The 232,656-nt window shown below is 37.9% G+C and overlaps 3 protein-coding genes and 1 long non-coding RNA gene across 10 annotated transcripts; 2 read left to right on the plus strand and 2 right to left on the minus strand.

Annotated features, from left to right (window-relative positions):
- Nucleotides 1–2,348: 2,348 nt before the first annotated feature.
- On the minus strand, nt 2,349–15,511 carry ANKRD34B (ankyrin repeat domain 34B). Of its 5 annotated transcripts, none has more exons than XM_033111109.1 (6): nt 15,341–15,511; nt 14,277–14,417; nt 12,387–12,469; nt 11,929–12,084; nt 11,186–11,366; nt 2,349–5,544 (listed from the first exon to the last, which is right to left on the minus strand). In XM_033111109.1, the coding sequence occupies exon 6, from the start codon at nt 5,519–5,521 to the stop codon at nt 3,986–3,988; it is 1,536 nt and encodes a 511-aa protein (XP_032967000.1). In that variant the 5' UTR covers nt 5,522–5,544; nt 11,186–11,366; nt 11,929–12,084; nt 12,387–12,469; nt 14,277–14,417; nt 15,341–15,511; the 3' UTR covers nt 2,349–3,985. The 5 variants fall into 5 exon arrangements, with proteins under 5 accessions (XP_032967000.1, XP_032966997.1, XP_032966995.1 ...); XM_033111106.1 differs by having other exon boundaries at nt 2,349–5,547; nt 11,186–11,362; nt 15,341–15,510; XM_033111104.1 differs by having other exon boundaries at nt 2,349–5,547; nt 15,341–15,510.
- On the plus strand, nt 15,036–37,910 carry LOC117025266 (uncharacterized). Its single transcript, XR_004423571.1, has 3 exons — nt 15,036–15,475; nt 22,812–22,918; nt 37,331–37,910. It is a non-coding gene; the product is annotated as an uncharacterized LOC117025266 (long non-coding RNA).
- A 4,850-nt stretch (nt 37,911–42,760) lies between these two features.
- On the minus strand, nt 42,761–64,638 carry DHFR (dihydrofolate reductase). Of its 2 annotated transcripts, none has more exons than XM_033110827.1 (7): nt 64,566–64,638; nt 63,688–63,737; nt 61,994–62,099; nt 54,875–55,001; nt 52,543–52,658; nt 45,197–45,307; nt 42,761–42,916 (listed from the first exon to the last, which is right to left on the minus strand). In XM_033110827.1, exons 2-6 carry the CDS (start codon nt 63,710–63,712, stop codon nt 45,229–45,231), a joined length of 453 nt encoding a protein of 150 aa, XP_032966718.1. In that variant the 5' UTR covers nt 63,713–63,737; nt 64,566–64,638; the 3' UTR covers nt 42,761–42,916; nt 45,197–45,228. The 2 variants fall into 2 exon arrangements, with proteins under 2 accessions (XP_032966718.1, XP_032966717.1); XM_033110826.1 differs by lacking the exon at nt 64,566–64,638 and adding an exon at nt 64,086–64,267.
- MSH3 (mutS homolog 3) lies at nt 64,338–205,456 on the plus strand. Of its 2 annotated transcripts, none has more exons than XM_033110824.1 (24): nt 64,338–64,631; nt 66,094–66,214; nt 68,848–69,068; nt 71,674–71,889; nt 73,526–73,642; nt 73,914–74,031; nt 75,651–75,796; nt 78,965–79,131; nt 102,963–103,075; nt 105,778–105,892; nt 112,926–113,010; nt 115,441–115,550; nt 126,324–126,456; nt 133,827–134,014; nt 135,020–135,188; nt 139,212–139,276; nt 141,734–141,850; nt 147,034–147,141; nt 156,654–156,765; nt 177,129–177,286; nt 187,366–187,552; nt 190,922–191,051; nt 197,258–197,423; nt 200,030–205,456. In XM_033110824.1, exons 1-24 carry the CDS (start codon nt 64,422–64,424, stop codon nt 200,136–200,138), a joined length of 3,381 nt encoding a protein of 1,126 aa, XP_032966715.1. In that variant the 5' UTR covers nt 64,338–64,421; the 3' UTR covers nt 200,139–205,456. The 2 variants fall into 2 exon arrangements, with proteins under 2 accessions (XP_032966715.1, XP_032966716.1); XM_033110825.1 differs by having other exon boundaries at nt 64,338–64,628.
- The last annotated feature ends 27,200 nt before the right edge of the window (nt 205,457–232,656 follow it).

The raw sequence follows: 232,656 nt of genomic DNA on the forward strand, positions 1-232,656 counted from the left end.
AGTCAAAAAGAAAGTAAAAGGTTAAGTACTACCTACTTTTCTCCTCTAGGTTCTTGGGGCTACTGTGTTGGTGTTGAGATCCCAGAGCATTTGAGGGTGATTTCCCAAGTCTGGCCGAGCAATCCTAGCCCTACAAGAGACTTTGGTACGAGATCCAATTGTTCAAAAAATCAGATCTTTTAAAAGTACAGTAGTAGAGTATGGCTCTGTGAGAGTGATGTTATTGCTACTTAGCCAGATGTGTATTCATTTATCCAGTGGGAAATTGTTAAAAGTTATTCAGAACAGGTGGTTTATTTGTTTGTTGGAGCTAGGGTCTTGAATTTTTTTTCCCTTGTAATTAAAAAAATTAAGTACCTAGTGAGTACATAGAAAATTGCTCTCTTTCACCTTGAAATTTAAGATGTGAACCTATCTCATTGGAACCTACAATGTGTTTATAATCATAAATTCATGAATCAAATGCAAGGAAAATAGTTGGATGTTAGAAAGGAAGATGAGGGTAGTAGTGCTGAAGATTTTATCTAGAAGACGGGAGTAGAGTGGAGAGGTGAAACCGAGAGGAGCTGATAAGCAGGTCTGAGAAGGAGCAGGGCGGATCCAGGATCCTCTGCTCTAGTGCCCTCCACGACACTCCTCCTCATCACTGTGATAGCTTCTCTTTCTTTGTACCCACCATTCTTTGGTCCAAAGGCCATCATTTGTCCAGTCACTTGTGTCTTTCATGAGGGAGACACATGACAGGACTTCAGGGCCCAGTTGGGAACTCTGTGGCGAGGGAGGTGGGCAGGCATCTAAGTGATGTCTTTTGTGCTGAGGCCGAGCCAGTAATTCAGAAATGATTCCTACCTCAAGGATCTTACAATCCAGTAGAGAGAGACCTGTAAACAGTAAGTTGGCTGTTCGCTATAATTCCTGTGATGGAACCATACATCAGGTTGTGGTAAGAGACAGCAGTCTGTTCTGAGAGAGAAGACTTAAGTTGTGTCTTGAATGATGAGTGAGATTCACCAGGTAGACTTAGAGGGAAGGGCCTTCCAGGCAGAGGCACACGAGCGGAGGAACTCTTAAGTGGGTAAGAGCCTGACGTGACCTGTTCAAGTAAGGTTGTGGAGGCCTCGTGCTGTGAGGCAAGGGCCAGATTCATTTTCCATGTTCAGCAGTTTGCTCCTTTTCTGTAGGCTGTCGGAGTCACTGCACCATTGTAAGCAGGGAAAGCTTTATCCTTTCTGAGTGTGAGAAAGGTGATTACAGTGGCAGGAGGAGATTTAGAATTCTTGTAGTGAAAGGAGATGAAGCTCTGAATTAAGGTGGTAGCAAAAGGGGATGGAAAGTCTCAAGAAATAGAGGAAAATTTAAGAAGGAAGAACTTGTAAGAGTTTTTAAACTAGTTAAATGGGGATGATAAGGAAAAGAGAAGAGTCTAGCGTTATGTATTTTTGGCTTCAGTAATAGGGTCAGGTGGTGCCACTGACCCAAACGGGATAGGACAGAGGCCAGGTGTAGCTGTATTTCTCGTGATTAGTTGATACTGTTACTTTATACCAACTCAAAAGAAAAATGAAAACCCCATCTGCCTATCCCGGAACTCACCTCTCCACTCTAACTTTAGAAAGGATGCTCTTTATTTAATTCAACCAGTTTCTTAAGGAACCCTCTCAAGTAATTGCTACTTTTCTTTGTATTTTAAATTATTTAATAATTTTAAACAATAAAACTACCCCACATTCCCTCCATCAGAGCAGAGAAAAAACAGGACTTGAAAAAAGCTTACCCAGCCTCCCGGTCTCTAAGGAGACTCTTTTGTTTCTGTTTCTGTCTTTCATTTCGATGCTTCTGCTCTGGAAAAGGAACAGCCTGGCTAAATCTGGCAGCTGAGCTGTTCTGGATTTGAGTGTTGCCGCAAAATCTTCATTAAGGCTGATTATTGCCCTTTTCTTCTTTATCCCTTCCTTGGGGTGAAAGAATGTAATAACAGTTCTAAAAAAGTAATTAAAATATCGGCTGAGAGAGTCTATTGCTACTTTGTGAATTCAAGAGCTAATTGAAAAAACTCGGAACATACATACATATCTGATTCCTTTTGCAAACATCTGTGACTTATCATTGGGATGCCAGTGATATAGTCCACTTAAGACTGAACAGTCCTATGCAGTCCCTAAGTGTTCTTAGGATTAATAGATGACTAAAAACACTTCCAAATATGGCCAACAACGTTTTAATCCCATTAAATATTTTTTCCCATGTTGGGACGAGAATAAGAAACAAAAGTTATTTTTTCTTTATTTTCTGTTTACTCAAAGTCACACAGGTAGCACAATTTCTTTATCATTAGTATGCAAGATAAATAAAAACCAGTGATAGTCAAAATGACATTTTAAATCTTTATTGATAGCATTTTGTGTATGAACTAATCTGTTTACATATTCTTCCAAACTGCACTTTACAACTTAACATCAAACTCTTTTCTCAATAACAAAACTTTCAAAAAGGGTTTAGCTACCTATAAACATCACCTATAATTCTATGTTCTGAATCAAAAAATATTTCTAATATTACTGTTCTTCAAAACATTAAATGGAACACTTCTGATTTTTTTCTAATAAAAGCCACAAGAAATTAATTACTATCTACATTACAACTTGCTTATATCAAATTACTAAGAAAAGCATCATGCCAATTGTTACGTCTCCTGTATACTGATAGAAGGCAAAGAAATAAATCATCAAATTAATACACTCAGATATTGTAGTTTGATTTATTCTTTCTTGTAAACTTCTAGATTGAAGTAAGGGTTTTTTTGTATAAACACCATATTTTGTAATGATATAAATAATATAGTCATTTTATGATAGCCTGGTATTCATTTATTTTGTTAGATATTATTGACAGGCCCTAAAATACTACATGATCGGAGTGTCACACTAAGGAAATTATCCTTGTAAAGCCTGATTATAGAATTGTCTAATAATTATATATCTGAAATAAAAAGATATTGTTTAACATTGACTGAATATTTAGTACACTTTATAATTTTCTACTGGCTTTCTTAATTTTAGCTCGCCTAAGCTAATCTAATCATATTTTTCTTTTCTAAAATGAAGCAGGTATTTAGTTTCTATTTGTGATAAATCCCAAACTTTTAGATTTTTTTGGTTGTTCTGAGAAAGACAAGAATAATTTGATATAAGTAAAAAGCAATGCTTTTTAACTTTTATATTATCTTATTGGGAACCTATGAATAGGCTTCAAAAAATAATAATAGGAATTAAAGGATATGGAGAAAGAAGAATACCGTAAGACAACATTTTCATTTAAATGTGTAATAAAATAAAACAAAAAGCAGCACACAAACACTTGGCGTAGATTATTACTAGCACGTAAAACTCTGATCTGCCATTCAGCAATATGAATATTAGCTGCCTCTACTATAATGGTTGACCATTAAACTTTTAATTAGATTTCCACCTACCTGCAGTCAACATTTTTGAACAGTTAGTTCATTCTTTCTTTGTAATTTAAACTACATTTTATAGCTGTCAGTGTTTTCATTTATGCTTTTGGCATCATAGAAAACAACAATCTTATTTATTTACTTGAAATGTTAAAAAAAAAATTACTGACTTGAAAGCAATTTCCTAATAAAATATTTGGCAAATCTGAAAAAAAATTTAAAGTTATCTCCAACACATAGGACCTTTCTTTGCTGACTTTTGTTTAAATTAAAAACTTGTACCACATGGTTGTTAAATATTGGAAGTTTTGAGAAAAATAGCTTTAATTTTGAGAGAATTCCCTTACCAGAAACTATATACTCTCTGTGTCTCCACAGTGCCTAGTACGATACACAGTTCATGTGGATCCCCTGAACCATTATGGACCAACCAATTACAAGATTGAAAAGGATGGACATTGGAGATTTCTTCTCTAGTTCTATATTTCTCTGATACAGACATTTGAACAAAATGTGTTTTTCAGCCGTCTCTTAAAAATTTACTAACTGCTTAATTTGTTCCGTTTGCAATGATTGTCTCCTTAACAACATTTTTTTACTTTTGAATTCTTTAGGGAAAATAGGAACTGTTGGCATAAACACTTTTTGACCACAAGAAAGAAGGCTGGAAATCTTGTTGACACTGACATCTGAGATGGGATGGTGAGGAGTCACATTTAAGGGCGGCAGAAACCCTGGTCTGATTGGGGTAATACTGTGATCTAAAGGGAAAGCTCCTGAACCACGTCTTTCTAAAATGGCATGATTCCTCCTGCCCAGGGGGCCTGGGGGGACATTCTCCAACAATTCTTTGGACCCTGACAACAAAGAAGGAGATGGTGAGAGTATCTTTTTCTTCCCTGTAAGTGCTTTGCCATCTTCTAAAGTTGTAGGGATTAGACTAGCTGAGAGCTGGGAATCAGAGCTGTAGTGATTTGCCCCTGAATTTCTTTTCTGAACTATACTTCTTAAGGTGGAAGCAAATAGGGTCTGGTTAGGGTCTGGGTCCTCGTCAACAGGGATTTCCGTACATTGCTGATTTCCTTCTGAAAAAAATGATTGATAATTTATTTCATCATATGACATCTTTCTTGAGCTGGCCTGATCAAAGGCTCTTAGCAAATGTGCCGTGTCTTTTACATCAATACTTTGGTGCCTAGTGATGAATCGCTTGGAAAGGGCCAGCCCATTGGTTTTGTAGGATAATTCTTCCTCTGGAGTAATATCCTGGAGCTCCTCTTGCAAAGAGGCTACTCTGTTCAGGTGCATTAATGAAGGGGGGCTCTTGATCCAGGCTGGAACCTGGGGTAGCTTGGGCCCAGTAAGGGCCACAGCAGGCTTCCTAACAGGGGAGCCTGGGTCCCAGGTATCATCACTGCTTCCTGAGAGCTCCAGATCTTTAAAGCCAAAAAGTGACATTTCAGTTTCAGAAGAACGTGAAAGTGGCGATGAGGCTGTTTTTATGTCTATTTCTGAAGGAGTGGCACAGGCGGCTGGGGAAGGACACCCATCTATGTCAGGCATATTTAAGTACTGTTGGGTAGTGTGCCTGCCAGAGGGCGATTTTGCTGTCGTTATGATAATGACCTCTTTCCCCTTTGCCTTGCAAGCACTAAGCAGAACTTTCAGGGTTTCTTTATCTTCTGAATTTATAGCATACACGAGGGCCGAGTAACTAGAATGGTCTTGCAAGCTGAGATCCGCCCCACTCTTTAGGAGCAAGGAAACAACTTCAGGACCAGCTTTTTCTAAGCAAGCATGCATCAAAGCGGTTTTCCCAGATTTGTCCTGTATGTTGGGATCAGCATTGTTTTCTAACAGGTATTTAACCATTTTGGCTTTACTGACACTCTGGGGATCAACATGTTTGGTCTTACAAGCGATCATTAAAGGTGTTTCCCCACGGTCATTACTCTCATTGATGTAGGCACCACCTTCTAGCAAGAGTCTTGTGAGGCGAAGCCGGCTCTGATGGACTGCTTTAATCAGGGAGTTTCCCTCACTTGAAATTTCTGCACCTTCATCCATCTTCAAAAGTCAGAAATCAATGCCTGCTACCAAAGAGATAAAGATCAAAAGATTAGTCAGAATCGATGTCCCCATTTATATTCCTATTGTTATAATTTCTGAAATATATATAGAAAGAGGACATAAATGAGATTGTGTTATTAATACATACAGGGCAAAATAGTGAATTGCAAAATAAATTTTAGACTAGTAACAAATTTTAGGAAATTACAAACTAACATTTACTTTCTAAATCTTCATTGAATATTTATAATATAACACCAACCTAGTTCATCCCTAAATCCCAATTAATATAATAATAGTATACTTATTTTCTACTTGTGAAAAATATATTTAAAATAATACTAAAATGCAAATTTAAGCAAAAAAGATTCTGTGAACTTTCAACTGAATCAATGAAAATGCAGCATGTTTATTGTGGTAGCTTAATGTAAAAATGCCTTAGTTTTAAATTATTACTTAAACATGCTCTTTAGTTAAATAATACAACCATTTCTAGATTTTTTCCATTTGAGGGGCATTTATGTTTCTTTTAAAGGATGAAAAATTATTTAGACTTATAAGACGTTAAAATAACTGACACAATGTCTGGCATTCACACTGAGATAGGAATGGTGAGCATGTGATTATGTATTTTTCTTGATTCCATTATTGAAATCATACGCTGACCAGATTATGGGGTTAGCAACATACTGTTGGGGTTAAGTTTTGACAGCAGTACGCTTACTCTGAAAAGAGAGCATTCTAAGCTAGAAACATGAATGAAGGCATGTAGACTTTAGAAACATTTCATTTTTTTACCATTAAACTGAAAATTATTTCTGTTTATTTAAATAATTTAGATTCAGATTTCTTCAACAGATAATTCTATTAGGCGATCAGAATTGGGTCTTTATTTAGAACTGAAGAAATGTTTGTCTTTTAACAGTCCTTAGAGCTGGGGAGAAAAATCAAATGTAGTTTATATAATCTTTAAATATAATTAATTAAGTAGTTTTTAAAAATTGAGAAGTACTGTTTATTTCATTCATCTACTTTTAAAATTAAGAATATGGGACATGAATTTCTACTGGATGATGGAATAGATAATAAATACAATGTCCTCTTTACTAACAGAAGAAAAGATGTAGAGAGCAGGAAGTAAAAGGGGGGAAGACAGACATGCACACAGAAATTAATTCAATTGTTGAACAGCTATAAACTCCTAATACGTGCTGGGCACTGAGCTACAAAGGTACAAGCCCTAGAGCCCTGAGGAACTTACACCGTTGTTTGGAAGAGATACTGTATACGCAGTGGTTTATGAGTTAGTTGTGAGAACACACAGGTTTTCATGGCTTGGGGACTCACGGGGGCTTCACAGAGGCTAACCATTTGAGCTGGGTCTTGAGGACTGCGTAAGAGTTTCCCAGACAAAGGAAGAAAAAAGAAGAAGAGAATACTCCTTGTGCAAAGGCCTAGAGACTTAATATAGCACAGTTATTTATCATAAAAATCGGGCTTCATTTATGCTGATGTAACCAAACTTTAGGAAAATATTTTAGCAGGTGGTTACAGTTCGAGTGACTGTGGCAAAACACGCACGTCTAATTTTGCCCCTTCCCGAAACCCCCTGAAACTGATGAATTTTTAAAAAGACATAGACTCACAAGGGCAGCAGGAAAAGGAGAGAAGATGCAGAGGGACCAGTGGTAACTGACTCAGCCAGCCTGGCAAGGCTGTGCCTCCAGTTGGTGGTCGTAAAGCCGTGAACTAAGCCCAGGTACCCTGTAGAACCCTAGAGTGAGGCAGCAGCAGGAAGCTCTAGAACTGGGATGTGGAGAGTACAGCTAAAATAAGATGGACTATGAAACCCTTGGAAAAAAGTAGAAATTATCTTCAGCTGAGAAGTGGTTACTAACTACCCATTAAAGCTCTAGTGGTTCTGAATGCAAAATAAATAAATAAATAAAATAAGAAAGACTAGGTGCAAAGCTGCTGGAGAAGCAGTTGGATCCCTAGCTCCTTGCTCCTCGAAGTGAGACCCTACTTTGGACCTGTAGCAGCAGCATTACCTGATACTTGTTAGATCTGCAGCATCTCGGGGTCCACCCCAGACCTACTGAGTGAGAGCCTACATTGTAACTGGACCCCCAAGTGATTTGTATGTACACGAAAGTTTGGGAAGTTCTGCCTCAGGTCATTCCTTCATCCCATCCTTTAGGAGATAAGGAGACTGCCTCTCCACCCAAGAAGATGTCCAGAGGTTAATTCTCCAGAAAGGTGAAACGGAGGGTTTCTGGACTGGGAGACACCGGGCGTGTTTGATGACAAGAAAACGGGAATACGTGATTTTATACCTACTGACCACAGAAGGAAGGCAATCACAGCTTTCTCCCTCACCTTGGCTGCAAGAAGGCTGGCAGCCATACCCTTATCATTTAGGCAAAAATTGCTATCCTCTTATTTCAAGAATCTGATCTGCCTATGAGAAAATACCTAAAAGTACTGACCACAGGGAATCCCCAACATGCCACCCAGATCATCCTACAGTGAGGCTCAAAGGATACAAGCCTCACGCACGTATTCCAGGCTTCTCATGAGCTTTTTCATCCAAGCCCTTTGATCATGAGCAGATAGTCAAAACAAAAAATGAACAAAAGAGCCTCTTACATTAGAACCAGAATAGAAAAAAAAAAAAGAAAAAAAACCAACTTGGAGGAAACAGATATAACTCAAGAAAATGAAAACTGCAAAAGCTTCAAAGGGATAAGATGTTGTAACCACGAAACAAGATTCTGTGAAAAAAGAATATTCAGAGACCATAAAAAGCTCTTCAAAGGTCAAAACATGATGCAAACTGCAAAACTCTGTGGAAGGGTTGGATAGTAACATTGATAAAATCTGTAACACAGTTAAGCAAAATGAACAGAGGATAAAAAATAAGAAAATTCGAGGCCTAGACCAGGATATCCAACATCCAACTAACAGAAGTTCCAGTCAGAGGAAATAGTGGGGGTGGGGCAGAGGAGAGCGTGAGATAAAATGATCAATGAGATCAAGAAAATTTTCTAGGCCTGAGGGATATGAGTTACTAAATTGAAAAGGCCCAATTAGAACCCAGCACAGTGAATGAAAGCAGACCCTGACGATGGCACGTGGTTATAACTTTCCAGAACACTGAGAGCAGAGAAGACTGTGGACTTGGGGGCCTGAGGTGGGGAGTGGGGTGGATAAGTCACATACTGAAGGATCAAGAATCAGAATGGGTTCAGATGCAACACCAGCAATGGAAGACAATGGAAGACTGTTTTTTAAAAAATCTGAAGGAAAAATGATTCCCTGCTTAGAATTCTATTAGGTTGGTGCAAAAGTAATTGCAGTTTTTGCAATTATTTTTAACCTTTTAAACCACACTTACTTTTGCACCAACCTAATATATCTAGCCAAATCATCAGTCAAGAAGTGGAATACACTCTCAAGAATCGACTGGAAGATGTCATTTACCAAGATGAAATGGTAGAACAAGAAAGAAGAAATGAGATAAACAGAGGCTGGACATCCTTAGAGAGAAGAGGCACCAAAAATTCCCAGGACGGTGGTGAGAGGAAATGCCATGATAGTGGATGTATACAAACATCATCTCTGAGATCATACTGCCATTTTACCATCTTGTCCTCCATTGAGGACCAAATGCTCAGGTGAGCCTGCCCTCAGTTGCTTAATCTACTTGCTTTGTCCTGACCAATGCTCTGCTCTCTCCTCCACGCCCTGCTTTCTGGGGCAGCCAGTGGAACTCATTGTAGCCCTATGCTCAGTTGTTCTGCTTTGATCTGCTCTGAGATCTGGGGCTAAGTCATGGTGAGCTTAGGAGGAGAAAGAATGCGCACCCATTCCCTTTGGATATCTACCGGTCGTACCTGGTCTACACTACAGCTCTGCCAGAAGCCCTGCAATGGTGAGCCCATTGTGAGTTTCCCAGCGCTCTCTCATGACCTCGCCCAGAAGGGGCTCCTGTAAACACTTTTCAAGACGCTGAGGTGAACAGTCCAGAGACTGGTCAACAGTCCAGAGACTGAAGCTCTCCTGAGAGCTTTCATCATATATTGGCAATATTGACCTTTCTTTATTCATCTAATTTTGTGCTTGCTACCCAGTTTTTCAGAAATAAATACTTTATTTATTTAAGAATCAGGCACAAATGGGAAACTGAAGAGAAAAAAGCAGAGGGAATGTTTAATGCAAAAATCAAGAGAAAGTTATTCTTGGTGGAGTAAGGGGAGCGATACAATTTGAGAGGGACACAGGACCTTGTAAGGTGCAGGGAATGTTGTTTCTCAGCCTGGATGGCATGTATATGGGTGTCCATATTGTTACCATTTTTAAACAGGACATATTTCACATACTCTTGTATGGTATTACTTTTATCTGTTTCTTTAAAATGGAATGTGTATACAGAAAAGAGCATAGCATTTCTGTAGGACATAATTAAAAGTTATAGAGCTACAGTATCAATAACATAAACACACCTTTGACCAAAAGTAGCATTTGAGAAACAGATACTCAATGAGAACAAGTTGTCAGATGCCACATTGCAATATTATACTCTCATACAATAAAGTCTTTTTTTTTTTGCCTGTCTCACATTCTAGTCTATAATTCTTTCTTCCTTTCTTTTCTTTCCTCTTTTCCTCCTTCCTTCCTTCCTCCCTCCCTCCTCCCCTCCCTCCCTCTTTTCTTTCAGTCTTTCAAAAAAGTGTTACAAGAAATTTTTGGAAAGATTTTCAAACCTTTTCATCTATCCTCATGTAAAAGCCTTTCCCCACAGCACTAAACCTGACCACTTTCTGTCAAAACTTTCTCTCACCAAAGTTGGTGTCAGGAGGTTCCGGGAGAAGGGGCCTGGCAATGCACTGCCCACTGGGATGCCTGCGGGCAGCAGTGCCAGACCACAGTCCTATGGAAACGGAGGGCACTGTGGGCTCCCTGGCCTCAGAGAAGCTGGGCAGTGGCACCACTAGCTCATGGCTGCCAGCGAATCTACCTGCTATGGGGTGGACATAGGCAGAGCCCCTCCCCTAAGAGCTGGAGGACTGTTAGCAAAAACAACTCCACAAGGCTTACTCTTTGTTGGTTATAAAATCCACTGGTTTGCTCACTTTTTAAATTGTTCACATTTAGTAGAGCAATTTTGAAATTGTTTAAACATTAAATTTTTCAGAGAAAAAAGTCACATAACTTTATTTTCCACGTGTATACATGTTTGGTTTCCTAGTGTCTCATTTGTAATCAGTACCTTATCGGAATAATCCCCTTGTCTTTATGTCCTCATCCTCTTTCAGTTGCCTCTTTTATCTTGCTTCAGCCACTTACTTGCACATCAAAAATGCTGACACTGAAGTTTGACTTAAATTTACTCTTCACAGAGATAAGTTCTACCTCTGATGAAACCACTTCTCTCGCCTACAGTTATCCTAGTTCAGAAAAGTCCTGGCCTCCTGTCTCCTGTGAAACACCTTCACTAGGCACCCCATGCTGATACTGTCTCCACATTCAGTCAGACCTTTTGTTACAATCTAGCTTATAAATGATCCCCATGTTCCAAATAGATCACAGTTCAGCTGGAGGAAGTTCGGAGGTCAGAGAAATCGAGATTTCCATCCCGAATCCCCTACCAGTACTTACTAGCTGAATGCCCTGCTGCTCAAGTCTCTCAGCCTCTCAGAATCTTGGATTCCTCATCTGTGGAAAGACAATCAGCTAATATGCATCCCCCCCGGGGGTGGTGGTGGTGGTCTTGGTGATGAAATCAGACATGTCTAGAAAAAGCCTTCCTTGTTGTGCCTTCCTGTTCACTGCATTCTTCCTTTGAAAAAAAATTATATCAGAATTTAGCCTTTTATTTTTATCATGTCTCTAATCCACAGCCTATTTAAGTAACATAAAATACTTAAAATGTTTTTCTGTAGGATCTGCAAATAACGTTTTGTAAACATAAATGGAATCTACTAAGTGAAATATGGAAAGAAGACATCCTTTAAAGTGCAATTTCCTTATAATTTCCAAGTACAATAATTTCAACATTATTATAACATTAATTATTAAACAGCTGGATAAATTGCTTTTATTTTAAAATGAGAATGTCTTTAACATCACTTGCAGTTCATCATGGTATATTTACCACACTCTTGGTTACTCTCTCTACTCCCAAGACACCACTAAAATTACAATTTAGTTATTAAAAAAATGAAAAAGATATATATTCTAAAGAACAGAGAAAATTGGAGAGGTATCATCAGATTAGCAATTTCAAACAACCTCTGGAAACAGAGTGGGGTGGGGGTGGCACGGTACACTGCCTTAGCACAGCAGAGGCTGTAGCCGAAAGCACCAGGAAGCACCAGGGAGATGGAAGGGAGCCAGCTTACCAGCAAGACCCATGATGTTTAGGATGTGGAGGCCCCAAGATACACAGCAAGTGGCGATGAAGCACAAGGCTGAAGAGAAGAGGATGGCTCAAATCTGTGGACATAACAACTGTACTCCCAGGTACGTGACTCCACTGCAAGCAGCAGACATCCGCTCTTTTAGGCAAGAAAACAAAAGATTTATTCTCGGAACAGATTGAGCAGAAAGGCTCCAAACTTGGAGGCAGCCTACTGAAAATGGGGATAAAGTGAGAGTCTACAAGCTGAACGGTGGACCCCCCCCCCCCAGCTCTCTGCCCTACTACCAGGAGACTGGAAACCAGGCAAAAGAAGTGAAAAGCACTGGATCTTAAGAGTTATGAGCCCTATTAAAAATATCTGTCCATAAATGAAGCAATTCAAATCATAACTACATGTGCCCCTCTAGACACCCACTCTAAATGGAAATAGAAAGTTACCTGAAAACATTATTCAAAATTTCACACGCCACTTATGTCTTTTCTCTCCCTGCGTGAGTTTTCTGTCAGCCAGCTGTCAGTTTCTATGAAGGAAAAAATCAAAGCTATTCAGAGTTACATAAATACCAATAATGTGTTGCACGCACCTCTCCCATTTGGAGTCTAGATTTTTTCATTCCTTGTTAAGACATGCTTCCAGTGTTTTTTCAGTTAATCATATTTCATTGATTGTGAGTCTGTAGAAGTGTCTGGCATGGGTCCTCTGTGTCTGGCATGACCACCCTGTGTGTGTCTGCAGGACGCATCCCACCCTGCAAGCACTGCTGCCATTGGAAGGGTCTCTGCACTCAGCGGGTCAGGCCCCGGCTCTGTGCAGATGAAGAGGCTGAGAAAGGAAAGGTGCGAGAACTCTCCCAAAGTTACTTCTCTTCCTCACCTGCTTGCCAGGGCTTATTTAGGTGTTCCTGTATCCTTTATCTTATGTCTCCTTGCTTCTTGGATGACCAACTTCCGACAGAGTAGGATTCTGTTGTGAGTACCTGTTTCATGTGGTACCTAACCGGAGTGCTACATGGGCTGAGGTGCTTTAAAAGGCATCTCAGAGACGGTAGGCTTGGCCTTTCCTGTGGCTTTTTGTCCCCGTGCCACCTCCAGTTTTCCTTTCATTTGGAGGGAAGTGTTATTTTCCTTTGAGCCTCTTACTCCATCTCCAAATAGGATTGGTGCTCCCTCCCAAAAGTCGGCTGTCTGGCCATGGTGGGGGAGGGCAGCAAAGGATGGAGATTAACAAAGGGGTTTCAAGCTCCAGATTCAACCCCACACCCTTGCCCCGTGCCTGCCTTGTGCTGCCCACAAGGGGGCAAAGTGGTCAGAGGAGGCAGCAGGCTGTGTGTCAGAGACCTGTGGACTGGTCGGGCTCTTCCCAAGTTCCCAACTCTTGGGAAGCCATTCTGAGCCTGTTTCCTCATCCCTAAACTGGAAATAAAATCTACTTTACAGTAGATGATTGTGAACATTTCAAAGATCCTAATACACTTGCCACTTAATTCAATAAGTGTCCATTTCTAAACATGCCTCACTAAATGAGAAGCAGCCAGGCTGGTGGAGCCTGACAATGGGAGGCCAAGGTCCCTATACCAATGGGCTCTTCCCCTTCTATGGGCATAAGAATCACATGAAGAATTTGTTAAAAATAAGATCCCAGGCTCCACTCCCAGATATTCAATAGGGGGTTCCTGCTATGTACATTTGGAGAAAAATCTGTGGCAAACTCTTCATTCCTCATTCCATCCCCATTTTCCTATTTGCTATCAACCCCTGCCTCAGGCTCCCTGCAGGCTCTCTGTCGTCAACTCCAGGTAGTCTGGTGCTCAACTCCCAGAGGGAGCAGGGGAGCCCACAGGCCCAGAGAAGAGTACAGCCTTGAGTTGGAATGGACCAAGGACTGGAGGAGTGCTGCCCTGCCCTTCCCAGACAGAGCTGCAAAAATCCAGAGTCCCAGAGGGCAGCCCAAGGCCAGCTACCCTTGAAATGTGAGGCAAGCCTGCCTGCCGCAAGCAAAGTATGTCTCCTCCCCAAGCAAGGTAAGGGACACTGCCAGAACAAAAGATGTATCAGAGGTTGTCCCAGGAAATGTAATGACTTGCCAGGAAAAATGTTACCCCCTGGCATCAGCTTGTAAGGAATATTTAGAAACTGCCCAAGGAGAGGAGTAGCTGGTAAGGTTTGCTGTGTTTCCCATACACACCCCAAAAGAGCTAGTGTCTTGATTCAGTTCCTTCTGCTGCCTCCAGGCTCTGGGTCTGCGGGGCCCTGGGTCAGCCACACCCCCACCTCTTTCAGCAGACCCCCCTCCCAGAACATATGCCTGACAGGCACGCAAACCTATACCTCCAAGTCTCAGGGAACCAAGGTGATGGATTTCCAAGCTGTTGAGGATTCTGGCAGTGTCTCCACGGTCCCCGCCGGCTCTGGGAACAGAGCTCGTTTCCTCAGTTTTTCACGAGCGCGGGAGGGAGAAAGCCCGAGGTGCTGTTGGAGAAGGGCAAAGGAAGGTGACTGGGGCGACCGCACCGGGGCACCGATGGGGGCAGGGTATGCGTTTCGCCACCTCATCTCTGAGCCAAGCTGGCGGGCTGAGGCGATCGCCATCCACTCTGGCTCAGCCCAGAGTCCCTGTGGAGCGGTCCCCGCGCCGCCCACCGGGAGGACGCGGCCTTCCCTTGGGAAATGGCACGCCCGAGGGGAGCAGTCATTGCCCCCATCCTGGGGCAGGCACATCTCTGGACTCCGGCTCTCGGGTAAGGAGATCCGGGGTCTTGGTGCCAAAGCGGTGCGCGCCCGAGAGGCGCCAGGACCCGGCTGCCAGCCCCTGTGTGGTTCCCATTTGTCGAGCTAGTGGCTGCGAAAGGCTCCGCAGCCCCCAGCCCGCCCTCTGCGCTCACCCTGCATCTCCTACAGCCTGGCCGCCCGAGGCACCTTCGGAGACATGTCCAAGTCTGAGGCTCCGACACGCGCGACCCAATAGCCGAGCGCGCGCCGCTCGCGCTGCGGCGCCGACCCGCGCCCGCGAGGCCCCTGCCCGGATCCTCCCAGACATCCCGCGGCTGCGGGTAGCCTCATCCATCCTCATCCATCCCCCAGTGCGGCGAGGGAGAGAACAAGGGGAAACCCGCATTCCGGTGGGGTCCAAGCCCGAGCCGCCGCAAAGCCCGGGATGGCGGGGCAGAGTCTGGACAGGCCCCTGCAGCCCGGGGACCCTCGACTGACTCCGGGTCTCGCTCGCCGCTCGGGGCACTGCAGTGTCAGGGTGCCTTAGAGGTGCGGGCTCCCAGGGCTTAAACGCACCAGGCGCGGTGCATAGAGGCCGCCCTCGGTGCCCTCCTCCAGGCAGGCAGCACGGCAAACCAAAGTTTCCCCAAGTGCAGCCTGCAGAGACCGCGGGGCACACTGACCTGGGACGCGCTGTCGAGTCGGCGGCGGCGCCTCCCGCCTCCCTCGCTCTGTCGTCTCCGTCCCTCCGAGCCAGTGGCCCCAGGGCGTCGTCCGGACTGGACTGTGGTCTTCGGCGGCTCGAGTCGCAGATCCGGGTAGGTGCCACCTTGTCCCCGCCCCTGTTTTGTCTGAGAGAGGGGGGCGGCGGGCTGCGAGCTGCGAAGCGTTGGAGTGGGGACCCGGAGGCGAGCACCTCGCCAGACGCCCCGGAGGCACAGCGCTTCCGCTGGGAGTGACACGCTGGCCTTGGGCAGCGCTGCAGTTGGGGGCGGCAGGGCCAAAGTATGTTCGGGCCCCGGGGGCCAAAGCCTAGCCTCCCAGGTTCCACCTTCTGTTCCCACAAGTAGACCCCTCCCCACCCCAGTCCGGTCCTTGCCCCCCCCCCCCCCCCCCCCCCCCCCGCCCCGCACGCTTTGGCTGGAGCGACTTGGCCCAGAGTAGGGACCACAGGGTCTTCCCCACTGCGGGGAGATGGCCACCCCTGCATCCCTTACCTCCAGGTCCCTGATTCTCCCTGTTCATATTTGCGTCCTTCTCGTGCCCCCCACCCCCACCCCTTCATATTCACCTGGCTGATCCATGTGTTTGCCCCGCTGCGGGCCCCTCTCCTGCCTTCTGGGCCCTGTACTCCCTATAGGTAAAGACAGGGCCTCACTTCAGGTTGGGGTGTTGGTGGGAGCAACCATTCTTGTCTGTATGAGTTTATAACTTTATTACTCTGTTATTAAAATAGTAATATAACACTTTAACGAAGTGCATTTCATGTGCTAAACTTCACTGAGGGATAAACAGAGACGAAATTAAGTAGAAGCAATGCTTTTGACTCCATTCATGGTATCAGGGATCATCTGGTGGAGAGAAGACCATGACCATTTTTTGTTGTTCAGATAACGTCAATCATAAGTAGTTTGTAGTTTTTCATTTTTTAATTTTTATTGTGGAACAGAGTGTTTCTCCAGGGCCCATCAGCTGCAAGTCGTTGTCTTTCAATCTAGTTGTGGAGGGTGCAGCTCACTGGTCCATGTGGGAATCGAACCCTCACCCTGTTGTTCAGAGCTCCTGCTCTAACCAACTGAGCCATCCGGCTGCCATAAGTAGTTTGTAGTTTTGAGCCTTCAGAACCCGAAAGTAGACTTAACTCTGGGCAGTCTTCCTATATTTAGGAAAATACCTGCTGAAAGGGGGCTCTTTGGTGAATATATGTAAAGCAAGTTCACAGGATACTTTAACTGAGAGCTGGACTCTAGGGAGTGGGGAATTCTGGATCTGTGCCCTGAGCTCACATGTATTTGTTTGGGGAGATTGGAGGTTCCCAGGGAGGGACTGGGGAAATCTGCATAAAGGCAGAGGTCTCCTTTCTCCCATAAAAAAAAAAAAAGTTTCTCTTAATGTATAGTACATATTAAGACGTGCACATTTTGCTAGTTCAATGATTTTGCACAAACTGAAATATCATTAAGATCAAGAGACAGAACATTACCCACTCCCCTGAAGACTCCCTCCTACCCCTCCTTTGGGGGGTGCAGAGTAGTGGCTTCAACCAGCATAAATTAATTTTCCTTGCATTTTCACTTTATAGCAATTGGGTCATACGAAATATATTGTGTTGTGTGGCTTCTTTCACTCAAAATTATGTTCAAGAGATGCATACTGACTATGGTCACAGTTGGTTCTTCCTTTTTTTTTTTTTTTGCTAAATGGTATTCCACTGTGTGAATATACCTCAGTTTATTCATTTTATTACTGATAGACATTTGGTAAAATTCTGAGATTTGGGACATGACAAGTAATGCTGCTAGGGACATTATAGTAGACTTCTTTGGTGAACATATATAATAGTTCCGTTGGGTACTTACTTAGGAATGGAATTTGTAAGTCAGGAAGAAGGCATATGTTCAGCTTCTGTAAATGTTGCCAGTTTTTCAAAGTAGATGATCTAATTTTTACTTCTATTTCATTAGTTTTTATTGCTGATTATAACAAATTACCACAAATTTAGTGGCTTAAAACAATGTAAGTTTATTCTCTTACAGTTCTGGAGGTCAGATGTCCAAATTGGATTATACATGATTAAAATTGAAGTGTTGGCAAGGCTGTATTCCTTCTGGAGTCTCGAGAGAACCATCAATTCCCTTGCCTTTTCCAATTTCTAGAGGCTGGCTGCATTCCTTGGCTGGTTGCGCCTTAATCCATCTTCAAGTCTCAATTTCTCTCAACTCTGCTCTGTTGTCACCTATCTTTCTTTCCCTCTGACCCTCTTGCCTCCCTCTTATAATGACCTTTGTGATTATACTGGGCCCACTCAGATAATCCAGAATAATCTCCCATCTCAAAATCCTTAGTTTGATTACACCTGCAAAGTTTCTTTTAGCATGTAAGGTACCATATTTATCAATACCAGGGATTAGAACACGAACCTCTTTGAGGGGGGCATTGTCAGCCTCCTACACCTATCAGCAGGGTATTGGAACATGTTGGCTGGATGGAGAGAGGCTGGATTGAAAAAAAAAAAAGAAATGATGCTCTGAGAAACGATTCACCTGGAGGATGGGGGCTGTTGAGCTTGGCGTTGTGTCAGGGCTGGTAGGCAGGAGAGGGAGGCTGGTGCCTTTGCTGATCACCTCTGGCCACCACCATCCTGGCACCACGACATGTCTGGGGTTAAGGGGCTTTCATAAAGAGGATGACGGGGACGAGGGAGTTGGAGGGCAGGAGGCTCTGCAGCTGGTGCATGGGCCCCGTGCAGACTTCTCTCCTTCTTGCCTTGACTGTTCATGGCCCTGATCTTCTCATCCTTACAGGCAAGTATTTAGTTTCAGCTCTTGAGATGCAAATACATTTTTTCAAGGCCTTTTTCACTTGAAAGAAAGATTCAAAAACAGTGAATATTTTCTTTTGGAAGAGGTTCTCTTCAGGATAGGAAAAGCTGTAGGAAAACATTAAACACCAAGCTTCTTGTCACACCGAGCAAAACAGTGTGTTTTGCTTCCTATCTTCATAGTTTTCTTCCCCCTGGTTCCTTTCCATTCATTTCTTCATGTCTCCCTCTTTCACCATGCTGTCCTACTAAGGGGAAACCCCCTGGCTGGCCCCAACATTTTCTAAACCTCAACAGCTAGTTGGGCTGCTGTTTCCAAGCTGCCAGCTGTTTTCTGATTGATCTTTGGGAGATGATTGCTTTCCTGTTTTGGGAAGAAAAAAAAAATGCTTCTGAGGTGCTAAAAAGATCGGAAGTGAGGGCTAACACCTCCATTTAAGAGTCCACTCTTAAAATCCATGAGCCTTAGACTTGGATGTGCCCAGTCTCCCCCAAACCCCAGCTCTCCACAGACATACCCACACTGTGCCCTTCCTGATAGGAGGAAAGAAAAGATGCCATAAAAGAAGACCTCCATAATAATAGTCTTTGAAGGTTACCAGATGGCAATGAAATATATTTTACGCCCAACCCTTGGTCCTTAGGTCACAACCCTTGGGCTAAGCCATCACTTCCCTGGGGTAGGAGCTGGGCCTCTGTTTCTACTCTATATCTGAGTAGGTGAATGGTTCTTTTGGATTGGAGACTGACTCTTTCAGAGTTGAGAGGCCCATTTCGTTTGTTCCTCTGTACATTGGCCTTTGTGACTGTAAAATGGATGAGGTTTCCCAAAATTTAGAAGATGTCTATGATTCTTTTCTTGGACTTTTTTTGGTAAATGGCTTAGCAAATATAACCACATGGGCAGCAGTGAAATGGGGTTACCCAGTTTCAGTAGTACTTCTTCAGAACCTAAGTGGGTAGATCCAAAATCCTGTTCTGGAATCCACAAATTCAAGACCATGAGGAGCTAGACTGCTGTGTATTATGGCAGGAAAGGGTGACCTCACTGGGGGTAGAGTTGGCATTGGGACCTGATGCAAAGAGAATGAGTGTTGGAGTCTGAGAAGAGGACAGAGGGCCTAAGGAAAGAGAGGCCAGTAGGGGTACCCTAAAAAGGATAATTGACTTGAGGACATTGGGGAAGTTAGGACCAGGATCTACATTTAAATATCAGTGAAGATAGCTTTGGGATGAGAATGAATACACACATGCACACACATTTATATATATATATATATTTTTTTTTTTTTTTTTTTTTCCCCCTCCACATACAAAACGTCTAGGGCCGGTACAGCTGGGTCCTTCTCTCTTCTGGTTCAACCATCTCAGTTTTTTCATCTCATGGTCACAAAATGGGTCAAAGGGCAAAAGATATATGCAATCTGTACTTCTCTTCTTTTATTTTGTCTTTCAGTAAAACAATAGTTTTCCTGACCCATTGATTTCCACTTATATTCATTGGCCAGAACTGGGTCACATGGTTACCTCTACCTATAAGGGAAGCAAAATTTTTTTTACTGAGTTCAGTAAATTAAAATATAATCAGGGTTCTTTTGGTAAAATAGGAATGCTAGTATAGATTTCTGGCTGTGACCCTGAACAATTACTTAACCTCTCTGTGTCCCAGTTTCCTCATCTGTAAACTGGGCACTGGACCATAACTGCCTATCTCACAGGGTTATTATGATAGATTGAATGAGTTAAGTTTTATAAAGCACACAGAGCATAGCATTATAAAAGTGTTTGTTAACTACATTAAGAAAGGGGAGAGTAGTCACTGGCTTGGCAGTGAGTAGGCCCTACCATTAAGCGTGGCTATTCCGCCTAGTAGTTTTCTTTTGTAATAACAGTCTGTTGAACATTACAACCGATCTTAGCTGTACTTCGGGCATTAACTGAAGGGCTGCTGCCCTCACTTAGCAAGGGCTCTTGGCAGCAACCTGGAAAAGCATTGTAAGGGAATCTGTAGAGAGTGGGGCTAAGCTCCGTACAATAAAAGGCATAACCACAAGAGTGGTAACAGAGCTGGCATATAGCTACATTTCCCAGCTTCCCTTGCTGCTAGTATGGCCATGGGACTAAGATTCTGCCACTAGAGAGTGAGCAGAAGTGAAGTGTGCATAAGGGAAAACCCCTAGCCTTTTGCTGTCTTCTCATTCCCCACCTCATGGCAGGAATAACTGACTGGAGCTACTTTGTATAGATGGCAGAGCTTCCAGGAAGCCTGGATCCCTGAATGACTGAATGGTGCAGAGTCACCCACTGACCTAGAATGCTACCCTGGACTTGTTATATGAGAAAGAAAGAAATTTCTATTTTGTCTGAGCCATTGCATTTTAGGACTTCCTTATTCCTGCCTTTTACCTCAACTGATACAATTACTTTTATAATTTAAAATAATATCTTTTAAAAACATACTTTCTTATACATAAAATATTTTTGGAAGGATATTTAGGAAATTATGATAACATAGGCTACCTAGAGAGGGGGACTGAGAGGTTGGGGGAAGAGTGGTGAGAGGGAGTTATGTTTTGTTTTTACTCCATATCTCTTTACAAATTTTCAAATTTGTATCGATTTGAAAATACCTATTTTCAAATTTGTTGAGCTTTGAACTACATATGTGTAATACTCAAAAAATTAAAATAGTTCATTAGAAATGTTAATGTTGCACCCCTGTAGTTTGTACAAATTCATCACTGATTGCCACTCAACCTGCCCTTGAGTCACTTACCCACTAATCTGATGACCAGGGAAAGGAGAAAGGTGATGGATAAAGCTGGTAGAAAGAGGCAGCAGGTGGATTCCGGAAAGGAAGGAGAGCTGCAGTTCTCTGCCTGGCTCTGCGCAAGGTCCTCTGAGCTCCCCCTATTGAACCCCTCAGCTCCCAGCAGACTGTGCGTCAGCCTGAGGCAGCTGCTCACCTCATGCAGATTAATGTTACTTCCATTCCCGAGGATCCTATGTCTCAAGATGGTACCTTTTAATAGGAGGCACTCCAAGAGACTTGTCCTGAGTTTGAGGTTGGCTGAGCACCATGGCATTTTACAGCCAGAGCTTCCATTGGCTATAATTCAGTTTCCATCTTTGTAACTTGAGTTGATTTTTCTTGCCTCCTGTATTTTACGTTGATATGAAGGGGTAATTTATTATTTTCCTATTCATGATTTCCAACGAGACTCCCATTTCAACGCCAAAAGGAAAGGGGCAGTTGAGTGATTTAATCCTCAGGGACAAAGTGGGGGTTTCTTGTTTAATATAGAGCAAGGGAGGGCATTGTGGGATTGACAGTTCAGAGTTTTCCCCAAATCTAATGAACATTTGAAATTATCATCTTATTCTTGCTTTATGTTTTGTTGTACCACCCACTGACTCCTTTTATAAACTCTGCCCCTGGGAAAACATTAACCCTCTTTGCTGAAGTACGTTGATGGCATTTTCCCCTCCATGGCTTCGTTGAACTCAGTGCATCTCCCAGGAAAGTTTGTCAGGTAAATTAGTAACAGAAAAAGGATTCAAATAGCTTCAGAAAGCACCTTTTTTTTTTCTTCCCAAGTCAAGTTGTTGTCCTTTCAATCTTAGTTCAGCTTCAAGTTGTTGTCCTTTCAGTCTTAGTTGTGGAGGGTGCAGCTCAGCTCCAGGTCCAATTGCCGTTGCTAGTTGCAGGGGGCACAGCCCACCATCCCTTGCGGGACTCGAGGAATTGAACTGGCAACCTTGTGGTTGAGAGCCCACTGGCCCATGTGGAAATCGAACTGGCAGCCTTCGGAGTTAGGAGCACGGAGCTCTAACTGCCTGAGCTACCCGGACGGCCCCAGAAAGCACTTTTTAATAATGAGAAAGAACATTAAAAAACTGACACATTGTTGGTACCAGTTTAATCCTCTCCATTGGTTCTTGGAGACTGAGCTTGATGCTGGCTCCTGAGGGTCCATTGCGTACCCTCATGCCGCCCTCCAGCCTTACTGCCCAGGATTCCCTATGGGATTCATCCGGGGCCCCTGCCAGACTGAGGGCTACTGGTTCCTGGGTACACGTGTCCCGTGACTTACCTCTCACATGTCACCTTGTCATGACGTTCTCCGCCCCCTCACCCAAAGGCTGCAACAACAGTTTGTAGATTTCTAGGACAGTTAATACCACCAGCCTGATGGTACAGTTATTTGGCTCCATGTCGAATGGCCTTTGAGACAGACAGCAGGTCATAACCGTTTTTGCCTCTTGGCAGCCTCTTGGCCCAGTGCTGGGCACATAGTAGGTACTTCTGAATGTGTATTCTACTGAAGGTATAGAGGGGCTAGAGAAATGAACCAAAGCTGGAGATTCTTCTTTGTCAAAAATGTCTCTCTGACAGTGGTTGGTAGACTATAGCCTGTCAGCCAAGTGCAGGCACTGCTTGTTTTGGCAAGGCTCATGAGCTGAAAATACTTTTTTAAATGATTGAAAACAATCAAAAGAAGAATATTTCATGACATATAAAAATGATGTGAAATTTAAATTTCAGCATTCACAAAGTTTTATTGGAGCCCGGCCACACCCATTCATTTACATATTGTGTGTACATGTTGAAGCTTCCCCACTCCCACAGCAGAGCTGAGTGGTTCCAACAGTGACCATGTGGCCCTCATCTCTGCGCTGACACTTTGCAGAAGACGTTTGCTGACTCCTGCTCTACAAGGTAAGGTCTTTTGAATGGAAATATTTGTTCTTGCTCTCTTCCAAATGTGCAGTTGTGCTAGGGGCAAACATGGTTACTGTTTTGTTTTTTGCACTCTTTACTATTTTGAAAACGTCTGAGCAACCGCCCTATGTATGATAAACCAGAAGTATTACTAAGTACCTGAGAGGTGCAGGTGGGAGGAGGCTCTTTGGAGATAGGGAGATGAGCAAGATCCACACAGCCCCTACCCTTGTGTTGGTAATGCTAATGTGTGATAATTGTTTTGATCGAGAAGTGAGGAGGTGCTCAGAGAATAGTGGGAATACCTTAGCTTGTCTAGGTGGCATCAGGGAAGGCTTCTCAGAAGAGGTGACATTTCCAGTGAAACCTGAAGGACAAGTAGGTATCAAATCAGCGAAGAGTAGGGGAACTTTCACATGGAGAGAAACAAAGTTCGGTCTTATTGAAGCTGTTCTTATTTGAAGGTCTCTGTTACATCCATCAAAACGTATATCCTAATGAATACGTTCTTTGTACCAGGATAACGCTTCCTTAAACACTTCTGTGGACTGGGAGTCAGAGACTGGTTGACCGATGTAGGGAGGAGCTCTGAGTTCCTGGATAGAGGACTCTGGGTTGCTGGCTGCTTATTTCTCTTTAACGAGGTTTTCTTTGGTTGGCCCTGAATATCTTAAGAGCATTTCAAAAACTAAAGGCCTGTTCCATGCCCATAGCCCTGCTGTTCGTCAGACACGTTCCTCTCTGTGAGCTTACCATTTATTTTGGAAGACTGTCTCAGTCTTTGAGCTCCTTGACAAAAAGCTCTCTTGCAGTACTTTGGCTTTAGGAGGGGTTCCGCCTAATGGCAGCAATCTGGTGGGGGCCTTCTTGCCACTTTTGTTTTCAGGGCGGGAGAATTATTCTTGAGGCTTAGTGGGTTCTGGAAAAAGGCTGAGAGGACTTAGCTCTAGTGTCTCTTCTGGCATCTGTCACCTAAATTCTAGGTACCTCAGCCATCCCAGCTGATCTATAAAACCAGGACATGGCACGTCTTAGGAAAATTTGCATCAGCTCTTTGAAGAATTTAGACCAGGACTAAGAAGCAGATACTATTTTTACTTTAAAAATCAATGACAGCCTGTGCTCAGGATGAAGATGTGTGTTTTCTTCCGGTGATTCATTGTTCATTCCAAATACTCATTTTTTCATGCAAAGGAACGATGTAAATACGAAAAACCAGCCCAGTAAATTAGTCAGTATACTCATGAGTATGTTTTCATTAACTGGACCAACTACTGATTCATGTAAATCAAGGAAGAGATGAAGTAATGCTGCAATAATTGATTGGACATAAACCTCTCCATAACATGACTAACCTCTTACACATGTCTCCAGGATTTGTTAAATTTGCAATTGTAAGTGAGAAAACTGTGTAGTAGTGAATAGTTATCATGAATTGTTTTCATTTTTGGTTGTCCAGCATCCAAACGCTCTATCTATTTTGGCGAATCTAACATGAGTGGAAGCTGAGATCTGGCTTCCCCCTCTGGAAGCTGGAGAGGATTAGATAAGTCCCCTCTTCTTGGACCTGCCTATGGACATGTGACCAGGGCTCAGCCAATCAGACTGCATTCTCAGGGCGTGACAACAAGGTCAGAGACAGTCCGAGATCATTCGGTGGAATCGAGACTTCAGTAGATGGTAACAAGTGTCCAGGGCTGACGATGGCAGGCCCAGCACCTACCCTGGCTGAACCGCTGCTGGGATCTTGACTGTGTCATACACCCCTGAGTTCCTGTTTCCAAGGCTAACTTTCCAGTTTCTCTAAAATTCTTTAAGACAATAGGTATCCTTCCAGTAAATTTCTTTTCAGTATAACTTAGCTGCTGTTGGTTTTATTACTTGCAAAAACACTGACTGTTTCATAGTCTATGTGAGAAGGCGATATATGGTGTTATTCTGTACTTGGTCCAATTCTAGACCATGAAGAATTAATTTAAAAACTATATTTACTTTAAGGGTCCAACTGACAGGAAAGCGTGTACTCTACAAAGAATATTGCACCGCACCATGTTTGTTCAGTGCACTTACATGCCACTCACCCTTTCAATGGACTAACGACTAATCAGGGACAGACCACACCCTCCAAGAGCCTGATAGAAAGGCACGTAGTTTAGAATTCAAAGAGACCTTTGAAACCATCTCATCCAAACCCCTCATTTTACAAACAAGAACACTGAAGTTCAGGCGAGCTAAATGGTTTACCTAGATTGCACAGCCAGTTGTGGAAGAGCGGATTATATTCATCGCTCCGGGAGAATTGTATTATTTGGCAGGAAAGACAGGTGCGGTCGGGAAGGGAGTGGCACAGACAGGTATCTAGTTTGCAGAACTGAGATCACAGAGAGTCTGGTTGTGAGGCCAGGGCAGTCGCACACTCAAGTCATGAGGTCAGAGCAATGCCACAAAGAAAGGTTGATGAGGTATTGAGATGCTGCTGGAATGCAGGGCTGGCTAAGAATACGTCTCAGAGCCACGGCCAAACCTGAATTTCTCCTTTTGTCCCCAAGTTCTGCCGACAAGGAGTCTAAGTTTAAACATTAAAAAACAAACAAACCTGTACTTACTTGTCACCTGTCTGAAATGCTCCCGAATCCAGTTTACACTTGGGGAACATTGGTCCCGTCCCTCTTCCTTTGGTCTGGATATTGACGCGCATGGTAGAATCTCATTGCAATTGGGCTTCTCACCAGTTGGTGACACTCTCTGGTTGTTAGGTGGAATTATTCCTTGAGATTGAGGTGTTGGCTTTACACTTTGGGCAGATATTAGTTATATGTCCCCCCCCCACCCCGAGAACTAATAAACCATTTGGAAGGATGGAATTTGACTTATTGAGGCTTGAAAATAGATGTTTAAAGTAAAACTGCTTTCTCAGGCATCACTACCATGCCGCATGCTTTCATGTTACGTTATTGACAGATGGGATGTGTCAAAAGCACTGATGAGCTTTAGGAGAACTCATCTCTGCTGCATGCTATTGCCTTTTCAAGTTGCTTTTTGTTTATCATTTGATTTATGCCCAATATAGATCTTCTTACTGTTTTTTAAAGTTACAATGCTAGATGAACAAAGGCTCTGCAGTGAAAAAAAAAAGAAAAAAATACTGTCTTCAAACCAGGTTAGTGGCAATGTAGGGAGTGGGATGTCTCAGCAGAGAAGACTAGAGAATGCAGGCAAGACCGGGACAAACTTTAGTGGGCAAAGTCCAGCATATGTTATTCCTGGGAAAGGAGCGTTCAGCAAGAACGGTTCCTGCTAGGCTGAGGTTGTAGCTCCTGCTTAACAAATGTGCAGAAGGAAGAAAGGAAAGTAAGAAGTGGTCACCTGCTTAAGTTGTAATATTACAAAAATATTTTTAATACCTTGGCAATATTTGGTGAGTGTTTTCACTTAGTATGATGAAAATAACTAATTCATATATTCTGTTTAGGTGATGATGACTAATCATTGTGTAATTGGATAATTTGATGGTGTATAGAGTTAGTCGAGGATGTTCTATTTCTTAAAGAATGGGGAGGTTAAGAATTGGAATATTAAGAATTAAAGTCACTTTCAGTTTTGTTTCCAATTCAAAGGAAATAATTTAAAGCATAAATGTTAAAATGGGTTATGAAGCTTTTTTACTAATGTAATAAAATCCGTATCTCCGAATTCTTTGGCAAAATACCTGTGTCCAGGCTTCTTGGAAAAGAAAACCACCTATTTTTGGTTTAGAACCCCTTTGTTGTGGCCACATTTTAAGCGTTTCTTGATCCTGGCTAAGAGTAGTGATGCTTGTGACTACATAAGAAGAGTTCACCTAAGATATTGCCAAAGCCATAGTCTGTGCAGACAGTTTTCAAAATCTTATGCAAGGCAACAGCTGAAATGTAGTTTGAAAAGAACAGGCAGATGCTTCCAACATTCTACTGGAGTCTGGTTTACCATCCTGACCAGTATTCAGTAGGGGGTTAATCATTGTGAGTGGAATCACTGTCCTCACCGTGGGCCAGGTAATCTCTTGGAGGTGGACTGGTTACATTCCTTCCTGTAATCCCTTGCCTGCTTATAACGTCCTTTCCTGCCCCATCTTCTCCTCTCTGCTTTTCTGAATCTTACACTTCCTTGGAAACCCAGCTCACCTCTTCCATAGAGCCTCTGCTGACCGTCCCAACCACTGTGGCATAGCCCTGTTATGCATCCCTATAATGCTTAGATGGGAACAATCATTTGGTCTTTAGTTTATATGTAGACTTCTCTTTATGCTGGTATGCCTTGCCTTCTTAACAACATTCTATGTTCATTAAGGTCCAGGGACATGTCTCTGATCTCTGAATCGCTGACAGTACCCCCTCAGTATAGGCGATGAACACTGTCTGGCTGATCGCAGCCCCACTCAGCATGATGGTTCATTTTAAACTCTGCAGAGAGAAGAAGCCAGCATGCAGAGGAGAGGGCCGCCTTCAGGTTTCCAAGTCCAGAGTTCGCCTGAGGCTCATGTTGGGGTTCCTGAGATAACCCCGTAGCCTCATAATAAATGCCCCTTAGCTTAAGCTAACATGAGAAGGCTTCTGTTACTTGCTACAAAGACACATGGACTTGACAGGATGAACTGAGATCCTGGAATGTAGTCGTAAAGGAAACGTGCAACTTCTCAGATAATCTTTGACAATGTCAACTAATTGGAGCAGGAAGCCTTAGGGGCCACCAAAATGAATTAAATGACTCCATGCTTTTATTGAGAGTTTTTGTTTGTAGGGGAAGATTCTAGGTACGTGAATATAGCAGGTGCTCTTGCTGTTCCATGTCCCATGCCCTTGGACCACCTCTAATTTCATCCAGGCCTCCATTACCTAAGTGTCCTTGAGAACACACTCTTTAAAGACTTTTTCTCCTTTCCCGCTTTATTCTCTAATTTCTGCTTCCTAGGATTGCTTCCCCAATAAATAAAATACCTGCTTTCAGACCTTGTCTATCTTCTGCTTTAGGGGGATCTTGAAGTAAGACAGAGATATGTGGGATATGATATTTTCCTATGGGGTCTTATAAGTTTAGATGGAGTATTTGGTCTTGGAAAACAATAAAATGAAAATAAAAGGCAAATTTTAATTAAGTGACACACAATTAGTATAGATTCAAGTCCATTATGGTTACTATATATTTTATTATATTTTAGTAATTATTCTTCTAGCTCTGATATCTCTAACTATGAAGATTTGTTTTTTCCAGAGTTATGTCTTTTGATATTTTATTAATCTCATATCTCACTGAAGCACTCTGTTCTCATCTAAGTATGAACAGGTGAGATTGGGTACATTTTGTACCATATTCTTAGTGATCTGTAATTATATCCTGTCATTTAAATGCTACTTTATTCAACTTTACAGAGCTGAAACATCCCTTAACATTTTACTTCTTGTAATACTTAAATGGAACACTTAGGTCTTCACAAAATTATCTTGGAACGTGGTATGAGAGTAAACAAAATGAGTTAAAGTTATTTTGTACTTGGGACCAATTATTTTAAAGGAAAAAGAAAAGGAACTTAATATTTTAATTGCAAAAGTAATATAATAATATTAAGAAAAATGGGTGAATAAAAACACTGATAGAAACATACTATCATAACTTGTTTTAATTTTGCAAATTTTTATGATTGGCCACATTATCGATATAGTTTTTACACAATTGTAACGTTCGTAAAATTTTGTATTCAGTCCTTTATTGAGAACATTTTGGAGCTTTAAGAAGTCGTCTTGAGAAATTAGCTAGTCACGTGTAGTATTCTGAGATTATAAGCAGGAGGACTTTACCATCCACTACTGGACAGTTTTAAAGGAAGGCTGTTTTCCTGGTTCCCTTTCTCGAGTCACCTACTTTGTCTTCTGGCCTCGTTCAGATCAGGAAATCTTGGTTGCCATATTTATGAAAGAAGTCACTATAGAATTCCTTAAAATATCAAGTTTGAAAAATGTTTTCATGAATTTATTTTAGCTTTTGTGCAATATGTATTATGAAACCAGGGCATTGTTTAGATTTGCATTTCAGAATCTGGGCAAGAGCCTTCTTCAATGCTACATTTTGATTTTAACTTTCTTCCAAGCCCTGTGATAGTAAGAATTTGTCTTCAGAGACAATGATTATGTGCCTCACTGTGGGTCTCTTAAATTTATTTTTGCTGTGCCTTCAGGGGTAGGACCTTTTCCTGTGAACACTCCTGTTCTTCAGTTCTAGGAATTTTTCTTTCATTATTTCTTTGATAATTTATTTGTTTCCATTTTCTCTCCTGTTTTTCTGGGTCTTCTATTTTTAGCATGTTTATCTTCTTGGATTAAGTATACATATGTATGTGTGTGTATATATATATATATATATATGTATGTATATATATTTCTCTCCTATTTTTCATCTCTATGTCTTTTTGTTTTACTTTTGGTAAGATTTCCTCAAATTTATCTTTCAACTTCATAAGTGATTTTTTTCATTACTAATATCATCTTTTAATTAATCAATTTTTAACAGCTGAGATTTATGGAAAATATCAAAAGGAAGTACTTCATATGCACCGTTGTCAGCAGAATCCAGGCAGCTTAGTAGAATGATAAAGGTAGTTTATCAGGCAGTCCATTGAATGGACTGTGCTGCTAAGGACACTTGACGACAGGCACTCTACCCTGATCATTGATTTTTTGGGGCGTATTTTTTGGTGAGAAATAGCATCATATTTTTTAATTTCTAAGAACTCTTTCTTGGTATCTGAATATTCTTTTTGTATAGCATCATCCTCTCATTGCACAGATATATTATCTTCTCTAATCTCTCTAAGGTTATTAATAAGATCGTTTTGAAATGTTCTTCTCCTTTTCATTATCTCTGAATTCATATTTTCCACATCACATTCTCACAGTTTTAAATAGTGGAAGAGTGTCTTCAGAAATGTGAGCAAAATTCCAGAGTTTAATCTCCTTGGCTCCGATAGGCTTGCTGTGGGTTATTTGTTCATTCTTGAACCAGTCACTGTGTAGGGAGACCACAGTTTTCCAGTTGGGAGTGGATCGGTGTTCCTCCCCTAGAGCAAAACAAAGAATCAGTTCCATCAGAACTAAGAGTGGGAGAAATGTGGGCCTTCAAAAAAACTAGGAGGATGTTACTTCGAAAAGAACAAAGATATATTGGACGGCCAGAAAAATAACAAATGCTTAATATAGCACCTGGTACAGGGGTTTCGTTTGAAACAACCTGGCCTCCAGGTCAAAATGCCAATGTCTGAATTTCTGCAGTGACCAGGCATTCATAATTTCAAGGCAATCCAATCTAACCCCGACAACCTAGTTTTTAAGGAAGTCATCTAGTATGCCAAAACCTGCCTTCCCTTAGCTGCTGTCCATGACCCTCGCTCTGCACTTAAGTGTGCCTTTGAGTTGTGAGAAGGCAGCTGTCATGTTACCAGGTCTTTCTTTTCAGACTCAGCATTACCTGTCACTATGGCTAGTTCTAATCTGACAGCATTTTGAATCCTTTCTCCATTTAGACCCTCTTGGTTTGTGCATTTTGGTATAGCACGAACAGCCTAGATTATAGAGTACCATTATTTAACACATTACACATGTATCTGTGTAACGAGAGGAGGGTGCTATAGAAAAAGAATAGTCAGATACCAAGAAAGAGTTCATGGAAATAAAAAAAAATTAGTTTCTGAATGTAATCTAAGAACATATGAAAAGTTCATTATTCACTCAGTATGGTGCACATTAGAATCACTAGGGAAACTTAAAAATCCTGGTGCCTAGGCCACACCCCAGACCAAAAGTGGACTCTGAAACAAGGGGATGGGAACTCTGGCACCAGTATTGTTTTAAGCTCCCAAGGTGCTTCTAATGTGCAGTCAAAGTGGAGAACCACTGCTCTGCTATGTGACAGGTCTCCTTAAAATATATGATCTCGGTGGTGATAGGTTTCCTCAAGGTATGTTTTTCAGAAAATGAATTTGAGGCATATCTTCACTGTTTGCTTCTGGCTAACCTTGTTCACTTTCCGTATGGGATAATTCATCAAGTCACATAAGAGAAAGCAACACAGCTATTTGGCTATGTGCAATTATTGAGGTTTCTGATAAAAGTGGTTATGTTAATTCTAGGTAAAACCTTACTTTTATGTAACGGTCTCAGTTTGGTCGATAACTCCTGGAGGACAGTGTCTGAGTTTATTTAACTGACCTCATGCAGCATCAAGAGCAGCGTTATGTTCTGGTGGGAACTTAAGAAGAGCTTTTGAAATTATTTTCAACCAAAAAAAAAATGTAGTCATATCTTTTATGACTATGAATTAAAGGCCATCTGTGAAGCTGCTGAGTTTTATGGAAAAGCCTTCATTTAGACTGACATTTATCTTGTAATGTGGCAGTAGAAAAAATTCTGAAACATTTGCAGAACAAAGGTTAAGGCCAAACATTCTCAGTGTAATGTTTATAGAGCATAAATCTGCACAAAAGAGAGGTGGATTTATTATTTATGTTTAACCACAGTGTCTATTGTGAATTATCAAGTCTCATGTTAAATAAAGCAGATTCACTGAGGAAAAAGGGAAAGGAGGGAGGCTGAGAAGAAGGGAGTGAGAGAGTCTAATAACAGTTCGTAGGAGCCTTCTGTGGACGGTCTCTTGACAATTCTGACTTCACAATATTTTCCCCAATTTTTATTTTGAGTATTTTGAAACATGTCGAAAAGTTGAAAGACTATTGCATTGACATCTGTATATCCTTTTGTATCCCGAAGGTCCGAGAACCAGGAGAGCTGATGCTGTAGTTCTTATTCAGAGGCTGGCAGGCTTGAGACCCAGGAAGAACCGAAGTTTCAGTTCGAGTCTGAAGGCAGGAAGAAAAGCTGATGTCCCAATTTGAAGGCAGGCAGGAAGAATTTTCTCTTACTTGAGGAAAAGTCAGCCTTTTTGTTCTACTCAGGCCTTTAACTGATTGGATGTGGCCCACCCACATAAGGAAGGGCAATCTGCTTTACTCTGTCCACCTATTTAAATGTTAATCTCATCCAGAAACACCCTGACTGAAACATGGAGAATAATGTTTGACCAGATATCTGGGCACCCTGTGGCCCAATTAAGTTGACACATAAAATTAACCATTACACCTTGTATTAGTTTCCTATTGATGCACAAAAATATGATCACAAATTTAGCAGCTTAAAATGACACATATTTATTATCTCACCGTCTCTGAGAGTCAGGATCTTGACCATGGCTTAGCTGGGTCCTGTTCCTTGTGCCTGGATGGCACAGGGTGTCATCCAGGACTTGGTCTCATCTGAAGCATGACTGGGGAGAGAGCCGCTTCTAAGCTCACTCAGGTTGTTGGCAGAACAACCTGATGGCTGGAAGCCATCCTCAGCTCCTAGAGGCTACCGCAGTTCCTTGCCACATACTTGGCTTGCCTAAACCTCAACCCTTGTGGTTTTTCTCTTAGTATTCTCTATGAATTATTCTGGATTTATCAAAGGAATGTGATGACTTTCTCTGGTCCTTTTCTACTGAAAACCTGGAATATATGAGATGACTACTTCCATCTCCAAATATACCTGTCCTTGACAGATACTGTGTACACTTGATTGTAAACATGCGTTGGCTTCTTCTTTATATATCTGTGGTCCCTCACCAGGTCCATCTTGCCTCGCTGACTGTTCTGGAGCCCACATTGCATAAACACATGCTCCCTCTTCTCTGAAAGCCTTGCTCCAATCTCTCCATACTCACAGGGATTTAAGCCCCAAATGTGAAGTACCTCCACTTCAATATGTGACTTCCTTTCCCTTCCTCCACCCAGTGAGCTGGGCCCCCTCCTGACTCCTTGCTTCTTGTCACCTTCTCTCCAAGGCTAGCCCCTTCCTCTCTGCTCTGGAGCCCTCAGGGGCCTTCTCCATCTCCATCACTTACCTCTCTCGCTCTGTCAGTCTTCTGGCTCTGCTTCATTAACGGTTTTCCTTTTAGCTAGCCTAGAGATACATGTTTTCCCATCTTAAATCCTTCTCTAGAACAAATGTTTCCCAGTGCAGTTTTATGTATCCACAAAGAGGATGGCCTCATATATTAGTAGGAGGAGCAATGGGAGTTCTGGATTGGGCCAGGGCCTCATGGAGCGTAAGAAAGACAGCTCATTACTGAGCCTTTCAGAGAACATCTTCCCCTAAGGCGCCACGTGTGCACAAGCACACACACGCATGCACACACATACTCACACACGCACGAAACTTCAGTTTGTCCTTATCCTGGGTCAGTTCAAATTCTTAGCTAAGGCAAACACCACTAATCTTTGTGAGGGAATAGTGATTTATTCTGTGTCAATCCAGGGCGTACTCCTAAGTGGCAGGATGGGAGGGAACAGCTAGTTGTAGGCATGGTGGGTTTTTCTTCCAATGACAGTGAGTCTCCTTTCACTTGCAGACAGGTGTCCGCCCACGCTCCCGTCATGGATCCTTTCACTCGCACGCTGCACTTCTCTTGACCCACTAGTCTCAGATGCTTCCCCGATTTGATGCCTCCACGTGTAGACCTTCATCCCAGCTTCCTATGTTGACCAGCAGCCCTGCAAACCCATCTGAAGAGTCGCTCAACATCTCTGCATGTTCCCGAGACACTTCCAACTCCACCTGTCCACACGGGAGTTAGCAGCTCCCACCTGCTTCCTTCCTGAACCTCTGGGGTCCTGCGTCCCTCTCCTCCCTAGTCTCTCAGGCTAGAAACCTGAGAGTCAGCTTATCTTTTTAATTCTCTACTTCCAAAATACTCACCAAGTTCAGTCAGTTACACCTTCTAAAGCTCTCTGCAGATGCTCGCCTCCTCTCCTACCCACTGTTGCCTCATCAGTTCAGGTCCTCATCATGTCTCCTTGAGACTGTAACCACTGGCTCTTCATCTCTGCTCTGCCTCTGGTCTTACCCTTCTCCAATCCAGCCTTGCTCTGTCACCCAGGGGTCTCATTGTACAAAACGTAATGAGCTGAATCCACTGAGATTAATTCACTAATCTGAATTCTTTCATGACTCCCCATGGGACATGGGATACAACTTAAACTACTTAACAAGACATTCAAGGTTCTAAGTGATAGTTTGTCCTCTACTACTTTTGTAAAGTCTTTTTTTTTTCTTTGGCCATAGTGCTTAAATTGTATGTTCCAGCAATCCTAGAGTGTTTCTGTATCTTGGACTCTCCGTACGTAATCTCTGCAAATTCTGTACTTTGCATGTTATTTTCTTTGCTTGGAATGTCTATAGTTCTTCCTCACCCTACCTCCTCCACTGCTTGAACACATGACAAATTCCTCCCCATCCTTTAAATCTCAGCTCAGGTGTCGCCTTCTCTGGGAAGCCTCCTTTGACTTGCACAGCCAAGCTGAGGTTCCCTTTCCATACCTCATATTTTACCTGCTAATGTGTGCTTTTGCACCATCACTGTTTGCTTGTGTGGTTGTTTCCAAAATAGACCCTGAGCTCCTTGAGATCAGAAATCATGTCTTCTTTACCTTAGTGCTGACGTGACATACGATTGATGCTTAAGAAGTCCTTGATGAATGACAGAATGAATGAAGGAATCTTAACATCCGGTCTACAGTGGTGCTGCAGGGGGGAGGGTGGGGCTCTGTTTCCACAGATATAAGTCAACTTCATGAGGGAAGATATGCATCAGTTTCGCTCACCCCTGCCTCCCCGTTGCTGAGCACAGTTCCCGGAGAGGACTCCATAGAAGTGCTTTGTGTAGAAGCTAAAGAAATGACTTTTGAATGCATGAGTGCTAACTCTGTGGGCTGGGCAGGTGCCACCATCGTAATACAGTGGAGGAAATGGGGTCTGGGAAAGATGAATAACCTGCCCACGTGTTTTGGACAAGCCAAGCCTCAGAGTGCCCGGTCGGCCACACTTGTTTGCAAGAAGGGAGTAGGCTGCTCAAGGCTTCTCTGCCCAGGCCGTTGAATCTTCTTGTCCCACCATCATCCAGTCCTTATTGGGCTGTTATAAGGTCTGACTTTAAAAGATGAGCTGGGACAGTCATATTATAGCTTGAGAATTGGAATTAAGAAACAGAGAAAAGAAATTAGTAGAGGGATTCAAAACAAGAGCCTTTGGGGGAAGTGAGCTGGAGTTACAAGGGGCACACAGAAAGCATCAGACACCGTAGGAAAGAAACCACAACTGACAGCCAGCCAAGCCCTCTGGTTCCCGATGGCTTCACATTCTGGTTTCAATGTGTGTGTGTGTGTGTGTGTACATCTTTACAGCCAACACCCTGTCGCACCCTGTCGTTCACTGTGAGGTGATTCTAGTGAGGGTTTTGTTCTTTGCAACTAAGGTTTTTCACGAACATTCCCAGGTGGACCCAAGGTTGAAACCCAGGTCTTCTCTCTCAATGTCTAGTGCTCTTTCCACTATTTTAGGGCCTTGGGACAGTGTCTTTGTGCAGATTTTGGCAGAGGGCTGTGCAAAAATGGTGCATATTAAATGTATTTTAATGACAATGAACAAGGCTGTAATTGTGATATGAGTAGGAGGAAACAGCCAGTGAGGCAAACCAAATCCCCTTTCAATTTAAGCTAGACCAGTCGGAAGGTCCCAAGAAACCGAAAATAGACCCTTAATGGAGTGCTTATTTGCACAAGGCATCCACCTTCTCCGCTCTTTTTCAACCCAAATCCTGGGGCGTTTCAGCTGCCCCCTCCCACCACCTCCACCTACCGCCCCAGCTTGCCAGGTGGGTGGAGCAGGGAGAGGGAGACAGGTTGGTAACCTGGGCATGTGGGCTTGTGCTTTTCAAATCTCAAGGCTGCAGAGTGCATAGAGTGCCAAGATCATGGTTTCTATCCACATGTGGCCTTTTGATGCACAAGCTAATGAATATACTTCAGGTATAAATCATTCTTTCCCACGAGCTGCTTCTGCAAGTCTCCAACGAGACAATTACCCAGTTCCACTTAACAGAGTGACTCAAGGACGGATCTGAGGGCTGGCTGTGTTCCTGCCTTCTTCCCTGGCTTTAGAAATTGTGTTGCAAAATTAAAATACACAATGCTGAGGCTCCCCCCATCGCACCCCACGCACCTGCCTGTGGGGGCAGACGGCTTCTGCAGTGTCCCTGGCAGGTGCTCAGCACTGTTTTTCCAGCATTGAACCTGCAGGTTCACGACTCCTGGCAGCGACAATGGGTGGGCCCAGAGGGATTTGCTCAACCCCTCATTTCTCTGAATAGATGCCTCTACTTGAAAATTACCTTGGGGGGGAGTGAGGGAGTGTCACCTTTTGAAACCTACTGAAAAGAGCTTAATCTTATAATCAACATTTCCCAGAAATGGCTTGCAAGCCACCAGCTATGAAAAGAAAACACATTTTAACAAACTAAATTCAATATACATTATTGTCAAAAGTTTGCAGAGCTGAAGGCCAGCCCTTTGAATGTATTCAGATTTGATTTTCCAAATGAATGCTTTTTGAAGCTTCACATACCTGGAAGCACTGATAAAAAGCAAGAGTGAGATGGCCCATCGGAACTGGATTTTCAGGAGTATGGGGGAGAAAATTTTAGAAGGTAGAGTTTCACTTTTCATTTTGAATCTAAGTTTGAAACATCATTGAACTATGAAGATGGAATGACGACTACCATCCAATCATAAATCAAAAACCTCCAAGGTGGTTGATATTCTGGTTAGATCGAACCACAAACTCTTTAAAAAAAAGAAAAGCATTCTGATGGACCAACAAATGTGACATTAGTGTGTAAGAGAGTGTTGTCTTTTTTTTCAAAAAGCTTTCTGAAATGACTCCAAGGAAGCATATTGCACAATCACATTTCTGATTACTTTGGTTATTGTGATGGTTAGTTTTCTGTGGTGGCCAGGCTATATGACTTGGTGATTTAATCAAACACAAACCTAGGTGTTGCTGTGAAAGTTTTTTGTAGATATAGTTAACACCTTTCATCAATTAACCTTAGGAGAATTACCCCCAACACATGAGTGGGCCTAGGCTAGTAAGTTGAAGGCCTTAAGAGCAAAACCAGGTTTTCCAGACAAGAAAGTCTATCTCAAGGTTGCAACCTCAACTCCTGGCTGAATTTTCAGCCTGCTGTTCTGCCCTGCAGATTTCAGGCTTGCCAGTCTTCACAATTGCCTGAGTCGATTCCTTAACATGAATGTATCTCTATCTCTATATTCTTATCTCCTATAGGTTGTATTTCTACGGAAAACCCTGACCGAGAAATCACATTTATGTATCCAAGTATTAGCTCACGTTCTTGAGATCGAAGTTTAGAACCATTCAGTCTGGGTACGCCTGCTTTCTGCCCCTCTGTGAGTTTGTACTAAGTGAATTGACAACATTCTTCATTTCAACCTAGATGCCACACGGTGCTATAGAGATGGGCAGTGAGCAAGACGTTTGGGTGTCAGGCTGCCTGCGGACGTTTACAGAGAACTCGGGGCGATAGGAGGACGAGCGTTCGCTGATTGAGGGTCTGCAGGGTCCAGAGCCTCTTCCCGCTCACAACCTGAAACAAAGACCACCCACGAGGAAGCAAGGGCAGAAGTCTGTGTGTACGAATGGCATACTGGGGAAGGACAGGCTTCCTGGGCCAGAGGGAAAAGCCGAAGGAGAGTATATCCCACAACACAACACTTTTGACCAAATATAATGACCTAGGCAATGAGAACATAGGTAATTCAGAACTACAATCCAAGCCTGATGTGTAATGTGAAGAAAAGACTGTAAATGATACAATTATTTCCAAAGAATGCTATTATTCGTTCTGGTCTCTGCCCATGAATGAACGAGTCACTTTCCTAAAACATGGAGTTCTTGGCTGAGAAGACCTGAACTCTGCTTCCATTTCTCACAGCCATTAACAATTAGCATAAATTCCTTTTAGTCTTTGGTTTCCAACACCTCAAGAACCCCCACTAGAAACAAAATGTATTTACAAACCACTCAAATCTCTTAATCCCATAACAAAGATTAAAAAAAAAAAGAATTGGGAGGAAGCAGAAGTTGTGAGCCTGTATCTGTCTCTTTCCCTGGATGGGTGTGGCAGGGCCAGCCTCACTGTTGACCGTGTTTCCTCTTCCTTCCAGCCCACAGCCAGACTACGTTTACCAGCCTCCTGCCATTTGGGTGTAGTTCTGTGACAAAGTTTTGGCCAGTGGAATGTGGGGGAAAGTGGTGTATGCCCCTCCCCCACCCGCCCTCCCCCCACCGCCCCTCCCCACCCCCCAACTCCTACATGTGATCACCCACTCTCTTTTCTTTTTGGCAACAATGTTGGAAACTCCTGGTTGAAGATAGAAGCCACAAGAGGGAAAGAGCCTGGACCACTGAATCACCACCTGCAGTGCTGCCTGCTGATCAGAAAGACCTGGATGGGACTTCCTTTGAGCAAGAAATAAACTTCTGTTCAGTCATTGAGATTGGAGTTTCACTGCTAAGGCTGTGAATCTTCAACCAACACAGTGGGTGAACAGCATTGCTTTTCATTTTCAATGGACTGCAGGGAAAGTTCACATCAAGTTTGTTTTAACCTATTGATTGGGAATGTAATTTATGGCCATGTGGCGAATATAATGAAATGCCAGATCAACCCCAAATGAGAATGCCACATGGAATTTATTATAATGAGATTGAATACATGATAGAAATTAAATATGACATTGCAACTGCAGATTGCGGGATTTCCCACCTGCCCCCCACAGGCCCAAGCTCTGTGTTGCTATGTTATGAACCCCCAGGGGTCACATGCTCTGAAAATTTTTATCAGCTGTAGAGAGTGGGGTCACTAGTAACCTGGGAGGAAAGGGGATAAAGGGGATAAAGTGGACCATGAGAAGCTGATTATTTCCTCTAGGGCTTCTGCCTACCTAGGTTTTCACTTCAGACACGCAGTCACCAGGCATACAGTGAAGAAGAGATAAGTTAGCATGGTTTCTACTCAGTTTTCATTGAATAACTCATCGAACAACTCATTAGAACAGTTGAGTATTGATAATCTCCTACTTATAATTTTTTTTACAAGTGGTTCATTTGCAAATTGCTTGTATTATTATCTATTTATCATCTATCATCAAAATTTTTGAGATTCTAGACGTCTTAAGGGGAGGCAAGGTGAATAAGATCTAGTTTTTGCCTTGAAAGAGCTGGCATTCTGGCAGCATTGACGTGGCAAACACTGTCAATTGTATTTTCGTGTCCATCCTCCTTTCTTCCTTGCCAAGAGACCTCTGATTTTTGTTGGGGGGAGGGGGATATACTAGCCCCAGATGATAGATCAAGATTAGTTTTAAGCCAGTGATCCTAAATTCTGATGTGCGTTAATTAGAATTAGACTCGAACGCTAGGAGGATTTGGGACAAGTTTTATTTTCCTAATGAAAGGGAAACGTGTTCGGGGCATTGCTTCCTTTCTGTCTTCTTCCTGCTGTGAACATGGACTTAATATCTGAAGCAGTAGTAGCCCACTTGCAACCTGAGAGAAAAACCAGGAGAATCAGAGTCGGCAAACCCCAATTTGTTTAAACCACCCTCACTTGGATTTTCTGGTACTTGCAGCTGAAAACATTCCTTTGAATAACAATGGCTGTAAGGCAAACTGCATTTAAGGGCTGTAAGAGGGGTGGGGAGTGCTCAGTGATTCAGAGGAGAGTGAGAAGGAAGGCTTCGTGAGAGGTAACATTTCAAATTTGGGCAGGGCTCTGAGGAACGGTATGGTTTAGATTGTAAGATACAGGGAGGGAGGGAGGAATTAAGAGCAGAGAGAACTGCATAAAAAGGGGCATGTGTGGGGCAAAGCTTGGATTAGATCCTTTGGGGTGTTTGTGAGGAGCTGAGAGTGGCTTATGTACAACATTGTAGAGTGGAAACTAGATAATAACTCCGGAGAGGATGGGATGGATGGCCGGTTAGCTCAGTTGGTTAGAGTGTGGTGCTGATAACACTAAGGTTGCCAGTTCGATCCCCACATGGGCCACTGTGAGCTGCGCACCACTTCAAAAAAACACCCAATAAATTAAAAAACAAACAAAAAAATCAAACTCCAGAGAGGGTAATCAGTGCCACCTGTAGAGGACCCTAAAGGCCCAGGTGGAATTTGGCCTTAGCTGGGTGAGCATTAAGGAGGTGACAGTGGCATAATTAGAGGTGCAGTTCAGAAAGATTGTCTTGGTGATGGATTGTTGGGGAGGTGGATTGCTGGGGAGGGAGATCAGAGATGGAAAAACTACCAATTTAGGTTCCTGCAACAGCCCAAGTGAGAGCAAATAAAGACCTGAACTAGAAGTGGTTATGAAAGAGAGAGAACAAATTGAGAGACGCCTCAAAAGTGGAGTAGGCATTTGGCACTTGATGGAAGTGGGGCCTGAAAACACCTTAGCAGGCCTTGCCCTGCATTATAGAATCTGGAGATGAAGTTCCTTCATGGCTTTTCCTCTGCCAGCAGCATATATCCGCCTTCCTCTGGACCCTCAGTCACCTCCTCTCTAGATCCTTCAACACCAAGCTCAAATCCCACTTTAGAAAGAACCCATATGTCCATCAATAGGAGAACGAATAAACTGTGGTGTAGCCGTAAAATAGAATACTAGTTATGAAAAGGAACAAACCAGTGATGCATGCAACAACATGGCTGAATCTCAAGTAAATTATGCTAAGTGACATAAGCCAGACCAAAGGAGTACATCCGGTATGACTTTATTCATATGACGCTCAGGAATAGGCAAAAATAATCTGAGGAAAAAACCCAGAACAGCGGTTGCCTTTGAAGGTGGAGGATTGACTGGGTAAAGGTTTAAGGGAGTATTCTGGAGTGACTGACAGAGGTTTGGGTGACACAAGTATACGCTTTTGTCAAAACCTGTAGAATGCTGCACTTTAGATCTGCGTTTCACTATGTCAGTTTTACCCAAAACAATGTAAACGGATATTGAACCATAGTTAATGATATACAAGCTTAAGAACTTAGGGATGAAGCATACTGATATTTATAACTTACTTGGAAATTCTTCAAAATGTAAGATGGTTAAATATGTGGTAAAGCAGAGATAGACGTGTGAAGGAAGTGTTAATAATGATAGAATCTAGGTGATGGGTAGATGGGTGTTTCACATGTAACTCAACTTTACTGTGTGTTTGAACTAGTTCATAATAAAATGCTGGGGAGCGGGGGGAAATCTGAGTATAAGTTTTGCCAATTCACCCATCAGAGAACTGGCAGTGAGAAACCAACCTGCAGGCAAACTTGGGCCCTTTGAGGGGGCTATGACCAGGAGTTGAAAAGGGGGCAGTTTCATTCAGGGTCGCTTTCCTAAATGACTTTGGCTGGTAGGTGTACCAGGGAAATCTCTCGTTTTCTTGAGTCCTATCATCATGGTGTCCTCCTCCTGGCAGACTAACCTCTGTTCCTTCAGGGTTTGGCTTGTGTGTGTCCTGTGGCCCTGTGGTGAAGAAGTATAGACCACCTAAAATTTGTCTTCCAATAAGTAAGTTTCACATTTACTTTTGTTACCGACTGCAAAGTTATTTGAAATACCATACAATGGGACTTGTTCCTTTTGTTCCAAGAATAAAAAGGTGTAACAGAAATGCCAACATGACAGAAACCCTTTCTGGTCCACCTGAGATCTCCTGGGGAACAGATAATTAGGAATGGTCACTAATGCAACCTCACCTTTGTCACCAGAATAGCACAACTTCGTGTTGATTTTTTAGGGCTTCTTTCCAGTGTTTGGCTAGAGGTTCCATCATCTTTATCAGCATCTTTTCTTTAAGAGTCTCTAATTCTATTCCTGGTGCTCATTTAATTATGTAGTTTTGTTTTTCCTCCCAGCTGGAAAATCCTTGATCACAAGGTTCAATCTGCCAAAGCTCATCATTTTTCTGAACCTTTTCAGCAGCTGGCCAGCCAACCTTTCCCTCAGTCACGTTGCGTAATTGGGTCATTTGCTGTAGTTTTTAGTGTATATTAACTATAAAAGAAAAAATCTTGTTACTGGACCCCTATTAGCGAGCTTGCATACTGTCTCTCTCTGAGCTATTGATATTACTTTCATCTGTATTTATAGTACATATTTAATAAATGAAAGTCTTTAGTTCTTAAACTAGAGCAGCAACCATAGATCTAGTCTTTATTTTACTTTCTCCAATCTCATGTATGTTGACTTCTCATAATCTGCTTTGCTTCATTTCGATATCCTAGATAGGAAATAAGCACTGCCCAGTGACTTACAAACCTTGGGTAGGCTTCCGGGTCACTTGGGGCACTTGACTAAAATGTAGACCCTAGGACCCGTCCCTTGTACAGGGGATGACATTTTGAGAAACATGCCCGTTAGGACGTGGTTATGTTACAAAATTTCAATCTTACAGAACATAAAATGTGCTAAGCTGAATATTGGGAACATGTGTGTTATTATTTATTTTCCCCTCAACTTATCACCACTTTATAGTGCTGTTTCATAAATTAATTTGGGAAAAGTGAGACCTTGATTATCTGTCTTAATAGATGAACAAACCAGGCAACATGCCAGAAAGGCTGACGGTTTTCTAACAGTTAGTCTTCGGAATTTTGTGTGACCCTCGGCTAATTGTGTTCCTTTCTCCATTTTTAAGCTGACTGTGGAGATAAATTGCCACGTCTTTGAAATTTTATGAGAGGTGTTCAAAAAGTAACAGGAGGGCAGCACTTACAAACTAGTGCAACTTAAGAATTGTTTTTATTAAAGAAATACAAGCAAGTGGTTAAATAAAATTAAATGGTTCCAAGTCTTAGTGAAAACAAGTCGCCCTGCCCTCTCCCCCGATCTCAATTGTCCTTGATTATTGGTTGAGTATACATTTATCAGTTGAAAATAACTTTCTTCTCAGAATTTTGAAGGCATGATTCCGTTGTTTTGTTTCTTTTCCTTTTACTCCTTTTCTCCTTCCAAGTATCTCAAAATTGGTAGCTGCAAAATCAAAATCAAACTCCATCAGAAAATCCCATTACCTCCAACTTCAAAATATATCCCGTATCACAATTTTTTCACTATACCCAACTCTTTGGTCCAAGTTACCATCATCCCTCTACTGAATTTCTAATTGGTCTTCCTGCTTCTGTTATTTTTTTAAATTGTAAAATATTTCAAACAAACCATGTGTGACTTTATATTTTTTATTACATAAAAAGTATGAAATTCTTACATAATCATAAACATATGGAATTGCTTTAGGTGTTTAGCATTCATTGTTCTTGTGCATGCCAGCAGCTTGCTAATGCAAACACCCGGGGCTCTATTTAGCAACTGAAGTATGTTAAGAGGTACACAGGGCAGAGAATTGACAACCCTGGGACCAGCTCCCAACCAGTGATGAGGAGGGGATAAATACTTGTTTTCTTCCCCTCCATTTCCCAGCTATTTCAGTAGTAAGTACTGAACTTGTCATCCAATGAGAACCTGCTCACTGACTTTGAACTGGCTTTATTATCTTCCCAGTTTCACTTATCCACATGCCAGTTGTGCTTTCTGGTTATCACCTATCAAATAAACTGCTTTCATTTAAATTCTAGTGTCGGGGTCTGCTTTGGGGAGAAACCCAATCTAAGACAGTAATGTATTCATTTTCCTGTCACTGGACTTCAGGTTTAGTTTTTACTATTACAAACAAGGCTGCAACATATTTCTACAAATCCCTCTCTCTCTCTACATATATGTATATATATCTGGAGGTTTTCTTTTGGTTTTTATCTGAGTGGAACTGCTGGATCAAAGGGTATGTGCATCTTCATCCTTAATAAATACTAGAGAGTGCCACTGTTTTCTTGTAGTTTGTTGGTCTTATGCAGTATTGATTTCTATTCTGTGTGATCTGTTTCTCCTTCCCCCCATAAAAGATTTTTAGGAAATTTTACTCCTGATGTTCTGTATCCTAATTTTACTTCTGAACGTAAAGGGAGCAATTTATTATCTTAAGTAATTTTTCATGAAAATAAGCATATTTCCAAAAAAAATCTAATCACAACAGACATACCTAGTGCATAAAATAACACACCCAACCCTGATACTGTCAACAGTTTACAGCATATTTTTTCCTACATATAGTTACACTTATTAAAAATTTTGGAAACTACACAATTTGATTCTTTCACTTAGCACTCTCTGGCATTTTGTTTGTTCAGTGCTTCATTCTTTTTAACTGCTGAAGGATATTCAATTTTACAGACATTGGTTAGTTACTTCTTTATTGTTCAACATTTGGGCTGTTTCCAAGTTTTAAAAAGTGGTGCACAAATACTCTTGGGTCCATCTCTTTGTTCAGGATTAATTTTTAGAAGTGGAAGTTCAGGGTCCAAACCCAGGATATTTTGAATATTGATACTGCTAACTTACAATCCAAAAAAATTGTACCAATTTACAAAGCAGAAAATGCTATTTCTTTGGATACCTAAACATGTAAATGTTTGCTAACATGATGAGTAAAACATGTTTTAATTTTCATTTTTTAATTATGTGAAGTTTATTTTCTAATGTACTAATTTTGGTTTCTAGCAATATCCATTCTCTTTGAATTTTTAATTTTAGCCATATGCTTGTTATTAGATTACTCATTTTTGTAAAGAGCAGCCTGTTCCTGTTCTATCATTGTAACATCCCATGGAATCTCACCCAAAATCAGAAGCAGAGTTTTTAAAGGTCTCAGACCTTCTCTTTTAATCATCAAAAAGGTAGTCTCCTACCTGCCTGCCTCTTTACCATCCCTGTGGAATATACTGAAGTTCTCAACTTACTGATTCCTTGTCTGAGTGAACAGAAATTTTTTCAGAAGTGTGATGTCATAGAGTAATTCATGGTCCCCATTTTGATCTAATTTTCTTTTACTATCTGAGTTCTAACTCTTCTGTTTATAATTCATTTCAGACATTTGGACAAATCTCTCTAGCTCCTGTCTTTATAGGCCCTGGTTTCAACTTATGCTCTCAGGGTGTCTTGGTAGGAATGCTACCCTGGGCATGTGCTCGGGACCTGATCCTGGCCCCTGATGGACACTCAGACAGTCACAGCAAGGAATGTTTCACAAATGGTATTTCAGGTATCATAGGGAAGATTAATCTTAACCAAATCTATTTAAGATTAATTAGTTAATAAAAACACATTGCTTAGAAATAGTTGGTCATAGATGTAAAGTCCAAAGAAGTCTCTTTTTCTAATGTTTAAATACATAAGTGTTTAGAGGGGCTGGGGAATAACCTGAAATAAAGCAGAAAACACCTTTATGTTAATCATTCTTTTTTTTCATATACTTCAAATTTGTACTTAATGCCTTTCTCCTCCTGGACATCAGAAGGAATACCCGGGTATCTGTAAAAGAAATACATATATAATTAAATAATGTATCAATAAAGAAGATAGCTTCCCTGACTCAACCAAATGGCATCAATAATGCATAAGGTAAATAAAAGGTTTCCTTTTTTTCTTCACAGTGGTAAGCCACCATTAAACAGGTACTATGCAAATATACTATATATGCAAACAGAAAGAAAAAATTTCAAACTGTATAGGAAGTTAGAAAATGAAAAGTGTAATTTTTCTCCTTCCTTTCTTGACTCCCAATTCTTCTCTCCAGAACTAACTGCTGTTAGCAGTTTCTTTTCTCTTTCCGCTCTATCACCCAGCAAATACGAAATTTTTGAAGAACATTTTGCAAGTCTTACACTTGGTATTGAATTTCTTGTGTGAGCAAAAAAACAACAACAAAATACAACCTTTAGCTGTTTAGAACAGAACTGAAGTTATGTGCCCTGCATGGTGACAGAGTCTTGACTGCTGTTTAATCAATGGACTCCATAGGGCTCTAATCCCCCAATGCGTGGCTTATTGCAATTCCTTTACTAGAATCACTGTTTATCTTTTCTATTCCCTCTCACTTAGGTCTGTGTTCCCTCCAGATTCCAATTCAAAACCCAGGCCCTCCTTTGGTTATATACCCAGAAGTGGGATTGCTAGATCAAACGGTAGTTCTATTTTTAATTTTTTTTGAGGAACCATCACACTGTTTTCCATAGCGGCTATACTATTAGGTTGGTGCAAAAACTGCAATTACTTTTGCACCAACCGAATATTTTACATGCCCACCAACAGTGTTCCAATTTTTTCACATCCTCACCACTGATTCTTCTCTTTTTTTGATAACTGAAATCAGTTAGTGACAGTAGCCAAGGTGTGGAAATAACCTAAATGTCCATCGATAGGTGAATGGATAAAGAAACTATGGTATATACCCACAGTGGAATATTATTCAGCCTTAAAAGAGGAGGAATTCCTATACTATGCAACAACGTGGATGAACTTGGAGACATTATGCTAAGTGAAGTAAGCCAGTCACAGAAGGCCAAGTGCTGCATGGTTCTAATTATTAATATGTGAGGTGTCTAAAATAGTTAAACTCATAGAAACAGAGAGAAGGATGGTTGACAGGGCTAGAGGGAAGGGGGAAATAGAGTTGCTGTGCAAAGGGTATAAAGTTTCAGTTATGCAAGATGACTAACTGCTAGAGATCTGCTATCCAACATTGGACCTATATTTAATAATACTGTATTGAACACATAAAAATTTGTTGAGTAGATCAGATGTTGTGTTCTTACCACAATGAAAAAAGTTATTTTTACAACGGAAAAAAAGCCACTACCAACAGAAAAACAAAACGCAGGTCCTCTCCTGAAGACTGTTCTGACTGCTCTGGTCTCCAGCCCAAATCCAGCCGCACCACTTCCTCTGTGTTGCAGGCTGCAGCCCACTATGCTCCAGGTGGCTTACCACGGCGAAGGAAAAAAGGAAGGGAAACCTTTTATTTACCTTATGCTTCGTTGATGCCATTTGGCTGAGTCAGGGAAGCTTTCATCAGACTTGTGTGTTTGACTCTGGCTCTGCTGTGTACACTTGGCTATCAATAAGTCTTCATCCTTATGAAGAATTTACCATTGTGAGCACATTAAGTGCTCTGCGAATGTTACCCATTCATATTATTAGTTTGTTTGGTTCCCCTGTTTTCTAAACTCATTGTAGGCAGGGATAATACAGAAATAAATTTAAATCTCTTATGATAGCCAACACAATATTGAGTATTAATGGGCATTAAACTTGTCTAATTAGATTATGACATTTGGATAAAAAATATAATTAGACACAGGAAGTAACAATAGTATTAATAATATGTAAGGAAAAAAAGTGTTTTCTCTTGAATAATTTATATGTCTCTTGAACAATTTGTTTCTATTTACCACCCATTTTCTAAGCTGTTTAGTAGCAGTATAGCTGTTTTTCTTAAAGAAATGACTTTACTAGGCCAACTTTTAACCACAATTTTAATATATTTGGAATAAGTCATCAAAAGCAACATGTACATTTGTGTGTGTGTGTGTGTGTGTGTGTGTAAAATTCTCAAGACTATCGAGATCATCAGTTAATAAGATAAAAGCAAAGTATTAAAATTATTTCTAAAACTATGAATTATAACTTAGAAATAACTGTGCTTCTGGCTGGATATGATCACTAGCCATGGTACTCATGTTAATCTTCTCTGTGAAACTAAAATTTAATTGTGCTTAAGATTAATTTTACTTTCCACAATATTCACATATTCAGTCTGTTTTCATAAAGATTAAACTACCTCATAATCATAATTCCAAACTTTTCTGAAGAACAAACTGGTTAAGAAGCACACCTGAACTCTGAGTTTAAAGTCTAACAGGATTTGGAAAAAGCTTCTATTTGTTATGAACCGGCCGAGATAGATAGAGACTCCCCTCTAGAATAGTCAAGCATTTAAGAAGCCAATGAATAAAAGAAACATGAGATCTGAACTGACAAAGCATCACAAGAACACAGAGATGATTTGATAGAAAGTCTGAGATAGAGGTAAAGAGAGTTCTTGAAACAGTTATTTATAAGAAACAAACCACAACTAAAATACAATGAAGACTCTATAGGAGTCTATAGGCTCAGGAGGAGAGGAATTTACAAATAATGTGGACAGATGTGCTAGGATCCTTTGGACAGCCAGGAAGTAATGCAACAGCAGTCAGCCCGTGGAAAACCCACTTTAAGTTGTCCACTGATAGGGGGCATCTGTCCCAGCTCTGGAGCCAATTACTTCCTCAAAGGCCTCTTCCTGGTCTTTCTCCTCTTTGACTGCATCTCACATGGAAGGTGAGTAACTAGAAGGAGAAGCCTGTTGGGGGCTCATTAAGCAGAAAACTGCTGGTATAAAATATTTGGGCCTGCTGGTTTAGTTGGAGCCTAGTGTGAAATAGTCTGGGATAGAAAGATTTCTTCCAGGCAAGATGAGGGCAGAGGCTTAGAGGACAGGCTGGCCTGTTGCTGTCACAAGAATAATTACACAGACAATCACCTGAGGGGTGTTGTGTGGGCAGACAAAAAGCAAAACCATATTACTTTGTTAAAATTGCCTTCTGCTTTTAGGTTTCCACCACGTGTGGCTTCACCTACACTCTAATTTTATTCTCGTCATGCTTCATGATAGTTCTGTCGTTTTTATTTCATTATACCAATACTTTTATTACCAGGAAGCATGGTGTTAATAACAGTGTGTTTGGACTGAAACCTACTTAACCACAAAAAGCCTACTGATAGGGATAATGGGGCTCTAAACTAAGTGGTAGCTGTGGGGAAAGAAGAAGAAGGTGAGAACGATCAGCGTTCGTTTCTGGACAATGGGAGCAATTCTAAGTTCCCCATGTACAGAGATTTGGAGAGAAAGCAGCTCGAGAATTGAGCAATGTTTCAGACTTCCAGGGACAAAGTATATTCGTTTTATCTTCAGAGGTTTTCTTTTTCTTTACCTCATGAAGGATGGCCTACTCCAGATCTCTCCATAGGGGATTCTCTCCAACCACGTTAAAGAAGCTGTTATTATCATGTTGGTAGAGGCCTGAAAGTAAGATGACTATCAAATGGAAAAAAGGATTTTCCATGTTCGTCCATAGCTTTGTTTAGAAGGTCCCTTTTGGAGCAATTTCCTTGGATTTTGGCTTTGGAAAACAATTTCCTATCTGAAGCTAATCACCATTAAAATTTTCTAAGACATTTAAAGAAGAATTCATACTAATTCTTCACACATTCTTCCAAAAATAGAAGAGGAGAGAGAGCATTTCCCCACTAATTCTGTGAGGCTAGTGTTATCCTGACACCAAAACCAGGTGAAGACATTACAAAAAAGCAACCTATAGCCCAATATCCCTCATGAATATAAATGCAAAAATCCTCAACAAAATATTAGCAAACTGAATCCAGTTATATAGAAAAAGGATTTTCCCAAGTAGATTTATCCCATAATACAAGATTAGTCTAATACAAAACTCAAGCAATGTAATACACCATATTAAAGGTGTATTAAATATTAGTGTATTTTTTCTTATTTAAGACAAAAACCATGTGATCATTTCAATAGACTCAAAAGCATTTGACAAAATCCAATGCCCCTTCATGATCAAAACACACAATGAAGTAGAAATAGAAGAGGTCTTCAATGTAATAAAGGGCATGTGTGGAAAACCCACAGCTGATACCATACTTAATGGTAAAAGACTGAATACTTTCCCTCTAAGATCAGGAACAAGACAATGAGGTGTTGTCCTTGCCATTTCTAATCAACATTGTACTGGAAGTTCCAGCCAGGGCAATTTTGCAAGAAAAAGAAATTAAAAAAAAAAATCCAGATTAGAATGGAAGAAGTAAAACTATCTCTATTTGCAAATGATATAGCCTAAATACAGAAAATCCTATCCACCAACAGAACTAATGAGTTCAGCAAGGTTGCAGGATACAACATCAATAAACAAGTCAATTGTATTTCTATGCATTACCAATGAACAGTCTGAAAATAAAATTAAGAAAAGTTCCTTTTATAATAGTATCAAAAATAATAAAATAATTAAGAACATACATAACACTTGAGTACAAGACGATATACTGAAAGCTACAAAACATTGCTGAAGGAAATCAAAGACCTAAATAAGTAGAAAGACTGACATGTTCATGATTTGAAAGACAAATATCACTAAGATAATAATACTCTCCAAAGTAATCTACAGATACAATACAATTCCTATCAAAATCCTAGCTTGGTTTTTGGCAGAAACTGACAAGCTGATCATAAAATTTACATGGAAATGCAAGGGACCCAGAATGCCCAAAACAACTTGAAAAAGAACAAAGCTGGAGGACTCGTACTTCATGATTGCAAAAGTTATTACACAGCTGCATTAATCAAGACAGTATGGTCCTGGCATAAAGACAGACATAGATCAATGGAATAGAACTGAGAGGCCAGAAATAAACTCTCACATTTATGGTCCACTCATTTTTGACAAGGGTGTCAAGACAATTCAATGGGAGAAAGAATAGTCCTTTCAACAAATAGTGATAGGACAACTGGATAGTCACTTACCAAAGAATGACCTTGGACCCTTCCTTACACCATACATAAATTAACTATAATGGATCATATACTTAAAGAGTTAAAACTCTAAAACTCTTAGTAGAAAACGTAGGAGTAAATCTCTGTGAGCTTGGATTAGGCAATGGTTTCTTAGTTATGACATCATAAGAACAAGTTGCAAAAGGAAAAATTGGACATCAAAATTAAAAACCTTTGTGCTGAAAATGGTATCATTAAGAAAGTGAAAAGGCAATTCAGATAATGGGAAAAAATTTGTGAAGCAAGTACTGATATATGATAAACTTGAAAACAGTATGCTAAGCGTGAGAAGCTAATTCCAAGAAAGATCATATTATATGATTCTGCTTACATGAAATGTCCAGAAAAGGCAATATCTACAGAGACAGAAAAATAGGTTAATGGTTCCTAGGGCTAGGAGGGCAGGGGGAGTTGTGAATGACTGCTAATGGGTACAGGGTTTTTGCGGGGGTGATGAAAATGTTCTAAGCATAGATTGTGGTGATGGTTGCACAACTCTGTGAATATACGAAAATCATTGAATTACATATTTTCAATGGGTGAATGTTGTCATGTGTGAATCATCTCTCAGTAAAGATGTTAAAATTTTCATTTCTAGAGAGAAGCAGAATGGTATTTGTTTTAGTTGTCAACGATCCTGAAGCGTCATAGCTTTGGAAAGAGGTCTGATCGAGAATGATAGGATTTGGAAAGGTATTTAACACGGAGCTGATTCACACAGTAATCTATTCTTTTTGTTAGTAGCAAAGAGAAAGATAAGAAATAATGGACAACAGAGATCAATATTCACATACTGTGACAATCAGCAACCTAAGCCGTACAAGAGAAAACACATAAGGTGCGACAAACAAACCCAACTGATTTTTACATAAATATATATGAGATCACTAAGTGGGACTTTTCTAAGTTAGTCACCTTTGGAAACTAGAAGCAAAAGCCTGACCTTTAGGTGTTTAGAAAATTTTTAGAGTTCTTATAATTTTTCAGATTTAGTTAAGAGCCCAAGAAAATCCGTCACACATTTCATCTGATTCAAGACTAATCCCTATTACTCTACAGAGTGGTAGACTATTATTCTAAAGCTTAGCCATCCATTTATTCAGACTTGGCTCTGAATGTTCTTTTGTGAGGTATTTACAAGAACATACACTCAAAGAATAATGACTGAATTAAATAGAGAAGATTTGAAAGAATGTGTTAAAAGCTAGTCAATAAGTGCTGATATAATTAATCTTAAAGCTGAAAAGTGCTTTGAAACTAAAATGCTATGAATGTTCAAAATCAGGCAGTTTCATGCTAACATCACAACTACATAATAAAGCCAGTGTAACCTCTTCTTTCCATCGCCACCACTGCCATCTAAGTCCGTTCCTCTGTCACCTGAACTGCTACAACTCACCGGTCTCCCAGCCTCATTCTTGTTCTCTCTGCTCCATTCTCCACAAACAGCCAGAACAACATCACTCTATTCAGAACCCCCTGAATCTGCACTTGGTCTGATCCCTTTGGGTCTCCCCCTTGCTCACAATTCCCACAGTGGCTTTCAGGACTCAGGGAACATGCCAAGTTTGTTCCTGCCCCGAGGTCTCTGCAGTGGCTATTCCCATTTCCTGGCATGGTCTTCCCTGCTGTTTGCATGGCTGGCTTCTTGCCATTTGGAGTTCAGTGTAATGCCACTTTTCAGAGAGGACTGCTCAGACTGTAACTATATTTATCACATCACAACATTTCAATTCTCCACACAGCAACTCTTTTGATGTTTATCTACTGTTTGCCACCCTCCCTCTCAACTACAGAGTGTAATCTGCAGAGTAGTGACGGCATGTGTCTTGGTAAACACTCTTTCCCCAATGCTGGACAGTGTCTGATGCTAAACACAAATCTCAGAATGGACTAATGACTACTCTATAGATTTCAGTAAAATCATTGTAACTTGAACATTCCCAAGTCTGTTAAAGCAGATTTCCAAAAATTTCTATAGTATTTGTCTATAAAACATTATTACCCCAAACCGATCTGAACAGACATATTCTTTCCTATTAATTCTTAAGCTGGAAATCCAAAAGTGCTTCAGACTAATTAATAACATTTTACTTACTCTGGGAGAAGTTTATATTTCTCCAAATCAATTTCTGGAAAAAATGCGTCACTTTCAAATTCTTGCATGATCCTTGTCACAAATAGTCTAACATGGCCTGGCTTGTTCATGGCTTCCTTTGAAACAAAGCAAAAGGTATCAATTTCCTTATTTGTCTGTGTCAAAAGGAATAAAAACTGAGATTTTTGTTTGTTTTAACATTATAGTCAAGTTTGTACTGGGTATTAAATACATGCTACATCACATGTTACCTGCAAAGAATGATTTTTAAATATCCTATTCTTTACTTCGGTGCCCTGCAAAATATGCCTTAGTTGAGAATGGCACTAATCATTCTCAATAATTATGAGAGTGAGTTAAAATATATATTCTGGTCTCTAGTTTGCTTACATGAATTTTTTTTCATTAAGCATTCAGTTTTGTCTTTTTTCTTTGATGGTTGTTTAGGAATTAAGAACCCCAAATTATCTAGTGACTCCACAGAAAAATTTACATATGTAGATATGGATAAGATAGTATAATTTCGTGAGACCTTGACTACTGAAAAATCCCAAGGGCATACTTAGCACATTTACATAAAATTTAATAATGCTTCCATTTCCCAGGAGATAGCTACAATGCTAGTAGGTGATTTATTCTACCTCTTGTTGCTAATGATTGTATTTGGCCTCATACTGTTAATGACTTTTCTATCTGCTGCCTAGAGTACTGTTGATAGTTTCTACAGAAAAAGCTGCCCTGGAAGGAATATCTTAAAACTCTAATAAAAAGTTAAGAGTCCTAATTGCAGCTCCAAGAAAGCTGTAACTCTTGATTTTCAAACAGCTTATTGGGGAGAAAAAAAAGAAAAAATATACATACATATATAACTATCCTTAAAATTCCAAATAAGGTCATAGAAAACATTTTACTTTTTATTTTTGATACTGCAGCTTATACTATTACATCATTTATTCTGTTGTCACAACCAAATAAATATTCTACCAGTTTTTGCTATACTAAAAATTAGAAAAATTGAATGGGAGTAACCACAGCAATGTTTGAAAGTCTCTATCAAAGTCAATGATACAGGACAAACCTTGTCTGTACAGGGTCCAATGATAAGTATTTCAGGCTTTGTGGGCAATATGGTTTCTTACCTTTGTAGGCAAAAGCAGCCACAGCCAATACTACACCAATAGGTGTGGCTGTGTTCCAATGAAACTTTATTTATAAAAACAAGCTACTGTTGGCCCGATTTGGTCCATGGGAATATAAGCCTAAATGTTCTACAAACTATTGTGACATGAGGTAGGTGGATAATGCAAAATTATAACCTGGAGGTTCTAATTCCTTATTATTTACATACATATACATATGTATATATCTATACGCATATAGATGTATCAAATAATATAAATGAATTTAATTTTAAAGTACTTATATTTTTTAAAGAATATACTTTCAAGTGAATATGTTATTGAATCATTGAAAATGAATACTGAACAAAATGAAGAAATGGCTTGTTTCCTTAGAAAGTCACACTCGGCTGAAAGATCAAAGGAAAATGTCTATTTCACCCCTATTATAAATGGAGAAAGTGTAGAAACAGGAACCCAAGAAATAGAGTTTTTATAATGCCATCTAGGATGCTGGTATACCTCTTCTTTCTCAAATAATTTCGGGGTACAGGTTACCACAAGCCACCAAAGTATAGGAGCTGATTTTCTTCCTCTCCACAAATGTTAATATTTCATTAGTGTTTTCCAAGAGCAAAAAAATTCCATTTATTATCCTCAAAATTTTTGAAAGCTGGAAGTCATTTGGTATCCAGAAAAAGGAATATTTTCCCTTTTATCTACTGTTTTCCCTTATGATAATAAAATCATGTAATATTTTTTTCAATGTCCTCACATTATATGAAAGTTTTATGCTTTTAACAAATTCAAATACATTTGGTCAATGTATGTCAACTGAGCGCCCCATCCCTTTCTCAGTAAGAGACATATTTATCCTTGAAAAGGGTGTAACTCAGTGTATCAGGGCACATCCCAGGAGTAGAAAACCACACAGTCCAAGTATGAATCTAAGGGAAGGATTTAGAATGTTTTTTAAATTGGAAACATCAACTATTTTGAATTGCAAATAAAGTCCTAAAGACTTAAAAACTTACTTTTACACTTTTACTTAGTTTGCATGATAGTATCAGAAAAAGAATAACTCTTATTGACAATATGTCCAACTTACAGTAGCGATAATGTGCTTCCTTTGCTCATAGATTAATTTGAAAGTTCAGATGGCAGGGAAGCTGAAAGAGTAGAAAACTTCTTTATCTACAGTCAACTTTACTTACCTTATAAACAGCACTGCCTCCCACTATCCAAATCATGTCCACTTTATTTGTTAATTCTGGTTGCTCAATAAGTTTTAAGGCATCACCCAGACTTTTGGCAAGAAAGTGAGCTCCTTGTGGAGGTTCCCTGAGGTTGAGAAAGAATTATATATAATTTCCATAAAACCCCTTCATACTGGTCAACAATCTATACAGAAAGCACTAATTATAAAACTAAAGTCATCACATTAATCCTTTCAACAAAAACCAGTTAATGTCAATATGGCCTATGACCAATATTTTAACCCACATTTGTGTATATATGGCCCACAATGAGTTAAAAAATAACAGCACTTCTGGTATCTTGTGATATTTATGGTGGAAAAAAAAATCAGAACAGTAGTTGTCTCTGGAGGGATGGGGTCAAGATTCACAGGGAAGGAGCATAAGGAAACTTTCTAGGGGTTATGGTAATATTCTGTATCTTTGGTATAGGGTTGGTTCTATAGGTGCATACATTTATCACGACTTAGCAAATGGACACAATATTGAATTCTAGTTAAAGATGTGTATGCTGAAGTATTTAGGGGAAAACACACTAATGTCTGCAATTTACTTTGAAGTGCATAAAAAGAACAAAACCAATTGATGGACGGATGATAAAATATAATAAAATGTTAACGACAGAATCCATGTGGTAGGTATACAAGTGTTTAGTGTAAAGTTTTATATGTTTGAAAGTTTCATGATAAAATATTGGAAAAAGAGTAATATGTTTGAATGACTGTTATGATAGTCAAACTGTTAATATGTGTTAAGCAGGGAAGGAATTTCATGTTTTAAACAATATAGAAATGGATAAAATATAAAAAAATGATCATGTTATTACCTTTATAATTAAAAATCCCAAAAGGGAAAAGTTAATTAATTTCAGGGTTTACAATGACTAGCTCAATCTCTCCTAACCTCCACAACTGATTTTTTTTTTTTTCGGGGGAGCGGGAGACTTGGAGGGAGGGTTGCAATTCCCATTATAAACAAGAAGTGCAAAATTAGGCTTTCATAGTAACCAGAAAGAAAACAAATTATAATTCAGTCTCAAGATTTTAGACTGATGCTTTTAAAAAGATTATATTAATTTCCTTTGAATGAACTAGTTGTTATAACAATGATTCATCAAGAGCTAATGGGGACTATTAATTCTTTTGGCTGCCTCTTGCCTTACCTTCTTAATACATATTTTACTTACTTCACTCTTTGTCATCCCTAAAGCAGTTAAAATAGCACAAAGAATGTATTTTGACTAAAGGCTGGAAAAGACGTGGAGGCCAGGGTTAGGTTAAATGAACCAAAGGATCCTCTATGGTGTCAGGTGGTTGTGGTGACTGGTTTGGAGTAGGCTGTTCAGGGGAAGAGTTCAGTGTGGAAGAAACAGATTTGGAGTTGGGGGAGAAGATAGTCTAGTTAACAGACAAAGTGTAGAATGATTGAAACAGAATCAAGGTGGTTTTAGTAACAGCATGTTGAAGCCAGGACTGATGACAGTATGTTGGGTAGAATGAAAAATGGTGATTTGGAACTGGCATATGTGGAAAACTGGAAGAGGTATCCTAGAAGTTGGTGGATTACAGCAAAATGATTTACAAGGTGGCGTAAAAGGTTGGTGTGGATTTCAAAGAACGGGGGCAATCATTTTGTGGAACAATGGCTTGAAAATGGTTCAAGGGATTAAGGTGAAGACTGCTTTTTCGCTCTTTAGTAGTGAGCCTTGGAAAAGGAAAACAAAGGCATGTAAGAAACGGTTCCCCAAAATGTGGCTATTTAGCAGTTTAGAAGTACGTTTCACAGGAAACATTGGACCCCCAGATGGATAAAAAAGTAAAAGCAAAAAGCTGAGCTAACGTTTGAGTTCATCAGCCCCTTTATAGCACAAATTCTAGACATGAACACAGTAAATGGCATATTGTAAGCCCTCAATATCGTGACTTGTTTCATTGCTAAAATTTCCTTCCTATAATTATCTCAAACCAATAGATTAGATTCCCTGACAATGGAGAGTTGGTATGTGGTAGCATACAAATTCTGTCAGTAAGTCTGTAGACATGCTTGGTATCTTGTTTTGAGAGTGAAAATTAAGAGATAATGCACATAGTAGGTATTCCCATCCCTTTGCTTAAAAGCCCTATTCCAGGGAGGCTGCTTTCTGCCTGATAGTTATATTAGAAAGAAAATATCTAACATTTCTTGAGTGCCTACTTGCTCTCCCAAGTAGTGGGATCAGGTACTGCTTTACATGCATCATACCATTTCATGTCACCAGCAGTACCAGCAGGTACACAGGACACAGGTACATTTTTACAGATGATGACAGTGAGGCTGAGGGGTTAAGTAACCAATGATCACACAGCTAGGAGATGGTGGTCCTGGGATTGGAACTCTAGCAGCCTGATGCTGTTGGAGCCTGAGCTGCAACTTCTTACATACATACTATGTTCTCAGATGGTGGCCCTGGGCTACTAGGTGTCAGATAGGATGGTGTGGCCTACTGTAGGCAGAGCCCTCAGACCAGCTTAAGGCCTCGGGCAGCCTCATTTGGTTACGTAAGGGTACCATATAAACAGCCTTTTCCACCGTGCCCGAGGTGAAAGATAAAACGGCAGATGGAATCCTGGCCCAAATTCCCTGGCAACCGTTGGGCAAGCATTTAAAAACAAAAAGCCTTAGGTTACCATCACATTTAACCAGAATTCACAAATACGTTCAATTTAAGACATTTCATACTCGGTCTTTAAAAATGTGATTTTCAGTTATTTAAAATTGGTTCAAGTATGCTCTAGCCTTATAATTGAATACTATGCAGCCACTAAAAATACTTACAGAAATTAATCTTTTAATATGTCAAATGAAGAAAAAAGGTAGGTTACAAAGCAATATTATATGGGATGATCCTATTTTTATAAAATTAGATGTAATGTACCATCCATTCCATGAAAATTTCTGAACCTCGAGTTTGCTAGGGGTCATGCTAGATGCTGGGAAAAGAGATTAAAAAAAAAAATCACTCTGTATCAAAAAGGTGGTAATGGCTGTCACAGAAATATCTCAGCAGTGTCAATAAAGTGAAGAGGACATGAAATGGAAGTGTGTGGAGGACGCTAGATGGGCAGAGGTGGTGCATTACCTGCGTGGGTGATGAGGGAGAATACTCCTGGGAGTACGATCCCTTAGCTGAGTCGCCAAGGAAATAAAAACATGTGCAAAACACAGAAGTGACAGACCTCCATGGATATTATTGAGGCTTACACTAAAGTTACAGAAGTTATTTAACCTAAGAAAGCTCCAAGAAAGTTGAGGGTAGAAGAAAAATAATCTGTGGTGAGATTTAAAATATGAAAGGGTAAGGACAACAGAGCAAGATCCTGAGGATGGAAGAAAAATGGAGTCTAGAATAATGCAGTGAGGGGTTGGAGGGGGAAGGGGATTGATTTCGATAGGACAGGGGTTTTTGTCTGCAGATTGAGGGAAAGGAGAGTCAAGTGATATGTTAAGGTGAAAATGATGAGCTCGTGAACCTGTTCATTGTGCTCTCATTAACTTTGATCTTTTCTATAAGCTATAAAGTAAGGTAATTTTGCTGAAGTAGCAAGGGTTGGGGGAGTAGGACCTGCTACCTGCAGGGTGCCTTCTGTGTGCCAGAAATCTGTAAGATACAAAATTTCAATTAATTCTCAAAAATCACTCTAAGAAGTTGTCATTATTAATCCCATTTAGTAGACTGGGAAATTGAGGTTCAGCAAAACTCACAGTTAATAAAGCTGAAAGCCTCAAGGTTAATAGGTGCCAGAGCAGGTATCAGAAGCCAGGTTGGTAAGTCTTTGCTGTACCAAGTGTGTGAGTGGTGGGCAGGGAACTGCAGCTTTGAGAAAAGGAGAAAGTTTTAATCACTGTAGAGAAGATGATAGTGAAACCATAAAAAATTATTAAACCATGAATTGTTAGTTTTTTGGATTGAAGACAATTTACATCTTCTATCATGGAGGTAATTTCGGATTTTCTAATGATGCTATCAAAGCTACAGCACTGCAGTATAACATTCTTTACTTACTTTTTGGTTCCAAAGACTTTAATAAATGCTTTTAGATATAAATCACATACCATGCAATGTATCCTTGTAATGTGTACAATTCAGTTCACTTTTTAGAATGTTCATGGAGTTGTGCAACCATCTACTTTCAGAACATTTCCATCACCTCCCCCCAAAACCCTGTACCTATTATCAGTTATTCTCCATTTCTACCCTCTCTGTCTTTATAGATTTGCCTACCCTGGACACTTCATATAAATGGAATCACGTGGTCTGTTGTGTCTGGCTTTTTTCAGTCAGCATACTGTTTTCAAAGTTCATCCATGTTGTAGCATGTATCAGTACTTCATTCCTTTTTACTGTGGAATAATAATTATTCCAGTGTATGGATATAGCACATTTTGTTTATTGTTCATTAGTTGATGAACATTTGGGATGTTTCCAATGTTTGGATGTTATGAATGATGCTGCTATGAATATTTGTGTACAAGTTTTTGTGTGGTAATGTTTTCATTTCTCTTGGGTGTATACCAAGGAGAAGAATTGCTGGGTCGTATAACTCTGTTTAATCTTTTGAGAAAGTGGCAATGTGTTTTCCAAAGGTGGCTGTATAACATTTCTTTTAAAGCCATAATTTGATTGTCTACTGGAAAGCCAAGGAAAAACATTTTTTTCCTTATATGTAACTTATTAAGGAAATAGTTACCCAAAATAACTCTTGTGGGGCAGCAAATTTTGAGATTGTCTTGAGGATTCAGTTTCTTTTTACATGGGGAAGGGGGTGGTGGTGAAAAATGGAGTGTCCTCAAAAACTTGCATGAGCAATAGTGATTTATCACTCCTCTTTTCTTTAGGACCTAACAGTGCCCGGCACACAGCAGGTGCTCAGGATATGTGTGGAATTGACCAGCAATTGATCAGGGAAGCAGGAGAAAAGACAAAAAATAAGCTCTAAATGTTTTTCCTAATTGGTGTCCCTATTTCCTTGGCATGCTTGATAACAAAAACTTTAAATTTTCTCTCTGTCTTAAAGAAAAAGCAAAGTAATACCAACAAATATTATATAAAAATATGTAAGAAACAGCCAAACCCAATTACACACACCACAGAGGGGTCATAAAGAAGAAATGAGATTTGTCATTTGAGATTTCCTGGCTCAACTGAACATCTCTCCCACTGAGATTTCTTTGTTTGTTGTAGCTCAAGCTAGCCATAAATAAACTTGAGTAGTATTCCAGAGTAAGTTATTCAAGGGTATCTGGAAATGGCAATACAATCTGTGACTTTGGATTCCACCAAGTAAAGAGATAAAGCAGAATATCCCAGCAACCAGGGGAAAGAGAACGGTATGAAGACTGAGGCAGATGGCAAGATGCACATCAACATCTCCCCCGTCACCCGAAGGCAGTCAATGAAAATATTCTGGTACACTTTCTTCAGGATCTTTCCTATGCCGTTCTTGGAGGGATCTGGGAGAAAATCCACAGAAGCCTGAACCCCCTTAGCCGGTTGTTGTGTAATGTTTTTCCTTGATGTATGGTCCTTGATGTGTACACGTGGTTAGCCTCAGTTATTCAGACACTAGGTGTTGCTGTGAAGGTATTTTTTAGATGTGATTCAAGTTGGTAATTGGATGACTTCAATCTGGGTGGGCCTGATTCAATCAGTTGAAAAGCCTTACAAACAGATGCGAAGCTACCCTGAAGAAGAAATTTCACTTGCAGACATCAGCTTCAGCCCCTACTGGAGAGTTCCAGCCTCCCCTTCCTGATGGCGTGCCCCACAGATTTTGGACTTGCCTTGCTAGCGCCCACACCTGTGTAACCAATTCCTTGTAAGATATATTAATACATATATATGTACTGTTGGTTCTGCAAGCAAGTAGTGCCCTAGGATACTGCATTCTTTTGCATGATTACATTAGTCGTTTAAGAAATAACGATTAAAAAAAAAGAAACAATTGTCGTGGCAATCCCAAATTTTCCCTGAAGGTCTAATTCAGGCCAAACCCCCTCCCTCCAAACAAATGAAACAACCCTTGAGGTTCAAGAAGTTATGTAGTGGGTTAGGCCCAATGTAAACAACAAAAACAGAAATCAGGAGACCTCTCATGTGGAGGAATGACATGAAGTCATGGTGACGGTGAAAGCGCAGAGTTGAGGGCATGGGTAGTCTTAATGCTATTAACTCCCCCCCGCCCCCAAATTTCCATGGCATTTCCAGGCATCAGAAACTGTGTACTCCACTGTTACTTTGGAGGACAGAAAAATTCCTAGCAGAGGCCAACTGGACATACTCCCTTCTCCTTATGATCCCTACGGCATTTCAACACTTTGAAATTTTTATCTGCAGACATAGGATAAAGAACACAAGGACAGGGGGTGGCTGGTTTGCTCAGTGGTTAGAGTGCAGTGCTCATCATACCAAGGTCGCCAGTTCGATTCCCACATGGGCAAGTGAGCTGCGCCCCCCCACAACTAATTGAAAATAACGGCTTGACTTGCAGCTAATGGGTCCTGGGAAAACACACTGTTCCCCAATAAAAAAAAAAAAAAAAGCGAAAACAAGAACACAAGGACAAAATACTATTTAGATATTGTGGTAAATAGGGCACAAGATTATGACCAGATTTTTGCCCATCTTAAAATTTACATCTTACGGAATTTAGGCTTGGGTCCAGAGGGGATAACCAGTTAATTTTGGCAAGTCCTAAAACATATATTTTGATTTTATGTGAAAATGAAAAAGATAATTTACATTATATAACCGATATTTGACCCTACTGAATTGAATTGAATGATGGTTCAAGGAAGCTTGCAATTGTTACCATAGTGAGATTTAGTGTGCCTTTTCAAGGTGATGAAATCAATTGCTTAACTATAATAGCAGAAGTCATTGTCATGTGGCATAAATAAGTGCTTACTCATTTTCTGTAATCACCTTTGTGATATTAAGCAGCTTTATCAATCGCTACATATGTAGTATTTTGTCACCCACTGACCTCCACCGTAAGAAACGGGATATATTTTCTTGTGAATTTATGTTATAGTGCTTACTTGAGTTCTTTACTGAGAACTAAATTAATCCTGTTCTTTAAAGGTCGATTCTTCTCAGGAATGGAGAACCAGGTCTTCCTACCCATAATCACCAAATTCTGCTTACCTATAAAATCACATAGAAAGAACAGGTGTATTTTGGGAATATCCATCTATATTTTCATATATTTGCATGTATGCATATATCCAATGGTCATATTGACCTCTAGTGGATCTGCTTTAAAAAATTAAACTTTAAAACAGCTTTACCCAAACTTACCATTTATCACCCATTATTTAAATACAGTAACTTTTCCCCTTTGGATTTATCTAATTTATATTCAATATATATAGTTTTAATCAATCGCAGTCATGTATAATATAGTAACGAAGAGCAAAGATTCTGAGTCAAAGCGCTCAAGTTGAATGTGTTCTTGTACTAAGCAAGTCATGTTAACCTGTGCCTTACTATTCCTTATCTGTAGAACTGAGATAACATAGTTCCTACTTCTTAAGTTGTTGTGGGGATGGAAGAGTTAGAATAATGTTTTGACATCTAAAGAGTACTGCCTAACTGTTTGATATAATAATGTTATTCATGTTTGTATACTTTGTAGATTTACATTACTAGTTGTGCTTTTAAAGATAGCTGCTTCCATTCAATTAGCTTAAAATACTTTCAATTTGTGCCTTTTTCCTTAAAAACTTTATAAACATAGCTTCCATTTTTGGTTTAATTATTTAGGAGAATAAATTTTGAGATTCAGATATCTGTATTAAAGGAACAAACACATTTCTGATTCTCGGTATGTTCTTGAGAGACTACCATGTGTCTTTTCTTAAAAAATCATCATTAATTTGATTTTATTTAAACAAAACACTAATATTTACAAACTATAAGTAATAAGACTAAGCATTTTTCCATATTTTGCTTAGGATTCTAGAATGTTTCATGTCAATTCTTTAACTTCAAGTTCTTACCATCGTGTCTGTCAGTAACCTAAGTGCCAAGTCCAAGGACCTACCTTGTATCTTATCTGTCCTGTTCAAATTATGCTGCACCGGCTCTTTTCTGACTTACTGTTCCCCTGTTGACTCTGCTGTTCCTCCTCCTATGACCAAATATGTATCGTAGGTTTTAAATGGGTATCCCCCATATTCTTTTTCTTGGTTATATCCTCTTCTCTCCAATGTCTCAATTCACCTAGTACGCTATGCCTTAATATCCTACAGGCACCTCAAAATCGTTACAATTGCACACTATTCTCCACTCCTTTATTCTCGATTTCACTCAGACTGTTAAACTGAAAACCCGAGAGTTCAACCTTTGATGACTTCCTGCGTGTATCACCTTTAACCTCTGGTTCTCCATCCACATGGAGTATCACCTACCAGTTCTTTGGACTTTTATCCTTTCCACTTACCATCTCTTCCCGCAGCTGTTCCAGCGGCCTCCTACGGTCATCCTTCTGAGCCTACCTCTCTACCTTGCTGCCCAATACCTCAATTGTACACGCGACCACATAAAATTTCAAGTAACATTTTTTCCCCAAAATGAAACGTTTAATAAGCCTTAGGAACTGCATACAGATCAAGGTTAAGACAAAACGTCCCAGATTCACATGAATAACTTTTTATTAAGTAAAATTTGCACTGGTAAGCTTACTCAAGCAAGATGTTTTGCGAACCTCAATCACTTAAAAATCCCACATTACCTTCTGCTGAAGAGGTTGTGGTCATTCTTTGGAAATGCTTGAATTCATTCCTACAAGTTAGATAAACAGTGTTACTCAGAACGTTATCGCCTGGACTCACGCTCTAACACACCAAACGGTGTGCTATGGGGGAGAGACTCCAAGGCTAGGACTTTGCTCTGGAGCAGGGCACCGAGAGAAAAATGCCTCGCGGGGCAGCAGGAGCTGGATGGAAATCAGTAACTTGGCCTCTCGGATCAGGACGAGGCGGGAGCCCACGCCCAGCTCCTGCTAGCTTAGGTCGCAAGTCCAACTGCATTCTCCCGCCCAGCGCGGCCCGGTCCATCTGCCCTGATCAAGAGCAGCTTGCGCCAAGCTCTGTCCACTCACACCCAACCCACCCCTGGCCCAGCAGGTACCTGAGCGGGGGCCAGGGCAAGTCTCCGTTCTTGCCGATCCCCATGTTCTGGGACACAGCAGCGATGCAGTTTAGCAGACGAACCATGAGGGCGGCAGTAAAACCCCCTGAGCTCGCTCGCGACACCAGAACTCCCAGCTAAACTTGGCGCGAAATTGTGGCCACCCCGCCTCCTCGGTCCCATTTGTGCAGGCGAGACTCCGCCCCCGCCCCGCCCCCCCGCCCCGGCGCACGGCTGGGTCGCGACGTACTCGCCCCTGCAGACGCCTGGCAACTGCGGCTGCGGGCTCGCGTTCTCAGCTCGGCCCTGCCCCCCGCTGTCACTCCCTGCCCTACGATGTCGCACAGAAAGCTGGGCTCTGGCAGCGCCGCTGCCGCTGAGCCAGCCCCTGCAAGGCAAGCGGTGTTGAGCAGATTCTTCCAGTCTACAGGAAGCCTGAAATCCACCTCCTCCCCAACGGGTGCGGCGGCGAAGGCGGACCTTCATTCTGACTCCGCAGCGCCCCCAGCGTCGTCCACTTTCTCGTCTCCGCTGCCGCCCCACGTGGTGGGTTTGGTCCAGGGTGGGGCGGGGTCTTCGGGGGAGGGGGCGGGGCAAGATGGGCGGGGATGGTGCTTCTGGGTGGAGCGGGAGGGGGCGGGGCCCGTGCGAGGATCGGCGAGTTGATGCTGCCAGAGGAGAAAGGGGCGGGATTCCGGAAGGTGAAGGGCACAGCCAAGCCGTTCTCCATCCTGTGTGGTTCAAAGATTCTCCTTTCCCCTCCGGGTAATAGACTTGAGGCCAAGATCACACAGGTTCTTAATGACAGACCAGAGATAGGAACTCAGGTCTCATGACTCTCATTCTGATAAGGGTAGGCGCTTGTGCGCAAAGGATACATCTTTTAACCTCCATCCTCCGTCCCTTTTTTTTTTTTTAACCTTCCCTGGATTGAAATTTGAAGACGAGCTTAATTTATTTTATTGATAAGGGTTTTGTTTGTAGGTGACTGGACGAAAACTGCCATTAAATCTCTAGTTTTTAAGGCTGCAACAACATTGCTGGGTATTTCAAGCCACAGTGCAGTTCCCAGTGACTACATCCCTTGTAAAGTCTCTTGTACAATTTGGGTGGATAAAGTTTCCTAAGATGGTGCAGATGTGATGGTTAGTCATTAGATTCTTCCTGTTGCTTATCACCCTTCCACTGAATAAATGAGTAGTTGTGTTTTTGTGTGTTTCTTTAAACCAGGGACACTGCCATAGGGAAAAGCCCAAGGGTGAGCCTTCGCTTTGGTCCCTGGTACAGTACTACCCAAACTGAGGATGTTTAAGGGTATTGCAGACTGGAGTTTAGCCACCCTCCAAGTTTTAATGTGTGTGACAGCTTGGCTGCTTCAAAATCTTGTTCCCTTAATTTATATTCCATAGAGTGATTGCTCCTCTCTTGTTTTTTTGACCATAGTGTACATTTTCAGGAATTGACGAAGATTTTATTTTGTACCCACTACTTAGAGGTTATTTGGTGAAGGACTTAAGTTTTTGACAGGCTTCCTGCCAACCCATGTTGGTAATCTTGTGGCATCTTCAGTGGTGAACGTAAAACCTAAATTACAATTAACATCTCAAACTTGATACTGTTCTTTTATTGTCTGATTTCATCTTTTAGAAGTAAATACTAGATTTTTCCCTTAAAGGTATTTTATTTAACATACGTAAGTAGGGTAATTCAAGTTACATAATTTGAAATAGGTGAAGACTGATTGTAAAGAAAAGTGGCAGCCTTGGTTTTAATTAACCTCAGTAGGGCTTGGGACGCTGAGGCTCATGACCTGCCAAGTCTCCACCTTGACTTAAATGATAGTAAAAACCTTCACCCATAGGTCGTTTCAGAGCTCAAAGTAGGTGATTCTAGGAAGGGTGGATGTCAAGGACTTTGCTGTCCTTCAGAAGGAAGGTTTAAATTATTTCACATTTATCACGTTTTGGGAGCAGAGGTAACACATCATTTTCTGACCTTCCTGATATAGATTGCAGAAATTGACAGAAGTAAGAAGAGACCACTAGAGAATGATGGGCCTGTTAAAAAGAAAGCAAAGAAAGTCCAAAAAGAGGAAGATCGAAGTGATTCACTAAAGTCTGGGAAGCCTGGTGAGTTCTGTGGCAGTGATTTTTCATTCCCACTAGTTATGGCTCTGATATTCTTGGATTATCCAGAGGGCAGAGCAGGCTGTTTGTGAGTTCTGCCGTTTTTCCCCTTAGTTGAGAAAGGTCTTGGATTTGAGTAGAGCGGCCCCTCCGTAAGAGGTGGTGGTGTGTGTAGGCGTTTGGGGGGGGAGGGTAAGAGCTGGAGTTCTGCGATTTGGCTGTAGTTCTCCTAGTTTTCTCTTTTCTTCTCTCTAGTAATTTTTGTCCTGATTATAAAAGTAAAACACGTTTGTTGTAAAAATTTCAAGCAGTACAGACAGTGAAAGAACCCATAATCTCCCTTTCAGTGAGGCCTGCTGCTAATTTGGAGGGTACTATATATTTCAGGTTTTGCTATTTATAGACCGTTTATATAGAACTAGACCCGCAAATAAGTTAATAATAATATGTCATAAGTTGTATTATACCGTATATACTAATTTGCAACTATCTTATTCCACTTAGCAGAACATTTTGAACAGTTTTCAGTATCAGGACATGTAGGTAGATCTGCCCGTTATTTTTATTTTATTTTTTTAGCATGGAGCTGCTTTTATTGTATGCTGAAAGGTTTTGGATAAAACCATGATTCCTGCGCTCCTAGACTTCTAGATGTGGTTTTGGATATATAGATGGTTGAACAGATTTTTCTCTAGTTTTCGGCTTCAGTGAATTTGTCATAAAAAATAAAAATGCTTCTTTCTTCATTATTCCCACACCTGAACTGAAGGAAGCCTTTCTGAACTTGGCAGTAGCTCAGGAATTAAGCTTTGCAGTGGAATCATCCTTGCAGTGGTGGGAGTAGGGTAGTAGGGTAGTGAAGGAAGGTGAGGAGGAGGGCAGGAAAGGAAGCCGTCAGCGGGTCTCACCACACACACTGAGTCCTTGGCCCGAGGTCCCCATTACTTCAGATCCGGCCACATGAACTCTGAAGTTTGTGGAAATGAGGCCAGAAACATGGAAGTTTTTGAAATAATGAACTTTACAGCTTATTTTAAAGAAACGAATGGGAAGAAAAGAGAGGAGTTTCTACCAGCCAGAAGAGTCCCTGACCCCTTCACCTCCGTTTTTAAAATGTCCATTTTAGATAGTCTTTCTTTTGCATAAGTACAACCCCAAGATGTGTACCCCACCCCCATCCTGGGAAAGTTTTTCTGTATCCATAGGGGGGAAATCCTTGTATAATATACAAACTTATAAAATACTTTGGAAGAGTGATTCAAATACACATTTTGAAAGGGGGAGAGTAATAGTAAATAGGGTGAACATACACATTTGAAGAGATTCACATATACAATTTTTCTAGCTACGAGATTAGCAGGAGACAAGATACAGTATACATCTGAAAAGAGGTTTAAGTATTAATATAAAAAGTTTTAAGCTTTTAGAAATGAACAAAACACAACTCTTGCCCTCAGTGTTTTTGCTTTAAAAGGGAAGGTAAGAGATGATAAATACAGTCACACTCTCCTTTTATCTAATAGCAGCTTAATGATAGTATTGCTCTAAAGGGTAAACTAGTGTATTCTGGCTGATAGTAGATATCCAGTACATGACAGTTTCCTTTCTTTTATGGATTGCTTGCTTATGAATACCTGCTAATTAGCAGACTCTGATAAGCAGGGAGAGACGATCTTGTTACAGGAACACAGAGAAAGAAAAGTTGGGGAATTAGCAGCGAGTTTCATGGTAAAGGTAGCTTTGAGATGGGTCTTGATGAGGGAATACAATTTTGACATGGAAATTGGGGGCAAGGGCATTCCAGGTAAAAGAATAGCATGAGCACAGCTGTGGGGGCAGGAAAGCAGCTGAGTTTGGGATGGTGACCTGGTTTCCTTGGTGCATGCGTGGTGTCAGTATCTTTAGGTCTTTCCCGTGGAGTTGGTCAGATTTCCCAGTCCAGGGTCTCGGGTCTACCCAGCTATTGCCTAGAGGGGAGAGCTGTGTTCTGAGAGCTGGTGAGAAGAGGCTGGCTCTCTCAGCATATGGTAAGCCTGTATTCCCATTAGTATTCTTCTGGTTTACGCACAGTACTTCATCTCAACTGTTCATGTTCTGCCTTTTCCAGAGAAATCGCCAGACCTCTGCCGATGTGGTGAAAGAACAGCTGCCCTTAAGCTTAGAGTGGGATAGAAGTCTAGGGATCAAATTGCTTGGAAACAATCCTTTTTGTTTTAGAACCTCCCTTTAGTCCATTTTCAGAGCTACTGGTGCCCTAATTCCTGAGCCTTTTAAGCATTTCGTGTTATAGATAGGATTGGTTCTTGGTTTTCTTCGCTACTGACTTAGGATTTAGCTTTCAGGTATGTTAAATTGGTATCGCTCCTTCATTTTTCCTTTTAGCTTCAGATATTTCATTTGCAAGTGTTACCTCTTCTTTGAAAAAGAAGGCAGGGGGTTTTAGGACCAAGCAAAATTAAATGTGTGTTCCAATATACCATCTGTACCTTCCAACCAATGTTTCTTTATTTCCGTGTCACATTATAGTTAGATTAATTGCTTTAGTGAAAAGCTTCCTGTTTAAAAATTCTGTGCTGGTTATGAATTGACATAATTAGACAAAATACTATTATTATATTTTCTTCTTCTTTGCTAAGAGCCAAAGAAATGTCTGAAGACCAGGATGGTTTTAAAATCTCTGGAAAAATTGAAAGAATTCTGCTGTGATTCCGCTCTTCCTCAAAACAGAGTCCAGAGAGAGCCTCTTCAGGAGAGATTTGCAGTTCTGCCAAAATGTACTGATTTTGATGATATCAGTCTTCTGCGTGCAAAGAATGCGGTTTCTTCTGAAGATTCCAAATCTCACTCTAGTCAGAAGGTAGGTATGTAGCAGATACATAGGTTACATATCCAGAATAGTAGGTTTTGAAGTGTCCTTAAGGTTCTGTGGGTCCACTCAGGGCACGGTTCCCAAATTTGGCTGATCATCTGAATTAGGTGAGGGAGCTTTTGCTTTTTATTTTATTTTGAAGTCCCTGGAGATTCTGATTTACTGTGTGTTAAGGAGGGATGACTTGGTTTGTATTAAAACCAAACAAAGCAAGAGCCTCAGGTGATTCTGATGTACAGCCTTGATCAGGAGCCATTGACTTGAGGGGATTCTTTGTTGATGATTAATAATAAGCACAGACTTTTATAGTCCTTCTTATAGTTTCTGTGATTAACCTGGATAGTCACGATGGGCAACGTATATAGATGTTTTGAGGTTTTCAGTTGAAAGTGTGGCTAATAGTAAATTCAAAGGTAAACCAAATGAATATGGGCTCTTCTACTGTTTTGTGATTTAGTAATGTTTTTCATCATTGCAAAAGCAGGAAATTTAACTCTCTCTTGCTCCATCACTGAAATCTATAATTCAGAATAGTGGTTTTCAGCCCAGCTTTAAATCAGAATCACAGGAGAACTTAACAAAAATACTGATAGCAAGAAATTTTCCTTAGAATAATATTTAATTGGTTTTCAGTGGGAATTGGACATGGATATTGTTTAAAAGCTCTCATTTTAGTGGACAGTCATGGTTGAGAACCATTGAATTAGAGAAATAGTCTTCTTTTTTTTTTTTTGAGTGATTTAAATCTAATGAAAACTATAGATTCTTTCCTCAGAAAAATACCAAACTAAGATCCATTGTTTTATTTCAGATCATCAGGAGAAAAGGTGTTTTTGGTTCTTATTTTAATCTCTTTTAATACTTAGAAGCAGTTCACTGATGTAGTGGTCATAAAGTATAGAGGTCAAAAAGTTTGTCTATCTAAGCTCACAATTTTTTAACTGGAGAATTTAGGGCGTTGTAAGAGCCTGTTAACTGTTGCTTTATGCATAGAATGACCAAGTTAGCATTTCTAGTTCATAGAAAACTAGAAGTAACCAGTTAGAAGGGATGCCTAGAAGTAGTACATGGATATTATTGCAATTGATAGCTGCCTGTTTGATGGCATGGAAGGATGCAGACTAAGGGTGAAAAGCTACTGAATAAACTTAAATGCCCAGTGGTCTGGGACCATTAGTGTGGGCGCAACAACCCCGTAAGTCTTGATAGGTCCTGAAATTCCCATGTTACTCTTTTGATTACCCTGTGTTGTCAAGACAAAGAGATATTGAGCTCAGGATGCTGTCTCTGGGAATATGAAATAGTATAATATGTCCGAGAAGTATTTTCACCTAAATGGTGAAAAAAATTGTTGCTTGATACTCAAGTATTCAGATTGACGTATATATGCATAAAACTTTCTGTTTGCCTATTCTCATTCCATATGTGAATAAAATACAAAGTAAATACTGTTTCCCCCCAAGAAATATATTTTTTGAAGTACTAAGTTTTTCAATATGTAGTATTCCGGGATTTTACATTAAACATCATAGAAAAGAAGTAGAAAATCCCCATCAAAATTAAAAGCAAATACTTTGTTCAATCTGATATATTGACCCACTTTTCTCTTGCCATACCTCTCCATATTTTACTTTCATGTTATTGCTGATCTTCAGAGGTTTGCTGGGCTATACTTTCAGATAAATTGATCTCTCCCTGCTGTCCTAGCTAAGCTGAATTTTTTAAACATTTAGCAACTGTAAGATACAAGTTTATGGGTTTTCTTGTGGAATGGAGTTCCCCTCGCTGGGCCATATAGACATTTCTCTTTCTTTTCTTCCCATGTTGGTCACTAATTTTTTAGGCCATATTTTTAATTCCAGGGGTAGCTGGTAAATTTTTTTAGTTGTTGGCAGTGACATAGTGACGATTAGTTAGAAGGATTTATCCTACCAGTTTGTCTTATTTTACCTTTTGTATCAGTAAGTCTCTTAAGCAAGGAATTTGCTCTAAGCGGCGAATTGGATTAATTATGGTTTTCATACAGGAAAGTAGGGATAGCAGGAATGCCAATGTTGAAAATGTAACCTTGTGCTTTATACTTTTCAAAAGCTCTAATTGTGGTTCTTTCTTGGAATAAAGATTTATGAAATATGTGATCTTTTAGACTGTGCTTGGAAATGTAAAATATTGCAACTTTAGCTGCTAGCATGCTTATCGAAAGGGGTTCTGTTCTTACTGCTGGAGAGACACAGATTTTATGCCTGCTGACTTTTTGTGCCTCACCCACCTGGGAATAAATGAGAAGAAAAATGTTAATTACAGTATGTTTAATGAAATTAAATGGAAAAAGAAGTATAAAATATTAAAATGTTTCGGCTTGCAATATTTTCTTTAATAATTATATAGTAGTTTAGTTTGGCTCACATTTTTTCTTTTACTTTGAAAAAATTTCAAACATTCAAAAAATTTTGCCTTAATATACTATGTACTCCTGTATACCTTTCACTTAAATTCACCTGTTGTTACTTCATGGCAAATTTATATTCTGTCTCTCTGGGAACTATTATTATGATTAGTACTTTGTAAACTATAAAAATTTCTTGGTTGACAGGACAAGACACTTTCTGATTTCAGTCAGTTTGGATCATCACACGGGAGTTATGAAAACTTACAGAAAATTTCTGATTCTAAACCATCTAACAAAAGGACCAAAAGCATCTACACGCCATTAGAATTACAATATATAGAAATGAAGCAGAAGCAAAAAGATGCAATTTTGTGTGTGGAATGTGGATATAAGTATAGGTTCTTTGGGGAAGATGCAGAGGTAAGTTATTTTTTCAAACATTGTTTCTGGCTTTTCTTGTCCAGCCTTAAATATTTTCCAGTGTTTTTGTTTCACTTTCTAACCTTGTGGAAAAGCAAATGTAATCAATTACCCTTTAATAAAAATGCTGTCATTTAAAGTAAAAACTAAAATAAACACAAACAAACTTGGTAGGTGCTAGATTTTTGGGGAAAAAAGGTGAGGGTCCCTATTGGAATGTCAGTGCTTATTCTCCATGGTGTTAGCTCAGTACCTTTCTTCCATCAAAAGTTGGATGAATCAGTTAGTGAGTGAACCATAATCATGTGAGTATCTGTGTTTCCTGATGAAGACTCAAGCAAGAAGAAAATTTTGAGATGTAAGTAAGTTCCTCTGTTTACTCTTAATTTATGAATTTTCATAGCCGGGAACATTCTTAAGTGAATGGAAGAGCACATTAACTGTGGCAGCCACCAAAAGAAGACATTTGAAGTCTTACAGATCTCTTTGTATTTCAGTCATCTTGCTATCTTGGGTTTGTGTTTAATTTTGGGTATTTGATGCAAGCCTAAGTTAAGGTTAGAAGTGAATTTAAACATTTATGACAAGCTTAGGGAGAGTGAGGACGCTTTGTTGGGGTCCTGGATGATTGTGATGATTCCAGTTTTAGGCCTGGTTGGATTGTACATTATCAGAGTGATGAGTGACGTATCTGCTGCCTCATGGATGGGAAGTGAAGACTTGGTCTACTTGTTTTCTTCCAGTTTCCTAAATCCTGTTGTGGCAAGAAAGTGGTGTTCTCTAGTTCAGATGGCATTATGCTGTGTTCTGTGTTATGCAGTTAGGCTTTGAAACAGAGTCCACATGGTTTATGAGGATAAGAACAACTGCGATTTGGCATCCTATAGGTGACATGGTGAAAAGAAATGCTGCTCTCTCCTCTTCTCTCCAGGTCAAATGATCAAGTTAGCCTTGACCACAGTAAAGGCTGATGTTTTCCTGCTCTGCCCTGCAGTGATGAACTAAAACAGTTCACAGATGGCTGGGGTAGGGGAGGGAGAGTCCTGGAATGAGAATTCCACAGCTCTCGTGGGTAATCTCTGAGCCATGGTGCTTTCTAGAAGAAAGCAGGGAGTCAGGTGGTGCTGCCAGTTCTGCATTCCTATCACTCGTTAATCAAGAATTAGCCAACCAGACCAGGGGGTTCTCTTCTCACTTCCTCAAGGATGCCATCTGTCCAAGTAAGTTCATAACTTACGTATACATGCTGTGTAGTGTCTCCTAATTTTCAGTTATTTGCATGTGCTTTGTAGCACATTATAACAGTTTCGTGCTCTCTGCATTGAATAGCCCTTGTTCAGGGAAAGCTACAGCACTTTAAAGTTTTGATAGAGCTAAGGACATAGAAGTCCCTGTCATATTTTCCCGAGTCGTTTATAGATACAGATGTTGGCTCTGAGGTTAGGCCCAAAATAGAGTAAACCTTAGGCTTTTACACAGGGATGTCTTTTAAACTTTTTATTGATACACCACACAGATAGACAAGGGCACAAATCCTAAGTTTATACCTTCATGGATTTTTTAACAAAGTGAACAAATACCACACAGGAATCCTGAAATAGAAATTTATTGATATTCTTTTTTTCAATTTTTTTAGATTGCAGCCCGGGAGCTCAATATTTATTGCCATTTAGATCACAACTTTATGACAGCAAGTATACCTACTCACAGACTATTTGTTCACGTACGCCGGCTTGTGTCAAAGGGATACAAGGTCAGCCGTGGCTTCTCTTCCAGGGAGGGAAAACATGTTTTGTAAGGTGGTGGGCTCTAATTGGTTTTGGAATTTGGCATTTTGATGAAATGAAAATGTGTCATAATTATTAGAATTATATCTTCATGAGTTTTAACATTTTAGATATTTAGGGTCAATGTTTAAAAAACTGTGGTAAATGTTTCAGAATTAACCTTTCAAAATCTCAAAACATGTTTTTAAAAAAATTTCGGTTATGTTTGATATTTAATATTTCTTATTTTTGTTGAAGGTAGGCGTTGTGAAGCAAACGGAAACAGCAGCATTAAAGGCCATTGGGGACAACAAAAGTTCACTCTTTTCCCGGAAATTGACTGCTCTTTATACGAAATCTACGCTTATTGGAGAAGATATCCTTTTTGAATATGATTTTTTCCTTAAATCTTACAAATATTTGTTTTCAATAACTTTTTAAAAACTATTATTTGATGGGGTACCTTTTGAATGAGATTAGGTGGCATGCGTACTTTGACCTTTGATTAGTACACTATTGAAGAGAGAAGGGTTGATAACGGTGGAAAGAAGCATTTTTCAAATACCACGGTAGAAGGAGAGTTCATCATATTTTCTGATCAAGGAAAAAAAAGAGAACCTGATAAAAGATGATGACAGGCTAGCAACTGATCTGAAATCGCATCTTCCTTTCACCTGTGTGGGCAGTGGTTAGGTACTTAGGGCCTATCAGTTACTACGGATCTTCCTAAGACAAGACCTAAAAAATAACTTACTAACTTTAAAATGAGAAAACTATAAAGTTAACACACAATTACCTGCTAATAAAACATAATTGAGGATATCTTCATTAATTGTTAGCTTCATAAAAATTTTATTATCTTTGAAAACGGATTATAGGTGAAGCTTTCTCACTTTGCAAGAATCTTCAGTGTGCACAAGGATGGCCCCCAAATGTATGGTCATTCATGAATTCACTGAGTTACTTGAAGTACAATTAATAGCAAGGTCTTAAAATTCTGTTGATTTATTAGAACCAAATAATTACATGTAAAATGAGATAAGAGTATATTTTAAAATGTGTACTGTGGTATGGTATAGGAACAGGTCTCAGGATAATAGATTTTAAGAATAAGTTCTTAAATGATACTCTATGAAAGTAATATTTCTGTTACAGTTTATTACAAATCTACTTTTTTAGAGACCTGCTTAGCTTTAACCCAAATTATGAAGACTGTTTTGTTCCATTAATGTCCTGAATAGAGTATGGCTATCTCTCAAGATGGATCCTGAATCATTAGCAGCTCTGTGTTATTCTAAGCTGATCAGGCTGTAAGAATCTGGTAATTTTTATTGTTTCTATTGCCTGAACTTGAGTTTCTTATTCAAAGACCCGTCCTAAAATAGTACCCCTCCCGCTTCTCTTTTGCTGCTGCTATAGCTCTTGTCTGTTGGTGCCCAAATTGGATGTTCCCATATTGACTTTGTCTAAAATCAGCATCGATCCCTGAGAATTTAATTAATGGACTCACTACACACATGCGTGCACACATACAGATACATGTAAATATGTTTCTGTTTTCTGATTTTCTTTTCTCATGTCTTCTTTCAAACATACTTTTGCTATTTCTGAGAGCTATTAGGTACTTTAAAAGAGGAAAGTATTTATACTATTTTAGTGTATTCATGCTTTGACTTGTGGAATTAAACATTAGGGGATTGTTAAGGATTCAAGTCTCAGCATCATTCAGATAAGGAAGAGGGCTAACATTTGTGCTTGCGTAAAGTCTGAGGTACTCTCCTGGGCCCTTTAGAAGTGAGAAGATGTATTTGTCTATCTGCATGAGCCTTATACCTTAGGGAAGCTAAGGCATGTAACTGTGATCAGAGTAAAACAGATGAATGAATGCTGTGTGGAAGATTTTTGTACGGCTGGAAAAATGAACCATGAATTTAAAGGAGAAAATGGTTATTACTAATGGGGATGTAGCATATATTTTTCTTTAACACTTACTACATGTGAATCCTTTAGTCAAGCTGGATGATGCTATAAATGTTGATGAGATAATGACTGATACTTCTTCCAGCTATCTTCTGTGTATCTGTGAAAATAAGGAGAATGTTAAAGACAAAAAAAAGGGGAACGTTTTCATTGGAATCATGGTAAGTACTTTGTAGTTGAAGAACAAATGACAGATGTTCATAGTATCTCAAAACATGAGCAATCATGTATGGTTTATAATGAGAATATCTGATGAAATGTGCCCTCAACTAATTGTACTAGAAAAACATTTTTCTCATAATTTTATATGTTAAATCACTAGTTGCAATTTTCTCAGATGGCTAGCTGGCACTCTGCTGCCATGGAGAGATCCAGGTAATCTCTGTCCGTGTGCTCTAGCAGTTTAGGGTGGAAGATAATAGACGCAATGACAGCATGTGTATGGACAATACACAGCAGAACAAAACACTAAACCAACACGCGTGGATAGCAAGGGGTTTCACGTATTTCCTCCAGGGGTTTGAAATTAAACACAAATGATTATGGGGGTATCATGTATAGATTGGGAGGAAAGGATAGTTGAGGGGAAATGATAGTTGGCATCTTTAATTAATATTTAATTAATATTATGAATATTATCAGTGTTTCAGACATATGTAATTTGTGAATCATAGTTTTATTGATCTTGCCTTCTGGCAGTTTGTAAGTAAGTGTGCCCGCTTACAGACTACCTGGACTCTGTTCAAAATCTTAGACTGTTTAGGGCCTTTCAAAACTGTTAAATTCCCTTGTTTGGTTGTAGGTTAAGCAAAAGTAGGATTCCTTGCCTAATTAATAACAAATTCTCTTTGTTTTTTCCAACTTTGCAATCTGAAGCCACAATATCAAAAATTCTTATAACCCAGATGTCTCCAAAGTACCTTTTAATACGTTGTTGTAGCTGCATAACTCTGTGCTAACTTGACATTTGCTTAACCAATAAACCTTTCTCTCAGGGAGTTAGCATTACTGTTGGGTGGCTCTAAATGATACTTTTATCCTTGAGGAGCATTTTTTTTTAATCTAGCCACAGGCGCTTCGATCTATTTACATATAGTAATGTTATTTGCTTTTAAGCTTTAACATATGTAATGTGCTATTTTATATTTACCTGAAACTCAGTGTAAAGGACAGTTGATAGTCGACAAGTCCTACTTAGTGCTTTTAGAAATACCCTCCAACCTACTGCCAAAGTTAACCATAGTGTAGGAACTGGGACGTGAGAAAAATGAGAAATGATAGTTTGCCTTTCAGGCATTTACTTGGGTCTGTCCTTGACCTCAGTGACCACTTTTGGGTTGATGACAGCCAGAGGTCTGGGTCCAGGCTGTACCTCTCTTCTGAGCTCCAGGCTCCTGCTTCCAACTTTTTACTGGATAAGGCACTCAGAACTTTCCCTGACTTCTCAAACTCAGTGTGGCTGCAATGGATCTCTTCTTCCTTTACCCTCAGTACTGTTCTTGCTGGATTTTTCCCGATTGTGATGAGTGCCACACGTTCCTCACACACTCCGTAGGAGTTATCTTTCTGTACTGATAGTCTAAAATTAAAAGCTTTACTGTTGTAGTACCACTGCGCTCAGAGACCTCTACCTTCAGTCTGGGCAATGCAGTTCTACGCAGACTGACTGGGTTTCTTAGTGTCACATCATACAGAGTAATAGATGTTGCAGGTATTACAATATAGACCATTTCTCTGATTTAAAAAAGCAAAGGGGAGTTTGTCTGGCTGATAAATTTGTTACTTGGACTTCCAGAAATAGCTTTTGTAAATGTTTAATTTGTACATTGGAAGATAAAAATATATATATGCTAATGTACTTACAGTTCAGCTATTTGGGCCCTGGAGGAGGTCTCTGGGATAGAATTAAGGAGGTTGCTTTAACCAAAAATGAAGAATTTAAAAAATTATAAAATGCATTAAAACAATGCATAATTACAGTGTAATGTGAGGCAACCACTCAGGTCAGGAAATACAACACTGCCTACAGAAGGTCCCCTTCCCTCCACAGGTAATTGTAATCCAGAGTTCCGTGACAATTTCCTTTCAGTTAGTTCCAGTTTTACCACCTTAAACTATATACAAATGTAAACCTGTGTGTAATTTTTTGGGTCTTCTTTTGTTTACAAACTACTATTTGAATATGAGATTTATTTACTTGTTTACATGTAACTAGTAGTTCTTTCATTGTCAATTATAATGTATTTCATTTTATAATCTACAGTTTATTTGTTCCTCTGTTGATGTACATGTGGGTTCCTTCTAGTTTTTGGTTGTACAAAGAATGCTGCTATACACCTTTTTGTACATGTCTTCTGGTGTGTATGTCTTCTGGTATACATCTGAGTTTCTCAAGAGTATGTACTTCGGAGAGAAATTGTTGAGTTACGGCGTTCCCTAGAAAATGCCAGACTGTTTTCAAAAGAGATTGTGTCAGTTTATTTTCCCCCAGCAGCATATGAGTGTAGGGATTGGTTATTTTTCTTCCCGTTAGCTAATACGGTCTGTAACCAGCCCCATGCATTTCTTAAGCATCTGTAGTGGATAAAATTGTGGCCTGTGGAGTCAGACTACATAAATCTAGGTTCTGAGACTTTATGGCCCTGTGACTGTGGGCAAATTATTTAACAACTCTTTGCATCTCTTTCAAACCATGATCTTTTCCAGCTTATCTTTGCTATTATTGTCTTGGGATGATAGGAGGTGGCTTTTAGTTATCATGGTGGTTTCCCTGGATAGACTGTCTATTTGCGGTTCATTCAGTTTGTTATATTTGATTCAGTTTTTGGTAAAATGATGCTCTTTACTTATTAATTTTATGTAATGAAAAGTAATTTACTACTACTATGTGGCCAGGTTACTAGGAATATGTCACTTACTACTTTTAGTGATGACCATTGCTATTTGTACAGTGCTTTACAGTTCACAAAGCATTTATGTTTGTTTTCTAATTTGACCCTTTCAATAACCCTATGAGGGAAGTAGGCTGGTTTATTCCCACTTGAGAGAGGAGGAATCTGAGGATTTGGTGACTTGTCACAGTCACTCCATCAGGTTTGCTAGATCCCGGACTTGGACTCACGGTGTCTCTCTAAAATCCCATCTAGCATAGTTTAGATATTGGTGAATCTGACTTCTTGGAAAGCAGACAGATTTTCAAACACTTTAGAAATGGAGTACATCCTAGTGAGTATATCATCTTTGCTGTTTCCATGTTTATTTATGCTGGTTCATAGTTATAACTAGGAAAAAATATTTTTTTGTGACATTATATTTCTATTTGCTTTCAGGGAGTGCAGCCTGCCACAGGTGAAGTTGTGTTTGATAGTTTCCAGGACTCTGCTTCCCGTTCAGAGCTGGAAACCCGGATATTGTGCCTGCAGCCAGTGGAGCTGCTGCTTCCATCACACCTGTCAGAGCAAACAGAGATGCTCGTCCACAGAGCCACAGCTGTTAGGTAAGATGGCACATCACTGGAGAATAATGCTAATTCTGAAACTGAGGTCTAATTCCAAACCTGGTACTTGTTAAGGTTGTTAAAAAGTTTTTACTTATAAAAATATTTCAATGGTAGTAGTAGAAATTTCAAAAAAGAAAAACGGAATGACCCATACTGTTACCTTCATGTGGGATTTTAGAAGTTGATTTTGTTTTTAAGGGGTTTAATGAGATTATTTGGTAATTAATGTTCCGTTTCTGGAGATACTCTTTAAAGTTCATTTCTTAGAAAGTTTATATAATTTTGACCATGCTGTGTCAGTGCTACAGGTTTCAATTTGTGGCTACGTCCATGAGTTTTATTTATTAGGTCTAAGGTCCCACCTCTTGTTTATGAGGCAGTGTGTGAAGAAGATGTGGTTGTGGTCTGTGTCTGGCAGAGTTTATAATCCAACAGGAGTGGCAGATGTGAACGTACCTAACTGGATTCACAAAGCATGATGTATTAAGTAACAAGCATGAAGGTGCCTGCCACTGGAAGGAGTGTAGTGGGAGAAGAGACCAGAAGGGTGGCTGGGGTTCCAGTGAAGAGGACTTCATATTTGAGGAATTTGGGCTTTAGACTACAAAGGAGAGCCCATAAGGATTTTCATTTAGTAGGTTGACAAATCAGTTAGAAAATCAAACTAACTGATTAAGTGAAGTTCCGTATGTTTCTTTGTTCTTAGAGTTAAGAATGTTCCTTTTTCATTTGACTTGAATGTCTTTCAAAGTAGCGTTCATAATATATTTTTCTGATTATAACACTAATCCATGTTTATTTAGGAAAAGTTGGGAGTTACAAAAAAAAAAAAGATAAAACTAAGTCAAATCCTACTACCCAGAGATAATTACTATTAAACACTTTAGTATATTATTTTCATGTATGCATTTCACCTTTTTTTGTTTATGAACTTGTATTCGTATTGCAAAATCAATTTTCTACTGTTTTTTATTTACTTAAAGTTTCCCATATATTTTTTTACTTTATTATGGAAATTTTCAGTCGTATACAAAATTATACTAAATAATATAGTGAGCCCCCATGAATCTATCAACCACCTTCAACATTTTTCACCTCAGCCAATCTCATTTCCATACCGCTTACTCCCTCCCTGCTTGTATTATTTATTTGAAATAAATCCTAGAAAACATCATTTCATCTGCTAATATTTCAGTGGGTACTCATGAAAACCAAATGACTACATAACATTCAGTCATATGAATGGATCATAATTTGTCTATTCCCCTTTTATTTTGCATTCATTTATTCAGTATTATAAATATTGCTATAATGAATATCCATGCATAGAAATATTTGTGTGTATTTCTATTTCCTTAAGTTAAATTCCTAAAAGTTAGAATTAGTGGGTCAGAGGGTATAGATATTTATAAAGCTTTTGATTGCTTGCTAGGATTGGTAATACCAAGTTATACTTTCACTACTATAGTATAAGAGAGTTGTTTGAACCCTTGCTAACATTGGGGGGGGGTCATTATTTAAATAATCTCTGCCAATTGGATAGATGGAAAATTCTGCATCAAGTTCCCTTATTTTGTTCTTAATCCTTTTCTGACAGTGAGTTCAAACTTGAGTAATTAAAAGAGAGTAGACTTTTAAGGGGTACTGCTCTCAAAGAGCTAAAAGATTTAAATGTTTTAATTTTTTAAAACACAGTTTTCTAAAACTTTATTTCCAGTATTTCATGTCTTTGGTTTTCATTTTTCTTTATAACTCACTGTATATTTGCTTAATTCAGATATACAGTAGACCCTTGAACGATGCAGGGATTAAGGGCACCAGTCTCACCCCTGTAGTCAGAAATCTGCTGTGTAACTTTGGACTCCCCCAAAAACTAACCACAGTTCATTAAGTTTTTATATCTGTGGGGCACTGGTTCCAGGATCCCCCGTGCTTACCAAAACCCACGGATGTATGTATAGAATATGGTGTAGAATAATGTGTACAGTCAGCGCTCCACATCCTCAGGTTTCCAGCTTTGGATCGAAAATACTGTTTTCAATCCTGGATTGGTTGAATTCGTGGATGTGAAACCTGTGGATATGGAGGCCGACTGTATTTATTGAAAAACAAAAATCTATCTATGAGGGGACCTGCACAGTTCAAACACATGTTCAAGGGTTAAATGTAATCGAGACTAAAGTTGATCACTTGATCCAACACTTTCATTTCTGATTATTTTAATAAAATAATAAAGGCAAAATTCAATACAGTATTAAAATGTTCCACAAAGATATTGCTAATACTGAATTATTTGGCTGGCAGACAGCATTGCCTCGTGATAGTCCTAAATGTTTATTCATCAAATGAGGTTTAAGAGCCATTTTGGCATACCAAAGATAGTTTGAGTGTCATATGTGGGTTTTCCAAATTCTATGACTGGCTGTCTTGTTTTTTTTTTTCTTTCTTTTTTTAAAGATTTTTATTAAAATATAGCTAGCATACAATATTATATTAGTTTTAGGTGTACATCATAGTTATTCAACATTTATGTACCTAAAGAAGTGATCATCCTAAGTCCAGCTACCATCTGATGCCGTACCACGCTGTCACAATATTATTGACTATATTCCCTATGCTGTGCATTACATCCCCATGACTTATTTGTTTTATACCTGAAAATTTGAACCTCTTATTTCCCTTCACCTTTTTATCCCCTTTTAAAAATTTTCAATTACAGTTGATGCTCATTTTATATTAATTTCAGGTGTACGGCATAGTGGTTAGACATTTATATAATTAAAGAAGTGATCCCCCTGACTAGTACAGTTTCTACCTGGCTGCCTTTGTCTTGTATTAATTTGCACTTTTCTGGTTATCATTGAGAGTATTAATTTTTCCTGTGTTTTCCTGACCACATGGAATTTTTATTTTATTTGCATATCAGACTAAGCAAAGTCACAAGTTAATGCACATTTCTTGGGGTGTCTAAAGCTAATCTATATCTAAGAACAGAATGGATTAGTGGAGATTCTAAAGTCAAATCGTCAAATAGTGTGGCAATTGTGATGTAGGATTTGGGTTGGAGAATTGGCTCTTCCCCATAGTGACTGTGGGTAAATTACTCAACTGTGTTGTCCTTCAGTTTCCTTTTCTTTAAAATAGGGATAAGAGTGCTTACCTCATAGGATTATTGTGAGGATTAAATCAATTATAGGTGAAGTGCTTCAAACAATGAGTAGCATAGAAAGTTCTCAATAGCAAAGCTATTCTTCTTCTTTTCCTATCAGCCATTCTCTTTTAATACTGCCTCTCCTCTATTCTCTTCTGGAACTCTATCAGAAGAAGTATGTTGGACCTTCTTTTTTTACTCTCTGTGCATAGCCCTTTATGATGTCATCTCCCACATACAGCTGTTTCTCACATTGTTTTTGGCCCTTGGGGATTTCCTTTTTTTTCTTTGACTGTATTTAAAATACATTTTTGATTATACTGTATTTTAATTCATGGTATCTGTGTGTTTTTAGTAGACTGGACCAATTAAGTCCTCCATGCTTATGGTAGCATTCCATTATTTTTACACTTAGGTCTCTCCCTATTCTGAGAATACTTCAGTAATCATCTACATTTTATTTTAGTCAATTTATTTTTCTTTTAATTTAATCTGTAGTGTTCAACTTTTAAATCTCTTTTTCTTTATTTTGTTTTGCTGTGTGAGGTGTGGTCCTACCTTAATTTCTCCCCTGAGTACTAATGGTTCCATTTCAGCTGCCATCAACTTAGCCTTTATTAATCTGATGTACAAATCCAACCATAATAAAAAAGAAAAGGGAAAAAAAAATCAAAACAGGGATAGGGAAAGCTTTTAATTAGGTAGGTATGAACAACATAGCTTGCCAAAATTCTGCTCTGTATTTACTACCAATAAACAGTATAGCATTGAATTTTCGAGGAGAAAATTTTGTTTTTGGTGGTATCACCTTGTCCATTTTAAAGTGATAGGTAGATTCTTGTGTCTTAGTCTTAGAATCCCTTTTTTTTTTTTTTGCTGTAAACCTGAAGGTAAAAATAGCAGTTTTTTTCAGTTACTGATTGATATTTTATTAATATTGAAGAAATAAAGCTGTGTGAAAGAAAGGTAGAAGAATGGCTTGGAATTATAGAATATACATTTTAAAGTACATACATATTTGTTTTTTTTTTTGTATTCTTAACTTTGACCACAAGAGGTCTCTAAAGGATTTTGTAGTCTGTGGATTACAATTTAAAGACTACTGAAACCTCACATTTATTCTTATTCCTCAAGGTATAGACTTACTTACTTTGTATTATAAGGTAGCTTAGACTAACTGTAAGTAAAAGGTGGTACTAAGCTAAACTTTTTATTTCTAAATAATGATAAACTACCAGTTTTGCTTAGGTTAATTAACTTTATTTAAATGTGTTTATAAGATTTCAGTTTGAATCTTAGGAAATCGGTCTTATTATCTTGATTGTTACCCTTCCTGTTTTCTTGAGAATATATACAGAGCCCTTTAAAAAGATCAACAGCAAAATCTACATTAAGGTGATATAATGGGAAATTCTGCTTTTCTTTTTTGAAATTTCCATTATGATAGTTGAAATAATTTTATAAGTAAGAACTTTTTAACAACTTTAATAAGTACCAGTTTTGGAATTAAATCTAGTTTCAGAATGCTGTCATGATGATTAAGTCATACTACTTTCTTATGAAGTTTCTCTTTCCTTGCTTGTTATAAAAAAAATTAAGTATTAAAGTTAAAAATGAAAAGTCCTTAAAGGAAACTCAGTACCAACTGAATTCACAGCGCCAGAGAAGGGCATAAGTCATGGGCAGAGTCCTAGGGTGAAAGAGGAATGACTGTGGAGCAGGGATGGTTAATAGGTGGGTTGTACAGGTAGAGCCAAGTTGAACCTGATAGAACTTACTTACCTGATAGAATTCTAAGTGGTTCACAAATAAACATTTTTTACTTTCATAATTAAATATTTACTTAAGGTGTACTAAAACGTGCAATTAGTAAATCAAACCTGAGATTTCATAAATTTTTTAGGTGGTAGAAAGAATCTTTAAGTTGATACTTGAGTTAAAAAAATGTGGGTTGATTTAACGAAAACTATTGGATTGTAGTAGTAATGTGCTTGTAGATATGACAACATTTTTGAAGATGGAGGGGGAATGACTTAAGTTAGGGAAATGTGTCGGAGCACATTGTAGGGGCTACATATGTCACATTTATCTTGTCATTTTGATTCTGTATGTGTGTTCAAAATAAATCCAACATATGAGGTGTGATCAAACAGTATGGTGAATGTTTAAATAAAAAAAAAATTATTATAGTAAAAGACACATTGCCATTAATCCCCCTCAAAATATCCCCCTCAGTTCAAACACACTTATCCCATCATTCTTGCCACTTTCTGAAGCAGTTCTGGAAGTCCTCTTTTGTGAGTATCTTTAGTTGCGCTGTTGTGGCTGACTCAATGTCCTGAATCATTTTGACTTTGGGGAAGAGCCAGAAGTCGCACAGTGCCAGATCCGGTGAATAAGGTGGATAAGGAAGGACACACCGTAATGTTTTTTATTTGACAGAAATTGCCATATACCAGAAACGACGTGTGACATGGAGCATTGTCATGATGGAGGATGATTTACGGCACACTTGAAGATATACTTTCTCTCAACCGTAGCTCACACTTGACTGACTGCACCGAGCAAGTTGAAACTTGTCACACACTGTTTCTAAGGTTCGACGTGCCGATTCCCGTATTGAAGATCCCTGCCTTTCTGTTGGATGGCACTCAGCATCATTCATCGTATTTTGTGATCACAGTGGAAAGGCTCCGTGTCACACATCGCTTCTGGTACGGCAAATTTCTGTCAAATGCAAACATTATGGTGTGTCCTCATCTACCTTAATTACCACATATGGTACTATGCAACTTCTGGCTCTTCCCCAAAGCCAAAATGACCATGAAATGTAAACATTTTGAATCAGTTCAGGACATCGAGGCAGCCATGACAGCGCAACTAAAGACACTCGTGAAATAGGACTTCCAGAACTGCTTCAAAAAGTGGCAAAAATGATGGGATAAGTGCATTCGAAGTGAGGGGGAATGTTTTGAGGGGGATGAATGGCAATGTGTCTTTTACTGTAATAAATATTTTATTTAAACATTCACCATATTTTGTGATCACCTTGTAAATGGGACCATTGCTTGAATGAAAAAAAGAATCTAAACCAGAGTTTTAGAGAAATAGAGATGTTAATTTGAGGCCTAGAAATGGCATTGAAACTCCCTGAAGATGGGATACTTTCCATTTTTCATAATAGCTTACCTTTCTGATTAAGGTATTTTATTCTTCCTTCAAGTTTATTTTATTAATTTAGCTAGCTAGCGGTAAGTTTTATTTGATTATCTTTTTCTTATTCCTAAAAAAATCTGTATTGATAGATGTTTCCAGTCGGTTCTCAACTTATTAATACATCCTCTGATTTGCATATTATTATACATTCATTCTTAAAAACATTTATTGGGTGCTTGCTGTTTGCCAAGTTCATTATTAGATGGTGAAGATATAAAAATGATTAAGATCCCTACCTTCCAGATTCTTACAGGCTAAGGGATAGTAGTTGTGAAAATAAACAATTACAGTGCAAGTACAGATTGTTAAGGTCTTACGGAGTGACTGGTAGTATTAGAATGCCAGCCTCATGCTTGAAGAAGTTAGGTAAGGATTCCCAAAAGAGTATTCCAGAACTGAGACTGAAGAATGACAGGAAGGAAGATGGGGATGTGAGAGAGTATGGTTTTCTTAGGGAGCAGAAACTAGTTTGGTTGGCAGCTCTGCCAGGGTGCGCATGGCAGCCTGAGGCAGGACAGATGTGGGGTTTGGAGAGAAAGGTAATGTAAGTGAAAGAGAATCAAGGGTAAGACAATGGAGAGAAAGCAATATTAAAGAAAGGTTGGATAAAAAATTTCCTGGGAAAAAGACTGAAGAAGGATGGTGGGTGGTAGAAACAATATCATAATGATCTTTTGTGTCCCCAGCACCTATCATAGTAGCTTGAATATAGTAGGTACTTAATACATGCTTGATGAATCAGTGATGAAACAAGTGACATTTAGAATAAGGAGAATAATGAGTATTTCCTATTTGTTTTTCTTAGGAAAAATGATTTGGGTTTTGTAAACATAGATTGTTGTAGTAGCTGGAAATTTATATATATATATATATATATATATATATATATATATATATCATATATAAGGATAAATGTGTATCTAAATGGTATGGATATAGCCAACTCATTTACTTCTTTTGGGAAGACCGTATTAATTCCCTATCATTTTTTCCTTATTGTTTTTATTATTCAAAAATTAAAAAAAAGTCACTTTAAATTAGTTTGTTTAAGCTTCCTAACATACCCTTACAGTAAATATTAATAGAATCTACATGGTTAAGTTATCCTGGACAAGGAGTTAAGTAATTATTTTAAAGATTGATATTGATGATGATAAGGTCCCCTCATCTTTGGCACTTGAAATCTTTTCTGGTGTGGTGCTCATAGGAAACCTTTTTTTCCCCCATCTTTCTGTTCTTTCTCATCTTCCTCATTCCTTGTTTCTAGAGTAGAAGATAAATATAAAGTTCACTCCTGTGTCATTCTGGTTCATTATATTTATTATATAATAATTTCACTTTACTATTTAGAAAATTTAGAATTAAAATATTGATTGTGGTAGTAGAGATGAAAGTGAATTAAGTAGCCAATATATATCTTACTATACACAGTAGGAAATGTTTGTCTCTAGGAAAACATTAAAGAGAAAGTTGTCTTAATAAAAATCTGTTTTATATTGATTTCCTTTTAAAAAATATATTAATTCCTTCTATGGTGGAAATGCCATTGTATTTTCAGTAGTTTTCTTGGTATATCAGTAGTTTTTATATATCTAGTTAACACTTTTAATTGGTGTGCTTACTACATGTATATGAAAATCCAGGTCTTCAAACATGACAAATTAATAGGTGATAGTTATTCTTCAAGTGTTTGCTATGGGGCTTATCTAAATAAGGAACCTCTTGTGCATTTCATTGAGTATAACTCTGCAGGAATATTTCTACTTGAACAGCATAAATATAATAGGTTTATTGATAGTGTTTTCCCCGAAAATAAGACCTAGCCGGGCAGTCAGTTCTAATGCATCTTTTGGAGCAAAAATTAATATAAGGCCTGGTGTTATTCTACTATAATATAAGACCAGGTCTAATCTAACATAATATAAGACAGAGTCTTATATTAATTTTTGCTCCAAAAGACACATTAGAGCTGATTGTCTGGCTAGGTCTTATTTTTGGGGAAATGCGGTAATGGTTGAATAGGAAGAAACAGCATTTGAGGAGTCTGAACGAATGACCTTACTGATTATTATAGACACCTAGCAAGGCAGGGCCAGACTGTTTAAATAGAAAGTTCGGAAGCAATTTTGTGAGAGTGCAGAATTGTTTTACTACTTCTGTTTTTGTAAATACATCTATTCATTTGGGGTTGAAGATTTAACTGCACAAAATTTCCTAATTAACTAAAGCATTTTATTCCGAAGTTACAAGATCACCAAGGTAGTAAGTGGCAAAGCCCACTAGATCCCTAGTTCTATTTGATGCTGGTAAGTCCACCTTTTACTATCATTAGGATATAAACTAATAGCAAAATAAAACACAAACATCTCCTCAATAGAAGTCTTATTACAGGTAGCCTTTGTCCGTAGAATCTCTTCAAAAACATTTTTTTCCGTCTTCATAATTCAGAGAGGTTACTTTCACTTTCTTCCTTTCTAACAAAGTTTCCTTTCACTATCTACCTTAAATCAGAAACTTGAGGCTTGTTTGGTTCAGAGCCCCTCTGGGCTTGCTTATCTCTGAACGTTGTGGACTTAACACTTACGCATTAGTCTTTTCAGTGACTCCTTCCTATCAAACCTCCTGCTGAGGGGAGATTTCTTAGCAAACGCTTGTAGAATAACCATTTCCATTATTTGTCCTGATTACTGTGATATTATTCTCTTATCTCTTGTTTTCAGGCTAAGAATTTGTTCTCCCTTCCATCCTCTTGTGTATTCTTTTTAGCCCCTAGCCCAAGTCTTGATCCCTCTAGCAATAAAAGTCTGTGAAGTCCTGGTATGTTGTTTTCCCCTTTCCCATTTTTCTTCTCTCCCACCCTATCACTCCCTCCCTCTCTTTTTACTTCTCTTCTCTCCTTCTTTAAGAAAATCACCTGTCTAGTATTTGATTTAATGTGTAATTCTATTTAATATACATAATACTGAAGTTGATGATGTTTCCCCAGATTTGCTTGGGAGCTCCCCACCCCCGGGCAGTTCAGAAAACTGGCAAGTTCCTAGGACATCTTTCTCGTACTTTGTACTTTGAGCTCTGACCAGCTCTTGGCCAGGCTGAGTGGGGCTCTGCATCTCATGGGAGTAGACCTGGACCCTGAACACGCATGTGGGTGTACTAGATTGCCTCCAGCCCTAACAGGAAGGCTGGGAGAAGAATGCATGATAAGTGGGCCTGCATGCCTTCCTGCTGGCCGTGTTGGACCATGGCCACACCACAGGATTAATCCATTATCTGGTGGAGCCACTGAGATGGTGCTAGTGCTGAGTATCTCATGACATCTTTAAGATGGTTTGTGTTCATTCCCGAAGGCCTGAATGCAGTGCTTTCTGAAATGTGGTCACAAGTTATTAGTGGATTATGAAAGGTGCATTGACCACTTAAAAAAACGGGTAGAATAGTATAGAGTTGAAGGTAGATGGGGCATTGTATGTAATAAGCTGAGCATTGTTTTATGAAATTTTGTTTTTCCATTTGCTATACATCCTAATCCTGTTTTTAAAGTTGCTTTAAAGAGTGACAGACTGATTTCTGGGCATTCCTGTTAACAATAAATCAAATGACATGTACAAATAACGTATCAGCTGAGTAATGTTTCCCTGTCCATTCAGCTGCGTGGGCACTTATTGTACAGTCACCATGGATTTTATTGAGATGAAAAGATCCATGAGGGAAGAGACCCCATTAAGGGCTACCAGTCTGTTTGCAGAGCCAGCACATACACTAATCTCTCCAATACAGAGCAGGTTGGTACAGGGTGTGACAGGCAAGCAAACTAAGAACTGAGAGAGTGCACGGGATGGAGAGAATAATGCTATCTAGAGCAGCACTACTCAGTAGAAATATAATGTGATGTGAGTCACAGTAATTTTACATTTTTTGGTAGTCACATTAAAAAAGTAAACAAAGCTCCATGCTCCTAACTCTGAAGGCTGCCAGTTTGATTCCCACATGGGCCAGTTGGCTCTCAACCACAAGGTTGCCAGTTCAGTTCCTCTAGTTCCGCAAGGGATGGTGGACTCCGCCCCCTGCAACTAAGATTGAACACGGCACCTTGAGCTGAGCTGCCGTTGAGCTCCCGGATGGCTCGGTTGGTTGGAGCGCGTCCTCTCAACCACAGGTTGCCGCAAGGGATGGTGGGCTGCACCCCCTGCAACTAGCAGCGGCAACTGGACCTGGAGCTGAGTTGCGCCCTCCACAACTAAGACTGAAAGTTCAACAACTTGACTTGGAAAAAAAGTCCTGGAAGTACACACTGTTCCCCAATAAAGGCCTATTCCCCTTCCCCAATAAAAAAAAAAAAAGTCTTAAAAAAAAAGTAAACATGGGAAATTAATTTGAATAATACACTTTATTTAATTCAAAATCAAAAATATTTCAAAATGTAATTATTTTTTATATGATAATTCTTTATATTCTTTTTTTATATACTAACTTTTCAAAATCCACTGTATATTTTATATTTGCAGCATCTCTCAGTTCTGACTAGCTACATTTCAAGTGCTCAGTAGCCACATGTGATTAGTAGCTACTGTACCAGACAATGCAGTGTAATAGAATGTAGGGAAGCTTCATGCAAGAGAAGGCCTAGACAAAAAAGAAAGGATAGGTAACACATAACTAGACAGGTGTTGGGAAAGCACATTTCATAATGAGAAAAGTTGAAACAAAGATGAAATAAAAATTTGTAAATAATAGTTAATGAAGCTCTTACTATATGCCAGGTATATTCTATGAGCATTACTCGTATTAACTCATGTAATCTTCACATCAACCCTTTGAATTAATTACCTTTATTATACAGTAACTACTGTATAATTTATACATTTTTATAAATGAGGAAACAGGCACAGGTGGTCAAGTAGCATGTGTGTGTCCATCTATCTATCTATCTATCTATTGTAGGCAGAATGATGGTCCTCCAAAGATATCCACATCCCAATTCCTGGAATCTGTAAATATGTGAGGTTAAATAACAAAAGGAAATTAATTTTCAGATGGAATTAAGGTTGCTACTCAGATGATTTTAAGATAGGGAGAGTACCCTGGATTATCCAGGTGGGCCCAATTACTCTTATAAGAGTCTTTTAAATGTGAAAGAAGGGAAGGAAGAAGAGGTCTGAGTGATGCAGTGTGAGTGTTTGACCCACCAACTCTGGCTTTGAAAATGGAGGAAGACGCCATGAGCCAAGGAATTTAGACTTCCTCTGGAAATTGGGAAAGACAAGGAACCACATTTTCCCCTAAGAGCCTCCAGAAAGGAACACAACCTTGCTGACACCTTGAGGTTAGTGAGGCCAGTGTCATAATTATGACCTAAGGACTGAAAGATAATAAATGCATATTATTTTAAGCCACTAAGTTTGTAGTAATGTGTTACAATAGCAAAGGAAGAGTACTATTAATACACTACCAATATATTGGTTACGATGTAAAATGTTTTCCTTATCGTGGATTCTGGCTTTAAAGAACTTTTTGTTAATCAGTAGCTGTTTACTGATACTAGGTGAGACCACTGCCTCTGTTCCTTGGATGCTCAGTTTCTTCTGCCTCATTTTTCAAACTAGCTGAAAAATGACAGGTGTTTAATACTATGTAAGTAGACATAAGTTATTTTGCAAATAGGAATGTAAATACTAGTTGTGGTTCCCACTTGATAAGGTGATTACTGACCCTTTTAAGGATGAGCAATTTCTAGTTGCTAAGTCAGGGTATCATTTATGTATGAATTACCTTATAGGTAAGTATACTTTACAGTCTTTTATGTAACTCTTAACTGCCAGCCCCCGCATATCACAAAGTTTACTTGTGGGTGATTAAATTGAGTAAGACAAGAGATTGCCCACTCATACAGAATGAAATCCTGTTTCTTCTGCTTGCCAGGGAGCAGTGGGAACAGCTTGGCCTGCAAGTGGATTGTTACATTCTGCCTCCTCCCCACCTACTTACTGCTACAATGAGAGGCAGAGCTCAGCCTCTCATCACATCCCGTCTTTCTGGGGCTGCAGAGGAAAGGTCCTTAGGCTCTATGCTTCTAGGAGAGAAGCTTCCATCTTGCTTCTTGCTTCCATATTTCCCTCCACTTTACGTTTTCTTCTGTACTAACAATGCATAGATTTTACTTCGGGGACATGTGTTTTACTCCCTCCTGCCATTATCTTATATACTAAAATACTGCCTTTGTCAACATGCTGATAGATTGCAATGCTCTGCAAACATATAGATATAAAGAATGATTATTTAAAAACTACAGTTTCAAGTTAAGTATTGGCTCACTGTAGAAAACAGGGCTGAAATTCAGTAGTCCCCTGGGGCTGTGGTGATGTGAAGGGTTTGTGGGTGTCTGTCTTCTAACCTCAAAAGTGGAAAACGTGTGCTTTTCCTGCTTGGTGCTGCCTGTGCTGCAGGTGCTCAGTGTGTGCAGCCTCGTTTTCCAGAATTCTCTTTGTGGCTTAGGGAATCTGTATGATTTGCCTGCTTTTGTTCTGAGAGGTCCAAGGCCATGCTGATGGCTCTAAAGCGATTGTAAGACCTTTTTGCCTGCTAAGCAACCCTTACATATAAAAATCAGAATTTAGACACAAGATAAGGAGGTGGTGATTTTGTTTTACAGAGAGATTTTCACTTGCTGACTTTTAGGAATTTTTAATTCTCATTTGATTTGATGCATTTAAATAACAAGTTATGCAAAAAGGCTTAAAATGATCCATTTTACAAAAGTTTGATTTGCAAACCCATTGCTTGTGTAAGGTAACATATCCGAGGCCACCCTTTTCCCCTAACCTTGGGCTGTAGCAGCACCAGACTAATTGCTCTAAAGATGTCACGCACAATGAGAGATGGCTCAGAACAAGTGGTCTTGTTACGGATACCAGGACCAGAAAGAACCCAAGTGGCACTCGAAGAGTGAGGAAGGTCAGCTTTATTACGCTGGCGGGCTCAGCGGGATCCTTCCCAAAGACTGAGCCCCTAGCAAGGTTTTGAGCAGGTTTTTATGGGTTGGGGACTTCCTTGAGTTGGGGAAGGGGTAGGTGTCGTTTGGTGATTGGCTCGGGTTGTGGCTTGGAGGGGGTTATGCGGGAGTGGGCTGGGGCTTAGGCTGGAGACTTCTCTCTCTGCTTGGGCCACATTTTAGCTCAGTTCCACGTGGCAGGGAACCATTTTAAGGTCAGTGTCTCCATCAGTCTGAGGACTGAGTCTGGGGCCAGACATCCTGTGTTTGAACCCCAGCTTCCTCGCTTATGAGCTGTGGATCTTAACCTTCCTTATTCAAAAATAAATGTGTAATAGTAGAACTATTTCAGAGAGTTGTAGTGAAGATGAAATTAATGTAATACATCTAATAGTCTTTGAACAGTACCCAGAGCATAGTAAGTGCTCAGTAAATGTTAGGTCTTGCTTTTCATTCATCATTTATTTTTCTACCATTTGTAAGCTATCCTGACATTGTGCAGTGTGTTTATTCCATCCAACTTTTAAAATATTCTATATCCTAACAATTTTACTGCTTTTATGAAGCTGCCCTACAATTTTTAGTTGTGGTTCTAACCTTGGCTGTAATATCACCTGTGGATATTAAATACTGATGCCTGCGTTTTTGGTCTGTGCTGGAGCTGGCTTGCAGTGGGTTTGTGAGGATGGAATGTTCTATCAGGTTGCTAAAGCTTTGATAGTTAAAATCAGCCATGGTGGGAATATTTACACACTTGAAGTTGGCTGATACTACCTCAGCATTCTTCTCAATTCTCTTGGCATTCTACATTCTAGTCATGTGTTTATAAGCATCTCCAAAAAGATGTTGTACCTTTTAGTATGGCACATGAGTTCGTTAGGGCTGCTCTAACAAAGTATGTAGATGCAGTGGCTTAAAAAACAGATCTTTATTGTTGCACGGTTCTGGAGGCTGGGCGTCCAAAATTAAGGTGTCAGCAGAGTTGGTTCCTTCTAAGAGCTATGTAGGAAGTATCTGTTCCAGGCCTCTCTCCCTGCTTGTAGACAGCCATCTTCTTCCTATGTCTCTTCATATCGTCTTCCTTCTATGTGTGTCTCTATGTCCAAATTTCACCATTTTATGAGGGCACTAGTCATATTGGACTAGGGCCCACCCTAATGACCTCACTTAAACTTGATTACCTCTGTAAAGACCCTATCTCTAGCAAGGTACTGGGTGTTGTTAGGACTTCCACATACGAATTTTAGGGGGACACAGTTCACCCCATTTCAACACAGTTCAATTTCTTTTTTCTCCATTTGTCCCTATAGCACTTTGCACAGCGAAGATTTGTTGACTGAATTGAAAAGGAAAAACCAATTACCTAGTGTATTATTTGTGTTTTATTTTTTATTCATTGTCCTATGAATTCCAGATAGTCAGTTTGTTGAGATATATATATATATATATATATATATATATATATATATATATATATACTTTTTTTTTTTTTTAAGCAACTCTTTCTTGGGATAATGTTAAGAATTAGTATTTATAGAGAGAAACATTAAGAAGATTAGTTTTTGTAGGTTCTCTGAGGCAGGGACGAGCTTGTTAATGAACTCAAAAGGTTTATGATCTGAGTGAAGTAGTCTTGATTTTGTGTCTGTTGCTGAGAAAATGCTTTTAATCATGAAAGAAAAAAAAGGTTTGAGGGTATTTACACTGATTTGAGTATGTTTTAATGCTGATTGTCCTCTTTAGGATTACATAAATCTTTGGAGTTTTTAGAAAAGTAGGGTTTCTTTTACTTTTTCTCAAAGACAAATATAATGTCAGGTAATAATTTTGTGGCTTTGCAATTGAAAACAATTTTTTGAACCACAGGAAGCATAAATTATTTTGAAAATTTATTCTGTGTTAGGATGATTGTACGACATATACATATATACACACACAGGACACAAGGTAAATTTTATTTATATATATATATAAATAGTGGATGACATTTAAACCATGATAATCTTAAAGCATATAAATATGGAATGTACTTTTTGAAGTTAAATATTTTTTCTTCAAATGAGTTACTTCTCTACACCATTGTTTTTGGCTGAAAAAATATTGGAGTAAAATCTTACTCCCCAAAATGTGTTTGGAATACTCATTTGCACAGGAATTTGTTAGTCTAATTGTTCAGATATCTTTTTAATAGAAACATTTCAACTATAAATTATATGACAAATATCAAAAGTTTTAGTTTTCATTAACTTTAATCAAATACGATTTACATGCAAAAAATTTACCCATTTTATGTGGATACGTCAATTAATTTTGAGAAATACATACATCAGTATAATCACCACCTCAATTAAGAAGTAGAATATTTTCATCTTTCCAGAAAGTTCTCTGTACCTCTTTGCAGTCATTTTAACCTCACCTCCATCTCCTACTCCAAGCAAATACTGATCTGATTTCTGTCACTGTAGAATATTTTAGAATCTTTTAGAATTTTATATGCGAGGAATCATTACAGTATGTACTCTTTGCTGTCCAGCTCCTTTCCGCATAATGCCTGTGAAATTCACCCTTATTGATGAGTTTATCAGTAGTTTGTTCCTTTCTATTGTTCAGTAGTATTGCATTATATGAATATACCAACATTTGTTCATCCATTCACTAGCTGAACATTTGGGTTTTTGGCTACTTTCAGTAAAGCTGCTAAGAACATTTGTGTGCTAGTCTTTTTATGGCACATACGAGTATGTTTTTATTTGGGGTAAATAGGAGTGAGATTGTTGGGCTGTGTGGGTAAATATGTACGCGTATTTAACTGGAAGAATCGGCCAAACCAAGTTTTTCAAAAGCAGTTCCCCAATTATCCACTCCCTGGTGGGAGTATGAGAGTTGGGTATGAGAGTTGTAGCTGCTCCACATCTCTCCTAACTCTTCGTATTGCCAATCTTTTTATTTTAATCATTTTATTTATTTATTGTTTTACATAACTTTTTATTTTTCAATTATAGTCTTTTTAATTTTGGCCATTATAGTGAGTATGAAGTGGTGTCTCATTTTGGTTTTAACTTGCTTTTTCTTTGATGACCAACGATGTTTTCATATGTTTATTGGCTATTCCTGTATCTTCCTTTGCCCATTAAAAAAATTGGGTTGTGTGTGTGATTATGGAGCTATAAAAATTCTTTCTACATTTCAAATAAAAATCCTTTGTCAGATATATGTATTGTGAGTATTTTCTCCTAGTTTGTGTCTTGACTTTTAATATTCTTGATGACCTTGGAAAAACAGAAGTTTTTTAATTTTGGTGGAAGTCAAATTTATCAATTTCTTCAAAATTTTATGGTTAGTGCTTTTTGTGTCCTAAGAAGTCTTTGCTTACTTCAAGGTCAAGGTCATGAAGTTTTCTTCTAGGAATTTTATAGGTACAACTTTTACTTTTAGCTTTGTTAAATGTTTTCATTTAATTTTGGGGCATAGTATAAGGGTAGGGGATGAAGTTTCTTTTTCTCCTTAGTATATAATATTAGCCTTTCTATACCTTTCGTTTTCTCATCTTTGAAGACTGCTGTGTAAAGACCTTTGAGTAGCTCCTTTTGTTTCTACTTGTGAAATGACAATGCTTTGTGTCTATTTAAAGGCATTTCAAACATCAGTAGTAGGTAAGGCGGTATTTTGGGGAGGGGCTGTGGTTTCTGAAATCATGCATTTGATTTTCCCCACCGTCATCATGTTTCCTCGGAGTGAAAAAGGCGCTTTTAGACACATACCTTGGTAGCTACTGAGAATATTCATTGTTGCTGACATGCTGTTTATTTGTGCCTGTCCTGCCCAATTGCTTTTACTCTAAAGCTCCCTCTGTCTCCTTTTTTCCTTTTCCTTTGAGCTCATGACTACTCTTATCGCTCATTCTTCAGTAGCAGTAATAATATTAATAATAATAACAATAGCTAACTATGTATTAGGCACTGTTCTAAGGGCTTTATATTTATTGACTGATTTAATCTTCACAAACACCCTGTGAGGAATCTACTGTTCTTCTAATACAGATTTTATAGATGAGGAAATTGAGGCAGAGAGATGTTACACCTAGGGTTATACAACTAGTAAGTGGCAGAACTGGGATTTGATGCAGACGTGCTGGCTCTGAAGCATATGCTCTTAACCCTGCGTTATATGGCCTCTTTAGAAAAACACACAAAGAACCAGCCATTCCCCTTCCTTCCCCTCTGCTTCTGGAATTCAAAAGGGATAATGTTATAGTATAGTTGACATTACTTTGGTTAATATTACATGAATTTTTCATTCCTTTATAATGCGTATTACAACTTATGTTTCTATCCCTGACAGTCAAGTTTCTGACAAAAAGCATGTGTGCTTAAAACAAAGTAGCTTTATTTCTAAAGGTATTATTTTACCAACCACAGCCCCAAGTGTCCAGAGCAAAGCACAGGCCCTCCTAGTTAATATGTGGTTGTTCTTCTGGGAAAGCATCTTAGAGGAGGGGAGTCTTGGCCCCCTTGTTAAATAAGAATGTGCACACAGGGCTGGGGTGTGTAATTGTAGATCGGTGGTGAAAAGACCCAGGACTCTGATGGGCTGAAACATTAAGAAAGCATGGAGGTTTTAAAATACTACTACAAGGAGATTCATCCTTAGAGAAGATTTCCAGGATCAAGGAAGAAGAACTGGAAGGTCATGACTATAGGCAGACATGAATGGCTTCTCTAGGCTTTCTGCTTCTATTCCCTCCCCCTTCACGTGTTCTTCTCCCTTTGGTTTCCCAAGTTTGAACATTTAGTGTTCCTGACCTCATTGCAGATAGAAGTACTTTCCTGTCTGGTGTACAAGATAGACATTTTTTGATAGCGCTTTACCTTAAAAGGCTAACAAGCATTGTAGAAGGAAATGTAAAACCAAAAGTTTAGGAAAAGCTAGAGAAAGGTTTAGAAAGACATGACGTCCCCTAGTACAGACTTCTTATATTAAGATAACACCTTCCATTTCTCTTAGTCTTTTGAGCAGCACAACTGCCATGTATGTTGGCCTTGATTACTTCCTGGGCCTTAGGCTTCTGGGCTTTACCTAGGCCCTGTGGAGTTCACACAGTGAGTGAGGAAACTCTCAGTCCTCCCTCTGACTTGCTAAGAGGCCTGTCCTGTGGGGGTAGGTCCTGGTGTGTTTCTTAACCTCAGCTCTTTTTAATGCTGCAGGGGCCCTGGCCCTAAATTTGCTTTTAATTTCTCATCCCCAGAGATAATTTGGTTAACATCTCTTCACCTCAGCTTGGTGGAGAGGGTCCCTTTGGTCTCCAGAAATCTGATGTATTCTGTCTCCCTGTTGGTTTGGTCTGAAGCAGATTCACCAGCTGTAATTAAAGGTTGGGTCTCCCTCACCTTGGTTCACTAATTGGCCACGTGGACTTCAGTAGAGGTTTCCATCTTCTAAGAAGCTACCTGTGTGATTATGTTCACTTTCTTCTCTGGACAACTAAAAGCTCCTTGGTAAAAACCCCACACTTTCTAGTGAGTTCTTATTGAATATTTTAAAACTGAAAATGAACGTATTGGTTCATGGAAGTGAAAAGCTCAAAGGTAGGCTAGAATAAGGCATAGGTGGATTTAGGGACTCTTCTTTGCCTCTTCCTTGGCTTTGTCTTTCTCTCGTGTTCCACAAGGTGGCAGGATGGCTCCAGCCACTTTGTCCACTGGACTCCTAACCTCCCAGGTTCAAGTACAAGAAAGTGGATGACTACAGTGTTTCCCCGAAAATAAGACCTAGCTGGACAAATCAGCTCTAATGCGTCTTTTGGAGCAAAAATTAATATAAGACCCGGTCTTATTTTACTAGACATATATATATATATACACTATATAGTACATATATAGTGTATATATATATATATACTATATATATTTTACTAATATAATATAATATAACATAATACAATGTAATAGCTGATCTTATTTTACTATAATTTAAGACCGGGTCTTATATAATATGATATGATATGATATGATATGATATAATGTAATACCGGGTCTTATATTAATTTTTACTCCAAAAGACGTAGTAGAGCTGATTGTCCGGCTAGGTCTTATTTTCGGGGAAACGGTATATATCACATTGTGTGTTCACCACCCAGAGTCGGTTCTCTTTTCATCAACATATATTTGATCCCCTGTACCCTCATCTACCACCTCCCTCCCCACTAAAGTACCTTTCTTTGTCTTGCTTAATGTTTTTGTCCTGAATTCTATCTTGCCTGATAATAAAATCTTGTCCCATGCTTTCTTTTTATGTATTTGCCTTTGCCTAGTATATTCATCTGGGCATTTTTTTTAATCCTCCTTTTATTTTTAACCTTTCAGAATTACCTTATTTTAATTTGTGTTCCTATTTGTAGCATTGAGGGTTTTTTCTTCTCTCTTTGTAATCCAATCTGAGTTTAATTTTCTTTTAATAGGCAAGTTTAGCAAATCTACATTTGTCAATATGGCAGTTATATTTGATATTAGCTTGTCCTTATCATTTTGTTTTATTTTCTATTTTTGTATCTTTGAAAGATTCTTTCACAATGTAGTCTGTTTTCCTTGCTGTTTTTATGGGGTTATTCTGACATTTTTGTTCTAGTGGTTGTCTTTTATTTATTTATTTATTTTTAAGGCCTCCACGCATGGAGGTCCCTACAGCGCAATGTCTGCAGAGCAGATGCTTATGCAGAGGTCTAGGTTAGCCAGAGAGGCCTCCAATGCTATGAGCTGTGTGTGTTATCCCTGTCGGACGGCTCCTCCCTGGCCACATGTCCTTAATCTAGACCACATAGTTAATAGTGGTTGTCTTTATAATTATAATTTCACATAAAGCCATTAGTCTTCTAATGGGGATAGTTCTCTACTATAAGCAGTGATAAAATTAATTTCATACTAAGTGTAAGATAGAGACATTGTAGCTATGTTACATAGTCTCTTTTATTCAATCTAGATCTCTATTGCATTCTGTCCTCAAAGGAGAGCATTAATCATTCAGCCAGGAAGCTTGGCACTCAATTAGTATTAATATTATCAGTAAGTATGCTGTCAGAAGAGGCCTTGTGAGTTTTCCTAGAGTAGATTGGCAAAAGCCTTCAATAAGGCTTTTTTTGTCTATAAAAATTACAGTTTCTAAAGTCAGCATAGATGATAAAATTGGTAAGCTGCCATTTGTTGGTCACAATTGAATGTTAGTTCAAAATCTTTGTAGGTGGTCTGTTATTCAACCAGAGAGTCACCAATTTTATGTCCAAATTGACAATGAAAGGTGTTATTGGGTCTGAAGTTGTCTTTTTTCTAGTGTGGGCTCCACACTTGTTGAGAGTTTTATCACCATTTAGTTTTACAAAAACAATATATTTGGCAATAGAGAGGCATGTCACATGTGAAAAGAATTTTTTAAAATTAAAAATCTTCTTTTAATACAGTCCAGTTTGGCATAACTCGTGTAATGACTGAAACTCACATCCTGAAGTGATTACTCCCATCCAGCACGGAAGGGGAGTAGCCACCATGGCCCAGGGACGAGCACTGCCTCTGTCCAGTGTCCCCTCCATTCAGGAGGCTTCAGCCCAGGGCCACAGACAGCCTCTGTAGAGGGTGGGAAACGGAAAGTGTTTGCATAATTTTTTTAGACCCAGGTCAGTTATTTGACGATAGCTGACTTCTTTAATATCTTTGATGAAAAATATTCTCTAATAGGGCAGCTGAAACCTAGACTATCATTGGAGAAGATTTATATTTCTGCTTTGTATCCTAGTTCTGTGATTGCTGCCAGTATTGTTCATGTAGACTAGTGTTTTCAGTCTGTAGTTTGCCTGTGAATTACCCTAAAAACCCTGTTAAAAATGAAAATACCTCCTGTCCCTTAAACTTCTTGCTGAGTTGAGTTGATCACATTTGGGGTGTGGAATCCATTCTTTTAATGTGTGTTGCACGTGATCCTGATGTAAGTATTCCACAGACTACAGTTTGAGGAATTCAAGATGGACATGCTGTGTTTAATGTATAGAAATTTACTAAAGTCTAGTTTGACAAAATTCTGGTTGGATATTGCTCATTATGTATACAGCATTTCAAATAGACTTTTGTTTCAAAGATACAATGATTTGAATTTACCATAACTTTTTTCAGTTTTTAAGAAATCTAGGAAGGCATAGATAGGAGATTTTAACCAGCCAGTTTGTGAGAAAAACATTTGCATGAGGATTTTTAGTATACAGATTGCAGAACAATGAATGTAACACTGTGTAATACTTCTATGAAAGCCTCAAGGATAACTGACAAGTTCATTTTATCAGATTTAATGGGTTTCTAAATCCTTATCTGCTTATCAAACAAAACTTTTAATTAGAACAGTAATTGAGTTACCAGCTGCTTCTTGTGTTCACTCTAGAAACTTGTATAAAAACACTGTGGAGCTCATGTAAGGTCATTCGTTGCTTTCTGAGTTGCTAAATAGTAACTTTGCTGTGGGCTTCTAAAAATCCAGGTATTAAGAGAGTCTACAGGAAGATAAAAATTGGTAAGTGATTTGCAGTAGTTAGTTTGATACTCCCTCTCTGGTGGATTAAGGTGGAAGAATCCTTCAGCACAACAGATGGGAGAAAATCCTCCCTCTTAGATTTCTTCCTGAATCAGCTTATGCCTGCCTAGTCTTGTAGTAGAACAGAAAAAGCCTTTTAGAGGTAGATATGCTGGCACAGATTTATAGGAAAAAACCTAAAACACTAAGAAATCAAGTTTATAACTTTATTTGAGCATCACAAAACATCATGACAAGGCTAATATATCCCAGAAATGCAGGGATCATTTAACAGAAAATATGAATAATATATTAAGAAATTAAGTGAGAGGAACTACATGATCATTTTAACACATGTAGAAAGGACATTAGGTAAGATTCAGTAATCCTTTATGCTAAATTTTTTTTTTCAAAAACTAGGAAGCTTACCAAACCTTACTTAGGCTCATAAGTCATTTATTCCAAAACCTACAGCAAACATTATACTTACCAGTTGAAACTTTAGAAGCATTCCCATTAGTGTCAGTAAAAAGACAAAGGATGCCTGTTAGATGTTCAACAGAGCTCTGAACGTCTTGGCCAGTAGTATAATGAGATAGGAAAAAGAAATGAAGAATAGAAATTGTAAGGGAGCGACAAAATTTTTTTATTTTTTTACAGATGATATAAATGCATATGTGGAAAATTCAAGAACATCAATTAATGTTCAGTACAGTTGCTACATACAAAAATTGATAGGTTCATGTACATCAATGATAACACTTTAATAAGTACAATAGAAGAAAAGATTCCCTTTGCAGTAGTATTAATCTTAATATATCTAAGTGTGAGCACAACCAATTATATAAAACATGGAGAAAATTACAGAATGTTATTGCTAGATACAAAAGACATGAATAGACAAATTATGCCATCTTTAATAATGGGATGTTATACATCTGTGATGTTTTCTTATTAGATAAAAATGTTCTAAGCAACATGAAAAAATGTTAATACCAAGTGATATCCAATAATAAAGAATGGTTGAATAAGTTATGGCTTTTACATACTATGAAATATTTTTTAGCTATTAAAAGGAATGACTTGTAGCTATATTACTTTATATGGAGGGATTTCCAAGAGTTATTGCTTAGTTATTGCTAGTACAAAGTGATAGCATTTTTATAAAACAATGACATTTATGAATATGTATGTGTACAGTATGCTTGTATATGATCATATAAACATGAAAAAAATAGATTCATTCTAGGCCGTTAAGATGGGTTGGGAGTGAGGTGATAAGGAGAGGAGAAGGAAGGGAGAATGGGGAGCTAACAAAACACACACAAAAAAGTACTATCCAACATGGATGATGTGTTTATGGGCTTACATAATTATATATGTACATACATATATTATTTTTTTTAAAGACTGTAGAACCACTTTAAATAGTGAGAGGTGACCTAAGGGGAATTTGCTATATTTGACTGGAGGCTGTGGTAGAAATAGAGTTAGCAAAAAGCCAACCAGTCATATAGATGCCACTTCAAAGAAAGAATTACTTGATGTATTCTGTTACTAGAGTATTTTAAAAAATAAAGCAATTAAATTACAATGATGCTTTTCTGTTTTTCTCCCTTTTGTATTTACTAAAGCAATGGACCCTAATTTCAATGAGTTCTTGATAACAATATATATAAAGTGCTCACAATGTGCAGGTGATAGTAAAACACCAGTAGTAAAAGTAATAATTATATTTTATGAAATGAGGCCTTTTGACAGGGAAACTTTAGCTCTTTCTCTCTTTTCCTTCTACTTGGGAGAGAATAAGGAATGAGGATTGATTGATTGATTGATTGATTGATTGATTGTCAGGCAAAAGGCCTAAATACAGACAGTTCAGGATTATGGATAATTATTGTTGAAATTTTCATTTTTTTCTTTCAGTGTTCGGGATGACAGAATTCGAGTAGAAAGGATGGATAACATGTATTTTGAATATAGCCATGCTTTCCAGGTGGTTACAGAATTTTATGCAAAAGATGTAGTTGACATCAAAGGTAAATATTTTGTACGTGTTAGCCATGTCCTCAAATTTACCTGAGTTGAAATTTCGATAAAGGTGCAAGATTTGGCTTTCAATTTAATGAAAACTAGTTACCAATAAGTAACTGAAAGAAGTAGAGGTAAGAGTTCAATGTTCTTGCGCTCTACAGGTCACCAGTGCAGCTTTTTCCTTTGTAGTTATGTAATTTGATGTTTTTGACATATTCATTGGAGTGTAAGGAGTTAGTTACTGACCAGCTTTCCTTCTTGTTTCTCTTACAATATGGCCCATTTTTTTCTTTGCAATTTTATAGACTGTGTGGATCCATCTGATGAAGGGTAGCATTTCAAAAGGTTGAGTGCCAGAATTTAAATACCAGAGTATTAGTTACACGTTCTGAACATGTTAGGTAACCCTTATTTGTCTAATTCATATTTCCTCAGCCAGGTAGCAGTGCTTGATTTGGTCCATACCCCTCGTTCCTTCCAGTCCAGCTAATGTTAAAGTCCATTTTTTATCCCTTATCACATGCTGCAGAGCTTTCTCTATTAGATCATAGACAGATCAGCCTCCCCAGCTCCCTCCCAGGCATCAATGTCTTGTTAGCATTTCTCTTCCCATCCCTTTTAATCTCATGGTGCCTTGGCCAAATTGAATTGAGCGTCTGAGAGTGTAACCCCCACTTATGACTCCAGGCTGAGATATCACCAAGGGATAATTGTCTTATATTCATCTAAAGACAAGACTAAGTCACAAGACCACCATAAGCCACTCTTGGCATCAAATTCACTTAGAAGGATATAGGACAGAAAACCCAGCTTGTTGGCAGGGCACGTGCTCTCTTATTGGGAGTAGTCCTCAGTGGTCTTTGTAGTAATTCACAGAGCCATCGGGGCTTAAGTTTCCTCTCTCCCCCAGTGAGGGCTCAGCTGCAAAAAAAAAAAAAAAAAAAAAACAACCTCTCATCCGGTGGATGCAGGGTCTGCCCTAGCTTAGAAGCTCCATGTCCTGCAGGAACCCATAACACTTGCTGGAATTTCTACAAAGGGCATGCCAAGTTCAACGAGTCAGTGTACTCTCAGGGAATGCCAAAATTCTAGAATCAGGTATTTATAATTTTCTCCTAGTCCAGGTGCAATTTACTGATTTTAGAGTATTTTTACCATATGCAGTGCTTCTTCAGAACACACTGGCACTTCGTCTTTATCAGGTTTCCTGTGGGACACAGAAAGTTATAAGATGAAATTCTCAGTAGAAGAGGAAAGGGTTTTGTTAACTCTTTATTTATACCTAGGTTTGATAAAAAAAACCACTATAGTTAAAATTAAAAGTTATTTTGTATTACTGATTTGTAGAGGATATTTTGTTAATTTTTAATTTCTAAAAGTAATAAATGCCTATTGCCAAAAATTCAAAATATAGTTGTATATAAAGAAAAAAGTTAAAGTCCCTCCTCTCAAATTCTTAGGATTTTTTAATATAAAATCCACATGTACACACATAAACATACATATATAATTGTGTCTATTTGTTTAATATAACTTGAATTTATTCTTTCAAATTAATTTTTATTGAATGCCTATTGTCTGAGGCATTAATTACACAAACAATACAGAATAAAACAGACAAAAATTCTTGCCCTTCTGGGGTTTACATTCCAATGGGGGGAGATGTACAATGCAATAATTTAGATAGTTTGTTTGAAGGTGATAAGTGCTGTGAAGAAATAAGGAAGGGAAGAGGGTGAACTTTTAAATGAGATGGTAAAGGAAAGCTTCACAGAGAAAAGAGCACCTGAACAAAGATTTGAGCAGATTGAAGGAGGTAAGTGGGAAAGCCGCATGTTCAAGTGAAAGAACAGTGTTGCAGGCCGAGACAGCAGGAAGCACAACTTAAGTGCCTGGTATGTTTAGGAATAGCAAATAGCCTAGGTGCTGGAACAAAGTTACCGAGGGGAAGAATATTAGGAGGTGAACTCAGAGTTAAAGTGGAGATGGAAGGCAAGTTGTGCAGGGTATTATAGACTTAAGGACTTGAACTTTTTCTCAGGGAGTTGGCGAATGTTGGAGGATTTTTAAGCAAAGTAATCTAATGATCTTATGTACAGTTTACAATTGATGCCTTTGGCTGTTCTGTTAAGAATACCCTATATGGCACAGGGATGAAGCAGGGAGACCATTTGGAAAGCTGTTACAGTATTCCTGCTGAGAGATGAGAATGATCATACGACTTTTCCCCCCCTCTATCAGCAATATATCATGGATAGTTTTTCATATCAGTGCAGATAGCTGTAAGTCATTTCTGTTAGTAGGTGTATAGTAATCTGGACTTATCAAAATTTATTTAACTGTTACCCTGTTGATGTTCAGTTAGCTTGTCTCTAGTTTTTTACTATTAACAAAAGATTTTTGTACTCCCTTATATACACATCTTTGACAACATTTTGGAGTATTTCTAGGTCAAAATAGATGCACATTTTACATTTTGAAAACTTTCTCTATTGCTTTCCAAAAAAAGGTTTATTCCACTGTCAGAAAATGCCCTTTTTCTCATGCTCCAGGTGTTTGTAATCTGCATTTTCCCAAAGGGCAGTTTCAGGAGATACCATCTAAATTATTATTTCAATAACCATAAACTACATTTTATTTAACTTAAATTTTGTTTTTAATAATGGTGAAAAATAATCCTAATGAAGGTACATATTCTGATTTTTAGGTTCTCAAAGTTTTTCTGGCATCATTAACTTGGAGAAGCCTGTGATCTGCTCTTTGGCTGCCTTAATAAGATATCTGAAAGAATTTAACTTGGAAAAGGTGCTTTCCAAACCCAAGTAAGTAATTTCTCAAAAATAAAAAAAAAGGGTGATGTTATATTAAAAACATTTCTTAAATTGAATTTGCTAAGTACTGTACTCAGAGATGTTTACCTGCTATTGATAGGATACTCTGTTCAGGGGGAAGGATGAATTGTGTGGTGGTGTTGCTGAAGAATATTAAAAATATTAATTAGTGTAAAAATATTGGTCGAATTCTTAAGAATTCTGTCAATTTGTATTCATGATAGCTATTTAATGTTTTGTAGCATTGACTACAAACTGTGCTTTATTCTAAAGCACAGTTAATTGCCAAGTAGTAATAAGAATGGAATTAAGATGTATTAAAAAGCTTTTATGAAACCTCACTTCCTTTTTTATTCTTGGTTTCAGTTCTTATTTCATAGGCCGTAAAGTAGGAGGCAAAGAGGACAGCTATTTTTTAAAAGAGTGATTAACTTTGTAGAGTTCAGAGATTTAAAAGCTGGCAAGTGATATTCTAGGAAAATACTAGTTTAAAAACCAGTGGAATTAAAAAAGGCAGTGGGATAATGTTCTTGCCTTCCTATATTCAACCTTCACCAGCCCTTTGTCTTTGGCTCTGTGAAGAATTACCCTCCATAATTTTGATCCTGGATAAGTAAGCTACTTCCTGTTCTGCTGAGGTAGGTGGACAGATAGGAGCTATCTTAGTAAAATGGCCGAATAAGAATTGAGAAAGAAAGAGGTGGTGCTGGTTTGCGATTGTTGGAGAGAGTGGAAGAAAGGCAGGTTCACTTGGGAATTTTTCTATAATGTGTTTTTTGGTGTGTATTCTCTTGTTATTTAGCATAGAACAGAATATAATTTCTTTGGAAGGAGTTTTGTCCTATTTAAAAATAATCTAAATGTCCATCAACAGGAGAGTGGGTTCATTGTGTTATGTTCATGCAATATAATGTTATGCAGCAATGAAAATGAATGGACTCTAGAGTTATACATATCAATATTAGAAAATTTCCATTAGCATTACATTGAGCCCAAAAACAAATTGCTGAAGGACACAGATTACAAACTGTTATACGAAGTTAGAAACATGTGAAACAGTAGGGTGTATTGCTTAAGAATACATACATATATAGAGAAGGTATAAAACATGCATGGAAATGATGAACAACAGTTCAGAAGAGTGGTTTCTTTTAGTGGGGATGGAGAGGGAAAAACTAAAAGTCGGTGGGGGAAATGGCACAGGGAAGTTCTGCTTGATGTTTATTTTTTAACCTGGGTGCCATATTCATCTCTATATATTTTAGTATGTCTGAAGCGTTTTATTAAAAAGTAGCAGCCTGGCATTGTACCTCATTGGATTCCACTGTAAGCTCCAGTAATAGGAAACTTATTGCAAAGGTCATTCTACATGGTTGATTGTGTTGGATACCCATAAAGCAAGGATGAAAAGTTACCTATCATTTGACTTGTTCATGCTAGGGAGACTCTAACTGAGGTTGAACTAGTGACTAGCTTGTCCATTAAGATTCGTTTCTGTCCATACATCACCAATCAATGAAGTGCTAATATTAGAATAAGGAAATTGACTTTTTCTAAAATCAGGCTCTCATGTTTAGAAGTAGATGAATTTGGGTCTGTTAACATTATTGTGTCCTCCTCATATTAAATTCAAAGTGAAAATAATGCTAAACAGTAAAACATAAAATGTTTATTTGTACTGAAATTAAAATATCTTATTTTAAAGTTACCTGACTTGATAAATTGAGTGAAGCTGAACTTATATTTGGTGGCATTGTTGGAGAGTGGTCAGGGAACTGGATCTGCTCGTGCCTTAGTACGTATCTGACCTGCCTGTTGGGTAATCCCCTCCTCTCATTTCCATAGAGCCAGACACAAAAGGTATAAAGAGGTCCAAAATCTTAGGCCCTTACATTGTATGTCACCCAGCATGTGCCCAGCACCTAGTAGGCAGTCAGTAAATACAGGATAAATAAGAAAGAAGGAAGGAATTCATCCTGTGAGCATGGATTTGATTGGAAAATCCCAAAATGTCCTTGGGAGCCAAGAAAAATAAAAACTGTGATCAAACAGGTACTGTTGTTTTGCTTAGAAATGAAATGTGATTGATGATGTTGTATGGGTGGCATGTGATTTGACTCTGTTCTAATTCCTAAAGAGTAATTCCACAGTTCTTATATCTTGGAAAAAGAATGTAGTCTCTCAAAGTGATTACTTTGGAAAACATGAATGCTCTCCTTCTCTATTTAAAATTCAGTTGTATTACTTTGAAAATTTAGCAGCATAAGGTATGATTGTACTTCAAGAGCTATGCTATTGGGGGAAATTTAGTTGTTGTGTTTTGCAAATTGTTTCACAAAAGTTGCTGCATATTTCATAAAAATCTTGATATACTTTTATTTAAAGGTCTTTGTGCCTTTACAATAGAATTTTAGGTTGTTAGAAGAAAATATACCATTTCAGGAATTTCTCTTAAGGATGGATTAAGTCAGGTTTTAGTAGGGCAAATTTTGCTTATAATAAATCTTAACTGTGAGTATGACTATATACTAAGTCCTATGTATTCTAGTGAATCATTGAATCTGGCAGTGGTCTTAGGGACCCGTTATAAACCTTTTTATTTTCCTTTCTAGTGTCCTTCTTGGAACATTTATGAATGCAAAGGTATTCATTTTGTTTAATTGCAAATCACGTAGAAGGGAATCTACAATAAAACTAGACTTTTGTAATAATGAAGTTTATAATAATTAAAATTTATAATAATATTATAAAATTAAATATATGATAAATAAAATAACCACCAAAAGATTAGAAAAATGGTAAATGTATGCCCTCTGAAAACTATACATAGAGAACTATTTTTCACCATCGAGTTCATATGTAACAAGGTACATTTTTTGCCTTTCTTTCCGTTTTCAAATATTACTTAAATAGAATCTTTGTAAGGGGTTGATTTTTCAGATAAGGTCTATACATTTACTGCCTTTATCTAAATCAGAAAGATTGATTTTTTTTAAAGTAGTATAGGAATGATATAGCATCTTACATTTCTCTGGCAAGTTATTAGTAAGTATATTTCCTCCCATTATGAAACTTGAGGGAAAAAAGCATCCTTTGAATTTTTGTTGTCTAAGATACTAACGAAATATTTTCCCATGTTACTTATTATATTTCTATCCAGGTTCACACAGCATTAATTCTCGCCAGGCATTGTTTATGAGGTTCATTTGAAAACACATAAAATTGAACTTCTTCCAAAAGAATAAATAATTCAGAATTGTTTATTTCAGATCAGTGATCATATACCACTGAATTCCTAAGGATGCTGGCAGATACAACCCTTAGCTCAAAAATGTATGTAATTCCTGGAAATAGGCACTGACAGAAGGAAATTTGGACATGTGAAAGAACAGTGTTGCAGGCAGAGACAGCAGGAAGTACGACTTAAGTGCCTGGTATATTTAGGAATAGCAAATAGCCTAGGTGCTGGAACAAAGTTACCGAGGGGAAGAATATTAGGAGGTGAACTCAGAGTTAAAGTGGAGATGGAAGGCAAGTTGTGCAGGGTATTATAGACTTAAGGACTTGAACTTTTTCTCAGGGAGTTGGCGAATGTTGGAGGATTTTTAAGCAAAGTAATCTAATGATCTTATGTACAGTTTACAATTGATGCCTTTGGCTGTTCTGTTAAGAATACCCTATATGGCACAGGGATGAAGCAGGGAGACCATTTGGAAAGCTGTTACAGTATTCCTGCTGAGAGATGAGAATGATCATACGACTTTTCCCCCCCTCTATCAGCAATATATCATGGATAGTTTTTCATATCAGTGCAGATAGCTGTAAGTCATTTCTGTTAGTAGGTGTATAGTAATCTGGACTTATCAAAATTTATTTAACTGTTACCCTGTTGATGTTCAGTTAGGTTGTCTCTAGTTTTTTACTATTACAAAAGATTTTTCTACTCCCTTATATACACATCAGAGTACATTATCAACCAAACGTTTGGGAAACCCAAAAGCAAAGTTAGTTCTTATCATTGCTTGATGATCATTGTTCCATAGGAATCAGTCTAATCGTGCTCAGTGGTTGCTCTCTTTTACTGAAAACAATGCAGATGTCAGTTTAAAAGAAATTCTTTGTTTCTCTACTTCAAAGTTTAGATGGCTTGTTCAGTAAGGGCAAAAACCAAAAATAAAACAAACAAAAAACCGTATGCACATCATTAATACTAAATAAGAAAAGAGCCGATACGGGCATATCTCGGAGATATTGTGAGTTCGATTCCAGACCACAAAAATAAAATGAGTATCATAATAAAGCGAGTCATAATCTTTGTGCTGGTGGAGGGTCTTGCCATCAATTTGTTACGGAAAAAAAAGCAACATCTGAAGTGCAACAAAATGAGGTATGCCTATACTTGTTCTCACTAAAAGTCTGGTGTTGGAGCTAACTTAAGTCAGTTTGTTTGCTCAGAGTTACTGGGTTCTTTTTGATATTGTAGCTATTGGGAGCCTCCAGTAATTATATGTAACTGAGGACTCTGCGCTTCTCCAGCTCTCTTTACCAGGTTGTGTGTTAGCACAGACAAAATTCTGCCACACGTGTTGATACTTTAGCAAGCAGGCACTACAGCGTTATGTAAACTTTTCTGTAAGCTCCGTGAAATTCTAATTTTCGGTCTTCTTGATGTTCTGATAGTGCCTTGCTTTACAGATTTCCTCGAGGCATAGTGGGAGCAGGATTTCACTTTTGGTTGGAGTTAGGTGACAAAACCCTCAGATAACTGGTGGAACAGGGGATGCTTTCGGAATCCTAAACTTAAGACACGGTTCTTCAGGATGTGGACTGTTGGGTTTACAAGCACTTTTGAGGGTGAAGGCAACTGAGCAGTATTTCTGGACAGTCTACACATTTTAATGCTACTCATTTGTCTTACACCTCGGGTTTACATGGGAGATAAAGGCAGCTCTGAGGTGTTTTTAGGAAAGGCAGTTGGATTATGGGTTCTTGATTAGTCTTTCATGCCAAGGAAGCATCCTTCTAGAGTCTGTGTCTGATTATGGTACTCAAGTGTTAATTGTGTAGGTTAAACCCAACTAACAGGGGTAGAAGTAGATGATGTAATATCTAAATACTCAGGACCTGGTTAGATACCAACTCTGAGTCTAGGCTATTAGCTCTTCCAGCTTGGGTTTTTGGCCATGAAGTTGTACGAACACCTGTCAACTTCACGGTCAATCAGTGCATGATTATTTCTTCCTGAAGATAATGGTTTTTTCTTTTTCTTTGTATTAGTTTCAGGTGTACGAAAACAATGTAATAGACGTTTATCATTTATACCCCTCTCAACGTGATAACCCCCCTCCCCCAATCTACTACCCCTCTGACATCACATATAGTTGACATTCATTATTATTCAGCTTCAGCTTCAGGTGTACAGCGCAGTGATCAGGCATCTACACCATCCCTGAAGCGGTCTCCCTAATAAGACAAGTGCCCATCGGAGACCCTACAAAATCTTCTGAAGATAATGTTTTATTACTGTCCCTGGGTGTTTCACAGATATTTCTGAACTTTATGACTCAAAGGAAAACAAACAAGCCCAAACTGGCTTCCCTATGGGAAGATGGCAGACGTCTGTTGAGCATCTACTTTCTGCTAGACTCTGCAGGTGCTACCAAAGGTATAAGACATTAGTAACCCTTGCCTCCAAGGAGCTAAGATCTATTAAATAAGGTAGCCAAAGAGCATAAATTGCTGTAATGCAAGGCAAATTAAGTTAACTGCTATAAGAAGGAGAAAAAGGGCTACATACACTTGCTATCAATCAGTGTTGGAGCTGCTTCCCTCTGAAAATCATTAACAAGTTATCCTTTGGAAGCTAGGGCAAACCTGTGGCAGACAAATTACACTACCAAAGGACACTGTTCAGTTACTAGGCAACGTTCCTAATGTGCTGTAAGTTATTTCTTTTTTAGGGCCCTCGAGCTTTAGTTGGAGTCATCTAGAAGTGGAAGCATCTCTCAATGAGCACGGGCTCTGATTTTAGGCTCTAGGTTTCTGGATGAGGCCTTGTTTCCCCAACTGGCTTGGGAAGCTGGATTTTATCGAAATCTTATTACAGCTGTGATAAGTGTGGTCAGGCTTATAAGGTAAACTTTCATGCTTTCCCTCCAAATAGTGTAGTGACTTGCCATTCATTATTTTTCTTGCCGTTAGGCCATCAAGTCTATAGGTGCTATTGATAGAAAAAACAAAGGATTGACTTGTAAAGGAAATTGAATTCCTGTATTAGTAATGCATTGATTAATATACTTTTTAACATGAAAGACTAATAAGGACAAAATTGGAGTTGTGCATACATTTATTAATCACATTGCAACTCAATACTCAAGTCTATGAAATTCATTGAACTTTTAAACTAGTTTGGGATAGCTACAGAGACATAAGCAGCATGTGCATTCTTTGAGCTTAAGGAAATAATTTCTGGTACTTTTTCAGTTTTATACTCGACTAAAACACTAGCCACATTAATATGTGTTGTTAATTATAGAGTAAATAACATTTGTTGCATATATCAGAATGTTGATTAAAAGCTGTTAAAGGGTTTCTCAAAAATGATCTCATGCTAAAGAATAAAGAGGACAATTTTAAAGTATCTTGACATATTTTTCTAGCTAATTGCATAGTTTTTTCTGAAGATGATGCCACGTGCTCTGCCAATGATAAAAGACTGTTTGGTTCTATTCCTGGAAATGTAAAAATAACAACAACAACAACAAAAACTGTTGGCACCACTTAACTTTCTGTTCTTGTTTTTGGTTTGAGAGCGGCTGTCCTTATTTTGCCATCACTGTTTAACGTCATCAGCATCAATGGAAGACAATATCCCAGTGAATATTCTTTTCACTTCTTTTGGTTTGATTCCCTACCAAAGAGCTAACTTTTTTCATAATGTTACTGAAATATTTCTAGTGCCTAAATAAGTTTTTAAAATTTCTTTGTGCACTTACATCATGCCTCATATTTTATTCTTTTATAGGAATTTTAAACAGTTCTCAGGTGCAATGGAATTTATGACGATTAGTGGAACAACATTAAGGAATCTTGAAATCCTACAGAATCAGGTCAGGTAAACGTAACGGACAGATGATTCAAAATGGTTTTGAAAAAAAAAAAAATTGGAATAAGGTACCAGTCTGTTCTTAGAAGTGTAGATGAAAATAATATTGTCATTAACTGACCACTCTATCTGTCATCTATTTATTAGTTGATAACTGCAGCGCTCGCTTTTTGGAGCATCAAACACAGTACAAAATACTTCTGTGAGGTTACTTTGGGAGCTTTCGAGCTGTTCTTTTTAATGATTGAAGTGAAATGCTCTTACTGATCATTCTGTATCACATATTCCTTTGGAAGGGCAGCATCTTTGAAAATTAATATCAAGTGGGTTTTTTTGCCTGCTTGAGTATACTCTTTCTACGTACCTTTGATTGTTCTTGAAATGTCTGCAGTCTTATTTCATTATGCAGCATGTAAAACAAGTTACTGTGATACTCAGTTAGATAGTAATATATGTAATATTTCGGTTCACAAATTTTCATCATTGTTTACTTGCCCTTTATTGATGAATTAGGAAAATAATGGAGACATTAACATTATTGCTTTCATTTATTAAACCGTCACTTGGAAATGTGAGATATTATATTGTAAAACTAATGTTATCATTACATAAAACCATAGAAATAAAAAGCAGTACCTAGTCATTTGAGGAAGTAGTGTAGAAGCTGAACGAACTATCTGCGTCAAACAGTTTAAAGCTCTTCGGGAATATTTACTACTGTTACGAATGATAGTAAATGCTGAATTTATTCTCCTGACTCCTGGATTTGTATATTACTAACCAGTTTCTCTCATTTAGTTTTTCCCTCTTCTAAGCTATCTTTGTATACTAGAGTCAGCCTTACTTGCATTCAATAGCATTTTTATCTTCTCATTCCATTATCCAGAAGTTGAGAATCTTTCCCACAAGTCTTTCTCATCAACTCTATATGTCCCCATGATAGGAAGCTAATAGGAATAAAAGTACATTTCTTGGATGAAGACGATGTCAGTCAGCCTGCAAACACAGCTTTCCTTATTTGGCCACATCCTTCCTGTTCAAGTCATACTACTGTGGAGTCTCCGAAATCAGACTCCTAAGGCAAAAATCATCTGTCAGCAAAATGCCCTTTCAGAATCCTTTCGTTATCAAGATGTGGGCTCTTGTAGAAACAGAAGCTGAGAATTAACGTCTTCTGCTTGTCTTTGCACTTGAGCTTTGGCCTCCTTTACCGATGGGCAATGGCAAGTGGTAATGAGGAGGGGCTGGGTGTCAGGCAGCACAGAGTTACAACAGGACAGGTGTCTCCCCCCCGCCCCCTCTCTTGTCTGAGCCTGCTTCTCCAGTGAGGCCAGGTAATTGGAACACGATGCCCCTCCACTGACCTCTTCCTGGGACCCTTTAACACAGGCAGGCCATTTGGGCTCTTGTTGCAGAAGGGGTGGTGCTGCCTGTCTGGCTCATCCTCAGGGAGCCTCCGTGACACTGGAGCTTCCATGTGTGCTCTGCTTTAAACTCCTCAGGCCTGGGGAGCGTATGTCTTACCTTTTATCGTTGATTTCGGCCAGATGGCATTGTGTGCCAATTATGAGTCTTTTCTCCCAAACTTGGCTGTAAGTGCCCTAAAGGAGGGACCATGTCTTAATATACCTTCGCCAGTCATACAGCTGGGCACATGGAGAGGTATTCTCTAAATACCTGCTTGATGATTTGAAGGAAAAGAAATAGTTTAAAAAAACGCCAAAAGTCAGGTGAAAATTTCAATTTTATGTTCCAAATAAGATTTAAACCTATTAATAGACTTTTTGTATGATAATGAAACTTTGGTTAAAATGAGCTGTCACCTCCAGTTAATGGCTAACTTTCAAATAGCAAAGCATAGATAAATAAACTTTTACTAAGGATCTACTAAAACAGACTAAAATAAAACGCTTCCAGGGTAAATTCCCAGAGTACAGTGCAAGTTCACTTTTATCTCCAGTACTTTCTAATCGTTCAGTGTTGTCATGAGAGCATCAGTTTTTAGAACAATAATTCTGAGGCAGTGGAGGATACTGAATTGCCAAAGGAAAATTAAATTATCTTCACTGTACTTCCCAAGATAGACAAATATATAATTATATTTTTAAGATGCTTAGGACAAATACATGTTTCAAAAGTGATTTCTGAATAATTTTTTCTTAGTTAACTAAAAATGACACAGACTATCCCTTTTTTGCACAAAATATCAATATATATTGTGTATATATGTGTGTGTTTGTGTGTTGTATATATTTTATATAACATACTCATTCATCAAACGTTAAATGAACACTTGTTATGAGCCATACTTTATGTGAGGTGTGTAACATTTAAAATTGGGATATATACAATAACTACAGCACATAAACAACTAGTGATTTTGGTACAAATACAATTGTCTAGTTAATAAAACTTGTTTTCTGGTCTTTCTTAGACTGATATGAAAACCAAAGGAAGTTTATTTTGGGTTTTAAACCATACTAAAACTTCATTTGGGAGACGGAAGTTAAAGAAGTGGGTGACCCAGCCACTCCTTAAATTAAGGTAAAAGGAATTTTTGTGTGTGTGTGTATCTATTCTGAAATTATATAATGTTGTAAAATTAAAGGTTGCCCTCCTTAAAACCAAGGTTACCATGACTTACAAGAACACAGTTTTAAATTGGGGAAGATTATATTTTGTATCTGGTAATAGATTGTTTAATATTGTGAGCTATCTTGAGGCTTTTCCTTGTCCCCACTAATGAGCCAGCTTGCAGGTTTGAAGACAAGGGGTGTGTCCAAGGAAAGTGAGTGATCCAGGTCATCTGCGTCAACAGCAGTATGAGGAGGTAGGGAGGGAGGAGGCTGGAGAGATGGGTGCTGTCTTTTGTAGAGGGCTCTACAGGCGAGGCAGAGGAGTTGGTAGCCAGAGAAGTTAACCCAGTGATTCTGAGCGTGGGAGTGATGGAGTCTGAGGTGGTCTCGTGTGTAAGAGGGGACAGCACGGTGGTGGTAGGGGCAAGTTAGCAAGTTCACGGAGAGCTTCTGAGGATTGGAGCTAAAGCAGTATCAGCAGGAATCCGAAAGAGGGGTCAGGTGTGAAATGTTTAAGACGGTAGAATGAGTAATTAGGAGCTCCTTTATTACATACCAAGCACTATACTAGGGGTTTTACATGCATTTGTCTTAACCTGTGCAAAGTTCTCACTATTGGCTGCATTTTATGCTGTGCTTAGTAAATAGTCATCTTCCGTAAAGACAAGCAGATGTTGTTATTAGTGTTAGTAATAAGCTTTAAGACATTGTTTTGATGATCATTATCAAATCACTTCAGCCTTTAGTGGGTCGTTTCGATTTCCCTTCTTGACCATGAAGACCTTCGAATAGGGAAAACTGACTATGTAAAGCAAAAATTCTGCAAATGGAAGTATCTACTTTGGTTCAGTATTCAAATGAAATAAGGATACCTTGTGGAGCAACAGCAGATAAGATGGCTTTCTGCTGACAACAGTCTAAGGCGTGTCGCATTCTGGCTGATGGAAAGACATCTACCTAAGCATCCACAGCAATTCTTACTATTTTATTTGCTAGAAACAGATTCACTAGCAGACTTTTTCATGTAAATTGAAATTTTTATTTCTAGTCTTAGATTTGTTTTGTAGAACCAAGATTAACTTGAGATACATTCAGTAGGCCATGTATGCATTTTAGGGGTGGAAGGAACCCTGTATCTCTTGGGATCCCACCTTCCAAGAAAGGATGAGAGAAAATACGCCATGCCGTGAACACTGATGCTTCTAAGTGTGGACTTTAGACCGGCCTAACACTTAGACAGCTGAAAACAAACGCACAAAACTTCTTTCTTTGCCCCTTTTATTTTAGGTCATAGTTTTAAAACTTCCATCTTCCTCACCCTTTAAAATCCACTACACAAGAACTCCAGTTAAATCTTAACGGCACTTGCAACCTATTCCAAACAAATACATTGAGAAAATCTTCAGCTGATTAGTCAGGTCAGTTATATGTTTACTGTTTTTTTTTTGTTTCGTTTTTTTTAAAGTAACACAGGTGCTATGCTGATCACATCAGTGGTTCATCCAGGCTAATATTCTGTCTCTGACATTGGCAGCCAAATGTTAGTTTCAGGCCTGGTTTTCTTCTATAGTGAACAAATAATTGGTGACAAGGGAACTTAGCAATATAAGACAGGTCTTCCAAAGTTCTCCAAGAGCCCATTATTTGTCAGTCATCCATGAATTCTCTTAAATCCCTTAAGATCTTTGTATTTTTAGCCTATTTTAGCTCCCAGGGCAGTCCCACAGTTCATAAATCTAGGACCAAGTATTTCAAGTTTCAGAGGCTTTTTCACTCCTACCACCTTATTTTTTTTATAAAATGGCCTCCTCGTTGGTACAGAATTTTACTAGTGACTTTTAGAAAGCGTAAATGGCTTTTACCCTGTACTTACTGATTCAAAGAATTCGCTTAGATAATTCAGACTACATTTTACTTTACTGAAACCACATAAATTTTTATAAATAGTGTATCCTTTCCTCTGTTTAGTGATTGATACTTTTTATCGGCTCTGCTAATTTTAGGCAAGAAGATCCGTTAACATAGTTCTCTGGCTGCTTCTTATAAACATATTTCACGTTGGTAAGCCATTAGTCCTAAGACCTTTCAAAGTTAAATAAATTATATTGACTTCATTTTTTTGGAGGTTCTATCTTTGAATTTCTGATTTTTTGAGTTGGCGTGGTCTTGTCAATCTTTTATATATATGTATATATACCATATGTATATTATTAGTTTTGTCAAAAGACCTGAAAATGCAAATTCTGCTTGTAAATATTGATGGGAAGGAGAAAACTTTCAAAAGTATGGATGATTCTCTAAAATGATATTTTAGGCAAAATACTAATTTCCGAGGCAGATTTGTTCATCTTAGTAGTATTCAAGATTCAGTAACTTACTGCATATTTTAAAATATGAAACAAAAGTAAGTTCTGTTTTTCCTTCGTTGGCACCTCTTCTTCTACCTGAACCTTAAATGTTGATGTTGCCCAGGGTTCTCTCTGTGGTCTTTTCTCACTTTCAGCACAACTTAGGATCTTATCTGTGGTCATGGCGTCTCCTGTAATTCATTGGTGATGACTTTGTCACCATTATCTGTAGCAGCCACATATCTGCTAGGACGTCTCTGCTTTAGGAAATGTTCAATTTGAGTGGGCAAAACAGATTGGAAACAAAGTATTTCCTTCAGTGAGACAGTGATTTTTTGGGAATGCAGCCGTGTGTGTGTGTGTACACACGCATGCACGCATACAGAATAGCAGATTATTAACCATGAAGCAGACTCTGAGAGATGCATTTCCCCTTCTAGTGGATGAATTATTTTGATCAACAATGAAAACGTTGAATCTTTGGCGAAAGTAGTAATATGTCCCTCTGCCTTTTTGTAAAATCACTTTTTAGGCAGTCGGATAAAAGTCTTTACATGAAAGTACCTTTGTTTATTGAGGAAGCTAAGCATCTCCATGCTGCTGGTCTTGCCCTTCCCTATTTCTGCTCTTTACTACCCATAGATATTTTTAAATATGTATATTCGATTATGTTGCTCCCTACTATTGACAGTTCTTACAACACACTGAGGTGTAATTTATTTCTGGACTTTTCTGCACTCTTCTTTTGTTCCTGAAGTGGAAACTTCTACTCATTTTTGTTTCCCTTCCTGGTTTGCTGGCCGCTTCTTTAAAGTTTCCTTTGCTAGCTGTTCATTCTCTATGTATGCTTTCAATGTGGGAGTTCCTGTTAGGACATCAGCTTTCTTCCTTCCCTTATCCTCCCCTCACCTCCTCTTCTCTTCTAAGTATCTCCTACCCTACCCCTCTCAACTTATCTGTTCCCATGAGTATAAAAATTAAAATGTCAGTGATTCCCAAATTTGTATTCTGGTCCTTACTCTCTTCTGTTCTCTAGGCTTATAATATATTCAAATTCAATTCAGAAACACATAGGTGTATCACACACATCTCAAACTTAATGTATTCAACCCTCTTCTTCCTCCTGGTTTCCCTATTCTAGGAATCAGCACCTCCACCTAACAAGTTGCTTAGGCTGGAAACCTAGGAGTCATTCTGGACATTTCCTTTCCAACAATCACATCTAGTCTAATACTAAGTCCTATTGCTTTTACCTCTATCAAATATGCACAGTATGCTTGTCTTGCCATCTCTACTGACATCACCCTGGTCTCAGCTACCATCAACTCTCACTTGGACTGCTGCAATATCCTCCTAACTGATCTCTTTTTTTCAAAATAAACACTGAACCATGTCACTCTCCTGCCTTAAACTCTTCATTGGTTTTCCATTGTGCTTCAATAAAATGAAAGTTCTTCAACATGGCTCTTCTATCTGACTCTCCCCTGCAGTCACACGTTCTTCGTCCTTTGGTCAGTCTGGCTTTCCTTTGGTTCCTGAAGCTAGAAATGGCAGTGAGTTGACGCTGGTGTTGCAGCTGCCCCTATGGCCTTTGCAGATGTTGGTAATCAAAAGGACTGGGTTTTAAAAAGCCTTTTGGGAAACAGAAGTGAAGGCCTTGTGTCTGTTGAAGTTGGGGAACCTATAGTAATGTGAGACACTCAGATGATCATAATCTCAGTAAAGAGAGGGACAAAGAAATATATCTGTTATGGCCTAGTCTCATAAGGGGGAAAAGTTTCCAAATATTCTTAACCATAGACCTACCCTCACTCAGGTTTGCTATTCCAATTTGTACTATCTGTGTGGTCTGGCAATTTCCAAGTTGTGAAATTTATTTAAAATGGTCCCATTGTACTTTAGTGTTCCTAGTGGAAGCAAATGCAAATCCTTCTTTTGTCAATCTAGGCCTCCTAGAATCCTGAATAGAAAACTCTTCCATAAGAGCTTTCACAAACCATAATTACAAAAAACATAGGGAAACAAGTAACCATGAGTGTGAGTCAGCAGAAATTATAACAGAATTAGAATATCAAGACCTCCAGGTATAAAGATAAATATCAAACCACCAAGTTAAGGAAATGCAAAACAAAACAAAAAACATGAGCACAGAACAAAAATACCATCAAAAGAGTTCAGTTTGATTTTAGAAAAGAACCACATATAACTTCTAGTAACAGTGGGTGGGTTAAACAGGAATAGACTCAATAACTGAAATGCAGGATAATATTTGAAGAAATTAGTTACAGTGTAGCACAGAGAGGCAGTAATATGCTCAAAGATATAAGATTGAAAAACAAGTTGAGTATTAGGTGTTCTAACATAATCCTCATCAAATTTCCAGTAGAAGAAAATTAGAATAGAAAGAAAGACAGTATTTAAACAGATAATAAAGGATGAAAATTTGTCATATTTCATGAAAGATGTGAATCCTTATGTTTAGAAACACTATGAATCCAAAGTGCAGTAGAAAACAAACAAATCCATGTTTTGTTAAATCACATGACATTAAATCAGAGATAATCTTAGAGAGCAAAGAAAGATCACCTATAAAACAATGAAATTACATAACTGATTTGATTTCTAATTTCCCCACCTGTTCTGTGCTTCATTTACTCCCTTTTGGTGATTTCTTTTGGATTAATTAAGTATTTTTAATCATTCAGGCTTCCCCTTCCTCCGGAGCTTGGTAGTTTGTATGTCTGTTTTTATTGTCTGTTATTTCTGTTGATTCTTACTCACCTGACTTCATTTTGTGTACTGGTTTTGGTACTTGGAAATATATTTTTAAGAATAATGTGAGGGCTAGGATGAAGGTGCTTTCTCCTAGAGAGGATTGTTACTTGCTTCTGCCGGAATCCTGGTGGCAGTACCAGTTTGGGACCATCTTAATTCAAGTTCAGTGTTTGACATGTTTTAGTGCATTCAAATGATGCCAACTCAGACTGCAAGTTTACCTTTCCTATGAGGTCAGCTCATTTTTACAGCAGATTCTTCTGGCATACCTCTTCAGTGCAAAAGTAGCTTTTACTGCTGCATTATTTCTCTGGGCTCTTGCTTTCTTTTAGATTTTGGTATAGTTATTCCTTACCATTTTGTTAGTTCTTTGACGCTTTTATGAACATGTTTTTGTGTTTCGTTTGACATTTGAAATTGTTCTCAGTGGGGATGATGGTCTGAAATTACCCATTTCCACCATTACCAAAAGCAGAAATCTTGTCATGTTCTTTTCAAAGACTCAGGTTGTAGCCTGTACTAGTAATGGAGAGTAGCTGTCAGAAAAGTGTTCTATTTAATATTCTGAAAGGGTGAGTTGTCTATTGGTAAAAATGGTGCCTCATTAGAACACAAGTAATAAAAATCCTTAAAAGCTCCTTGGATGATTTACAATTTGCAACAAGGTAGATATGTAGAATAGCTCTTTAGAGTGTAACTTCATAAATAAAATAAAATCTTTCTTTCACGATCTGTAGGTTTTGAGCGTGAGACTTGTGGATGGCATCATAGTGCATCTCGTTACCCAAGTTATTCCTTCTTTTCCCTCCCTTCTTTATCACAACTCTTAATTAATTTTACGTCCGTAATATCTCTTGAACCCACGGGCTCTTTTCATTCCTATTTCCTCTACCTAAGTTCAGATCATTCCTCTGGATGACTGATACAGCTTTCTAGCCAGGCTTCTTACCACTGTTCTTCTGTCCTTTTAAACATTAGCCACTGGCTCCCATTGCTCTCAGGATAAAGTCAAAGCCCCTACCCTGTTTCCCCGAAAATAAGCCCTAGCCAGACAATCAGCTCTAATGCGTCTTTTGGACCAAAAATTAATATAAGACCCTGTATTATATTATGTTACATTACATTGTGTTATATTACATAAGACCCGGTCTTATACTAAAATAAGACTGGGTGTGATGTTATGTTATGTTATGTTATGTTATGTTATGTTATGTTATGTTATGTTATACCGAGTCTTATATTATAGTAAAATAAGACTGGGTCTTATATTAATTTTTGCTCCGAAAGATGCATTAGAGCCGATTGTCTGGCTAGGTCTTATTTTCAGGGAAACACGGTATGTACTCTGCATTACTCGCATGACCAGGTCTGTGCTTACTTTTCTTGCTTCTGCTATCAACTACCCTCTATCTTCCACTCCTTCTACAATTTGTACTTTGAAAGCACTCAGTAACGGAATGAATGGTGTATGTGAAAGGCAAAGCCAGATAGATTCAAGTAATAATGCTTAGGCCCTAGGAAAGGACTTATGATTCATGTTTCTACTAGAAATCTGTTCAGGTAGTTGGTTGAGCCATGTCTCAGGACCAATGTGTTAATGTCTACATTTCATTTATTCATTTTATAGCATCTGTCTTTAGAGCAAACCATTCAGGAAAAATTAGAACGAACAACAAAAAACCCAACCTGTCCCCATCAATTTGTATTTTAACTTCCCCTCCCCTCTAAATAACCTTGTGTTAGAATTATAGAGGTATCTCCATGAATAGTATCCAGCAGGTACAGACTCAGTGACATGTCCATACAACGGCAAGAGCTGTAGGTCACACACTGCGTCTCTGAGTGATAGCCACATACAACAAATACTAACGTCATCACCCAGTTCAAATGTGAAGGACACCAGTGACACCCACATGTAGTCCTTGGGGTTTGGTGGTAAAGAAGAATCTTTGTCATCCCCAGAACCTCAAGTCCATTGTTTTTTGTCATCTGGAATGAAATGACTCAGGTGCCTTTTCATTCATTTAGAATGTATCATATTGTAAGATCAGCTGTAGAATTCTATAGGGTATCTTGGAATAGTATCTTTATCATCTAATTGACAGTGCTTTCTCCAGTTTTGTTGACTGTCAACAATCATCAAATCTCTCATTGATTGCAGCAAAGTAATTGTTCTCTACTCTAGCGGTCTGACATATTGTTTTATTATAGTTATTTGGAAAGTCGTCTTATTCCTGCTAATTAAACAACAGTTCTAAGGTATGTAAACTGTTTTATTTAAAAGCTTGGTTAGAAGTCATTTTTATTCCTTTGCATTCTGATATGTTTATAGGAGATATAAGGGGAATTGTAACTGCCCCAATGATGAGAGATTTGTAGTAAATAGTACCACACACCCTTTCACCCTGCCCGTATTAAACATCTATAATTGGTTATGGCATTCTTTCTCAATGCAGTCTACTAACCAGTCTTAACATAGTACTTCAAGCCACTACTACCAGTCAGATTTAGCACTTGAGCTCCCAGAACCAGCTTTTCTTGAGTAATCCTTCCTTGTTCACTTTACACAAAATACCTTTTTGCATGTCTGTGTCTTAAGTTCTGTGCACACACAGTTATTTTCAAGATTATATTTTGGGTACTATTTCTTCCCTCCCCCGTATTATTTGTAGAGTGTACCAAATTTTGTAAGCCAATCATGATCATCATAAAAATGATGATGGTAACAGTTAACATGTATTGAGCAGTTACTGTGTACCAGGCATTGTGCCAAGTGCTTAACATGTATTATTTTATTGAATTCTTGTAACAGCTCTATGAGTTAGGGACCATTATTAATCTCATTTATAGATGGAGAAAGCGGGGCAAAGCTAGATAACTGGTAAATGGTAGAGCCTGGATTTGAACTGAGGGCATCGGCCTTCTCCGCCTAAATTACTAACTTTGAGTTACTACCTCCCTAACAAATGAAGGCTGGGTTAAAACCAGAATGATTCATAATGAAAATACTTTTGCCTGCGCTGTTACTAGGCTAAAATAAAAGCCACTATACCTTCGTATTTTCCCAGATTGCAAACTAACTTAGCACAACCTTTTCAGTCTCTTTCTGAGAAATTTACAGTTTTTTGTCTATTAAAAAAATCTGGTGGACTTCATAAGTATGATTTGGGTTTTTATTGACCTCTTTTGCGTTTGTCTTTTCAAATCTTGAACAATAACCTTTATAATTTTTGAGAGACTAGCTATCTTTGTCAGTTGTCTTACATGTTCACAGATGGCATTCTTTTATCTGTCCTCATACCATCTGTAGCACCATCGTAATCTATTCCAGTTGGTGTCATCTTTCATTTATGCAGGAATGAGTTATTAAAATACAACTTTATATTTGTATAACATTTTGGGTAAACATTAGGGTAAAACATTGATTTATTTTATCACAACAGTCCTATGCAAGGAAAATTTAATTTTGTATTTTTTTCCGTCTCATTTTGATTTACTTTATGTATAGTCTTTGGAATTGAATTGAATTCCACAGCTATTTATTGAGCACATATATTGTGGTCTCAGAACTGTGGGAATGAAGATAGGATCTCTGTTCTCATGAGCTTACAGTCTAGTGGAAAAGGCAGTGAAGAAGTAAACACAATTATGATTTCCACTACAGAAAGAAAAACAGAATGACAAAGGATTAAATCTGGTCTAATGCATCTAGAAAGTCCTTTTAGAGGAAGGGTGATTAGGAGTTTGCCAAACAAAGTGGAGCTGATAGGTGGTAGGAAAGAGGAAAAGAGTCTTAAGGTCAAGTGAGCAGTAAACTAGAAAGCCCTGATGGTGGAGAATTTACAGTGACCGAGATGCTGGAAAAAGTTCAGCAAGAGAGTGAAACTTGGACTAAGCAAGAGAGTGACAGGTGGTCTGAAGTGAGACTTGAGAGGTAAGCAGGGATCAGTTGCCTTGAAGAATTTTAACCTAAGATTAACAGCAAATCATTGATGAGCTTAACGCAGAGGTATGACATAAACAGATTTGGGTTCTAGGAAGACCTCTCAGGGTACAATGTGAAGAATGGATTAGAAAAAAGAGAAGTGGATGTAGGGAGGAAAATTTGGAGGCTGTTTTAGTAGTCTTTGTGAGAAATGCTCTTTTACTTAGACTAGGATAATGGCAGTAGAGACGGAGAGAAATGGATGGATTTAAGAGAGAATCTTAAATTCTGAGAATGGAGAAGCCAGTCTAGGTGTCTACAAAGCTCTGGATTGTTCTACTGTGTCATGCTAAACCAAATGCCTGTCCGATTGCAGGAGATAAATGGAGAGGAATGAGACCTGAAATTAGTACCTGTATCATGAACAGACATGGCCTCACAGGATAGGTATAAGGATACTAAAGATAAAAGCACTCAGTTAATTGCAAAGTACTCAATTTAACAGTCATCTAGTCGGGATTCTGATGTAAGGTTTGCCCTTTCACTTCAATGTGTGTGATATCAACAGAACTTTGATAAACAAATGTGTATTCAGTAGCTGATGTCTCGCTTTCCCCTTGAATGTCAGTTCATTCTTTCATTTGCTTGTTCATTCATTCATTCAAAAACAAAAAACAACAACCATTTGTTGAGGACCTAACTATCCACTAGATAGGTTTACTTATCTCAGTCTTTAATCCCACATATAACTGTCATACCTAGTGTAGGCCTTTGGTGTGTATAGGTACTAGATGGGCCAAATCTCATTTAGGACACATTTAGTCGGTCAGGTTTCCATTTTAGTTGACAGAGCCTCATCATTTCTTCCCACGTAGTCTATCACTCAGGGTGCAGTCATTGATAAAATTCTGCAACCCTTGTCTCCCCGGTCTCCTGATGTCATGTCCTTTGGATTTTCTATAGCTAGTCCCAGTCTTTGCTCAGTATGTCTAATCCCATTTCAATCAAAGAGTTCATTGATTCAGCCACTGCCACCACCATGTCTTTTATCAAACAGTTGTTTAACTGAATTGTTTTTTTTGACTGAGAAGGTTAGCTATTTCAGAGAGGAAAATCTAGTTGCAACGAGGCAATGCAAGCAGTTGTAGCAAGTAAATCCTCAATCTCAGTGGTTTAAATGCAATAAAAGTTTATTTCTTGCTAATGTAAACTCCAGTTGGTAGTGGATATGTAATTGGAGCGAATCTTTGCTCCATTCGCTGACCTACACTGATGGAGTCAACAAAATTGCCCTGAGCTCAACATCCAGGTGGCAAAGGGGAAGAGAGTGAATGAGGAAGATCACACAGGAGATGTTTATGGGCTAGGAGTAGATTCCTACCCTACCATGTTTCATTGGCTAGAACGTGGGTATATGGCCATACCTAAATTAAAGGTAGGCTGGGACATGTATTCTGGGTGATGGCCCAGGAAGAAAGGAAAACCTGATGAGCCAGTCTATCCCACCTGACTCTCCTTGTATGGTATCTGCTCTTTGATTCAAATCATGAGGGTCAGGAAAGGTCCAGAGATGTGGAGGAGTCTAGTCTCCATTGTGCTTTTCTAAGCTGTGCATCACGAGCTGGGCTTTAGAGTAATGTCTACATTCTGAATTCATAACATATCTGATGAGTGCTATTCCTTTGTTCTACAGGGAAATAAATGCTCGACTTGATGCTGTATCTGAAGTTCTTCATTCAGAATCCAGTGTGTTTGGTCAGATAGAAAATCATCTACGTAAATTGCCCGACATAGAGAGAGGACTCTGTAGCATTTATCACAAAAAAGTAAGTGTGATAGAAATCAAATCTATTAAATGTAATGTTCCTCAGCATGAGGACACTAGATACTATAGGAAAGCATTTCAGAGCTTTATTGTTATTGTTATTTTATTTTGTAAAATCTTGCAGATAACATAAGAGCATCCTCAGAAATTTTCATTTCACAAATTAAGGTTACTCCAGAGTTTGCATTATAAAAGGTAAAGTTTGTCCACTTCTGTTAACTACAGCAACACGTAAAGGCCCTTCTGTTATAATACAGGATATTCTGTTTCAGCCTCAAAATGTGGACCATCATCAAAACAGGAAATTTACTTAGATTAGCTACTTTTAAAAAGAGATGCGATTTCTTTTGACTCAGAACAGCTTATTTGACTTAATTAGAGGACAAATCTGCTCTAATACTTGTGGTGGCCTCAATGTGTAAATAAGTTTAGATATTGAAGGTAAGTTAAAAGCATTATTTTGCTCTTCATCATTTAAGCTTTACAGTTTGTCATAAAAATAACAAGACAAGGTTTTCACACTTTTGAAGGAAAATACTTCAAAATATGGCTAAAATTTAAAAGAACTATCAATTAGTTGTATTTATAATTGCTGATAAACTTTTGTTACGCCTGTTGCAGAAGTCATGCACTTACGTTAGACCCTTTGTTCCTTATAAAAACTTAATGAGATTGAGCCAATGCCATGCTTACTGATGGGAAATTATGCGTACTGCTGTCTGTATATAATGCTACAGGAGCTTGCATTACCTCAGCAAAAATGCTGCTGAGAGAGAGAGAGTGTAACTTGCTGGTGACAAAATTAGTATCTAACCCAGAGTCCTTGACTGGGTTTTTAGTAGCTACTCTTTTGGATGCTACCATTTTTGATGAAGTAGTTTTGACTGCCATTGCATGTTTTTCCTGGTTGTCCCTACATAAACAAATTTTATTTTTTGTCCAAATGTAAATCCTTGCCCATTTCCTAATGTTATTGTAGAGCAATTTTTACAAACCTAAATTTTAGTTATGATCAGTTTTTCATTAGTCTTTACTGTTTTTAGGCCTTTCCCCCAACAGAGTTTTACTAGAACGATAAGTACTTCTGAGAATACTTGCAGTGCCCAAGATGACTTATGTAACTGTTCCATGTGCTTCAGCTAAATTTGAAAACAAAGAACAAGCCAGAATTGGGAACACTAATCCCTAGGAAAAAAAATGTGTGAGTTGGTTGTGGGGTCAGTTGTGTCTGTTGTAGCATTACTTTGGTGGATTGTTGTTTGGCTGGCACTAGCAGAGGCTGTGCTGATAGTTGAAAGTTTTATGATTGACTTTTTTGAGGTTATAGAGTAGATGTCAATCTATTTGTTATTTTGTATCCTTGGCCCAGTGCCTGAGAGTCCCTGCATATTATTCCCTTCAAGCTACAGATCTCCAAGCACCTTTACTATTTTAAAGGATTCACTAACAGATGTCAGAGATTTTTGTTTTTCTCAGGAGAAAATAGGAGCAAAGCTGGGAAAATTATCAATTGCAAATCAAAAGAGCTAGTCAAAGTATCCATGGCATCAGGAGGGCAGCATCATTCCATGCTGCTGTGATTTCTGTTACGCCTGTTGCCTCTCTTTAAAATTGACTTCGATGTTTGTATTTCATAAGGTTCGTGTATTTATACAGTTTTAAAAATCTGGTTCAAGGTCAGAATCTAATTAATTTTTTTATTGATATATAACCTTATATTAGTTTCAGGTATATGTATAGCATAAAGATTTGTTGTAACTATCTGTCACCATAAGGAGTTATCTCAGTATTACTGACTATATTCCCTGTGCTGTACACTACATCTCAATGGCTTATTTATTTAATAACTAGAAGTTTGTACCTCTTATTGTCCTTCATCTTTTTCACCCATCCCTTGCCTCTCTTTCCTCTGGCAATCATCAGTTTGTTCTCTGTTTCTACGAGTCTGTTTCTATTAGGATTTGTTTGTTCATTTGTTTTGTGTTTTTAAATTCCATATATAAGTGAAATCATACAGTATGTGTCTTTCTCTTACTTATTTCAGTTAGCATAATATCCTGTGAGTCCACCCATGTTTTCGTAAATGGCAAGATTGCATTTTTTTTATTGCTGAGTAATATTCCGTTGTGTGTGTGTGTGTGTGTGTGTGTGCGTGTGTGTGTGTGTATATGTGTATCATATCTTCTTTAGCCAATCATCTATTGATGGACACTTGGGTTGCTTCCATACCTGGCTATTGTAAATAATGCTGCAGTGAACAGAGGGTTGCACATACCTTTTTGAATTAGTGTTTTCATTTTCTTCAGATAACTACCTAGATGTGGAATTGCTGGGTCATATGGTAATCCTATTTTTAATTCTTTGAGGAGCCTTCATACTGTGTTCCATAGTGGCTGCACTAATTTACAATCCACCAACAGTGTGTGAGGGTTCCCTTTTATGATGAGAACTTGAAAGATCTACTCTCTCCGCAACTTTTAAACATACAATAACAGTGTTATTAACTGTCACCACAATGCTGTACATTACGTCCCCATGCCTTATTTATTTTATAACTGGGCATTTTTACATTTTGATCATCTTTCCCCCCTTCACCCACTTCTGCCACTGGCAACCACCAGTCTGTTCTCTGTATCTATGAGTTCTTCTTTCTTTTTTTTTTTTTTTAGATTCCACATATAAGTGAGATCATACGGTAGAGAATCTAATTCGTTTTAAAAGTAACCAATATATTGAGCAAGAATGACCTTTATTTTAGAATTTCAAAATATACTTCACCAGAGGAACTTATGACTCATTGAGAAGCTGCTCCTTGTTGCTGTTTTAATGTTTAGACAGAATGTGCCTAAGGATTGGTTTGAAAAGTGAAAATTAGCAATGATATGGTAACAAACCAAACCATTAAAAAGTCTAAATGCTTTAAACCAAATTTTTATAGATTAGTTAGCTGGCTCTTGGAACCCACCAGCAGACCCATGTCTGTTCTTTATCATTAGATTACGCTAAATAAGCTTCTTCTATATGTACCAAATGGTGAGTGATATCCTGGGTACAGACTGTGCCAATTATGTGAAATTCAGAAAATGGTAAGGAACACTGTTTGGATGTTGTGAAAGTGGTAAGCCTAGACCATATGGCTGTGTGGAAAGTGCCATGGAATAGGCACAAATAGGTATTTTTTATGATGATAATAATAGAGGATCCCAAGTAGGCTGACACTGAAATAAAATAAACATTTCTTTTGATAGAACTTTAATGTCAAATCTTAGAAAATAGTGCTAGTCACAGGAACCAATTAACTTTACTCAAGAACTGCTTTGTAAGAAAGTGACGCATAACTGCTAAGGTTGGTGAATACATTTAAAGGATAATAGCACTTACTCAATGTTGAAAGGACAGTGATTCCAGAATTTTGTAGGTGAGAATGGTTTCTTAGCCAGACTGGTAGAAGCCCAAAAGTCAGTATGGAGCTTAGGCTGGGCGTCTCCCAGTCCTGTGCAGGTCAGCCTGTTCTAAGGCTCTTCCACAGAGAAGTTTGCTGCCGGAAATGGGGCTGCACAGGAGTGACTCCAGCAGCAGCTCCTTCACCCTTGTCCTCAGCTTTCTTCCAGCTTCACTGACATAAAGAAACTTGAAAACAACCCTGCTTGGGCACTCAGCACTTGATTGCAAAGCATTTGTGGTTTTCAGTCGGCTTCTGTTGCTGACTTAAACTTTACATCATGTCTGAGCATGAAAAAGTAATCCCTTTCTTGCCTCTCAAATACAATAATTACAAGAGGTTATTATTCATAAATTATATTAAAAATGTTTGTTTTTAGTTCTTCATTTTTGTTAGAATGTATCGTTAAGTGATTATTGGCCAAAACCTTCTCAGCTCCATGTTTATACAAACAGTCCAGCTTCCGGTATGTATCTTACCCAGCATACACATACAGTGGCCCTTCTGGAGAAGAGGTGCTTCATGATACACTTTGAACTCAACTTTTGTTAAGTTGGACCTAACTTCTTATTTTTCTGCATAATTTACTTCATTCCTTAATAATTATCTTTGTAGAATACGATATTAGCATTAATCCATTTTATATATGCTACTTACTATGTGTACTTACTAACTAAACCATAAATTGTCCTATCTCAAAATATTTATTTTCATCAAATATTCTATTAATTTTATTATTTTGAGCCCTTTGACGTGATCTAACCTGGACTGGTTGCCCTTTATACCTTTTGTACAGCTTCCTTCTTAGGTTTCCTTTTCTTCCCTTGAATTGAATCTTCTGTTTTCTGTATTCCATGTCTTCCTCTTGGTTTATTCCTTTATGTTGGTGGAGTGTGGAGTACATCTTCTAGAAACGTCCTGATAAAAGGTATTGGAAGTAGATGTTTTGAAACATTGATGTCTGAAAGTGTCTTTTCTACTCTTACATTTTTTGGTAGTTTGGGTATAAAATTCTAGGTTATAAATGATTTTCCTTTAGAATTTTGTGTTACTCCATTGTTTGCTAGCTTCTACTGTTATTGTTCAACCATCTGAACTCATTCTGATTCCTCATTCTTTGTGTGGCTTCTTTTTTCCCTTTTTTTCCCACCCCTCCTTCTGGAAATGGGAAGATTTTCTCTTTGTCCCTAAATGATCTAAAATACCATGATTTGCCATAATTTGGTTCTGTTTTCACTCATGTATTGGGTCCTTTCAATCTGGCAACTTAAATCTTGAAGTTCTGGGAAATTTTCCTGAATTACTTAAAAAAAATTTTTTTTTCTTTCTGCAAGTCTGTTATTTGAATTGATTGAATCTTCTGGACTGATTATCTAACTTTCTTCTTTGTTTTCCATCTCTATACTTTTGCTTTACCTTCTTGAAAATTTCATCACTTTTATCTAATACATTTTGTGTTGAATTTTTCATTTTTACTACCATGTTTCCCCGAAAATAAGACCTAACCCGATAATCAGCTCTAATGCGTCTTTTGGAGTAAAAATTAATATAAGATCCGGTATTATATTATATTATATTATACTAAAGACTGGATCTTATAGTAAAATAAGACTGGGTCTTACATTAATTTTTGCTCCAAAAGACGCATTAGAGCTGATTGTCCGGCTAGGTCTTATTTCGGGGAAACACGATATCATAATCAATTTCTAGAATTTCTTGTTTTCTTCTTCTTTTCTCAATATTTCTTATTTTCCCCATCGCATCCTATTTTTGTTTCATGGTTGCAATATTCTGTTTAACTGAGGATATTATTATTATTTAGAAGTTTTCTTTTATCTGTATAGGTTCTATTCCCTTCAGATTTGACTAATTGATTGATTGATTGTTTTGGTCTTTGCATTTCATATTAGAATTTTTTAATCTGATGCCTGATCATTTTTTAAGAGTAGAGGACTAAAATGCCGATAGAAAGGTCTGTGTAGCTGAATGTGACTTGCAAAATATGAGGTGAACAATAGAATGAATTAGCTGGCCCACTTACTGGTATCCTTATAGTTTCTTTAGAATTGGTACCCTGCTGTAGTATCTTTAGAATTTTCCTCTTGGGCTTGTGAGATTCCCCAGGGACTCTCTTCAGTTTCCTGACTGGCTAACAATGTTCTGGGAGCTAACAACTGGGAATCTCAACGTTCAGTTTGCAGCTTTTCCTTCAATCCCTTGTTTTTGGTGATACCCTTATCCCTTACTATGCCTGAAGCTGGTTCAGGTAGTCTGTGTTTCACCTTCCCCAGAGAATACAACTAGTCCTCTGTAGGGTGGAAGAATGGTGGTTGCTCAGTGGCATGAAGAGGAACAGGAGATCGAGGGATTTAATTGCTTCTTAAATCATTTTCAACCAATCCTTTTCTACCCTTCCCGCTTCCAGCTTCCACTATCAAAGATAATTTGTGCCACCGGTTCCTGAGTCTTGTAGGATGCTTATATAATTCAAGTTGGGCTTATATAATTCTAGTTTTCTTCAGGGCCAGCTTAAGATTCAAATATCTTGAGTCTTCTAAGTCAATTTCCACTTACTTTTTTATTTTATAGCTTCTAAGATATTTTGCTGTTTTCTTTTCTCCTAATTATTTTTGTGGTTTTATGCCTTTTAAAACATTATTTGATTGTAGTTTCAAGATTACAGTGAAATCAAATGCACATATTCAGGCCATTCTCTTTCAGAAGCTCCAATGTAAAAATTATTCATGCTTATGTTAAAAAATTACAACTGTTTACAAGCGTATAAAATAAAGAGTGAAAAGTCTTCCTCTATTACCCCCACATACTCACTGCCCACAGGTAACTAGAGTAAGTTACATGTGTACTCATTCATAAATTTTTTATTTATATTTTTATTTCTATAGAATAATATATATAATTTAAAGAACTAAAAATGAAATTTTATTGTGTATATATATATATAGTATATAGTATAAACTTATACTACATATTTAATATATGTTAAAATTGTGGAGTTCCATATCAATCTGTACATATCAGTGTGAACAGATGTCTTAATTTTTAAACTGTTTTATAGTACTACATTGTATGAGTTTTTCCTAATAAGATTGCAATTGCTTGATATTTGTTTTTTATTCATCTTTTGAATATTATTACACTTTATATTCATATACATATTATTCCCTACTTGTTAAAGTATATTTTTAATTAATTATTAAAAGTGTAATTGTTTAGTCAAAGAGTATGTGCACTTTTTTATTATGAAGATATGCCAAATTGTTCTTCAAAAAGATTATCCCTCTACTAATAATATATAAAAGTGTTTTTTTTTAAACACCCTGTGTTACTTGGCTATTATCAAGTTTTTATATCTTTGACATTCTGATAAGTGAAAAATGCTCTCCTGTATTTTTAATTTGTTTGTCCTGATTGTGGGGTTAATCATGTGCTCACGGGACATTATTTTTCTATGAACTGCGTATTTAGTTCATTTAGACATTATTCTTTGGCTTATTTATCTTTTCCATGTAAAATTTGTAAGAGTTTGGTATATTTGGGAGAATCTTGCCCTTTTTCTCTCACATGTCAGATATTTCCCCAGAATTGTCCTTTATATTTTTGACACTGCTTACTATATTTTTGCTATATGGTGAATATATTTTAAAATGAAGAAAATATGAGCAATGAGCAAGAATTGACTTTACTATCTGTCTCAAATTATTTACGTTATAGCTTTAAATTATTATTTTATAAAGTAAATTGTTAGTTTAACAGTTAGAAGGTATCAACAGTACTTTATCTCAATTAACTAGTTTATATAATAAATTAAAATTTTCCTTTATTCTGATTCTATCTTTAAAAAGACCACTAATTAACTTTTATTTTCATGTATTGTATGCTGTTTAGATAATAAATATTTCTATTTTCAGTGTTCTACTCAAGAGTTCTTCTTGATGGTCAAAACCCTTTATCACCTGGAGTCAGAATTTCAAGCCTTAATACCTGCTGTTAATTCCCACGTTCAGTCAGATTTGCTCCAGACATTTATTTTAGAAATTCCTGAACTCCTCAGTCCGGTGGAGCATTACTTAAAGATACTTAATGAACAAGCTGCCAAGTAAGTAGCAGTCCTTTAGTTTTCTTTTCTAGCAGTGAACGTTTGAATTTGCTTGTCCTAATGCGTTTGCCATTCTATGTGTGGATTCTTAAGGTTCATTAGAAGTATGGAAGAAGTTGCGTGTGAAATAGGAATTGAAATTAGATACTAACGGCTTCATATTACAGCTCAAAGTAACACTTTGCTGTATAAAATTTAGGCAGTTTACCATCTAGGACAGATGAAGTACTTACTCAAGTATCATATGATGAAACGATAAAGTCCAGAGAGAGCAATTAGTAGCAGTTTGTTAATCCCAAAATGGGTGTCACATGCCATCTTGTACTCAGTTGCTAGACATCCTGGGATGATCTACCTTATATTTAGAAACTACAGAAGCAAAGTCATCTTTAAGAAGTAGTCATTTTATAATTAATCCCACAAAGAACTCTATATAAAAGAAAGAAGACTTGACAGTGTTTATGTTTGTGTTTATTTTCTGAATAGGCAAACAACAAATGTTTAATTTTATCTCTTATTGCTTTTACCTTTGGAAGCATGAACTTGCAGAACAAAAATGATGTTAGGGAATTTTGTCAGTCTTCAAAGAAATTAAGAAACTTACCCATAAATCAAGAAATTTAGGGTGGCCAGATGGCTCAGTTGGTTAGAGGGCGAGCTCTCAACAACAAGGTTGCAGGTTCAATTCCCGCATGGGATGGTGGGCTGTGCCCCCTGCAACTAACGATTGAAAATGGCGACTGGACTTGCAGCTGAGCTGCGCCCTCCACAACTAGATTGAAGGACAACGACTTGGAGCTGATGGGCCCTGGAGAAACACCCTGTCCCCCAATATTCCCCAATAAAATTTAAAAAAAGAATTATTTATAAAAGTTAGGGTCAGGCAGTTTTTCTGACTTCCATCCCTCTCTCTGCTTTTTCGTCATGCTCTGAAAAATAATTGATAGCTAGTATAAGTTATATGTATGTTTCAATATATGTATTTGCAATTTTTTTTTTTTTTAGAATTGGAGATAAAACTGAATTATTCAATGACCTTTCTGACTTCCCTTTAATAAAAAAGAGAAAGGATGAAATTCAAGGGGTGACTGATAAAATCCAAATACATTTGCAAGAAATACGAAAAATACTGAAAAATCCTTCTGTACAGTATGTGACAGTATCAGGACAGGAGGTAATGTCAAACACACTTTTATTTTGCAATAGTTTTCCTAAAGTAGAAGAGCTATTTTAAAATGTAAATAAAAATATGAGAATAGAACGAAAACATTATTATTTTCGTATTTTCAGTTTTATTCCTTTAAAATATGTTGTCATACCTTGTTTTGATAAGAATTATTTTTATAACAGTGTTTTGTTTATGTACTATAGTCTTTTGATAAAGTCATGCAGCTTAATGTTACATGTGTTTTAATGTTATCTGTTAAAATTATAATAATAGAAAACCTTGACTATTGTAGATAATAACTTAAATAATTCATTTATCCTAAATCCAGGAGAGAGAAGTTAGGTTCTGATCCCTGCTTGCAGATGATGAAATGATACAAAGTGAACCACCTGTGTTGATTGGCTCAGTGATTAAATGGCAGGACTTCCTTCTGAAGTTAGGAGTATAGCTGCTAAAAAAGAAAAAAGCAAATAAATAAAAACAGGACTATAGTGAAAAACTACTCTTAGTGAGTTTTCTATAAGATTAGGGTGCTGTTTAAATGTTTTATTGGTGTGTGTATGTCTCTTTAATGTTTGATAATATCTGAATGAGACCCAGGAAAAAGTATGCTTTTTAGCTGTAGTTGTACCTTTTAGTCTGTTCTGAGTCTTGAGGCATTCTACTTCCACATCTTGAATTAGGGAAAAATATGAGCAATGAGCAAGTATTGGCTTTACTGTCTACCTCAAATTATTTACCTTATAGCTTTAAATTATTATTTTATAAAGTGTTTAAACTGTTGATTAGGGAGGGAGATAAATTATCTTATTATTCTTTACTTAACCTTCAGTAGGTTAAGGTGATGAATTTGAGGCAAGAAATTTCTTAGTTATTAACAGAAGGATGAATTCTTGTTGATTTTTTAAAACCGCTAGAATTTTAATAGTACATTAATGCAGAATCACTTTTATACCATTTTTTGAGAATTAGTGATTTTATTCATTTAAATACCAAATGAATTCTAAATATTCAGCATTGTTATAATCAAATTCTGTTTAAAAGATTGTACTAAAGGCATCATTGAATCATTTAGAGATATTTAAAGGACTAAGAATAGATTCTGTCAACTGTGATTACCTCTGAGAACTGAGGGAGGAAGAGAGGAAAACCCTTATTTTATATATTATGTGCTTCTTATTTTATACACTTCTGTACTATCTGAACTTTTGTAATCATTTTTTAAAGCAGTTCCACATGGTCCATGGATCTTATTATTATTTCTAAAAATAGATAAATCGACAGACTCTTAAACCATTGTTACTTTTGACATTTGTTTTTCACTTCTGTTTCCAGTTTTTATATACTCCTTAGAATAGTAAGATTTATTGACTGTGATACCTTATTATCTCTGACTCTGAAAATATTTGTTTATTAGAAAATTGTGAAAACAGAAACTTATATATCTTTACATAATTCACTGCTTCTGTGATAGTCTCTATCATATTTTATATATATAGACAGTTCTCTCTTAACCTTGAATCAAGTATGGACTGAATATGGGGTGACACTTAGATTTGGGGCAATATTGATAGGTATTATTATTCTTCAGGAAAAGGAAAGCAATATTGGGAGAAAATCTTTAGAAAAAAATTATTAATTCATAGCGTGGAGCATATCCAGGTATCTGCTTAGTATGTTCAAAATGTGGAAAGCATTCTCTGTTAAATCTTATTTCTACATTAAAAAAAAAAGTTGAAAATTCTTAAGAGAGAGTGAGAAAGAAAAGGAGAGTAGGAATGGGAGCGTTGGAGAAAACAGAAAGCAGTTTTGAGGGTGAGTTAAGAATTTTAGCAAACTTAGCAATGATGCCAGGCCAGCGATACCACAGGCAATAGTTTGAGTAACAGTATCTGACATTTAATCAAGACAGAATTGGATCCCAGGAGAGGAATATGAGAGATTGCTAGAACAAATCAAGGCAGACTTCTCACAGCAACACCGAATAAAGTCAAGAACTATAGAGCAGGAAAAGTTGCTATGAGAACTTTCTAAGGTTTCTGAAATATGTGTGAACTTCTAATTTTAGTTATTTTTCCTTTCCTTTAGCAATAAATTCCTTAAACAAAAAGCCTGTCTGCTCATTCTTAGAATGTTTGTAAAGGGAAATAGAGAATTTCCTCTTCCATAACCAGTGTAGAAGAGAACAAAACTACTAGCTGGTGACAATTCTGAGGAGAAACGCAGGCTGAAAACCTAGGACTGCTGAAAGCAAATGGACACACAGGATCAGCAGTGACCTGAGGAAGTGACCCAAGGATTTAACAGGCAGGAAAGTCCGTCTGGGCTTTCCTGACTCTCACTGTGTTTTCCATCCTATATTGGCCCTGCACATGGCTTCCTTCAGGAGCTGTGGTCTTTAGGGTAGACCCTTGATACTTAAAGATTGAACAGTTATGCTCCAAACTATATGCTGCTCCAAAGGGCTGTGACCAGTAGCAGTCTTTAACGTGCGTAAGGCACATATTGAATCCAGCGCTGTCATGCTGGGGTGTTTCGACAAGTTACTTAAGTAAACTAGCCTAGCTGGCTGCCCAGTGATCTCATTGAGGTAGTTAGGTCTTTTTTTCAAAATTTCCACCATTCCTTAGGCAGTAACTCCTGTGGAGCCCTGTGTTAGTCATTATGAACTAGATATATCCTTCTCAAATATTAGTGATCCAGTGTGTTTCCAAATTTTTCTGTTTGCCTTTGGCATAGATTGCTCTTCTAGAATTATCTTATAAAAAGCTTGGTATGTCTTCTCATAGAATACTGAAAAATAATAATTAAGCAGAATTTTTTTTTTTTGCGTAGTTTTAAAGTAATTTTATCTTTGCACTAATGATACTTACGGCCGTATTTTGTAGGGATATTTTTTTCAGTTCCTTTTTTGTAGACAGAGGGGACTTTTTTAGACCCTTCACTCTTAACTGTTTAACTGGTGTGGCAGATTTGAAATTGTTAATTTTTATCTATACAAGAGGACATCATTAGTTCCAAAATTTCTGCTAAGAATGAAAATTGTTAAAATTAACTATCAATTCCTATTATAATTAATGTAAAAGTTATAGTGTTGCTATTAATAGAAAAGTAACACGAGCCAAGCTGGCACTATTAATAATATGCATATTATAAATATCTGAAATGTGATAAAACTGATAAAATTGAAAAAGCTCCCATAGCCATCTCAAAATTAGTAGCAGCCACAGAGGTTTCATCTTGTACAAAATGAGTTTATTTATTTAAATAAAACATTGAATTTCATGGCAGTAATATAGGAATGTGAGCAGGAAGAAGAGATGATATATAACAAATGCTAAAAATGAAAGGTGTGAGAGAAGAACTTACTTCCTGGCTGATTTCAGAAAAGTTGTCTTGTAGAGCACAGTTGGATCTATAATGTTCAAAGAAGTGAAAACTTAAAGAAAACACTCGAGAAGAAATACCTTCCTCCCCTAATAGTTGGGGAAGTCAGTACTTTTTTTGTGAAGATTCTTTTAAGGGACATAGGTTCCTTGTATAAAAACTACTATAATAAATCCTCTTCTGTTCAGAACAGGCAGGGACCATATCTCACACTTGGATAAATAATATCTAATAATTGAACATTTAAAAATTTTATGTACTTAGAAATTCAGTCTTATTACTAAGTAATAATAGAATTCTTAAGACAAATGGGTACTAATAAATGAAATAGGTCATTAATGAAAAAAATTACCATTTGTAGTATGTGTAAACCAATGTTATAAACATTAAAGTGCCAAGTTATATCTTTATTACAAACTTTTTGCTCAATACCAATTGTACTTTACCCAAGTATTGGAGCCCTAATTAATAATATTTCGTTGTATGGACATATATAAACTCTCCCAAGAATAATACTGGATTTATTTTGAATGTTTAGAATAATATTTACTATTTATAATTAATATTTAGTACAATTTTGAGGAAGCTTCAAAAATACGGTTAATCATTTAAATATCTAACTTTTATTTATATTTATTTTAGTTTATGATTGAAATAAAGAACTCTGCTATATCTTGTATACCAACTGATTGGATTAAGGTTGGAAGGTAGGTTAAAAATACATTTTTTAAAGTTAACATGAATTATAATGACATCTGTATATCTGTATGCTACTGATTGGTAATAACCACACCCTTGACATAAAAAGCAGTTTTTCCCTTTCATTTTTCATTTTTTTAATGGAACTTTTAACTAAAGAAAAAATAATTTTTAACTCTCTTATCATTGATTTAAAAACATTTTTTCCAAAAGATGTCTTATATGTAAACATTTGTTTCCTTGTTTTGTAAATTGCTGTTTTATTCTTATCTTCAGAGTACACTTTAGACATATGAAAGAAAAAAAGCTGAGGAACCTTTAGTTATAAGATTAATTTGGTTGCTTGAACTTCTTGATGAATGCTATACCTGACATTTCTTTTAAGAAGCTGAAATTTCATTTTCTACTTCACTGAGCTCTGCATTTCTTTATTCATAATGTTTTCCATGGCACATAGTTATAATAGCTCATTACATCTTTTTTGTGAGTTATATCATGAATTGATGAAAATAAATTAGTCAGAAACAAAATTAGAGAACCACATAGGGACTCTGCTTTTCTTCCTTGGTTAGGCATTAATCCCTAAGAGGGGACTCATTTAAAGAAGTGATACTAGAGAAGTGTATCCTCCTGTGAGTGGTATCCTTTGTGGAATATGTACTACTACTGTTATTAATATGTTGGCATGAATTTGAGACGAAAATGTTACATTTGCCTTAGGAGAAGAGGGACTAGTAGCTGGTGATGGTATGGAAGAACTCTGTTAAGGATGGAAACAAATATTGACATGATGTATAAATGGTGATTAATTTATAATTTTAATTAAAAAAGAAAACTATTATCCATTGCCACTATGAAAGGATGCTGAAGACACAATCATACCCAATCTTTAGCTCTAAATACCATCCTCTTTTTTTTTTTTCTGTTACCGAAATGTCTAATAGAGATTTGAGTATTGTTAATTTTAGGAGATGTTTTTCTTCTTTTTGCAGACATTTTTTTCCATTTATTTACTTTTGTCCTATACTGTAGCTAATGAATAGAAATAGGCTTTATGAAGAGAAGTTACTAAAATGCATGTTAGTCTATCTAGAACAATAATTGAAATGTCTCACTAAATGAGTGTTGTTAGAAGAGAAAGGTATTATAAATATGTTTGCATAGACATCTATTAGGTTGGTGCAAACTTGTGGTTTTTGCAATTTAACCTTTTAAACCACAGTTACTTTGCACCAGCCTAATGGATGACATAATTTAAAAGCAATAAGCATGGCAGAAATCAGTGCCAGCATCTTTTGAACATTCAGTGATGTAAATTGAATGAATAAATAAATTGTAATTTTTTATTTGTTGTTTGGCCATCGGAGTCCTGACAGGAATAGCTTAGCATATCATGCATTATATTTTGAATGAACGGCCTGCCCCTAGTCCAGTCACTTGGCAAATTAAAGATAATTGTGACAGTGTATTATAGGATTGGGGAGCTGATAGAAGTCAGAGTACACTCTGTTATCACCTGCCTATCTCTCAACCCTGGCCTTTTCTTCTTTAAGGTCTCATCATAGTAATAACATTTACAGCAGTAACAAGCACCACAAGCACCACAGGACAGCTCCTAACACTGAGTGCTAATGACAGAGGTACTCTGTTAAGCACTATCTGTTTGATCCTCTCAGCAGTACCTATGAGGTAGATACCATTATTATTCCCATTTTATAGATGAGGAAAGTGATATTTAGAGGTCAGTTATATTTCCTCAAAGTCATGTAGCTATCAGGTAAGTGGCCGAGTTGGAGTCTTGGCCCAGGTTCTCTGACTGGGGCCCTGTGGCCTCCCCCAGGCTGCTCTGCAGCTTCTTGAGAAGCAGCAGAGATTATATGCAAGCCCAGAGGAGGAGCATTTGGTGTTTCTTCCTGTCCAGGGTCACGGTGGGAACTTCTCTTTACGTCCTGAATGAATGCATTGCTATTCTTTGTAATGCTTTATCATTTTCTTTTTTTCACTAAAATGCTTCAATCCTACAAAAAAGTATAACATGGAAAGAATAATATGACCGTCAGCAATGTATCCACCTTGCAGCTTTGTCAGGACTTACTTTACCATATTTGCTTCTAATCTTTTTATAAAAAGCAAGCATTTTCATTTGGTGTAATTTAAAGAGAAAAGCTTTCTGCTCATGAAATGAAAAGTCTAAACTTTGACTTTGCCATATGGATATAATTTGAAATACATTTTAAAAGCTTCCTGAGCAAAGTCCTGTGAACTCCAAGTACTCTATTTACAACGAAGATCTTTGGAATCAATAGAGTTCAGGGCCACAAATAAAGCATGTTCTTTATTTACAGCTATTTACTTTCAAGGTTCATCAGAGAATAATAAATAACTACTTTAATTTTCTGAAGTGATAGCATCGCTGATTTCTTAGTAACCTTGATTTCCTATTTATGTTTTTCTCCCTCTTCTAGCACAAAAGCTGTGAGCCGCTTTCATTCTCCTTTTATTGTAGAAAATTACAGACATCTGAATCAGCTCCGGGAGCAGCTAGTCCTTGACTGCAACGCTGAATGGCTTAATTTTCTAGAGTGAGTTTAAAAAGTAACATATAATCTTTTTGCTATGAGAAATAGACCGGAAAATCTTTCCATCAAAAAGAAAAGTAGAGATTACTGCTTGTGACCTGCCATAAAATAGTTGAGTACATGTGTCCTCTGATTTTATTTTTAATCCATTCAAATGTAAACTCATCTTAGTCTTTGGTGAGAGACCAAATATACTTATTATTACTATACTAACATTTTGTTGCTAAGGATATTTAGTAGAGTCACTTTGTGAAATTTCACCATGGACTTGTTTACTTTTCTTATATAAAGGCTTAACATTTTGAGAGGTGGACAAAGTATGGGCTAGTTGTTTTGTTTTTATTATCTCCATTTAATTAAAGTTTTTTTATATCCTATATATTTTCCATCTAACTTTTTATTTTGAAAAACTTTAAATGTATGAGAAAATTGAAATGAACATCTATGTACCCTTCACCTAGATTTATCAAGTATTAGTATTTTGCCATGTTTGTTTTATATCTGTTTCATACTTTTTTTCCCCTGAAACATTGGAAGTAAGTTTTATACATCGTAACACTTTACCCCGAAATACATAGGCACACATCTTCTAAAAATAAATATATTCTGCTATATAATCTTAACACATTATTACACCTAAGAAAAATTACTAATTTAAGAATATATTGAAATTTCTCAATTTCCTCCCTCAAATTTTTAAATGAAAGATCTAATCAACTTTTACACATTGTATTTGGTTATTATGTCTCTTTAGTCTATTTGAATTTAGAATAGTCCCCCACCTTTTATGCTTTTTATAATATGAGATATTTTTTTGAAAAGTACTTGCTGCTGTCTTATAGAATGTCTCATATTCTGGATTTATTAATAGTCATGTTTTCATATTACAAGTTTAAGTCAGTATGTGCTGGTAAATGGTTAACAGCCAGCTCTCTGGAACAGTAGGGGTGTTTGTGGTATTTGCTGATTGCTGTAGTGTAAATACTCCTACTTTCACTGATTTTAAGCTGCCATTGGATAGGAGTTGGGAAGAGATGTGCACAGTTGTGTTTCATGAGTTTGTAGACACTGGCTCCGGACCCCCACTCATCTAAGCACTTTATCTATACTGCCTCCGTATTCCTCACAAGGACCCTGTGAGTTAAGTATCGTTATCATCTCCAATATATAAATGAATAAAGTGAGATGCAGAAATAAGAAGTTGCTCATAAAGTTAAGGATTGGAGCAAGGGTGTCTGGCGGTAGGGTATGTATCCTTTTTGCCATCAGGCCATTAAGCCTGCCCACAATGAATCTACAGGCATCACTCTAAACAGAAACCTCTCTCTTAGTCTTTCTCTTTAAAAACGTAAATAGTAATATTCAGTGAGGTCCTTCATGGAGTTTTATTCCATTTAAAGTAACCAATCTGACAAGTGAAAAAGAAAAAAAAAAAGAACAAAATAGATACGTGACAGTTTTTAAAAGGTTGGTATCATCTCTTTTTGCCGAGAGGAATCTTGAATTAGAGGATCAGGAAGAGATTCCAATTTACTTATCCTGACTCTTTTGAGGTTATCTTGACTCAGAGTCTTGGCAAGGATGGAAATTTGGTCTATTCAGTTCCTTTTCCAATTTACTTTCAATTTCCCATTTTAAGGGTTTTTCTGGACACTTGAGTCTCAGTTCTCCTGGCTTTTTCCCTTAGTAGGATCACTGAGAACATTTAAATTGGACTAAAATTACTCCTTTCAAGCTCCCAGGGCCATTTTCTAGGGTCCTGGGATTTGATGAGGTAATTCATATTCATTCTATTCATAGTGTAGATGATTTTACAAATCTGGGTTATGTTCTCCTTGTCGTTATTCTAGACTAAAGAAAATTCAGGTCTCCCAAGCTAAAAACTTGGGCATTATCCTTGATTCTTCTTTTTTTGTCCTTTTATCTGTTATCAAATTCCTTCTTGTCTTTTTTCCTTTTGAAATATCTCATTGATTTGTCCCTTCTATTTCTGTTCTCGCCTAGCACCCCACCATTACCTCATACCTTTCTTACTATACCAGCCTTCTGCCTGAGCCCTTTTGCCACATTAGCCCAGGAGAATTCTGCTTTCATCATTCCACCCATCTGATGTAGTTGACAGCTGCTAAGATAAGAGTGAGCCAACATTAAATATAAAAGAAAAATATGATACTCATATATTGCTAAGTGAAAGGAAGGACGCAAAACAGTATTAAAATGTATAATTCTGTATGTGCAAATTCACACACATGCACAGCATACAAACCTTTATATTTTTAAAGATCAAATATATATGCTTATTTTCTCATTAACATGCTTATTGGCCATTTGTATATCTTCTTTGGAGAAATGTCTAGTCATCTATATATATATATAGTCTCAAATATTAATTGATATTTCTGGATGGTAAGGTAACTGGAGATTTTAATTGAATTTGCAAGTATGTGTTTTCAGAGGTTTCTGTAATATACATATATGACTTTCAAAATAAGAAAAATATATTAGTTTTTATCTAAAAAGGGAATACTGGCCGAGCTTTAGTTAGAGCATTTGCAGCTAGAGCTCCCACTTGAGAACAGCATCAATTGTTATGCACATTATTAATTGAGGTGCCAGATGGTGTGAATATGATGTTATTTAAAAAATTATTAACCTCAATGAACCTGACATCAGAGGATTGAATACCAGCTATACAAGTGTATTTGTCTCTTACTGAGATACTAACTGTTGTGCATTAGTCATATGATAGTTGATCAAAATATTGCAAGAAATCAAGGTTGTAAGAAACTTTTGTGAATGGAACCCTCTCTCAAAAAATGTTTTTCTTCTTTTGTGTTCTAAAAGATGGGCTGTGGATATTGAATAATCTTCTCAATTACAAGTTCTTTAAAAATTGAATTACAATATCTCTTATTCAGTAGTTCACATACTTTAGAAATATATTTGCAAATAAAAAATAAAATAGTTTCCTTTTTTAGTAACTTCAATTATCATTGAGAAACATCTGATGGTAAACTGTCATAACAGTTTTAGAACTCAAGTGTCTTAATCTGCTTCCCATGGATCCAGCAATATCTTTTAACCAGAGATTAAATTATAGTGCTTTGGCTTCATCCTTAAGTTGGCTGGTGGCTTAGTGATCAAGTTGCATGTTGTTATGACATAAATCCAGTCTATCAAGTTGTTATCTGAATTGCTCATTTTTCAGCTTGTCATTTTTCTAAGTATGAATAATCTCTGTGAAATTTGGGAAAGTATAGCCAATGGATATAGACAAAGAAATCAAACAAGGCTTTGTAAGAGTTACGATAATGTTTAAGGTTTATGATCGTTTTTCATTTTATTCATGTCTTATTAATATTACTGATGTGAGAAAGAACATTGTTGTCCATATCAAAATATTACCTTATCCCTCCCTGCCTTTTTAAATACTGAAATGGTACCCACTGAGAACTGTGTCCCTCAATCAATCCTGGAAATTTAGAATCAGGAATAGTTACCCTCAACCTAAGGCTGCTGGGTAATAGCAAATTAGGGATTGTGACGAAGGGACCTGAGATGGAGGGATTGAGAGGAAGGAAAAACTGACTTCTTAGTGCCTAAGGTACGTTGACATTCATATCCAGAGAGGCAAGGACAGAAAACTCACATGTGGCTGCTCTCTGGCAAAAGAGAGAGTGCCAGGATAGGAAGACAACATGGGTCAGTAATTAGAACAGCGACAGAATAGGCCACAGTCCGAAGGGGTAAGTGAGTGGTCAGATCTCACAGACCAGGAAGGACAAGGTGTAATCACTGGGCAACCACTCAGGAGTGTTAGGTCCATGTAGCGTATGGCATCTTCAAAGCTAAGAGACCTTTTAAAGGTGGCAACTGAGTGCTGCTGGTCTGATTCCTGGGCCCAGTTTCCTTTGTGTTTAGGATTTTGCACAGGCTTAATGTTAGTGTAATTTATGTTGTTTGTTATGATGACTTTAATTCAGGGGGAAATAGGTAAATTATATTCGTTATGCTCTATCTGCTCAGGCAAAGAAGTATAAAATATACTGTAAATATTTTTTTAAATTTACAGATAGTTAACAAAAAAATAAAGCTGCATACTTAAAATGTTTTTAGTAGCTTAAGAAGTCATTTATGTAGAATATCTTATTCTGATATTACTAGAAAAATCAGAAGTTACAGATTCTAAAAAAATCAATGTAGTGAAAACATAGGAATAACTGGTCACATAATAGCTTAACCTGAATATCCTTCTCAAACTAGAAAGCACTCTTAAACCATTGTTTTTAAGAAGCAAGGAGACTAAATCTCAAAGTTTCTGAAACCCACAGTATAATAGATATCTATTTTAAGAGAAACATTCAGCATAATACTTTTTCTCTCTTTGAGGAGATCTTCTTTAAAAGGATGTAGGGGTATACCTATGCCATGAGAACATGGGATAATTGAAGCTGAGAGAGAGAGACAGTGAGAGAGAAGACAGCTGCATACATTCCTATATTTTTTCTGAATAACTTTTAATAATGACCCTTACGCTTCTAGACCATCAGCTGTTTAATTAGTTAAAGGTTTGAGGCAATGACCATTACCTTTTAAAAACAAATCTAAAAGTTAATTTCTCTATGCACTATTAATAAGATAACTGCAGATCCCTCAAAAAAATACTTTTCTAAAAAATTGATTACAACATCTATGGCAAGGTTATGGGCTAGATGTCAGGGCTGGAATGATAGGTAAATCGGAGGACTCTACCAGGGAGAGTCTTCCAGTTCAGTGTGTAGAGGATGACATTTGGGTGATGGTATGAAGGAGAAGCACGGAGGGAACCTGGGTGGTTCATGATATTGAAGCTAATGAAAATGATCACTACATTAGTGTTAATTGTACCTAAGTTGAAATGTCATGGTCAGACGAAATGTGCAATGTGGTATTAATAATAGACATCTTTGTCTAGAAGCTGTTTGAAATATGTATAATTTTATTCAAATGAAACAAAAAGAAGCCCCAATAATCAAGTTATATCGAACAGAAAAGTAGTTCAGTGTAATTTCCCTTCTTCACTGCTAGATATGCCCAGTTATTTTGTTTTAGCTTATCTTGCTACTAAAGTGCTCATTACTATATAGCTTTCCTAAATCTAAGAAATCATTTTGCTCACCTTTTGTTTTTTGTTGTTGCTTCTGTAGGAGTTTTGGTGAACACTATCACTCTTTGTGTAAAGCAGTACATCACCTAGCAACTGTTGACTGCATTTTCTCCCTGGCCAAAGTCGCTAAGCAAGGAGACTACTGCCGGTAATACATTTTTTATTCTCTGCCCCTCCTATCCCCATATCATTGCTTTAGATCAGATGACATTATTCAATCAGTTTTAGTGTTTTTATTATAAAATTCTAAAATTGCTCACATATGTTGGACTCTTGGTAAAGATGAATCTCATACACATATAGCTTGATTTTAAATTCCTTTCTGGCTTGCTCTGTCACTAAGTACAACGAAAGCAGATGTTCACTATAACTCCAGAGGTGAATATTATATATTTCAATTTTTAAGTTTGTGTGCGTGACGTTTTTATAAAGGAACAGTCATTTCATTTGTTAGTTTTGACTTGAACACTTTATAATATATTTCACTTTATAATTATAAAAGTCTCATTTAAATATTTAAATCAGATATGGGTGACACTCAAGGTATGGTTCATTCTGAGGCATATTGTTCCCTCTTTCTCTCAATTGCTCTTCTGTCCAAAACTTGAAGCTTGAGCCAGGCTTTTTGCTCACTTCTCTGCCCTCCAGGCCCACTGGGATTAGGGGGTTCCTGCCTTTCAGACCCTCTGGGGTGGCAGTCCTGTTCCCATTTCTTTGCTTGGCAACACCTGGGCCGCCAGGGTTTCAAGCCGCCCTACCCCAGGGTGGCTCTGTGCCTGGGCACACCCCTGAGCGGGTTCTCTGTGGCAGCTCCATTCCTGCTGCACTCTGCTGCTTAGGCTTGCTCTGGCGGCTCCCCAGGCTGGAATTTCATGCTGGTGGTTCTTGCAGGTCTGGTGGGCATTGCCCTACGGGGCTCTCTGGGTCTCTTTTATAAGAGCATAGCCCCTTCCTGGGGGCTCTGCCCTTATGACATAATCACCTCTTCAAGGCCCCACCTAATACCATCACATTAGACAGTAGGTTTCAACATAAGAATTTGGTTGGGGGGCATAAATATTCAGTTTGTAGCTTAAAGCCTCAGTTTTTTCATATACCTACGAAACATTAAGAGAATATTTTAACTTGCTGGCTTAGTGTGAGAACCGAAAACAAAACATTGAAGAGATAATGTCTGTCGGTGCCGTGGCATAGAGTTCATTACTATAATAGATATGTTTTACTCTTCATGCTTCCTGCGTATCTTAGTTTCCTCTTTAGTTTGTGCCAAATATCTTTTTTAACATTTAAATGTCCTCTATACCTAGCGGTATAGAGGATCATATAGTAGATATCATAAAATAGTTTGTTTAATGTAAAGAATTTACTTATTTGTGGGAAGAAAGTTGAAGGAATTGGCTGCGCTATTTATAGATTTAAAATGTACTCAGTTTGCTGTTTTGTTTCATTTTGTTGTGCTGTCCATTTATGCGTGGAGTGTGTCTGCAATGCCGGTCACAACAGTTTTGTTTAAAATAGGTTCTTTGCATTTTTGTTATTGTACAATTTCTTGTCACATCAGAGTGATTCAACATACATACTTGCCTAATCAGTTAAGTGTTGCCATTTTAGAGCTGAAACTTTAGAATGCAGGAAATGAGGGGAAATTATATTCTATTAGTCATCTATAAAAACGAGTTATGTTTTTTTTTTAATTAATTTATTTATTTTTAAAGATTTTATTGGGGAAGGGGAACAGGATTTTATTGAGGAATAGTGTGTACTTCCAGGATTTTTTTCCAAGTCAAGTTGTTGTCTTTTCAATCTTAGTTGTGCCGTTCAGCTTCAGGAGGGTGCCATTCAGCTTTAAGTTGTCCTTTCAGTCTTAGTTGTGGAGGGTGCAGCTCAGCTCCAGGTCCAGTAGCCATTGCTAGTTGCAGGGGGCGCAGCCCACCATCCCTTGGGGAGTCCAACCGGCCACCTTGTGGGTGAGAGGACGTACTCCAACCAACTGAGCCATCCGGGAGGCAGCTCAGCTTAAGGTGCCGTGTTCAATCTTAGTTGCAGGAGGCGGAGCCCACCATCCCTTGCAGCACTCGAAAAGTTGAACCGGCAACCTTGTGGTTGAGAGCCCACTGGCTCATGTGGGAATCGAACCGGCAGCCTTCGGAGTTAGGAGCACGGAGCTCCAACCTCCTGAGCCACCGGGTGGGCCCCATGAGTTATGTTTTTACTCTAGTTGAATCTAGTTCTGGAAGAATAAGTCTATCTTCAGTTGACTTGATTTCTTCCTTCTGTATTGCGATCTTAGTAGGAATTCTTTCTTGGTGCACAAGTTTGTGAAGCAAGTTTTTCCTAATTGTTTCTGTTTCTGAATTAAGCAGAGGATTGGCTACAGCCTGTGCATTTAGTGTGTGTTCAGGCAAAGCTCTTCCCATTGAAAATACTTGTACCTGGTTTATCCGTTCTTACACTTCTTCAAGTGACCTTCTGCTGTTTGCTGCTGATAATGCTGTAGATAATGAAAAAAACGACATGTATATGAGTATATGGCTTGGACATTACACCAAATTGAGAATTTCATATCTATATGTGTATATGTATATCTACGTATATGTACACCTAAGCATGCATATTATTACACATAATGTATAATTTAAAATAATACATAATTTTCAGTGTGGTATAATAATCAGAATCTAGCTTTGTTATCGAAAGGCCTACTTCTAGCCCACCCTCTGTCTCTAACTAGATGTGTACTCTTATTTAAGTGTTAGGTATCCATATATAAAGTTGTAAGAAGAAAAGTTATGAATTAGTAAATGGGATAAATCTTAAGGTTGTAGAAATTCTTTATTCAGATGTAGCTTTGGCAAAAACTCCCATCTGAGGAGTAAAACAGTATTCCTTATTACATCACTGTAAAACTGTGTGATTAATTCCTAGACCCATCAGAAAATTAACAAGCAGTTTTAGAGTATCTACTGTATGCAAATTTGGTCCCAGATTTTTTCAGTTTGATGCTTCTCCTTAGGCATCTTCGTGTGTGTGTGTGTGTGTGTGTGTGTGTGTGTGAAGTGACCCCTTGATTTGCATAAGTAAAATTTGAATCTCTCTTTTAGGCATGTTCTTCAGAGTGTACACTTTGGATCAGACAAGCATGGGGTTTTGAATGGTAGTTTTTTTTGTTTTGTTTTAAATAGCTGACATTAAGCAAATTACTTAACATCTCTGATTCTCAGTTTCTGCATTGACAAAATAATAGCTAGCTATCAGAGATATTGTACAGATGAAATGAGATAAAGATATATAAAACTTCTAAGCAGGACCAGGCAAATGATAAGCATTTAGTAAGCACTTAGTAGCTGTTATTTTTCAAAGGTGTTTAATTATTCAAAAATCAGAAAAAATCAAGTATGGAAAAAATTCTTTGTTTTTAATAAAAATATCTGAACTTAAGGGTTGTTAGTATCTTCATACCCCTAATAATTTATTGTTTTTAACAAATCATTTTTAGTTGTTAATATTCAATCTTATTTGTCTCTCAGAACACAATAAGCATAGTTATTTTAAAATCTGTTATCTGATAATTCAAATATCTGGAGTTCTTCTGAGTCTTTTTCTAATGTCTGTTGTTTCTGCTCTTTTTCATTCATGTATCTTCTTGAATGCCTGGTTGTTTTGATTATCATACGAGTATTGTATTCGCAAAATAATTTATAGAAATAATTTGATGTTACATTTCTTCTGAAAGAATCACATTTGCTTTTATCATGCACCTCAAGACATTTATAACAATCTGGCATCACTAATCCATATTTAGATTTGAAACAATTCAAAGATTCAATGGCTGCAGTTCTTGTCTCAGATACACTCTTATGCCTAGTGTGCAGCTCCTTGGTAGCTCAATCCAGAGCAAAGCTGTACATAGTGCTCAGCCAAAGCTACTCCCTCAGGAATCAGCAAATGCCCTTCCCGGGCGTCTGTCCTACCCCAAGTCCAGTCCTGGTAATTCCTTTCTGTCTTGTTAGTTACCAGGTACCTTCAAGTAGCTGTTTTCTATACTTTATTCAACTTTTTATTTGTCCCCAGTAGGATTGTTCCAAATCGTGCTCGCTTCGGCAGCACATATACTAAAAATAGGATTGTTCCAAATCACCTATTCTATCAGATAATTTCAGGAACTATTTCACATGGTAAAGTAAATTGGATATCATATGTTTAGAAAAATCCACCTGAAAAAACTTAAATGAGTAATCATGTCATAGCCTTTAAGTAATGTAATTGATCTTTTTTTTAGCAGCCATAAAATTGAGTGTAAATAGCCATGAAATAGGAAACTTTCACCTAAAATGCATTTTTAAGCTAGTATTTAAGTATCTGAAGTTTCCTTTTTTCCCATAGATTTTCAGCTTGTTTAAAGATTTAGTGCATTTGAGCTATTGTAATTAGTTCAAATTGATTATTTGGCTTCACAATTGCAGTCTTTTCTTTCTAAATGCTATAGGCATTTTATCCATTTTAGGTAAAAGTTTTTATTCTAGGTCTTTCTATTCAACTTATATTCTCGATATTAGATGTTTTACTAATGTAAATCATATTTTGTTCGTCTGGGGCAGTTAAAAGAGAAAGATGCAATTTTACCAATAAAAAATAAAATAAATAAATTTGTTTAAATTCGATGTTTCATTCTTTCCAGGCAGCACCCAGATTTCCTCAGTTCTTCTTCAATGCCATAAGATTTCATCAGCATAATTTTCGTATCTTTTTTGCTACAATTATCCTATCCTAGATGATAATCTCAGCTCTGCTTCTTACTCAACCAGGAAGTGTTTTGCCGTTATATAATTTTGATAGCAGCAGAGTAAGTCAGTGTAGATTTTAGAGCAGAACAAATCACTCAAAATTTTATTTTATAGTGAAAACCTTCCTGGGAAATCATATCAATGTCATGAATATGATATACTGTGTTTCCCTGAAAATAAGACCTAGCCGGACCATCAGCTCTAATGTGTCTTTTGGAGCGAAAATTAATATAAGATCCGGTATTATATTATATTATATTATACCCAGTCTTATATAAGATCTGGTATTATATTATGCCCGGTATTGTATTATTATATTATTATATTATATTATCCCCGGTATTATATTAAAATAAGACCGGGTCTTATGTTATTTTTTGCTCCAAAAGACACATTAGAGCTCATGGTCCAGCTAGGTCTTATTTTTGGGGAAATAAGGTATTGATTCCACATGACAGAGCACTGAGGATTTCATTTTAAAACTGATATCACTTATAGATGGTTTCTTTTTTTTTTTTTTACAGTAAGTTCATAACCCATCTAGATTAAAAAGTCTATCTTTAGAATTATATTCTAAAATTTAAAAACTGTCCTTTTCCTGTGATTATAAATGTCTCTTTCCAAAGGATGGTTTCAAATTGTTTACTCAGAAGATACTTCAATCACTTTCTTTGAGAAATGTGAGTATACATTCTTGGGGTTTTATTAACAAGATACATATAAGAAGAAGAATTTAAGTATTTAGGAAAGTAGCATTTCTTGATGTTATAAGTTCAGAAATGTGCTTATATGTGAAAGTTCTGAGTCAGCGAACTAGAGGAGGTCATTGTTAAGATATTATAGGGAAAAAGACCAACAAACGGCCAAGAAATTGATGAAAAGGTGTTTAACCTTAGTAATGAATGATGGCAAATTAAAACAATGAGATGACACAGTTCATCCACCATATTATTAAAAATTAGAAAGTTTGATAATACCAACTTTAGGTGAAGAGATGGAAAAAGAAGTCAACTTTCATATACTGAAGGTGGGAAGGTAAATTGATATAGCTACTCTTATCTATTAAAATAAAAATTATGCATACCCTATGACTTAGAAATTCCACTTTGGAAATTTCCTCTGGCTTAGAGAAATACTTGGACATATGCATATGGACACGTGTAGAATTGTTCATTGAAGCATTGTTTATAACAGTGAAGATCTAAACAGTTTAAATATTCAACAACAGAGAACAGCTAATAATCCATGTATCAGCTTCCAAACAATGCTGAAGATCTGATAATTAAAGTTATAGGTAAAAACAGAAATTAAAGTTTACAAAACAAGACCAGCAAAGCAAAAAAAGTTTTTTGTATCAATGTACCAAAAGATGCCAAAGACTATAGAAAGATGTTTTAAATCGATCAGTGTGATACACCACATAAACAAAATAAAGAATAAAAATTATATGATCATATCAATAGATGCAGAAAAAGCATTTCACAAGATACAATATCCATTTATGATTAAAACCCTTAATAAAATGGGAATAGAAGGAAAGTATCTCAACATAATAAAGGCCATATATGACAAACCCTCAGCTAATATACTTAATGGTGAAAAACTGAAAGTTTTTCCTCTAAGATCATTAAGATCAGGAATAAGAGCACCCCGCTTACCCTCTGTCCCCCATGACGACTGTTACTCAACATAGTACTGGAAGTCCTAGCCAGAGCAGTCAGGCAAGAGAAATAAATAAAAGGCATCCAGATTGGGAATGAAGAAGTTAAATTGTCACTTTTTGCAGGTAATGTTTCTTTACATAGAAGTGATTCTTAATTGTCACTTTTTGCAGATAATGATTCTTTATATAGAAAACCCTAAAGACTCCACCGAAAAACTATTAGAAACAATTAGCAAATACAATAAAGTTGCAGGATACAAAATCAAAGTACAAAATTCCATTGCGTTCCTATACTGACAATGAAATTTTAGGAAAAGAAATGAAAACAACAATTCCTTTTGCTGTTGCCACCAAAAGAATATAATACCTTGGAATAAACTTTACAAAGCATGTGAAGGACCTATGCGTTGAATACTATAAGACATTATTAAAAGAAATTGAAGAAGACACAAAGAAATGGAAAGATATTCTGTGTTCATAGATTACAAGAATCAATAGTCAAAATGGCCATATTACCCAAAGCAATATACAGATTTAATTCAATCCCTATCAAAATCCCAATGGCATTTTTTTCAAGAAATAGGAAAAAAAAATCATCAGAGTTGTATGGAACCAGTAAAGACCCCAAATAGTCAAAGCAATCCTAAGAAAAAAGGACAATGCTGGAGTTATCACACTCCCTGACTTCAGTTTATATCACAAAGTGATAATAATCAAAACAGCGTGGTAATGGCAGAAAAATATACACACAGACCAATGGAATAGAACTGAGAACCCAAGAAATAAACCCATATATGTATGGGCAGACAATTTTCGACAAAGGAGCCAAAAACATACAATGGAGTAAAGAAAGCCTCTTCAGTAAATGGTGCTAGGAAAATTGGAAACCCACATTGAAAAGAATGAAACTAGACTACTGTCTGTCACCGTATACCAAAATTAACTCAAAATGGATCAAAGACCTAAACATAAGACCTGAAACAATAAGTTGCATAGAACAAAGTGTAGGTACTAAACATGTGGACCTTGAATTCAAAGAGGATTTTATGAATTTGACTTCAAAGGCAAGGGAAGTAAAAGCTAAAGTAAATGAATGGAACTATATCAAACTAAAAAGCTTCTGCACAGCAAAAGAAACTGTAAACAAAACAAAGAGGCAACCAACCGAATGGGAGAAGATAATTTGCAAACAATACCTCCGATAAGGGGCTAATATCCAAAATGTATAAAGAACTCGTACAACTCAACAACCACAAAAACCAAACAATTCAATTAAAAAAGGGCAGAAAACCTGAACAGACACATCTCCCAAGAAGACAAACAAATGGCCAACAGATATATGAAAAACATGCTCAACTTCACTAGTCATTAGGAAAATGCTAATCAAAACCATCTCATATTGTTAGAATGGCTATTATCAGCAAGACAAGTAATAACAAGTACTGGAGAGGTTATAGAAAAAAAGGAACCGTCATACACTGCTGGTGTGAATGTAAATTGGTACAGCCACTATGGAAAACAGTATCGAGTTTCCTCAAAAAATTAAGAATAGTATTAATGACCCAGCAATGCCTCTTCTGGTATCTACCCAAAAAATCTGAAAACATTTATCCATAAAGATATATGTACCCCTGTGTCCATTGCAGTATTAACAGTGGCCAAGACATGGAAACAACTGGAATGTCCTTTGATAGATGATTGGATAAAGAAGATGTAATACATATATATGAGGTGTGATCAAAATATTTAAATGTTTACGTTTAAAAAAATTATTACAGTAAAAACACGTTGCCGCTAATCCTCCTCGGAATCCTCCCCCTCACTTCAAACACACTTATCCCATCATTCTTGCCACTTACTGAGGCAGTTCTGGAAATCCTCTTTCATGAGTGTCTTTAGTTGTGCTGTCATGGTTTCCTTAATATCCTGAATCGATTCAAAATGTTTTCCTTTCATGGTCATTTTGACTTTGGGGAAGAGCCAGAAGTTGCACAGTGCCAGATCCGGTGAATAGTGGATGAGGACACACCGTAATGTTTTTATTTGACAGAAATTGCCATACCAGAAGCGATGTGTGATGTGGAGCATTGTCATGATGGAGGATGAAGTAAAGACACTCACGAAAGAGTACCTCCAGAATTCCTTCAGAAAGTGGCAAGAAAGATGGGATAAGTGTGTTTGAAGTGAAAGGGAGTATTTTGAGGGGATTAATGGCGACGTGCCTTACTGTGTTAAGTTTTTTGAAATTTAAACATTCACCATATTTTTCAATCATACCTTGTTCAATGGAATAATAGTCGGCCATAAGTAAAGATGAAATACTGCCTTTTGCGACAACATGGATGGATCTTGAAATTATCATGCTAAGTGAAATAAGTCAGATAGAAAAAGTCAAGAACCAAATGACTTCATACGTGAGATATAAATCTGAAACCACAAGTGAACAAGACAAACAAACAAAAACTCATAGACACTGACAACAGTTCAGTGGTTACCAGAGGGTAAAGGGGGAGAAAGGGTGATAGAAGAGGGAAAAAGAGGCCGAATATTTTGTGATGGAAGGAGAACTGACTCTGGGAGGTGAACACACAGTGCAGTATATAGATGATGTATTACAGAAGTGTACACTTGAATCCTGTATAATTTTACTAACCAATGTCACCCCAATAAACTTAGTAACATTTTTTTTAAAGTTCTAAAAAATACTGAAGACCATAAAGATGTTTTAATTAAACAGAATATGAAAATTTTAAGACATGACATCCCCAAATTCAACACATAATTTATATTAATGTAACAAATGTAGAAATAATTTTACATGATTTTTTATTATGCTTACTACTGAAAATTATTTAAGTAGCAATAATCTGAACTATAATTTTTATTAATGAAAGTATCTTAGAGAATAATAGAAATATAAAAATTAAAAAGGATCTTGTAAAAAAGGTAGATCTCAGTAGTGGAGCCATTGTGCAAGACTCTGCTAAAGTTTGTGCTTCAGAGCACTATTATTATAATTGTCTTCCCAATTCTTATTTTATAACTAAAATTTAACTTTTATACTCAAAGCCTTATTCTGGATGTATGTAACTAAAGTCCGTGTTTAAGATTTTGTTAATTTGACAGACTGACCAGAACGTTTCCATGCTATCTTAGAGATTTTTTAAAATGCTTTTTCCAAGCCTACAAATTGAAACATGCTTGTTTTTACAGACCAACTGTGCAAGAGGAAAGGAAAATCATAATTAAAAATGGCCGGCATCCTGTGATTGATGTGTTGCTTGGAGAACAGGACCAGTATGTTCCCAATAGTACAAACTTATCAGTAAGTAATAGAATACATTATGCCAAAAATAATTTAATTAAAGGTGATAACTTTGATCACAGACTTTTAAATACCAAACAATGTTTTTAAAATGTACCCAAGTTTTAATTTTGGCTTTAAATGGACTAATCCTTTGCTATAGTTTTATGTTTACTGCCAAATACGGAGTGCTGTTTCTAATGAAAGATGATCTATAGAGGAAAAGATTCATCAACTAAAGGGTTAGTCTTAATTAGTTATCCTGGGTTACCCAGTAAAAACATTTTATATTTATAAATGCCCACGAATGCTAATGCGATAGAATCATACCATGGTTTTGCAAATTCCTATTAGTGTATTGTGCTGTATAATGGAGCATTATTTCATGCTCCACTACATTCAAATGTTCTGTGAAAGAATCAGAGATGCTTCAGCTGATTTCAGTGATGAGAATTTTTGTCATGTGGGCTAGCATTCTCTAACAGAACATTAATGATCCTAAATATCATTCATTTAACACATACTGAACACAGCCCAGGTAATGAAACAGGTATTAAGACAGTGGTAAGCAAGACAAATACTCCCTGCCTTCAGAGAGCATTCTGTCTAGCAAAGAAGACAGGTTGTTACCGTATAGCTCAGGATGATTCACATCCATGGCAGGCTGGAGCAGGGTGGCAAAAGGTTATATCACCATACTCAGAATGTTGTGCAACTTAAAACTTACGGATTGTTTATTTCTAGAATTTTCCATTTAATATTTTCATACCTCTGTTGACCATGGTACTTAAAACTGTGGAAAGTGAAACCGCAGATAAGGGGGTCCTACTGTACTCGCCAAGAGAGTGATTGAAGCTAAGGAAAAAAGGGAACTTGTGGGAGGGTGTGTGTGTGTGTATGTGTTTGTGTGTGTGTTATGTCATCAAAGATAAACAAAGCCGTATGCTAATTAAAGCGTTAAGGGTAGTTTTATTCAGTAGGGTAAAGAGTCCAGCATGAACTGAACTCATCTTCAATTTGTACATAATAGTGACTGGGCATTTTATTAGTATGTTTTTAAAGATTTTTATTAAAAATATAACTAACATACAATATATTAGTTTCAGGTGTATATTATAGTTATTCAATATTTATATATGTACAGAAGTGATCACCATGATAAGTCTAGTAACCATCTGACAATATCATGCCATCACAATATTATTGACTATATTCCCTATGCTGTACATTACATCAGGTACACAGCATAGTGGTTAGACATTTATATAATTTAAGAAGTAACTCCCCTGTCTAGTCTAGTACCCTTCTGGCACTATACATAGTTATTACTATGTTATAGACTATATTCCATATGTTTTACTTATATCTCATGACTATTTTGTAGCTACCAATGTGTACTTCTTAATCCCTTCACCTTTTTTCACCCACCTCCCTAACCCTCTTCATGTCCAGCAACCATCAGAATATTCTCAGTATCTATGAGTTTCTGTTTTGTTTGTTCTTTAGATTCCACATATAAGTGAAATCACAATGCATCTGTCTTTTCTCTGTCTGACATACTCCACTCAGTACAATACCCTCCAGGTCCATCCATGTTACCGCGGATGGCAAGAACCCATTCCCTTCCATGGCCGAGCAATATTCCATTGTATATATGTACCACCTATTCTTGATCCATTCTGCCATCGACAGACACCCAGGCTGCCTCCACATTTTGGCCATTGTATACAATGCTGCAGTAAACATATGGATACACATGTCTGCTCGAAGTAGTGTTTTGGTTTTCTTTGGATAAATATCCAGAAATGGGATTCCAGGGCTGTTAGTCACTGCTGGAGAAATGAGTTGCAGGAGACCAAAATTGGTCTATTAGAATTTATTTGGCGTGTTTGAGCTGTGGGAGGTCAGGTTAGAAAAGACCATAACCTCTCCGAGTAAGAGGGGTATGGAGTTTTATAGGGGAGAGGTAAACTGGCTGTTCCTCTTCAGTGCATCACAAGCAAGAGGAGAGCAGGACAAGATGGCTTCTAAGATAAGATGGTTTCTATTTAGCACATTCTGGGAGGTTTCTCCAGGCCTGTAGTAGAATTTGGCGGCTTTGGCCTGTAGTAGAATTTTCTATTGAGTTCGGCTTTTTCTGTTGGGGTGGGGGATGCGGTTAAACCGGTTGACATAACCTTAGCATATGTTATGTAGATTTAAGTTGGAGCCAGGAGTGAATCCCATACAGATATAAAAACAGTCCCAAGTCACAGGGCTATCGCTGGGCTGAACTAAATAGAAACATTGAAACTGGTCTGCAGAGTAAATGATAATGAAGCAGAATCATTAAGAGTCAGAGAAAGAAAAGAAAGCTTTGGAAAAGACCAGAGAGACAAATCTTAAAATAGAAGATTTAGTGCCACCATTACAGTCCTCTGTCTTAACAAGGTCCTTTGTCTCGTGTTATAGCCTTTGTTTTAAAGTCTATTTTGTCTGGTATAAGTATTGCTACCTCAGCTTTTTGGTTTGCTTGTTTCCATTTTCATGAAATATCTTTGTCTATCCCTTTACTTTCAGTACATGTGTGTCTTTCAATCTGAAGTGAGTCTCTTGAGGCAGCATGTGTAAGGGTCTTGTTTTCTTATCCATTCATTCACCCTATGTCTTTTGATTGGAGCATTTAATCCATTTGCATTGAAAGTAATTTTGGATAGATATGTAGCTATTGGCATTGTTTTCATATTTTTTATCTTTTTCGTCTTAAAGAAGTCCCTCTAACATTCCTTGTAATAATGGTTTGGTGGTGATGAACTCCTTTAGCTTTTTCTTGGAGTGACTGGGCATTTTAAAGGGAGAAAGAGGGAATGAGGAGGAATGGGGGTGGGGAGTAGGGGAGTGGCTTGAGCAGATTCAGGGAAGTGAAAACATAAAAAGCAGGAAAGAGGATTGTTTAATATGAATCCTGTCTCAGGAAAGAGGATTGGTTAATGTAAAACCTGTCTGGGTTTACTGATAACTGGTGCTTATACCTTTCCACTGGGACTAGGAAGGAATGGGAGGGTTATCTCCTCTAATGTTTGCATTTTAAGGAGATGGTTCTTAAGTCCTTGAAAACTCAATTCTAGGAGGGAGAAGATTTACATCTCAAAGAGGCAGAGAAAGGATTTATAATTGCAAGTTTTCTGAAATAACTGCTCTCAGGGGCCTATCTGCCTATCACTAAGTTTTTGGCTGGAACACACAGTAAATTCTCCAGGCAGCATTGCGCTTTCTCAGGCTGGCACTGTAAGGGGAACTTGGGTCATCCTAAGGATGTGGTCTTGCGCTGTTAGAAATTATGCTAATATTTGTTCTGGCCTCTTAGTGGGGAAGGTAAATGAAATGATTTGTGCTGAGAGGGTGCAGTTTTTATAGGGCAAGTGTGAGGCTTAATCAAGAAGAGAACTCAGAGGAGCCTGACTGGAATGTGGTCGAGAAGAGAGTCTTTGTCAATATAGAGTAAAATAATCTGGCGATGAGATCAAAGAATTAATATGTAGGGCATAGTTATGGAGAGAGGACTTATCAGACAATGAAATGGCTAAGATTTCAGAGGTTGTGTTCTTCTGAGTGATGGCAAGATCCTAGTGTTACTGCAGAAGGGGCCATCCTCGGCTTGGTGTCCAGGTTCTTGGCGTCTCGAGCAAAGAATTGAACGAGGCACAGAAATAAAGTGGTGAAAGAATAGTTTAATAGAAGAGATAGTACACTTCAAAGAAATAGGAGTGGACCCAAGCAACAGAGAATGGCTCAAGAGCCATTCTTTTTTTAAATTTATTGGGGGGACAATTGTTAGTAAAATTACATAGGTTTCATGTGTACAATTCTGTAATACATCATCTATAAATCCCATTGTGTGTTCACCACCCAGAGTCAGTTCTTCTTACATCACCATATATTTGATTCCCCTTACCCTCATCTCCCACACTCCACCCCCCTTTAGAGCCATTCTTAGAAGAGAAAGTATACTCCAAAGGGTTTGGAGTGAGCCCCAAGCAAAGGCAAGGCTCAAGAGGCTCAGAAGGGCTCGGACTGGTGAGGAGTTGGAGTTTTTATCTTTTTTCTCTAGAATGTGCTGTTCCTTTCTGAGTGTGGGAACACTTGATTGACACCTGTGATTGATAAGAGGCTATTATCTCATCTTTTTAGACTGGGCATGGTCCTTCCCAGAATTCAGTCTGTTATAATGATATTAATGAACTTCCGGACATATGTATGATATTATAATGATGGTATAATAAGGCCCAGGTGAAATGAAGGTCTTTGTGGCCTATACTGCGAAGGTGTAAGTGGCTGGTTTAATCTAGTTGGGTATTTTATACCCTGTGTTCCTCATAAGGGTAGATAATTACAATGAAAAGGGGGAAGTTTTGGGCAGAGAAGGGAGGTCTTTTGGGCGGTCGCATTCTGTAGATTATGCAGGAATGCAGAGACCTGATGTCTATCTCTAACTGCCTGCCTTGTTTTCCCCTTGAGAGACGTGATCCCCTTAAAATCTCTGTGGGAAGTTGAGGGACAGAAGGTCTTTTCTCTCTGTATCTACTTCCTGCTGGACAGGGCCGTAGAGCTGTAGGGATTTATGGAACTCTCGCCCTATCTGATCTCAGATGAGAGGAAGGGATCTTGAGATCTGCCTAGAAGACCGCGTTGGCTTGTTTGGTTGCAGCTGACAACCTTGCTGGGGCATCCTCCGCATCCCCAAGGCCCGTGAATGAGGAAATATAGATTTTAATGAATCTATTCAACTAGTCAGTCATTCAGGTGTTGTTAATTGTCCAGGAGTTAGACCCAGAACTGGTAGGAGAGAACATTAGGCTTCAATGATTACAATCAACAAGTATGCATCAGAAGTTTTAGGGTAATTATCCAAAGCAGGGGTAGAAGAATTCTGTGATTCAGGTTAAAAGTTTCTATAGTGAGGAGCCCTTTCATTTGGCCTGTATCACTAGGTATGGCCAAGGAAGGTGAATAGCAGAAGTGGAGGTCGTTGCAATGAGGAGATCAAGTAAAGAGTTTGGGAAAGAATCATCCATGTGGATGTTGAAATCATCTAACATAACAGCAGGATTTGTAGTGGAAGAGGAAGGTTGTCCAGGTATCAGAGATTCCAGGAGCTGGAGACTGGTGACCTGGAGGTCTGGAGTGTCTGCACTGAGGACAAGTAGAGACAGGAAAGCCCTGAAGAAGCAGAAATGGGAGAACCTCTGAACACTGATACTTATGATAGGATGTGGCAAAAAGCTCAGCCTCCAAATCAGAGGACTGAAAGGAAGTAACAGCCAGTGTATGAAGGAAATGTTAACCGTGGAGGTTAGAAACTTGGAAGCATTTGGGAATTTTTCAGAGGACAGTGGAAGAATTGAAATGTAGGGAAGCAATTGAAAAGAATTGAAACCAAGGAAAAGAAAGCCCAGAACATCAGAGCAGCCATCCTGGGCTGTGAGCAAGGATGATAAAGATATGCGCATGGTCACTTTGGCTAGGGTGGTAAGTGAAAGGCAATGCTTTGAATTGCATCTAGTTAAATGTTACATTTTGATACCATACAAAGACTTTTGGTATGGTATCATACCAAAGGTTATAGACATAATCGACATAGACATAGTCTATAACCTTGTTCATTCTCATTAGGGAATTTATAAATTACTTAATTTATCAAACCAAGTTAATAAGTACTAATGCTTTTGTTATCTTTTAAAAGAAGATTATGTGAACATAAGAATTTTCAGCTCCCATAATACCTGTAGGGTATAGCTTTTTTGAGAAAGTAATGTGGTTGTAACATTTAGTACCTTGGTTTGTATTTGACTTATAAATCACTTAAACATCATTTCCTTTTCCTGTTCCCATCCCCCAGCACACCAGCCAGCTTGATCCCAAGCATGTTATCCTTGACATTGATTTTTGTTTTGTGTCTTTTTTCCCTCTTTTCCTCTTTCTTTTAAATAATTTATTATGCTATTTAATAATGCAATATTTGAGAAAATAAAACAGCCTTCTGCCTAATTATAGGAATGTTTTAAGGAAATATTGAAGTCTTATATTTAAATTTTTACCAAATAAATGGAGTGGTTTATTCCAGCAAGCACCTCAGAATATTCCAGAATATTCGATTCTTTTACATATGCTTTTTCTAACTTGAGTAGGAGTTGATATAGAACTGTTGCTATGGTGAAGTGCATTCTATTTTGCAGGGTATAAAGGGATAGTGTTAAAAAGAACTTACTATGTAAAACTCAATTTAAAATATTTTTTAGGTGTTATAAAATATACCCTGAAAATAATTTTCTGAAAGTCAAATGACATTGTTGCTTTTGGTAATCATGTAATTTTAAGAAATGGTCTTTTGTATATGTAATTATAAGTATACTTTTCTGGGTTCTGTATGACATGAACTTATGGTGCTTCTGAAGAAGCCCACTTTTTCTCTCCCAATTTTGGAATACTTTTCCCCGCGTATTTCACAGTCTTGCAGTTATTTATGAATTTTTTGTTAGCATTATTTTATGAATACCTTGTTCTTACAGATTTTGACACACTTACTTTTTGTGTCAGTATTGTGCTTGATGTCAGACTTACAAAGAAGAGATATAATACCTCCCTTATCTGGTGGGAGACATACCCAGTTAAACTAACACCAATCGAATACTTAAAAAGAGGGAACTAACAGATTGCTCAGTAGAAAAATTGGCAATAGACTTGAACGGGAGCTTCAAAGTAGAGGATATCTAAATTTTCAATAAACAAACTAACATTAGTTTTGACCTGCTATATTAGTTTTCCTGGCAGGAATATAGCAAAGAACCAAATAGAAAGGAACTATGACTTTGCGATGCCTGTGGGACATTAGGTGGATGTAAAGACCAGGAGAGAGGTCTGAGCTAGAGTTGGGGTTGAGAGTCATTACAGTGTATGTACAGTGAGTTTAGAGTCTGGATATCGTCACTGAGATTGTGTAAGAAGGTAAAGGAGGCTGCTGAGAAAGCCCTCTCAGGTATCAACACTGAAGGACTTGTTTGAGTGAAAGTAGGTTTAAATAAAGAGACCTTTTCAAGAATCTTTCAAACATAGTTTCCCTGCCTTATTTTTAGAATTTAGAGTTGTAGTTTAATCTGAACATGAAAAAAATAAAAATACAACTGTAACAAGATGCTATTCTATTCCTTCCTATCCTTTAAGACTGACCTCTGCCTCATCTTCTAGGAAGCCTTGTGTGATTTCTCCAAGCAGAATGGACAGGGATACTCTTTCAAACCCTGGTTTTGGTTCCCATCCCGTCTAATCTGAGCATTGGTAGACTTAGCAGCCACTGGATCGTCCCACCTGCATCTTGCCCACCTCCAGTTCCCTCTCCACTCGGCCGCCACAGGGCTTTTCCTAACATGTCCTGTCACTGTACCACTGGAATTAATGCTTCAAATTCCAGCCGTATATCCAAGTTACTGTGCTCTGGGTCTTGGCAGATGGTATTCCCTCTGCCTAGAATGTCATCGTTTCCCACAGCATTCACTCCTACCTCACACACACCCACACTCCACCCCACTCTCCAGCTCCTGCTTTTCTGTACGTCTTGTCTTGGATATCACTTCTTTCACTCAGCCGTCCATCAGCTGGGATGGGTACTCCTATCCCATACCCAAACACTCTGTGTTTTTCCCCATTTGAGTATTTATCCCACTAAATTATAATTGCCCTTTTTTGAGGGTGGGCCGTGGTTCCCAGTGGACAGTGAGCTTGAAGAGAACAGGGAATATGCTTGTAGGGTTTAGTCATACTCCTATCAGTCACGGTTCTCTGGCACACAACAGGCACCCAGTCAGATTTGCTAAATAAATAAGGATTAGCTAACAACCTGGAGCAGTGTCCAAATCTCACTTTGCATTTTGTCTTTTTTTTCTTCTCAAAATTTTATTTTTCAGGATATTATAAGGGCATTTTACAATTTACAGAATAACTGTCCTGTAGAACTAGAAGAGAGATTAGGGATCATTTAGTATAACCACCTCTTCATACTTGTGAGTAAACTAAGACCCAAGACGGGGAATTGTCCTGCCAGAGGTTACCCAAGTTGGGGAGCCTTGAACTATTACCAAAATATAAAAGTATTCCAAGGCAAGCCAATGCTTTTTTACAACCTTTTTCATTTTGCAGCACACATAGGAAGTAATAATAATTTGAAAATTAGGGTTTTTAGTTCGTGGGCTTTTTGTTTTGTTTTTGTTTTTAATATAAATAATACAAATTCACCTTATTGGGAGAGGGACGGGAAAAAATTGTGGTTGACAGTTTCTCAATTTGTGGAAGGGAGGAAAATGAGTCAAATGTACAAAGTAGGAAGATTCGCAGGAAGTGCTGGAACCCTCTGGGTCTCTGTGGCCCAGGGGAAGGCCACAGCCCAGGTGTTCTCCAGTGGGACTGGGTAGACACAGGAACCCACAGTTCCTTCTCTTGAGGTCAAGGAGAGGCCTTCGGCGCCTCAGTCCCTAGTGCTGGGTGTGGCATATGTAGGTGCTCATATATTTGTTACATGAATGATGCTTGAAAGTGGTTAAAATGAGGGAGTACAGGAAGGAACCAAGGCCCACAAACTGCCCATTTCCTCCCTTTTCCCAGGACAGATACTTTCAGCCACCCAGAAATGTTTGCTTTGGCGATATAAAAGTTAAAAGTAAGATTAGTTACAATAATATTCATAAGCTATTGATTCTTTGTACCTAATTACCAAGCAGAACAACAATAATGCGTACCATAAAATATGTCTGAGTTTTAAGCTTAATTTAATTCTGTGGCTGAATTATTCTCGGATTTTGCTGTGTGTTTTTCATATAGCACGATCATTGGATCAATGACATGGAATCCTAGTCACTGCTGAATAAATAAGAGCTGCCTTAGCTCAGGGCCAGCATCCTGGGTCCATCACTGAGTACACTGGAATGATGGTTAATATCGGAGGAAATATTAATGGCATTTTAACATTGTATTCTGTCACTTCTCTCCCCTGGCGCCCCTTTCTTTCTGCTTCTGAAATGGTGAGATAAAAAAAAGGGCATTTTGTATGATGACTGATAACTTTTTAAAGTGTTCTGACCTGCTGCGCTGCTGTCTCTGCTCAGAATGTTACTCTTCTCTCTTCCTGTCCTTTATTCATCTCCATTGATTGAACTCCTACTCATCCCAAAAAATACTACCGCCCCTGTATAGTCTTTACCATCACTCTGGCCAGAAATGATCTCTTTCTGTTTTAGCACTTTCTTGTTCTGTTTTTCAAGTTCTTAACACGTACCACGTTAGGGTACACAGGTTTGGTGGGAAAGTGCCTAACAGTAACAGGAGAAGTAAATTTAAATTCTGGTCTGCTGTTATTTTACTGTCATCTTGGGTACGGCACCATACTCACTGGGCTTTGGTTTCTTTATGTATCAGATGAGGGGTTGGGCTGAGTAACAACTAGCTAGCTCTCGGTGGAATGTAAATTGGGCAGCATCCAGCCGTACATCGGACCTTTACCTCAGCATCTCAACATACAGCATGCACCCCTCTCCAACCACACTCTCTTCCTTAGTGTTTATAGTTCACCTTAGGTTAAAAATGTAAGGATTTGGCTGAGCGTTTTTCTGGAGGAGGCTTTATCTCGAGTGTCTCTTACTGTAACCTGCCATTGATTGACATTTTCAGAGAATAAAACACTTTGAAACTGCCAAACTTTCTCAACAGTCTGCAGCAGCTATAAAAATAGTTCTACCAGGATTCTTTTTAAAATAGGTGTCAATATCTATACCTGTCAAGGGAGAAAGCATTTTTTTTGCCTGAAATTAGCTGATGCCCAAGTTTTGGAAGTTAACACGTGACTTTTTTTTTCTCTGCTGTGCATCTCCTGACTTCAGGGCAATTCGGATTAACCATCATTCCAGCGTACTCAGTGATGGACCCAGGATGCTGGCCCTGAGCTAAGGCAGCTCCTATTTATTTAGCAGTGACTAGGATTCCATGTCACTGAGCAGGGATCCCCTTTGAGACATCTGTCAGGAGATGGTCTTCATTTGACATCCCAGTTCTGCTCCTGGGCAATGTACCTAGCTTTTCCAAGCCTCTGTTTCCTCACCTGTGACATGGGAATACAGTACTACTATTATTACCCCATGAAACTGTTGTGAGAACTAAATGAGGTGATGCATATAAAATCAGTAGCACAAGTGACAGATGCCTGACACTTGTTACCTGATTTTCTTATGATACCGTCAAATTTACTTTTTATTTTTGCATCTCCACTTCTCTTTTTCTCCCACACAAGATGGGATTAAATGTGGAAGTTCACTAGATCTCAAAACTTCCTGGTTTAGATGCAATATTTTGATTCTTGATACACAATACTAAGATCTTATAGACTGATGCTATCCAGAAAGACATTGTCAACACTAAGGTAAAAACTTTAAAGAATGAATTTCTCGCCTCTCCAAACGTTCATCACGGGAGTAAGCGTCATATGGAAACAGTCCCAAGTGCAGTACTTCAGCTTTTCTTTACTGTCAGTCATCCATCCATCCCATCCATCCATTCATGTGTGGTTTCTCGAGAACTTGCTCTGTGTGTGGCATCATGCTCAGTACCTAGCATAGGTGTGGGCACAGTTTGATGCATTCCCTAGTAACTTCAGTAAGCTTCAGAGTGAGTAAAGACGTGGTTTTTGGCAACTTTCAGCTTCTGGCTATTCTGTTACAATGATTACTCATCCTGTCTGGCCTTCCAGATAGATTTGATGTGTTTTTCCTTTCTGGAAGCTTTTTATATCTGGTGCCTCAAATATGTATGATCCTTGCTAAAAGATAGATGAGCACATCAGTTATGTGACATTTCTTGATCCTTTCCTTACTACGTCATCTTGGGAACTGTAGCGGTAAGGGAATCAGATATTCCTGACTAGTTTCTGTAGAGAATGCAAATGAGTTTTTCAAATGTAGCAATGCTGAATTTCCCTGCTGTGATGCCTTTCATATATTAAATTCATCTATTTGACAATATTCATTAAGTGCCTTTTTTATGCAAGGTTTTTCTGTAGTCAGTGGGGATGAAGATGGCACAGTCCCTGCTCTCATGGGAACTTACATTCTACCGGTGAGATTGGTAATAAACAAACAAGCAAGAAAATTAAGGACATTTCAGAGAGGGATTGAAAAGTATAAAGGAAATAAAACGGGCGGACGTGATAGAGAATGACAAGGCATAGGGGCTTTAAGTAGATTGGGTGATCAGGCAAGGTCTCTCCTGGGAGTCGGTATTTGAGCTTAGATTTGAATGGAGAAAAGGATCCAATTTCAAGGAAGAGCGACCCAGATGGAGGGAGCAGCTGAGGAAAGGCCTTAAGGAAGGAATGAGCATGGAGTCTTCAGCAGGTGGAAGAGGAGCAGAAGTGGAGTCTTGTGAACGCTGAGGGGACATAGAGAGGGTGGGAGATTAGACCAGAGAGTCAGGCGTGGCCTTTGGACCGTGGTGAGAAGTTGGGGGGCTTTGTTATAAGTGCTCTGTGGAGCTATACGAATGCTTTTAGCAGAAGACAAATTCCGTTTCACTTTTGAAGACAGTCACTTTGGCTGCAGTATGGAGAATGGACTGTAGGCAGAGAAGCAGGAAGACCTGTTAGGATCCATTGCAGTGGTCCACCAGGACAGTAGCAGTAGAGATGGAGACAGGTGTTTTTCCATCTCAAAATATCTCCTGATTCTTCACAATCTTGGACCTTTTTATCTGTTAGTACTATTTACTAGAGTGCCTAGTATACAATTTATCTCTCATTGGAGGTCTAAATATTAGGGCTTATCAGGAAAGCAACCATTTTGTCACCTACTAGTTGAGTTAGTGAGTCGAGAGCGTTTCGCTCCTTAAAAGCTCAAAGTTAGTTCTTGTCTGAAATCTTTAAATCCGGAGTAGGCTTGGAAAAGTTGACCACAGGTCTGATTGCGGTTACCGTGCACCACTTCCCCCAAGTACCTCATGCAGGTGAATTCCATAGCTTCCCTTCTTCTAAGCAAATCTAGAGCAAAGCTCTGGTGCTAACTTAGTTCCTGCCTGTTGATTCCACCCATGGCTACATATCCACATAATATGTCCGAATTTGGACATATTATTTTTCAGAGAATCATGGAATTTGAGAGTGAGAGAATCATTTAATTCAACTTCCTCATTTTAATAGGGAGGAGACTTGAGATCTATTATATTGACTTGCCCGAACACTGGATTATAAACCACCTTTCATGACTTTTGGACCAATTCTTTATTCTTTTCCCACTGTGTCATTTCTTTGTTTGTCAAGGTTCTCATAGAAATCAACACCACAGTAAAAATTATTTCAAACTTTTTTTTTTATAATACTCAGGCATTCAGTAAATGGATGTTAGTACCTCTCATTGCGGCAGAATGCATTCACAGCTAATTATGGATTGAGATTTGGGATATAAGAAAAGGGAGAAAGAAGGGGAAGAAATTGCTCCCCAAAACAACCACTGTTAACGTTTTGGAGGATTTCCTTTGTCTTTTCTTTGCATTTTATTTTAACATAGCCATGATTTTTTCATATAAATATTTTTATGTCCTGATTTTTCCACAGTATTACAAAAATATGTTCTATATTATGAAAAAGTCTTTCCTAAATTAATTTTTAATGGCTTCATGATATTCAGTAGCATAATTTCTGAATATAGCATAATTTCCTTAAAAATTTTTGTTTTATATCCACATTTTGCTATTATAAATCTGCATTGGTATCTCACAGAATTGATTCTTTGGAGTAGAATTTGTAGTTCAAAATGTTCATGGTAGAAAATTTGGAAAACTAGAAAAACAGAGAAAACAAAAATCATCTATAATTTCAGAATCCGAAGATAACTAACTATTAATAATTTGGGTTTTATCCTTTTTAGTCATTAAGTGGCTAGTTGCTCAATGAATAAATAACTTTTGTTAAAATCATTTATTGGAGGATCATGTGTAATTAGACCAAGTCTGATTTGTCAGGCAAGACAGGTAGCAGCAGATCATGTTGGTTAAAAGTGTGGGCTTTCCTCTCTTATTTCAGTTTTAAGTACTTTTTCTGGTTCACAGAACTTTTAAATGCTAAAAAGTCTAAAATTTTAGTGTTGAAAGAGACTAGTGTTGAAAGAGTAATTTTGTTTTTTTCACCTTCAATAGGATGCCTTTTGATAACCAAAAAGCGTGACGTTTAATGAAGTTGAACGTGTCAGTCATTCCTTGAATGGGTGAATGCTTTTGTGCCTTATTTAAGAAATAATTTCTGTATTCCCATGATCATAATAATATTTACCAAAATTTCTTATAAATATTTTAAAGTTTTTCTTTTCAGATTTAGGTCTTCAGTGATTCAACCTAAAATTTATTTTTATGTAGGGTGTCAGGTAGGGTTCCAGTCTCAGATCTTTCTGTATCGAAAAATCAGTTGTTCAGCACCAGTTTGCAGATAATCCATACTTTCCCCCATCAATCTGCAGAATTATTTCTGGACATATTCAATTTCCATATTTTCATGGAACTCTTTTGGACTTTTTTATTTTTCACTGGTCAGGTTTTTTTTTTTCTTTTTATCCAAAAATCATACAGTCTTATTTACTATAGCACTATAGTAATTTTTTACATCTGGTAGGGAAAATTCTCCCCATCTATTTTCCTAGTAGAATGTCTTAGGTTTTATTTAGCATTTGCTTCTCCATTTCATTTTAGAATCAACTTATCCAGTTCTTTGGGGAAAAGGTTTGAAATTTTTATTGGAATTGCATTGACCCTATAGATCAGTTTGGGGGAAAGTTGACATCTTTATGATATACTATTGGTGGAATTTGTTTCTCAATGAATGTAATATACGCTTACTTTGGTTCTCTGCAACTGATTTTGCATTTTGATCTTAAATCTAGCCAGCCATCTTGCTAGCCTCTCTCATTAATTATAATAACTTGTCTAGAAATTCTTTTTGGTTTTCTTTGTAGGTCATAATGTGTATGTGAATAATGACAGTTTTGTCCTTTGTAGACCTTATGCCTTTTATTTCTTTTATTGTCATGTTAAGCTGCCTGAGACCTTCAGGATAAGGTTGAATAAAAGCAATAATTCATGGTTGACATCCTGTCTTGATTGGTCTAAAAGAAATGCTTCTAACATTTGACCATTAATTCTGGTGTTTGCCATCGACCTTTGGTAGGTACTCTCTATCTGGTTAAAGAGGATCTCTAAGGATCATTTTGTTCTATCAGTTATTTATCCCTTACTGGTGTTTAGTGTCAGGGAGAGACCTGTTTCCCAGCTAAATAAGCATTGTTTAAATGTTAGAACTGTGAAGCCTAAGTTTTTATATAATATTTCTCTACATATGCAAAGAATTGATTTTTGTGTATCAATTGGCTCTGAATTCCTGAAGTTCAAATAAACTAAAATCTTCATTATTCTGTAGGAGAGATGAAGTACTCAAGGAAGATGTACTTGGTCATGGGTTCTAAAATCCAGCAGTTTCTGTGTAGTTTCAGCATAAAAGAAAAATGTCATTCCTTTTAAAATATTGGGAAGTGTCAGATTTGCTTATTTGCTTTTCACCAACTTACTTACCATTTAAATTCAGAAGAGAGTAAAGTTTCTATTCGTGTAAGTGCCAGAAACATAACTACTAATCAGACTCTTAAAATTAGTTTCATATTTGACTTTTATATTAAGCCTAAGCCAAATTTATTTTCATTTCCTTTAGTTCATTTTTTCCTTTTCAATTAGTCTATAGTGCATTGGAACTTTTTCTTCATGCGCTAGGCTGCATTAGACCTCTTATAGTTTTAAGAAACGATGATTTACAAACTGTTGCAGTATTTATAGTTTCAAAGGAATTTCACATGTATTTTCTTATTTATTTTAAACTTCACAAAATTCATGTAAGGCTAGGATTTCTATTACTCAATCTTGTAGATGAGGAAATGACGTGTACCTAGTTAATGGCAAAGCCAGAAGCTGAACCCGTCTTCTAGCTCCAAATGCTATTATATTATGTTTTATCACTACAAATCTTACTTATTAAAATATTTTATTAAGGTAATGTTTTTAAAAATAACCTGTCAAATTATTGATTCTCATTGAATGAAAAAACTGAATCAAATAATAAGTAAAAATACTCTTATCTTTCAAGGCAACGGATCAAATAAGGTATCTACGAGATAAAATATATATATACTTTTTTTCTCATAGCTTTTCTAAATGATTGATTTAAAAATTTCTGTTCTTGCATTTCCATCAGCTACGCTCATGTGCTCATTGAGTTGCTAATTACAGTTCAGACAGGTCCATAAACAATGCCTTCACATTCGGGGCCTCGGCATGGCTTGTGTAACCCTTCAGGGTGTTATTCGCCCTTGTAATATGTCTTTCACTTTCCATTGTGTGCTTTTCTCTAGCACTTTGTTTTTCTGTAGTATGCTGGAAGTCCCAATAGTAAAATGTCACTTGGAAGTTGTGTGAACTTTTCCTAAATTATATAAATGTGGTTATAAAGAGTTATTTGATTGTTCATGATGGTTATCCATGAAATAATTAAATCTTAAGATAATTCATTTAAGTGATTTTAACCTACATAATAATTCACAAAAATGAGAAAGTATGGAAAACAGTATAACAGACATCCACTTACTCGTCTCTCAAATATTATAGAGATTGACATTTTGTAATATTTACTTTAGGTTTTTTTAAAGTAAACAGAATGTTACAGATATATTTGAGGACACATGTCCTCAAATTGCCATCCCTTTTTCTTCCTTTTCACCTCCTATCCTCATTGGTAATCATTATCCTGATGTTATTTATTATCCTTCTGAAGGGTTTTTATTCTTTTATTTGACATATATATATATGTATCTTAACAATGTGTAATGTTTTGTGTGTTTTTTAAATGTACATAAATACGTCACACTGAACCTATTTTGCAGTATTCTGCGTTGTAAATAATTGGACAAAGTAGATCTATTAATTTTCCTAATGATGGACAACTAGATTGTTTCTATTTTTTGTCTATTGTAAATACAAGCAGTAGTAGAGTGAACAATTTTACAAATATCTTTTTGAGCACTTGTATATTTTTCTGGGATAGATTCCTAAAAGAGGAATTGCTGGTTCATATTGACCAGTATATGGAATTATTAACTTTGCTAGACATTTCCTAATTATTCTCCACATTCTTGCCAACATGCTGCATAAATAGACTTTTAAATCTCTTGATAATTTATTGAATGGGAAAAGTTATCTCTTAAAAATTGTTCCTTCAAAAATTTTTATTATTCATATTTTTTTATCCTTGCAAACGAGTATTAGGAATTGCTTTTAGGTCTTTTGAAAAACACTACTGATTTCATTTTCCTTTTCCTGATCGATATATTTTTGGCATTTCGTGTTGTTTCTTTATAAATATTCCTGTACTTTGCCCATTTTCCCATTCTTTTGGTGTTATTAATATGTAGGAGTATTACTTCTTTGTTATGTACTTCTTTCATTTTGTTTTTGGTGACTTCTTTTAACAATATTTTTTAAAAAAATTTAATCTTACATCTTTACATGTTTTTTGGTGTACATACTACACATTTCTGTTGGACATATACCTGGGGGCAGAATTGTTCAGATATGTCTATTTTCAGCTTCAGTAGATTCTGCCAAACAATTGTTGAAAATAGTGTACAATTTATTCCCCGAACAGCAATATATAAGAATTACAGTTGTTCTACATCTTTGCCAAAGCTTAGTATTGAGGTTTTTTTTTTAACTTTAGCTATTGTGCACATGTGAAGTGATGTTGTCTCTTAATGATTTGATTTGCATTTTCTTAATGATTTGAATTTGAACATCTTTTCACATGCTTATTAGCTGTTTGTGTATTTTCTTTTGTTCTGTTCTTTTAAACATTTTTCAACCATTTTTCCTTGGGGTTTATAGGAGTTCTTTACATATACTGGATTCACATCTTTGGGAAATATAAAATACATATATATATCTTCTGATCTATAGCTTTTTATTCTCTTAATGGCATCATTTGATAAATATAAGTTCTTAATTTTAATGTCCTCTAAATTTTCAATATTTTCCTATATAGTTATTGTGATTTAGATGTTTAAGAAATTGTTGTCTACCTCAAGGTCATACGTTACTGTCTAATAACCTTGTTGTTTTTCCTTGTCTTTCAAACCTATAATCCACCTGGAATTGACTTTTGTTTATGATATAAGTTAGGAAATCAAGATGTTTTTATTTTTCTATGTGGGTAGCCTTTTGACTCAGCACCAGTTATTGAAAATACCATCCTTTGTCCATTGTGCTTCAGTGTCACCTTTGTCATAAATTAAGAAACTTTGTACACATCAATCTGTTTCTTGACTCTGTTCTATTTCACTGGTCCATTTGTATGTGTTTGTGTCAGAATCACACAATTTAATTATAGTAGCATTGTAGTATTGAGCCTTCTAGTCTATAAAAATGGTATATTCCTTCATTTAACTAGGTCTTCTATAATTTCTTTCAGTAACGTTTTGTAATTTTCTGTATAGGGAGGTCTTTCTCATTTTGTTAGATTTATTCCTAGGTATTTGATTTCTTTTGATATTGTGGCAAATTATATCATTAACATTTAAAATTTTTCAATTACTTGTAGTTAAAATGTAGAAATAAAGTTGACTTTTGAATACTCAACTTATACCAAAAGATCTTGCTAACTTCATTTATTCTAATTTTTACAGATTTCTTTAGATCTTCTGGGAGCACAGTCATGACATGTAGGAATAATGAGTTTCATTATTTTCTTTCCCATGCTTATACCTTTTATTTCGTTTCACTTCATTTTTTTTTAATGAATGGAAATTAAATTTTATTAAATGCTTTCTCTATATCATTGGAGATCATCATATATATAATTTTCATTATTCTGTTAATGTGGCTCATTATATTGATTGGGTTTTGAATTTTTAACCAACCTTGTATTCCTCAAAAACTCTAAATGGTTTATATATCCTTGGATTGGCTTATTGATATTTTATTAGGAAGTTTTAACACACACATTTAAAACACACACATTGGCAGATTAATGAATATTTAATGAGAAAGGCATCTATATTTATAGATGAAGTTGACCTATATTTTTCTTTTTTAAAACATAGTTTCAGGTGTACAAAGCAATGTAACAGTTAGACATTTACACCCCTCGCAAAGTGATAACACCCTCCCAATCTGCTACCACTGTATCATCTTATATAGCTGTTACAATACCATTGACTATATTCCCTATGCTGTACTCCACATCCCGTGACCATATATATATACACACACACACACACACACACACACACACACACACACACACACACACACATATATTTAATGATAGTTGACATTCAGTATTATTCAACTTCAGCTTCAGGTGTACAGCACAGTGGTCATGCATCTGCACGGTCTATTAAATGATCCCCCTGATAAGTCCAGTGCCCATCTGACACCCTACATAATGTTTACAACATATTGATTATATTCCCCAAACTGTATTTCGTATCCTCATGACATACTGACTACTAATTTGTGCTTTCTAATCCCTTCACCTTTTCCCCCATTTCCACCCCTTTATATTTTCTTTCTTGTAATATTCTTACCAGGTTTTGATATTAAGATTATATTGGCCTTCTGATATGATTTGGGAAGCAGTCCCTCTTGTTCTATTTTCTACAAGAGTTTTTGTAAGATTCGTTATTTCGTATATGTTTGCAAGAATTCAGTGGGGAAGTATCTGGATTTGGAGTTTTTCTTGTGGATGGGCTTTTAATTACAGATTTAATTTCTTTAATAGATATAGGGTTATTCAGATTTTTTTGTTTGTCATTTTTCTCAGTTTAAAAAATCTGTTCATTATGTATAAATTTGCAAAATATTGGTTATGCCATATATTTGGTGGTTGGGCTTATTTTTTTAATCTCTGTAGGAGAATTCATTTTATTTTAATCATTAGTTTCATCATTCTACTCACACCAAATTTCTTTTTTTGTTCTTACTGTGCTAGGCTCTTTCTGTTTCAAGAAACACAGATTCACTCAAGTTTCTTCAAGTAATGGAGATTCATTAGGCTCATTGTAGCCACATGTAACCATAAGAGAAAAAAATCACACAGGAAGACCAAGATCTCTAGCATAGCTTGGCTTTAGGGAGACTGGAAGTATATATGGTTCATTAGAATATGAAACAGCTTTAGAGATGGAACAGGTTTTGTTTTTATTCCCTCAGTAGTAAGACTAATCTTTTACTTTGATGCCCCATCATTTGCATACAGTTTCTCAACTCCTCTTAGCTCTTCTCTAGTTTTTCTTCCCCTTCATTGCTAACTACCCTCTTTACCTCCTGCTCTATATAAATTTTCTTCATACATTTTGTTTCCTCATAACTTCGTCCTCACGGTCCCCAGTGCCTTGTGGCCTTCTGTGTTTCTTTTCAACCTCTGCTCCAATTACCAACTGATTGAACCTCTCCATGGTCCTGAATTTAAAGTCCCATAAGACTATTTGAGTAGCCTAGTTTAAGAACACCTTTTATTTGGCTACCTCCTTGGCTGTTGGTCAGTTATGGATTGGTTACTTTTGACCAGGCAGGTATTGCCAAGGGTGGTAGGTTCACATCCCATAGAATGTTGATGCCTTGGGCTAACTCCTCTGCAGAGGCCTGTAGATGGACAATTTCTCTTAGGATGAGTCTGTACATGGCAAGTACTAGAACTGGTTAATACAGGCAAGTTCTAGAGATTATATCATTGCAAGCATTTCAGCTCTTCTGCCTTCTTCACATGCTCTGGCGAAACAGCAGTGAATAATTAAATGCTGACAAAACTGATGTCTGGAAATTGGTATTATAAATCTTTTTAGTAGTCATCCGTTTATAACTGAAAAAATTCATTTGGTACCAATCCAGATTAGGGCCTTGGGCAATTAGATATACAATTGTAGTTTTAAGATGGACAAATGGAAATTGATAGATTTTAAATGGAAGCAATGTAAAAAACACACACATTGGCAGATTAATGAATATTTAATGAGAAAGCCATAGTGGTTCTTCAGTTCAGTTGCTTCTTGTTATTTCCTTTTTAATGTCTAGAAACAACTGTGTGCTGCTAAGAATTCACTTTTCTGCAATAGCACAGGTCAAGTTGAAGACAAAGAGAGCCTCTTTCCCTTTGTGATACTTAATCAGTAAATATTTAAATACCACAGAGCAGTGTTTTGCCTAATGCATTCCCATTTATAGAATCAATTGTAAATATTACATAAGAGCCTCTGTGGTATAATAAGTGAAATTGCTTTTTAATTTTCTAGGGGGACTCAGAGAGAGTAATGATAATTACTGGACCAAACATGGGTGGAAAGAGCTCCTACATAAAACAAGTTGCACTGATTACTGTCATGGCTCAGATTGGCTCCTATGTTCCTGCAGAGGAAGCGACGATTGGAATTGTGGATGGCATTTTCACGAGGTAAAAACATTCCTTCTATTTGACTATATTTCTGAAATAAATCAAGCCTGTATTGTCACATGAATTTTCTTTTTATGTACATATTTAGATGAATAGATATGCTTTTAAAATATTTAGAACTTAGGAGCTTGAAGACATTTCATCGTGAATGTTAATACTAGAAGAGACATAGGAGATCATTTTGAGTAGTAATTTTCAAGTTATTCTTAGTTACTGAGTTCTTACTTTAAATAAAATCTTATGTAGAAGATCAGTATTTAAACAGATAAAAGCAGATCTGCTCTGCCTGAATCAGAGTGGAAGCCTCGGAGACGTGGCCTCGAGTACACCCTCCTCATTTTTAGGGTGGGGAGCTGAGAACAGAATGAAGAAGGCATTGGCCTAGGACAATTCAACTCATATTCTTTTTACTCTAAGAACATTGCATGCAACTGACTAGGTCTTACCCTCAATATCTAAACCTAAATTTCATGCCTTATTAGGAATATGGGTGAAATATCCTGATCTCACTAACTAGAATTAATAGTTAAATCTCTTTGTTCAATTTATCAATTTAGATTTATCAGTTCTTAAAGTATTATTTATACTTCTTATGTGTACATTTTTGGAAAACAAGTGAATATAATCCATAGTGTGTAGTCAAGCTATGTATAATAAAAGAGTGTGATTTACTGTCCAGATTAATATTTATTTAATGTTTGACTCTGGAATCCCATTAGAATATATCACGTTAATATTGATGCACTTGAATACACATTAAAATATTTTAAACCCTGATTTTAGTCAGAGAGTGAACAAAAGCAAAGCAACCTACATTTTTTTTGATGCCATATCACCAAACAGATACTATTTTGATCTCCACATGTTGGTAAATTAACTCAATATAAGAAATTTAAAGACTTTTTTTTTAGTTCTTTTAATTATAATTGATCTTATGTTGTGTAAGAAAAATATATTAGGTATTATTTCCTTTTGGCTACATTATTAGGGAGAGTCACTGAAATTTAATAAAGAGAAAAAAGAGAAAAAGAAAAGAAAATAGAAAAAAAACATCTTGGATAATGTAAAGTGGTTTGTGTGGAAGAGAATCTTATTAGTGTGGAGAATATTAGGAAGGTTTTTAGATACAAATAATAGAAAAGAAAATAAAGGTTAACTGTTCTCGTATTAATAAGAGGGCTTGAGGTAGACAACTGCTTCTACTATTTCAGTGGCTGTGCAATTTTGTTGGCCTTTTCCTCACTGAAATTCCCCTCCTGCATTTTTTTCTTTCTGTTAAAATGTTGTTGTTCAAGATCTTGCTTAGATACCTCCTCCTTCTTGAAGTCTTCTTTGAGTCTCCTAGCCAGAATTAATTTCTTTCATCTCTGTACTTCCATTATAATTGTGCTTTTCTTCTTTTAAATCTCTTACCACTATTAGTTTTATAGTTATTTGTGTACATGTAACATCTGATACTGTGTTGTCCATTCCCAGAAGATGAGTTCCATATTTTGTACATTTGTCCCCGTCTCTTAACCTAGAACTTTGCTTTGTACATACATAACAGACACTCAAGGACAGGGCTATTCAATTAATTGACCCTTAAATCAAGATCAGGGAAGTAGAAATCAATCTCATAGACAGTGGGGAGTCCCTGAAGACTTGTAGGTAGAAGGTAGTGTGACCAGAGGTACAGTTTAGGTCTCAGGAAGTTTAATCTGGCAGCACTGTGAAAGCTCGACTCTAAGAAGGGTTGATGGAATGCAGTCATTCTTGGGGACATCCTGAGCACTTGAATTAAATTGATGGGAATGAAAGTGGACAAGGGACAGTGGAGAAATGTTGTAGGGTTAGAATTGACAGGCCATGGCAACTACAGTGGATGAACACTATTTAACAGTATAATAGGATATAAGGTGAAACTTATCTTTTCCCTAGGTCGACAACGACTAATGGTTCTTTGTGTAACGTTCCACAGATTTACAAGTATACATAAATCTTCTCTTTTTAAAATGGTATTATATAAGCATTGCTATCATGTAGCTTTTGATTTTATTTCCTAATATGTGCAGGACATACTTTCCTATTCGTGCATACAGATTAGTCTTGCACTTTTTAATGACTGCGGTATATCTACTAGGTAGAGATACCTTGGTGTCATCAGCCTCAGAGAGCGCCCTCTGGGACACACTGCTCTAGTGTAAGAGCCCTGCTCTGCTTCCTGTCCGTTTCCCGTCCTCACCCTCTCTTCCTGTTGCCATTGGATAGGAGTCTACGTGGACCATATTCCCTTATATCCTAGGAGCTTTACTAGGATATGGTTTACTATTATGCCCTCATGGCTTTAACTTTTTTATTATGAGATAATTTAGACATATAACAATCTCCCATGTAGCTACCATTCTAAAGAAATAAAGCATTGCCAATACAACTGAACCCTCGATCCTTCCTAATCCTGTTCCCGCCACCCCATCCAGAGTAACTGTTCTTGTTGACTCTGGTTTTCATCCCATGAATTTCTCTATATTTTTACTACATAGGTGTGGTTTTTTGAAACAATACACAGACTTATTTGGTATGTTTTTAAACTTTATATGTACCATCTCTCACTAGGTTTCTTCTGTAAGTGGCTCCCCCCTTCAGTGTTTTATTTATGAAGTTCATCTATATGGATACATACAATTCTAATCCACTGATTTTTCTGTAATCATGTTATTCCGTTGTCTGCATATACCACCATAGTTTATCCATTTTCCTTGATTGATACTTAACATGATTCAAATTTGTTGCAAGTATTAACAGTCCTAATACTTGTCTTACACACATCTCCTAGTGCACATAAATGAGTTTTCTGAATTTAGGCTTTATCTAGGCACGGGATTGTGAAGTGTAAGAAATGTGTATCTTTCTTGTTCTTCAAAGAGGCTGGACCAGTTTAGAATCCCACCAGCAGCGTGTAAAAGCTTGTCCTTATGCTTTAAAATTAATTTAGAGGAAGAAATACCTATTTGATAATGTTTCCATATATTCTTTCAAAATTTCTCATAAGGACATTTTCATTTCTATTACTTAATGTCTTTTATATGAAGTGCTGTGTGCTAAATCATTTCTGTTAATGCCAAGGAACTTTTTCTTTCCATGTGCATGCTGTGCCTGTTTCCAAAGAGATGTGAAACGAACGGCCAGGCCTCCTGTTATCGCCAGTGGCTGCTTTCTCTTTAATTCCTTTTTGTCTTGACTGCCAAGAAGGCAAGAGCTAAATTCAAGGCTCAGGTGCAAAAGCAAATTTGGGTTAGCTTTCCCCTTCTCTTAACATGGGAGTATGTTTCTAGCATGATTCTTAGAACAGCTGCATCAGACTGAGAGAGACGCTTGTTAAAAATGCTATTGATGGAAGGAGAACTAACTCTGGGTGGTGAACACCCAGTGCAATATATAGATGATGTGTTATAGAATTGTACACTTGAAACCTATGTAATTTTACTAACCATTGTCACCCCAATACATTTAATAAAAATTAAAAAAAAATGCTACTTTTTAAGTCTTATCACAGACCTATTAAATTGTAATCTCTGGGATGAGACCACACAATTAGCATTTTAAGAGCTCATGCTAAATTTGCTCTCAAATTTGAGAATCTACTCTATGGCTTGTAATCTTAATTTCATCACATTCATTGCAATTCTTCCAGTGTAAACATATTGTTATTCTAAATCACTTCAAATCCTTTTTGTGCCCAATGGGAAAAATATTAAAATCTAAGCAGACATGTGCATAAACTTTGGCTCCAAACTTTATCTTTAAATTGCTTATTTTTGTATTATTAATTGGATATTTACAACACTGAGTTTAATTCATGCATCCCTAAATATTCATTGAGTGCCCACTATGCACTGTGCGTTGTATTGTAAGACGTATAAATAAATGCATGAAAAGCTGTAAACAGATGGCTTTAGGAATCTTCTTTCTGAATTTTGTAACCTCATATGAACCTTTTCCAGAATAAGAGGCATTTTTTTGTAGAAAAGCAGAATTTTGGCAAACGTGTACATTTGGCTTTAACTGATGTACTTATATCAGTGTATTGTGATATATGTACTCATCAGTGAACTATTTTTAGACACATATTTCTAAGGATCATTTTTAACATCTTTGAGTACACCATGGAAAAAGAGATGTTTATTAATCCTGATGAATGCAAACTTAAACCTCATTCAACTTTTTAGGCTCAGTAATTAAGTTTTAGAAAAGCAGTGAATTATTGTCTGGTTTTTAAAAAGGAAAACAATTGGCTTCTCTCTGCATAATTTATTTCTATTTATGTCAGTTAAATGTTGGTGGAAAGGGGTTTTTACATGAAGTGGCCCCTGGTTAATCATTTTCATGCCATGCTACCCACGTAAATTCTCTCTTATGGCACCCAGCTTCAGGGATGCTGTGTGCTCAGAATGCACCAGTGTGTTTATTGTGAGAGAAAATTGGAAGGTAATAGGCATTCAGATGCTTAAATGATTTTAAATGTTTGCTTTTGACTGTGTGGATAACTGGTTTGTTTTCCCAGTTTAGTATAATTCAACAAATACTGATTGAGCATCTACTGTGGCGTATTTATACTCTATTAAAAAACACATATCCTTTTGGACAGGAAGGAAACACATTAAATCAGTGCATATCTTCTACTGGGTAGTAAATACCAGCACTAAAAATCACATGATAAGTGATATTTTACTAAATGAGTAGGCTGTTAAGAATTTTATTGGCATCAGAAATGTTACCTTATGAATGTTACCTTATAAATGTCTGGTTTATTCAGTTCCTGTAGCTGTGCCTTAGCCAACAGGAGGTATCTCACTTCATCTTTTTGATTGGAAGTGGTTGTATGAATTTAATGCCTCAAAGTCATCTGAGGGTTTGGTTTGGTTTGGTTTGAAGTGCAGATCCCAGGCAGGTGCCCTGAATGCAGATCCCCTGGAGATACTGTTGTAATTGCTATGATGAAGGGAACCCTTGGACTCTATATTCAAAAACCTCTGCAAGTGACTCTGAAACTATATCCAGATATGGAGCCATTGTTCAGTTTCAACCCTTGACATTTTCCAGAAGGAAAACCAGAATCAGAAATTGTGATTTGCTCGTAATGTGAGTTCAGTTACAAAGATACACAGCCTGAGGAGGTTGTGTTGTGTTCCCTATTTATTTTATTATTTAATCAGATTAATCTTTCCCCTGGTGACTGATTATGCTTATCCTTCCTTTGATAGCCTTAATTATTTGTGGTTTTCACAGATATTGTTTAGGTTAGTAAAGAGCATTTGTTTGCTCTATTAATTATTTTCCTTTGAAATTCTTGGGGTTTTCCCTCCAGTAGACTAGTAGATGTGTTTGAGAATGATTTGCCCATTCAGTACGGTGTGGGTTGCTTTTGATAGGAAAACCCTAGTGTCCATCACACATGGTCTGCATGTGCTTTGTAGACGGTTGCAGTGAACATGGTTTCTTATGAGCCAATGTAAGTTTGGCATTTTCCTGGATTGCTGTCTTGATTCTCAGTGATGTTTCCATTGAAATTGAAAGATTGCTACAGTGGTTTTTGCTTGGTTATATATGTATTAGCAGTTCCGTTTTACAGTTTTTGTAAATTGACTTTAAATACTGGAGTGTGATCTGACTGCAACTGTTAGTAGAAGTAATTATACTAGAGAAAGAAACTTTTTCTTGTCTATTATAATTTAATTGCTGCTGATAAAGTATTTTTTATATTGGTAAAAGGAAGCTAGTTATTTAACCTGGTAATTCATTACCTTGTATTAATGTAATGATACAGTAGACTATGAAGTGTTCTTAAACGTATCATTTGTGATTTTTAAAAATAACATTTGTTTTTCTAATTACACTGTGATTCTTGGTCATCGTACAAAATTTAAAACTATAGAAAAACTCAAAAAGGAAAAACAATGAAATTGCTGCTAATTTCACCATCTGAAAGTCATTGTTGTTTGGGTGTATGGCCTTCCAGGTTTTTAAAAAATTACACACATATGGTGATAAATCATTTCTGATTTCATTCCATTTCTAGGTTAATGTTTATGTTTAATTAAATGCAGCACAGATATACTACTTCACATTTTTATACCTTTTAAATACTGTGCAGTATCTACACATCTTTCAATAATTGGTATTCTTTTGTACCTTTTTATCTTTTTTGGACTTAAAAAAAATATTTTTTCCCTTCTGTGCTCATAGCATCCTTCTAAAAAGTTAGAGTACTTTGTTATTCAGGAGATTATTTTCGCTTTGTAAAGTTTAATATATAAAAAAGCAAGAAATGTAAACATCGATACGGGACAGAATTCTGCAATATTTTTAGCAAAGTGAAGTGAATAGAACATCTTCAATTTCAAACATTAGGCAAAATAATACAAACCCTCCTACATAAAGCCCTTAGAGGACAAACAGGTTTTAATTCCACTTATATGAGGAACCTAGAATATGCAAATTTTTGAAAACAGAAAGTAGAATAGAGGTTATGGGGCTGGGGAGAGGGGAGAATGGGGAGTTATTTTTTTAAGGGGTACAGAGTTTCTGTTGTGGGACTTGAAAATGTTGTGTTAGTGGATAGTGGTAATAGCTGTACAACATTATCAGTGTGCTTAATACCACTGAATTGCACACCCAAAAATGTTAAAACATTTTTAGTAAATTTTATTACCTATCTATTTATATAAACCACAATTATTTTAAAAGCATGTCAGAACTGATTAAATACAAGCAATCATTGCTTCTGTTTAACAATTTTGATATTTAAGCTCCAGTTATTTACCTTTCAATATGAAAAAAATTTCTCCCTTGTTAATGACAGCATTTCTATCTCATGTTAGCATTTTCCATTGTATTCTGAAGGACAGAAGCTATATATGCTATTATTTAGCAACATCTAGAATAGTATCTCAAAATACGAAGGTCTCATAAAAACAAACTCTTGTTCATAGTTTCATGGAAGTGTTCTTTATTTTAGCAACTGTTTCAACTGATTTAATTTATTTTCTCCATTAATGCTTTATTAAGCTTTGTTGACCTATACAAGCTTTGTAGGTGAGGAGGGAATGAACAGGGATTAGAAAGAGTAGTCAGTTGCCATTCCTAAAAAGTATCAGAGTGATTTTTCTTTTCGTAATCATATAGCTGTAACCTGTCTACTCAGAGCAAACTGTAAGATGAAACCTAAAGAATGCATTTTTCATTATATTTGAATATAAATAAAGAGAGAATGATAGTATGTTCTGGTAATCTTTAACTCTCTAACATATTGTAACATTTGAAAAATTTCAAAATCATTGTCCAATAGTATGTCTTATAAATGCTTGTTGAGTTAATAAAAAAAATTGCAAACATTTTGTTAATTAATTTATACCCTACCTTGCTCCAAAAAATGTATTTTAGGCTAAGTTTACTGGGAAATGTACAATAGAGCAAAATAATATGAGTAAAATGGTATCCAAAGACATTGGATCAAAGAGAAATATGGATAGAAACGTGCAATAATATCAGAGTTGCTACTGGCATTATAAAGTGTTATACAGTTGTTTCCTGTTAACCAAGATGAAAAGGAAGATGTGTTTAGAGATAAAATTGTGTCCATCGGAATCATATAAAGTCATTATATACTGTTGAAATTTTGGGGAAAATAAACTATATGTTTCTTAAGAGAAGTTAACAGAAAATATTTTTATCAAGAAACAGTTCTTACAGTTACAAATGTGTGCTTCCCCCGTGGCCTCAGAGACTGGTTAATGAGCCAGCATTTGTTCAGTGTGTCTTGGGCAGCATTGCTACTTTATTGTGCTCTGGAAAAATAAAATTGTAATAGAAAATGTGTTGATTCCTAATGCAGTGGCTTTCAAACTATCCTACAGGATGTTAGGAGTCTCACAGTCTTCTCTGGATGGGGAAAAGGACCTAATAGTTAATAGTGATGGGTTCTTAACCAAATCAGCATTCCTTATATCTCATCTGCAGAGTCAGTTTGTTTAGAAAATTTCATTTGAACAATGGATTTAACAGCTGAAAAACCACTGGCCTAATAGTGGAGTTGGGACCATTGCTTAACAAAAATGCATCCAAGATCCCCTGAAATCTGGCCTGGCTTCCTTGAGGACAGACACCCTACAATACTATGAGACACATTGGTACCGTAAGGTTTTGCTGTACACGTTTTGGTACCATTTCTATAAAGCCATCCCACCCACCTTTCCAGAGATTAAATTTCTATACTTTTTGGTATGTTTATTAAGTTTACATTAAACTTTGAAATCCATATAAATTTATTTTGGAATATGGTTTGAATAGGGACAGACACATCTTTGTTTTTTTTCTGAAATAACCAATCAGCTAGCATCTTTTTTACTGATTGATCATTCATCCTTTCCCCCTGATTTGAAATGTTGTCTTTGAATATCTTTCCTAAACCTCTATGGTAACCATTCTGCTACCATAGTGTTTCTAGAAAGCACTTAAGTATAATACTTAAACTATTGCATTGAAATATTATCCAGTGTTTGCTCGTTATTCTAATTCTTGAGAATTGAAGGTCCCTCAAATATTTGCCTTAATCAGAGCTGTTTCATTATCAGCCAAAGATTTGTTTTTTTTTTTTTTGTCAGCTTACAACCTCTCAGGAATAAAAGCAATCAATGTTAAATGAGGGTCAAACATTATGAATCTGAAGAATTCAGAGTGGTTGCAGAGGTAGGAAAGTTGAATCTTCTCACTTTGTAGTAGGGGAAAGAATAGTAAAGCAAACAGTGAAAACTGAGGTAAATAACAATATTTGAGCTTTGAAAAAGTAACCAGAATGCTTCTACGTTAGCAACATTTCAGAAATTATGTTGCATAGTTACTGATTTTAAAATGGATAAAGTTGACAGCAGTGTTAGTAAAACCATATCAACTCCATCACAGATGTAGTTAATTACAGGTTCTAAATGCGATTGATTATTACAGCTATTCTCCTAAGGCTCCACAGATCCGCAGGGAAACCATTCCACTCCGTCTGCCCTCGCCCTGTACAGGGCGCCAGCCACAGGGTGGTTAAGGCTTTATTTCACCATGACTTTCTCCAGAAATAAAAGGTACATTATGCTGCTGTAGGTCATATGTGAACTGTTGTAACAGAACTGCACTGATGGAGGTATTTTGCTGAGAAAATAGTTGAACCAGAAATCACAAAGCTGGCTAGCAGGTTGAAAAATCTGAATTCCAGGTTTTTCTATGAAGTACTCGACCTTGAGTGAGAGTTACTTAATTACTCCCCTTTCCCCAAGGTTCCTTTTATACTAAATAGGCCTTGTTCCAAATGTGTTCTGTAGTCCCTTATTGTCCCAGGGTGCTCTGGGAGAAGTTTTAGGGGTTCACGGATAAATGAGTTAGAGAAATGCTGTATACTAATCTCTCTCTAGGAAATGCACAATGTGTAGCTGAATATTAAAACATTCAAGAAGTCTTACGGGAAGGAACCCTTACATCTTTTGGACCTGTTTCTTGACATCTCCAAGAAATGTGTTCCATGAAGTCCACTTTAAGAACCTATATTAAGTGTCTGAGGTTACTAAACCTCCGTAATTCTAGTTCTAATAAAAATGTTTTATCTTAAGTTATTTCAACAAGGTACTTTAATTCAGTTTGGAATAATATCAGTGTGGAATCTTCTTAGGGAAACACTGGTAAAAGCCTTTATTTGTACTTGTGGATTTTAAACACAGTGACACAGAGAAGCATCATTTTCCCCCTGTGAGTACCAAAACTTTGTTTTGAGATGATTGATCAGAAAAAGGCAGAGACAGAAGTTTCCCTACTTTTCAGGAGCTCTGTCCAGTTCATAAATTCTTCTTTTCGGAATGTTTCTACAAGATGCTATTCGATGTTAGGCACTCTTTATATCCAATAAATACTTTCTTTTGTTTAATATAATTTCAGCTGTTATTGGGTCTAAGTATATAGACCCCCTAAGGATCTTTTATATTTATTGTTTAGAAAATAATGCCTAGTTTCTTAATAATAAAGTTCAGAGGAAAATCAGGGTGTCTTTATCTTATTTATAGGATGGGTGCTGCAGATAATATATATAAAGGACAGAGTACATTTATGGAAGAATTGACTGACACAGCAGAAATAATAAAAAAAGCAACATCACAGTCCTTGGTTATCATGGATGAATTAGGAAGAGGGACGAGCACCCATGATGGAATTGCCATTGCTTATGCTACACTTGAGCATTTTATTAGAGAGGTAAGCATCCTGCATGTTTGTTTTTCATAAATGGTGCATACTATACAAATTGTTTTCTCAGTTTCTAAATAGTCAACATTATTTTTAATTGTTATAATTAACCCTATTCCTGCAGTTGATCATTCAAATGGTGTCCATTGAGCTCAGATACATTGGCCCTAAATAATGTTTGTATTTGTTTGATGTGCCTCACTGGCAAAATTTCCACCCAGAACTGTATTTTAGTATCCTTAGCAAACTCTAAATGAAGAGCAGGGACCATTCACCTGCAACCCAATCCTAGAGGAAAGAACGAAAAGAAGATAGTGCCATTTTTACCCTGTGAAGTACTTTTTTCAACAATATCCTAAAAAAATCTCCATATAAAGTCTTTGACTTCATCTCTTTGTGCCTCTGTTTCAGTAACATCCCTCCTTCACTGCATATCTGTTTTCAGAGTACATTTTTAAGCATTTCAGTGCTTAGATTTTGATTGTGTCACACTTTTAATCCCTGTTATCTCCCATCAAACTCTCACCTTTTATTTACTTTTTGTCTTTGTTCATTTTGGTCTCTCCCTTTCTATCACTTGCCCCTGAGCCTTGTCTCTTATTTAGTTTTCCTTTTTTAATTTTGTTCTCTATCTTCTTATTTTCTCTCTCTGGCTTCCCCATTTTCATTTCTTTTTCTCTTCCTTAAATGGTCAATAAAAGCATATTTTTTTAACTCATTTTTTTGCTAAACAACATAATGCTGAAATAAAATCCCTTTTTCTTTAAACTTTGATGGCCCTTACCTTTTTGTTTAAACAGATTTAGTAGGTAATGATGACATGTTTTCTACTTTGAAATACTTTTTTAGTTTTCTTTAAAAATAAATAATTTATTTGCAAAAAAGATGTAGCTCAGAAACTTTTCTTTAACCATTATAGAAACTATATATCACAAGTTCAGTAAGTCCTAATACTGCCTCCAGAACACATTTTAAACATTCATTCAAGAGCTTTCAGCAACAAAGTATAACAGAACTGAATTTGTCCCTTTGAGTTTGATTTCATTGTTTCTACTCTATAGCAGTGTATCAGTTACTACAGTTACTATGACTGCATAACAAATTATTCCAAAACTGTCACTTAAAACAATAATAATCCTTTACTATCTCTCGCAGTGTCTGGAGGTGAGGAATTATGAACCAGCTTAGCTGGGTGGTATTGGTTCGTGGTCTCCCCTGAGGTTGCAGTCAAGTTGTCAGCCAGGGCTGGAGTTATCCGAAGGCTCGACCGTGGCTGGAGGATCCTCTTCCACTGTGGCTCACCCACATGACTGACATGTGGGTACTGGTGGTTGGCCAGGTTCCTCAGTACCTTTCCCTGTGGGCCTCTCTACAGAGCTGCTTAAGTTTCCTTACAGAATGGCATCTGCCTTCCCGCTGGGGAAGCAATCCAAGAGGCCAAGATAGAGGCAGCAATCCATTGTATGACCTAGCTTCAGAAGTCAACACGTTGTCACTGCCATCGTGTTCTGATGACCACACAAGCCAGCCCTGATTCAGTGTGGGAAGAGACAGTTCAACAGCCTGAACACTGAGGGGTGATGATTTGGAGGTCCATGCTGGAAAACTGGCTATCAAAACCAGTTTGGCAATACTTCAAAGCATCATACTTCACAAACAAATTATGACAAATGAATTTGTCATTTCTGTTTTCATTACTTCTCATAGCAGTTTTTGAATATTTTAAATGTTAATGAAGAAAGTGTTATTTTTAGATAAAATTTAGGAGGGAATTCATTGAAGAGTATTCGTCTGGAACAAGAGACTCTAACCTTTTTATGGATGAGAATCTTTATTTTCGTGGTGTCTTTTGATTGCTAAGATGAGGAAGAGAGATCAGAGAGGAATAATGGGGCAGGCTGTGTATTGCTGCTGCATGTGCACGTGGCATTGAGGGGAGCAGTGCTGTAGCCCAAACCCTTAGGTCTTCTGGCTGGTGGTGCCCCTCAGCTCAGGCAAGGAGCACCAGGGCCAGAGAGCTGATCGTATGACTCTTTGGGGCAGATTTTAAGAGCAGCTTGTGGAAGAAGCCCTGCCCTAATAACTTTATTTATAAAAATTGTTCTAAGAGAGGATGCCCAGGTCTGACTTTTAATACGGTAGATGGCAGATGAATCAAAACTGGAATTCTTCAATTTAATTACCTTCTGCTAATTTTTAGACTATAAGTTTGTCTTCTGCTAATTTTTAGACTATGATTTGGTGTCAACTTCCCTCAAGCTAGGGAGTTCTAGAATATATGATAACGTGTGCTTTAAAATAATGCTCATTAAAGATTTCACGTATCCATACTAATACTAAAAACAAAAATTTTTAATGGTGGGAGTAGAGTGGGGAGAAGAGTAAGCACTGCATTATATAGACTGCCAACTAATAATTATAGAGAGAATTTTTTAAATATTAATTAACCACCATAATAATAACTGATTAAGGCAATGATATTCAATAGGTGGTAAAATCTTTGGATGAAAAATTGTTGGAGAAAAGGATATTCACACAATCTAAAAGTATCGCTCTACAAGGTATTTATTAATTACAAAGGAAAAAGGTGTCAGTACAGTGAAGGAATCTTCTGGATACCCACTTAAACCAAATAATCAAATTTAGCATCCCCAATAATGGGTCAAATTGACCTGTGCCTCCTGATGTGATGTACAGAAAAGGGTATGTCACCTATATAGATATGTGATATTGCGGGCAATAAGGTTTAATCTGAAACTAATCAGGAGGAAACAATCATACAAATCCAAACTGAGGGACATGCAAAACAGCTCTCCTTCAAAAATTGTTAATGTCAAAAATGTTAATGTCATAAAAGACAAAAAAGTCTGGGGAACTCTTCTAGATTAATGGAGATTGAAGAGATATGACGAAGTGCACTGCGTGATCCTTGATTTTTTTTTTTTTAAAGAACATTTATGAGGAACATTAATGGGACAGTTTAGGAAAATGTATAGGCTGTGTGTTAGATATCATAGCAGAATTATCAATGTTAAATTTGAGTGTAAAAAATGTTATTCTGATTATGTAGGAGAATGTTTTTTGGTTTTATAAGATAGAATCTTAAGTATTTGGGGATGAAGTGTCACAATATCTGCAATTAATTCTCAAATGGTTCAGGGGAAAAAAGTGTGGTGTTGAGTGGGGAGGAAGGAAGGGGAAATATGACAAAGTATTAACAGTTGGTTGTTTAGATAAAGAGTATATAGATGTTCGTTGTACTTTTCTTACAACTTTTATGAAGATTTAAAAGTTTTCAAAACAGAAAATTGGAGAAAAGTTTTAATTAAGTAACATTTTAAAATAAAATAACATTTATTATATGTCTTATTGCTTTAGGTGAAATCCTTAACCCTGTTTGTCACCCATTATCCACCAGTTTGTGAATTAGAGAAAAGTTACTCACAGCAGGTGGGGAATTATCACATGGGATTCTTGGTCAATGAGGATGAAAGCGAACAAGATGCAGGTATGAAACATTCCTGTAATAGGTACAACTAGATTGTTACTTGTTTTCATGTTTGATAACTCAAAGTTTATAGGAACCTGAACTTACTGCTTATTAGTAATAAAAGCTGTGAATGTTGATTATAAATGACATTTGTCCAAATTAATTTTCTCTAAGCTTTGGGTCAAATAGAATTCACGTTTACCCTTGCCATCTCTGAGTCTTTCCCTGCTCTTCCATATCTCATTTTTGTAGAAGAAGAGGGTGAGGCTGGGGGACACTTCGGTGTTTTCTCTCCGAGTTACCTCAGGAAAGAGATCCTAACAATCAAATGCAGAGTGTAGTGTTTTAAGATGCCCAATATGCATTTCCCAAAATATCATTTAATGTTAATTACTAAGGACCATATGCTATAGTGAACATGTTTTATCTTACTTTGGTAAGGAAATTGAAGACAGGTGAAGTGGCTTGCCCGTTGGCCACCTGGGTGGGGGCTGAACCCTTGTTGTCTCTCGGCAATTCTCTTCTAGGGCAGTTCTGCAAGAACTGCTATGTGGGATCTACAGTATTCTTCCTAGCCTTTCCACTTACTATTAATATCACAGAAATGAGACATTTCATGGCAAAGAACACCACTAGCCAAGAGAAACAAATTCAAGTGCTATATGTAACGCAGTAGATTTTAGCATAATTTTTTTCCTGTGGTAGTAATTTTTGAAAGCTACCAGCCTGTAGGCCACTGATGGTTTACACAGTTGATGTGCAATAATGGAAAATCCATTATCTAAGACATCAAGAGTCCAAATTTTATTTTGGAAAGGAATAAGAATGGACCTGAAAAAGGAATCAGGCACCTAGCCCAAATAAAACAAAGCACTGGACCTAAGATAAAGTAACGTTAGGCAATGCTTGCCTTTCGCCACTATGCAGTCTTGAAAAACACATCATAAATTCTCTCGTGGAATCAGTTTTGTGCCTATTAATCTGCATCCAAAGTGACGGGAGGAGCTTATAAGCTAAAACCCAGTGGGATACACGAAATCGAGTTCCCCGATCCGGAAGGGCCAGTGATAAAGGTTTGATGTGAGCTCACTGCTAACCCCGAGCCTTATGTATCAAGTGTTTTGGCATTTGATTTTATTGATTTGAAATTTTGTTCGTGAACGTAATTTTAAAAGTTAAGTGATGCTTAAAGGCTCGAGCCAACAGGCAGCAGTCCCTTGCTTCTGTCCCTTCATTCCATGCTCTCTCCCCATCCCAGTCTGAAAGCAAATGCTTTCAACTCTTTCATGCACTTCTTTTATATTTCCCCATGGTATGCTTATTTTCCTCTTTCTTAGTTCACCAACTTGATATAATACTGATTGACTTCTCATTTTGTTAGATGGAGGTCTTCAGCTTTCCCTTCTTCTGTCCCCCCGGTAGAGTTGTTTCACATTTTCTGTTTCATTCATATTCATTGTTTTCACTATTGTTGCCAGTAAGTATTACTTACTCATGAACCAGCTAGGGAGACAAGTGCATTTTCTTTCTTTTACAACTTTTTCTGTTTTCTTGAAGGTAATAATTGCGTTGTTTTTATTTTTTCATTTCATTGTTTTATTTGAGTATGTATCCGAATCTTCCTGTATCCTCCAGTAGCTTCGTAAAACGCCTCTCTATAGACATTTTCCCATACTATTGAACCTACTGTTCCATTTCCCCATTGGGGTCATTCCTCCTGGAACTCTTTCTTTTCCTGCTTGTAGGCCTGCCCAGCTGTTGTCCTAAGACCTGCCTTTACCATCATCCTAGGAAATCTCTTACCCTCTCTACTGTGCATTTGATTGCAAGTAACAACACTTGAACTCACACTGGCTCAAACAGTAAAGGTATATATAATCTCCCATTACAGAAACATCCAAGGAAAAGTGGGCTTCAGTTCCTCTTCTTTTCAATTCTCCGGGCTCTGACTTCAGCCCTACTTGCTCCATCATCAGGCTGGTGGCAAGACTGGCTGCATCTCTTATGGGCATCACATCCAGAATTGACAATGTCCAAAAGAAGAGAAGAAATCAGCATTTCCTGTGACTCTTAGGAGAAAGGGAACTTTTTTCAGATGCCCATTGGCAACTCATCATGGTCCCATCTCATTTTCAGAATTGAATCACATGCTCATTCTTGAACCAGTTCTTAGAAGTGAGAAGAGCAGGGGTGACTGATCAGCCTAGACTGTAATCAGGATCAAGTTTTGGAGCTGCATCTGAGAACACGCTTCCCTGAGTTACATGGTCAGGGCGTTAACTCCTTTATTAATCAGGGTTTTCTTAAAGGTGGAATAGATTTTAGATAGGCTAGTAATAATAACTAAAGGAGGTAAAATTTTTGAGACTTTGCATGAATGAAAATGTCTCCATTATACCATCATACTTGATTACAGTTTAGCTAAGACTAGAATTTTAAGTTGAAAATCATTTTCACTTAAAAATTTGAAGCATTGCTCCATTGCTTGCTCACTTCCAATTTTATTCCTGGCTATCTCTATGCTTCATCCATTACCTCTAACCTACCTCCTCTTCTGTCTAAATTAGAGGCCATTACATAGATCATCAGTAAAATGCCCCAAATACCCTTTTGGGTGGCTTCAAGATAGTATGTTTATCTATTTTCCATGGTGTGGTAGGTAGAGCGGTGACCAGCAGCAAGGAACCTGTGTTTCAGGCTATTCCAGTCTATCAAATATTGTACAAGTCACCTAACCTCATCCGCCTCTTAATTTATATGAATCTATCCTAAAAGTGACTTCAGAAGCTATTTGATCAGGACACATCTCTTTAATAACTGCCTATAGAAGTTTGGTTTTAAAACAGATTTGGTAAGCCTCCCTGTAACAAGCAGAAACATGAATTACTACTTTAAATGATTCTAAGCCGTGTCAGATAAGCTTTTTAATAATATCCATTTAAGAAATGGTCATAGGTTGTAAGTAAAGTCCTTACCAAGAACTTGTATTGTGAAGCTGTGCAGAAATGAGTTGTTTTTGCCGTTTTCTTTCCCACCTGGCTCTCTCTGCCTCCACATTTCCATTATACACGTACATTCCCTCCCTCCTTCCTGCCCTCTTTTCCACCCGCCCGCCCTCCCTCCTTTCTTCCCTCCCTTTCCCATACAAAAGGGATGAAGGACAGTCTTGAGGTAGAACATAACTAATAAAAAGTTCCCCCAGGTGATTATGGAAGAGTGGGCACATTATTTACTTTGATGGTGTAAGAATTACCATAATTAATACTAAAGTACAGACTGGCATATCATGATAAATTCAGCAACTGTACTGAAGTATGTTAACAAGTTATTCAGAACGTATTTTATGTAATTTAGCTATATTTGATAGCTATATTAAATGTAACAAGCATTTTATAACTTTACATATTATATATGTTGTATATTATATATAAAGCAAAAAAAGAAAAATGCCATCATCAAAGCAATGTTGAAGTAAGGAGGTTTTGTGGCATTTCATAGGCCTTGAGAAAAAGATGGATGGAAGGGTGGGTGGGTTGGTGGGTGGATGCATGGATGCATAAATGGACAGACAGATGAATGAGTCTTTTTGTAGAAAGACCAACATGAGGCTAGATTAGAGAGGAAGAGGCTGGAGGTAGGTAGAACAGTTAGGACTAACCCAGTTGAAGTGATAAAGAAAATATTTCTATCTTAAAGATGAGAAGAGTTTGCTGTTTTGATTGCCTACTGCTGTTCACTTTTCGTCTTGTGAGCATTGCAGAGTAACAGAGAATTATCCAGGTTAGCACACATGGGTTTCTACATGCTTCTTTCCTTGTCTGCTCCCACCCACTTCCTCAGCTCTTCTTTGTGTTCCTTAAGTTTTTATTTGGAGGCAAAGGTATTCTTAGTGCTTTATAATATAAGTTTCAGTCTATGTCTTCCTAAGAGTGTCGGCATTCTTTTCACCTCCCACTTCCAGCACCCACCCTTAGAAAGCTATTATTTGCCAGTTGCTGAATTCTTCGGGGAGGTTAAGGAAAATTCCATAATCCTGTTTCTCTGTTGTGTTCACTCTTTTGGCTTTTTAGTTTTTAGCTAATAAAAGAATAAAGCATACACATTTATCAAATGAAATAATGTGTGAGAAAAAGCTCTTGATAAACTTGCAATAAGTGTACTAGGGTCTCGGAAATCATTGCAAATCTGGTTCATCTGGGACATTTTTAGTGCAGTGATTTTGAATTTCATAATAAAAGCTGCATATTGCTCAGGTGCTTTAGATTTGATTTATCAAAGATTAACTATATACAGCATTGTGCTTGTAGTATTGTATTTTGTTATATACCAATTCTTTAACAGTTTTTAATTCATATGCGTGTATATGTGTGGTGGACTGGGTTTCCCGGGAAGCCGAATCTGAGACTTGTGTGCCAGAGGTTCACTGGGGAGTGTTGTCATGGTGAGCACCTGAGGGCAGGACGGGGCAGGGCTGGGCTGTGTTGTAGCCATAAGGCTTCAGTTAACCCTACGGAGATCTTTGGGGCTGGGATGGTCTTCCGACTTACCTCAACTTGGGGTGAGGGAACCAGGCCTTACACCCTTTCTTAGTTTTCTATTGTAGCATAACCAATTACCACAAAACATAGCAGATTAAAAGCAGCAAACACTATTATCTCATAATTTCTGTGGGCCAGGAATCCACGGGCAGCTGAGCTGAACACCTCTGCCTCACGGTCTCGCACTAGGCGACAAGCAAGGTATTGGCCGGGGCAGCAGTCACTTCAGGGTGTGACTGGTGCAGTCCACTTCCCAGCGCACCACACATGCCTGTTGGCAGGCCTTGGAATATCTACTTCCAAGTTCGATCACGTGGCTATTGGCTGGCCTCCAGGCCCTCACTAACTGTTGGCCAGAGACATCAGTTTCTTTCCAGATGGGCCTTTCCATAGCGCAGCCTACAACGTGTCAACTAGCTTCCCTCGGAGCAAGCAAACAAACAAGAAAGTGAGAGTACCCAAGACAGAGGCCACAATCTTTTGTAATCTAATCTCGGAAGTGACCTCCATCATTTTTGCCATATTCTGTGCATGAGAAGCAAGTCACTGAAGTAGAGGAAATGATACAAGGTCATGAACACCAGGAGGCAGGGGTCTTTGGTGGCCTTAGTAGAGGCTACCTACCAACTCCCATAGCAACCAGTCACACTGGATGCAGGCTGCTCAAGACTGCGGATCGGGACCTTGGATGAAGCAGCTCTGTTCAGCTGAGGCAATTCCTAAAGGGCATACAGCGGAGAGTTGCAGGCTAACAACCTTCCTCACAGTTGGGGCAATAAACCCTTCAATCCTGAGTGGGATCTGGGTGGTACTGAACAGCATCCACTTCTATATATAAACTCGTGGTTAACTACCCTGTTTCCCCAAAAATAAGACCTAGCCAGACCATCAGCTCTAATGAGTCTTTTGGAGCAAAAATTAATATAAAACCTGGTCTTATATAAGACCCAGTATTATATTATAGTATAGTATAGTATAGTATAGTATATTAATTTGTTATATATCATAAGACATGGTCTTATGATATATAATAGTAAAATAAGACTGGGTCTTATATTAATTTTTGCTCCCAAAGACGCATTAGAGCTGATGGTCTGGCTAGGTCTTATTTTCGGGGAAACATGGTAGGATATTTAATAAACCAGAATTTCTCAATCTTACTTAAACTGTGCGACGTAGTATTTCCTTATCTGTTTTTGTTGTTTCGTTTCTAGCACTTTTAGAAAAAAACTTTTATGTATGTTACTTTACAGAATGCATTACATACAAGACTGTTTGAATACCTTCTCTCACTGGAATAACACTTTTTTAAAATCTGTTTTTAAAGGAGAAATTGTACCATATATCAAAACCACTCTCTTTTTGATACAGAATTCAGTTCAAAAATTTCAGCAAGCAGCATAAAATTACATACTTCTTAGCTTGCAATAGACCATTGTTTAAAAAAAACATTATAAGTGAGCTAAAAGATCCTCAATGCAAAAACATTTTCAAAACAGTACTTCCCCTTTTTCTAAATATGTAAAATTGATCAAAGGTGCTAACAGGTGATTAGGAACAATGGGTTTCTTTTTCAGATTGTAAATTTTAGTAAGGTTATAGGAACTTACATGTCTTCTTTAATCCTCCAGTTTCTTTAAACTTTCAGGCATGGGTTTTTTTTAAATCTCCTTTTTGCTTTTGTAGGTGAAGAAGTCCCTGATTTTGTCACTTTTCTTTATCAAGTAACTAGAGGAATTGCAGCAAGGAGTTATGGACTAAATGTGGCTAAACTAGCAGATGTTCCTGGAGAAATTTTAAAGACAGCAGCTAGCAAGTCAAAAGAGCTGGAACGATTAGTAAACATGAAAAGGTCAGAATGTTTGTTCTGTATGTTTTGATTTATAATGAAATCTTCCAAGTTGTCCAAGGAAGAGGCTTGTCCTGTATGTGAATATCAGATCTACCTTTAAGCACTTCTTCAAATATTCTGAAACATTTAATTACAATAAAATGAAAACAGCCCTTCTCAAAATTCATATGAACTCAATTTTCTTCTCTAGTCAGATCTTTATCTATTAAGTTCCTAAATTGTTTTTTCAGTCATTTTTCTGAATAATTAACTCCTTATTTGTGGCAACACATTAGTTGCTTAAAACATTCGTGTATACAAAAGACTACTAAAAGAAAACTCAATATATAAAACCTGTAGGGTACCTCTTTTTTCCACATACTGCATTCAGATGTACAGTGGTTGCATGCAGGAATTAAGAATTCTGTCAGGACATGAATGAAAATAATAGTGTTATGTAACTAGGTAATTGTAATTAGTGTCCAGATGTCACTTACTTTGTGGATTTGTTGTGACAAATTTTTCCTTATAAACTTGATTTCTCTCTGTCACCTAGAATGCTCATGTGCATGCAGCCCACCCTTTGCCCTTCATACCCAGCAAGTATGTAGTCAGTATGTAAACTAATCTTAATATGAACCTGAGCTGTACTTCAGAAAGATGATATTCTTAGGAAAATATCACATGAATAAATAAGAAATTACAGTCCTTAGCTCCTCAGCCAGTCCTACCCCTGCTCTATCTGAAGAGTCTGACCTGCCTGAGGTAGGTGTCCTGGGCAGTAACCATGTGACTTAGTGGACAGATTTGTCTGTCAAATAGAAAATCTTGGCCGCCCACCATACTCTAAGAATATTTTTTTAAGTCTGGAAATCGTTACCAAATTTAAATATTGAAATACTAATACTTATTATCAGTTAAAGAAACAATTGCCAAGTTGTGTACTAAAGTAGAGTTGTGCAACCAACTTCTCTTTTTCCTTTTTTCCTCTTGCAGTTTTGCCTTGCACTCTGCACCTTGCAATGGTAAATGGTGGTTGACCAGGTCCAAAGTGCTAGAATACTACAAATGACATATCGATTTTTCTATTGACATTATCTTCTAGATCATTTCCTTAATGCCATATTAAAAGCAAATGATGCCATGTTTCCCCGAAAATAAGACCTAGCAGGGCAATCAGCTCTAATGCATCTTTTAGAGCAAAAATTAATATAAGACCCAGTCTTATTTTTCTATAACATAAGACCGGGTATAATATAATATATATAATATAATATAATAATATAATAAATATAGCATAATACTGGGTATAATATATAATATTATATATTATAATTAAGTATAATATATAATTAATTATATATTATATTATATATTAATTTTCTTATATTAATTTTCGCTCCAAAAGACACATTAAAGCTGATTGTCCGGCTATTTTTGGGGAAACACGGTATAGTCAGTGATGGCCTATTTCTAATTATGTTACAAAATAGATTAATAAAATTTTTCCAGAGAGAAAAGTAATCATCTATGAGAGTTTAAAAAATTAGCTCTAGTTCTTTGCAAAGTCCAAAAACAACTTTAAATCCTCTTTTATTGTCTTATTATTATTTTTCTCTTTCTCTAAAAAAACTAGAATAAAACCCTACTACAAAAGATACATTGCAAGGTGGCAATAAAATATGATAGTTTATACTTGTTGCTACTATATAGCCTATAAAGCAAGAGCAGTAAAATTCACAGATTATTTATAAATATTTTAACTTTTCCAACTGTTATGTGACATTTTGAAATCTAGAAAGTTATCTTGACAAGACAGAATTGTAGGAAGAGGTTGCATTGGGATAGAATCTGTTTATCAGGATACTGTATTTGTTGTTTTACTTTTTCACTAAAAGTGGTTAACTCATCGATTCTATTGGCCACATTAAAGAAAGCGAACCAAATCTTACACGTTGATGTTGGTTTGTTGTGATAGCTAATTGATAGTTTATTGAATGCTTACTGGGCACAGAAACAAGTCTGGGTAGTCATTTGCAGCAGCCCAGACACTGTCCCAGTTATTGTTCTTATTTCTTTATATTCATTAACTCACTCCTTTTGACAACCTTGTGAGATAGGTACTGTTGTGATACACATGTTATAATTGGGGGAAATGAGGCCAAGCAAGGATAGGAAACCGATCAGGAAACCAGAGTCACACAGCGGGTGGAGCAGTAATTGGAACTCAGAGACGGCTCCAGACCCGTAACACTTACGTTGGCTGCTTTCTGCACAAAAAAGCAGGTCTGTGTTATGTTGGCATTTTACTCTTTCATGAGCTGGCTTTATTTTATTAAATCAGTTTGGCTTTTCATCCTGGGAGCACACACAGCCCCTAGCGGGAGTTAGAAGAGGAAGGAAGCTGGGCCCTCCCTGCCCGGAGGCTGTAGTGCTGATCAATAACCTTGGTCCTTTGGTTATGGCAGCAGCGCTGACAACTCCTTTCCCCAGAAGCCTGACAGCTTCCTAACCACAGAGCCCTGCCTGGTGTTCTAATGTCCTAGGCTTTTCATAGCTTTCAGTGAGATGTATTGTCCCCCAACACTTTCATTTATAAAATAAGTAGTGTTTTATTTTCTCTCCAGGAAAAGGCTAAAGTGTTTTGCAACGTTATGGACGATAAATGATGTAAAGGACCTGCAAAAGTGGACAGACCAGTTTGAAATGGAAGAAATTACAGACTTCTCTTCCTGATTAAAATGAAGATTACATTTTGAACAAAAACTACAGAATAAAAAGAACACCCACTGTACAAAACAACTCTCCATGACAGTCCATCTTTGTGTGAGCATAAAACATGACAATGGGATATTCCTATTGGAAACTGAGAGCTTTTGTGTAGAAAGTCTGTTTCAGGTTCCCATCGTGTTAAAATATAAACACTTTTGAATATTAAGGTGTCTCTTATGTAATTAGAAAATTTCATGGCCAGTAAGCGTCACATAAAATCAAAACCTGATGTGCAGTTAATGAGTTTTTAGAGAGTGCTCTAAAAATTTAATTTATATTTTTATTTGTGTCAGTTTAGATAATTTGCAACTGGGTGAAATGTCTGGCAAGAATTTACCTTTACATTTGAACTAAGATAATTTTATAGTCCCACCAATTTATTCACTATAAGCATTTTTAACAGGAAATAGACATATCAAGCTTTCAGAACTAGACCACAGAAGGAATAAAGTCATATGAAATTTGAAAAGTTAAATATTGTCAGTTTTAAACAATTTAAAGATTGTTGGATGAAATTATCTGTCATTCAAGTAATAAACATTTAATGAATACTTGCTATAAATTATATATTTTTTGTTGACTTTTTGGGTTTTTAACTAACTGGCAATTGTTACTTTTAAGGTTTAATTAAGGAACCAAGATTACTGCTCCTCTGAAATACACAAAACTGAGCTTATTCATTTTGGACCTTTCTATTAACCAATATAGCAAATGCATGGTCACTCTGGTATTGAACGTTATAGCTTTGTTGATTCATACACGTAACAGCGATCCTTCCTTTCATATTTAGGGTAACAAGTGCTCCTGTGTCCCTGAGATTTTTACAGCACTTAAAATCTGGCTTCTCATATCCATGTACTTTTTGTTTCCAAATAACGATCTTGCACAAAGGCTCTCCATCTTATTTCCCACCCATTTATTATTCCTGCTCAGTTAAATGTCTCCCACACGTTTTATGGGCATATATCTAATTCCTTCTGTAGATTATTTCCTACAGTGACCCTAACTGTGACCCCTGGACATGGGAGTCAATATAGGTTCCCCAAGTTGATGAAGAGCAGGTGGTTGCTACACTTTGGAGTCACATTTTAGTCTCTGATTCCCCACCATTTTGGAGTTAGAGTAGGATGTAATTTAATTCATTCTACCATCCCTCCAGAAATATTAACATAATAGTGAAATTCTCAAAAGTGTATCAAAAAAGAATTAGTTGGAATTTACTTTTTAAAAAAGAACAATACTTTTTAAACAATGTTTCAATATACTATATGACTGTAAATGTTTTATATTCTTTCTAATGAGATTTCAAAGATGACCTTACTGGCAGGCCAGCAAGAAAAGGAGATGAATCCAGGAGTGTCACACCCAGGCCTGAGGGAGCTACAGGGACCAGCAATCACTGCTGATGTCCAAGTGGACATTCCGGGCCATCTCTGGCTTGCCCAGGTCAGTGTCAACATTCAAGCAGGTGAGGATTCCAGGTGCATTGTCTCCTGGCAGTGGCAGTAGAGTGTCGGGCAAGTGACAGTGTGAAACATTACAAGGCAGATTCTCTAACATGAAGCAGGACGTCAGTCAGCCAGCCAGTTGGCAGGAGGTCAAACTTCCTCCAAGTTTGGGAGAAGACCAGCACGGCTAACTGCGTTTCTAAGTGAGGGGCATTTCCAGCCAAGTAACGGAGTTGTGGACGGGAGAGTAGTGGCCAAGTCCCAGCGACCAACGTAGACTTCATAGATGCCGTGGAGACCAGCCGGAAAGACGCAATTGACTGGGTACATACTCCAGATACCAAACTGAGCAGTTCTAAAGTTAGAGATAGCATCTCTATGATACTTAGTTCATTCCTTTTGGATATATACCTAGAAGTGGGATTGCTGGATCATATGATAGTTCTGTTTTTAATTTTTTGAGGAACCCCATACTGTTTTCCATAGTAGGTGTACCAGCGTACCTCCCCGCCACCAGTACACAAGGGTTCCCCTTTTCCCCACACCGTCACCAACACTTGTTATTACTTATCTTTTCGATAATAGCCATCCTAACAAATGTGAAGTGATATTGATATCTCATTTTGCTTTTGATTTGCATTTCTCCGATGGTTACAGTTTTAGAACATTTTCATCACCCTAGAAAAAGATACCTACACTCATAAGCAGTCACTCTTCATTCCTCCCTCAAATCCCCAACCCTGGACAGCCACTAATCTGCTTTCTGTCTCTATAGATTTGCTTATACTCATACTTCATATGAACAGAATGCTACCATATGTGGTCTTTGTATCTGGCTTCTTTCATTTAACATACCTGTCTCAAGGTTCAGCCATGTTGTGGCATGTAACAGTACTTCACTCTTTTCTACTGCTGAAAACTACTCTGTTTTATGTATTTACCATATTTTATTTATCCATTCATCAGCGTATGCACTTTCGGGTTGTTTCTTTTTTTGGCTATTATGAATAATTCTGCTGTGAACATTCATGTGTATGGTTTTTATGTGGCAATGCGTAGGATTTTTTTTTTAATTTTTATTGAGGAATATTGGGAAACTGTGTGTTTTTCCAGGACCCATCAGCTCTATGTCAAGTCACTGCTTTCAATCTAGTTGTGGAGGGCGCAGCTCACTGGTCCATGTGGGAATCGAACTGGCGACCTTGGTGCCATGAGCACTGCCCTCCAACCACTGAGTCAACCGGCCTCCCAGGATTTTTTTTTAAAGCTCCCTCAAATCTAATGTGCAGTGGTTTGTGAACTACTGGTCTCAGTGATTACAAATGACTAAACCATATTTGTCATTGGATTGAGAGTCATTTCGTCTCTCTCTTCCCTGCTTTATCTATCACTTAGGGCAAAGCATGACATATGGTAGACTCCCAATGTTTTTTGACAGAGAAAAGAAAAACCAAACTCTTTCAGGTTAGAAACCCAATGAAAGACTTTATCTTTTCATAATCAGGACACCATTTCACTAGGGAGTTGAGGTCCACACGTAAGTACTATATATGTTAAAAAAAATAAAATAAAAATTTCTCCTGACAATTTGTCCAAGTTTGAGCCTGTTGTCATGGTTTATAGTGGTGATGGAGCTGGTGAAACTGCCCGCTGCATGAATTCCAGAGTAGAGACTAGATTGAATCCAATGTGGTCTACAAATTAATGTTGACATTTACTAAGTTCTACGATCAATATTAATTACTGCTGTGCTATGGAATTATAAAAGTGCTATTTAATATTCCACACCAAGGATCTGGGTAGAGAGAGAAAGGAACTTAATACCATCTGTGGTCTCTAACTTTATAATTACTGTCAATTCCTCTTTGGAACACTCTAGTTCATATAGTTGTTCCCCCCTTATCCACAGTTCTGCTTTCCATGGTTTCAGGTTCCCGCAGTTAACTGCAGTCTGAAAATATTTGATGGAAAATCCCAGAAATAAACAATTCATAAGTTTTAAATTGCACACCGTTCTGAGCAATGTGATGAAATCTCTTGCAGTCCTGTTCCATCCCACCCAGGATGTGAACCATCCCTTTGTCCAGTGTATCATTGCTGTATATGCTCCCCGTCTGTCAGTCAGTAGCTGTCACAGTTATCAGATAGACTGTTGAGGTATCACCGTGCTTGTGCTCAACTAACCCCTATGATACTTAATAATGGCCCCCAAATGCAAGAGTAGTGATGCTGGCAATTCATATATGCCAAAGAGAAGCCGTAAGCGCTTCTTTAAGTGAAAAGGTATGTATGTACAGAAAGCAACACGGTATATATAAGGTTCAGTATTATCCATGGTTTCAGGCATCCACTGGAGGTCTTGGAACACAACCGCCACAAATAAGGGAGATTCCTATATGTGATTATTGTTAGGTTTATTAATGTCCAGAGATGTATTACGATTAGGGGGATACCCATTCTAGTTTGCCTGGGACAGTCCTGGTCTCTGTCTGTTTTCCTGGCATATTTATTAAAAGGCTCTTTTACTCAAAGGTGCCCTGTTCTGAATAACAGATTATATAGTTACCCTAGTTACAGGTGCTATTTCATGGGCACACTCAATGACTTAATAAATTTTAAATGTCGTCTTAAAAAAATCCATTTTTTTCCTCACCCATGGTATAACCTGATTTTTATCCCCCAAACCTGCCAATTGTTTTTGTCTGTTCACAATAAATGCCTTATATTGTGGCATTTAGAAACTACTACTCTCTCCACTTGGCATGGCAGAGCTTTACTACCTGATCTACCTTTGAGACTTCCTCCCTGAAGATAACTTGTCATCTGCCTTGTTTCTGTGATATCATGGTGAGGAAGTTGCACCTGCTTGACTTCATGAGACACCCTGCCGGGCCTCCTTCCTGCAGAATAATTACTGCATCTGGGAGGAAGAGTGCTTTCCTCTAGTCGCTTTGTACTTTCTTCACATACTCCCTTCATTGTCTTTGACTATATCGTCTTTTTTTTTTTTTGACATTGGAACAGTCTCATTTCTACATCAGAAATATTGTGTGCCATTTATTTTAGCCTGCTTCTCAGCTTCAAGCTCCTTTTTTTAAAACCTCACTTCCATGAGGCTCCCTCACTGGATGTAGAGATGTCCCTGCCTTCATCTGAATCACCTAAGGAGGTTTTTAAACACATATTTCTAGGTCACTCGGGCTTAACTGAATTCAAATCTCTCAGGTTAGTTCACAACAGGGATATCCATCAACATTAATTTCTGTCCTCCTTTCTTCTTTCCCATTTTTCTCTCCCCTTTCCTTTTCTTACCTTTCCCTACATGGTGAGTGATTTTTGTCTCCAAACAAATTTGCTAAAAATCGTATTCCTTAGATCATAACCCCTCTCCAAGATTCTGTCTGATTCAGTAGGTCTGGCGTGGGTCCCAGGGAACTTTATGATTTTTTTAAGTAGACTTTTTAAAAAAAGCAGTTTTAGGTTCACGGAGCAGAAAGTACAGATAGTTCCCATGTACCTCCCCCTGCTCGCACAAGCCCAGCGTCCCTCACTACCGACATCCCCCGTCAGAGTGCCACAGCTGTCATAGTGGATACCCTACGTCGTCACTTAAGGCCCACAGTACATATGTTAGTCTTCACTCTTGGTGGTGTACATTCTATGGGTTTTGACAAATGTATAATGACATGTATCCACTATTATAGTATCACACAGAGTACTTTCACTGCCTACAAACCTTCTGTGCTCTGCATGTTCATCTCTTTTCTCTAACCCCTGACAACCAGTGATCTTTTTACTATCTTCATAGTTTTGCTTTTTCCAAAATGTCATGGATTTGGGATCATATAGTATATCTTTTTCAGATTGTCTTCTTTCACTCAGTAATATGTATTTAAATTTCCTCTGTGTTTTTCATGGCTTGATGTCTCATTTATTTTTTAGCACTGAATAACATTTCATTCTCTGGATATTACAATAGTTTATGCTTTTACCTGCTGAAGGACATTGTAATTATGTCCAAGTGTTGGTTATTATGAATAAAGCTACTATAAATATCTGTGTGGGTTTTTGTGTGGACATAGTTTTGAGTTCATTTGGGTAAATACCAAAGAGTGTGATTGCTAGAACATATGTCAAGAGTATGTTTAGTTTTGTAAGAAACCGCCAAACTGTCTTCCAAAGTAATGGAAATGGCTATACCATTTTCCATTCACGAGAACAATGAGAGTTCCTGTTGCTTCATGCCCTTGTCAGCATTTGGTGTTGTCAGTGTTTTGGATTTTGGCCATTCTAATCGGTGTGTAGTAGTATCTCATTTGTTTTAATTTGCAATTTCTTAATAATATATGATTCTGAGCATCTTTTCATACAAGGGCTGACAATTAAGTTCGCAAACTCATCCTAGAAAAAGTGCTGCATACCTCACTGATGAATGTCACTATGGTCACCTTCGAAGTACTCCCCTTGGGAAGCTATGCACCGACACCAGCCACTAGTGCCTAGTCCACCCTTCAAAGCAATTTTGGGACTCTTTCTGGAATGGCCATCAGAGTCGGTCATTATATTACCCTTGATGTCCTGAATGTCATCAAAATGTCTTCTTTTCAATATTTCCTTTATCTTCAGCTAAAGAAGTCATTGGGGGCCAGATCATGTGAGTAGGGAGGGTGTTCCAATGCAGTTATTTGTTTACTGGCTGAAAACTCCATCACAGGCAGTGCCATGTGAGCTGGTACATTGTCAGAGGTAAGAGCCTTGAATAGTTGGTGAAAAGTTCAGGTCGTCTAACTTTTTCATGCAGCCTTTTCAGCACTTCCAAATTGTCAACTTGGTTAACTGTTTGTCCAGTTGATACAAACTCATAATGCATAATCCCTCTGATACCAAAAATGGTTAGCAACATCGTTGCAACAAGTTCACGAACTTGTCAGACCTCATACGCTTATTTACTGTGTGTATGTCTTCTTTGGTGAGGTGTGTGTTCAGTCCTTCTGTCCTTCTTCCCCTTTTTTAATTGGGTGGTTCATTTTATTGTTGAGTTTTAGGAATTCTTTGTATATTTTGAATGACAGTCACTTATCAGCTATGTCTTTTGCAAGTATTTTCTCTCAGGCTGTGGCTTGTCTTCTCATTCTCTTGACAGTGTCTTTGGTGGAGCAAAAGTTTTTAATTTTAATGAAGGCCAACTTATCAGCTATTTCTTTCATGGATCATGCCTTTGCTGTTGTATCTAAAAAGGCGTTACATACCCAAGCTCATCTAGATTTTCTCCTCTGTTATCCTTGAGGTGATTTATAGTTTTGCGTTTTACACGTAGGTCTATGATCCATTCTGAGTTAATTTTGTGAAAGATGTAAGGTTTATATCTAGATTCATTTTTTTTAAGGTAGACTTTATTTTTAGAGCAGTTTTTAGTTTCAGCAAAATTTAGCAGAAAGTAGAGAGGAAACTGTATTTATGAAATGAGTATCATTAAGTGATTCTGATGCAAATAGTTCAAGACTCGAGTTTTGAGAACCATCGTCATAACGCCTTCAAATTCTTATTCATCAGAAGAAGCATCTCTGCAAATACCAATGGACCTTTAATTTCTCCAAACTGTTTGGATTTCGTTTTAACAGAATATCAGGCAAAAGCAACCATTTAAAGTTGCGTTTATGTGTTAGGAGATTTAAAGGAATGTTTATAAAGAGCATGCATGATGCCTCAAGCAGTTCGTAAAATACCATTACCTCAAGCTGTAATGGTATTTTATATTCTAAATAATATTCAACACAGTCTATAGCATAATCAGGAAGGGAAATAATGGAACTATTCCCTGGTACTAACTCTGCTTCGTGATCTGAGCACTACAATTTTCCAATGATCAATAGCTTAGGTGTTAGTATACAAGCTAAGTTCTAAAATGTTCTCTCACTGTAGGTACAAAAACATGATAATCTTAGTCAGATAGCAGTTGTTGATGGATCCAATAGCACTAAGCCTTTTTTGAGGCTCCAAGGACATTCATCTAATTATGACGTGCCTGATCATTAATTGTAATATGAGCGACACTGCATCTGATGTTCATACAACTAAGGCTCCGTGGCTCAGTGCAAAGATCACTAGACACAGAGTCAGCAGACCGCCTCTGGTCCTGCCTGGCCCTGCCCTTTAGTACCTTTAAAGAAGTCATATAAAATATGTCTGGGACTTGATTTTTTTCCTCTGTAAAATTTGAATCAGAATAGTAATAAATGCCTTGCTTATTTCATAGCATTATTCTAAGGATGTTTATCTCATATGATGATTGTAAGGGTCACCTAGAAAATGAATGGGAAAGGGCCTCATAAACTATAAAATGCTTATGGATATCAAATATCTGTTACAAAATGATATACTTGTTGTTTGAGCCTGACTGGTAGAGGTGCCTAGACTAAATAGCCCTAGTAAGAAATCACACAATACTGGTATTGAATATATTATGAACATACTTAATGTCATTACATATTTTAGGGAGACAATCTAATTTGGGGTAGTCTCTAAAATAATATTAAAACTTCTCTCTCGTAGAATCAAGAGTGATCATACATAACTAGGCTCTGAGCACTGAGTAAGTGAGTATTCAAGGCAGTTTGACTCTAGAATCCTCATGTTTAACAACCACACTTGTAAGTAAAAGTTTTTAAGGCTTTGAATTTTCCTCTAAATATAACTATGGCTATAATCATATAAATGGCAATATTTTTATTGTGGTTAATTTCCAAACAAGATACAATTGCAATTTTGATTTCTTCTTTGACCTAAACTTGATAGTTTTAAAATTGTCAAGTAGCTGGGTTTGTTTTGGCCAAGTTCTTAGTTGCGGGCAACACTTTTCCTTTGTTATTCACAAAGATGATTAGATGGTCCACTTAAGAGAAACCAGATTACAAGATGATTCCTGCCTGAGGAGCCATGTGGTCTTCACCGTACAAAGTTCAATTCTGCCTTCCAAGACCAAGACGCACACAGATATGTCTTCTTGGTGAAAGGCAGTCCCATACAGAACTGTAGCTCCAAGGGAATGGGAGAAATTCAGACTATGGCTTTTCAGCTCTTGTCTACAGGAGAGAATGCTACGAATGAGTTGGAGTCCTGTTTAATGGAGCCAATTTACAGTATCTGCCACAGAAGTTATTTATATGGTTTGAAAACCTTAAACTAATTACTATTTGGTTAACCCCTGCATTAAAACCTGGATAAATTGATTATATTAATAACATCCTCCATGTCTTATTTTATAATTATTATTTTAATCATCAGTTATACTTCGCAGATTCTCTATGTAATTCTGCTCTCAAATTTGTTCAGTTTATCTAGAACTGAGAAGCATGTTGAATTGGGTGGTATTTTCTGGTTAATTTATTTAAAGTTTTTGTTTTATGTACTTTGATGCTATATTATTTGTCACATAAAGGTTTATGATAGTTATGTATCTTCATTGTGGATTATACCCTTTCTCATTCTAAAGTAATTCACATTATTCTATTTGATGCTTTTTGTTTTGAATTCAACTCTACCTAATACTAACATGATGATGAGATCCACTTCCTTTGGGTTTGCATTTGCCTGGTATATCTATGCCACTCCTTTTATTTTTTGAGTTCTAGTGATTTGGGTATGTCTCTTGAAAACAGCATATAGTTGTTTTATTCTTATGCCTTTTTTTAAAACTATTTTTTAGCTTGTCTTCAAAAATTATATCAATTATAGTCTGTTTGGTATCTACACTTACTACATATATTTGTATTTATTTCAGTGTTTAACTGGAAATGATAGTTATCGCCAGCTTTTTTATACCAATACTTTCCTATGAGTTCTGCATTATAATGCATCAGCTTAATTGGATTATATTTTCAGTAATATTGGACAAAGGACAGGGAAGGGAGACCCCCTGGAGGTGGATAGAGATGGGGAAATCCTCTGGGTGTTTTTCTCTCTTAGTCTTGCCCCGAGTCAAACCTCAGCCCTGTAGCTTCACGCCTGCTGTAACAGCATCAGCAGCAGATGCATAGGCACTTAAAACTCTGACAAAAAATTCCTACTCGATGACTATAAAAACTTGAAGAAGAGGCCCCATTACTTTTTGCCTCGCTCTATTCTCTCAACACTTTACACCTGAGGTGGACTCAGTCACAAGAAGTGCATTACAGTGCAGGGGGTATTAAACCTTGGATTTCTAGTTTTCTGCTACACAACCAGGAAAAGAGGCTCTTGGTAGCAGGAGAGTGGGGGAGAAATGACAGAGAAAAGGAGCGTCAAGAAAAGATCATTCTAAAGCTGTGTATAGGCTCAGCTCTAAGCTGCTCTTGCTTGCACCTGACCCAAAACAACATACTAAAGTCTTTGAGAACGATCGACGATGTAGACCACCACGAGGTCCACACTTGACCACCTGAATGATGTACATGGGAGAGAGATCCAAATAGCACCGCAAAGCCTTTGGAAATTGAAGTGATAAAACCAGAGCTCGCCGATAGCAGGTCAGAATGCATGGCCTGAACCAACCAGCTTGATCAGCAGCTAAAACAATAGAAAAAACACCAACCAAAAGACTTGAATAGGACCGTGTGAATTACAATACGTAAAACATTTAGGAATAATCCAAAATTGTTCACTATATAAAGAACCAGGACAGTCTCAACAGTTCACGAGAAAGACCAAACCTCAAGATGGCTCAAATGTTAAGACTGATCAGACAGTGACTTTAAGTCAGCTGTTATAGCTAAAGTCCAAGAAGTAAGAACACTCTTCATATGAATGGAAATGTAGGAATTATCTATAGAAAAGCATAAACTATAAGAAAGGACCATGGGGGTAGTGAGGAATGAGGAGTTGTTTAGTGGGTATAGAGTTTCACAAGATGTAAAGAGTTCTGAAGATTGATTGCACAGCAATGTGAATGTACTTAGTTAACAATACTGAACTGTACATTTGAAAATGCTTAAGATGTTAAGTTTTATTTGTATTTTACCACAGCTTTTTTAAAAAAGGAATAAAGTAAATCAATATGTACTTACCTGGGAATATATTCATAGTATATTTCTTTCTTTTTTTTTAAATTGGGGAATATTGGGGAACAGTGTGTTTTTCCAGGACCCATCAGCTCTATGTCAAGTCATTATTTTCAATCTTGTTGTGGGGGGCGCAACTCACTGGCCCATGAGGAATTGATCCGGCCACCTTGGCGTTATGAGCACTGTGCTCTAACCACTAAGCAAACTGGCCGCCCCATAATATATTTCTAAGTAAAAATAAAGCATGTTTTAGAGTGTGTGTGTGGGGAGAACCAAATGGATATGTACAAACTGAAAACTGAAATAATTGCAATAAAAAATTCACTAGATGGACTCAGTTGCAAAATGGAGATGACAGAAGAAAGTCAGTGAGCTTAAAGATCATTACATACTATTTAATCTGAATATCAGAAAAAAAGACTGAAAAAAGTCAGAATCTCATGTACCTATGGGACAATATTCAAAGGTGTAATATGCGTGTTTTTAGAGTCCCAGAAAGGAGAAAAAGATTGGTGCAGCCAAATATTGAAAGAAATAAAGGATGAAGCAAAAGACATGACTGTAAGGATTCAAGAAGCTCAGTATATCCCAAACAGGAGGAACTAAACAAACAAAACACTGTCCAGATGCATCATAACCAAACTGCTAAAAATTAAAAATTTTTGAAAGAAAAATGGCACATATAGAGGCAAAATGATTCAAATGATTATGGATTTCTTATCAGAAGTCATGGGGGCTAAAAAGCAGTGGAACAACATTTTTTAAATGCTGAAAAAATGTCAACTCAGCATTCTTTATTCTGTGAAAATATCCTACAGGAATGAAGGCAAAATAAATGTATTGTCGAATGAAGGGAAAATAAGAAGTTGTTGCCACTATACTGCCTGCTCTAAAAATAAATAAAATAAATAAATAAGTTCTTCATGTAGAAGGGAAATGATACCAGAGGGAAACTTTAAACTTCAGGAATGAAAAGCAACAGAAATAGCAAATTTATGGGTAAATATAATACTTTTTACTCCACTTGAGTTCTTTAAAATATGTATGATGGTTGCAAGCAAACAATATGGCATCGAATGGCAAGGTGTTTTAGTATATATAATATACATATACACATATATACATGTATATATATGTATATTATATACATATATAATATATAAGAGAAATTAATCTATTACTATTTAAAAATCATTTATGGTTTTAATATAGTACATTGCCATAGAACGAACTTAATCATAAATAAGTTATAATAAGCTCTAAGTGCAAAAAGCTTGCTTTAAATGTTTCTGCCAAGCCCTAGACAACAAGAAAAACAATGTTTCCTCTCGTAATTAATTACAGAGAAATCACAGATAGTTACATAATTACCGCAATTCTCTTCCTGAGGGTATAGGAGCTGAATGTGATGGAAAGAATGCTCTGGAAGAGAGAGGTGTTTTGCAAGGACTTGAACAGGCTTTGTCTTGGGAGGAATAGAATAGAGCTTTAGAAGGTGTAGGATTTTCCCCCAGAATAAACAAGCTTCTCAACAATAAAATATTATGCTTTTCCCAACTAGGCCATATCTGAACTCTGAAAGATTAGGCTATTGTGGTTGTGTCAGGACTATGCCTTGAGCCAGCCTAATGCTAGACAGAAAGGAAACCTGAGGTGTTAGGACAGTTAAAAACCCTTTCTGTGCTCAGAAGGGCTTAAAGCTGAGGAGGGGAAGGGGGAGATGGAACTCAGGAAATGGGAATTTTTAATGGCTCTTTTATATTGTTTTAATATGGTTGTATTTTTTTTTTTATTTTATATAAGAAGAAAACAAATGCTATGTTTACTTAGTTCTTCAGGTGGCTTATCAACATAGGATAAATGGTAAGGTCTGACTGATCTGTTTTAATGGCAATAGAAAAACTCAAGCAAGGCTGTAGTTTTACAAAAGCTTAATGCTGAGTCACAAATGTACATGACCATATTGAAGTGAATAATGGCTGAATGACAACATCCATCTTTTTGGTAGGTTGCATTATCATTCAAAATATTTGTTGTCCCTCCTTGGAGCCTACCTTCCTACAGGAGGATTTATCTCCCTGGCTGTTGAACTCAGGCATAGCCAAATAATTTGCTTTGGGCAATAAATTGTGAGTTGAAGTGACATGTGTCACTCTGGAGCAGAAACATGAGGAACCAGCGTCTGGTTCGCCATATCTTTTATTCCTCTGCTACAAGACCAGCAACATCCCATAGCTGCTATACAAGCCTGGATCTATGAATAGAGCAAAGTTGCAGAGCACCCATGATAAACATGTAACGTAAGCAGGAAATCAACTCCCGTTGACATGGGGCTGTTTGTTCCCGCAGCATTACTTAGCCTGTCCTGACTGTTGCATGTTTCCCTCCACATACGTAACAGCAACATCATGGACATGTTGTCTGTACAACGTTTAGCTTTTTTTTTTTTTTTAACCTATTTACCCTTTCTCAAAGGCCAAATTTACACAAGTTCCTCTTTTCCTTGGTAACCAAATCTCACCTTCATTCTAATTGCATTGTGCTCAGTTCTAGCCCGTCTAAGCCAAGCATAGCGACTTGGTTCCTCCTTGAGAGGAATTGGTCTAAGGATGAGTATGTGACTCCGTTTGGACAAATGAGACTTAAGGGGAATCTGCTGGAGAATTCAGGGGGAAATGTTTCCTTTCTGATAAGAGCAGCATGCAGAGAGTTGTTTTTGTCCACTTTCTTCTACTTTTAGTTTGAAAGCTGTGATGTAGCAAATGTGATGCCTGGAACTGACCATGAGAACTAACACTAATGTTCTGAGAGCAGTGGAGTTGAAGATAGAAAGAGCTGGGGTTCTTGATGACATAAGTGAACCACCAAATCAACCTTAGGACTGCCTACCTGGACTTCTCAGTAACTATTAATGTCCTTACAGTGTAAGCCATAAGTCTGATTTTTCTATTGCTTGCTGTCAAAGTATCCCGATAGAACACGTGTGGACAAAGCACTGTTCACTTGGCCTATTTCACAAGGGATTCATCTTAGGACTGCCCTAGATAGGCCTTAGATTTTATCAGTTAAAAAAAAACAAAACAAAACAACACAACAATGGGAGTCAAAGGAACTTGGGGTTTTACTTAATTGGGCTCCCCTAGTGCAGCTCTAACCTTGACGAAGTCCTCTTTTGTGTATGTCCTGAATGCAGCTCTCAGCTCCCTGTGGCCATTTGGTGTAGGGTCCTGTATCTCTAGGTAGTCCTAGAAGCTACGTGGGCCTCAATTTTTTCTCCAGTGAAGAAATAGGATTTTTGGCCACCAAAGCCCAAGGTGAGATTTCTTCAACAAAAGATAGTCAAGCCAGAACAGCTGCCAGTGCCACTGTCTGGAGTGCTCCCTGTCATATTGTATCCTAAGGCTGCCCGAACCATCACTGGGGGCAAAGATGACAAAACAAGCTGTCCTCTCGGCCCGTCATGAGAAGCAGGGGTCTTTGGAAAAGACAATAATGCTGGGAACAATAGAAGGCAGTGGGATAACAGGGAGACCAAATATGAGAGGGACTGACTCCGTGTAAGAAGCCATAGGCATGAGGCTACAGGAACTGAGCTGGGCTGTTGAGGACAGGACGTGTGGGCACCCCTCATTCATAGGGTTGCCAGGAGTCGGAGCTGACACAGCAGCACACAAAGCTGCAACATGAATGTGTGCAAGGGACCTCATGGCTCAAGCGTCCAAGAGTATTCTCGGGGTCACTCCTCTGAAGCTCACTGTTGTGAGCAGCACAACCACCACCGAGTGCATCATGGATTTAGGCAAGTAGGCATCTAAATGCTCAGCATAGTTTGGTCTTTTCATATTTTCTTGGAATGGCTCCATTTTGTCATTCTGTTATCCATTATTTCCAGATGTTTCTTGTTTTTCTTCCAGTTTTCTATTTCACAAACCATGTTTTGCTATTTTTAATCTTTTTCTTGTCTATGTTTGTGGATCCTAGAAAAGTTCTCGGAAATGTGGTTATTCTTTAATTCTTCTATCTTCTTGTGTTGTTGTCATAGCTGAGTGTGACTTCTGGACATGATGTAGGAGTGTGGCTTTAATGTCAGGCTTCTGGAAACAAACATCTCCGCTTAACATATTTCACTTTTGCTAAAAATGTTGTTTTGATGCTTGGGCTCCCTTTTTATTGTTTGTGCTACCATGTATTCTACTTTTCTTCACCTTGGAAATGACTTCTACAGTTATTTAAATCAGTCCTGGTAGCTGCTTTGAAAAATTCCACTAAGAACAGATAAGTTGCTGTTAAGCTAATGTAGTTTTTTTCCTGAATGGTCCAAATTTATATTCACCAAAATAACGTCCCACTTTTTAATTTGTATTATCCATTTTTACTTTGCTTAGTGTTAATTGGATAGTAATAGCAAGTCAAGGTTTGTTACCACTTGGCACCTGTGAGTTCTTAGCATTCTTTCTTAGATTTGTGTCTTGAATTAGAAAAGTTTACAAAAAAAGTCTTTCAGCACACTGTCCCATAAAATTTGATTTGGCTAGACTAACACACTGAGCTCTTAAGGAGTTTAATGGCTATTTCACCTTGTTGATTTATTGTGTTTTTTTGTTGTTGTTGTTGGAGCATTTCCATTCTTCCATCAGCTCATAGAAACCTTGAAACATCTGTGCTTCGGAGAAGGGTGGTCCCATGGAATTGAAAAGCACATTTAACTGCTTTGTTGCTGCATATTGTGTGACAAATGCAAGTCATAGGCTCTTGACGTTCCAGACAGCCAGTAGTGTACAAATGGCTTGGTTTCTAACAGTCTGTACATCAGCTGATTGTTTGAAATGCATTTCCCCATGGAAACAAGGTTAAGAGGGGAACTTAGGTTTCTAGGTTAGTTCTTCATAAAAGCCTATTTCACATAGACTACAACTAAAATTCTGTACATTGCAATGAATAAGAGCAGAATATTGCCATTCTTAAGTAGCCAGAAAAGCAATGCAATTGAATAAGAAAGAAGCTTTAAAAACATGTGCTGAATACTGATTGTCAAGGAAAAAACAAATTTAACTAGATGGGGGTGTAGAGAAATACTCTTATGACAGTTCCAACAGGGACAATGGAAGGGCAAATGGCACTAGTTTTCCTTTTATGTTTCCCTTTAAAATAAACAGCTTAACATAGTTTTGAAATATTCTTTAATAAGCATTTTTTTTTTTTTACAATCAGGTCAAAGATGCTAAATGTTAATTTAATAAGAAAGTTTTAGGAGTGAAAAACGTGTCTTTCTTCTTACTTGGGCTACTTCTATCACAGCCACTTTTCATTTAATCGAGCGGTCACGACTTTAGTCTCCTTCAGTCCTTTCGTCAGTTGAACAGATGAGTATTGATTGTCCACTAGGTGACAGGTGCTGCTCTACGCTCTGGGGATATAGCAGCAAATACAGGAGACAAAGGTCTAATCAGTTGGTTTATAGAGAGAATGAAGAAATCTGTGGGAGGGATTTTCCTGTGGAAACAGGGCAAGGAAGAAAAAGGTGAAGGAGGAAGGGAATTACTGAAGACGTGGATGGGAGACAGAGATTTCCTGAGAAGGGATGAATTTACCTGGGAATAGGAGAGGACAGGAGGGAGGAGGTAACCCCCAAATGCTGCTCTCACTGGGGAGAAGAAAAGAAAATAGGGAGGAGAAAACTTGGATCTTACAGTGATCAGCCTAAGTCAGGGTGACCTGTGCACCCCAAAACAACTTGTGTGACCTAAAGTGAGAAGAGTGAGAAGGAGCAGGGAGCCAATTTCAGCATGAGTAGAGGGAAGGGGCCATTTTGTAAGACAGATGTTAGAAACTATAGGAAACATAGGGAAAGAGAGGGTAGGCTGATGGGGCAGAGATTTTGCTCAGATAAATTCCATCGTTTCAAAAAGTAAATCACAAGGGATAATTTCAGAAATGTCCAGAAGTTTCAATTCAGATCTATTTTTTTTCCAAAATGAAATGCTATTTTATATTTGTTATAATGTGATAATGTGTGATTACACATTGTCGACTATATTTGGAATGACAGAGTCCGAGAGAGCTAGCTAAGTAACTGGGACCCCGGGAACAGCGAGTAAAGAAGTAGTTCCCCACGCAGGCTGGCCTGCAACTAGCTCTCAACTGACAGCTTTGCTCACCTCGTTTGCGGATTCCTTGAATTGCATTTATTTTTATTGATATATCCTCATTTTCACTTTAAGGAGTCCTTGACATTTGTTTTAAGTGTATTTAAAGTAATGTGGATTCACCCAGTTCCTACATCTGCAGAAAGATGGCCCCACCACACAGTTCCCTCACAGGGTCCAAGGAGTACAGGGGTTAAGAGCATAGACTCTAGAGTCAGAACATGTCAGGATTTGAATCCTGACTCAAAAGACACAGTCATTTCCTGTGTTGTGTGACTTTGGGCAAGTTACTTAACTTCCCTGGACCTCAATTCCTCATACGCATGCGTAACGACTTAATAATAGCCCTGATCATTGGGTTACTTTGGAAACTGAATGGGTTAATGTATGTGAACCTCTCGGAAAAATGCCTGGCTCCAAGTAGTGTTAACTTTAAAAAGCAAAGCAAAGCAAAACAAAACAAAAGTTGAACAAATTCTCACACCACTTACTTACATTAATGAAAACAATAGTGAATGTTGCAGCATACATATTAATTTGCCTTCAGAAATATTCTAATAAACACTTGCTATCATGTCCATGACAAGAAGCGGGCTCAGCTCCGTGGGCTCAGCTGACCCCCAGCACCATCTGTCAGAGGAGCTCGAAGTCCATCACATGTGAACCTAGTTCACTTCAGGTCTTTGACTAGGACTCACTTGTTGATGGCACTTGGCTGTAGCAGTGTTAGGAACTGCAGGCGCGAGTGCTCTCAGTCTTCCTACTCAAAGATGGTGATGAGTTATATTTGTGTGTGGATGTAGCTGAATTTCTTTTAAGTAGGTCCATGGAGAAAAAAAAAAACAAACCCTCAGAACTCTCCCTTTCTTTGGATGCCTTCCTTCTAGCAGAGTTTATCTGGAACAAAAAATTGTCTGTCTAGCCAGATCTGGCTTGTGTGGACAAGCCAGTGATGTAACCACAGTTCATCCTTCGGACATTTCCCACCTGGGCTTTAACCCCCAGCCAGAGCCCTGTCTCCACACACACCCCAGAATCACCCTCGTCCTCGGCTGTGTCTTGAGGAAAATCTATATTTGTACATATTTTAAACAGGTAAATGTTAGAGAGCAAACATACAGCTGCTCCTCACCTCTGAAAAGCCTGCCTGTCTCTTGCTCTTCTCCCATAAAGGGCCTCCCCTGCTTCCTCTGTGTCTCCATTGAGAAAAAATATGCCACTGATTCCAAAGGCATTTTGGGGGGAAAGGTCACTAGTAATGAAGCAGACACCAAATTAAATTTGTTTTAATCATAGTTGGGGAAGGAGGAAAAGGTAGAAAAAGCAAGAGTGATATAGTAGTGGAGAGCCAAAGTAGAAAAAGCCTTCGAGAAAGGCTTCAAGAAAGAAGGGGAGTGCGTGGGAGTAGAGAGGCAACTTAGCTACTTTTGTGGTGATGTCAGAGAGAAGCAAGTTGAACAGGGTAGGATTTAGGAAAGAAGAGTCCCCTGGCAGATGTAGGAAGTCAGCAGGGAGGGTTACTAAAACGCCTTAGTCATCAGCACACTGAGTGACAGCATGCTCAGTCAGATTGGGGGTGCAGTGGAGATATTAAATCAATAGAGGGAATGGCCCGATTCTTGGGGCAGGGTTTGGCGACTTAAGCCAGCTGGCAAAGGTCAGCACCATGGAGAGTCCCAAAGGATGACAGGATGCTGAAGAGATGCAAAATGAACACTAGGTACAGGGAGACAGACTGAAGTTTATTTTTTAAATCTTTGTCCCTGAAACAAAGCCTTCTTGTTCTGTCTATATTCAAAACCAACAAGACATTTGCTGAGTACCTACTGTGTGCCAGACGCACTTACTAGTGCTGGAGAATGATGAATAAGGTAAAACTTTCTGGCCTCAAGAAGCCTACTACCTCCTAGAAAAACTAGTAATTAAAAACAAACAAACACAAAACAATAATGATATGTAATATTTAATGATCAATTATCATGTGCCAAACACCTAATACTAATTGCTACAGATAAATTATTTAACAACCTTACACAAGAGGTGTTATCATCATTATATTACAGATGAGGAAGCTGACGCACACACCATTTAAGAAACTTTCTTTAAGTCATATAAGAAATTAAGGCAGAATTTAAATCCAGACATTCTGACCCCAGTGTCCATACTATCAACTACCACACTATATTGTGTGCATGTCATAACAATACCATGTAATAAATGCCACCTATGGCAGAGACGTACGTAAAGTACAGGAGGAACATTTGGGAGATGCACTTGAACCAAAATGGGTTGGGAAGTGGGGGGAAATTCAGGGAAAACATTTAGCTGAGGGGTCTTCTGCCTTAAGGTTTGAAGAACAAGGAGCGATCACTCACAGAAAGTTACAGCAAAGCACAGTGAGGTTAATCCTACAGCGCTAGGCCTGTCGGAGGTCTGAGGAGCCAACCCACTGTCCCTTCTATTCCTCAGATTCTAAACGGTGGATAATGGACTCCAGGAAATAAATGAGGACCAAAGTGTGAGGGGTGCCGAATTCCTCCAAAGTACAGGACTCCTTGGTGGGGGTTTAGAAAATACAGGTATAGCAGAGAGAACAGGAGGCAGGCCCTGCTGCCTTTGCATTCCTGTACCTCAGTCAAAAAAGAATTGAGATGTCAGTGTAGTTTTTGGATACAAGCTTAATATTCAAGAAGAAATAACCTCTTATACTAAAAAGTCCTCAACAAAATCAGTAATATATAAGAAGGAGAATACATTGTGACCAAGGGAGTAATGAAGTAATGATGCTAAGTATCTTTTCATGTGCTTATCATCCATTTGTACAACTTCTTTGGAAACACGTCTTAATCCTTTACCCCCCTTTTAATTGGGTTATCTTTTTATTGTTCACTGTAAGTGTTCTTTCTATCTGAGGGACACTCAACCCTTATCAGACACATAATTCTGTATAATAAAGAATTGGGCTGGACTTTGTCCCTAGTTCCTGGGAGGTAACCTCTACACTCTTGGGATTTCCTAGTGATAGCAGTCGCTTTGTTGTTCGTGATGGGCCCCTCAGACCACACCTGCTCGTTTGTGCTAATGAGGTGACTCGGTGGGCTCTGAATCATTTGATAGGAACCATTGGATCAGATACGTCTATTATTAGCTTGGTGGGATTATATTCCTTTCACAGTTACACATTCAAGTTTAGAGATACTATAAGTGACCTTTAAATAACAATGATTTGCAATTGATACATACGGTAGGTTCACCACAGTCTCTCAAAGTACTGTTAAACAAGGAGGCCACGAGACTGAGGTAGATCCGACACCTTAGCGGCCTCTATGCAAACCCAAATGGAAGCCTATAAATGCCTCGGGATTAAGAAATCAAAACCTAAGGACAACCAATCACAAAGAGCCAACTAGGCTTTTCCAAATGAGGCAACTGCTTAAGCTATGGCCTATCAAGTAATTAGTTCCCTTTCTTACTTCCAACTCTTCTCTGTAAGTCTTGCCCCGAGCTTCTGGCGGTGGAGTACTCCTCACCACTTCCAGTTTGGCAGTGCAGATTAAAACAGGATTTTTGCTCAAAACGTTTAATATGCCTCAGCTTATCTTTTAACACTTCCCCTGTCTATTGCAAAGGCAGTATTGGTCACCTCAGCCTTCTCCATCCAAACAAAATGATTCAAAATTCTTAAGGCGCTTTCAATTTCTTTAATAATTCTGGTGTATTTTTTTCAATGCGTAGGTGGTCCTATCCTGTTATAAATTACAAAGATGGGCTCTAAATTCATGGTGTGTAGCAATTCCTTAGCATGATACATTATGAGAGGTAAAATAATGCCTTTTTCATATAAGTAATATGTTGGTTGGATTATAAGTTGCACTCAACCAGTAGCATAAGTAGAAAGCATGTATACATGACTTTTCTTTTTTTGCTTCTTAGACTTGATATTCAACAGCAATCAGTTGCCTATGAAAATAAAACTTGTTTACATGGAGAACAGGACGACTTCACTGAGCTTAGAAAGACGGCATTTTCCTCCTTGTACTGACAGTTAGAGTCATCCTCCTTGCTCTGCAGTGTCCTGTTTCTTTCAGTTACCTGATCAATGGGACGATATTGGCTTGAACAGTGAGTCTTCTGGGTATAAAGGGCAAAACTGTCAGTGTAGGTGCATGTAGCAGATTAGAGTGAAGGATACAATAGATTTGTGTGAATTTGCCAATACTTTGACTTGAATCCTTCTTGCCTCTCACAGATCAGTGAAACTAAAGTAAAAAGATAGCAACACATTGGCCAAAAGAAAAGCATGGCATTCACGGTTAACATTTCTGAGAGATCACTGTATATCTATAACAATGCAGAGGTGGTAAAATTTGTTCAAGAACCTTTATTGGCAGAACCAAGTGCTGCTGCAGCTCTCCTGTTTTCAGAGGGCCGGGAGGCTCACAGACATTCAGACTGGGTGCCTCCAGAAAGCAGCTGGCCATCTTTCAACATAAGAAGCAGGCTCTGCTGGGAGATACTGACAAGGAGACGCTCCCTTGGTAAAACATTCGTCTGGGCTTCAAGACGCCCACGGAGGCCATTGAGGGCACCTGTATTGACACGAAAAGCCCCTCTACTGGTGATGTCTCTATCAGAGGACAGATCCTATCTTGCGCGGTGACTAAGATAAAGATGCAAAGGACTGCTGTCATCCACCAAGACCACCTCTGTGGCATCCAGGGTTGCTTCACGAAGCTCCCCAAGAACATGTCCGTGGACCTGTGCCCCTGCTTCAGGGATGTCCAGACTGGCAGCATCATCACGGTGGGTGAGTGCCTGTCCCTGAGCAGACTGTGCCTTTCAGGAGTCACCACCGAAGCCACCGGCACAAAGAAGCGATTATAGAAGTTCTGAGACTCGGATGCTTGCCCACTCCCCCAAACAAAGTTAGTGTCCCTTAAAAATAAAGAGAGACCCTTTATTATTAATCAGTTATTCTAGATAGGGGAGGATTACTAGTGATTTTTCTTCTGCTCATGGTATTTATGGTACTATTTTTGTTTGCTTTTACCACAAATACCTACTTTTTGGTGGTTTTAAAAGTGGTGGTAAAATATACTTACCTACTCTTACAATTAGAAAACTCCAGCTGTTTTCATCTTAGAGTAATTGAAACCTGTATCAGTGGAAGAATCCTGGCTGTGATTTGTATTATGACAAGTTCATGAGAGGCGTAACGGAGTAAACATACACATACTACCGATGATCTATTTAGTGGCTGTACTGTTTGAAAAATGGGTCTGAAATAGTGTTCTGAGTCCCTGCTAACTGGCTGTGTGCCCTCTCTCCCGACTGTGTTATCGTGGGCTAGTGTCCCAATCTCTATGGGTGTCAGCTCCCCAGCCTGCGCTGGGGACAATCCTTACTTTGTTAGGAAGTTTGAAGAACTCATACGGGTGCCTGACTTACAGAAGATATTAAAAAATGGAAGCTTTTCATTCGGCCTGGGAAAGACCAAATGTTTTATGTATTTCCTTATTTAGCCTAATAGAATTTCATCCAACATTTTGGATTCTGAACACTACTTCTTCCTATATTTAATGTTTCCTAATGGTTGCAGGCTTCAGGTTTCCTAGACAATATCTTTTTTATTCCGTCATGAGGTTCTTGACAACTGTATTGTAAAGAAAAGGAGGTTGATGTGACTTTGATGACGTTAGAGCTGTTCATTCTACAAACATGTACAGGGACATATCTAGGTTGTGCATTGGTTCAATTTGTGTAGAAGGAATATCACGTTTCCAAATGGCAGTTTGTCTGTCAAAGGGCTGCCCAGTGCCTGGGTTTTTCCTCCTCCTGACCGAGGCTGGAAGGCCTGAGCCTCTCCTTCAAGAAACTTAGTCAAGATGGACATCAAGAAACAAGCATGTGAATTAATAGAGGCCAGAGTTAAATATCAACACTAAAGATCCCAGTAGACAGTCTGTGAATACAGCTGACTGATAGAGACACTGTTAGAGGGAACAGTGGGCTGGGGGGTTCTGCAAAAGCTTCAGGGAAGGGGTGGAATTGGATAGATGATGGAATTCAAACAGCCAGCGGAGAGTGATGGCGTGAGAGCAGGCGGGTCAGGGTGTGTTTGGTGAGAAGCTTTGTGAGAGGAAGCAGGGGGGTATGAGGCTAGAGAGGCACTGGGAACACGTGGCTTGTTGGTGTGAGTCACGGGCCTCAGTTTCCTCATCGTCCCGAGAGGATGGAGCATGTGCGTATATTCCTCTTGCTCCTTGTGGTTCTGACCTTCTGTGATCCTGAGCACTGACTTGACTATAGTAACTCGCTCGACCAAAAGGGAAGCTATTGGCTCGTGTAACCGAGTAGGATGAGATGGATCTGGAGATCCATTAGGACTCTTCTGCCTCCTGTGCCTTCACCTTGAAAGGCAGGTGTGAGGAAGTGGCTAAGACTGTGGGCTCCTCCCCGACTGCCAGGGTTCGCTCTTAGCAATTCCTGTTACTAGCTGTGCCTCCGTTGTATCCTCTGACAAATTAGGATGGCAATAGCAGTGCCTGTCTCTCAGGGTTCTTGTGTGGAAGTGCTTAGAACAGTGCCTGGTGCCCAGTGAAGACTTAATAAATGTGAGCCTTTAGTCTTACCTGTGCTTGGCTGTCTCCCTCAGGCTCCACATACAGACAGGCGTCTGCTATCCAGAGGAGAAAGTGGCCACTGGCCCCACACCCACCTTGTGACCCCTCCTTACAGATAGGAGGTGGGCACACAATGATTGGCTGCCCCAGAATCATGATGGGAGCTAGAGAGGAGTCTGGGGTGGGTGAAAATAGAGTGCTTGGGACATGAAGAGTGGTCCACTAAACGCCTGTCTGATCTCACAACCAAGTCCATGGAGAAGGAAAGCACATGTTGTAGTAACATTTTTGGGTGAGGAAACGAAAGTTTATAAACCAAAAACTTAAGAGATTCATGGGAAAGTGACAGAGCCAGGCATTCACCTGCGCCTGTCACTCCATATCCCGTTACAATCTATTTCACTCCTAGAAGCAAATCTCAAATTACTGTGTTACCATTAAATAAGGCCTGCCTTCTATTTCCCCTGGGGATGTTTTCACTATGAATGGAGATTGCTTGATGGTCAACATAGCGAATATTTATTGAGCACCCACTGCATGCAAAGTGCCAAGCGTTGGCAGGGAAATCAAAGCATAGTCCAAGATGAGTGAGGCATGACTCCTGTACACAGAAGGTTCTTAAATACAGTCGAGAAGACAGAACATCCAAATTTACTTGGATACAGTATAGCTTGTGAAAAGAGCAAATCAGTGGATCCAAAGATTTTTTTTTAATGGAAGTTAGTAGAAGACAACTTGGGTTGTCAATTATTTTGCTAAGGGTATTTTTTTTTTTTGAAAAACCTACTATCTATAATCACTATCATTTCATACAAAGAAAGGCTATTTGAATTCCTAAAATAGGAAGGGCAGGAATTTCAGCATAAGGGATAGGCCCTTAAATTTTAATAAATGCAGCATATTCCAAACTTACTACATTGTTTTTCTCATTTCATAGAGGACCAGTGAAACTTTTTATAAATGAATACTTTGAGAACCATGGTCTCAATGACCCCCTATGTGTCATTCCTGCAAGGTGACATATGCACACATTTTGATATTTTTAAAACAAAAGCCTGCTATAAATAGATACAGGGAGAGCTATTGTATTATCCCATTGACCGAGCAGGGTCCCAGCACTTGCTCTAATGGGAATATCCCAGTGGTCGAGGCCTCAGTAGACACGGTTCTTCGGGATGAGCTTAGAACGAAACTGGTGGGCTCAGGAGAGTTCTAGCTGCTTCCTGTGGACAGGCCAAAGTTAACCAGAGAAGTGCCTTTAAAAAACAAATTGTGAGTGGTAGATAAGGGTCAAAGGGATCAAATGTAAGGTAATGGAAGGAGAACTGACTCTGGGTGGTGAACACACAGTGTGATACATAGATGATGTATTACAGAATTGTACACCTGAAACCTATGTAACTTTACTAACAATTGTCACCCCAATAAACTTGAATTTAAAAAAAAAATTTGTTTTCTTTTTCTTGACCATCAACAATTTAGGATGGAAAAGGCTCAAGGGATAATGTTACTATGTCATACAGTAAAATTAGTAATAAAGTTCCAAGAGGGTCTCGAAGACTGGAAATCCAAAACGCCCCAGTGTCTCAATATCTATTGAACTGTGCTAATTCTAACCAGTAAAACTCCCTTTCCGAGCACACTGAAGTTATGTTGGTGATACCGTGGTGAGCACAGCTGCCTTCCAAACACTGCGGTCCACCCAGTATGGTCCTGCACAAGTATAATTTCTTCTACATCTTGATTTCAAAGCAATTTCAATATTAATATTTATTCGTAAAAAAGCATATTCCTTGCTATTAAGACACCGAATATATTTTAATAGTTCCCGTGATCTTTCAAGTTTATTCCTCCAATAATCTGACAAACTACAGTAAGAACACAGGAAATAAAGCCAAGAGCTCGTGAGCTGAAATTCAGGTCTTTAACTGCAAAAAATAGCATCATCAGAATTGAGCGTGGAAGTTATTATCAGAGTTGGGACAATTTCTCAGTTTTCCTCAGATGCTGTTAAAAAATAAGGTTTCAAGTATCCCCAGGATATTCTGTCTTCCATGAAGGCAATCTATAATCCAGCTTCCTGGTTCTCTTCCACAATTACGTGCTTGCCAATTTGTATTTGAGATTAAAATAGCACAAATATAGATATACTTTGTGAGTGAAAACCTGCTACACTTACCAACAGGAGCTAATTTTGTCATAATGATCAGTGTAACAGATATCAGCAACTACAACGCTGTAAGAGCCATATATAAATGAACTCATTGACAGTTAACTTCACACAACTCATGCAAACAAAAACAAATAAAAGTAAATGAAAATGCATATGCAACACAGTAAAAACTCTCAGGCCTGAGCCTTCAAGTTATTTCTCTTCCCAGGGCAGGGCATATGGATTTCTGAGATTTCCTTTCTAATCACTCTGGTTCACACTGACTTCTTAATGGAAACATCACAAATTTATGGACTGTCAAGACCTAGAGATTGCTGCTCCATAGCAACCACAATTTTATAAGTGTATGTGCATTCCAGACCTAGTTTTCACATTTGATTCCAGCACTGAAGGAGAGCAGAACGATAATTGGAATGAAATATGACTATTGAATCCTCCAAGAGAAAATGAAACATACTTCTATGCCAACTGCTGGGCAATGTTCCTGGCTCCAAAGTATAGCTGGGGGCAATGCCACATGGTTCTTCCCAGGAGCTTGTCCCCAGCGTAGGAAACCTCAATGACTCTATCAAGCTGAACAGGAAATGCTTTATTGTTCATTGCTATAAACTTTGTGAGCAATAAAAGAACGAGGGTGGCAGTGGCTGAAGACGGATCAAAGGAAAGAGGCTATTAAATAATTGAGACTTCTACTGATTTCTTGGCATTTGGCTAAGACCAGGGATTCTGGTCTTAGAACTGTGGAGTAGAATTATGTGGGTAGAATAATGATAGCTAACTAATCAATAGATAGTGTGTCCCCAGCACTGGGCTGAAAATTTCTATACATTAATCTTGGCCACAACCCTGTGAGGTCAGTGTCATCACCACCACCATCTCTTCTTACAGATGTGGAAATCAAGGGACCCATTTCCACTGGATTCTGAGGTGCCAGCTCATAGCTGCCCAAAGTCTTACCTCGCTGGATGACAGAGTCAGGATTTGTACCCTGATCTCTTTGACTTTCGAATCAGAGATTGATATTATGCCTAACAGTATAATGACCATGCCAGCATTTATGTAAAACAACGCTGCCTCAGGTGTGCCCTCTCTGGAGCGTTAGGAGGCTCCACTGTGCTTTGCCTCACTCAGGTGACGTCTATCGGGGAGCTTCCCTATCTTGCGTTTTGCTCCCCAGATCCTTACTGAGGAGTCTCACCCATGCTTATCTTTTTCAGTTCAAATTACACGTGCTCTGGTCTCTGCGAACAACAGGATTATGTCCATAGGTCTTTTTTTTTTTTTTTTTAAAGGGCTTCAGTGGTGACATTTCTCTATTGAAAGAGACTTTCAGTGTTCATGTTGCTGTGGACGGACCACAGCTAAGCTTGGTAAAAATTAAAACCTAAGTCAGCCAAACCCGACGAATTCTAATGGTATTTGGACAATTGAATCCCTACATAAATGCTGAAAGATGCTAAGCAGGGTTATAGTATTGTTCAATGCAGGCCCTGGAGCCCACAGGGGAGGTGTGAGCACGGCTGCTTCAAGCCACCTTTCCTGTCCCTTGAACCTTTCCTTAGCTAAGCTCCTCCTCTCCCATGGCCAAAATCAGGCTCTTCATCTTTATATTCTGAGACCTGTGGTTCCTGGGGGACTTTTTAATGTGCTCTTTTAAAAACGAGAATGAAAAGATATTCTTAATTATACCTAACATGCATAGTCTTAGTCTGCCAGGCTGAGCCTAAGTTATCACTAACTACCCTTTCAAGGAAGTTATATGATCCTGAGCAGTTGAGTAATTCCCTTGAGTCACAGCCATCAAGTGGCAGAGTTAGGATGTGAACTTTGAACTTGAAACCTGAATGTGAGCTTTTTGCCAGAATCCATGTACCTAAAAGTTATCCAACACTGTCTGCCTGGGCCAGGCCCAGTGCAACATCTTGCAGGAAAAATAGATCAATCAGCTATGATCGCTTTTCCAAAAGTTCACAATCAGTTTAGCAAGATAGAATATAAATACACAAAAGTTATCGACACACAAAAAGTGAAGTCCTATTTTAAAGAGAGTTTGCTTGGAACACAAAATTGGTTGTCAAGTAGATTTTACTCATCCTTATTGCAGTAGGAGGTCAGAGGAGGCTGAGGGGCCTTAGATTCATGGGGGGGCTGGCCTCAGGGTGGAGGTAGGGTTCAGGCGGCCATGCAGAAAAGACTGGGTCTCCCCGAGTTTCTGGGGGAGTGAAGCGGGGTCTCCCTCTCAACCCTAGTGTCTGTATCAGTGGCCGAGTCTCCTCCGTGGTTTCAACTCCTGCCAGACAAGCCCACGGTTCCAGCTTCTGCCAGGTGACTCCAGGTGCCCTCCAGCCCAGAAACTGTAGTGGCTTCCTGCAGTTCTCCATCTCTGAGTTTCCGCCTTAACCCCATTTGGCTCCTTGGGTCCTCCATCCCTGAATTAAGTTGTCCCTATTTAAAATATTTAAATTTTCCTTACTGGATCCTGAGTGATACAAGATCTCCCCATGTCCCCTCCCCCAATTCTTTGAACTGTATTTTTCCCAGAATTTAATACCACACTCCACTTCCCTTTCCCCTCCCTCCCTCTTTCCTCCAATTTTTCCTCCTTTTGATCCAGGGCTTTTGTGCCGCTCTGTTTCTCTTGTTAGGAAGGAATACAAGCTGATGACTCCATTCACACAAAGATGTGGACCCTACTAGGAGTATATGCATTTGTAATAAATGCACAAGGATGTAGTAATGCTAAACTCAAAATGGTGACTCACGGATTGTGGAATTTTTCTTTCTCAGTGTTCTTCAGAGGCCCACCCTGCCTGTGCATACTGCTCCCTCTGGATTTTGTATAAACCAATAACATCACTCTGCCCCCCAGGATAGACACCTGGTCCAGATGTCTATCCTTGCTCCTAAGTGGCACTTGATGAAGGAATGAGCATGGAGCACCAAAGGCCATCTCTGGCACTGGAAAATCGACTCCGAGCGCGTGCTTTGCTAGTGGTAGGGGAGTAATGTCTTTTTCAAATTGAACGTACAAGCACATTGTTCTTCTTTGTATATTTTTTGTAATTTTTAGTAAAAAGCCTGCACAAATAATAATCCACATTTTAAAATTATATTCCCATACTACTTGAGACCTAAGTGTAGCAGTTACAGAATCTCATTTTATTTGCTTCAAACATATAGTACTCTATGTGCGTGTGTGTTTTTTTTTACGCTGACACATTTACTGCCTCAGAACATGACAATTTTACCATTTAAAATAAACTATGGAAATTTAACTGCATAAAGATTTGATAATAATCTCCAGCATGGTAAGGGAGCATTGGCTCCAGCTAGTAACTTGCCACTTCAACCCTCCTGTACTCAGATGGATTTGACCCAGGAATGGGCTTGAAAATAGCCCTTGGGAACAAAGAAGTCCTGCATTGGTACCAGGATTAGGGCGCTCACCATCCCATTAGTCAGGGACTGGGGGGTTTCCCAGGATGGAGGATTTTCAATTCTAAAACTAGGCAAGTCCTGGGCAACCTGGGACAAGGCGGACACCTTATGAAGTCCAGATTGTAGGGGACAGGGAAGGCTCTTAATCTCACTACAAGTGTGCTGTGGGGGACCAGGCTCCAGCTAGAAGGAAAGCATCACGCAGGCTGTCCAGGTTGACACCCAGAAGGAAAGCACCTCTGACTATTTATGGCTGTGTGACGTTAGCTTTCTAGCCCATAGAGCTGCAGGTACAGGTGAAATAACCCAATAGAAGAGACAGAGTGAGGACAAATCGGAAAAGAGAGACTAGTGAGGGGGTGGCAGAGGCACAGTGGTTATCAGGCAGCCTGCAGCGGACTCTGGCAGACGCCGAGAGAAAATGAAGAGGACTCAGATGAGATGGATGGTTTTGTACAGCTCAGGTGTATATGCCTCAAAGGCAGAGGGCGGTGGTTCTTCACCCCAGCTGGCCATTAGAATCACTTCAACACGTTTAAAAATGCAGATGCCTGGGCTGTACCCCAGACCAATTTGAATTAGAATTTCTGAAGTTGGGCACAGTCACTGGTCTTTTTAAAAAGCTCCTAGGTGATCCTAATACCGTGTTTCCCTGAAAATAAGACTGGGTCTTATATTAAGTTTTGCTCCAAAAGACACATTAGGGCTTATGTTCAGAGTATGTCATCCTGAAAAATCATGCTAGGGCTTATTTTCGGGGGAACACGATATGCAGCTAAGGTTGAAAACCACTGGCCCTGCACATGAGTACGTGCACGTGCACATGTGTGTGTGTGTCAGTATATCTCTGTGTGGATGTGTGTATGTATGTGTGAGAGTATGTTTAGGGAAGACAAAGATGGTAAATAAGGAAACATGTCCATTGATGTCTGGACTAATTACCATGCTTCCATGCCCCAATCTAGTTGACTGTGGAAACGTCATCATCTCAGAGTGTCTCCTCATTATTGCTAGGAGGCCACTGAGGTGCTTCCTTATCAAGGTTCACGAAAAGGTCTGTACATGGTCCCGTTCCAGCCTCATCACTGGATTGCCAGCTGCAGAGACCTTTGTCTATTATCCCCTTGAAGCTGGAATCACCTCCTAGCAACTTGGGGCCTCTGTTGTCCTCAAGGCCAGTGCGAATGGAGATTGGCAGGAAGAAGCACCACTCATCTTTATCAATCCATCGCAAGCATGGAATAGTCCTGTCTTTTATTTCCTTCAAAACAATGGAGACCTGTGGGTTCAGAGAAAACAGAATGCAGATGTCAACATGGAGACTAACTCAGGAGTTCCCTGTTAGAGAAAAAGCTGCTCTCTCCCTTCCATCCAAGCCTTTCCTCTTCCAGTTCTCGTTTTTTGTCATAGAATCAACCTACTCTCAGGATGATTTTATGGAAGGAAGATGAACTCTTATTAGGGGAAAACACATGCCCTACCCTGAGGGTTTGCTTTAGATTCTAATGGGACTTAATAATCCACCATGAGCCATCTGTGACCTTTGGTGTTAAATAACACACCTCAGGGAGGTAGGACTTCAACAGTCCAGGCCACAGTTGAGTGCTTGCCAAGTTTGGGGCAGCTCCTTTTCAATCTCTCCCCCGGGAGGGTTAAAACTCCTTCCTGTGGTTTACTTCGCAGATATGCCAGCAACATTAACTCTTAATCATCTGTTACCAACCATCAGATACTTTCTCAAGAACAAGGACAAAACTTCTACTTCTTGCCTTAAACAACTAAACATATATGAAGCAGTGGCTTTCAGACATGGGGCAAAAGACAGTAAAGGACTGAGATCCTTGAGTAGAAGAAGCAAAGGAGATGAGCCCCGCAAGTGGCCTGCTCAGCCTGAAGAGAGTTGCCAGGCTGCAGTAGGAGAGGGAGAACCCAGAGAAGACTAGTGGCCTCCCGGAGTTGAAGAGACAAGATTTAGAGTCCAGGGAAGCCAGTGGCTAGAATACACAGGGCAGATTGCTGGGGAGGAGACTGTCTCTTCTATTGGGTTATTTCACTTTCCTTCTTCCCTCCTTCCTTCCTTCCTCCCCCCTCCCTTCCTTGTTTTGTCAAATTATCTGGATAATGGCTCCGTCTACAAGTAGTAATTAGGGTTTTTAGATATGGCAGTTTTACTGCTAACTTTTTTCTCTTGCCTGGAAAAAGACAAAGAAGACACTTTCACCATTAACAGTAAGAAATGCTTTGTTGCCCTCGAAAATCAATTTAAACTGACCCTCTTGGGAAACAGTCCATGAAATACAAGAGGGGAAAACAATGAATTCACAGCAGAGCTTGTTCCCACCCACTTGGAACAGAGTCCCTTTCACCAACCTGTTTGATCAGCTGGGAAAAGCATCCTCATTTACATAACTTCCTGGCCCTTGGTGTTTCAAGATGGCATCATTCCAGGGATGCACTTTCTATATGAATGGAGAAGGCTACAGGCTCACAAATACCCATCAGAGATTCATGGATATAGCTTCTCTAGATTGTGCAGGATTTTTGGTTGTTTCCATCTCTTACAATCTGTGTGGAATGATCTAATATATGCAAATGTGTATGCCCTCTTTAACAATTCAATGACCAAATATTAAATTAATTTAGGAAATAGCTATGCATCATTTGTATGCCTGCTGCCTATAAACTCTCCTCCAGGGTGCTGCAGGAATGAGGGAGACAGCCCTGCCTTGGAGAAGCAGCATCTAAGCATTAAACCCTATTCCTAATGGACTGAGCACACCAAGAAGAGAGGCACAGTCTTTTCTCTGTATCTTCTGCATCACCTAAATATTGTATTGAGGACATAAATAAATGATCAATAAATAGTTCTCACAGTGAATTTCCATTAAAAAAAAAAAAAAAACCCCTAAGGATCACCAGACAAATTTCAGAGGAAACCAGAACTACCTTCTGTCTCTGTCAGGGGTCATATGATAGGAATGCTATGACAGATTCATAGCATTACATGATAGGAAGCTATGACAGATAAGAGGCTGAGAAGAGTACTTCCTGTGGTTTAAATCAAAGGGACATTTAAGTAGCCAAAAAGGATGAATCAGCACTGAAATTAGTCTTTACACCTTAGACATTGCTTATTGGGGAAAATAATGTTTCACATCTGAGAAAACACAAGTGGTTAGAAGGTTTGAATACTCATTGCAAAATTGTTTTCGTACTGAATTCACACCCTTAATGGTTTCCTCTCAAAAATGGAGCTCATCAACTACATGGTTCTCAGAGCTGGGATCGGACCACAGAGAAGAAAACAAAAGGTCTCCTGAGGCAATTGCCATCTTCTCTGCATCTAGAATCTGGCTCAAAACCTTGTCCATATTTACTTATCGTCTCCATACTTGTATCTCCTCTAAAGAACGACCCAGCTGGGTTAAACCCAAATAAGAGCAGGTTAAACTGTCTCTTAGACACTTAAAAATATATAAAAAGAAATGACCACTACTCCTCTCACACTAATATCAAATGGTAATTTAGCTTATATAGTTTTTAATAGTGAAAGGTTTTTTGTTTTGTTTTTAATGGAAAAAAACACTCAGCTGCTCAGTGAGGCAGAGTTAAAATA

Source organism: Rhinolophus ferrumequinum, chromosome 7, assembly GCF_004115265.2.
Source record: "Rhinolophus ferrumequinum isolate MPI-CBG mRhiFer1 chromosome 7, mRhiFer1_v1.p, whole genome shotgun sequence".
NCBI classification, from domain to species: domain Eukaryota; kingdom Metazoa; phylum Chordata; class Mammalia; order Chiroptera; family Rhinolophidae; genus Rhinolophus; species Rhinolophus ferrumequinum.

Coding starts and splice junctions, on each gene's coding strand:
- DHFR (XM_033110826.1), bottom strand. CDS start 64,171: ATGGTTCGTCTGCTAAACTGCATCGCTGCTGTGTCCCAGAACATGGGG. Junction 52,659..54,874: donor GAGGCAGTGCTGTTTATAAG/GTAAGTAAAGTT, acceptor TTTGTTTCAAAG/GAAGCCATGAACAAGCCAGG. Junction 45,308..52,542: donor AAATATAAACTTCTCCCAGA/GTAAGTAAAATG, acceptor TTTCTTTTACAG/ATACCCGGGTATTCCTTCTG.
- MSH3 (XM_033110824.1), top strand. CDS start 64,422: ATGTCGCACAGAAAGCTGGGCTCTGGCAGCGCCGCTGCCGCTGAGCCA. Junction 73,643..73,913: donor TTGTGTCAAAGGGATACAAG/GTCAGCCGTGGC, acceptor TTTTTGTTGAAG/GTAGGCGTTGTGAAGCAAAC. Junction 74,032..75,650: donor ATCTACGCTTATTGGAGAAG/ATATCCTTTTTG, acceptor AACACTTACTAC/ATGTGAATCCTTTAGTCAAG.
- ANKRD34B (XM_033111109.1), bottom strand. CDS start 5,521: ATGGATGAAGGTGCAGAAATTTCAAGTGAGGGAAACTCCCTGATTAAA.